Here is a 288,358-nt window from a genome sequence, read left to right on the forward strand (position 1 = left end):
CGATTGAGAATGAAATGCTGGTTCAAAATTTGAAAATTAAGCAATATAATCCACCATATTAACAGTCTAAAGAAGAAAAATCATGTGACATAATCAATTTATGCAGAAAAAAATTTGACAAAATCCAGCTTTCATTCCTGATAAAAACTCTCAGCAAACTAGAAAGAGAAGGTACCTTCCTCAGTCTAATAACGGAGGTAATCTACAAAAACATCTACAGTTAACACCATATTAATGGCAAAAGGCTGAATGTTTCTCCCCTTAGACTGTGATCAAGGTAAGGGTATTATCCACTCTCATCATTCCTGTTTGACAGCATAATCAAAATCTAAGCCAGTGCAATAAGGCATGGAAAAAAAAATACACATAAGCTAGGAAAGGAAAGGAAACTTGTTTGTAGATGACAAGCTTCTCTATATAGAAAATCCCAAGGATTCTACAAAAAAAAAATTCCTAGGATTATAAATAAGTTTAGAAAGGGTATTGTGATATCAGACCAACACAAAATTTTGTTGTATTTTTATATATTAGCAATGTACAACTGCAAACTGAAATTTTAAAAAACTATCATTTATAGCTCATAAAATATTTAGGAATAAATCTGGTAAAGGATGTATAGGAAATGCTGTATACAAAATTTTGATGAAAGAAATAAAAGAAAGTCTAAATAAGTAAATGTAGATATACCATGTCAATTAATTAGAAGAGATAATATAATAAACATTTCAATTCCCTCCAGTGACAAATACATTTAACACAAGAGCAATCCAAATCCCAGGATGATTCTTTGTTGAAACAAAACTAGTTCTCAATTTTATGTGGAATGGGAAAGAAACTAGAATAGCTAAGAGAATTCTGAAAAAGAACAAAAAAAATGGAGGAATCACATTACTATATTTTAAGTATATAGGAAGCTACTGCAATCAGTATAGTTTTGGTAAAGGGAAACATACAGAGATCAATGGAACAGAATAGACTCCAGAAACAAAATAACATAAATACATGGATTTATAACACCAGGTGATTTTTCAGCAAATTTATGAAAGAAATGTCATGAAGAAAAGATAATCTTTTCAACAAACAGTACTAAAATAATGAATATCTATATAAGAAAAATATATCTCAACCTAAGCCTCATAAGTTATATAAAAATGAATTTGAACTGAATTATATATATATATATAAAGATACAAAGTAAAACTATAAAACTTTTAGGAAAAAAACTTTCAATCTGGGGTTAGCCAATGACTTCCTAGAATTGGCATCAAATGCATAAACAATTGAAAAACTGATAAACTGTACTTTCTCAAAGTTAAAAACTTCCACTTTCCAGTTAAGAAAATGAAAAGACAAGCTACAGACTAGGAGAAAATATTTTCAAATCACATATCCAACATAAGACATTCAGAATTTATAAAAAAAAATAATACTCAGAATTCAACAGTAAGAAAACAACTCAATTTAAAAATGGGCAAAAAACTCAAAGAGACATCTTACCAAAACAACATGTACTATATGGCAAAAAAGTATGTCAAAAAGTTCCTCAGTATCATTAATCATTAGGGAAAAGCAATGAAAACCACAATGAGACACCACTGCACATCTATTCTAATAAGTAATAGGGACAAAATCAAATGCTGACAAGGATGAAAAACAACTAGAAATCTCATACATTGCTGGTGAAAATGCCACTCTGGAAGCTTCTGCTGCTCCTGCTGCTCCTTCTCCTCCTCCTCCTTCTCTCTCTTCCCATCACCCTCCTCTTCTTCCTCCTCCTTTTTTGGTGCTGGGAATTGGATCCAGGGGTGCTCTACTACTGTACCCCTAAGCTTTTTTATTTTGAGAGAAGTTCTCACTAAGTTGTTTTGGCTGGGCTTGAACTTGTGATTCTCCTGCCTCAACCTCCTGAGTAACTGGGACTACAGGTGTGCACCACTGTGCCCACCACAATGGCAGTTTCTTAAAAAAGTCAAACATACATTTACCATGAGACCCAGAAATTCCATCTCTGGGTATGTACTAGAGAAATGAAAACTGTTCACATAAAAACCTGTACATAAAGTTTAATGGAATCTCTTAATAATTGGTAAAACTGAAAGCAACATAGCATGTAAATGAATAAAAAAACTGTGTCAATCATATAAAAATACTGCTGAGAAATAAACATAACTACTGATTTGGATGATTCCTAAAGGTATTAGGCTGCATAAAAGAATTCAGTCTCAAAAACATACATATTATATGATCCCATTTACGTGACAGTCTCAAAACCAGAAAAACTATAATTTTAAAGAACAGCAGCTGGGAGTTGGGGTATGCATGTGTGGTGGAGGGTGGGAAGTAGGGAGGAATGACTATAACGCATAGCATGAGGGAGCTTTCTGGTGAGGGAACTGTTCTATATCCCCATTGTGGTGGTGGCTATATGTGTGTTAAATTAACTGAACTATGCCATCTCTCCTTTCCCCCCAAAGGATCAAATTTCCAATATAATTTTAAAAAAAAATCTGAAACAAAAACCCCACAGGGAAAAAGAAGTACTAGCTTTAAAATAGAAGCTCAAGATGTGGAACAGTTTCTTCATATCGTGGAAAGGATTAAAGATTTCATAAAGGATGAGGCATTTAAAAAATGCATGTTAGTGGTACAGCCTGTAATACTTATTCACGATCTATCTTCTCTGATGGACTGTGTATAAAACGAGGGCAGGAATTGCGTCTGGCTTGCTCACGTCTGTATAGAAACTATCTAGAGCACATATTAGGCACCCAGTAGGTATGATTAATTGAGGTACTGCCTGTGATATTAATAGGCAGATATAATAATATATTAATATAATAATAGGGAATTCTAGGAACAACTTAAAATGTGAGAAAACATTTATGTTTATGTGAGTTTAACATTTTAAACATTTGAATTTTCCATTCCCCTCCCCTAAGTCCCTCATATTCCTTCAAGGTCAGTTAATATTCCGGCTTGTACCCTGATTCTTCCATCCCACACTCACTTTTACTTGCTTAATCAAATTAATCTAACATTTCAGTGTAGTACTTCTCAGTATTTTATTCATTTACTTGTTAATAGTGCATTGCAGTTGTACATAATGATGGAATTTGTTGTCACATATTCATACATGTACACCTTATTAACAATATAAGATGGCCGATATTCCTCCCCAGCACTTTCCCCATCCCTCCCCACCTCCTTCCCTTTGGTCCCTTTCCTCTACTGTTCTCCTTGGATTTTTATGAGATGCCCATCTTTCTTTTCCTTTTTCCTATCATCTGCATATGAGAGAAAACATAAAACCCTTGACCTTTTGAGTTTGACTTATTTCACTTAACATGAGGGTCTCTAATTCCATTCGTTTTCCTATAAATGATATTTCATTATTCTTTATGGCTGAATAAAACTTCATTGTGTATATATACATTTTCTTTATTCATTCATCTGTTGATGGATACCTGGGCTGGTTCTATAGTTTGGCTATTGTGAATTGTGCTGCTATAAACATGGGTATGCATGTATCACTGTAGTAAGATGTCTTTAATTCTTCAGGATAAATCCCAAGGAGTGGTAAAGCTGGGTCATATGGTGTCTCCATGCCTAGTCTTTTGAGGAACCTCTGCAGTGATTTCCATGGTAATTGTACTAATTTGTAGTCCCACCAACAGGTAAAAGTGTTCCTTTTTCTCTATATCCTCTCCAGCACTTATTATTTATATTGATGACTGCCATTCTGACTGGTATAAGATGAAATCTCCCTGCAGCTTTGATTTGCATCCCCTAATTGCTAATAATATTGAACATTTTTTTCAAGTATTTGTTGGCATTTGTGTTTCTTCTTTTGAGAAGTGTCCATTTAATTCATTTGCCCATTTATTAATTGGATTAATTGATTTTGTGGTATATTATGAGCTCTTTACATATTCTGGCTATTAATCCAAAGTCAGAAGTGTAGTTAGCAAAGATCTTCTCCTGTTCTGTAGCTTCTCTCTTCACATTCTTAAAGTTTCCTTTGCTGTGCAGAAGCTTTTTAATTGGATGCTATCCCATTTATTAATTCTTGGCATTATTTCCTGAGCTTTAGGGTCCTATTGAGAAAGTCATTGCCTATGCAATAATCATTGAAACATGCCCCTTTTATATTATTTTAAATTTAAAATACATAATATTGCATAACTAAAATTAAATCAAAGCAATAATTAGTTTCAAACTACACTTCCTGTGAAGAGCAATGACAGAGTATGGGAGAGCAGTGACTGAGATTGGGGGTCTCTGATGACTTCATGGCTGTGGCACGCCTGCTGCCTGGGAATGTTTCTGTGCAAGGGCACAGGATACCTGGCTGCTATGGTAACGCCCTGTCAGAGGAGGCTCTGTGCAAGTCTTGCCATCTTCACCTTTGTTGGAAGCCATGACTGAACTGGGGGCATGTCTGAGCCAACTCTAAAGGTAGACAGGCCTTTCGGAGAACTCTCGGTACAATTTCACCTGAGATTGCTTCGTTGCTTTGGCAGATATCCTGCTCAGAAAGAATTTTGTGATACTGCGGAATTTATTGGCTCAGACAGCCCTAGGGTCAAACACAACTTCCCAGAGGTGGAGAGAGATACCAATGTCCCAATTGACCTTGTGGCACCAGGTGCCTGGAGGAGGCAGTTACTGCATAAGTGATACGTTCCCATCAAGACAACTTCCCCACAGCCTCCTGCTTCTTGTTTACCTTTGAAGAACCCTTCCTCACAATAAATTTCTTTGGTGTGTTTCACTATAAATAAAGTATTCGCAGACTTTTTTTCTTTGTTAGGATCAGACCTATCAGGTTTCCTCCACCTGTCAATGCCCCCACTTTGAAAATATATTTCTCTTTTGTGTTTATTCATTAATACTACTTTTTTAGCTTTTAATTCCAGCCTGCACACACCTCCGCTGGTTACCCACTCCCTCCCCATGCAGACTGTGGCTGAGAGACCTTGATCTCAGGCACATAACTCCCAGGGATAGGGGAATTCTCATGCTAGACAACCACAATGTTTCACCAGCTCTGCTATTCCTGAGCCTGCCTGCTTAACACTAACTTTAAACAATGGTCCTCCTTGAGTGCTACACAAAGCTCCTAACATTGCACATTGCAACTGTGGAAAAGCTTCATGGATGTTTCTACTTCTGTAACTTTTCTGAGTATAAAGAATAATGCTTGCATAGACTTAAACCTGATAATGAGACATATATAAATAAAGATTGCTGGAGTAACTTTAGATCTGCTTCCCTATCAGAGATAAGCGCTCCACCTGATCCCAGATATTTAATATTTATCTTCATATCTGTGTGTGTGTGTACTCCAAGTTTGGCTGTGCAGGTCCTGGCAACTTCCTTCATTTCTTCAGTCCTCTAAGATTCTCAACTACCCCTATGCTCCCTAAAGTTTAAGGCAAGCCTTCCCCTCCTCTTCTGTTTGTTCCCACATCCTCATCACTAATTTAACACATAATGATTAGGGTTTACTAACTTAAGATTTAACAGTAGTCCCTAAAAAGCTAAAATGTAACTTGATTCCTCATTTCTTACTTTTCCTGAGGACAGAGATTATACCTACCCCCTTATTATAACTAGTGGAATATGTAATTCATACTTGCTAAGTGGATGTCTCTATGTATCATTCCCTAGCCTACTCTACTTCTAATATTTTTACTTGCCTGCTGAGAATTTTTCAAAGACTAAATGCAAAGCTAACCTTTGTAATAGAAATGTTTAGAAAAGACACAACAAAATGTACTCTTTAGTAATACTGCATACTCAGATCTGAACCTGCCAAAAGTTTACAGTGCTTGCATTCTGTAACTGTCACCATTATTGTTATGGTGTGGATATGAGGTGTCCCCTAAAAGTTCATGTGTGAGACAATGCAAGAAGGTTTGGAGGAGAAATGATTGGGTTGTGGCCTTAACCTAATCAGAGAATTAATTCCCTGATAGGATTAACCATTCAGTTAATCCTGAATGGTTACCTGAATGGTAACTGAAGTTGGCAGGGTGTGGCTAGAAGAGGTAGGAATTGGGCATGGCTTTGTGTATACATTTCTATCTGGTGAGTGAACTCTCTCCTCTGCTTCCTGACATGATGTGAGCTGCTTCCTTCTGCCACACTCCCCTGCCATGATGTTAAGCCTCACCTTGAGCACTGAGAAATGGAGCAGGCCTTTTATAGACTAAGACCTCTGAAACCGTGAGCCCTCAGATAAACTTTTTTTCCTCTGCAGTTGTACTGGCCGGGTCCTGTAGTCGTATCAGCGAAAAAGCTGACAGAAACAATTACATTTACATTATATGCTGAAGTTAGCCTCAATTAGGTGAATGAACTGAAGCTGGACTTCAACTTAATCTGACTGTTCTGTGTTCAATTGTAAAAGAAAAAAAAATAAAGTTATGAAAATATATAAAAAGCTGGGTATTTATTCATTATATTTAAAAGAAACTGAAAAATGTTTTCTTTAATTTTTGAGAAATGGAAACATATTCTAACCCCTTTATCCTATGTAGGTCTTCTTTTTAACATTCATATGTATTTTCAGAAATATGTAAAAAAAGAAGCAGAACACCTAAAGTAAAAACTGGTCAAATATCACAAATGCAGGCAGTTTGCCAGTTATTCATAAGAATTGAGGATACCTACTATTCACTTCTTTAGACAGTAGGGCCACAGTTAACAAGTACAGACATTTCAAAGCAACCAAATCTTGTACCCCTTAGACTTTCAACAACTACTGCTAATTCCTGGTCCCCAAATTATCTCTCCACAAGAATCTCATCTACTACCTTTAAATTAGTTCTATTTGTTCTGTTTTTCCTCAAATTGTTATATAGTCTCTTTTACCCTAAGGTGAGTAGCAAATCATTATGTCGTCTTTCCCCCCCTAGGTTAAGTAGTAAAGATAGACTTTTTATACTATATAAAGTTATCAGGGTCATGTCAATATACCCTTATACTTGTATATTCACACAAAATTATGGAAGTACTGTTTAAGAGCAGAAGATTTAATATCCATTTTACAAGTCAGAAATATTTTGCATACATTCTCTAGTAAGAAGGGATACATAAGCCTGGGTCTATTTATAGCCAAAATGTCCAATACAGTTCAACAAATGTGTGGACATAGAAGTCATAAAGCACTTTAACATGTGATGAGAAATACTACCAACCTCTATGTCTGTCTGTCTGTCTGTCTGTCTGTCTGTCTCTCTCTCTCTCTCTCTCTCACAAAGAAAATAATATTCTCACCCTCTGGTAGTCAAAATCAGAAATACATTTTCATTTTCCTGGGTTATATCCAAAGTATGATTAGTATAGTATTAAAGTTTCTGGTGTATATTTAATGTGTACATCAAAAACAGATGTAGGCTGGGTTTGTGGTTCAGTGGAAGAGCGCTTGCCTAGCATGTGTGAGGCACTGGGTTCGATCCTCAGCACTACACATGAATAAATAAAATAAAGGTCCATTGACAACTAAAAAAATTTTTTTAAATAGGTCTAAAAGAAGGTCCCTGATTTCAAAAATACAGGTCTATGAGCTGGAGTTGTGGCCCAGTGGCAGAATGCTTGCCTAGCACATGTGGTATCTTTTTTTTTTTTGTGGTGTTGGGGATTGAACCCAGGGCCTTGTGCATGCAAGGCAAGCATTCTACCTAATGAGCTATATCCCCAGCCCTGCCTAGCACATGTGAGGCATGGGGTTCAATTCCCAGCACCGCATATAAGTAAAAATAAAAAATAAAGGTCCATTGTCAACTAAAAAAACATATATATTAAAAAATAAATAAATGAATAAATAAATAATAGGTCTATTCCAATATCTAATAGAAAATCAACAAAATTATTAAATATAGTAGTAACTTAAGAATTGCTTATGACAGTATTTGATATTTAATACTTAAACTGGTATTTACTTAATATTTTCAAATATGACAATAGAATTCTAGAGTTAGAAGGTCTTATGGAAATCTTATGGTATAGTCTCCAATCTAAAACTATGTGTTTAGATAATCAGTAAAAAAATACACAATTTGTTTCCATTGTTTTTAATCTACTAATAATGAAATTAAAAACAAAGTCTGGATTAATGGAATTGAATAGTAATGAGTCTTTCTATTCTTATGCTTCCAATTTATAAACAAAGAATTAGAATAATATTCATACAACATATAATCATCTTTTAATTTTTTACCCATTTCATTCAACTGTCCTACCAATATTTATTGTATATCTATAACAGTTTATAAGGAATATTCTGAGATTACTATTGTCCCATTTTTCAACTCAGCATATGGATAATGAACAGCAATGCCAATATGGCGTAATGCGTCCTAAAACAGAGTGAGCACAAAGTGCTAGGGCCATCAAAGTAGTCTTGATTTGGGGAGTAAAGAAAGGATTCTTGGACAGAGTGACATATTCACTGAGAACTGAAGGAAGAGGGAAGGGAGATTTATTCTATATGCAAGAAAGAATCATTATAGACAAAGGGCCTGAGGTAGGACAGAATATTGAAATTAGAAGAAATTAAATAACTGTGGGCAGAAAGAAGCCTTCTTCTCAGCTTTGAGAAGAAACTATGAAAATATGGTGTCCAGAAAGATCAATACTGTCCAACACTGGAGACAAGACTTCAAAAATACCACTGAATTTAATAATGAGGAACTTTTTGATGTTTTGGGAGGAAACAACCACTATTTGAGTTAATAGGAGAAAAGAAGGTAGGTACAGCAAATGTGGACAATTCTCTGAAGTCCTTTCATAGAGGAGGGTACAGAAATAAGATGATAGGGATGGAAAATGAGAGGCTTCTTTTTATTAGGGTGCTAGGGATCAAACCCAGGGCCTTGCACATGCTAGGCAAGTACTCTACCACATCCCCAGCCTAGAAGAGGCTTCTTAGAGAGTCTAAAAACTTGTGAATAACAATGGGGAAGAGCCAATATTGAAGGAATATTTACAGATAGAACTCATGGGGACATTGAGGAGACAGGCAGGAATGGAATCCAGAACACAATAGAGACCTGGTGCATTAGACACTTTTTTAGTAAGCTGGATCCTTATGCTTTTTATTTTTAAATTTAATTTATTTTTGTGATGCTGGAGATTGTTTTTAAATTTTATTTTTTTGTAGTGTTAGCGATTAAACTCAGGGCCTCCCACAAGTTAGCCTGGTCCTCTCTAAACAAGATATATCCCCAGCCCATCTTCTACTTTTTAATTTAAACCACATGCAGTTACCTTTGCAAATCACATGCAAAAACCCTGCAAAACTACCCTAAAAAAGGGAAGCACCTAACAAATTTAAAGAAATATTCTTACACATTAATCAGTTATAATTTAGTTGGTTAAGGAATTACTAAAACCTGAGTCAAGCATTTGAAGACTTGAATTAAGTTTTTCTAGATATTTCAGTATAACAATACTTGAGTAAGCCTTAAAAGTAATTTTTACCTAAAGGTCCAAAAATTTAACCTAGTTTACATTCATTATGTATCTGATTCCCTGGTGTTTTCATTTTCTTGTAATAAGGTTCAGCTTGAAATGAAATGTCTTTTCTACTGACTAACTGAAATGGGACTATGTTAGGACAGGTTTTTGTTTGTTTTGTTTTTTTCCTCTTACAATAAGTGAGTAGTAGGAAGAAAAGAACAGGCTAGGTATACCTAAGAAGTGATAGTGGTAACAGGCAAGATTTAAGCGTTTATTATTTTTTTCCCATGTTTCAATGATAACATTTTATGTCACCTATCATCCTAGTATACAAATTCCTTTACAACTTAGTGCAAAGATTATGTTTATTGCTAAAAACTTTACATTTTTAGCATAATAGACAATTTCCTGTAACTTAATCCTGGTGAAATAGAATAGATGGCCCATTATCGGATTTGTAAAACATTTGATAATTAATAACATGTTTTCACATTTCACTACTTTTTTTGGTGTATGTGTGGTGCTGGGAATCAAACCCACAGCTTTGTGCTTGCAAAGCAAGCACTTTACCAACTGAGCCCAGCCCACATTTTACTACTTTTTAAGACATATTATCCGTAGAGTTCAAATGGCTAGTAATGACAACCCATTTTACAGATATCTAAATCAAAGGCCAAAAAGCCAAATAACATTTAAACTATGTACTGGGTACAAAAATAATATCTGCCATATGGTACTCATGTTTCAGAAGCTGACATTTCCTGACCAAGCATTTTGTTATTGATATTGCTGTACAGTTCTTACTTAATATCATTTTTCATGCCATGTACTATTTCATTATGACTAATAATACTTATAATTTCTATTATTTCAAAGAATATTTACTTAAAAGCAACAAGCAAACTGCGTTAAAACCTGTTAGAACAAAATATTCCTACTACTGTTACTAGGTTTTGAATTCTTAACATAGAAACAAATTTCTCCAAATTTTGCCTTAATTTTTTATGACTGGAAAATTAAATGGCTATTTTTATATTTATAGTTAGCTTTATTATGAGTAAGATAATCCAAAAGTACAGAATTCATTAAACTTACTTTTTAAAAGTTTATGTGGGCTGAGTGGTAGAGTGCTTACCTCCCATGTGTGAGGCACTGGGTTCGATTCTCAGCACTGCATATAAATAAATGAATAAAATAAAGGTCCATCAACAACCAAAAAAATTTTTTAAAAAGTTTATGTGTAAATTTATTTTTATTTACTTTTTTTACAAAATATGTTTTTAGTTGTTGATGGACGTTTTATTCATTTATTTATGTGTGGTGCTGAGAATCAAATCCAGTGCCTCACACATGTGAGACAAGAGCTCCATCACTGAGTCACAACCACAGCCCTTATTTACTCTTCATAAACAAAATGTGCTTAGATTTCCCAGTGAATTAATAAAAAGGCCACACATTAAAAACATTATATTTTAATAATGAAATACATAATGACATAATATGCAAATGCATGTAAATTAAATAGATTATTAATTAGGTTCATCAGTTAAACCTAGTGGCACTTAATTAATAAATAAATAAAAGACTAAATTTAAAATAATTCTTAGTTTGACAGTGCCAAGTGGAATTCTTTACTACATAAGGGAATATACACAATAATATATCCATTCTTGATGTTCATTCAGGGGCATTACATGTTGACAAACCTGCATATAAAAAAATAGAGCATTTATTTTTTTTGTACTAATTTTCAATAGGACAATATTTCTATGCCTTGTATAAAAATATCTCTATGCCTTTAGTCCCAGGTACTCAGAAGGCTGGGCAGGATGATCAGCTCACAAGTTTGAGTTTAGCCCCGGGCAATATAGTGAGACAACACAAAAACAAAACCTGTGCAGATAAAATTTTATAATATTTACCCTTAAGCAGAGACTGGCAATCCATGATCTAAGGTCTAACAGAATAATCCAGTCTAAAGTCTACCTAACAAAGTACTTGTTGGTCTGTGTGTATAAATATAGATGAACAGGGGTGTTAGAATGTGGAGTAAATAATCCTTTCCTAAATTCTTTTTTTTTGGGGGGTGGGGTACCAGAGTCTGAACTCAGGGACACTCGACCACTGAGTCACTGAGCCTCCTGAGCCACTGGGATTACAGGTGTGCACCACCACACCTTGCTCCTAAAATCTTAAATGGAGAAATATAAAAGATAATCTCTCTTCATGCTTTACCATGAATTATTCTATTCTAGGTTTTAGAAGTCCATGGACAGTATGGAGAAAGAAAAGTTAAGAATAAACAATTATTTCCTTTGTTCCTTCACTACAGCTTGGAAGTCTACTGATCCATCCTTGCCTTTGAATTCATGGCTAAATCAGAAACCCAGAGTTCTGCTAATACCAGAACTAGAGCTCATTCTTAGTCTCAATGTAGTGGCTTATCTAAAACACAGAGGTATTTTCTCTCTCAGGTAATCTTAGGACATCTTAAAGTCGATAAAAATATCTGGGGTTATTAAAATTCCTATTACTAACAATACTACCATCAACATTACTTTGCATTTTCCTATATGATGCTCAAAAGTGCTTGCATCTATATAATTTTATTTTTATCTTCACATTAACCTTGTGAAATACATAAAATTAGTGACACTATCTTAATTTTACCTTTAAGGAGACTGAAACAAAATAAGTGAACTTCCCATAGTCACTCGACTAAATAGTGAGAATTAGGTTAGAGCGGAAGTTTTTTGTCTTTGGGTACAGGATGACACTGATGTGACTATCACACTTACAAAATAATTTTTCACTTCATCTCATATCTACATGTTTATTTATAGCATCAATAGCAAAAATCATTTTCAAGGAGATGAGACAAAAGCTTTAAGTAGAAAGTAATGCATTACCATTGTAGATTTTGGTGCCACTTCAACTGCAAACACCTTGAGTCCTCTGTTGTTTACGCAGTTTTTACTCAGCTCATTGTTGATGTGAATAATCACTTTATTATCTGACTATAAAAAATTCAAAGTTGTTAGTTTTTTCTTTAATAAATACACACTTACATAAACTTCAGAATAAGTCCTGAAATTTTGTTTTAAATTAACACAGTCCATTACAAATTCATTCAAACTTCTCTCAACTTTGTATCTATTGTTTTTTCTTACCATTTCTAATCTGTCCCCAACTACCTACCCTTTTTCTTTTAAATGTGACTTGGATATATCACTTATCTTCATTCCTAGGCCACTGTATATACTAAGGTCACATTATTTCATCTTTGGTTTACTACAGTAATAGTCTGTATTTCTTTTACTTCTAGTTTTTCTGCATTTCATTCACTCTGATGGTACCTTCCTACTAGTATGCCTGAAACAGCCATTAAATTGTATTACTTCCTCATTCACTCATTCAATAAACATATTTATTTAATACTAAATGTGTGTTAAGCACAGTTGTAGGTTCTAGGTACACTGATAGAAGATCCAATTCCTGACCCCACTGAGCTAGTTCACAGTCTAGGGGAGACAGAAAAATAAAATGACAATTACAAAACATTTTGTTAAGACTTATAACAGAGGTATTCATGAGGAACTACAGAAATACAGAAAAATCAACATTAGATATGGACTGGGTTTCTAGGAAGACTTTATGGAAGAAGTAACAATTGAGATTTAAAAAAATAATGGCCTCTAGGCTGGATAGGAAGCAAGAGAAGACAGAATGAAACTGATAAACAGAAGAGATGCAGAGCTCAAAATATTCCTCTGCTGAAGAGCCTATAATCATTCCCTAATGATTACTACAAAGTATAATGTTAGACTATCTGGATTTATTTCTCAACTCTTCTATTACTTAGTTATATAACCTCTTGCAGGTTACTTAATCTTCCTGTGCTTCAGTTTCCCATGTAAAACAGGGATGGCACTTACCCCATAGGGTGTTGTGAAGTAAATGCCTTAATATATGTAAATGCCTGGCACAGGGTAAGCTCTAAAATGTATTATTATTTTTTTTTAAAGGGCTGGAGATTGAACCCAGGGCCTTGTGTTTGCAAGGCAAACACTCTACCAACTGAGCTATATCCCCAGCCCCTTCTAAAATGTATTATTATCCATATTCTGGGAAAGGAAGTTTATTTAATTTTTCTTGAGATAAAAGAGGTAGAGAGGTATGCAATAATGGATAATAGCAGAGCAGAGGGACTGGAATAAGATACTGATTCCCTTCCACACTTTTAATCCTAATGAAACACAGAAGGCAGAAAAAGAAATATGCTGGATCTTAGGAACCATCTTCTAAGACTTTATGATCCATTTGGACTGAAATTTACTAGTTGGAGACCCTATCTTATTTCAAGTCCAAACTCCTCTATCTTGTTTTCAGGATAATATATATAATCTGGACCTACTCCATCAATATTATTTTCCTTCCTAGTACTTCTAACAAAGCTGTCTGCTTCTGCATAGCGGCTATTCCCTTTTTCCTCTGTAATTCATATTAACTCTCCCCCTTGTTTTTCCTTACACTTTGCCTTGCTTCTACAGGTTGTCTCTTAGTGTATCTAAATTCTAGTAATCAACCAATGCTTAAATCCCACATGACAGTCCTCCTCATCAGAATATTTCTTAACTAATATGGTCCAAACTAAAAACAACTGTGAGAGATACACATAGAATAAAATTATTGTACATATAAACGGTACTATATAATTTACCATTTAATTATTCTCTGATCTTTTTCAAAACTATTAATTTTGTTTTTCCAATTAGTTCATAAACTCCTTGTAAGTAGAGACCATGTTTTACATTTTCTGGTAGCCCCTATTATGTTAACAAACTAAACACTCTGTATCTAGATTATGCTTTATCTTCATTGATTTTCAAATATTTTATTTTCCTATTTTAAAAGAAAAAGAGTGATCTTAAGATTTTAAAAATCATAAGAATTATCATGCCCAGTTCAATTTAGAAACCTAAAGAGAAAGAGTATTTATCCATTATAAGCATTATTAATACAGTGGGATAGTTAATTACCATGTAAAATAGAGTAAGAAAGAAGATAACATATTAGTAAAGTTTGTAGCAAAACATGGAGAACCACCTCATATTTGATACCTTATTTTCAATAACTGATGTTATCCAGATGTCACAATTGTAAGTATGTATGATTATATTTTCATAGCCATTCATTACTTTGGTATCACCCTTGTTAAGGACAGATTTGCAAATGGCCTTCTCAAGTTGCCCGCTGCATCCCTCCATATGGACAGCTTTAATTCTTGGCTTGCATTTTTCTGCATAGATATCAATGACAAATGGACATGCCTAATAAGAAAGAAAAAGAAAATATTGCTTTATCCTTCCACTAGAATTTAAAATAAATTGCTTAATTTATTAATATATGTATCATATGATTTAAAAAGATGCATTAAACTTCATAGCTTTTCCTTCTGATATAACTTTAGAAAAAAATTTTAGTATTATGAATTGACTAATAAAAAAGCATGAGATTTTAACTCTTTGGTGGGCTATTAACTGATAATGTTCACAGAAAAAGAAAGAAAGAGTTGGGCATGGTGGCATACACCTGTAATCCTAGTGATTTGAGAGGTTGGAGTAAGAGGATTCCAAGTTCAAAGCCAGCCTGGGCAATTTGGCAATTCCCTGACTCAAAAAATAAAAGGGCTGGTGATGCAGGTCAGTGGTTTCCCAGGGTTCCCCAGGGTTCAATTTCCAGTACTGCAAAAACCAAACAAACAAACAAAATTGCCCCTAGTAAATCAATAATACCTCCTTTAAACCACAATACTATATACTTCACCATTTGGTTCAGTCCTAATAACATTTTATTTAATTGCCTTTTCTAATGTTAAGGTTACAGAAATAATTCATCACGGGTCCTGAAGAAATCATGTTTACAACTGAAACTTAATGCATGGATATAGCATACCAAAAATATCAAAGGTAGAAAAATAAATTTACAATTCAAACATAGCCCAGAACACCTATAAAATATGAAACTAAAAATATTTTCTGTAATTCAAATTGAATTTTTCTAATGTCTACCTTTATTTAGTCTTTACAATGTGCTGCCTACATGAGCCTACAATATGCTGCACATTATTAGCCTTTGTATCCAACTCAGTCTCCAGCTCTGCTATGTTCCAGCTACACTGATCTTTAAGATCTTAGAACAAATTTGTATGTTAGGGACTTTGTACAAAGTGTTCTCTCCATTTGGCAGATTCTTCTCATATCTTTTCATATGGGTACCTCATTCTCCTTCTGGTTAAAGCTTATATAGCACCTCTGCAGAAAGTTCTGCTCTGTTTTTCCAATCTCTGTCACTTTCTCATTGTTTTGTTGTTCAGCTTCTGGCTTGGTTCTTTCAAAAACACTTTGGAGCTGGGTATGGTGGTGCAAGCCTATAATCCCAGTGGTTTGGGAGGCAGAGGCAGGAGGATCACATGTTCAAAGCCAGCCTCAGCAACTTAGGGAGACCCCGTCTCTAAATAAAATATAAAAAAGAGCTGGGGACATGGCTCAGTGGTTAAGTGCCCCTGGGTTCAATCCCTGGTGTAAAACAAAAAACAAAAACAAAAACAAAACAAAAAACACTTTTGAAATGATTTTATTTTTCTTTTAATTATTCTCTTTCATGGAACATAAATTCCATGTGGGCAGAGATTTTAAATATTTTACTCATCATTATCTCTTTCTTACAAATGAATCACATAATAAATATTCAATAGTATTCATTGAAAAAAATGAATAAATTCACACACATCAATTATCTTTTGGGGGAAATAAAAGATAAAATTTGAAGTTAATTTGGTGGAATAGGAACACAAGTTTTTGCTTTAATTAAATTATTTGTAGCTCTGGGGATTAAACCTACACAAGCATTAAACCACTGAACTATATCTCTAACCCCTAAAATATTTTAATGAAATATTTGGATAACTTTGGATAATAAAGTTTCCCTTTTAAGATATCATAGGAGATAGGGATATATAGCTCAGTGTAAAGTGTATGCTTAGCATAAAGAAGGTTCTGAGTCTAATCCCCAGCAAAACTTTTTTTAAAATACCTGGGTTTATTAATCAGACTTTTCCATTTACTCACTATGTGAGCTGGGAGAAGTCATTTCACTCCTATGAGGAGTTTCTTCACTGAAAACATGAAAATAAATAGTATGTATTCTGCCAAGGTTGTTGGAAATATCTAATAAAGTGATGTGTACAAAAGTATTTTATGATGCAGAATTCTAAAACAAAAGATTATTTATAATAATCATACTGATTATTGTAGCATTTTTAGAGGGTTGATTTACTTTTTTCAGTAATGAATAGACTCTGATAATATTTTGCCATTTAAAAGGTTTTGGTTAAGAGAAATGCAAATCAAAACTACACTAAGATTCCATCTCACCCCAATTAGAATGGCGATTATCAAGAATACAAGCAACAATAGGTGTTGGAGAGGATGTGGGAAAAAAGGTTCACTCATACATTGCTGGTGGGGCTGCAAATTAGTGCAGCCACTCTGGAAAGCAGTGTGGAGATTCCTTAGAAAACTTGGAATGGACCACCATTTGACCCAGCTATCCTACTCCTCAGCCTATACCCAAAGGACTTAAAATCAGCATACTACAGAGATACAGCCACATCAATGTTCATAGCTGCTCAATTCACAATAACCAGACAGTGGAACCAACCTAGATGCCCTTCAATTGATGAATGGATAAAGAAACTGTGGTGTATATATAAAATGGAATATTACTCAGCTATAAAGAATAATAAAATTATGGCATTTGCAGGCAAATGGATGAAATTGGAGAATATCATGTTAAGTGAGATAAGCCAATCTCAAAAATCCAAAAGGCGAATGATCTCACTGATAAGCGGATGATGACACATAATGGAGGGTGGGAGGGGGGCAAGAATGGAGGAAGGAGGGACTGTATAGAGGGAAAAGAGAGGTGGGAGGGGTGGGGGGGAAGGAAAAAAATAACGGAATGAATCAAACATCATTACTCTACGTAAATGTATGAATATGCAAATGGTGTGCTGTTACTCCATGTACAAACAGAAACAACATGTATCCCATTTGTTTACATAAAAATAAATTAAAAAAAAAAAGGTCTTGGTTATCAGTTTTATCCAACAAAGTATCAATATTTAAAGATTCCAGAAAGTAAAGCATTTGTTAAAAACACTTTTTCTGTAATTTTTTTTTTTTTTTTTTGTACCAGGGATTGAACTCATGGGCACTTGACCACTGAGCCACATCCCCAGTCCTATTTTATATTTTATTTACAGCCAGGACCTCACTGAATTGCTTAGTGCCTCACCATTGCTAAGGCTGTCTTTGAGTTCCCAATCATCCTGCTTCAGCCTCCCAAGTCAAGTCACTGGGCTTTCTCTGTAATTTTAAAAATTAAATATTATCAAAACTAAAAGAGCTGCTCTATACTTTTATTATTTTTTGTTTTTAACCTTGATCTTTTATTTACTTATTCTCTTAATTTTACTAAATTAATATTGGAAGTATGCAAAAAGTAAGACTATTATTAAGTTTTAATTATAAAACTTTTAACAATATACAAGTAATAAATAAGGTAGAGAATACTGTAATAATAAAATCTAGATTATAGGATGCTACTTAAATTTAGCACACTATTAAGCTCTCAGTTACCTGTTAGTCAAAATAAAAGTGAAATAAAAATACGATATATAGCTCTTACAATCTAAAACATGAAGTAATTTTTCCCAATTTTGAATTCCAAAAGAAATTTATACTATAAAATTATTTTTATAAAAAAAGAATAGGGGCGATCCAAGATGGCGGCCTAGAGGGAGACTGCACCCCCAGTCGCTCCAGAACCCAGGAGTTAAGAAGGGGAGGCATTGAGAGACTCGGACTGAAATAGAGCCACAGGTGAGTCTGCCCACTGGGTAAAGCTCGGCCTGGGTGGCAGGCCCAGATAGAGGTGGCTTATTGGAGCTGGGCAGGGCAGCTAGAGTCATCCACAGGCAGCCCTGCACACTCCGGCGGTGGGCCCCGCCCACACAGCCAGCTTCTCCAGGTTCGGAACTGGCCCGCTAGTGAGAGCCTTTCTGACCAGAACAAGCTCCGAGTCCCGAAGCCAGTGCAGCGCAGCGTACTCCGGCACGCAAGCAGCTTCAGGGACCAGGATAGGGCAGCCAGAGACTTCCCCAAGTAGCCTGGACCCCTGCGGTGGGAGGTGCCTTTCAAGGCTAGCTTCTCAGAGCAGACTGCCCAGTGAGAGGCTTTCTACATAGAACCAGCCACAAGCCCCCGAACCAACGGAGAGCTTCGATCCGCAAGCAGCCTCTGGGATCAGGGCAGGGCAGCCAGAGACCTCTTCAGGTGGCTCTGCCCACTCCGGCTGCAGGCTCTCTTCATGGGGCGATCCAAGATGGCGGCCTAGAGGGTGACTGCACCCCCAGTCGCTCCAGAACCCAGGAGTTAAGAAGGGGAGGCATTAAGAGACTCGGACTGAAATAGAGCCATGGGTGAGTCTGCCCACTGGGTAAAGCTCGGCCCGGGTGGCAGGCCCAGATAGAGGTGGCTTATCGGAGCCGGGCAGGGCAGCTAGAGTCTTCCCAAGGTAGCCTTCCACACTCTGGCAGTGGGCTCCTCCCACACGGCCAGCTGCACGGTGCAGGCCCACAGTGAGAGCCTTTCCGCACAGAGCCAGTTCCAAACTGTGGAACCAGTAGGGGGCTAGGGGCAGTTTTCTTTGGATGCACTGCTTTATCAGATTCCTCCAAGACATCAGGCTACTGAAGGCTGGGAGGTGATACACTGGAAATCTACCGGGACACTATAAGCCAATAGCGGAAAACTGCAATATCTCAGGGTCCCACTGACAGCTGACCAATATGAGAAAACAAGGGAAGAAAATGTCCCAAACAAACCTAGATACTACATCAATAAAACCCAATGACAGCACAGCAGAAGAAATGTCAGAAAGGGAGTTCAGAATGTATGTAATTAAAACGATCAGAGAAGCTAATGAGGAGATGAAAGAGCAAATGCAGGCATTGAATGATGAGATGAAAGAGCAAATGCAGGCATTAAATGATCGCACCAATCAACAGTTAAAAGACCAAATACGGGAAGCAAGAGATCATTTCAATAAAGAGTTAGAGATACTGAAAAAAAAACAAACTGAAATCCTTGAAATGAAGGAAACAATAAACCAAGTTAAAAACTCCATAGAAAGCATAACCAATAGGATAGAACACCTGGAAGACAGAACCTCAGACATTGAAGACAAATGATTTAATCTTGAAAGCAAAGTTGGCCAAACAGAAAAGATGGTAAGAAATCATGAACAGAATCTACAAGAATTATGGGATATCATGAAAAGGCCAAATTTAAGAATTATTGGGATTGAGGAAGGCTTAGAGAAACAAACCAAAGGAATGAACAATCTATTCAATGAAATAATATCAGAAAATTTCCCAAATCTGAAGAATGAAATGGAAAACCAAGTACAAGAGGCTTATAGAACTCCAAACATACAAAATTACAACAGACCCACACCAAGGCACATTATTATGAAAATACCTAACATACAAAATAAAGACAGAATTTTAAAGGCTGTGAGAGAAAAGAATCAAATTACATTCAGAGGGAAACCAATAAGAATATCAGCAGATTTTTCAATCCAGACCCTAAAAGCTAGAAGGGCCTGGAACAACATATACCAAGCCCTGAAAGAAAATGGATGCCAACCAAGAATCTTATACCCAGCAAAACTTACCTTCAAATTTGACGATGAAATAAGATCCTTCCATGATAAACAAAAGCTAAAAGAATTTACAAAAAGAAAGCCAGCATTACAGAACATTCTCAGCAAAATATTCCATGAGGAAGAGATGAAAAACAACGATGCAAATCAGCAACAGGAGGCGCTAGCCTAAAGGAATAGCCAAATAAAGGAGAAACCAAATCATGTCAAAAACAAATGTGAGTCAATTGACTGGGAATACAAATCATATCACAATAATAACCCTGAATATTAATGGCCTGAATTCATCAATCAAAAGACACAGACTGGCAGATTGGATTAAAAAGAAAAATCCAACAATATGCTGCCTGCAAGAGACTCATCTCATAGAAAGAGACACCCATAGACTAAAGGTGAAAGGATGGGGAAAAACATACCATGCACACGGACACAGCAAAAAAGCTGGAGTATCCATCCTCATTTCAGATAATGTGGACTTCAAACCAAAACTAGTCAGAAGGGATAAAGAAGGACATTACATGCTGCTTAAGGGAAGCATAAATCAGCAAGACATAACAATCATAAATATCTATGCCCCGAACATTGGCTCATCCACGTACGGCAAACAAATCCTTCTCAATTCCAGAAATCAAATAGACCACAACACAATAATACTAGGCGATTTTAACACACCTCTCTCACCACTGGATAGATCGTCCAAACAAAAATTGAATAAAGAAACTATAGATCTCAACAACACAATCAACAATTTAGACTTAACGGACATATATAGAATATACCATCCAACAAAGAACGAATACACTTTCTTCTCAGCAGCACATGGATCCTTCTCTAAAATAGACCATATTTTATGCCACAAAGCTACTGTTAGCAAATACAAGAAGATAGAGATACTACCTTGTACTCTATCAGATCATAATGGATTGAAATTAGAAATAAATGACAGAATAAAAAATAGAAACTTCTCCAATACCTGGAGATTAAATAATACACTATTATATGATGAATGGATAACAGAAGACATCAGGAGGGAAATAAAAAAATTCTTAGAAGTAAACGAGAACAAAGACACATCATATCAAAATCTCTGGGACACTATGAAAGCAGTACTTAGAGGAAGATTTATTTCATGGGGCGCATTCAAAAAAAGAAGTAGAAATCAACAAATAAATGACTTAACACTACAGCTCAAAGCGCTAGAAAAAGAAGAGCAGACCAATACCAAAAGTAGTAGAAGACAGGAAATAGTTAAAATCAGAACCGAAATCAACGAAATCAAAACAAAAAGAAACAATTGGAAAAATTAACAAAATAAATAGTTGGTTCTTTGAAAAAATAAATAAAATTGATAAACCCTTAGCCATACTAACAAAGAGAAAGAGGGAGAAAACTCAAATTACTAAAATTCGGAATGAACAAGGAAATATCACAACAGACACGAGTGAAATACAAAACATAATTAGAAGCTATTTCGAAAATCTATACTCCAACAAAACAGAAAACCTCGAAGACATCAACAAATTTCTAGAGACATAAGAATTGCCTAAACTGAACGAGGAGGACATACACAACTTAAATAAATCAATTACAAGCAATGAAATAGAAGAGGTCATCAAAAGCCTACCAACAAAGAAAAGTCCAGGACCAGATGGGTTCTCAGCCGAGTTCTACAAAACCTTTAAAGAAGAGCTCATTCCAATACTCCTCAAACTATTCCATGAAATAGAAGAGGAGGGAACCCTCCCAAACTCGTTCTATGAAGCCAATATCACCCTGATACTTAAACCAGACAGAGACACATCGAGGAAAGAAAATTTCAGACCAATATCCTTAATGAACATCGACGCAAAAATTCTCAACAAAATTTTAGCAAATCGCATACAAATATATATTAAAAAGATAGTGCACCACGATCAAGTGGGTTTTATCCCAGGGATGCAAGATTGGTTCAACATTCAGAAATCAATAAATGTCATTCACCATATCAACAGACTTAAAGTTAAGAATCACATGATCATTTCAATAGATGCAGAAAAAGCATTCGATAAAATACAGCATCCCTTCATGCTCAAAACACTAGAAAAAATTGGGGTAGTGGGAACATTCCTTAACATTATAAAGGCAATCTACGCTAAGCCCATGGCTAATATCATTCTAAATGGTGAAAAACTGAAAGCGTTCCCCCTAAAAACTGGAACAAGGCAGGGATGCCCTCTTTCACTGCTTCTATTCAACATCATCCTTGAGACTCTAGCCAGAGCAATCAGACAAACCAAAGAAATTAAAGGGATACGAATAGGAAAAGAAGAACTCAAACTATCCCTGTTCGCTGATGACATGATTATATATTTAAGGAACCTGGAAATTCCACCAGAAAACTTTTAGAACTCATAAGTGAATTCAGTAAAGTAGCAGGTTACAAGATCAATGCTCATAAATCCAATGCATTTTTATACATAAGTGATGAATCTTCAGAAAGAGAAATTAGGAAAACTACCCCATTCACAATAGCATCGAAAAACATAAAATACTTGGGAATCAATCTCACAAAAGAGGTGAAAGACCTCTACAATGAGAACTACAGAACACTAAAGAAAGAAATTAAAGAAAACCTTAGAAGATGGAAAGATCTCCCATGTTCCTGGATAGGCAGAATTAATATTGTCAAAATGGCTATACTACCTAAAGTGCTATACAGATTCAATGCAATTCCAATTAAAATCCCAATGATGTACCTTGCAGAAATGGAGCAAGCAATTATGAAATTCATCTGGAAGAATAAAAAACCTAGAATAGCTAAAGCAATCCTCAGTAGCAAGAGCGAAGCAGGGGGTATTGCAATACCAGATCTTCAACTCTACTACAAAGCAATAGTAACAAAAACGGCATGGTATTGGTACCAAAATAGACAGGTAGATCAATGGTACAGAATAGAGGACATGGACACAAACCCAAATAAATACAATTTTCTCATACTAGACAAAGGTTCCAAAAATATGCAATGGAGAAAAGATAGCCTCTTCAACAGATGGTGCTGGGAAAACTGGAAAACCATATGCAATAGAATGAAATTAAACCCCTGTCTCTCACCCTACACAAAACTCAACTCAAAATGGATCAAGGACCTCGGAATCAGACCAGAGACCCTGCATCTTATAGAAGAAAAAGTAGGTCCAAATCTTCAACTTGTTGGCTTAGGATCAGACTTCCTTAACAGAACTCCCATAGCACAAGAAATAAAAGAAAGAATCAACAACTGGGATAGATTCAAACTAAAAAGCTTTCTCTCAGCAAAGGAAACTATCAGAAATGTGAAGAGAGAGCCTACAGAGTGGGAGAATATCTTTGCCAACCATACCTCAGATAGAGCGCTAATTTCCAGAATATATAAAGAACTCAAAAAACTCTACACGAAGAATACAAATAATCCAATCAACAAATGGGCTAAGGAAATGAACAGACACTTCACAGAAGAAGATGTACAAGTAATCAACAGATATATGAAAAAATGTTCAACATCCCTAGTAATAAGGGAAATGCAAATCAAAACTACCCTAAGATTTCATCTCACCCCAATTAGAATGGCGATTATCAAGAATACAAGCAACAATAGGTGTTGGCGAGGATGTGGTGAAAAGGAACACTCATACATTGCTGGTGGGGTTGCAAATTAGTGCAGCCACTCTGGAAAGCAGTGTGGAGATTCCTCAGAAAGCTTGGAATGGAAACACCATTTGACCCAGCTATCCCACTCCTTGGCCTATACCCAAAGGACTTAAAATCAGCATACTACAGAGATACAGCCACATCAATGTTCACTGCTGCTCAATTCACCATAGCCAGATTGTGGAACCAACCTAGATGCCCTTCAGTTGATGAATGGATAAAGAAACTGTGGCATATATATACAATGGAATATTACTCCGCAATGAAGAATGATAAAATTATGGCATTTGTAGGCAAATGGACGAAATTGGAGAATATCATGCTAAGTGAGATAAGCCAATCTCAAAAAACTAAAGGACGAATGATCTTGCTGATAAGCGGATGAGGACATACAATGGGGGGTGGGAGGGGTTAGCATTAGGTTTAGGGTTAGGTTTAGGGTTAGGGATAAGGAGAGCGGTAAGAATGAAGGAAAGAAGGACTGTATAGAGGGAAAAGAGGGATGGGAGGGGTGGGAGGGAAGGGAAAAAAAATAAACATCATTGCCCTATGTAAAAAAAAAAAAAAAAAAGAAAGAAATACCACAAAATAAGAGAACTGTATTTTAGTGATCAATTATGACTGATAAAAGTTTGGACACTTAAAGACATTTGATTTAAAAAAAAAAGAATAGGGAAAACTAAATATGTTAACTTTTGCTTATGAACATTCAATGAAAGAACAGCTTACAAGTTATGGCTGGGAAAAAAAAAAAGTCATGGTGCTATAGGGGCAAGGTCCTTGTAGCAAGAGCAATAAAAAAGTTATGGTACTCTTTGAAACAGGGATTTTCCCTTTATGGGTTGATATGGGAAATATATAATCTACAATTCTAAAATCTGAATTGAAAATTTAATATGAATAAAATAAAGTAAAAAAATGATTGGTTGTGGCTGATTGTGGAGGGAAAAATAAAAGACAAATTCAAAGTATAAAGTAAGTTGAAAAATTAAAACAAAATTAATTTTACTTGTCTTGGTTTACTAAGACCACTTAATAATAAGATTTCTAACAACCCTAAATCCTTTCCCCAAACCTATGATTGTCAATTTGTTTATTCTTTCTTTGTAACACAATGCCTCTCAATTTGACAGAATCTACTTCCAGACAATATTAGAGTTCTTACACATGTTCAAATTATAGCTCACAAAGACATTAGATTACTTATGTTATAGATGATTTGAGGAATTACCAATGAAATCACTATGGTTCCCAAATCACTATGGGCAAAAAATTTCACATACATATTCAATCCAACTAGAATAGACTGTAAGATTACTGATTGTTTCTTCCTAGATTATCATAAACATTTCCTGTTTGCAAACAGGAAAATGTAGGTTGAATACATGGAGGAACCACTGCCTATCATAACCTATACATTGAGTCAAACAGCTTTCTTGTCTCAGAGTAATTACAAGCCTTAAATCAGTCAAAACATCTTGTATGAATCAAAAGATCTCATACATAACCTTTAAATCCAATGTGTCCACATATATAAATCTCTCTTTAATGGAAGCCAGTCCCATTTCTTTTCCTTTCTTTCTGATGTTTTGTGCTGGGGATTGAATACAGGGTCTTGTGCATGCTAAACACATGTTCTACCATTAAGCTATAACCCCATGCCCCCATTATACAAAATTTTGAATAATTTAGTACATGAACCAAAGTTTCATGGTGAGGAATTTTCCACTTGTAGTATCATGTCAGTGCTTAAAAATGTTTCACAGTCAAGTATGGTGGTGCACTCCTGTAATCCCCAAAACTGAGGAGGCTGAGGCAAAAAAATTCCAAGTTTGAGGTCAGACTGGGTAGCTTGGCCAGACCCTATCTCCAAATAAAAAGGATCTGGGGATACAGCTCAGTGGTATAGAGTCCCTGAGTGCAATTCCCAATACCAAAAACAAAAAGCAGAACAGATTAGGATTGTTCAACCTGTATATTGTAATAAGTTATGTGAATGTGTTCTGTCTCTCTCAAAAAATCTTATTGTACTGTATTCACCCTTCTTGTGATGAGGTAGGATGATACAATACCTACCTGATGAGATCAAGTGAGGTGAATGATGTAGTCATTGTAACATAGCCTTAGGCTACTGCATGAGGGTTACCTGAACACAAGCACTATGATATAGTGACAATTCTTCTTTAACTAAGATGGCTACTAAATTATCCCCATGTATAAGCTAGGTAAAGGGAAAATTCGTGTCCCAGGCAGAAAAGGACAGGACCTGGTAAGGTTTCATCACACTGTTCAGAATAGCATGCAGTTTAAAGCCTAGGAATTGTTTATTTCTGGAATTTTCTGTTTAATACTTTTAGACAGCAGATGACCATAGTGAATAGGTAATAGACAACTACTACAAACTCCTTTGGAAAAAAAAATTCCTGAAGATAGTGATCCCTTCCTTTGGAGTCACACCACTCTTGGTGGTATTCAAGTTGCCTGCTTTTGGTTAACATAGTAATTATGACAGAGAGCTTAAAACCAGTTTACTTTCCATAACCCAGGGACCAACCAATGCTAATACTGTAGGCTGGATTAACACTACAAGTAAAAAGATCTACTACTAGTAATTAAAAAGAGACAACTACTAGTAATGGAATCATCTTGTGATCCAGTTATCCCTGTCCTTGGCCTATACCCAAAGGACTTAAAATCAGCATACTACAGTGACACAGTCATTTTAAGGTTCAAAGCAGCACAATTCACAATAGCTAAGCTATGGAACCAATCTAGATGCCCATCAACAGATGAATGGATAAAGAAATTATGGCATATATTCACAATGGAATATTCCTCAGCCACAAAGAAGAATGACTTTATGACATTTTCCAGTAAATTGATGGATCTGGAGACTATCATGCTAAGTGAAATAAGCCAATTCCCCCAAACCAAAGATCTAATGTTCTGATATGTGGATGCTAACCCACAACAAGGTGGGGAGGGGAAGAATAGAAGTTCAGTGGAATAGACAAAGGGGAATGAAGGGTAGGGAGGGAGAATAGGAATAGTAAAGACAATGGAATGAATCTGACATAACTTTCCTATGTACATATATGAATACACCACAGTGAATATCAACATTGTGTACACACTGGGATCCCAATTAGAATAAGATATATTCCATGCATGTATAAATATATAAAATAGATTCTATTGTCATGTATAACTTAAAAGAATAAAAAATTTTTAAAAAGAGGTAACTACAAAAGGCTATACAAGGTAAACTCAATGAGTCCTTAGTACTTATTTTCTTGGCCACATCTGGAAAATCTGGGGTCATAATTCAGGAGTGCCCTCCAGTCATTTCTTATAATACTTATATTTGTTTGTTTCAAGAGTTTTTTCCCTATTTTTTAATTAGTTCTAATTAATTATACATGACAGTAGAATGCATTTCAATTCATTGTACATAAATGGAGCACAACTTTTCACTTCTCTGGTTATACACGATGTAGTCACAGCATTCGTGTAATCTTACATCATGTATATAGGGTAATAATGTCCATCTCATTCCACCACCTTTCCTATCCCTATACCCCCTCCCCTCCCCTCACTCCCCTCTGCCCAATCTAAAGTTCCTCCATTCTTCCCTTGCCCCACCCACCCCATTATGAATCAGCATCCACATTTCAGAGAAAATATTTGGTCTTTGATTTTTTGGGATTGGCTTACTTTGCTTAGCATGATATTCTTCAACTCCATTCATTTACCTGCAAATGTCAGATTTTATTCTCCTTTAAGGCTGGGCAATATTCTATTGTGTATATATATATCACAGTTTCTTTATTCATTCATCTATTGAAAGGCATCTCGGGTATATATATACAATGGAATATTACTCAGCCATAAAGAACGATAAAATTATGGCATTTGCAGGCAAATGGATGAAACTGGAGAATATCATGCTAAGTGAGATAAGCCAATCTCAAAAAACCAAAGGAAGAATGATATCGCTAATAAATGGATGATGACACATAATGGGGGGTGGGAAGGGTTAGTGTTGGGGTTGGAGTTGGGTTTAGGGAGGGGGGCAGGAATGGAGGAAGGAAGGACTGTATAGATGGAGGGGAAGGGTGGGAGGGGAGGGGGGGGAAGGGAAAAAATGGCAGAATGAATCAAACAACATTACCCTATGTAGATTTATGATTACACAAATGGTATGCCTTTACGCCATGTACAGACAGAGAAACAACATGTATCCCATTTGTTTACAATTTTATAATAAAAAAAAAAAAAAAAAGAAAGGCATCTCGGTTGGTCCCATAGTTTAGCTATTCTGAATTGAGCCACTATAAACATCGATGTGGCTGCATCAATGTAGTAAGCTGATTTTAAGTCCTATGGGTATAAACCGAGGAGTGGGATAGCTGGGTCAAATGGTGGGTCCATTCCAAGTTTTCTGAGGAATCTCCTCCATATTGCTTTCTATAATAGTTAACACCAATTTGCAGTCTCACCAGCAATGTATGAGTGAATCTTTTTCCCCACATCCTCACCAACACTTATTGTTGCTTGTCTCAGAGTTTTCTAAAGCCATTGACCAGAGTCTTGAGATGATTCTACACAGTCACTGTGCCAACAGAAGATTCATAAATAATATTGTATGAAATCACAATCAATGTACAAACTAAGTCATATCTCCACAGATAAAAACTCGCTAGAGAATAAACAATAGCAGTTGGGTAAATCTTTGGTAGTTCCTTCTATAGCTTAAGCAGGATATATATCAAAAGAGGAAACAAAATAAAAAGGTTCACACAACTTCAGAAAAAACTAATTATTCTGTTGTCACAGTTAATATATTATCCATGAGAACTGCTATTAACCTGTTCAATTAATCAGAAACAACCGTCACCTCAGTGAACACTTTTGTAGAACAACCATTGTTAGCTCCTCACTTCTTCAAGTCAGGTAGTCAGGGACAAATTCACACCAATAAGTGCATCATAGCACTAACCAATCAACAGTTTCATCCAAGAAACCATATTTCCCAGATGCTGTCAATCTAAAAGCTAGACAATCCCTGAATTTCATGTCTCCCCCAAATCCTAAATTAAAAAAAATGTGCATTCTGTTTTGGAACAACTGTGTACCTGCATAGAAATCCTTTATAGTAAGCAATAAACATAGCTTTGTCTCTTTATTTCAGTTAAATGGTGATCTCATCTTTTTTTATATTTTCCACTGTAATTTTCTTGCCTTTTAAGTTTTAAACAATGTAAACATATTAACCTATTACTATATAAAATTTAAATTAAATTTTTATCTCATAAATCTTTCATGTCTATGATTAAATCACATTAGTAAATGCTTTAATAAATTTTCAATTGCTTTTAACTTCTCTATTAAGTAAAAGCATGTGGAGCAGATAAATATTTTCATAGATTAGATACTGATTTTACACCATGTTTAAATGCTAGACTAAATGAATGTTAGATTAAGGTAGTGTATAAGGGCTGAGGATGTAGCTCAGTGACCAAGTTCTTGCCTAGTATATGAGAGGCCCTGGGTTGATCCACAGCACTGAAAAAAAAAAATTAAAGTAGGATATAGAAAGTTACTATTACTATTTGCCTTCTATTACTAAAAATGGCAACCCTCACAAATAAAAAATAAAAACAAAACCCCCAGGAAACAGGCTTATAAGCCTGAATGACGTCAAAACTAGGAATTAAACCAAAGTTTTGATGCATCTAAAATTTTAAATTTATCAATGCTAGTATTGCCCTCTAGATTCATATATGGAAAAGAAAAGTACTATTTTTTATTTTAAGAGTATAAACAAATGTATTGTTGCCTAATGTGGCCTGAAACTGAAACTCTTAAATTCTATATTTTAAATATATATTTATATTATAGAACTCAAGAAGGAATGCTTAGTTTTTGTTACTCCTCTGGTTTATTATCTTATTAAACTTTTATGCTTATGTTATTAATAATGATGATGACAGTTAATAACATAACATATATAGTTCTTTGTATGAGCCAGCAACAGTTCAAAGTGTTTTACAAATATTAACCCACGTACCACTTATAAAAAGATCAGAATTCCAAGTTCTTCTATAGACACATTCTCCTTATTCTAAGTCTTTATTCCTTTTGGACAGAGTTTTGCTATATAAAAGGGACTTTAGCAACTCAAATAGTCATCTCCAATTAAAAAGTATATTTTTAATTACTAATTTTTTCCCGCATATAATATGCTCAAAACTCTCATGTCTCTGAATTATTTAGCTGTTTACAGTAACTAAAATTCAGGCAAGAATAGAACTTGAATAAACTAGCAGAAACATACTGCTGCACCTAGGATTCATTCATATGCTGCTGAAATTCAAGGATTTCAGTGAACAATTCAAAAGTCATGTGTCAGGGAAAAAGTTCAAAGGGTGAAATATTATAAACACTTAAACCTACTGGCAAAACTTTAAATATGCTTTACCTCTGTCAACTCCAGAGCTTTATTGTAGCCCATTGAATGTAGAGTTATCCAAAGATCACGAGGATCTCCTTCTTGATCAACGGCCTCCATTAGATTCAAATCCATAAATCCTTGTTTTGTTAGTTCATTCTTCTTTGTATCAAAATTCTCTGTTAAAACCAAAAATATTTTTCTTATACAATTTGAAAATTCATATATTTAATATGGCTACATTATTCTTCATTAATGCTTATCTTAAAGGTGATCTTAGGAATCTGTAAGCTATCTAAGTGGAAAAAGAGTGTTTGAAAACATGCTTGAGAGCTACCCTCTAACTTCCTATGACTCAGCATAGATACTATCATGGAATATAATTTTTTTCAAAAAATCCTGAAATTATAAATAGTACAAATGCATTCTAATTTAGAAGAAATTTGAACTTTTCTGGATAAATTCCAAATTGCCTATTCATTTACAGTTCCTATTGATATTCAAAAATCAAAATGTTTCATGTAGATTTTCCCCTTAAGCCCAGGATAACTTGAATAAATTTGATATAATATCCCTCAAACTACTGAGGTTTCAAAAAGGGATACGTGAATAGTGCCAGATTTAAGGAAATTACTATATTCCTAATTCACTTAATTTTAACTGAATTGTCCTTTGGCCATTGAAAGACTATTGGGTAATGGGGAACTAATTTTCCCAGGCAAGTCTTAGTATGCCATTTTAACATTATTTCTTAGAAAATTAAATTTACCTAGAAGTACCTAGATATGAATAATTCCTGAATTTGTCTATAATATGTCTATGTTGTATTTATCCTGAAATGTGTCTTTGGATAATAAATAGTCATTTATTGATTTTATTTTGGTGACTGTCCTATGATAAGGAAGATTTAATTTTCAACTCCCATCTGTGATATACTCAAGGGAAATAGGTTTTCTTATTTGATATAATACCTCTTTGTATGCATTATTGTAAGTGGAGACACACCTGTCTAAAACTGGTTGACTGTTTAATAGTTAAAAATGTTTAGAGGTAAAAGTGACTCATGTTTCCAAGGAAAAAAATATGTCATTAAATCATGGCAAGAAATGGTAGCTACTAAAATGAGTGTTGGAGCTAGTATGTAGTAACATAAAATAAAAAAAAACTATATGTAATACAAAGAAATTATTACTTTAAAGAAAAGTGTGTCTTGATACTGTAGAGACTTGCAATAACTAATCAACTTTTGAAATTGCAAATTGTCCATCCTTAATAATGTTTAAAAGGTTTATAAACATCTGACTCCAAAATTTACTATAAAGCTACAGTAATTAAGACAGTGGGGTACTGGTGGAAGAAAGAACTGACAAATACCTCAATGGAACAGAACAAAGAAACTAAAATACACCCATACAACTAATATTTTACAAAGGAGCAAAGACAATTTAATGGAGAAAAGAAAGTCTTTTCAACAGCGGTACTGCAACAATTGGACATCCACATACAAAAATAAATAAATCTAGACATAGACCTTATATGTTTCACAAAAAATTAACTCTAAATGGCTCACAGACTTAAATGTAAAACACAAAACCCAATCTTGGGTTTGCTGATGAGATTTTAGGTACATCAAAAGCATAATCCATGAAAGAAAAAAAATTCTTAAGTGGGACTTCATTAAAATGAAGTCTGCTATTAATATAGTCAAAATGGCTATTCTACCAAAAGCAATATACACACATTCAACTCAGTCCCCATTAAATTACCAATGACACTCTTCATAGAACTAGAAAAAAACAGTCTTAAAATTCATTTGGAGGAATAAGATACCCAAAAAGCGAAAGCAATTTTGAACAAGAAAACTGATGCAGAAGACATCATAATACCTGATCTCAAATTATACTACAGAGCTATAGTAGTAAAAACAGCATGGTATTTATATCAAAATAAATATGAAGGCCAATGGAATAGAAGACCCAAGGACAAATGGAAATTTTTACAGTAATTTGATACTTGACAAAGGTACCAAAAATATAAAGACAACCTTTTTAATAAATGGTACTGGGGAAACTAGATATCCATATGTAGAAGAATTAATTTAAATCCCTTTCACCCTGCACAAGTCAAACCAAAATGGATCAAAGACTTAAAAATTAGATCAGAAACCTTGCAACTGCTGTAAGATCAACATTCTTATCATATAGGTGCAGGCACAGATTTCCTCAATAAGACTCCTAAAGCTCAAGAAGTAAAACCAAGAATCAATAGGTTGGATGCCATTAAATTAGAAAGCTTCTGCACAGCAAAGGAAACAATCAAGAGTGTGATGTGAGAGCCTATGCAATGGGAGAATTTTGCCAGCTATTCCTCTGACAGGGGATAATATAAATAGAATATAAATCACTCAAAATAATGCCAAAGAAGCAAACAGCCCAATCAATAAATGAGCAAATAACTAAACAGAAACTCCTCAAAGGAGAAACACAAATGGCCAAGAAATATAAAAAAATGTTCAGCATCTCTAGCAATTAGGGAAATGCAAATCAAAACTACACTAAGATTTCATCTCACTCCAGTCAGAATGGTAATTATCAAGAACATGAATAATAATAAATATTAGTGAGGATGTGGTAAAGGTACATTCTTACACTATTGGTGGTCTGCAAATTAGTACAACCACTCTGGAAAGCAGTGTGGAGATTCCTCAAAAAACTAGGAATGGAACCATCATATGACCCAGCTATCCCACTCCTCAGTACTTATCCAAAAGATCTCAAATCAGCATATTAAAGCCATGCAGCACAATTCACAATGGTCAAATTATGGAATCAACCCAGATGCCCTTAAGTAGACGAATGGATTAAGAAAATGTGCCATATGTACAAAATGGAGAGTTTAACTCAGTCACAAAGAATGAAATAATGGCATTTTTTGGTAAATAGACAGGAATGGAGAAAATCATGCTAAGTGAAATAAGCCAGACTCAGAAAATCAAGGGTCAAATGTTTTCTCTCATATGTGGAAGTTAGAGCAAAACAAAGAAGGTGGTTGGGGAGGGAATTTGATACCATAAAGATACAGGGAAGATCAGTGCAGTGTAAGAAGGAGAATGAGAGAGGGAGAGAGGAAGGGAAAGGGGAAGATAAATGGAATGAATTTAACAAAATCATGTTATATTCATTTATAAAGGTACCAAAGGAAATTTCACCTTTATTTATATGTAGAATAAAGGAAGTTTAATAAAAGAGAGAGAATAGGGGGAGGAAAGAGGGAAGGGAAAAGGTGGGGAAAGAGATAGAAATCAAATTCCTTACATATATGATTTTGTCAAAATGAAACCAATTACTATGTATAATTATGAGGCTCTAATAAAAAAAATAAAGTTTGCTGTGTGAAAGACACTGTTAAAAGAATGAAAATACAAAGCACTGACGAGGAGAAAACATTTGCCAAACACACATCCACATAAAGTACCTGTATTCAAAATATACAAAGAACTCTTAAAATTCAACAATAAGAAGGGGCTGGGGTTGTAGCTCAGTGGCAGAGTGCTTGCCTAGCACATGTGAGACATGTGGGTTTGATACTCAGTACCACATAAAAATAAACAAAATAAAGGCATGCTGTCTATTTACAACTACAATTTTTTTTTAAATTCAACAATAAGAAAACAAACATCCCAATTAAACAATGGACAAAAGATCTGGACAGATACCTCACCAAAGAAGATACATAGATGGCAAATAAATAAACAAAAAGAATGCTCAACATCATATCTTATTAGGGAACTATAATCTAAAATAACAATAAGTTATAACTTATCTTTGAATAAACAAAATAAAAAAACTAACAATAATGAATACTGATAATAAGGTGATATGACAGGAATTTTAATTTATTTTTGCTGGAAATGTAAAACTAATATCAGACACTTTGTAAGACAGTTTGGCAGTTCTTTCAAAGTCAAACCTAGTCTCATCACATAATTTAGCAATCATTGAATTAAAATGAGTTGAAAACCTCTCTGCACAAAAGCCTTCACACACATTTTGTAGCAGTTGTATTCATAATTGCCAAAAACTGGAAGCCACCAAGATATCCTTCTATAGACAAGAGGATAAATACAAATAGTGGTACAATTATACAATAGAATATTATTTAGAAAAAAGAGAAATGAGCTATGAAGCTATAAAAGACATGAAGGAACTTTAAATGCACATTGCTAAGTGAAAGAAGTCGCTCTGAAAAGTCTACATATTGTGTCGATCCAACTATGCGATACTCTGGAAGAGGCAAATTATATGGTTACCAGAGGTATGGCGGGCAAATAAATAGATGGAGCTCAGGGAAATTTTAGGGCAGTAAAACTATCCTGAAGGATACTGTAATGACAGATACATGACATATTTGTAAATATCCACACAAAAGTGAACCCTATTATAAACTATGGACTTTTAGTTAATAATAATATATCCATATTGGCTCATTAATTGTAACAATTGTACCATACTAATTGGAGATGTTATAATAAGGGAAACTTGGTGGGGATGGATAGGGGATAGATATATGGGAGAGCTCTTTATTTCCTACTCAGTTTTTTTCTGTAGATCAAAAATTGCTCTAACAAAATAGACATTAATATTAATAAACAAAATAAAAATGAAGTCACCTTTAAGTCTAAAAAAAGTTAATGAAGATGATCTTAGTTTGGCATGTTGGTGCATGCCTGTATCTCAGTTATTCAGGAGGGTAAAGCAGTCTGATCCCAAGTTTTAGGTCAGTCTGAACAACAAAGTGAGATCCCATCTCAAAAAAAAAAAGATTATCTTACAGCTAAGTGATACAATTTTATTATCAAGGGAAAGAATGAATAAAATTAATATTACATGATGATGAAGGTAAACATTTCAGAAACTAAAAAGCTCACATTACTTTGCAGTATTATTTATGTCAGTGAAGGAGCTATTCCCCCCAAATCTTTTCCCCCCTTTGTACTGGGGATTGAACCCATGCATGAGCCTCATGCATGCTAGGCAAATGCTCTGTCACTAAGCTATATCCCCAGATCTCCCAAAATCATTTTAAGTCAATCAGTTTTGGAACTTTTTGATAGCATGAAGTTTAAGGTACTAGAGTCTGACTCCTTGGGTATGAAACCCAGCTGTGAAACCTTCTTGCTACATGACTTTGGCCAAGCTGTTCAGCCTCTGTGATTCTATTTCCTTATTTGTAATATGAGAATATGAGAATAATAATAGCCCTACCTCACAGAATTGATACATAGAATTGTTTCAATCAGAATCTGGTACATGAAAAGTTCTCAAAAAATATAAATTATCAACTCTGTCAATTTAATTATTTGACCAGAATGTTACTTATCAATAATTTCACCATAATAAAAACCTAATTATAATTCACTCTTATGGAATGTGCTCTAGTGCCAATGAATTGAGATTATATCATTAAAGTTATAAGATAATTATATCTTATAGATAACACTCTATTGCATATATTATCAATCTTAGTCAAAATTTACTATTATAAATCAACATACACATTTGTTATTATTGGTTGTAATTAACTTTTTTTTAGTTAAATACTTTTTAGTTGTTGATGGACCTTTATTTTATTTATTTGTTTATATGTGGTACTGAGAATCAAACCCAGTGCCTCACACATGCTAGGCAAGTGCTCCACCACTAAACCACAACTTCAGCCTGCTACCTTGGTTATTTTTAACTAAAAATTTGTACTAAAAATTTTAGATTAATGAGATAATATTTCTACCCTACTTGCTGTTTAGATAAACAGATTTATCAGACTCCCACTTGACTTACTGGCTCACCAAGCTTTGACCATTTTGAGAAGAATATATTACTATCCCAGAGACAGCATATGTGAGTTAATCTCTCTACTGACTGCATTCTGGCCTCCTCATACTTCTTGTTCTGTAATCTATAGTTGGATATGGCTTTGTTTTTCCCCTTTGACCTTGAGTTACTCAGGTCCTACCCTCATCCCAGACTACTCCTTAGGGGCAACTGTCTCATTTTCAGTTATGTTGTCTGTCCATTTTAGCACTTGGGGCTTCAATATTTCCATAGATGGACCTTCTTAATTCAACTCAAACACAAAAAATATTAAGGAATTCTTAAAATGTATAAACAACTTCAAGGACCTCTTAATTTTTTAAACTCCAGTTTATTAACTCTCTGCTGCCCTCTCCTGGGCACAGTGTGTGGTTCAGTGGTATCAAGAAATTAGGACAGTTTTTTCTTTCAAGCTTCAGCATAGGCCGTAAACTGAAAATACAATTAAGTAATACACATGTTCTTTTTTTTTTTTAATATTAAATACCTTTATTTAAAGTTTCTGGAATATGAGTTATTTGTAAACTGGCAAACAGGCTATTTAAAAAAAAATCCATTGTTGGACAAGTAAATTGATTACTAGGAATGAGTTTGTTCTAGTAATAGAGTGGGCTCCACGCATCTTTGCAGATCATCACATGCCCTTCCCCATTGCCATCTAACATTTATATATTTTAGTCATCTAGTACCATCGTGTCCTTTAAAACCCCCTTTTATATACTTCATCATGGTACATACATCAGAAACACCTAACATGCTGACATATGCTCCCTTTGTGGGAAACTAGGTTTAATGTAATTAAATACTGTTAAAGAGTGTATATTTTTAACAGCTCTTTTGTGGCCCTTTTCCCCCACAAACTGGCACGATCTCTTTAAATGTTTTTACTGTTATACAGGAACACCACATCTCAAGGGATCTCACTAGTTACACAGTCACAAGTTACAAATGTGAAGTTCTTTGTTCAGAGTTACTCAGGTGACAAGTCCCCACCTAACCCATTTTTTCATCTGTAAAATGGGAGAATAGTACCTACCTCAGTTGAGAAAAGTAAGTGAAAGGGGTACATGAAGCACATGCCACATTGTCCTGTCACAGTACTACTGCTCTTAACTCCTGTGGCAGGGCACAGATACAGTTATTACATGTAAAAATATTTTTCTTCCTTAGAGGCATTTTCCTAACTGTAGAGTAATCAGTGTTGCCAGTTAATTCGTTGAAATACCAGCATTAGAGCATCCCAGCTTCAATGGCTTGACTTGTTTTTGACCTGCGCTTATAACCGAGGTCGCTGCATCTTTGAGACGTCAGGGACAACGTCCCGGGGCCCAAGGTCAGCCCGGGTCGGGGTTCTTTCTGCAGCGGTAAAGGCCCTGCCCCGTGACCCCGCTATAAAGTAGCTGCGGATCAGCCGATCAACTCCTTGGGACAGAAAGCCACATGTTCTTTTAACTTGAGTATTACACCACCAGTTTAAGAAAAATAAACCTTTAAGTTTTATAATTTACATAAAATGCTACTATTTTTAAACCATCCTAAATGCTATCATAATATTCCATGGATAAATTTGGCTTCTTACTTCTTAGGAATAAAAGAAAGTTATCTATTTTTCTATACATTATTAAGAAAAAGAGAAGTGCCTACCTCTGCAGATAGCCCAAGCATCTTCATCACATTTCTCACCACTTGTTCTCAATTCAAAAAAATTGTATTCTTCAAGACTAAGAAGGCCATTTCCATCTAAATCAATTACTTCAAATATGTCTGATAAAGTTGAACTAAAATTATAAAAACAGAAAATTATTTCTTGTCTTTAAGACAACTAGACTAAAGAAGGTTTCTGTAAGGAAAATTTTCAAAGGAAGTAACTTTTGTGAACTATACTGTATCCGAGTGCATTTTGGGCTCAGTCTAGTAATAAATGATATAAACAAACTTCTAAAGCAATCATATTATCTCAGTGCAGAGTAGAAACTCAATGAATAGTTGTAAGGCCCTTCTTTTTTCTCCCTTTCCTTTCTCTGCCAGTGGGCAAATCTTATCATGTACACCTCGGGTGTAGGAGAACTACTTAAGTTTTGGATTCCATATTTGACAGTTATCAAAATCAAGAATTCAATTATCAGTATCTATTTCTAAAGGCAGTGTCTAGTAGGAGTGATATTAGTAGATGTGTGACTAAGGCTGACTTGCAAAGAGTTTGGAACCCAGAAATTAATGATAATCCCAGACTTTTGAATTAATGGTCACTTTCAGATGCCTAGTTAAATGAGTTCTTTTAAAAATATAAATCTATGGATCAAAACACACTCACACACACACACACACACACACACACTGTAGAATGATTAAATCAAACTAAATAATATATCCATTATTTCACATACTTATTCTTTGTGGTGAGAATATTTAAAACTTACTGTTTTAACAATTTTCATGTTTATAGTACATTGCTGTAAACTACAGTTACCAGTTATGCAACAGATATCCTGAACTTATTCCTCCTGCTTAAATGAATTTTGTATTCTTCAACCAACATCTCCCCAATCCTACTACACCCAGACCCTGGTAACTATCTTTGCTTATTTGAGTTTGACTTTTTTTTAGATTCTATATATAAGTGAGATCATGAGGTATCTGTGAACCTGCTTTATTTCTCTTAGCATAATAACTTCCAGGTTCATCCACACTGTCACAAGAATTGAGTTACTGAATTAAAATATGAGGATGGGGTGGGAACTGAACAAAGTAAAGGGGAAAGACAGGCTACTGATATGTATCTGGTCTAGATGCTAGAGTTCAAATCTTTTTTTTTTTTTAAACTATACTGGGAATTGAACCCAGGGGTGCTCCACCATTGAGTTACATACCCAGCCCTTTTTATTTTATTTTTGAGACAGTGTCTTGCTAAATTGCCCAGGCTGGCCTTGAACTTCAATCTGCTTCAATCCTCCTGCCTCGACCTCCTGAGTCACTGGGATTATAGGCATGTGCCACTGAGGACAGCTGCTATAGTTTAAACTTTAAAAAACAAAACTTACCTAAATTCCTTTGTAAGAAATAATTCTCCTGTTTCATCTTTATACACAAGTCGGGCTTCTTCTGTTATTGTTTTTATTTCTTTCTTTAGCCTACAGCCAGTTGTGGAAGGAATTAACCAGTAAATTCCAGGTCCTAATTCACCAGTCCATCCAAATACCTTTTCTCAAAAGAATTAAATAAAACAACATGAGTATAAATGACTTTTCATTTTCTTCTGAAAGGGAAGCATTAGAAATTATTTTTAAAATCGATATTCACCAACTCTATTATAGTTCTACCGACTTTTCACAGGCTTCAAGTTATTTTTCTTAATAGTAACCCCAGTACAAGACCATTAGATTTAGTTCTTTATATATTTTAAAAACTGCCTAAAACTATATAATAGGTAAGAAGTTATATGTCTTCTAAATCTTTCCCAGTATTCTTCAAATATGTTTATGATGAAAATTCTTTGAAGGTCAAAGAGACTAATTTTTTTAAGCAAATACTAAGCTCCTTTGAGAAGAGTAAAAATTTCCAGGTATGGTTTCCTGCCAGGATTGAAATATAAATATATGATTTGTAAATCAGATTCCAATGACACAAACTAAACATTTTAAAAATTTTAAATAGTTCATTATTTGTATGAATTAAAAATTTTTATAAAAGACCAATTACGTAGACTGGCATTTTACTACTCATGTAACATGAACTATAAAAGTAGATGCAGAATCCTAAATAATCCTGCCTTATATGAAATTATATTTCCTATCAAATACTGGATATTTATAATGTAGTGTCAGGACATTTGTATAAGAAAACATTTTAGTTTCCTATAAAAGAAAGCAAATAGTATTTCTCTTCATGCCGCCTAGGAGCTTTCTGAAGCCTAAACATTTCATATAAAATTAGGTTCATCTGTCAAATATATTAAACCTATATATTTTCTAATTGCATATAATAGCTAAACACAATTATTTGCCCTTTAATATGAACTAGCCCAAAGGAATTATGTCAGGGATTGTGTCCAAAAATTCATTTCAAAACCCAGGTATAGTATAGTTCATCCTGGAGAGTCACATTCAAAATACAGTTTTATTTCTGCCCTGACTTGTGAGAGGAACCATAATCCTAAGGTCACCATGTCCTACTTTGATACTACATGCAATCCAATATAGCTGAAGGTCATTTTGAAGACTAAACATTTACCAATCCATCTTTGGAAACCATAATCTTTTAGATTGTCCAGATGTGGACTTATATCCAGGAGTTTAAAAAACAGATTTTGCTGCTTACTAATATATGTTATTCCATGATTCTTCAAATACAATTTTCAAATGTCACTATGGATGGCAAATAGAAAGTTTTTCATGGGTACAAAACTCTTCTTAAGTAATTGAACTAAAAAAGATTAAAAAGTCCTTTGTAAATGACATACTACCAATAAACAGAAGTCTATATAGTAAAGAGGTAAATAGAAACTCATTCAAACTTTATTATGGCCTTGCTAGCTACTAGCTTTTTTTTTTTACACATACAATCTCATAAGAAAGTAATTTTATCCAAAATGAAATGGGAAAAGCTATTGTTTTAGGCAATGCTTTATCTTGAACTTAACTTTGTAGTCAGTTCTGAAGAAGAGTCAAAACATTAACTTCTGCCATTTTATTTGTTTCTTGCCTATAACTATTCTTGTCTGTTAGGAAGCCTACAATAAAGACTTTTATACAACATTCCATCAGGGGAATGTTTGTCTGTCGTTGGGCCTATATAAAGAATAAATATGATATTGCAGTAAGCCCTTGAATAGTATTATTTCTATTGTTGTGTAGCAGATGTATTTTGTAGACCTCATAAAATAAATAGTCACATTTATGTATCTACTTCACATATTTGGCCTTTGAGTAAATATATAATTAGAAAAGATCAGAACAACCCCAAGGGTATTATATGAAAACATTTAAAAGCATTTCTTCACATCATTCTATTTTTGAGTCTATAATATAAACTCTATGATTCAAGCCTAAGGATAGTAATCCTTAAGTTTTTCTGTTTTGCAGTAGTAGTATAAGTAAGACAAACATTTAGAGTAACTTTTCCAAATTTTGGAATTGCTTGTATTTAGGGGAAAAAAATCTACTGGCGTCAATCTTTTTTATTAAGCATAACAAAAAAAAAAACAAAAAAAAGTGGGGCATCAGAGCATTTAGAAAAAAGAAAAATGTGATTTCAAACAACTTAAAAGTTATGGAGTCAAGGCTGCTAATCAATCCTCAATTTTTAATAAATCTGTGCAAACAAGAAAATGTCCTTTACAATTAATAAGATATATATAATATCTATAGTGTTTAAGTACTACATATAACTTAATTGGGAGAATATAACATTTTAAAAAATAAATACAGAAAAATGATTATTTTCCCCAAACGAGTTCATACTATATTTGAAAATTAAACATTAGAAAATAAATATGTATACTTCTCTATTTCGTAGTTCAGTAAAACACACGAGCTGTAGATTTGCTTGACTTTCATTTTCCTTAAGAATATATAAGGCAGTATCAACTGATGACCAAGGGGATAGTTTTCCTACAAACAAAAATACCCAAACACATTAAAATAAGCAAATCTTTGCTTTTTTTGTATTTAAAAAAAAACTGGTAGTTTATTTCCCCCTTGGATTTTTTTAAAAGAAACACACATTCCATTTTATATGTAAACATCTTAATATTTGCAGTAAGTCATATACTACATATAGTGTCCTATGAAAATATTCTCTATATATTCACTTTCTAAAAATCCTAACTTTTCTTGAACTCCCCAAAGCCCAGGTTGCAGAGTAATCGAGGTACCTGAAATCAAGGAAAAGCAGATCTTTTCTGGAAGAAATGGGATTAGCACTAGCTTACCTGTGCTAGGTCCCAGGAGGAAGCATCTATGTGCTCACAACCCCAAAATTAAAATCTCCATCTAGAATCTTTCCTTTAAATGTTAGTTCCATATAACCAAATGCCTATTTGACATTTCCACCAAATTTCTGTTTCCAAAAATGGACTCCTGACCTTTTTCAATCCCTTAAAAAAACTACCAATCTATCCTTGTCTCTATATCAGAAGGAATGATAACTCATTCTTCCAATTACTCAATCCAAAAATCTTGGAATCATCTTTAAAGTCTTTTCTCACATATCAAAACTAGTCCTCAGGACATACTCTAGTTCTACTTTCAAAATATGTCTAGAATCTCTACTATCCCCTCTCCTGCCTACACCTTGGTTCAAAGCATTGCCAGTCTTTTTCTTGAATTCTGCAAAAACATCCCAGCTAGACTCTTTGGTATCTCTTGATTACTCTTCAGCACTAAATATTTTTAAAAGATCAACCTGATGGCTCTTGTTAAAATGTAGGTGAGAATATGTCCTGCAGTCTACTTATGATCCTCTAGTGAAGCAGAAAACTAAAGAGTGTTGCTCGAACAAAAAGAAAAACTGGGTGAACTACAAAATTGTAACTTTTCTTGAACTCATCAGAGTTGAGGTTGGGCAACTAAACAGCCTGAAAGATGAACTTTTCCAAAGAGAGACTCTGATAGAAGAACTGGCTTATTTGTGGTGCAGAATCAAACAGAGAGATGTCAGGCATCACATTAGTGGAAGAACAAAGAGGGCAGAAGAAATAAAGGAAGATTTTCAAACAAAATGAAAGATAAGAAGTCACAAATCCAAAAATCTCTGGGAACCCCCACCAGAGGAAATGCCAAAACAATAATATCAACAACAAAACAAAACAAAAACACTTAGATATATATTCAAACTACTTGAAAAATCAATGATAAAGAGAAAACTTGACTCTAGCCACGGGGACACCACCCCTGTCAGGGGCGGGCTCTGAGGGCCCCAGAGCCGCACCCTGGCCTGATCTCTAAGATGGCGCCTGGCAGCTTGCCAGAATAAGCCGTACTTATAAGTAACTCTGATTGGCTGCTGTAAACTGATCCTTGATAGGCTAATATCTCAGAACTCTGATTGGCTGCTGTATATGAGGTGATTCTTGTAACTGCCTAGAGACTGATCCTTGATAGGCTAATATCTCAGAACTCTGATTGGCTGCTGTATATGAGGTGATTCTTGTCTCAGAACTCTGATTGGCTGCTGTATAGAGGTGATTCTTGTCTCAGAACTCTGATTGGCTTATGCTTGCTATATAACCCAGACACTTTCTCAAATAAAGGTGATTGTTCGTTGTTCGTTGTTCATTGTTCGTTGGTCTTTGTCTTTTGGGCTTTTTTGTTCGTGTGAAAAAGAAGCGTCCACGTTATCATTGCCTCCGCGGGCGGTGGGCGATGATAACCCCTACACTCATAAAGCTTAATTGTTTGCCTTCTGTGGAAGACAGTAAAAATGGCTGTCCCTCTCAGTAGTCACAGGCTTTTGCAATGTGATTTTTCAACTCCTCCATCAAGAGATCAATTCTATTTCCCAACCCTATTAATCTGAACTTGCCTGTGATGTTAGTGAGTAACAGAAAAAAGAAGTTCTGAGCCTAGACCTCAGAAGATTCTATTGTGCTTTCTGTTTTTGTTTCGTTTTTTTCTTAGATTTCCTATTACACCATAAGAACAAGGACAGGCTAGCTAACTGGAGGATGAGAAATAATCTGAGGCAGGGTTAAGCTGTCCTAAATGAGACTCTATACACAGGAAAGAACCCAGCCAAGATCAGCAAAAGCCAGCCACCAACTAACCTGTAGTTGACCACAGAGGTGTATGTCCTATAGAGAAAAGCCAAGCCTGGTTCATACTATAAGAACTGTCTACCACACCTACAGAGTAAACAAACATTTAATTGTTTTAAGTCACTGAATTTTGGGACACTTTGCTATGCAACAGTTGACAACTGAAATACCTGTTTCAAAGTCTTTGTTCATATGTCACCTTTTTAATTAATTTATTGGTACTGTTATTTATGTATTGTATTGTATTGTATTTATTTATTTATTTATTGGTACTGGAGATTGAACCCTAGGGTGCTTTACCACTAAGCTATATATCTCCAGTCCTTTTTATTTTTTATTTTGAGATAGGGCCTTACGCCAAGTTGCTTAGGGCCTCAGTGGTTTGTTGAGCCTGGCCTTGAAATTGCGATCTTCCTGTCTCAGCCTCCTGAGTCACTGAGATCATATGTTATCTTAACGAAGCACAGACTGACTCCATTTTAATAGCAATCCACTTACCATAAACATTCATTCCTTTTTCCCTCTGTGTTTTTTCCCATAGTATTTACAACTTCTAACATACCACATCATTTCCTATGTATCATGTTTGTTTATAGTTTCCCTCACTAAAATGTAAGTTAATGAGGAGTGTTATTTTTGTCTTTTTTTTGTACTCTGATATATCCTAAATACCTAAACTGATGCTTGGTGTATGTCTCTCAATAAATAATAAATAAATGAAAAAAATAATCATTCATGAGAACACAGGGACAATGCTGAATTTACAGGGCTATCTTGATTCCCCTCTGAAAAATTACTATTGTAATTATTATTTTAAAGTATCAACTACCAAACATTTTAAGTATTTGATAAGATATTCAGGGAAAACTTTCAAATTCTGTTTTAGGAGGTGGGGGAGACTTCCTCTAACAATAAAATATTTATATAAAAACATCATAAAAGAGAAGATTGACCTGGAACAATCAATATTAAAAGGATACTTGGACAAAGCACCCCTGTAGACATCTTTCACTGATTAAAAGTTACATAATAACCATTTTAGACAGTAGGAAATGATTAACTTTTTTTTTTTTTTTTTTTTTTTTTGCGGTGCTGGGGATCGAACTCAGGGCCTTGTGCTTGAGAGGCAAGCACTCTACCGACTGAGCTATCTCCCCATCCCGGAAATGATTAACTTTTAACTAGAAAAGAATATTACCATGATGTAAAGATTAATAAAGATTGCCTCAGTAACAGACATGGACTTCAAAGGTATTAAAAATTACTTATAGTTCCATATCTCAAATTATGCTCCTATAGAACTTCTCTTAGATATCTTAATTTAAAAATGATAAACAGAAAAGACTAAGATTAATTAGCATATAAAAGTTAATTCTATATCATGAAGAAATTAGGTAACATTTTATTTTAAATAAACATGCTTTAAACACAAACATACACAAAGCAACTGGTAACACAGTCAATATATAAACTAACACTATCTTTCTTGCAACATAACTATTTGTTTCTTACTTAGGCAGATTACTTTCTTCACTAACAAAGACTACTAAATACTTACATAAGTGTTTTCAGAGAGGGTACAAGTTGATATTTTAAAAAATACACATAATTTAAACTTGCCTTCAACTTGACTCAGGTTTAATGGCTTAATTGTTACATAAATCATGGACTTTTGAGCTATCTGCATCCTGTACTGATGACTAATGATTTCACCATCCTCTTCTAAGAAGAAGCAGCCTTTTGATTGTACATATTGCCAGTCCTGAAATGAAGGAAATAATTTTTCAAACAATATTCATTAGGTGTTTCCAGCATAGTTAATGAAAAGAAATCCAAGGAAGATATTTTTAAAATGTCAACTGAAGTCCTTGCCCTCCAAGAATGCGCAACATAGGAAAACAAGAGGCATGACAGAAATTAGTCATAACTGGCATGTTGTAGGTGCTCAACAAATCTATATAGTCTGACTAATGGAGGGGGACACTGTTATAAACTGAGTGGGAAACTGGTGAATTATGCCATGAAGAATCAACATCGTTTAAATAAAAAAGAAAAATACATAATGGAGAATAAATAAGAAAAACAAAGTTAATGAAAGTGGCAAAAGTACTGAAGCAAAGCAATAAATATATAGCTGTATAATAATTGTTAATAGTAGTACTGGGATCACAGTAAGAATGAAGAAGTAAGGACTACTGAAGCAAATGTATTGAAAGAAAGAGTGATATTGTATTTAAAGATAAAGTTTACAACAACCCAAGTAAATGCTTCAAGTCTAGGTAACTAGAAGAACACTGAATAAAAGTTTCATAACTACAGAATTATGCTAATAAACATAAAATATCATTTTGAATAAAGACCTTTCTATATAGGCTCCACTACTTCATAGCCTAGCCAAATCCCTTCTCCTAGTCTGAAGTAATATGTCTATAAAGAATCTCATAACTAGAATTAAGTAAAATTTGAAAGTGGCACATTGAAAGAAAGTAAAGGATTCTTTATTGAAACTATGAGAAACTGCCATGTATGCAAAATGCTTTTCACTTTATCATTACTAGGTTTGCCTAACTAATGTAAGACATGTTTCTGTTCTATTCATAATGACTTCCAAAAATAGAGTACTAATGAGGCTTTGAAGATATTTTATAAAGATTTTAAATGATTATCTGTAAGGACATATAGATATTAAGCTCAAGGCTTTAATAATATTGATAACTATACAAAGGGTATGCATTAGCTCTATAACAATAACATCAGATATTTCTAATCCATTATAGAAAGACCTACTATGGTACTGAAAAAGTAAGACCAAAAATAATTTACATTGAAATTAATTTCTTGCTCATTTTTTAAAAACTAAATTATATTAACATACTTATGCATCATTTTCTATTATATGTCAATTATTTTAATACTTTAATACATTTAAAATGAGAAATATAAAATAGAAAGAAATCCCTATTATTTTACATTATGTAATCCTTTCTAATAGTGACCTTATACAGATTTCATAAGATTTATAAGATTCCTTCTTAAACTTAAGATTTTAAGATTTTATCATTACTGTTGAACTATTAGTCATTAGTCACATGCATTGTTGCAACTTTGGGGCATAAAATGTGTGTATTTTTAACTCTGAGAAATTAAGAAGTGACAAATTATTAGAATTAATCTTTTTAAGTATAGTGCCCATAACAGAAACAAGTCATTATATATGATATTTCAACAATATTCATATAAGGTAATGTAGAGTAGATATGAATTAGTCTTTTTTTTTTTCAGTACTAGGCATTGAATCCAGGGTCTCACATATGCAAGTCAAGCACTGTACCACTGAGCTAATTAACAAACACAGAATTGAGGTAAACAGAGGTTATATGAGCTCAAAGTTTAACAAGGAGTTTACTAAAATAGTAGGTCTAGAGTTCTAGACTTTGGATCAATGCTTTTACCATCATGTTTCTAAAAGAAAATATTATTAGGGTACCAAATACAAAACTTTTATTATCTTTAACACAATGAGGTTCACACTTGTGCTTGAGTCAAAAGTTCAAGTTCAATTACTAATAAGAGTATGCACAGATTATCATTTAGCTTCCCTGTCAATCTCTTTTTTAATTTGTTCTTTTTAGTTATACCTGACAGTAAAGTCTATGTTGACATATTTTTACAAACACAGAGTATATCTTATTCTAATCAGGGTTCCAGTCTTGTGGATTACACGATGTTGAGATTCACTGTGGTGTATACATATATATACACAAGAAAGTTATGTCCTATTCATTCAACTGTCTTTCTATTAACATAATCAATATGACTTTGGACAATGATGACTGCTTAAAAGCAGGAAAGGAATGATATACTCATATGGCCATTTTAGACAAATTACTCTTTGAGCCAATTCTTGAATTAAATATTTTCTTCTCAATTAATTTTGTTTATACCATTATCAGATGGAATTTCATTCAATGCATTTAATGAACATATTTTTTATATTTACCTATCTGGTATGATAAATATAAAAGGGATAATCATTTATATAAATATAGGTTGATAAGTATCCCTTATCTAAAACTTTTGACAGTAGAAGTGTTTTAGATTTTGAATTTTTTCAGATTCTGGAATATCTGTATATGCATAATGAATGGGATCCAAGTCTAAACATGAAATTCATTTTGTTTCATATTTTATTTATTTATTCATTCATATATGTATTCAGTACTGGGGTGCTTTGCCACTGAGCTACATCCCCAGCCCTTTTTATTATTTTTAAGACAGTCTTGCTAGGTTGCCAAAGGCTGGCCTTGAACTTCAATCTTCCTGGTTCAGTCTCCCAAAATTGCTAGGATGTACTCCACCACATCTAGCACATATATACTTTATATACATAACCTGAATGCAATTTTATGTAATATTTTTAGTGTGCCTATATTTTAACTGCACCCCTCACACGAGATCAGGTGTGAAATCTTCTACTTGTGGTTATCGTGTTAGCACCCAAAAAGTTTCAGATTTTGGAGCATTCTGGATTTTTAGAATAGGGATGCTCAACCTGTATTAAAGGTAGAGTCTCAAAAACAAGATAGTTGCATACTTCCTTTTTGACTGATGAAAAAAGTCTGAAAAATAAAATGGTAGGTAAATATCACAGTTTTCACTGATAATAGAACCAGAGCTGAAATCTAGTTCTTATTTTCTCTCCAGTCTACCAGTTATATTCTAAGTTTTACTTCACATTTAAATATCTTCCATGATTTTCTAAAGGCAATTTTTAAAAGAAACTTGTTTTATAATATCATTATAAGAAAGTGTAATGAAGCTGATTATTTGAATTACCCATGCATTTAAATATTAAGAAAAACTTACTTAGTTTTCTTACTAAAATCTGTAGATTTAGTAGCTGCAAGATTTACTATATTTGCATTGTAATTATGATATAGTAGATCCTCCTTGTTCTAATAAAATTATAAAGAATTAATACATGTATTGGTATATTAGTCTATAGTGGTAGTTAATATAATTTGGGCTACTGAGGAAACTCAAAGATAGAAGAATTTTTCCATAGTTGATGGGACTTTGGGAGCAGTACATGGACTGACAGGAGATGGCTTTATAAAAATCGAGTTGGGAAGAATTTAAATATTGGAGATCTTCCTAAGTTCCAGTTTTATAAAATAATATAATAGAAGGAATTTGTAAGTTTCTATAAAAAGGCTGCCAAACTATGTATTGCCATATTATCTATAGGTTAGTAAGGCTAGAAAATGGTAGAGCTATTATAGGAGTAAGGCAAATGCCACATGATTGATACCAACTCAACTTCAGTGTAATAATTAGACTGTTCTGGGTAGTAAATAACATTACTAGGAGAATTTGTACCTTCACTGTTTAAAAGGAAACATTTGATTTCTTAAGATCTTCCAGAGTTAAAAAACACACAATGCTCTTTCAACTTAAAATTTCCTTGAAAATAAATAGACTTTCAGTCACTCAATATGTATTCTCTTGGATCTAGACAAAAATTTCACAAATTAAAACAAAAAGTACTAATAAACTGGTGGTTCATTCAAATAAATGAATTAAAAAGGATTATAGATTAAGTTGACAAATTTGAGTATTATGAGAAAACAGAAAGGATACTGAGTTTTAAAAAAATTTTAGAATGAAATTCCACGTATAATTTTTTAACAATATAAAGCAGAAATAAAATAGTATCATGTAATTCTTATATAGGGCATGAGGTGGTGCTATATTCTACCAATTCAAGTAAATTATATAAATGTAAACAACTTATTTTATTTATTTTCATTCATAACATATAAGGGAATGCTGAAAAGCACAAATTACACATAGTAAAGTAGAAAACAGCTATCAAAATATATCAGTAAAGTTACATTTTTTTGGATTACTATAGTGAACCTCATTATTCTGACATACAAATAATGTATTATTATTAAAATATTAGGTGAGAAGAATTAGTAAACAGATCTGCCACTGATTTTGTTAGAGGAGGAACTTATCATTACTGTTATTTTAATAAAGATATCCTCTGTTATATAATTATTAAAAAGCTATTGCTTTTAGTATGTTAAAACAAGCAGATAAAAAGTTATTGAACTTTTTGTTAGTAAAGAATACTTTAAATAAAAGGTTAAATAAATTAATGAAGGGAAAAACTGATGTGAATTATCTCCTAATTTACAGGGAAACTGATAAAACATTTTGAAAAATAAACCATTGTAACAAAACTATTTGGTGTAATTTCATAAATTTTATACAAAAATTAATAGACTGATCTGTTCTTAGCTTGAAATGATTATATTTGTATTTTCATGTAGAAAGACTTTTGTATAACATATATGTGGTATATAACACATGAATATGGTATGCACGCATAACATGTAGGTAAAGCATATATGCTGTATAATATATACAACATTTGTAACATATAGGTTGTACAATATATGTGCTGTGTGTGCATATAAACATACAATACACAAATGTGTAAAACATGTATTTAGGCATATTCTAGCTAAAAGTCTGAATATAGGAAGTACTGCATCTCAGGAATTTACAACTCAGTTTAGGGCCTCCTCTAATTTTAGTCATGACTACCTTCACAAGAAAGTTGAAGCTACTCCTCTCTCAAAAGGAAAATTCCTAACATTCCTTGAACATTACAGAACCTAAGCAAATATATAGAATTTAGGATAAAAAAAGAATTAAGTAATTCAGTACCTAAGAATAGCCAGTAGAAAGTAATATATGTATATCATGGTACAGTTCTTATTTTCCTCCTATAATTCAAGTCCTTCACCAATTGTATGAATGTTTTAAAATGTGGCTGCTGAGTATGGTACACACCTGTGGTCCCAGCTATTTGGGACGCTAAGGCAGGAGAATTTTTTGAGTCCAGGAGTTCAAGACCAGCCTGGGCAAAATAGCAAGACTCTGACTCAAAAGAAAAGAAAAGAAAAGAAAAATCTGGCTTATGCTTACCCCATTACAATTAAAATTTTCAATTTCTGAAGTTACTCCCATTTTCTATCCCAATTCCATACTTTTCTGTTCCACATGAAATTGAGGTACCCAAACTTGTTTAAAGTAGATTTAAAGTATTTGAAGAAAATTAATTTAATCATCCATTTAGAAATGTATTCTATTCTTTCATAACCAAGTACTTGTCAGTGTTATAAAATCTGAGGAATGTATAAAGTTTATGAAATTAAACAAAATTACTTCAAAGTAAAATGAAAACAAAGAACTGAACACTGCTGAATAACAAAAAGGCCAAAGATTTTTAGAGTTCCTATAAGAAATTCCAGATAGTGTTGGGCATTGTGGTACACACCTATAATCCCAGTGACTCAGGAGGCTGAGGTAGGAGGATTGAAAGTTCAAAGCCAGCCTCAGCAACTTAGTGAGGCCCTAAGAAACTTAGCAAGACCCTGTCTCGAAATAAAAAATAAAAATGGTTGAGGGTGTGGCTCAGTGGTTAAGCATCCCTGGGTTCAATCCCTGATGCCAAAAGAGAAAAAAAAAAAAAAAAAAAAAAGAAATAAAGAAATGCCAGATAGTAAATAACAGAGGGAAATATTGAGATCAGAAACAGGATATAAAAAGATAAAAAATACCTCCAAATGACATTAAATTTATAAGAAAGTCACAGAATTAAAAAGTTGCGGGGGTTGGGAAGATAGCTCAGTTGGTACAGCGCTTGCCTTGCAAGCACAAGGCCCTGGGTTCGATCCCCAGCACCGCAAAAAAAAAAAAAAAAAAAAAGTTGACAATGTGCCAACTTCTTTTAATTATTAAATCCTCTTAGTACCTTTCACCTAATTCCCAATTATCGTCAGCATTATTCCTTATTTTTGTTGCCTTAGATGTAAAACTTAAGTGGACTCTTGTTATACAAAAGAAATGGCTCCAGGCTAATTTTGGCATTACCTATTAGATCTGCCCCTTCCTTGCTAGGCCACACTATCATCACTTTATGTTTAGATACCTCTAGAGAGTATCTCTAATTTACAGTTTCCATGTATAATAATAGAAAAAACATTTCTTAAACTATATTTTTATTATATCATTCCTACATAAAGACTTACAGCCATTTCTTAGTTCTGTAATAGTAACAAAGCTATTTTTTTTATTAAAGTGAATATTGCCTGCACCTGATACTCAGCTAAATGCTTTACATTTGTTAGATGATTTAAATCTTTCCAAAATCCTAAATATTATCATTCCCAATTTATAGATAAGGAAACTGAGACTCAGAAGGGCTGAGGATAAATTTAGCCAAGTTTACCAATTTATTAAGGAAAAAAAGCTAGAATTCAAGTTCAGGTCTGTATCAAAAATTCTTCATCAATACCTAAAACAATGCATGGCACAGAGTAGTCAATCAAAAATATTTGTTAATATAATGAATGAATAAGTGAAACACTATGCTATATTACCTTGGTATATACTATTAATAATCAAATTAAAATTTTCTATTCTTTAAATTCAAGGTTCATATTTTACACTAAGCAAAATAGTTGGCAAACATTACCTGTTTAGTGATTATTTGTTCAGATGCACTAAATTAAATAAATTGTATGATTATGAGCTCAACTAATGGAACTGAGGAAAAGTCTATTATGATTTAATATAACAAACATTAATATTTATGTGTATCTTTGTGCTGGATAAAATTACACTTATTTACAAAATCTTTTGAATCAGATAAACTATAATTACTTAACTAAATTAATTATATTAGCATTTAACTTTGCAAAACACAAAAAAGTGCCATTGGTGGAAAATAATATTGTTGGGACACTAAATATTGTGTGAACATATTGGACATGCACACCAAATTGCTTAGGGTGTATAGATTCCTAAACAGTCTGAACAAATTCCTTGGAGATAATGTTTTAAAATTTTAATATAGAACAAATGTCACTGTCTAGCAATTTAAAGATATAAGGGACTTCAGAGTTCAATAACAAATACAGAGTTGTTATTTGAAACAAAAATGTAGCTCTTGAGAACAATCAGTTCAGTTTTCGAACAGCAGTTATAGTATGTGGTCATAACCATTTTTCCCCCTTTTACAGAGGTCTCTGGGTGCACATTTTTAATGTATCCTAGCAGTTTCCAGTTAATGTTTTATATTTCTGTAGCTATTATTTTCTGTTGAAAGAAAACTAGTAAAGGTTGAGTCTAAAAAGTAAAAACAAAGGAAGAAGATCAATATTAACACTCAACAAATATTGACTTAGCAAAGTGACTTTCTTGTCTTTCTCTCATAGGAATTGATATTGAATGAATGATTTATTTATAAGAAACACTATGGACAGTTATTTGTTAAACCACAACAAAAAAATTTGCTTGCTAAAGTATATAATTACATAATCTACTCATCAAAGTTAAAAAATTTAAGAGTCATCATTTTCAAACTAAAACCCTTTAAGTAATGTTCTTATTCATTATCTTTACTTTAAAGACATTTTAAGTGGTTTACAGGTAGAAATGCTGCATTCTACAGGAAAAACTTCAAAGAATTATTTCAAACTACTGGGTCTCTATACACACTGAATAGTTACTAATATATTTAATGTCAAGTGTTTTCAGAAAAAGTTTATATATTAATTTCAAATACTATACCTTTAAATTTGGCTCTGTTAACTTTGAGTTTTGGTTACTATTAGCATCCATGGTAATTGTGAAGGAAACAGATGTTTTGAACTTTCTAGTTGTTGACAGTAAAGGACTCCTTGTGTCACCTGTAAAAAGTAACAGTTATTCGGTCTAACATTATGAAAAGTTGTAGATAGGAGTTTTCTAAACACAGTATTGTATAAAATGTCTATTATATAATTTCGCTCTCTTTGTTCTTCCTATTGAAATAAAGTCAAAAGTTTTATATTTATCAGACTTTAATGGCCCCTAATTTATGGGCTACTAATAAGATTCCTCAATTCAATATGTCACCTTTGAGTCTGAAATTTTAGTTTTAATAAAATATAATGAGCATAGCAAAGTCAAGTTCCACAATAAAATTTTACTTCAATAGATTTTTACAGTCTAGAAATGGTAGCTAACAAAAGTTGGATTCTCATTTGTTTTATCACTGATAAGCTGAGATGGAAGGAAATTTTTATTTGAATTATGACCCTTCATTGCTGATCAAGAAATCCTTTGGGTTGAAAGTACATACCTTTATTTGAGAATGTTTCCTGGTCATTTTTTCTTATAATTCTAGGTGACTGTTTTGGTACTGGTGATGGGTCCCTTTCAAAGGGCCCTTCAACATGGCTTCCAAACTGTTGACACCTCAGTTTACTATCAACCTCCAGTTTTTCTAGTGTAGTCTTGAGACATTGCTCATTGGTTGTCATATATAATTTACAAAACTATAGGAAACAAAAAGTAGTCCAGTGGGTAAAAACATTCAATCATACATTTGGGAGGAGAAGGAGGCAAATGCACATTAGTAGGCAAGGAATAGACTGATAGATGGAATATATTTCTTATTGAACTGGTAACTCATTTTATTTTCTTGAATCAGATTGACCAGCCTCAAGTGACCTAGTGAAATGCAGCCATGATTCAATGAGGAGGTCATACTCTGAGTGGAAATAAAATGTTACACAAGGAGAAATGATTTATTTTTTACAAGACCTATAGACTGGCATTTGTTCTAAATAATTTTTATGATTCTTCATTCCAGAAAAGGTACATTTCTGAGGAGAATCTCTATGTTTGTTTATATGTCTCTGTGTGCATACATACATATTTTAACTTGGTTATATAGGTTGAGCAGCCCTTATCTGAAATGTTGGAACCAAAAGTGTTTTGGATGCTTTCAGATTTTGGAGTATTTGCACATATATAATAAGAAATCTTGGAGATGAAACTCAAATCTTAATATGAAATTCACTTGTTTCATATACACCTTATACATACACCCTGATAGTAATTATAAATGATATTTTTACTGTGCCTAAATTTTGACTGCTACCCTTCACATGAGGTTAGGTATGGAATTTTCTACTTGTGGCATCATTTTGACACTCAAAAAATGTTTCAGATTTTAGAGCATTTGGATTTTTGGATTAGGAATGCACAATCTGTATTTTTAATGTAATCATATCACAACTGTAGAACTGAAGAATATGACTTTCAAGTACAATGAACACAATATACAACTGAGTCATTGCCAATATTAAAAAGATGCATTCCTTTAAAAAATACTTTTGTAGGGGCTGAAGGTGGTCGCTTAGTAGTAGACTATTAAAAAAAATAAGAAAAACAAAAATAAAAAAACCCTTGGTTGGTGTGGTGGCTCAATAGTAGAGTGCTTGACTAGCATGTGTGAAGCACTGGATTTGATTCTCAGCACCACATATAAATAAATGAGTAAAATAAAGGTCTATCAACATCTGAAAAAATAATCTTTTGACGTTAATTACCTTGATTTAATCATTTCCCAATGTATACACATATCAAAACATTACATGTATTCTGTAAAAATATATATAATTTTGTCAACTATACCTTAACAAAACCAGGTAAAAAATAAAATAATTTCCCTAAACAGAATGCAAATTTACATCAATATGAGTTTATATACCTTAATGTAGTCAAATTTTCCATCAGCATTTACATCAGCCAAATTTATTATGGCATTTACTTCCTCTCGAGTCATCTTCTCACCTCTCTGAAATAAGACAAGATTTATTTTAAAACAACATGGTTACCACTTTATTATTCATGGGGATTGTGGAAATACATTTTAATCTCTTCTATAAGTAAGTTTGAATATGCAGTTTCATTATAAATCAGAATAAATATTATGTCAAGCAATGATGAGACTATTATAAGAAATAACACTTCGCAATTTATTAAATTTTATGAAAATATGCTAAATTTTAGTTTACTAAATTTAAACAATTATATGTCATTATATCAGTCATAAATGCTATTAAATACGAAGAGATAGTATCTTCTGACAACATACTGGAAAAAGAATGGATTTCTTATCCCATTTATACTTTGTTTTCCTTTTACTTATCCCACATGGACCTATCATTGATTTTTGAAGAATGCAGGGCAGGAGCACAAGGAGACTGCAACATAGGTTCAACTTTATACTTTGTTTACATTTATTTATTTATATTTACTTATATAAATAACACGTGATTCATGTCACCTGACAATGAAATAATTATTTTTAATTGGAACTTTAATAGTCAAACCTAGATTCCAGTTGTTTTGCAAATATGAACATTACAAAAGTTTCACAGATCTTACCTTTGTTAGGAATTTATAAAGGTCAGTGTGTAAAATAGAACCATTATCATTTATATCTAACTGCTTAAATGATTTTAGCAGTTCTGCTTTTGAAGTAGGTTTTTCCTTCTTTAAAATTATACAAAAATCATCAAAATTCAGTTTGGTAGTTTGAGGAGTCCAATACTTATTAATGGTCTTTTGGGATGGATTTCTTCCTGCATACTGAAGAGCTGTCCAATAAAACAAGTATTATTTGTTACTGTAACATTTTGAATTGGTATTTAAGTGTAATTTTTCTTCCAATCATTATATATTATATTAAATAAATTCCATATATACCAATACATTATTTTTAGTGTTGACAATCTAGTTGTTATTGTATGCCTGGATTCTGAAAACAAACATATATTCCACCAGCTAAAGATTCTTGATTTATTAATGTCAGATTTAATGAATTTTCCCTATTCTGACAATTGGTTCTAAACATATGTTTTAAATAACTGTTAACAAATGAGTAACTTAAGAGCTCCTAGATGGAAAAAATGACTAAAAACATCATCTACTTAATTGTTTTGAGGACATAAAGATAATGATAAAAAGTGTGTATTATTACTTTTTCTGCTTAAAAATATTGTAATGAAGAAAAGCCATCATCATTTACATCTGTGTAAATAAATTTTGTAGTTTCTTCTTTAAAATTATACAATACAAAAATTCACTTTCAATCATTCATTTGAAAATAGTTACAGTCCTATAGTTATAGTCCTGCTAAAAATCAAGAATGTTAACAATGGGTAAACTATATTTCATTTTTAATCATGTTTTTATGTCTATGAAAGAAAATAATGTTGGAAAAGATGTGTTGTTTGCATATATCATATCACACTAAAATATAATGGTTTTAAATAATTATAGTTATCTCTTTACAGTTGGATAGAAGTAACTTGGTAATTTGTAAATAAACTTCTGCATATTAAGACATAACTGTCTAAAATGAATGAATGATGTTTCCTAAACACCACTGAGGAAATTAACAGAATTTTTAAAAGGTACAACTGTCCTGAATTGTACTACCAACTTCTATTATAAAACCTTATATTGGATATTTCCACCTATGGTGGGAATTCACAGATCTGTGCCAAATAAATCACACTAAAAAAAGGATAATCCAAATATTATGTAACTTATAAGGGACTAGTAAATATGAAACAATTTAAAGAATATCCTTAAGTAAATAGAAATTAAATCAGGGTAATAAATAAGACATTTGCGAGTCAGTTATATTGACTATTTATTATAGACAAGCATACAAAGAGTGATATTTTTTCAGATACAAACTTTGTAGCTCCATAGAAGTTTTATAATGTAAATCAAGGTCTACACAAAAAGTAAAAAATCATTATTTATAGTCTTAACTTATGGTCAACACATTTTTAGAAGACAAGAGAAATTTTCCCATTCTCCAGATTATCCCAGTTCATTGTACCTAAATAATTTAAATTTTGACAAAAAAAAGAAAGAAAAAAACAAGAATATAATCTAACGGTGACCTTCAGAGCTAACAGAAGTTGTAGTGGTAATAACTGCCTTTCTCATTCACCTATAACACCTTTGTGGAATTTGTAGCATTGAAGACTTACATATTTTTTATTTCCACGGGTTTGTTTTGGATGTAGACAAAATCCCTGATTACCATGCTGCCCTAGAACCAAAAGTTAAATATTTTGCCTACTGCATAAACAGACAATTTCAAAACTCATCTATTAAAAGAATTGGAGAAAGGGCTTATGTGTTTTAGAAATCCATTCCCAGCCAACTCCTACTCTTTAAAAGTTGGAAATATAAGTAGGATCTAAATGAAGTTGTGATTTACAGCTCAAAAATCAACATGATAAAAAAAATAATTTCTGTCCAGCTTTGGGAAAATTAACATGTAACTCTTTCCCACAAGGGGCAGCTCAGTACACCTGTTGCTATCATCAGTAACAACAAACACACACACACACACACACACACACACACACATTGTTTTTAGAAAGGTGCAATTACAAAGGAACAATTTTCTCCAAAATGATATTAATTTTGCCAAAATATGTACTAAGTAGACATCCCCACAATTTAAGAAACTGATACATTCTAATTGTTACTTACTTTAATCTCCTGGTTTAGGATTAGTTGGAATTAACTGTTAATTCTGATGACAGTGAAAACATTATGTAACCGTACATGTTTCAAGGCTGACAAGATACTGATCTTTTGCCAGGGCTTAATAAGCATGAGTCTATAATACCTGTATTATTTATAAATTGACAAAAAGGTTTCTAAAGCTCTGGTAATGGTACTGCTCTGACTTTGAAATGGAAATGTCAGAGTACATATTATGTGCTAAGTGGCAGAAGGATATAGCTAAAAGTAGTAAGAAAGAGACATCAGTGGTTCACATTAGTCCTTTTTAATAACTAGGTTATCTGAAATCAATTATTACAATGTTACAAAGAATATTACACCATAAAATCAAAAGTGTATAAAACAGAGACAAAAACTGCATTATCTTCCCAGATAATTTCATAAGTCTGAAAGCACCTTAGTACATAGTTATTACATAGAACTTAGCAGATTCATTATCTCAGCCTCTTTTTGAAAGAAGAAAAAAACTCAATTATTTAAGAAATAGTGGCATATTGGGCTTAAATTAATTGGATTTCTTCTTATAGCATTAACATATTAGTTAAACACTAATATTTAAAATTCAAAATAAAAATCAAATAGAAAATTCAAAATGGAACATTTTTCTAATTTAAAAATTATGTAAATCAAAGTAAAATTAACTCACAACTTTAAAATTCATGTCAATCACGGCATTTGCATTTAAACTATTTTACAAATAATGTCTTTGATTTAAACATCCAACAAATTTTAATCTCTTCAATTCCCATTTTCCCCAAAATGGATTTCCTTAAATAGAGATCTTACTGTATACAAACCCAAGAAATATGCAGAAATATGTCAGAATTCTGGCTCAAGGTAAATATTTCTAAAGATGCAAAAATTACTCAAGTTTCTCTACTCATAAAGTTATCAGTGCTGATAAAACTAACAAGAATAGTCAGTATTATCTTGCCACCCTGTTGAGACCAGGGACCTTCAAGTCATTTGACACCCAGGCCGGAACCAAATTTGGTAATTTGGGGGATATCTGTAACCAAAGGTATTTTAAAATATAATAATGAGAAGCAATAAGAGACAAAAACAAAAAATAATAAACCCTGAATTATTCTATACTCTTTTCAAATTTCCTTTCTCTCCCAACAGTTCTCTTTTAAATGAGTTCTCTCATTTGGCCCCACTTTTATATATGCATTATATTTTTCTCAGTATAGGTCAAAATTTACACTAATGATTCAGAATCCAAAAGTGTCTTAATTCTATGATAAATTCTAAAGAGGAAAAATGAGAATAAAAAATATTTGAAATCAAGTAGTAGTTGGTGGAAACTTTCAAGATAACAATCTAGGTTGCATAATTTTATTTTAAAGTTCTTAGTATATGTAACTTAAACAAAATGCTATAATAGCTTACTGTAGTCCCAATGCTCAAGCTTCACTATGAAATTGGTGTAAAGTGATGTAATTCTAATTTCAATCTTTCTGACCTATTAGCATTTAAAATAAGACAAAACATTTAAGTTAAAAAAATTTACCTAGGCAAAGTTGATCTTTAGAAATAATGTTGTCTAAGCTGCTTTTGAAGAGAGTTAAATAGGCAGCTCTACAATTCATATAAAATATCTCCTCTTCAGTTAGTGGAAATTTCTTTGTTCGAGGACTCTCTGAAAGTGTGGATTTCTGACTGGTAAAAGTCGCATCACTTCCTGGACTGATCGCCATTCTATTAGAAAATAATTTCAAAATTCGTTTTAGTCACCTAAAATGCAAACGCCTCTACGCCTTTCAAGAGTATGGGGATCACAATATTAAAGTTTTTATATGTAGAAGAAAAAGATGAATGTTAAAACATGAATATAGACTATCATGTTAATCTAAAATAAACTCTTAGCAGTTGATTTCTAATTAAACACACAACCACACATAAACACACATCCACACAAACTGTTCTTCCAATATATAATAACAGCCCAAAGAACAAATATATAAAATAACAACAAAGATGAATCAGGACAAAGTAAAAGCACATATCTATTCTCTCAAAATAATCAGTCAGATGAGATCTTTCAATAGCTTCATTGAGAGAATTAAATTAGTTAATACACGTAAAGCATATAGAACACTATCTGATACTTAGTAAGTGCTAAATAAACTGCAGATAATGTGAAATTCCAGTCAGGCATGATGATGCACACCTGTAATCCCAGGGACTGGGGAGGCTAAGGCAGGAGGATCACAAGTTCCAGGCCAGCCTCAGCAACACAGCGAGGCCCTAAGCAACTTGGTGAGACCCTGTATCAAAATAAAAAATAAAAAAGGGGCTGGGGCTGTAGCTCAGTGGTAAAGTTCTTCTGGGTTCAATCTCCAGTACCAAACAACAACAACAACAAAAATGTGAAACTCCATAATAATGAAATTTTTTTACAGAAAGCAGTTGGCACCCATTCTCCACAGCAGGATCAACCAAATCATTTAATTAACATCTCAATAATGCTGCGCCATATTTCAACTAACTGAAGTTTTAAAAAAAACTGAATTTTTAAAGTCCCATTTACAGCATTACCACAAAGCTTTATTAAGTTCCTTTATTAATAATAATATTTTGAGTTTAGATAGCATCTCTGCTTATAAGGGCTTAATGAACTGTCATCCATGGTACTTTATTCCCTACTTTTGTCCATTTTACAGATGAAGAAATTGAGGGGCAGAGATGTCACCTCACCAGTAAGTGGTGAAAGGCAGTAAATTTCAAAACCAGTTTCTTCTTTGTTAATGTGAATGAAGGTTTATTGAACAATGGCTACTATGAGGTACTAAATTGTGCTGGTGGTCTAACAGCTTTCAACATTACTTTACCCAGCTTTGACTTCTAAAAATACATTTCAATCTAATAAATTGAAATTTCAAGTTCAACAATAAGATGACACAGGTAGGGTCCCCTTCAGGACTCATTGGATTCTTACTCAGGGGGCCTAAATCACTGGCACCTTCTTGAATTATATAGGTCTTTTACACTTGGGAAAGAAAGATAATAATCGCTTATCATGGATGAAGTACCCTATTTATAATACACAGACCGCCTGCCTGACACTTTCATATTACACCAGATTTAGAAGGACCCCATAGGGATGTGGCGTCACAGTCTGGTTAATGCAAATTGGTACCACTATAATTAAGCATCAGGAGTTTTAAACACAAATGCAAGCACGCACCTTCTCACCAACGTAAAAGAAAACTGTTCCAACAAGGAAGAATGAATGCTCTCTCTGCAGCAAGAAATTTTTAAATTAAAAAAAAAAAAATGCTTTAGGATCTTCTTCAAATACTCTTTCCAAATCTGATGACTCTCTCACATGGAAATCCCACGGCGGAAATGTTCCAGAATTCTATTCTTCCCTTTTCTGTGAAAAGACTAAACGGAAGCTTAAATAAATATATAATTGCACCCCTCAGGCTTGGAAACCTCCTTTATTTAAAACTCCAGCCCGAGACCGAGGCAGGGGCCTGGAGAGAACACGGCAGCAAACGGCTCCATAAATAACCAGGCACACAATAGCAGGAAAAATAAACTGTTAACAAGCGCCTCGGGCTTCTCAAGGGCCAAGCGGAAACAGAGCCATGCAGCCACCGTCCCTCCGCAGTGAAACACGTCGTCGGCTAGAGTCGGGCAATCTTTCTCTAATTTCGTATTTGGGCATAAAACTGCATTTATATGTACATTTTAGGGACATGCGTAGACCAACTGCTAATAGGACAGAAAAGCACTAGAAGCAGTAGAAAAGAAAGCGGCACGGAGAGGGTCAGAAGAGCCCGAGACAGCGAGCTGTTTGCTACCTAATTCAGCTCACAAACGAGGAAGCGTAGCCAGTTCTCTCCAGCGATCCGCGATCCTCTCACCGCTGTCTGACCGACGTCGCCTTTCTCTAATTACCATGGCAACTGCGCCTCTCCGCCGCCGGAAATAAGACGCGGAGCATCTCCCAAAACGGTCCGGATATAAACTTAGGATGGATTGATCCAGAAAGAATAGCCATGTTCTATTGCTACTCTGTTCGGATGTTCCTTTGGCCAGAGTAGTGAGAGGATTCCGTGTTGCAGGCGGCGGGACTGGATGTGGTTGTGGCCCTAGGCTCCCTACGCACCCCTTCCTTCGTACCCACTCGGTTTCTTCAACGCGCGGAGGGTGTTTCCGGCGGGCCACGTTAGGTGTGACACCAGCAGTGCCCGCTTGCCCGCGCTTTTCAGTCTGCGGCGTTTCCTTCTGCGGATTTGTCTGTTCTCGGAAGAGGCTGCTTAGTTCATTTTGTCTAGCGGCGGTGGTGCCTCCCTGAGACTCGAAATGCCGTAGGTATCTCCTCCCCCCAGGTATTGCTGATTTGTTTTGTTTTGTTTTAGGTCCCTCTGTGGGGAAGAGGAGTAGATATGTGCCCAGTAGCCTTTTTTTTATTTTATGACCGTAAACTCGTCTGTGTTGACAGTACCCTCTCAACCTACCTCTTCTCTTCCAGCAGTTCTCATCCGATAGTCTTTGTTCACTTTAATTCTGTTTCTCCAAGCCTTTTGACGGATTGTATAGGTTGTGGACTGTATGTAGGTCATGCCTAACTTGAAATCATTTAAATAGGTTAACCGATAGAGGATGGGACGATGTAGTTTAAAACACGTCCGTTAAGCCTTGTGATGCCTAGATTGGGGTAGTGAATTAATATAAACTCTTGAAAGTTTTCATGAACTGGGAGTTGAAACCTAGTTTCCTCTTAAGACTCTCATTGTTTCCCAAGTCACTTAACAGACTCACTTTTCTTACTTACAAAAATAAATTTGTACTGGGGAATCTCCAAATTCTCATCCAGCTCCAGTAATCTGATATTTTAGAAAGACCGTAGGCATTTTGCTAGATAATATTCATTTGTTCTTACCCTTCATCCATCTTATATTGAGATGAATAAAACGCAGTTGGCTGCCCTACAAAAAAATCACTAAGGAACTTTTTTTGGGAAAAGCAAAAACCAAACTTGGGGAGTGGGAGGAGTACGTAACAGTGATGTTCTTCTCTGGGTGCTTCTTGTTCCCAAGCTGACTTAGGTACCCCTGGAGTAGCATATTCCTTTATTATTTTCAGGGTTGAGTCAAATGCAAAGTAAGACAGCAGGGAAACTATTTCTGTCAAATAGGAATTGAGGGGAAGGTGAAAAGATATGAGAAATAACAGTCTTTATTTATTGAATCTTTTTAATTATGATCTTGGTACTGTATTTAGTAATTTATTTACAGTTTCTCATTGAATCCCAAAAAGAACCTTAGGAGCTAGGGGCAGCTATTATCCTTACTCTATGGATAAGGAAACTCAGCATCTAATAGAATGTTCTACAGGTATCAATAAATGTGTTTTACTTATGCCTTTATAACTTTAAAGGTTATGGATCATGGAGTAGGTTTTTCATTCCCCCAAATTAACTAAAAAGACGTCTCTCCCTGTTGTAGCATTAGAAAGATCCCTCAGTTATCATATGTACAAAGCTACAAAGGTAATGTAACAAAAAATCCCTGAGTAGGAATACAATGAAAACAAACTGGTGATATTTCCTGAATTGAGTTCCTGTTCTTTTGTAGAAATGGAGAATCAAAAAACTATCAAAAGTTGAACTTTTGTGATATCTTCTTAACATGGTACATGTTATTTTAGGAGATTTTGAGAGTAACTGTATATGTGAGATGTCAGCTTCAAGGTTGTGTATTTAGTGGATCATGGAGTAAGTTTTTCATTCCACAAAATTAACTAAAAAGGCTTTTCTCCCTGTTGTAGCATTAGAAAGATCATTGTGTCATATATACAATTATGCATTTGTGACTGTACACGCAATCTTGAGGTTGACATCTCACATGTATAGCAACTTTGTTGAGTTAATATGTTTTAGCAAAGTGATTTAAAGCCAAATTAACAATTTAATAATGCATGAAGCATAATGGCATTTTAGTAGGGGATCTCTATCATTGTTAGTAAACTTTTGTTTTTAAATGCAGTCAATTCTGAGGTTTTACATGGGAGTGGTACAAATAGTCATTTGGCAAGTTACATGTGAAAGTGGAATCATTTTTAAATGATGTTGAGATGATGAGCTTTGATATGCACTTGCAAGACGCATAATGTAACATGGGAAGGTGTGATCCATATCCTTTCTAATTTCATTGAAAATTGATAGGAAAAAACTAAGTGATGAGTATTTGTGAAAATATATACGGCCTAAATGAATCTAAAATAAATAGGAAGAGCAGATTTCCAATGACAATATAATGGATGGATAAATGTTAAAACATAACAAATGAGAAAACCAATTGTGAGAGACTACATATTGTCTTCATAAAGCTTAAGGACAAGCTTTGGGGTTATATTTGTATGTGGTAAAAGATAATCATGGGAAAAATCAGCATATGACAAATACAAAATTCAGTTTAATGGTTACATTTTGGGGGAAACAGATGAGATAGAGAAGAGGCATGTGTGTGTCCCCAACCAAATTGGTAGTAATGACCTAATTCTTAAATTATGTGGTGAGTTTGGGGCATTCATTTTCTTAATGTTTCATAATTTTCACATCTTACATTTATTCTTTAGTATGTACCACATACTACTTAAAATGTTTTTTAAAGGATTTAGAGATTACCTAAGTTTTCAATGAGTATAGTTTTCTCTACCTTCCATTTGGTCCTGTGAATACTATCTGAGAACAGAGGAAACAGATGAATAAATAATTGTTGCTTGTAATTTCCTTAGGCTAATCTTTCCTTCAAAATTTCCTCCTCTTCTGTGTACGTTGTAAAACTAGAGGCATCTCTATCTAGAATGAAACCTTCACTTTTTTTTTTTTTAAAGATTCGAAGTAGAAAATCATGGACTTCGGAGTAAGAAAAGCCAAAATTGGACTCTTGGTTCTGTAATTAGCTGTGTGCTCCTTAGATTGTTACTAATGTCCTCATCGGTAAAATAGTTGCTCAATAAATATGTATTAGTTGAATGATAAAGTTGCCATTTTGAAAAGATTTCGTCCTGTATAGACGTAATTCATATCATGTTTATATTTGTATAATATTGAAGTCAAATGTAATGGCTTTTGGTATAACTATCCCATTCTAGTGCTTTTTTTCTTCTTCATCTTTTCCTTTTTAAAGCTTCCTAATAGCATTTGCTAAGTCTTTCTAATTAGTGTACATCACCTTGCTAATTCAGCCGAGGATGTTTGATCAGTTTCTATGAGAGTTAACTTTATTCTCTTTCAATCTATGAAATAACATTAGTTTTAGAAAACTGTAACTTTCTCAGAGTGGGATCCATTCTGCTGATATGTTTATACAAGTCTGAAATTTTTCCAAAATAACTTTAGAATGTACTATTTTTTCCATGATAAAAGAAAATGAATATAGGCACATTCTGGACCTGCTGAACTTTTTTTATTGCACCTCTTTGGGTTTGTAGTCATGTTGGTGCTAATGCCAAGTCCAATTATTTTTATTTTGTGGGTTGATTATAAAAAAGAGATAAATTAAATGATGTGCCAGGCCAAGTAAAAGTTAACTATTAAATAAACTTCTTTTGAATCATAGAGGATATGCAGAGTTATGTAATTTCTTTTTCTTGAGAATTGAAAATATTCTGTTTTTTTAAGAAGGTAGGTAAAATTGTTAGTACTTGCTAAAAGTATTAAAACTATGAAATTTAGCAATAATTTTTTCCTGTTTGTGAAAGGAAAGTATAATAGAGGAAAGTATAGCACAACTTTTTTGTAATGGTATTAGAAACTTCTCTAATATATAGACTAGAATTTTTTAAAGTCCTTGTTCTAAAACAACTAGATTCTGCACAAATTACATTTTTATTGCATTGGTGGACTTGTAAGGAATTAAATCCCAAGCAATAAACTAAAAATAGCTGAAACTAAAATAAGATGTAAGTGTAGATGAAAGATGGAATTTTCCTAGGGGGAATATATATATACTTGTGTGTGTGTATACATGTATGTGCATGTATGTGTGTATATGTATTTTTTTCACGTTGCACTTGATACAGCTAGAGGCAAGGTAAGGAATGTGAACTTGAGATTTAGCAGTTAAGGTATGACAGGAACTAAATGATACCTGGTTGGTATGGATCCTTTGGCTGGTGATGAAATCAAATATACATCTTTGGAGGACAGCATCCTCATTTTATGCCCCCAGTTTTTTCACAGGTTAAGATCAACTAAAATTTATCACAAAATCACAAATAATCAAACATAAAAGCTGCCTACCATAAGTGAAAGTTAGAACATAAAATAACCAACAGATTTAGATCCCAAGGACTTTACAAAATGAAATTATTACAGGTACAATATGAGATAATTATAATAATGTTTAAGGAAACCAAAAGTGGAATCACAAAAATTGTCAGTTAATAAGAGGATATGCGAGAAAAAAAGGTGGGTTTTAAACTGGGATGAGTAAGTAGTTTAAAAGGTACACACACACACACACACACACACACACAAATTGTTGAAATAAAAACTCAGTGCATAGAGTTCTATTGTCAGAGTAGTTTGTATTGAACTAAAACTTCCATAGATAACATATATATATACATACATATTTTTTTAACTTATAAATGGACACAGTACCTTTATTTTTATTTATTTTTATGTGGTGCTGAGGGTCAAACCCGGTGCCTCACACATATTAGGCAAGTGCTCTACCATTGAGCCACAACCCCAGCCCCCATAGATAACAATTTTAAACCCTGGACAAAATATTAAAAATAAGCTGGACAAAATATTAAAAATAACTGGCACACACCTGTAATCTCAGTTACTCAGGAGGCTGAGGCTGGAGGATTGAGAATTCAAAGCCGGCCTCATCAAAAGGGAGCTGCTAAGCAACTCAGTGAGACTCTGTCTCTAAATAAATTATTAAATCAGGCTGAGGATGTGGCTCAGTGATTGAGTGCCCCTGAGTTTGATCCCCAGTACGACCCCCACCCAAAAAAAAAAAAAAAAAACCTGGAGCAACTATCAACAGGGATAAATTTGGAGACGGTCTGACCTTCAAAAGAAGGAAACTACGATGGACTGGGCTTGTGTTGATAGTGGATAGTCTAAAGTCAGTTCACATCGTGGAATACTAGTAGAACTCAGCAGAAAGCTCTTATTTCTCTTATTTTTCTTGGCTTGAAGAGTTGATCGGATAAGTTTGAGATTACTAGACTTGTCAGAAAATAAAGGGAAAATCCTGTAAAGAGAATAGCTCCAAATGTGGGTATAAACTACCTAAATCCTAGGTGGATCTCTTAGCCATGCATGGATTAGGGAAGCTTCATGAGCCCTGGCAGGAAGCAACAGGAGGAATCCTGAAAGAACTAAGCAGAGATTTCAGCTGCTCTCCATTATAGGAAAAACAGAGTTTAGTGTTTGAATTTAGTCAAGTTAAATGCCCAAGCTCAGTACTTTCAAGGGTAAGATAACAGAGTTGAGAGTTTCTGCATCATAGCATCTACAGTATATTGCATACAATAACATACTAACAGCCATGCAAACAACAACAGCCACTGTTGAGAGAAAAAATTTAAAAATTGACCCTAAGATGACACACAGATTTTAAAATTAGCAGATGAAGACTTTAAAAGGACTTAGTATAAATATATTCAAGGATTTAAAGAAAAACTGGTCACATGAAAGCACACCTGGGGAATCTCAAAGATAAATAGAAGCAAATTTTTTTAAAAAAGAAATTAAAAAGAAGCAAATGGAAATTTTATATCTGAGAAGTACAGTGTCTCTGGAATGAAAATATTTTATGAACTTTTTAGTAGAAGAAAAGTTCAGTGAACTTGAAGCTAGAAGAAAAAGGAATAATCTAATTGAAGGAATGAAGGGGAAAAACAGATTCTGCATGATTTATGTGGTAATATCAAGTGATCTAAAATGTAATTAGAGTCCTAGGTCAGAAGAATGGGAATGGAGCATAAAAGACACTTTTAAAAATTACAGATCCTAATTTTCTCAGTTTTGCTGAAAACATAAAATTACAAGTCCAAAGAAGCTCAGTAAATTCTAATTAAGGTTCAAAGTAAGTGTGCATATACCTATATGTATGAGCATACTCTTAATTTTTTTTACATGTGCATACAGGTACACCTACACATACTAGAATCAAACTGATAGAAATTAAAAATGAAGAGAAAATCCTGAAAGTGGCCATAAGAAATTCATTCTTTACTATAAGGGAAACTATTCAAATGAAAGCTAATTTCTCATCAAAAACAAAGAAGGCAATAGAATAAGATATTTGTAGTATTGAAAGAAGAAATGAAGGAAAAAAGGAAGGGCCTGTTAGCATAGAATTCTAAATATAGAGAACTATTCTTCAAACATGAAGGTAAAATAAACTATGACAATAAGGTGAGAGAAAACAAAAACAATATGTCACAAGCAGACCTGCCAAGAAAAATTGCTAAACGAAGTTTTTTGGGCTAAAAATAACTGACGTAAATTAGTCTATAAGAAAGAAATTAAGAGTGAGGTTAAATATAAGAGATTGCATTTTATTTTTATCTTCTCACTGTATATAAACTGTACATTAAAAAATACTAGGCAAATATTGACATTTGTTTTCCATAGTAGTATATCCTAATTTTCTGAAACTAGTTTCTTTATATTATAGACTTTAGCAAATAAGTGTATTGTAGATGATGGGAGCCAGGTGTCTCACTTCTGGATAGAAGAATTTCAAATACTATATGTTGACTTGGCATTGGAGGAGTCAACATGAAATGGATTTTTTAAATATACATTATTAGAGATAGAAATTTATGTATAAGTATTACATGTGTTCTAAGTCTCTGTCCACTGAAAGGCCTGTCAACAGTGACATGAGTAGCAGTTAGCACATTTAATGTCAGATTTTGACAATACCATTGTCCATTAAATAGAACCATGTTTCATTGGAGAAAAAGCTGATTCCAAGGCTGATTCCAAGAGAAGTTTTTTTATGTGTCCTAGAAAGTAAAAAGGTTTTCAAGGATATAAGGGTACATAAGGTAAACAGAAGTTACCATGAAGCACAGGTGATTCTCTTGCAAATGTGGGACAGTTAAACATAAAAATAAGTAATGATAGGAATGACTTAAAATTCTTTGGCAAAAATAAAAATACATGACACTATAAAGTGATATAAATGAATAAAGGGAGAAGACGAAGCTCTTCCTTGGAGTAGAATGTTAACTAATAAATAGAAAAGGAATGATAACCTCAAGTTATTACACTCAGAAGGATAGAGTTACTTCCATAGCGTATTTATGCCAAGAAATGCATATTTTGATCATGGGGAAGTATCACATAAACCCAATATGAGAATACTGTACTATAATTAAAATGACTTGTACTCTTGGGAAAAAAAATGTCAGGGTCAAGGAAATCAAAGAAAGTTTGAGGAATTGTCTTGGATCAATGGAGACTAAAGAGATGTGATGACTAAATATTGAGTGATCCAGGATTGGATCTTAGACTTGGAGAGAAATTGATTATAAATTTATGTAAAAGAATGTTTTCATGTTTAGAAAAAAACATGATTATGGGTAAGGGTGTATTATGTCTCTAACTTGTTCTGAATGATTCAGAAAACATTCTGCCCATATAACATATGTATATATGTTGAATAATGTTACACGGAACAAAATGTAAACAATAGTGAATCTGGATAAAGGATAAGAAGAATTCTTATTGCAACTCTTTGAAAGTATGTGATTATACAAAAATTAAAAATTTACCCAAAACTTGTTGAAGCCTCAAAAAAATTAATGGATGAATTAAATAGTAGGTTAGATACAACTGAAGAAGGAATTATAGAACTGGAAGATAAATCTGAAGAAATTGCCCAGAATGCATAAAGAACAATAATATGAAAAAGGAGTTTAAAGATATGAAAGAGATAAAGTCTGAAAATAATTTTCTTTTCAGTAATTTTATACTTAGTAGAGTGGAAGAGGGGCAACATTTGAGGAAATTATGGATTTGATTTTTTTTTCCGGAACTGATAAGCTATACAGCAACAAAAGGAACTATCTTAGAGTTAAGTCTGTTAATGTAACATCCTTGGAAGACTTAAATATTTAAGCTACCTTAAATGTGGTTGATGGAAATACCCTTTTAAGAAAAACCAAGACTTAGCTAAGAATCTCAAACCAAAATTAATTGTGAAGCATATAAAAGTTGCAAGAGCTAAATATTTGTTTCCTTGAGACTAATTTTTTAGCTAAAATAATTACAATTAATTAAATTATTAATTTGTATAATACCTTTGTACTGTTGAGCTTTGAGTTTCCAAATATAAACAAATACTGTACTATCTAGTATTAATAGTGTTAATTTTAATGGAAGAGATAGTTCAATAAGCATTTTTAAATCTCATTACCCATCAGGTAACTGGCAGGGTGTTAATGATATAAATATCTTAAGTCTAGGGAGGAAAAACAGATTATGTTAGCATAGGTTTAGTAAGAGGGTCATGTACAGCTGCTATTAACTAGAGTGGAAGGATCGGTAGTGTAAACTGGACAGGGCCAGGTGAAACTTTTTAAGAGATGATTATGTTGAAGTCTCAGAAGTAGAGTAGACATTAGCAGTAGTTTTTTATGATTATTTTTATGTTGAGGAATATAATTCATACAGAAAAGTACATAAAATATTGCCCATCTACCATGTTTTATTTCTTTTAGACCTATTTGAGCCCTTCCAACGGATACTCTTTTTAAAGGGCATACTTAAATCCTTCCTTCATGTGTAAGTATGTTTAATCTACATGCATAAATTATCTGTTATATTTAAACTTCTGGCAGAAGGAATATTAATGAATATTTTATTGTATATTCAGGAGTACCCATTTAGGAGTGAAATGATCTTATTGTATTTCTCACTTTATTCAGCCAAAAAATATATATATATATCTTTTATCCACTGGTGTTGATATTTCCAAATATATCCACTTGACTTCTGTAAAAAATTCTTTGGCTGATCATTAACCTTTTGGCATCATAAACATGTTGCCCAGTAATTGGTCAGTGTAGGGCCACTTTTGTCATGAAGAATAACAGGATTAATCATTTATTTAAATACTTTCACATGGTGACCATGCTTCTGCATGTAATATGCCATAGTAGAGATTTTTTGTGTGACCAACCATTAGAAATACTGCACACAAGAATAACTTGAATGAAACAGACAATACAGAAAGATTTATTATAGAAGATTCTTCTCCATTCTTTGCCCGTACTTGGAATGGAAAATAAATCATTTCATATATCTCAATTTACACTTAAGGAGTCACATGGGATGTGAATTTAGCCATTGCCTTTCATCAAAGGATTTCTAAGCATCTCATGAGCATACTCAATAATCCTCTAAACACTCTTGTAAAGTTAGTAGCTGGCAACATTATCATGTCTATTATAGTGAAGAGTAAATGGAAGCACTGAAATACTAAGTGATATTTTTATCTTCCACTCAGAAATTTCTTACTACTTTACAGGCCAGTATTATTATCAACTTTATGAAGCTTAGTGAGATTATGTGATTTGCCCAACCTTAGGGAAGAATTTGGCATAGCATCAAAGCTCCCTGAGTCTTATCTGCTTTACTAAGTTTATTCTTCACCCCCTACTCCGACCCTCAGCTCTGCCACTCAAAATCATGTTTAATATAATGTTTTAAAACTCCTATAAAAAAAAAGAACCTCAAATCATATAATTTTGTGAGCTTCTAAGGTGTCATTTCTGATTCTTGGTTAGGAATCAAACGATAGCTTTTTTTCCACTAGAATAATTTTTTAATATTGAAACTGGTGTTAGTAACATAAAACTTATCTGCTCAGTTTGTTCTGATGAATCAGAGAATCTTATTCAGGGTACTACCCTGTAGTAAGCTAAATAAAAAGGGGGAGGATCTTCTTAGAAAATAATTTATGGTAGCTAATTCTACAAAGAGTTACTTTCTCTCTTATCAATATAAAATTGCATATAAATTTTTTTAATCTTTTTAGAATTCCAAAATTTGGGTGGGTTGGAGTGAAAAGTTACCTACGGATGATGTAAGATTATTCCTAAGAGGGAGGCATAATCACTTTTGTGCAATTATCACCACCAGCTATCTCCAAAACTTTTTACATCATGCAAATTGAAACTGTACCCATTAACAGTAATTTCCCATTTCTCCCTCCCTTTGGCTTCTAGCAACCACTGTTCTGTTTTCTGGATCTATGAATTTGACTACTCTTATATGAATAAAATCATACAGTATGTCCTTTTATGACTGACTTATTTTACTTAGTGTTGTGTCTTCAAAGTTCATCTGTGTTGTAGCATGTCCAAATTTCCTTTCTTTTTTAAGGCTTAATAATATTCTATTGTGTGTATATGACACATTTTGTTTATTCATCTGTCACTGGACACTTGGATTGCTTCTGCCTTTTGGCTATTGTGAACAGTGCTTCTATGAATATTGTTATATGACTCTCTACTCATGTTTTGACTTTTAATTATTTTGGAATATGAAATTACTGGATCATATGGTGATTCTAATTTTAATCATTTGAGGAACTGCCGTACTGTTTTCTATAGCTGCTGCACCATTTTACATTCCAGTCAGCCATGCACAAAGGTTCTGATTTCTCCACATTCTTACCAACTCTTGGTATTTTCTTTTTTTTTCTTTTTTATACTAAGCATATTAATAGATATGAAGCGATATCTCATTGTGAACATGGGTTGTATATCTCTAAGGATCAAGGATATTGAACATTTTTTTATGTTGATTTTTTGGCCACGCGTGTGTGTGAGCACGCCGTGTGTCTTCTTTGGAGAAAGGTATGTTCAAGTCCTATCCCCATTTTTTTTGGTGTGTGTCCATTTTTTAAAACCAAGAAAGCAGCCACAGGAACCAGATATAACTTTACAGAACTACCCAAAATATATCACTTATAATTGTTAAGTAATAATGGTAGCAGAGAAATAAATATTTTAGAACAATATGTATCTCATATTTAATAAATTTTTTCTTATTCTTCCATTACAGTTTTTCTGCCTCATGTATTTTTATTAACATTTTCCTAACCCATGTAGCATCATTCTCATTCTTGTATTACAATTGTTCATGGATAAAGGAGTGCCTTGTGTATTATAGGTGCTTAATTTAATGATTAATATCTCAGTAGGGTTCATTTCTAATAGAATGGGCCCTAAATTCCTCTGGTGGATTTGTCCTTTACCTGTTTTTCAGTTCCCCCACAGGACTGAGATTGAGTTTCCCTCCCTCCAAATGTGTGACCATAGGCAAGTTTCACAAACTCTTCCCTATAGACAAACTAATTTCTTAAATTTCTTCTAGTCATGCCTATTAAATCTTTTTAGGATAGTTATAAATATTACCAACTTTGTGTTATTAAATGCTGAAGTTATCTGAATTGTACATTACCCTCAACGAATCATGTTTTTAGATTCTCACTAAACATAAAGAGGGAGATGACAGCCTATTTTAACTCAGCTCACTTTCTTGTTTACTTTTATAAATTTCCATGGGCTTTCTAGATCCACTAAGACCTAATCTGGAAATCTTTAAGTTGAAGCATAGTGTAACTTTCCTTGAAAATTAACCACTGATTGTAAAGCAGTAGTATTTTGGACAGTTAGTATCAGGGTGGGCTTTGTGGTCTTCTAAAAGAACATCTTTTAGATGCTGCATCTTAGCATCATTTAAAAACAAAGGATAAGAAAATTCTGAGTTATGTAACTTTAGTTTTTGATTTCTACTTTTGAAATGTTATGAAATCCGGAACACTTCATGTACTAAATAGGGCTATATATATTCCAAAGATAAACATAAATATTTTTTAAAATGATTTACTGTTTTTATTTGCTCATACCTCTGTTCTCATTTCATTGAGAATTCATGTTAAATTGATTTTTTTTAATTCAGTGCTAAAAATTGAACCTGGGGTCTTACACATCCTAGTCAAGTTTCTTACCACTGAACTACATCCCCAGCCCCTAAACCAAATTTAAATTGGCTTCCAAAAAAATACAAACAATTATTTAAACCAGTTTAATCTCAAGAAATAATGTGATTGGATAATGTAGATAAATAGCAAAATTAAGTAAACCCTCTTTAGATACTAATTTTCATAGATTAACCCGTCTCTTTCATTTTTTTCTTATTTCTATATGTTCTGTATGAGTCAGTAGTTATTTTTGAATAGTCATCTTCTATACAAATTTGGGAGAGTTCTGTAATGCAATCTTTATAATACAATCTTTGGCATAATATCCAAATCCTCTAATACTTCAAATAATTGAATTTCTGTTTCTCAGGGATCAAGAAAGTACTTTTAATGCTGCATTTGTCACTGGGAAAGCTAGTTTTAATTTATATTGACCTTTTTTCTCCTTTGAGCATTTAGTCTGCATTCAATAAAATGTTGATGACTGCTCTTTAGGAGACAGCTGTACGAAATAAAGTATTATAAATATTCAGCTTTCCTTTCTAAGTATTGTCACCAACAGCTGGGCATCCAGTTTAGCAGAACAGATTTTGCACACAGAGAGCCTGGCATGTTCCTGAATCAGTTTAGTGAAGGAAACAAAAAATAGTTTCTTATGGATTGGGGACTTATAAAGACATAGAGCATCTGTTCCTCAGTTAAGTCATAGTCTGGTTGCACTGAATCATGTTTAATGCTAGAATAATGTGCAAAACTTTTTTCACCTTGCTCATACCTTTAACACATAGTGCACTATTTCTATTTCATAGTATAAATAATATACTTTGAACATCTCTATTGAAGGTATGTAAATTATTTTGCTCTTATGTACAAGTTTTTATTAGTGGTATTTCAAAGCAGATAAATATACTAATTTTTCTAAGACTTTGTATACTATGACTTTAAATTGGTTAATGTATGTATATAAAATTATACATATAAAAAAGTGATTCATTTAAATTTTTAATTATGATCCCATATTGAAATATGCTATTAAAAACAAACCAATCATAAATAATTGCTATCTTTAAATGATATTGGTGCTTTAACAAGCAATATAAAAATTAGTTAGTAAAAGTAACTGTAATCTTTGCTTATATAGCTTACCTTTAAATATTTGCCTACTTAATGCTTGCCAAATCTAAGATTTCTTTAAATATTTCCTTTGCAGTGTTAAGAGATCACTGAAATTGGATGATCAGTTAGAAGAAAATGTAAGTATTTGATTAAGAATTTGTGATTGCATAAGTCTATGTTTTTAACTACTGATTTACCTTCCTAAATATAAAAATTACCAAGAAACCATGAGACAGTTGTGATTGGTATACCATTTTCTGCATATAAATATTTTTTATAAATCTAATGTTTTTTTTATAAATTTTTATGATTTTTTTTATAAACCTAAGCTTCTGGCAAGCTTGAGGTGGTCACTTAAGCAAATTTTTTGGAAACCTTAATAAAGTAAATTACTAGAAATTAGTTTGTAGAAAAAAATGATCTGCCAATTAAGTATATAAGAAACAATGTGGAATGATGACAGTACTTTAATCTGTGTACTGTAATCTAAAGTGAAATCAAAACATTAGCAACATTTTCACATCAAAAATGTAATTATCTCCCTCAGCTATGATGATATGGCTTAAACACAACAAAGTACTAACATTGTAACAAATTTCACCAGTTATCACAATAAAAATAAAATTGTACTATTGCTATTACTTTTTGTGAATCTACTCAGAGCACATTCCCCATGCCAGCATGTTTTGACATATGTTAGTTTATTATCTTTTCATATCAACTATGGATCTAGACACACACACTAATACTAAGATACTTATGACCTCATAATCATCAAGGGAAGTAAACTGGTGAGAAAGACAAATAGCTAGTCAATAAATGGGCCTATACAAAATCTCATATAAGAACGCCATTTCAAGAAATGGGTTTTATGTGGAATTTCTCTTTGAAAGACTCACTGTTCTTTAACAAAACAGAAATTCACCATTTTAAAAACTTCCTAGATGCTTTTTGAAAAATTTTGTACAAAGGTGGCAGAATTCTGCAGTGACACTAAAAAAATCATTAACAGTATAATTAGCAATTTAGAGTACCATTATCCAACTTGTTCTGTGCAGAATGCAGCTGTGACTGTAATTCTGCATCTGTTTCTTTGGTCAGAATGGTATTTTGGTAGATGAGTAGTCCAGCTTGAAATGAAATACATTTCTTTCCTGCCCCAAAACTGTTCTTTGGGAGATGGTAACAATTATTTAAATAGAAAAGAATGACCATTACAGAATCCATTCTCTTCATGAAGCACCACTGTTGTCATGGCAGGCTTTCTACCCATTTTTTCTTCATATGAAAATGTGTCAAGGTAACCAGTGCCACAACTAATATCGTGTATTCGAAAAATATATTGTTATATTTGATCTAGTTCTGTACTCTTAATAAATTAACTGTATTAACTCAGTTTCTTCACTTGCTATTGACCTATTCACATTTTCTAGTTCTTCGATGATTCAATCTGAGCATGTTGTATGTTTCTGGAAATTTGTCCATTTCATTTAGATTCTTTAATTTTTTAACAGAATCATTCAGAGTATCTCTTTATGATACCTTTTATTTCTGCAAGGTCAATACAGGTTGAACATCACAATCTGAAAATTCAAAACCTGAAATGTTTTAAATGCTCAAGCAGACTTGGAGCTGCTGCCAAATTATCCCTGGGATTGCTTGTGTACCTGAGAACACAGTACAGAATTGAGTACCTTGGATTACAACGGGCAAAAATATGAGACAGATATTTATATTAAGAAAAAAAATTAAAGTGCACAAGGTGCATCATTTATATACATCTAGTACATATGGCCTCCTGAAGAAAGCAGGAACCAAGACACCATTATCCAAAGGAGCAAAAAGAATCATAGCAGCCTGGAATGGAGTTGGAGTAAACTTAGGAGTTGCAGGTCTGCAGCTGTTCCAACCACACCTTTTTGCCTAACATTACACCAATTGCTTGGGTCAGTTCCCAGCTCCCTGTCCCAAGAATGGGTTTTAAGAAGACACATAGAGAAGGCTTTCTCTCATCTACCTGAGAGATCCTCTCCCACAGAATGTAGTGACTTGAAGATTGGAGCCATTAGTTTGATGTCATACTTGCTTTTCTCATTCTGGCCTGGAAAATATTATTAATGCCTTCTTTAAAAAGAAAACACTCCCTACCCAGGACACTCTCTAAAGCTAAAGGTTTTGGAAGTGGAGCCTCAGACAAATTATGCAAGTTTAGGGAGATTTTCCACAGAACCCCTCTTTCATGTTTGAAATAGCATGGTTGAAATTCTCATGCCTTCTTTACCTAAACACAGAGAGGGCGATATTACGGGTCCTAGCCCAAGATACATGACTGCCAGCTGCCCATACCTATCCCATCCTACTTTCTCTACTCTTTGCTAGTTAAGTGAGGGAATATATTAAGTGAGGAAATTAAAGATCTGTTGAGTGACTTGTCCATGATAGCTTAGCTAATAGGCAGCAAGACATTATATGAGCCCCAGCTTTCTGACTTCATGTCTAGTGTTCTTTCCATATACCATAACTATTTTCCCTTTAGTATAAATATTTGAGTGCTGCATGAATCATCTTTCACTTTAGAAATTCTTTTTAAATATTTTTTTAGTTATTGATGGACCTTTATTTTATTCATTTATTTATATGTGGTGCTGAGAATTGAATCCAGTGCCTCACACATGCTAGGTAAGCACTCTACCACTGAGTCACAACTCCAGCATTAGAAATTCTTATTTCTAGTACTGTTTTTGGTTTATATTATTTTTAACAGTCCTTCCTTAATAAGTGGTATCTATTTGGAAAAAAAATTAACCTCACTTATTTACAAAATTCATATACAAATATTCTCGTTTTACACAAAATTCATTTTACTTAATGTCTCTTTTCATACCCAAAAATTTATCCAAAAACAATCAGACAAAACCAAAAGCATAAAACTTGTAAAAGTAAACATAAGAAACTATATTTGTGGCCTTAGAGTATGCAAAAATTTCTTAAGACCCCAAAAATTCTAACTATAAAAATTGATAAATTGAACTTCATCAAAATTAGAACTTTATGGTAGTCAAAAGACAACATTAAGAAAATGACAAGCCATGAATGGAGAAGAAACTATCTGGAGTGTGTGTGTGTGTGTGTGAGAGAGAGAGAGAGAGAGAGAGAGAGAGACAAGACTTGTGTCCAGAATGTATCAGTTAAAATGAATAAATAAAATCCAATCAGAGTGCAAAAAATGTTCAGTGACATTAATCATCAGAAATATGAATTAAAGCCTGGTGTAATGGACATGCCTGTAATCCCATTGACTCAGGTGACTAGGGCAGGGTCGCAAGTTCAAAGCCAGCCTCAGTAACTTAGAAAGACCCTGAGCAACTTAGCAAGACCCTGTCTCAAAATAAAAAGCAAAAAGGGTTGGGGATATGGCTAAGTTGGTATGCACACCTGGGTTCAATCCTTAGTACCAAAAAAAAAAGAAGAAAGAAAGAAATATGAATTAAAGTCACAAAGTGATACTACTGTTCCCACCAATTAGCTAATGAATTATATCGAAACAGATTTTTAAAAATTTTTTTAGTTAACACATTAGCATAGGTAAAGGAAACAAAAGCCCCTAAAGGTTGATGAGAATGTAGCATAATTGAAACTCTCATATATTGATGGGGATTTTAAATGAAACCAACATTTTGAACTGTTCTTTAACTTTTTGTTTTTTTTAGATTTTGCCTTCACTTTTGTGTGAAGGCAAGTTTTTTTTTTTTAATCTTTATTTATTTTTATGTGGTGCTGAGGATTGAACCCAGTGCCTCACATATTCGAGGCAAGTGCTCTACCACTGAGCTACAGCCCCAGCCCTTAACTCTTTTTATATACATAAAATTAGACCCATATCCATACTATAACCTCATAATTTCACTCATTAGTATCCCCAAAGAATTATATATACACCAAGAATGTGCATGTACAAGAATGTTCTTAGCAGTTTAATTCATAATAATTCCAAACTGAACATGTCTATAAACAAGAAAATGGAAAAGCAAATCTAATATATTTAAAAAATAGGAATGCTCCTTAATAATAAAAACAGAGCACAATAACAACACATACAACAAAATAGATGATCTCAACATGTTAAGCAATAGAAGCCAGACACAGAAGTCATGTAATTCATTTATTTGAAGTTCAAAAATAAGCAAAACTATGTGTGGTTATGGAATTAAAAAGTGATTACTTCTAGGCTGGCAAGTGAGAATTGGAAGAGGATACAAAAGAACCTTCTGGATTAATCAAATATTGTGTGGCTTAGGTGATGGTTGTATCAGTGTATCCGGTTGTCAGAACTCATTAAATTAAATAAGATCTGTGCATTTTATTGTATATAAATCATACTTCAGTAAACAAAAAATATATCTGGGTGGAATTTACTTCATATTCTGAAAAATAAAAGAATGTGTGAAAACACAACGGGAAACAACCATGAGAAAATTTTATAAACTTGAGGCCAGGCACAGTGGTACATGCCTATTATCCTGGCAGTTCCGAAGACTGAGGCAGGAGGATTGCAAATTCAAGGACAGCATGGGCAATTTAGCAAGACCTTGACTCAAAATTTTAAAAATTTAAAAAGGGGAGGGAGTGGAGCTTAATGGTTAAGCACCCTTGGGTTCTAATCCTAGTCCTGGACAGGGTGGAGGGAGCTTGAGAATTAAAGTGCAGGAGTACAATAATAATATCTTTAGTATTAAAATTAATTCTTAATATCTTAATATTGTAGAAGAATAATAAGCAGAAATAGAAAATCTAGTGTATAAACTTTTTTGCCAAAATTTTATTTTTCCTCTTTTTTTCTCCTGTTAAAATTTTAAGGTGAAATTTACATATCATTAAGTTCACAGATTATGCATAATTCAGTGAGTTTTACAAATGTGTAAACTTGTGTATCAAACACCGAGTCAAGAAATAGAGCATTTCCATTACCATAGATTTAATATATTGGTCATATTTTTTTCCTACTATCATAGTAAGATCTCTGAGATAAGTGCAAAATGCTTCTGTTCTCTGTAGCCATCACAAAAACAGCAACAAAACCTCAATGTCTTGTAGAACCATTAAGAATGGTAAATTGGCAGTTGATAAGTTAATTGATACCTATTATTATTCTACCAGGAACCCAAGGCCCAAAATATGAAAAGTGCCTAACAAATATTTCATAATTAATAGTATTAGTACATAATAATTATATCTTAGTTGGGACATCCTAATAACCTAATTAAACAGCATAAGGGTTTTTTGTTTTGTTTTGTTTTGTTTTGTGGTGCTGAGGATTGAACCCAGGGCCTTATATATGCAAGGCAAGCACTCTACCAATGAACTACATCCCCAGCCCCAAGGTTATTTTTTAAAATTTTTATTTGTTCTTTTTAGTTATATATGACAGTAGAATCTATTTTGATATATTTATATCAACATGGAATATATCTTATTTTAATTAAGATCCCAGTCTTGTGGATGTACACAATGTTGAGATTCAATGGTGGTGCATTCATACAGAAGTTCAGCATAAGGTTATTAAGAATTATCTTCCTTTAGCTGCCCTTTTGTTTCTGGTTATCCACATACTTATAGTACTTGTGTTTTAAATATTTCAGTGACAGCATAGACTGGTAATTCATAATAATAGCAGATCATTTATATCCCATTTTTCATCTGTGAAAGAACCCTTAGTTAGTACTTTCTAGACTGTTTATAATAGGTAAAAAATCAATAAAATGCAAGCACCTTTTTGGTAGAATATGCTTTAAACAAGGTGATGAAGCAAGCTATAATTCATAAAAGATATTGAAGGAGAATGCCATATCTATTTGAAATTATAAAGACAGCATTGATTTTTTTTTTTAAAGGCAGGAAAATCAATGCCCAAATTTTAGTTTTGCTAATGTGTAAGTTTGACCTCTTTACAAAATGTGTCATGCTATTTGGGCTGATTATAGACTGAATCATGGAACATGGCATTTTGTTGTTGTTTAGTAGTTTGTGTGTGTATTCGCCTCATTTTAAAAATACCGAGTCAGTAAATATTAGAAGCACTTGTAAATTATTATAGAATTTATTGTGACATCTGTTGCCATGAATTTGTTTGCATCCTGAATCCTTTCCCTTTTTTAGCTAAAAACCACTCCTCTCTCCATTTCTTTCTGTTTTTCCAAAGGGTCTGGTAGCACTTATCCTCGCTTAGTGGAAAGAGTGCTGACTTCTCAATTAGCAGCCCAGTCTTCCTCAACCCGAGGCTTCTTAATTCTCCCTATTGTGGGAGACTAAGAAGTAAGCCAAGTCCTTTGAGGTTCAGAGAATGGCAAAATGAAATTTTTAGATGAATTCTAGGATCACTTTTAAAGATGTTCAGAGATATAAAGTAGATGATTTTGGTAAAACCTTGAGGGAAAGAAAACTTGGGGCTCTGACGTGCCTTTGTGTACATCAGTAGGGACCAAACAAAAATACATTATTTGCTGAAGAATATTTAGTAGGAGAGTATGGGAAGGTAGATTTTCCGTTTTTCCTCTATGTTAAGTAATTGTAGACAGAAAATTTTCCTTTTAACCAACACAAGTGACCAAAAACTAAAGAATAAAAGTGAAGGCTTAGTATTTTTAAAGTGAGGCAAACACATATTCATACACGTGTACACGCAGTTGTTTTCTGAAAGCTAGAAAACCTTTTTCAGGAAGAAATGTGTTATCTACAGTTGTAATGTTTAGACATTTGGCAATTGAATAAAATAATTTTTGGTGGAAATAGGAAAACAGATTGATATAAATGTACATTAGGGGAGTGACTTTCATTTCTTGTACATACACAGTGAAATAGTCTGGGCAATAAATTCTTGGAAAAGTAGAGTAGGGTTTGGATAAATGTCATAGTTTATGACTGAATACATATAAACAGGTGAAAACTCAAGATGGAAAGGTAATAGTAACTACTTGATAAAGAGACTAAAAGATTGCCTTAGAGTTTTAACTTGATATTATAGTTTGATATTTTAAAAAGGATACTGGTTACATTTGTGGTACGATGGATACATAAACTAAAGAAAGAAATGCCTTTTTATTCCCCCAGACACAGAAATATTTATCATTTAAAATCTCAACTATAAAAATTTTTTGATACTATGGATTCTGGAACTAATATGAAGATTATTAGAAAAGGTGACACAGCTACCATTTTTACCATGTGTCTTAAAAATAGAGACTATTTGGCCATAAAGAATTACATATCTGTTTCAAGTCAGCTACTAAGCTAACATTTAGTTCTACAGTGTTGGCAACCTCTGAGCCTTTGAACCTTTCCTTTACCCCCAGTTTCATTTTATGCTGTTTCACCTCTAGATTTCAGGTTTTTCATGTCTTTTATGTTCAGTTATCTAAGCCTTAGCCTTCCTTCTCAAAAGAAGCTTTCTGTAACAGTACCTATAGCCCACTTTGATTTTCCCTCCTTGAGTTTCTCTAAGCATACATACTAAGACCTTATCTCTGATTGTTTAGCCTTTGGTAGATATTTCTTTAGGCCAGAACAATTGTTATGTTTCTTTATATTCATTAGTTAGCAATATAGAAAGCAAGTTTTTAGGGACATTCAGGAGAGCAACAATTAATAGTATGATAATGAAGTTTGGAGAAAGTGGATCTTGAGTGGAGATCTAAACTAAAGAAAGAGTAGGTCTTGGGGAAGATAAGAAAGAGAACATTCAAAGCTGGGATCATAGAATGATCTGAGACCTAAAGGTGTATAACCTATTTAAACTGAAAGCATAGGTACTAGTGAATATTGGATGAATGAATCAATGAACAAATGAGTATATTTTAAGTAAAGTGATGTGGCTAAGTTTACTGGGTGATTCTTTTAAAGTCATTCATTCTTATACATTTTTGAGTTCTCTAGGGTACAATGATGAAGAAATGTTTATTTTTAGGAGTAAATTCTGATGGAGTAGACAGAAATTTAAAAGTTATCAAAATGCTTTACCTGCATTTAGACACCTGGGGGACCCAAAGGAGGAAGATTTGGAGAGGAATTTTATAGTTTAGGCCAAATTCTCAAAAGCCTTGAAGGTTGGACACAATTGTTTAGACACTATCTTCTTTATCATTAAGGCAAGACACTGTGTCAGAGAATTGTGTAAAGGTGTAGGACTACACTGATCTTTCCTAGGATTTCCTTGTAGGTCTGGTAATGAACATCTCCGAGAGTTTTCTTGGCCTGACCCCATGGTTATATTTCAACTGAAATTAAAACTGAGGATGTGGTTATATGAGTTGGTCATTTCTAAACCTTAGGAAATATCATTTCAGAAAGTAGTAACCCTTTTATATTAAAATTCCCTAAATATCAAATTTAGGTGCCCCAAGTATTATGGAAACCTGAAACATCTACCTAATTTGAAACAACAGTGTTCACTTTGAAAATGATAATTGAGTTTATTTGAATTCTGAAAAGAGAGGAAGGAAACCAGTATTTACTTGAATTTGGCTGAGTTTTTAAAGGTATTTCAAAGACCTATAACTAAATGTCAGTATTTCTGTTCCAAAATTATTATTTATTTCCAGTTATTTGATCCTTCAAAAATCACGAAGAAGAAAAGTATTACAGCTTATTCTCCAACGACTGGAACTTGTCAAATGAGTCCATTTTCTTCTCCCACAAGCTCTAAAGAACAAGAACCCAGAAACGGGCCATCAAATGGTTAGTTGAACATTCTTTTCCATTTATGAAAAGATTTTTCTAGTTATTGGTTAAATCAGGATTTTGATTTAATAATATATAGGTCTTGTTGAAACTGATTTTTCTCATTTCTCAAAGAATTTTAGCATAGAAAAGGCTAGAATGTAGGTATTACTTTGGGCATAAATGTAAACTTTCTAGGCACTTTTTAAAAAATGTTACGGCAGACTTTGTTCCTTTACTATTCCATCCATTAAATAGAAATTATGGCCTGACTGCCTTCAGCTACTATCAATTATAATGATCACAGATACACCCCTTAACAAGCTATCCATCATGTACATAAATTAAAGGGCACATAACTCAGGTACTGCTGTACTACAGTTTAAGAGTGATACTTCTAAATGTTATTTTATCATAGTAGGAGATTTTAAACTATGTCTTTCAGAAACTGATGAAGCAAAAAAGTTAAAGATATAAACAAAACATAAGTAATGAGTTTGATTCTAATGAGAAGTACCCATTTATAATACCCAATATATTAAAAAGCACACCTGGAACTTTCACAAAAATGTAACCAATTTGGAGTCACAAGAGGAAATCTCACTGTTCTAAAAATTGCTGTCATACAGATTACATTCTCAAGCCCAAATTGCCTGTAATTAGGAATCAGTAATAAAAAGACATGCCTTTAAAAGTTTCAGTTAAGTATTTGGATACCCAAAATTTCTAAATAGTTAATCAGAAAAATCAAAATGATAAGTGTAAAATATTCAGAATTGAATGATAATGAAAACATATCAGCACTTATAGGAAAAACTTATTCCTAAATTGTACTAATATACATTTCTTAGGAGAAAATTTAGGTTAACCTATAAATGTATATATTTAAAAAGGAAGAAAAACTGAAAACTAATGAACTGAGCTTCAACTGGAAAGGTTGAAAAAACAACAGGATGAATCCAAAATAGAATAAATAGTGAAGATGTGAATAGAAGTAACTGAATCAAAAACAAAGTAATAATAAAGAAAAACAACAGAATCAAAAGCTTATTCTTTGAAAAGACTAATAAAATGGTAGGTATCTGGCAAGACTCATTTTTTCCCTAGTGAGAAAAGAAACAGACAGCGTATTCCAAAAGAGGTGGAAAACAGTTCTCTTTTTAATCTGTAGTGAGTAATTTGATATACATGAGCCAAATGCTTCTAAATGTGACCTACAATCTAAATTGAGTGAAAGATTTAAAAACCTATAATTTTGTTGTTGCTACCAAATATTGACATTTTAGTAGATTAAAAGCAGTTCTACTTTTCTCATTGATAGCTTTTCATTCAATTATATAGGTAATATTTTCAGATTATTACATGTCTTCCCATGAAACTTAATAGTGTTTTAATTTTTTTTTTTTTTTTTTTTTTTGTACCAGGGATTGAACTAACTGAGCCACATCCCTAGCCCTATTTTATATTTTATTTAGAGACAGGGTCTCACTGAATTGCTTATCACCTCACTTTTGCTGAGGCTGGCTTTAATTTGCGATCCTCCTGTGCTGCTGGATTACAGGTATGCACCACTGTGTCCGGCAATAGTGTTTTAATTCTGAATAAAAATGGAACATTAACGTTCTTATTTTTCATGAGTTTTTCTCCAGAGAATTTCTTCACCCTTCATTCTTGCTTAATGATATTAATTTGGTTAATTAAAAAAACAGAAGATAGATGCAATGATGTACACTGGTAATCCCAGCAACTCGGAAGGCTGAGGCAGGAGGATCTCATGTTTAAGGCCAACCTGAGCAACTTAGTGAGACCTTGTCTCAAAATAAAATGAAAAGGTCTGGGGAAGTGCTCAGTGGTAGAATACCCATGTGTACAGTTCCCAGTACTACAAGGGCATGCGCCCACAAAAAAGGAGAGAAAGAGAGAGAGAGAGCAAGAGAAAGACTAGCAAAAAAGGAAAACAGAATCATTTCAAGATCCCCATTCACCTTTTAGCCTGCACTTCTCCAATTTGGTCTACAAGTAACTCAAAAATGTTACAAACTAGTATGTGAACACCTTAGACAAATTACTTGAACTTCTGTAGGTGAAGGTTTTCCTCAACTCTTAACTTTTTTTCGTTTTTGAAGCTTGAATGCCAGACTCACTAACTTTATGTTCTTGGATAAGTTATATAACCATTCTCTGCCTGTTTTCTCACCTGTCTAACGTGAACTACCTCACCTGTAAAAGGGACTACCTCAGAGTTATAGTGCGGATTAGTTATTATATATATTTAAAACATTGTTGGACCCTAAATAGTATGTGTTTGTCATTATTTTCATCATTAGCTGTGCTTTCAAACCTTATGCTCTACTGAAAGCTGTTGCATCAGTTAGAGAATGTACTCCCCAGAACCTTGCCAGAAATTTCCAATACAATTCTGAATGTAGTCCAGATTGAGTGATGGTAGATCAATCACCAATGTTTTGTGAAGCTACACTTAAAAGAAACTTAAGTACACAACTTTGTTAACTTATGTATGTATTTAGTAAAGACAAATGACATATAAATTCCATATACCTTTTGGATATGTTAATTGTCTTCTTAAAAAATAGAATCAGGCTAGGGATATAGCTCAGTTGGTAGAGTGCTTGCCTGTCAAGCACAAGGCCCTGGGTTCAATGCCCAGCACTGAAAAAAAAAAAAGAATGAAATGAAATAATTATTAACTAGAAAACCCTTTTACTGATATACTACTTTTTTAATTTCACTACTAGAAGATTTAAAATTACATCTTTCTGTTGGAGAGAGTGAGGAATTTTTCAAGGTACATTGTATTAAGTGATTCTTAGTAAAATTATAGAAACATTGAACTAATAATAGCTCCAGTGCCAGTTGTTGAACAAATGGAACTACGTAAAAATATGGAGGATGAGGAGGAGGTCTCCATTTATACATTTTGAAAAATAGTTTCTGTTGACTCTTTCATTAGTAGTAAAAAGTTTGTTATTCATTTCATTGCATACTTATTTGTTCAATACACACTTATCAAAAGCAAATATATCTAATATATAAATATATCTATCTTTAACTGTACTAATATGTGCCTTTAATACTTGCTTATTATTCATCAAACATGTTTATAAAGAGTATAGTGTTTGTGGTACTATAAAGTAAATAAGTGCAAACATGTTAGAGCTCTAAAGTCAAACCTCCATTTCAATCCAGAGGGAATTTAGGGAATTTTGAGTTAGTTCCATCCCATATCTTCACTTTTACCTCTGACAGCTTATGACAGTAAAAGTTTAGATAAACTATGGCCTTAGATAACTGTATAATATTTTTAATGAGATGTAACCATTTACTTCTTTTATTGTTATCTAAAACAAATACTTTTAACAAATGGTATGCATTAGTAGGTACTTCAGGTTGGATATCCCTTATGTGAAATGCTTGGGACTAGAAATGTTTTACAGTTCTTCAGGTTTTGGAATATTTGCATAGATACTCAGTTGAACATAACTAATGTAAAAAGTCTGTACTCAAAACATTTTAGGTTCTCGGAGCATTTTAGATTTCACATTTTCAGATTAGAGATATTCAATCTATATAAAGATCTTTCCAAGGATTTATAAATGAATATGCATTTAAAGATTCAGATCCTCAAAAAATTTAGGATAGAACTACCATATGATCTTGCAATCTTATATATACTACTAGGTATATATTCAAAAGATATGAAATCAGTATGCCGAAGAGGTATCTGTATTCCTGTATTCATTATAACATTAGTCAAAACCAAGATATGGAATTAACTTAAATGTACATCAGTTGGTGAATGGATAAAGAAAATGTCATATACATGCACACACACAATGCAAAGAAAAAAAAAAAAGAAGGAAATCCTACCATTTGCCACAATGTGAATTAACCTGAGGGACATTTTAAGTGAAATAATTCAGGCACAGAAAAATAAACAGTGCATGGTCTTAATACATAGAATCTGAAAAGTCAAATTCATAGAGCAGAGAGTAGAATGGAAGTTACCAAGGACTGATTCTGGGGAGGGGAGAAATGGAGACATGTTGGTCAAAGGATAAAAATTTCAGTTAAATAGAAGGAATAAGTTTAGGAGATCAGTTGTATATAATGTGGTGATTGTAGTTAATAACAGTGAATCATATATTTGAAAATTACTGAGGAGATTTTAAATGTTCTGGCCACAAAACCATAAGTATGTGAGGAAATAGATATGTTAATTAGCTTGAGTTAGCCATTCCACAATGTATACGTTAACAAAACATCACATTGTATATTAGGCACATGTTAAATAAATAGGTTCTTTTATCCCTCTAGTAGTATTTATTTTACTCTTATATCATTAGGGACTTAACTATTTTCTAGGTATCACCAGTCCCTTGTTAACTTTGAGAAAACAAGAGGAGTGAAATAATCCACCCTCTGGATTAATGTGTCTTTAAAGACCTTAATGTGTCTTTGGCCAGACACAGTGGTGCACACCTGTAATCCCAGAGGCATAGGAGGCTGAGGCAGGAGGATCTTGAGTTCAAAGCCAGCCTCAGCATTTTAGTGAGGCCCTAAGCAATTCAGTGAGATGCTGTCTAAATAAGATACAAAAAAGGACTGGGAATGTGACTCAGTGGTTAAGCCCCTCTAGGTTCAATCCCCAGTATCCCAAAAAAAAAAAAAAAAATCTTTGATTAAAATATTTAATGAAATTATCCATTATCTTGTAAGTTTACTATTTTAACCTAATTATATTATCAAATTGGATTTTCATAGTTTTCTCATTAATATACCAAACCTCAATGGAAATCCTATTCAAAAGATTATTTTTCCAATAAAATATTATCATGTACAAAAAAATACAAGAATAGGAAATGGAAAAACCAAAATAGGACACTTTTTCCTCTCCTATCTCCCTTTCATTTGTCCAGTTTTATTTTCTATTTAAAATTTGACAATCTAAATTCTATTTAAAAATTGAGTTTCTCTCTTAACTGTTCTTTTCTTTATTTCATATATGTAGGAAAGAGAAAAAAATCAAATCACCTCAGTTTAAGTGAAAGAAAGGAATCTACAATAAAAGACAATGATAGGTAAGTTTGTTGTTTTTGAGGTTTCATAGGAAAAGGGTCATTTGTTAAAGTGACAATTTAAAAGAAATCATTTACTTACAGAAATTAATAGTTTATACCTGAGCCGAAGCATTCTTTCTTTTTTTATGGTGATAAATGTCTTGAAAAATTTTATTGGTACATTATAATTATATATAATAGTGGGATTCATTATGCCATATTCATATACATACAGAACTTAATTTTTTGGGGGGAGTACTGGGGATTGAACTTAGGGGCACTCAACCATTGAGCCACATTGCCAGCCCTATTTTATATTTATTTACAGACAGGGTCTCACTGAGTTGTTTAGCGCCTCACTTTTGCTGAGGCTGGCATTGAACTAGTGATCCTCCTGCCTCAGGCTCCCAAGCTGCTGGGATTAGAGACCTGTACTGCCTTGTCCAGCTCAGAATTTAATTTAATCACTTTCATTCCCCAGTACTTTATCTTTTCCTCCTCTCCTCCCTGCCCCTAATTCACTTGCTATGCACTACTAATCTTTCTTCTATTATTAATATATTGATTTGTTCATTATAAAGTGTATGTGTTTATATATATATATATGTATAAAATTCATTGTGGTATATTTGTACATGGACATAGCATAATTTGGTAAATTTTGTTTCTCCAAATGGGAGAGGAATAAAAATAAGGGGAATCTCATTAAATAGAAAGTAAAACAATTAAGTAAAGGAATGAGATCAAAAGGAAGAAGGAGAGAACATGAGGAATGAAATCTACCAAATTATGCTATGTCCATGAAGTATGCTTTCTTAAAGAAATAAAATATTTGTGATATATTTTGATTATGTTCATATAATGGTGATATATGATGCCTTAATTTTAATACTTTCTGAGCCCCATTCTGCCAGCTGATGTATAATAGACCAGTTTAGGGTAAAACACCCATTTCAAATTTACATTTATAGAGAATTAATAAATTGGGAACAGAATGCTAAATACATAGCTAGTTCAAGATGGAGCTAGAAATACAATGAAGCCAGTAGAGTAAGGATCTAGAGGAGCCTGGGGCATTTACATGCCAGCAACCAACTACTTTTACATTGGCCTGCCAGTGATGTCTTTGAATGAAGGCATTATCTGCAGGATACTTACTGCCTATATATCCTGGAAATAATGTTTATATTTTTCTTGAAAAGATTGAAATGAGCAGAACAAGAGGTTAAATGTCAAAGTTGTTCAGATGTTTAGCTTATTTACCATTTCAGTGCCATACCTTATGATGGAGACTGAAGGGTAAAAATGGGGAAAATAAAGTTTCTTCTCACTAGGTGCTCCTGGTCTTATATTGTAAGTTGATAAACCTTCTTCAACTTACAGATTCAGTATGTTTAAAAATGTTTTCTAAGTTATTTGTGTGGGACTCAGATGCATTTTCCATGCAAGGTGTTAAAATTTGTAGTTATAACCCCAGGTAAGATCACAAGTCTATTTATTTTATAATGTAACTGAACTATAGTATTAATCAGTAGTAGTCTGAATTAAAAGATATGAAAAATGAATGCCAATTAAACTACTGTAGGGATGAAGGAAAGAGTCTCTTCAAAGAACCCTCATTGTTTGGAATCTACTGCATCTATCATGATACCTCTTTCTTTGCTCTTAGAAATTGTTTTTCCTAGCCATGCTCCCGCTGGCTCCAAATATTTTCATCTTCCCATCTTCCTTACCCCACAAATATTTTTGTTGTAAATTACCACTCTTCTTCCCCTACTCAAAGTTCTTATTTCCTCCATGAAACTGATCTCCACTAGATAATAAGAGGAAAACTTTTTTATTTAAATTTTTTTGAAAAATAGGCAACATATGTACATAACAAAAAATTGAAATAGTACAAAAGGATATACAGAGAAAGCAAGTAAGAGTTATGAACAAGGGATAATTGTGTATTTGAAAACAGATGCCTGGCAAACCAAATGGATTTCTGATAAAATTACATAAAAGTAAAAGAAGTAAAAGAAGGCAGTGAAAGAGGAAGTGTGTCTGGACAAAAATGATATACCATATAATCAAGCCTGCTGAGTTCCTCCCTGAATCACTCTACTTAAACTATTCCAACTTTTTATAGTTTGCTTCCATTTCTTTCTTATTTTGAACCCATCAATTTGCATAGAACTTGAATTTTTTTAATAGTTTCAATGGTAGTTTGCTTTCAGGTTCCAAGGGAAGAGCACAAACCGTGATTATGGATCAATTAGGAATTTCTGTTTTTTTTTTTTGCAATGCTGGGGATTGAACCCAGGGCCTTGTGCTTGTGAGGCAGGCACTCTACCAACTGAGCTATGTCCCCAGCTCTGTTTATTTAATTTATTAATTTCTTTCAGTATTTGTTTCTGAAGATCCCCATAATTCCATGATTTGGTATTAGAATTAGTGAATTTAAATATAAGCAGAGATTTTTTTAAATATAAAAATGATACATTTTACTTTTTTCTAATTTTTTAATATTATTGAGTCCTTGTGAAGGAGTCATTTTTAGTTTTAGTAATGGATTCTTTTCCTACTGCTTAGAATTTTTTAATATTTTAGAAAACCTCTCTAAAGTTTTGCAATTTTTTTTAGAAAAATCTGAAATTAAACTAGATTTTACATTTGTGGGTTTGTTTTAAATGATCATAACATTTTGTGTTTTGTTTTAGCAATAGTCCCATTCATATTTTTTCCTCTGCAAAATATCATGTAAGCAAGAGAGGTGGTAAAAAATAGAAGCAAGGTACCTGTTTCTAGATGTTTATAAGGCTTCAGTACCTTTGAGTCATTGTTGATATGGTATTTGGTCCATTCTATATACATTTAGAAACTGAGGCATAAAAGATTAACCAGTGCTAATCAATCTCAAATAATAGGAATGCCATTTTATTATGAGAACTTCTTTGATACAATATCTGATATCATTATCCTCCTCTCAAAGTCACTCTGTTCAAATAAAAAGGTTCTTTAAGGGTGTTCAGCAATATTAGAATGAAAATTAAAGGAGTAATATGTTTTAAAGAATACTTTCATTTAGATGGGTTACTATATATATATATATATATATATATATATATATATATATATGTTCCTTTCTCCCCAATTGTGTTTTTTTGCCTAAATATCTGATATCTCCCAAGAAAGATACCACTGTCAATTGAATAATATGGGGGAAATTAGATCTGGAGCCTCACCTCACACTATACATAAAAATCAATTCTAGATGGATTGTAGGCATGAATATGAAAGGTACAAAGAGTAAAAATTTTAGAGGAAAATGTAAGACAGATTTTCATGAGAAAATTGATAAATTGCACTATTTAAAAACTTCTTTTCATAAAAAGAAACTCACTAGTAATTTTTAAATCACTCCTCACCCCATTCTAGTAATGTGACTCTTTATTGCAGGACTACAAAATTTCAACATGACTTCACTCCCTGAACAGTTGATTTTGTCCAGTGGTAGGCACCTAGCCCAAGCCCACTCACAAAACCTAGTCAATTAGTTATACAGGATTTAGAAAGTTACAAGAAGGAAGAGTAGGACTATTTCTCAGATAATGATCTTAAAGCAAAAACAGTTAGTGGGAGCCATGTTCTTCACCACATAGAGGAAACAAGTTTGCAGTGGTGGTCAGAAAGCCATGCCCAGAGAGAAATGAGAGAGTCCTATTTATCTTCTCATTTCTTCTGGTTGTCCTGAAACCTGGCTGAATCTTATTATTCCTTCAATTACGGGAGATACACTAGTATTCCTGCCATAAATCCCTTTTTGCCTTAAAGTTAAATAGGTCTACATTGAGTCATTTATTGACAAAAGAAGTTGAATACATTAAATTACTTCAGGGTTTCTCAATCTAAGCACTATTGACACTTGGGTTAGGTAAATTTTTGTGGTAGAGGCTGTCCTATGCATTATGAGATGAGCAGCAGCAGCATCCCTCTCATCAATACTTGTCATAATTAAAATGCCTCTAGACATTGCCAGATGTTCCCTGGAGAGCCACATAACCCTCTGTTGAAGATCACTGGGTTACTTAAATTCTTGAGTCCTAAAGAAAATAAACCTATTCAATTTGTGGTTTAACTCAGTATTTTCCCAAACATATTTGACTGTGCAAATCCCATCCTCCCACCCCCTTTCACAGAATTTTGAGTAGTCTGTAGAACTCAAAGTGTGGGGAAAAGTGGATTATATAACCTGATACTTGATATCATCAACGAACATATAAATGTCTCTAGGGTTGGTTACTTCCAATGCTTGGTTTCTTCCCAGGTCTTTGATTCATACAATATGGGAAAGTTAGGTCTCAGTTTATGAACCCCAGATTAGTACTGATCAAATTTTGAGAAAACAAATTAAATGATGATTTGTACTTTTATTCAACAAATATATATTATATATTGATTCAAATATTGTGCCAAATGCTAGGACTACACAGATTAATAAAATCTGTTCTGTTCCTTGAGGAGCTTATTGTCTAGAATGGGAAATACACACATAAATAAATTATTAGAACAACCACATGTGTTATGATGGCCAGCATGACCTTCAGATATATCTAGCTAGTTCTTCAACAAAACCAGACTTTCAAAATATAATTTAGAAAGTAGGGTGCTTTTAAACTACGTCCTTTTTTTAAATATTTTTTTTAGTTGTCAATGGATCTTTTATTTTTTATTTATTTATATGTGATGCTGAGTATTGAACCCAGGGCCTTATACATGCCAGGCTCTACCAAGGAGCCACAACTCCAGCCCCTAAAATACATTCTTAGTCAATCAGAATAGATCCATTTTCTGATAGAACTCAGTAAATGTTTATGATGAAAGTAAAGAAAAATGATGACAAACAAGTTTCTAAATAAATTTATTTTTGAAGATTAATAATCATTCACAGTACTTCTGTGTAAGAGTATTGTCTGGCAGTAAGATTAAAATTATTTTAAGAATTCCAGCAAGGGGACCAACCACAGTGACACAGGTCTATAATCCCAGCGGTTCAGGAGGCTGAGGCAAGAGGATCTCAAGTTCAAAGCCAACCTCTGCAATTTAGTGAGACCCTAAGCAACTTAGGGAGACCCTGACTCAAAATAAAAAAATAAAAAGGACTGGGAATGTAGCTCAGTGGCAAAGTACCCCTGGGTTCAATCCCTGGTACCAAAAAAAAAAAAAAAAATAACACCAAGGGATATGTTCTAGTCAGCTCTTTCACTGACTAAAAAAAGTCTGACCAGAACAATTTTAAGGGAGGAAAGTTTATTTGAGGGCTCATCGTTTTAGAAGTCTCAGTCCACAGACATCTGGCTCCATTCCTTGGGACTCAGGTAAGGCAGGACATCATGGCAGAAGAGTGTAGCAGAGGGAAGCAGCTTACATGATCAGGAAGCAGAGACTCCACTTGCCATATACAAATATATACCCCCAAAGCCATGCCCCAATGTCCCACCTCCTCCAGCCATACCCCACCTGCCTTCAATTATCACTCAATCAACCCATTAAGTGATTAATTCACTGATTGAGTTAAGGCTCTCATAACCCAATCATTTCTTCTCTGAACCTTCTTGCATTACCTCACATGTGAGCTTTTGGAGGACACCTCACATACAAACCCTAATAGAATATAAGAAAATACTAAACTAATTTCTAATAAATTATTAATCTAAGTTCTTCTTATAAAATTGTTAACATATGTTACAGAAAAGGAGGAAATCAAACCCCAACTTCCAGCCAGTAGCATGGTCAAAGAGGGAAATTACCCTGCCCTGGAATACATTTTGTTTGCAGTACATCATTTATTGTCCAAATGAGAGAATTTTTTATTTAAAAAATGGAAAGAATTTCAGCAAAATGTTGTTCTGTGAAAATATTTGACTGTGCAAACTCCCTACCATACCGTTTTCACAGAATTATGAGTTCCATAGAACTCAACTATGGATAAAATTGTATTGTCAGTGGCTAATAGATGTATCATTTTAATTATATCTTTTACTTTCTTAATTTTATTTTTAATTTCTACTGTAAGATTCATTAAAAAGTTGAATATCCTAGTATTTAAAAATTTCTATTTTGATTATATGAAAAGGTTAAATGCAATATAAATTAAATAAAAACATTCCTCAAATTATTTTTATAAATACATTCTTATTTAATCCAACTGTAACTCAAATATATACACATTTATGAAGTAGAGTCCATAAAGAAAAGATGCTTTACTGTAAACTGAATTTCCCCCCACTAAACTGTCTACAGATGTCTTCTCTTATCAGCTTAGAGAATTTTTTTTGAACTTTAGATTTTGAAAATAATTCCAAATTCACAGAAAATTTGCAAAAATATTACAATGAAGTCCTGAACCCTTCCTCCAGATTCACTAATTGTTATTTTGTCAAGTATACTTTCATTCTGTGTCAGGCATGTATATATAACAAGTACTTAGGGTTTTTTTTCTGAATATTTGAGAAGTTGCAGAAATTCTCTTTCAACACTAAATCCTTCAGTATATATTTCCTAAAAATAAAAAGAATACTCTTCATTTAACTGTAACACAGATATGAAAATCAGGAAATAACACCAATACAGTTAGTGTTATTTAATATAGTCCTTATTCACATTTTATCTGTAATATTCTTTACTTCAGTTTTCCCCCTGATTCAGGATTCAATCCAATATCACACACTGCATAATAGAAGTTTTCTCTAATCTGGAACAGTTTTTTAGCCTTTCATTGCCTTCTCTGACAATATTCTTAAAGAGAGTTCAGAATGTTTTCTGTATATTGCTCTTCAATTTAGTTTGTTTAATGTTTCTTCATTATTATAGTCAGATTGTGCACTTTCTGATAACAATATTACGGAAGTATGCTGGATCCTCAGTGCATACACAGGTAATGTTTATTAGGCTTACCTACTATAAAATTAAGCATTTTCCCTTTATAAGTAATAAGTACTTTACAGGGAGGTACTCTGAGATATTTCACCCAGGAGCTTTAGCACACATTGATACTTCTTGCCTAAGTCAGTTATTACTATAATGGTTGCATAGTGGTGATTTTCAAACTCCGTCATTCCTACATTTATTAGTTGACCTTTTGCTAATTGGCCTTAGATGCACGGGTTCATAGTGATACAGGGGTTTTTGTTGCTTTCCTCCTTTTCATATTTCCATCTCTTCTTAAACAAATCTGTCTTCTAAGAACAGCGATATATTTGCACATTTGCTTACCCCTACAACACACAAAATAGTTCCAGAACTTCTACATTTATGGCACTGCCAAAACCCAAATTCCTAAGCATTCAACATTTGTTTGTGGGCTTTTTTGACTTTAGATTGAAGGTATATCATCATATCACTTTGTTCAAAAATTGCTTGCAAGGCTGGGGGTGTGGCTCAGTGTTAACTTGGAGAATTCTAAATGTAAGAATTCTCCCATAAGGAAAACACACTTACATGTTCTAGATTTTTTTTCTCTTTTTAGAAACAAGCAGTTAGTGACATGTCAATACAGCCCATTTGTAAACAAACACCTACACATTAATATTTTATGTGAACTTCTATACCCTTTATGTTCTGCAAGGAAAATATATAATTCACTGCCATTGGCTTTTCTTCTTGCCAATTTGCTGCTGTTGCTGGCACTGCTATGAAAACATAATGATGACTATTCTTCTGTAAGGTTTATTTTCATTAAACTTTTATTTTCAGATAAGTATAGATTCACAAGGCATTGTGAGAAGTAAAACAGAGACCATGTGTATCCTTTTCCCAATTTCCTGACATGATAACATCTTACAAAATCGTAGTGTAATATCACAACCAAGAAATTGGCATTGATGTGATACACCAATCTTACTCAGATTTCCTCAGTTTTACATAAACTCATTTGTGTGTTTATTTAATTCTGTACAGTGTTCTAACTTGTAAATTTTTGTATCCACCATCCACCACCACAATCAAGATACAGAACAGTTTTAATACCACCAGAATCCCTCCTACTTTTCAGGACTTATTTTTAATCACTGGTTTATTCACTTGTAAACAGAAGAGTAACTTTTTTAGATTTTTTTTTTTTTATCTGTACTAGTCCATATAAAATCTTTAAAATAGTAAGGAGGGGCTGGGGATATGGCTCAGTTGGTAGAGCGCTTGCCTCGGAAGCACAAGGCCCTGGGTTCAATCCCCAGCACCACAAAAAAAATTAAAAAATAAAAAAATAAAATAAAATAGTAAGGAGTTATGCCAGTACTGATTTTTGGTTATTGTTACTATTTTTTATGTATCCAACTTAATTGTGACAAGTAAGCACTGGTCAGTATTCTGAGTTTCTCTTTACTGAATTTTAAGCATTTAATCATGCATCAAGAATATTCTTATAGACCACTTTCTGCATAAATGAGGGTATTAAGAAATAAGTTAGTTGAGAATATTATCAAAACTTAGGATGAAAACATAGTTATGCCTGTATTCTATAGGTGAGCAAAGGCTAAGAGAAAACCCAATGTTTAAAAGAGACTTGTTTTCAACTATTTAAAAATTTTGACATGGAGGACTTAAAAGCCTTCTAAAGATCAGGAACAAGACAGGGGCACCCACTTGGACATTGGTATTCAACATCATACTTGAAATTCTACCCAGAGCAATTAGATAGAAAGGTAGGTAGATGAGGAAGAAAGGAAGGGAAAAAGTAAAGAAGGAAGGAAGAGCATATAAATTGAGAAGGAGTAATTAAAGTGATTTCTCTGTGCAAATGACATGATGTGGTATGTAGGAAATCATAAGAATGCACAGGAAGCTACTAGCTAATAAGCTATATCAGCAAACCTCAGGGTATAAGAATTACACACAAAAGTCAGTTTTAGGGACTAGGGTTATAGCTCAGTGGTAGAGCACTTGCCTAGCACGTGTGAGGCACTCGGTTTGATTCTCAGCACTGCATATAAATAAATAAAATAAAGGTCCATTGACAACTAAAAAAATTTTTTTAAATCAGTTCTATTTCTACACACTAATGAACAATTTGCAAAGGAAATTAGGAAGCAATTCCATTTAGTAGCATCTGAAAAGATAAAATACCTAGGTGAAAAACTTGTATACTGAAAACTACAAAGCATTGCCCAGAAAAAAGAAAAAAAATTAAAGATGTAAATAAAGGAAAGACATCCTGTGTTCATAGGTAGAAACAGTTAATATTGGTAAGATATTAATTCTACTCCCAAAGCAATCTCCAGATTCTGTGCAAACCCTATCATTTTTTGCAGAATGATTAAATAGCATTTTTTATAGAAATGGAAAATTCTGTCCTCAAATTTATATAAAACTGCAAGAGACTCCCAAACAGACTTTAAGAAGAACAAAGTCAGAGGACTCACACTTGTGGTTTCAAAACTTAATGCAGATCAAAACAGTATGGTATTGGCATAATACACACATAGAGCGATGGAATAGAATTGAGAATCCAAAAATAAACCCATACATCTATGACCAGTTGATTTTTTTTTTCTTTTGACAAGGATGCTGCATCCATTTAACAGGGGGGGAAAATAATCCCTACCTCATATCCTGTCTAAACATTAACTCAAAATGGATCAGTAATCTGAATATAAGGGCTAAAACCATTTATAAAACTCTTAAAAGAGTGGCAAATCATGACCTCAAATTGGCAACAGATTCTTAGAAAATTATGCCTAAAACACAGTTGACAAAAGAGGAAATAAGTAAGTTGAACTTTATCAAAATTTAAAACGCTTCAAAGTATACCACCAAGAAAGTGAAACAGCAAACCACAGAATGGGAAAATATGTTTGGAAATTGTGTATCTGGTGAGGGTTAATATTCAGAATAGGTAAAGAATCCTACAACTCAGTAATAAAGACAACCCAATTTTAAAAATAGCAAACATTTGAATAGGTATTTCTTCAAAAAAGATATAAAATGGCCAATAAGCACATGAAAAGATGTTATACATCATTAACCATTAACAGACTGCAAGTCGATACCTTACCCCTACATGATGGCTGTTTACACAAACAATGGAAAATAATAAGTGTGGCAAGGACATGGAGAAATTGGAAAATAGTCTCACAGTTTTCAAAAAAGTTAATCAGGCTGGGTGTGGTGGCACATGACTGTAATCCCAGTGGCTCAGGAGGCTGAGGCGGGAGGATCACAAGTTCAATGCCAGCCCTAGCAACTTAGGCTGTAAGCAACTTAGTGAGACCCTGTCTCAAAATTTAAAAAGTAAAAATAAAAAGACTGGGGAAAGCACCCCTGGGTTCAATCCACAGTGCCAAATGAAAAAAAAATAGTTAAATATAGAATTGTTAACCATCAGTTTCACTCCTTGGTATATGCCCCCCCCAAAAAATATAGAAAATTATGATTCAGATAGATATTTGTTCATTCAGGCATTTTTCACAGTACCCAGTAGATAGAAACAACCCAAAGATTTATCACTAGATGAATGGATAGATAAAATGTGATAGATACATGCAATGGGAGATTACTCATCATTAAAAGGATTGAACTCCAGATACGTGCTACAAAATGGGTGAATTTTGCAAATGTATAGACCCATAAGGACATGTTTTGTAAGGTTCCAATTATATGTAACATTTAGACTAGACAAATTCAGAGACAGGAAGTATACTTACTATAAGTTAAGAGAGGCTAGTTGGAGTGGGCAAAGGGAGTTACTGCTTAATGGTTAAAGTTTTTTAAAATGAGTGCCTTGAACTTTGAAAGCACTAAAAAAAAGCTCAGAATACATCTGAGGAGTTTTTAAAAGGAGAATAACTGTTTTGGTTTGGACCTGGAATGTCCCCAAAAGCTCATGTGTTACCAATATAGTCTCCAATGCAACAAGGTTCAGAGGAGGGATTTTAGGTAATGATTGGATCATGAGGACTTTCACACTGATTAATCCATTGATAGCTCAATGGACTATTGGGAGGTGGGACCTAGTTGAAGGAAGTATATCACTGGGGACATGCCCTGAAAGGGTTTGTCTCCCACCCCTTCCTCTCTGCTTTCCCTGGCTGCCCTGAGCTGAGTAGCTTTCTTCTACCACATCTTTCCACCATGATATTCTGCCTCTCCTCAGGCCCAGACTAGTTGAGCTGACTGACCAGAAACTGAATCCTTTGAAACTGTGAGCTTCTTCTTTTACAAAGCTAAGACATTGATGAAACAATTTAAAGTTAAGAATGGAAAATAATTGAAAAGGGTCAAGATAGAAAAACATACAACTGAAATAGAATGATAGTGTTAAAAGTCAAGTTATAGCCTGTCATTGTGGCTCATGTGTAATCCTATCTTCTTGGGAGGTTGAGGAAGGAAAATCGCAAATTCAAGGCCAGCTCTGAGCAACTTAGTGAGATTCTGTCTCCCATTAAATTTTAAAAGGGCTAGGGACATAGGGCTCAGAGGTAGAGTGCTTGCCTAGCATGAATGAGGGCCTGAGTTCCATCCACAGTACCACCTAAAAAGAAAAAAAAAAAAAAAAAAGTCAAATTGCACATGACTTGAGACTTTCTTCAGAAATTAATAAAGAATTAAAAGCATGAGTAATGGCTACATCCAGGGTCTTTTATTTGGCTGAAGAATCTAAATTCAGTGTTCTTCATAATAAGAACTTTCTCTGAGGAAAAAGAGAATTCTGGATTTTAATGACACCTTTTTAGCAAATTGAGGAAATTCAACAAAAATCCTATATTTTTGACATGTATGACTTTCTCAAGAGAAAAGAACATATTCGTAGTTGACATACCATAAGAATCTGCCCTGAGCTAATGCAGTCTGACTAATATGTCAAGTCTTAGACAACTTTTTAGTATACTAGACCAATTAGATTATAGTTTCTTTCACTTTTTTTTTTTTTTAAACCAGGGATTGAACCCAGAAATGCTTTTAACACTGAGCCACATCCCCGGCCCTTTTTATATTTTATTTAGAGACAGGGTCTCACTGAATTAGGACCTTGCTAAATTTCTGAGGCTGGCTTTGAACTTGCTCTTCTCCTGCCTCAGCCTCCCAAGCCAGGAGGATTACAGACATGTGCCACCACACCTGGCCCTAGTTTCTTTTTAAGGTATCACAAAGGTCCAGTCCAGACTACTTTGAATTACTAGATGCTAAAAATGAATACTATTGGATGTTTATTGGTTAACAAAAGGATTAATTCAAGGAGGACCAATAGTTCTTTTTTCTCTAGTTATGTGCTATAATAGTTTTTTGCTCATACACAGGGTTTGTTAAAATATAAGGATGTCATAAAACTGGTAGCAGTCACTGAATATCTGAACAATGCACTCCTGTCAACATTTGGACAGTTCAAAGTATCATTATAAGATGAAGGGTTTGATCCAGTTAAGCCAGAGGCAAATGTATTTAAGAACGAAAGTGTTCTGTAAGATATGAATGGCACACCCTGATGATACTATTATTCACGAACTTGAAAGGGAGAGCAACAGTAACTTTGATTTTTTTTTTTTTTTTTCTGGGTGCTGGGGATCGAACCCAGGGCCTTGTGCTTGCAAGGCAAGCACTCTACCGACTGAGCTATCTTCCCAGCCCCAACAGTAACTTTGAAATGTTGTCTATAATAAATATGTTCTGCAGGCAGTTGAAAAAAGTAAAAAATAGTTAGTTTTCAAAAATAAATGTTTGAAGATTATTGAGATGATACTAAAGAACGTCTCCCAAGCAAACAGTAATGATGTTGTAGTACAGTGAAGTAGAATTGAACCATACTTTGAAAATTATTAAAAAAAAAAAAAAACTATCAGTGAGCAATGAATATCTAGTTTCCAACTCAAGTGGTATTAAATATGCTTATAAGAATCACTGTTTTGTCTAGGGTAAAGAGGTAGTTACTTTCCCCAAAATTTGCTCAGCAAGCAACTTGTCTCCAAAGTTTATGAAGGCTTCTGTACTTAGAAGACGTGGAAAAGAACATACATACTTGCATTTCTCAGATTTAACAGTTGAATGATGGTTATAAAACCATGCCAGGAATTTGGTTACCACTGAAGTAGAAGGAGTTGATTTCCTCCAGGAAAAAAGCAAAAGGAGTAGGAGGAGAGGAAAGGAAATTAAAATAAAAGATCTGTGGAGTATCTGCTAGTCCGCTTGATCCTGCAGTGGAGAAACTTGTCCCTGAAAAAGCAGTTTAGACACGTCAGGCATGTCTTGAAAAGAATTTCCCTAGATCATTGATACTCTTGCAGTTCAACATTATCAAAACAGTTTGCTTAGCCTGACTCCTGAAGGATTGTCTTCATTTGGGATATTTGTTAAGAGGTCCTTTTGGAGATGCTACGTTGCACAACTCTGGCAGCACCCAACCCTTCCCACACAGTTCCCTCAAGGTCAACAAGGAATACCACCTGTTCTTCAAGATGTAGTAGGACAGTGTGCAAAAGCTTTGCCGCTCCAGTTTTCCCAGGAAAGGGATATGAGATACAAGGATTCCTTCTCATAGCAAAGTAGCTTACTTACCTCTGCTTTGTACACCTGGGCATATGTTTTGACATCCTGTAGGAGAACCTGGAGGTATCCAGTCTGAGTGGGAGTCACATAATTCCTCTTGTTCCTTTGGGCTTTTGGAAAGGGCAGGAATCCTACTGTGATACCATCTCTACCCAAGCTTCCAGTATTCCAGTATATTTGGGTCCTCAGATAAATTATTTTTAATTTTTAGTTGAAATCCATAGATATTTTTAAAGAAAAAAATCATCCATAACTCTACTCTTTTCTCATAATTTTCTGCTTTTACAATGTCATATCTCCATTCCTTATTTGAATATTTAGATATATGAACATACTCAATGTATATGAATATTTTACCCTATAGTGTTTGTCCTTAATAAAACAAAATTTGTAATGGAAAACACTGATGTAATCTCAAAAAGTATTTAATTAAAGAGTTTGATTTATCATAAAAGCAGTAGTATAGACTTATGCTCTGTGAAACAGTAGTCACTAGCCAGATGGCTGATGAGTTCCTTAAATGTGGCAAGTCTCAAATGAGATGTGCACACCAGACAAAAAATATAAAATGTCTCAGTAATTTTTATATTGAACACATGTTGAAGTGATAATAGGATGTATTGAGTTAAAGAAAATATTAAGTGGACCTATTTCTTTTTATTCCTTTTAATGTAGCTATTAAAATTCTAAATTACATGTATTAGGCTTGCATTGTATTTCTGTTATATTGAGTTGATATAGATTATCATATACAGCTCTGGGGTTTTAAAATTGAAAAAAGGTTCTAAAATTGCAACAATAAGGGAATGGTTAATTTATCTTTAGTATGTTTACTAGATAGAATATTATACAGTCTTTAAAATTACAGATAGTTGGAATATATGGAAAGCTTTCTATTAAGAAAGCACAATTTAAACTTACAAAAAAAATTTTTTAATCTAGGAGAATTTTCCAAAATACTAACTAGAAATGTGTTCAGAAGGGAGGATTACAAGAGAGTTTTTTCTTTTTTGCTTTATTTTCAAATTTTAAAATTACCTTCATATATTTTTCACCCTGGAATATATAAGCCATAAAACCTAATTTTTTATTTAAAATAAGTCACTGGATAACACTGCTTCACAAACTCAGATCAAGGTAAATAAGTGAACCCAATGTGTTAATGTACATAGGTATTATTGGAAAAGGAACGAGCCTATGTCTTCTCTTCCATGTCTCAATGAGAAGAGAGTAAAGCTCCAAATAGATAGTTGATAACATATATTGTGTTTGTAAAAGAATGAAGGTGGAACATTTACTTCTTTTACCACTCTGAAAGCTATAAAGAAAGGATTCGAAAACTGAATCTAAGTTTCTGTAAATAGAATTACAGCGCGGAAGATAACTATGTTTACATACTTTTGCTAAATAATTTTTTTCACTCGTAGATTCATGGTGTTGCTATCTAAAGTTGAGACATCATCAGAAGAAATCATGGAAATAATGAAAAATTTAAGTAATATAAAGGTTTGCGCTTTTTTTTTTTTTTTTTTGCATAGAATTTTTCATACTTCTACCCCATTTGAAAGGGATAATAGGAAAGAATCCCCAGACTAGAGAATCCCATTCAGTAAAGAATTTGCAAAGGATATGTTTAATTTGCTTTTCAGGGAAACTTCTTTGCTTATTTAGCATGACTTAACTGTAATATTTTAGTAATTATTCTTTCTCACATTTAAAAGTAAATTTATAGATTGTTTAATCAATTAGTTTTTGTTCAGACATTATAAGGCTTGCAATAGTTGACCTACAAGAAAATGTTAAATTTCCTCACATAAAGTTTAAGTTTTTTGAATGAAGAAAACTGTACTATATTTTCCATGTCACTTATCATGGAGAGTTCACTTGTAGAGAATTTTCTTAACTCATTTAGAATAACTTGCTTTTAGGCTTTAGAGGGCAATAGAGAGCTTGAAAATCTCATTAGCATCTCCCGTACATCATGTTTCTTAAAAAGAGAAGTGGAAAAAACCAAAGAACTAGGTAAGAAAAATTTATTGTTTTAGTAGTAATAATTTTAAAGATAAATCTTTTAATTTTTCCCAAATTTAAATTTGATACACTTCTTTATATATACACCACTGTTGGCCATGTGAAAGAAATACTATTGCTTTTTTTATATAAGGCTTCATTCTTTTATCAGGATGTTATTTTGGGGACTACTGTTTAATGTGAAGGAAAAGATTGTTACCTTAGAAATGCAAGTAGACTTCTTTTATGTATAACTCATTTTAAAAATAAGATATTTAATAAGGCATTGCATTTTGTACTTGATACCTATAGATGAGTATTGCTTTGAATTCTTTTTTCTCATGAAGTTGTTTCTTCCAAGTAAGGAGAAATTATTCATGTTCCATTTTAATTCTTAACATGAGTTTTTTTTCTTTTAGTGACAAAAATAACAAAACAAAAGCTGTTTGAAAAGAAGAGTTCAATACTTCCTCACAAAGGTAAAGGACTGTTTTATTTTATTGCATGAAGAGGTGCAGGGATTTCAGCCACATCCAGCATGGATGAGGGAAGTGTTAACTGCCAGAGGACGGCAATAAATGAGTTAATTACTAATAAACTTATCTAATCAGTAAACACAAGAGCTAATACTCTTTTTAGTTGAATGGGGCCATACCAGATCTGGCCTCCAACGACAGGATGGAGAACCCCACCTTCACCTTTATTTATAGTGGCTCAGGTAAAGGGGCCCAGACGGCGAGGGCTTCTGTGAGAAACAGGATGGGGCAGACTTAGGGAAGCCATTACTTAGGGAGTTAGCATATCCTCAGATGGTGAGCCACTTTATACAGGGCCACTTAGTCCCCGGCAGTCTGAATCAGTCTCCCATGACTGTCAGTTCCTGGGTGTCAGACCTCTATATGCCACAGCTCAGCCATGTCTGATTCTGCTACACATGGATGGCTCCCCACAGACACTTTCTTCTCTTTTCATCAAATAAAACAAAATCATCATGAGTCCTTTTTAGTATATTCTTAAGACCATGAAGCTCATTTGAAAAACCTTATATTTCATTTAGCAGAAGACTGAGTCTCATGAGATCATCTTCCCTGATGATTGAATTTTTAAATGTCTTTTGAAGTACAATTTTAAATTTTGTCCTTTATTAAAATTTCTTTTTCAGAGCACAGACAGTAAGGGCAACAGTACATTAATTAGCCCATTTTGTCTCACCATCCCAGATGTGAAGCACCTATAAAAACTTTAAATGAGCAATATCACTTATGGTAACTTTAAAATAATATTTAAATATTTATTTGCAGAATTGATCATTGTTTTTAGTGGTGGATTAGAAAGATATATAAAGCATTAAAAGTTAATTTGTAACCAGTGTCCTGGAAACATAAATCATTAATGACACTGTGACATTGGCCTCTTAGCATTTCACAATATGGGAAACTCAATTAGAAGGTTTTTTTTTTTTTTTTTTTTTGGGGGTGCTGGTGGTCAAACCCAGGGCCTTGTACTTACAAGGCAAGCACTCTACCGACTGAGCTATCTCCCCAGCCCCTCAATTAGAAGGTTTTTTAAAGTTTTTTCTTTTTTCTTTTTGGTTATACATGACAGTAGAGTGTATTTTGATATATCATACATACATGGAGTATAACTTCCCATTTTTGTGGTTGTACATGATAAGGAGTCACACTGGTCACTTATTCATTTAAGAATATAGGAAATTTATGTCTGATTCATTCTACTATCTTTTTCCTATTCCCATCCCCTCTCCCTTCCCTTCATTCCCCTTGTCTAATCCCACAATGGGGTGAACCACCACCACCACCCCACCCAACCCACCCCCACTTATTGTGAGTTAGCATCCACATATCAGAGAGAACATTTGGCCTTTGGTTTTTGGGGACTGGCTTATTTTACTTAGCATGATAGTCTCTAGTTCCATCCATTTACTGGCAGATACCATAATTTCATTCTTCTTTATGGCTGAGTAATATTTCATTGTGTATATATATCACATCAATCCATTCATCTGTTGAAGGGCATCTACATTGGTTCTGTAGTTTAGCTATTGTGAATTGAGCTGTCGTAAACATTGATGTGGCCTTCCATTTCAAGTTTTCTGAGCAATCTCCATTCTGCCTTCCAGAGTGTTTACACCAGCAATATATGGGTGGACCTTTTTCCCACATCCTCACCACCATTTATTGTTACTTGTATTCTTGATAATTGCCATTCCGACTGGAGCAAGATAAAATCTCAGTATAGTTTTGTTTTGGTATGGGGGATTGAACTCAGGGGCACTCGATCACTGAGCCACATTCCTAACCCCATATTGTATTTTATTTAGAGACAGAGTCTCACTGAGTTGCCTAACACACTTTGCTTTTGCTGAGGCTGGCTTTGAACTCACGATCCTCCTGTCTCAGCCTCTGAACTGCTGGTATTACAAGTGTTCACCATCATGCCCAGCTCAGTATAGTTTTAATTTGCATTTCACTATCAATTAGAAATTTTTAAGTTCCCATAAGAAATACATATCTATACTTCAGGAAGGAAAATAATCATGGACAATAAAATATTAAAACCTGTAGACCAACTCTTTAATTTTAGTGTTACTGACATGGATGCTATTCAGTAATCTCTGCAAGTGGAGTTAGGCCTTTGCTCACCATATTGTAATCTACCAATTTTAGTTATCAGTGACTACCATTGAGTGCCAGTAACTACTGTGTTCCCAATACTAGGGTCAGCATTTCTTTATAGCAACACTGCAAGATAGCTATTTTTGTTTTATCATTATGGACACCAAAAATATTAAGTAACTTGCCCAAAGACACTGCTGCTTATGTTACAGAGCAGGAATTCTAACTAAAGATCAGTATGACCTCAGAAACTATGGTCTTTTCATTATTTCATGTTTCTCCCTAAAATAAATGAAATCACCTAGTCATCCCAGCTTCCATATTGAAACTTTACACATAACTAAAACTGATTCAACCAAAGCAATATGCAGTAGAAAGTGCATGATTCCAGTCAGATCCAAAGGCCACACAAGACCCTCCAAAGCTCTTGTGGGAAGCGAGTGAAGCAGGCTTCGTGAGCCCTTCACTAGGACATCTAATTTATACTGCAATCCTAAGATTATGAAGGGTAGCTTTCTTGGAAGAAGCTTAGGATCTTTCTCCTGGATTAGAATATATAACCGTGCTTCAACTTCTAGAGAATCATAATGTAAAATTTATGTTGTTATTTCCCAACTAAAAGAGATCTTTTTTTTTTAAGTTTTTGACATCCTTTTTATTTTTTATTTATTTATTTTTTAAATTTATTTTTATTGTAAACAAATGCGATACATGTTGTTTCTGTTTGTACATAGAGTAACAGCATACCATTTGCATAATCAGACATTTACATAGGGTAATGATGTTTGATTCATTGTTACTTTTTCCTACCTCTCCCACCCTTCTTTTCCCTCTATGCAGTCCCTCCTTCCTCCATTCTTTCCCCCCTCCCACCCCCCATTATGTGTCATCATCCACTTATCAGTGAGATCATTCGTCCTTTGGTTTTTTGAGATTGGCTTATCTCACTTAGCATGATATTCTCCAATTTCATCCATTTGCCTGCAAATGCCATAATTTTATTATTTAAAAGAGATCTTTCCTCTGTAAATACTATCCCAATAGTATGGTTTTTAAATTCTGTAATTCCCTAGAACTCACTAGAACTAGACACCATATAGTTTGCATTTACCTACAGTTTTGAGAAACGAGGAAGAGAAAAATTCTAGAACAAATAAGCGAATGTCAAGAAATTTTTTCAAAAGTATCAATCTGTCATTAAAACATTTTTCCCTCCAGGGGTTACTTTTTTAATTTTCTTTATCCATTATACCTCAGTTCTTGGTCTATTTATGCAGATTAGCCTTAACTCTGTTTTCTGTTACTTAGACATTAAGACTAACTTGTCCAGTATAGGTTTTCCCCAAAGGGATGAGTTTTGTTCATTCATAAAGGAAATTGTAATACTAATTTATGTTTTTACACTTCTAATAAGTGTTGATAACTTGCAGCTTAAATAAAAACTGTATTTTTTAAATTGCATAATACATAGTTATAGGTATTATATACATATTTATCATCTTCCATTTGTGTTTCATAGAAAGAACTACATTAGTTCTGTTATTTCTTCAGGTATTCAGAACTTCACTAGCTTCTCAACTAATTTTGAAAAATGATTGCTGCCTGAAAAATAGATTAAGCTTATTTTCTTTTCTAATTTGAATTTGAGTCATGTAGTTCTACTGAGTACTTTTCCCACCTTTCTCTGTTTCTAACATGTATATTTTTAGTTTGGTGGGTTTTGTTGTTGCTGTTGTTGTTAAAGATGATGTATACATATAAACAGAAGTGAAGACACACATAATTTATAAAGCTAACAGCTTTTACCCCTTCCTATTCATACATTCATTTTAAGAGAAATTTACTGATCATTTTTTTTGACATTTTTAAAAAATATTTTTTAGATGTTGATAGACCTTTATTTTATTCATTTATTCATATGTGGTGCTTAGGATTGAACCCAGTGCCTCACACGTGCTAGGCAAGTGCTCTACCCTGAGCCACAACCCCAGCCCCTATTTTTTGACATCTTAAACTTGCTTTATATGTTCCTTATTTTGAGATTTATCTTTCAGCTTTTTATAGAAATTTCTACTTTACTCTTTTCTTTTACTATACAATTACCAAGAATTGTTTAAATTTTAAAATGATCTGAGAATCTTCACAACATTAATTATATAAAGTAAAAATCAGCCCTATAGTTAAGTACTGAATTTGTTTCATCTAGATAATCATGAAAATGAGAACAAGCCAGTTACATTTTTCACTATCAAAAGTAGGTCACTCAGATTCTTCTTTTAAATCTTTTTTTTTTTTTTTTGGGGGGGGGGTGTCCTTCAGATTCTTATAAAATTCTCCTGAAATAATTTAAACAGACAATACCAGGAGAATTACAACAATTATGCTATTATGCTGTATCATTCCCTCTTCAGATTGGTCTTTTAGTTCTCCTCCTTTGTTCATTTCAGTGCTAGATCCCTTAATATCACTTGCAGTCATTATTATAGGAAGAAGAGTATAATTACAATACTTCATTGTTTTAAATAGACATATTCCTAAGGCTTTATATAAATAAATTCAAATGAAATTTAAAACACACACCATAACATGAAAATGTACCCTGAAATTTCATAGTTTTCAGAAGAACTGAATCCTGTAAATCAGGGAATGCCTTCCTAAATTATATGCATAAAAGAGGATCTCTCCTGAAAATAAGTTTCTTAAACAAAGAAAGCCTTCTTTTTTTTGTTACTTAAAAGTAAGCCTAACTTAACTTTCCCTAATAATATTGGCTTTATGACTATTAGGAAAATAATGAAATGAAAGAACCTTTTTCTTTTAGATCTGGGTGTGAATTTTCATAATTATTTTAAATTTGTTATGCTGAAGATTTAAAACATATGACCATTTAGTGGGTTGATACAGATAGAATGTCACATTATCATCACATGGTAAGGCATGAAATTTATTTGCTTTATATAATCAACCTCTACCTAAAACAACTTGATAGAGATATTTCTTAGTCAATAGATGGCATTCTGTAGTACTTAGCATTCTAGTTTTTTCTGGAGATAGTAGAAAATGCCATCATTGTTTGTCTGTGTCTAGTACTTTCAGTAAACAAAATGTTTTTGAAAAGAATGTAAGCAAATTGTAGAGCAGTTGCCAAGATATGAAATCCAAACACTTAACTTCAGTCCAAAACACATTTCATCTGTTTTGAGAATAATTGTGTAGGTTGCAGTATGCATATTTTAAATGAAACAATCATCTGAACTTCGCATTGTTCAAAAAAGTTGTTTCAGCTGTTTGTAATAGAAACTATTTCAGAATTTTTAACTCTGTTGTTTTTAAAAACAGCATAAACTCTTAAGTTCCTGTTTTCATTAGTTAATTTACTATGTTCTTGCATTGTAAAATTCAATCTTGGTTATAGGATTTAAATTTATCAGATTCTTAATCTACAGGACAAATGTTAAATTCCAGTTCCAAGACTATAAAATAGTTTGATATTGCCTTTTCATTCTTACCACCCACCAAAGTATTTTTTAAACATAAAAATATGTTGTCCTTTTCCCCACTCAGTCTTGAAAAAGTATTCATCATATCAGCCAAATCATTTTACTCACAGAAGACTTCTACCCTTTTGTTTTTATTTTGTTATATCTTGACATTAAACAATGTCTTTTTTCAAACAGATACTTCCATTTTTTAAAGCCCTGAGGTTTGAAGTTTAGACATGAAGAGTTTTAGGAAAACAACAAAAATTTCCCCTTATGCTTTAACATTCTGGATTTATCTGGAGATAAAAACAATGGCGCTATTAATTTCGGTAGCACAAATATACATTAATGTACACCATAGTCCTTAGCTCTTTATAAGGATTCAGCTGTTATGTATGCTGTACGTGGGTCATACCTTTCCTATCGATAATGTTAATGCTCTTGTTTTACACTATTCATCACTATTTGGGAGGTACATTTCAACTGCTGAAAATTCTTACTAGAAATTTGTCTAGGATTTAAGGAAAAGCAAACCGGTTTATTACTTCACAAAGCCTTTTTAATAATTTCTCCCATGATTTAATTTTTTATACTTTTACTAGAAGTATGATCATTTTTCTTTTGAATATAATCAGTAAAAAAATGTTAAAACTATAGATTTGGATTCACTTAATAGCAATTATGTGTTTAAGAGGTGTAAATAACTTGCTAGCAGACACTACAAATATCCAGGTGCTCTGTATGTGCTGATGACAACAAAATTGAAAAGAAAGACTGTAATAATTCTGACTGGTTTTCTCTGCAGAAGATATTGATTATTTGTGTGTGGTGAGAGATTTGGAAAATTCAATTAAAGGAGTTGTGCAAAGGTTTCATAAATTTTCCTTCTACAGCGTGTACACAGACATTGTTGCGTATTAAATCAATGCAGCACTTCACAATATATTTTCTTTGAAACATAAAAATAAATAACATTTAAACAGTTCTGCTTACTACAGAAACAAATTTTATTTTCTGTGAAGCATTTAGTCATGTGCTATCACTGACTCATACACATTTGCCAGCTGTAACAAATTTTATAGACATTTTCCCTGGAGACAGATCTCACATACTATGAATTTTTAAATGAGCAAATGGTGAAGAAGGGATGTCAGCAATATAAAAATTGATCAGTTAAAAGATAAAAGCATAAGTAAAGAGATTTGTATGGTAGTCTTAATAGGTTTTATTAAATAAAAATACTATAAAAAGACAGTAATGAATAGACTGAAGACTAACTGTTCTTGAGGTGGAGAAAAATTATTCTGGTACATTTATAGAAATTGGTTTTCTGTCACCTGACAGGTGAACATTTTTTCCAATCTAACTGTAGTTTAAAAAGCAACCCCCCCAAAAGTTAGATAAATTATCTAAGTGGTTTACATATTTTAAACACATACATAATAAAGCAGATATTTATACTTTTATATAACTAATTATATAGCTTAAAGCAGGACTTATGTAATAAGTAATATTAGGTAATTTTTTCCTGTAGCTCAGACCTCAGGAAAGAGGAGAATGGTCATTTTATTCATACTTCATACCATATGCTTCAGCCCACTGCAGTCTCTCTTTCAGTATTCCAGACCTCTCTGCTGCTTCTCCCTCACTTAGATTGCTTTTTCTTCTTGTCTAGCAAACTCATGCTTATCCTTTAAGGTCAGCCTCAGATGTGCCATTCTCTGTGAAACTCTCCCCAGCTCTCCCAGTTAAAGCCAAATTGCTTCATCTTCTAGGCTCCCACAACATTTGTGTGAATATTTCTAATGTATCTTGTTGGAATGCATTGTAATTCTCTGGTTACAGGACTCTTCCTGGACTCCTCTTTCGCAAACAGTCTTAATCTCTATGGTAGCCCCAGACCCTGGTATGGAATCTGGAGAGATCAGATCGCAGTGCATTGAATATAATGAATGGCCATTCTTAGAATTTTTTAAAGAATCATCTAATTACTTTTCAGTGCTTGAAAATGACTCTCTTTACATGCCTCATTAATGTTGATTGATACCTGTTATGAACTAGTCATTGTTTTAGCCTTAGGGATATACTGACAAGACAGACACTGTCCTGCCCTCAGGAGTATAGAATCCTGCACATACAACAAGTACTCATAATAAAACAAAGAGTATACTAACAATGGTGGTGTTTGTGTATTATAATAATTTCTGGCTTTTCATATAATAAATTTTTAAATGTACATTCCAAATAGAGTCAAGATATTGACATGAAAATTTGTAGCCCCACAGCTATTTATCATGTAAAATAAAACTCTAGGTTATTTTTAATTTCATTTTGATTGAATATTTATTCTACATAATATAGTGTGACAAGTTACTCTGAACTGTTTTCTGAAAAAATCTTTCTTCTTTCATATAGAATTATGTCACCTTGACAGCTACGAATTCCTTAAAACCATTTTAAACTAAGGTAACTATTTTACTTTTCTCATTCAGCTTAGCCTTGTTGAATTTTACTGTGTTGTTCAGGTAGAAACACTTTATTTGCATTACCAGATTTGGTACTGTCTTTCTATATGGAAAGGTACTGAGCTTTGGAGCTTTAGTTGAAATTATATTTATTCTTGTAAACAACAGAAGAGCAGTCTGATAAGATCTGTGAGTTAAAGACTGATTGAAAAGCACAATGTAAAAGTCAGAGGGCACATTTTTAACTATAAGGAGGGTTCCTTAATTGAGCACCTGTGGTATAAACAGTTAAATAGATACTGAAAAATAGATTATAGTTTCCACACGACATATCTAACTGAAGATGTAACAAGTCTGTTAAATTTGGAAATGTGCTAACAATTTCCACTTAAGTAAGTAATTTTATATTAATTGTATTTTCCCTTCAAAACAATTCCTATTGATTCAGCAATTGAAGATGATAGTTTATCATATCTTAAGTTATAAACTAGAAGCAAAGTTAGTCATGATGTGACATTAGCATTTAATGTACCTGTTATTCAAAGTTCACATTAGGAATTGGTATTATTCCACTGGCATCAACATTATAAGATTTTTAGACACTTAACCAGATATTGCCTGCTATTTCTTAGGAAAAAAATAAATTAAAAAAATGAAAGAATTATATTCTATCTATAAAAATCATATCTTTGGAAATATCTCGTGATTAATTTTAGCCTAACAAACAAGTTGTTTTTGAAATAGTTGCAAATATATAGAAAATTATGTCACTTTCATTCATTAAAATGTTGTTAGATACAATAATTTTTATAATAATGGCTAACATTTATTGAATATTTTTTATGTGTCAAACTATTATGAGCACTATATGCCTATCTTTTTAATCGTCACAATAACTTGTGAGGTAGATACTGTTATTATCTTTACTTTAGGTGGGGAAACTGAGGCACAAAGAAGTTAAGTATCTTGTCCCAGAATCACTGAAGTCAGAAAGCCAGGCCAGTAAGTTGAGTTGTCTGGTTCCACTTGACCACTACTTAGTAGTAATCTACAAATGTCAGGTTTCACTACTAGTCAAGGATTTTGTATACTATTAAGTAAGGATAATACACACATATAATTCATTCATCAAGAGGTTAAACATTTTATAAAATTTCTGACCCAGGAAAATTCCAAGAGAGAACTGTTTTGTTAGATGGTATTCATTAACACATATTCACAGCCATATATTAGCAAATGAACATACTCATTTAGTATATGATAGTCTCATTAATCAACTGTGGAGAACCTGAGTACTGAGAATAGCTTTGTGTTCATGGATTCTACTAGAGGTCATCATATTTTATTACACTTTTTTAATCTTTGAGTAGTACTTTAAAGAAATTAGAATTAAGGTTGAACTACAAGGCAACTTCCCTTTAGTGAGCAGTAACAAAGAAATGACAGTTAAATGCAAAGACTTCATCTTCAGGGCATTTTCCTCGTTTCTGCTTTTGACTGCTTCTCACTTTGGGCACTTGGTTCATGCTCTCAAGTCATTTCCTTGACTTTAGTTTTCATCTTAGTGAAAAAACGGTTTCCAAATCTGTTTGTGACCTCCCTTCCTGAGCTATAAACCTATAATCTTAGCTGCTGTACTGATTTCATCACTTAACCTTCAAAAGTGCTCTTTCTTTTACCTTTCTAGCAATTATACATTGTTCGACTGATCAGGCTTAAGAGCTTAAACTTTGTTCAGAGGTGATATGACCTGGTCACAGCTGGGATGTTGTGGGCCGGTGGGGGGAAGAGTTTTAAGTTCAGACTCTTCTTTCTAGGGTTCTGGCCAATAGCAGATACAGACAAGAATTGTGAGTCCCATGAGGATCAAAGTATCAACTCAATTAGTGGAGGAATTTATAAACCAGCATGGAAAGACCTCTGGCAGAAGCTTGGGGTAGCTGAAATGGATTGTGCATTAAAGCAAAAGTGGAATCTCTTCTCTCACATATTGAATCTAAAATCCTTGAATTCTGGATGTGTGCTCTATGAACCTGAGAGGAAAGCTCAATCTTGAAGTAGGCCATAAGTCCACATGCCTCCAAGGCTGTGTAGACCATCGACCTGCCTTAAATGTGTGATTGTTGGTCAGTATGACAGAATGAAGTGGTGTCCTTACTGCAGGAAATTAGGAAGTACAAAAGCCATTGGACTTGAGAGAAGGCAATGATAGGAAATAACAACATGAACAAAAAGGACAGAGAAGCAAGATGATGGAAAGATAGATTCAGGCCATATCATTGACAGTTACGGTCACCAGACTAAGATGTTTGGACTTGATTTATTAGACAGAGGTGGGCCAGTACAGATTATTATGGAAGTAATAATCAGAAATGTTTTAGAAAGAATATAGTTGCTCTGAAGGATGAATGCTGCCACTCCCTAGATGTGCTATGACATATATCATGTTGATCAAAGTATTTCATTTTGCTGGATCCTAGATTTGACCTTAAAATCGTAATAGTCCTCCCAGCAGCCATGATCAATTGATGAAACTTCTTTGCAGGATCTTCTTTTTTAAAGAAAAACAAAAACAAGATTTGGTTAGATGTCCAGCACCAGTTCTACTACTTACTTAGCTGTGTGACCTGAACAATGCAGTTGGTTCCCCTAAGTGTTGATTATAAAATGGGACTAGTTATTTGCTTTGTGAAAGTGTATAAAATAATTACTTAATTAATCTCTCCTCCATGGTAACTAATAAATGATGGCCTCCCTTTGCCGTTTAGTATTATCACTAGCTGTAACAACTGTATCACCATCCTATAAGGATATTAAGTAAACCCTAGAGTGCTTAAAATCTTTAGAATGCAGACCAGACTATGAAACAAAGTTTTGGCAAAAATAGGTCGTCAAGTTGGCATCCCATCTTCTAAGACAGGAAGTAGAATATATGTTGACTTTTATGAATAGGTAAATATTAGGGCCCACTGTATACTACTTCTTCACAGATGTTGATGTAAGCAAAGAAGAGAAAGATCCACATGCCCAATGGGAATTTATAGCATCATTTGCCAATGGCTGCTTTCTTCTAAGTCTTCTCCCAAGGCCCAACAAGACAAGAACCTCTTCCACCACTAGGAGTCCCCAGAGGGACACACTTTGAATAGGAATGTGTTACAGTAAACACTTTCCCCTGCTTTGGCAGCTGTTGGGGGAAACACCTGCTGAAAGTCCCTTAAGGCTTATAGTCAAAGGCATGTAAATTTGGTGTTTTCAGTAGGTCATGTGGAGTTTTGAAATTCTCATGAAAGTAACTCACGTAAATATCTTCACATAAACTGAAAAGACCTGTCAGGGTAGTTATACAATTATTTATGAAGGTGAATCTTGCTTAGATGACTTAATTAAGCATGAGAAGTTACCGGTATCTAAACTAAGTACTGACTTACGTGACATATGAGTGTTTAAATCATTTCTTAAGTGATGCATGAGATTATGTGCATTTGGAAACTCATGATGATATAATAATCATCTTTTATATCCTGCAGATACTTAGAAGAAATGCTGTCACTATGAGCACAACTACTGCATCTGCCTGATCATATTTAAAGGAACAGAAGAAATATTTGTAATTAATCTGCCCAGTAAATACCAGCTCATAGCACTAGGCAGGTGCAAGTCTAGATAAAATTTCTTGCAGCTAATTTAAACTTTCTACACACATCAGTAGATAATCTTAATGTAAATATTACATTTCTTCTTGACCCTTTAATGTAAGCCAGCATGTACAGGTGGATCTTGACTTATATTCTGTATATGTTTCTGTATACTTTTAGCATTTGTGGACATACTTACTGAAGCATGTAGGAAAATAATTCTGCTTCTAGTAGAGCCAAATATTTTCTTGGAACTCAGATTAAATCTAATAGTGAGTTGAACTAGGTACCACTTTTTCCACTTCATGCCACAGCTGCTTATTAATTTATAGGTTTTCTAAAAAAATGTTTAAAAATGTATTTAGAAGCTTATTGCATAGCCACTATCTCAGGGATGAGTTTTATTATTATTATTATATGCTAGTTTTTTTCTATGCTTGTAGAGAAAAATACTTTCAAAGTTTTAAATTCCACACCTTTTATAAAATATTGTAGTGCATTTTTTCAGTACATACATTTGAATATGAAGTTGTTTTTTAACTGAATTACATAACCTCCAATAAATTTTAAAAAAGACCTTTATTATGGGGCAGTATGTAATCCCTTCCAAATTATTTAAATTCTACTATTCTGTGTTGCTTTTATCACTATTTGTATTGTTCACAAAATAAGTAAGTACTAAAGTACATGGCAAAAGTGTGTTTAAATCATTTAAGTGATGCATGAGAAATATATTCATTTGGAATTTAATTCTTGATGATGTAATAATCATCTTTTGTATCCTGCAGACACTTAGAAAAATCACAAAACACGTATTGTGTGTGTGTGTGTGTGTGTGTGTGTGTGTGTGTGTGTGTGCATGCACGCATGCACACGGGGTGGGGGGTAATAGGGATGGCTCCCTGGGTCTTACTTATGCTGGGCAAGCACTCTACCACTGACTATACCCCTCAGCTCTGAATATGTCATACCTTGATAACATAGATTTTTAAAAATCTATAGTTTTCTTTAAAAATCTATAGGGGCAAAATACTATTCCCAAAATTTGTGTGTCATTTGATGATGTCATGAAAATAAAAGTACTATGTGAAAATATGAAACCATTTAACAACTTAAGGTGGAAAATAACCCATTTTCCACTTAAATTTCAGATTTATATCTTAAAGTGTTTTTTTAAACTATTCATATAAATTACATAGGTACTAAACAGTAATCCAATTAACTGTTAAACTTAACTGCCTTTATTAGTGATTTTCTTGGTACTATTTAAATGTTTTAAGATGATCTGTTTGCTAAATATTAAGAATACTTCAAAATATACTAAAAAGGATTGTTCAAGCATTGAAAACTAACTTCAGGATATAAGCCAAAACATTTTATAAAGTAACCTATATTAGGAAACAAAGGGTTAAGAAGTAGATTGGTTTCATATGTAATCCAAGTTATGTAGCTATGTGCTTAATGCTCTTAAACCAGTTACTGTATGTTTGACCTCTTGATATACTAAGCTTTTGCCTTTCAGAACAGCTGGGTTGCTAAGAATCATTTCCCAGTTCTCTTCATTGTAGATCAGATGACTCTCGCTTTATCACCCTTGGAGGCTGCATGAAGGACAAAGCAGAAAGATCCACACACAAAACTAATGTTTATATGGGGGGAGGAGCATGGGGGATATTCTTGGCCCTGATCTTCCAATGAACATAACAGAAGAGGGACCAATTGAGACTTGAAACCATTGTGTTACTACAACCATTATTTAGTTATAACCTATCCATCTCTTACTCTCTATCTATTGAACAGAGAGGCTCTTTTGGCTGCCCTGACTTTTGTAAATGTTTCACTCACTTATTTGTGGTTTATCATTTGGACAGAATGCTACATCGGGGATTTTCTCCCCTCCCTAAAGCCTCAAGGGAAAAATGACTTCTGTTTGCTTCATATATGATACATGAACATTCTCCCTATTCTCTTCCTTGCTTTAAGAAGCAAACCTACATTTATTGGCAATGGGGAAAACCACTTCTCAGAAATGCCTTTTCCCTCTAAAATATACTTAGAAATAATATAGAAGTGCTCATTTTTTGATAGATACATTAGTGGGAAAAAGTGAGAAGTCTTTCTACAATTTTGAATAATCTAAATATATTCAAACATCCCTATAATCCTTAGTCTAGCTGAAATGCTTTGGAATAGTCCACTTTTGCAATCTTATTAATTCAGCACTGGATATACTTGGCATTTTGGAACCTAATTTTTCTAAGTTCAAAATAAATTTATTAGTTTCTAATATGAGAGATACTGGACTTATAATTGCTGTAAGTCTCCTTAGAAGCTATAATATAATTCTTGATGATTTAGATTATTTAGATTAATTCATCTAAAAAATGTATTTTTATAGAATACCACTGTAAGACATCCTGAATACAGGTGTTAAGGTGTTATTACTTATATAATACTTTTATTTTCAAATAGATTTCTCTACTTCAGTTATTTGTAACTCAAAATTTTCTTATCACTAATGTAAATCAATATCCTATGTTAAACACAAATACACTATAATAAAAATTTAAAAAACAACAACAACAAAAAAAAAACAAAGGCAATGCCAGCCAGCCAAGATGCTGACATTTGGGCACAGTGATTACAGATGGTGACCATGGACAGCGATGTTCCTGCTGAATCGGCAGTGACTCAAGGCTGCTTTTCTGTGCTGACCTGCCCTCTGTGTCTTTATGCACATTTGCTTTGAGAAAGAAATACGTCTCGATTTTTGCTTTGTCTAAACCCCTTTCCTAATTTTTCAGACTTAGAAACACATACCTTCTTGTATCAGCCTATGGCTAGCTCATATCCAGAACCAAATTGTCTTTGTATATGGTATGACCTAACAATGTTTTAAAATACCTCTGAATATCCTTTAGTGGCTGTCTTGTGAAAGAAATATACTCATTTAAAAAAAAGTTAATGGTAAACTTGTTTTATTTTTATCACAGAGACTAAAGAAAACATCTTTATGTGAGAAACTACAACATGGATATAATATTTTTATCAGTTGAATACTATAGTAAATAAATATGGGATCCTGCTAATATGGAAGTAATACCATATCAATAGGACAAAGTTAACATGAAGTGTGATTTGAATCAATATTTATGCCAGTGGTAACCTTGAATCAGGTCAGTTCATAACAAAAAAGAATGAAATCCTATATAAAACAGTTTAACTTTAAACAGAATGATGCTAAAAGATTAGAACTAGTATTCACGAGTTAAAAAAAAACTTCAGAATAATCAGATATAAATCTGGGAGAAATCATTTTTCAAATGGATTCAAGTAAATCTGCATTCTTAGAAAATAATAACTTTATTAAATCTATCTTGTTAAAAACTTCAAATTTTTATATGTAATAAGATGTTCAGACATCAAACAGCTTAACTGCCCTTCTTAGCAATTTTTTTAAAAAATGATCTTAAATTTAATTCCCTGAGATAACTTCTAAACAATGAAATACATATTACTTTCATGCTAAAATGAAAAGATGTGGTTTCCTTTAAAGAAGGGGTTTGATTCTCCCATTAAGCTCACTATATTTGCAGATTTTTTTTTTTTTAAGACATAACTTAGAATACATTTTCTAAGTAATCTTGGGACTAAGGACATTTTTTAAACCACTTGAATAGCTGTGAATATTAATAAAACTATAATATGCTTTGGCCCCAAAATATTTAGAAAATAAAAGCCTCAGTTGGTCTTTGGTCCCAATATACATTTATTTTGTATAAAAACAATGACTTTTCACCATTTCTTTTCCTATTCCATGATTCTTAAAGTGACAATTTCATTTATACATAACAAAAAGTTCACATTTGTTTGGGAATACAGCTAGTTGATTTTCTTCCGATTTCTTCCACTTTTGGAATCCCACATGATTATAATGTTAAAGTATGCCAAGAAGAACAGGAAGTTCAAGCAGGATACAAAACACACCAATACAGAAAACAAGTCCGGTAATTTCTGAGGAGGGTCCAGTGTGACTGTCATCAGCGTCAGAAGGACCATGAAGATTACTGAGGTCAGAAACTATAAGGGAAAGAAAATAATACTGAGCAGTATAGAAGATAAAATTGAATTGTAACACTGATTTGAAGGCATTAAATGAGCAGAACTGAAGGGGTAGGTTGGAGGTCTGATCTCTTCTGCTAATGGATCTCAATAACTTTGGCTTCATGTAAGAATCATCTGATTTAAAAAATCTTGATGCACAAACCATACCCAGACCAATTAAATCAGAATTTAAGGGTAGACCTTAGTACTTTGTTAAAGTTCTCAAAGTTGTTGCCATGTGGAGCCAAGCCACAAAACCCCTGTCTTACATTTCATACCACACAGGCACTGAAGAAAGGTATCTGGAACACACATGATTGCGAGTTAGGGTTAAATTCATGGCATCGCCTACAGTCCTGGGTCCCAATGGAATATAAAGTTCTAAGCCAGTCAGGAGAATCCATCTATGAAATTTTTTCCATGGTAAGTGAAAAATTACATTTTATATTCACTGAATATTCTTAGTGAGTTAATGCTATAGTAAAGCATAGTGGGACATAGGAAAGAAAATGTAGTCCTCTAGCCTTAAAGAGTCTGCCTTTTAATTAGGGAAATGTGAAATATTTGCTTAAACCCAAAAGGAGTAAAATAATTATCACATTTACTTTAATTGTGTAATGGTTAGTTTTCTTCTCTAGACCAGTGTGCTGTACAATAGAACTTTCTGCAACAATGAAAATGTCCTATAATTATACTCCAGTACAGGATGCTAAAGCACATGTGGCTATTGAACATTTGAAATATGCCTACTATGGTTGAGGAGTGAATTTTTAAATTTATTTCATTGTAATCAGTTTAAATACAGTGGCTACTGTAATGCACCGTTTAGCTCTAGGCTGTGAGCTCCTTTAAGACATGGACAAGCCATTTGTTATTTATCCCTAGATACAGATCCCTAAAAGCTGCCTAAGTTAATGTAGAAAGCAAACAGAGAAACAGTAGGGCCTTTCCTAAAGGAGTTGGGCCACAGAAGCCTAAAAGATGCCACTATTCAAGTATTGATAAGATCTGAATTGAGCCTAGTGCAGTAGCCATTCTAGATGGAAGAGCAGGGAGGCTGGAAAAAAAGGCTTACAAACAGGTATAACAGGTACAGGTATCCTCCAAAAAGAGAGTCCCTGAGGTGACCTTAGTAGCAAGTGAAAACTTATGAAGTGATATTATCAAAATAAGTTTCAAATTTAAAAATCATGGGACTGCTTGAAATGCCATAATACCATGACCTTGAATTAGCGTTGAGCAGGCATGCTGAAATTTATTTCATTTTAAACGAAAACCCTCTCTTCCTCCAGCTGTTACCAACTTGCCTGCAACTGTTGAGAGCAAAGCTTCCCAAAAGAGTTGCCTATGACATGCTGTGTCCAGTTCTCCTATTCACTAGTGAGCCTACAACAGTTAAGCTCTCACTTCAGACATTCCGTGGAACAACTCTAGTTAGGTATCCACAACATCCACTGTACTAGACCCAAGAGTCAATTCTTAACTGCCTTACTTGATTCTCTCAATAGCACTTGATGGTTTTATTTTTGTGGACTGTGAATTGAACCCAGGGGTGCTCAACCACTGAGCCACATGTACACTAGCTCTTTTTATTTCATTTTGAGACTCAATCTCTTGAGTAGCTGGGATTATAGTATAGGCATGTGCCACCTGAGCCAGTTATCAACATCTGAAATAGCACATTACTGTCATTACCTGGAAATGCCATCTTCACTTTATAAAGTATGGCTACTATGATAACACACTCTTGATGCCCACCCACCCCACCTAAGTTAATCCTCAAACAGTTCTGCTGGTTCCTCCTCATGTCCCCTACCTCTATGTGTTATAGAGTTCAGTACTTAGTCCTCTTAAGCCTATACTCACACCCCCTATGGTGAGTTCATCAAATGAGTGACTTCAATTACCAATCATTATTGCTGAAGACTCAAATTAGCTTGTAGCCTGAACCTCTCCCCTAATCTCTAGCCTCATATGTCTAAACCTCCCTAATGTCTTCACTTTGGATGTCTCATAGGCATCTAAAACTAAACAAAAATAAACGCCTCTAGCACACTTGAGGCCCTGGTTTCAAATCCCCAGTACTACCAAAAAAAAAAAAAAATCCTATAAAAACAAACTCCTGAGCCCTCCCAAGCTCCCCCCACCCCAACATACACGGAGTGCCTTCAATAGTGTTCCTCCAACTTAGTGAAGGGTGACTCCTTCCATTCAGTTGTTTATGCCAAAAACCTTGGATTCGTATATCCCCAGCAATTCCTGTTGGCTCTACCTTTAAAATACACCCAAAAGTTGACTGCTTATAAAGCCACTTCCACTGCCACCCTGGTTCAAAGCCCCATAAGTTCATGGATTTCAGCATCTGTTCTCCACGGAGCCACCACAGTGATCTTTTAAGGATGAAATCCCTGTGTGATAATTAGCTCTTATCATTTCTTTCCCTCACCCTGAGTCAATCACCATGGTCTCCATGATATCCACTGCATTTACAGTTCTCCTAGGACATTCTATCCTCAGTTATCTGCACAGCTCACTCCGTTGCCTCCTTTGGTTTTTTTACTTTAAAAAACAAAAACAAAAACAAAAAGCCTTGCTACTTTAAAACTGCAATCACTCCCTCCCCTATATATCATAGCCCTGCCTCCCTTGCTTTATTTTTCTCCAAAGTATTACCCTCTGACATGCTACATATTTTATGTATGCTAACATCTGATGTCCTCACTAGGATGTAACCTCCATGACAGCAGTGATTTTTGTTAATTTTGTTCACTGCTGTATCCTCAACCTCCAGAAAAGTGCTTGGCACACAGTAAGCATTCATGAGTAAATTCAGTAGTACATAGTGGTTCTTACTTTCAGACTACTGAACCAGATTGTGGGTATCACAGTAGAACTAGAGTTTGACATACATCCAAAGATTTGGGCCTCTGCTAACAAAAAGTGAACTTTGAGATCTTGCTTTCCATTTGAACCCCCAAGTAAGGATAGTTAATCCTATCATTATCTTTCTGGTTTGCCTCTTAACCTCCTACCTCCCATTCCTATCCTCCATGGTCATGCCCTAAAGTGCAAAACCTTCAGGACATCCATTCAACTCTGCTATGAGAATGCCTGCCTACTCTTCCTTCAAGATCTACATTAAAAAAAAAGGGAAAAAATTACCTCCTTTAGTACCTTCTACAGTTTGGCAATTTCTGAAAATGTTAAATACAGAACCACCACAAGGCCCAGCAATTATGCTCAAGGAAAATGAAAATGTATGTAGACTTAAAACCTTATACACAAATGTACATAACAGTATTATTCATAATACCCAAAAAGTAGAAACAACCTAATGCCCATTAGCTGATGGATAAACCAAACAAGGTCTATCAATATAATGGAATATAATTTGGTGATAAAAAGGAAATGAAGTACTAATAGATGGTACAGCACAAATGAACCTTAAAAATATTATGCTAAGTAAAAGAAATCAGTCACAAAAGTCCACATTTTGTATGATTCCATGTTATGGACTGAATTATGTCCCACCCCAAAATCCATATTTTGAAGTCCTAACCACCAACGTAACTATATTTGGAGACAGGGCTTTAGAGCGGTAATTAAGGTTAAATGAGACTAACCGTAGGAGTGAGACCCTAATGCAGTAGCAATAGTCCTTAAAAAAAAATAAAAAGGAACAGGTACCAAAGATCTCCCTATGTGCGTACAAAGTAGAGGCTTTGTGACAACACAGCAAGAAGGTGGCTCTATACAAACCAGGAAGGGTGGCCCTACCAGAAACCTACCCTGATGTCATCTTGGACTTCCAGCCTCCAGAACTGAGGAAATAAATTTCTGTTGTTTAACCTACACAGTCTGTGGTATTTTGTTACGGTAACCTAAGCTAACTATGACATTCCATTTGTATGAAATGTCCAGAACAGGGAAATCTATACAGACAAAAAGTATATTAGTGGCTATTCAAGGTTAAGGGTTAGAAGTGAGGGTATAACGGAGAATGACTGCTAATGAGTAACAGGGTTTCTTTGGGGGTAATGAAAAAAATCTAAAATTAGATTATTGTGATAATTGTACAGATCTGTGTACATATTTAAAACCACTAGAGCGTACACATTAAATGGGTAGATTATGTGACTAATATCTCATACAGTTAGAAAAAATATTTCAATAATTTGAAAGAATATGGCATGCTAGAAAATGTACCATTTCTTAAAAGTAACTTACCAAATACTTTATAATTCTGGGAAGAAATGTAAAAGATGGAAGATATTTCCTTACAGAAATGGAAAAGGATTTCAACTGCAGTTCTTCTTCTGAAGTCTTTTCAAATATTGGAAAGAAAGTTGCACAAGCTATAAAAAATGCCATCATTGTCACAAATGAGGGCATCAGGAGCTCATCTTTTAATAGAAGAGGTAGCATACTGTAAAGAAAAACAAAAATACCAAAGCACAATCGTCAATTCAAATCATCATTTTGTAAGTGTTTTAAGTGAGTTTATAGGAATCATACTGAAAATATTATGTAGAAATTCGTTTGACTCACCTAAATGTTGACACAAGTAAAAACCAAGTAGACATAAAAGGAATTTCATTTAAAACTAAGCAGACTGGTCTAAAATGGCAAAGAAAAAATAAATTTTAATATTAAAGAATGTAATTTAAACTACTACTTGTGAAAAACATAAGCACATTTTATATGTCTGATTTTCAGGGGTAGCTTAAAAGAAAAAGCCAGGAAGGACTCCACATGGACTACTGATTCATTATTTATAACAGTCTAAACTAAGTCTAGACCCAGAGAAGATGTCAACTCCTCGTAACTGGGAAACTGCTGCTTCTAGTATGCCATTAATGGAACTTTTTTCTCTATCATACAAACAGTACCCTAAGGAAAGAGTCAGATAAGGCAGATCTGAACATTCAGAGAAAGCAAGCTTTTTCATATATTTCATCCTACTAGGTAAATATGAAATGAATTCCCAAAATAGTTGCCTTCAAACTTACATTTTATGACCCTCCATATTATGTATCACTCAGCTAAGTTAAAAACTACAGCTATAAGCCAGGCACAGTGGTGCACACCTATAATCCCAGTGACTTGACAGTCTGAAGCAGGAGGATCCCAAGTTTGAGGCCCAGCCTCAGCATCTTAGTAAGACTTTTGTCTCAAAAAAAATAAAGGACTGAAGGTATAGCTCAGAGGTTAAGTGCCCCAGGGTTCACCCCCCAGTACCCTCACCCAAAACACCTAAATAAAACATCCATTTACTTATCTGCATTCCCCTCTGCTGATGGTGGCAAGGGTCCAAGCTACACCCATCTTTCTCCTGGACTAGTGCAATATAATCTATTAATACTCTTACTCCTTACTGATGAAACATTTACTATTACATATGTAGGCACTGATCTGAGAATACAAAGATGAATAGATCCTAACCTTGAGATTCTATAAAATTCATAATTATGTAGCAAAATTCCCTATATGATCATCCTCTTCTCTCATCCTTCCCCTTCACCTTCTTTCAAACAGTGCCTGGCTCTCTACTCTCTTCAGTATAAAAACCAAAGTTTATAACATCACCTACAAGGGTTCTACATGATTTAGGCCCCTGACACCTTATTAAACCAGTAAGATCTAACTCAGGTTTGGGCTTCAGGGCATGACACTAAGCAGTCCTCCCAGTCTGCCATGATATGAGACTATTTTGTTTAGAGCAAAGACACTTTCCACATGGGCCAGCCCAGCAGATTTTAGTCCAAAGCCCCACCTAATAATAATTCTATCAATCTCTTTTTATTTAAAATATATTTTATAAAGAAAATCATAAGATGTCATCATCCTGAAAAAATGACTAGTAATTATATGTAAAAATATTTGTGTAGTTTTATTTTGCACTTGAATTAATACTTGTGTAAATTATAAACATAAATTACACAATAGGAAATATATACTTCAAACATTTCTACTTACAATGATACCAAGAGAATGGACTTTTCATGTACTTGGAAAGAAAATAAAAAGAATGATAGTGCACAGCTAACCTTTAAGAAAAAAAAGGGGGGGTAAGATATATCAACTTGTAAAATATATCAATTTAATTATGAATGTAACCATTTCAAGTGAAATATGAATATCACAGCTTCTATCTAGAAGTAAAATATAAATGCAGAACTAATACATAATATTTTAATCAAATTTTTTAAATGAAAATGTTTTTCAAAAAACAATGGCTATAAACTGTACATAACCATCTAAAACAAGTTCATTGAGACTCAGTTATTAACAAAACCAGTAAATATCTCATACAACAATCACACCTTTATTCTCCCTTGAAATCTGACAGTTTTAAAAGTATGAAGGACAAAAAGGTCAATATCTAAAAACAAATCTATTGCAGTGTTTATAAAATGTGTGCTTCAATAAAATATACTAAATGTTTTATAAATTCATCTGCTCTTTGGGATTTTAAATAAGTTACTTAGATTTTGGGAAATTCATATTCTGCATATTAGCTACGTCGATATATATCCAGTTTTTGCTCAAGAAAAAGTGAATTACTATCTCGTATACCCCATTCATCTAATCCATCAGCAAATAAGACCTGCTAAATACAACACCCATTTACTTATCTGCATTCCTATCTGCTGATGGTGGCAAGGGTCCAAGTTACACCCATCTTTCTCCTGGACTAGTGCAATATAACCTATTAACACTTTTGCTCTTTACAGTCTATTCTCCAAGCAGCCAGCATATCAGATCATATAATTTCCCTTTCTAAAATCTTCCACTAGCTTCCCATTACACTTAAAATAAAATCCTAATCCCTACGGCATCTGGTTCCTATTTTCCTCTTCCATCTCATCAGTTGTTGTCTCCCTCACTCATGTCAGCCACTTCCTACCTATACCTTTATGCCTTGGGCATGCCAGATGTGTTCTGCCTTAAAGAAAGACCTGATTTTTTTTCAAGTCAAGGCCTAGATCTTGTGACTGGTTCCTACTGGAGGTATTCATTTCTTGGTATTCATTTCTGGAGGTATTCATTTCTCAGATGTTACTTCTCTGCAAAGGCTTCCCTAACTCAAAGTAGTGTCCTCATGGGGTGCAGTTGTTCAGGCCTGTTATCCTAACCACTTGGGTGGCTGAAGCAGGAAGATCCCTTGAGCCTAAGTTTCAAGTCAACCTGGGCAATGTAGTGAGGTCCTGTCTCGAAATAAATGAATTAATACATAAAAATAAAGCAGTGTCCTCTAACCCATCCATCAGCTCTCTTTTCAGAACACTGTTTTCTTTGTAGCACTCATTACTACCAGGTATTTTCTTCTTAACTGATTTATTTTCTATATTCTGCCACTAGCATGAAAGGCCCCTAATAGGAGAAAAGGGATATTTTCTGTCATTCACTTACATGTCAGTACCTAGAAGAGGACCTGGCACATTACGGGACACTCAATAATACTGCTTTAATAAAGTAAATATAAATCATTTTGTTGCTATAGATATATTAGTATTCATGTTATCGATTATGTCAGTTATAGATTTATATTAAGATATAATTCAAACAATTGAAAGGAAATACATTTAAAATAATTATAATGGTAAATGTTTTTAAAGCTCTCAAAAGCATACAATCAGAATTCAAAACAGTATCAACAAAAACAAAATAACGAAAATCATTGTTTTAACACAGTGGCTTGTATTAAAATATACTGAACAGAATAAAATTAGGAAATGGAGAAAAAGAAACATTTTTTTCTGGCTACAGTGCTTAAAAGTAATCATCTCTAACACTGCTACAGTTAGTCTAAAGTTCTATTCCATTATCTTTGAAATACACAATTATTTAGCATGCTATTTCCTAGAAAAATAACATAATCTCTCATAAATTTGAAAATATTTCCAGTTAGGCCTATTGAAGACACCAGAGCATTACTAACCACATCCATTCTGTTCTAACCATCCTACAGAATATTAAGAACAGATGACTTAGTATGTTCAGAGTTCATTTACAGAATGAAACAAAATAAGTCATTAACTGAAGGGTAATAAAAAAGAAAACAGGAACATGAAAATATTCTTTCTGTATTGTGGTATTGAGATGCACTTTTGAAATATTTCACTCTTATGGTTCGTTCTGACTTGTTTTTAGTATGCAATATATGTAAGTAGCAGTCCCCGGAATTGAAACACTAATTTCTAAAGTTGTCCTCTTATAAATCCACTGGGATTTACTATTTTCATAAACTAAATGTTCTTGGTACTTTAAAGGGAATTTTCAATGTCACTTTATAGACCAAGGCACACAGTAACAAAAATTTAAATGCCACAGAAATACAACCAAGAGAAATTTATAGGCCTGCTCAGAAAAATCCTAAACCATAGAAAATACACCCAATCCATTCTCAAACTGACACGTCATCTTCCTAAAACAGAGATCTGTTCTTACCCTTCCCAAAAACTTTTTAGCCTCCTCTTGTACACAAATCAAACTCCAAAACTTTTAATCAGACATTTAGTCTTTGAAATTTGATCCACTGTTTTAGACCCTTACCTCTCACAGTATCCTCGCCTCTATCCTACACACACACACACACACACACACACAAATCCTTTAATAGCTGTTCCCAGAATGTTCCATGTCCTTTTCTACCTCTGTACCTTCAAGCTCTTTTCCTGTCTTGAATTTCTTATCTGTTATGTGACCTCCTGTCCCAAATCTTTCCCAGCTTTCAAAATATGGCTCAAAGCCCACTTGCTCTAGGCAGCTGTCTAAAATTTTCCTCCAAGATATCTCCCCTTCCCATACCATCACAGGACTTGGATTTGTACCTGATGGAACCAAATACCATCATCTGCCTGACAGTATAATTATTTAAGCACATGTTTATCACCACTATTTTATTCTGTGTATTCTTTCATTAACCCAATACAAAACAGGAATTAAATAGTTGTTGAAGTAAACAGAAACTTTCTGATTGCTCAGCCTAGTGCCCAACACAGACAGCATCTAAAAAGAGGAAACACTCAATAAATGCTGACCAAATAAATGAATTTCTTAATCCCAAGCCCAACAAATCCTGGTCTAAGCAAGAAAATAATTATCATTATCTTTAAAAGATCATTTGTGGCAAAAATTAAGTATCTTAAGAAACTGTAAACTTACCAAAGTAAGTCTGAGTCGTCTGGGAGAGGGATGAAGCATTAATTTTATACATGCAGGAAGCAAGCTCAAAAATGTAAAACAAAAGCTAAAACAAAAGAATAATAAAAATATTTGTTTTCTTCGTAGAGGTATAAATCTAGCTAAAACAAATACTTTTAAAAAATTTAGGAATCACATTATTTATCAACTTGAGTTCCAGTTAAAGCTTATTAAATTTAAATAGGATAACAAATAACATTTAAATAGAAGCTATACAATGAAATGTGAACATAATTTTATACAAAATTATATAATACAGAACAAAACATTATAGTACTAAATACTGTTTATGCTAATACTTCATATCAGGTATAGAAAAGATACAAAGATAAATAGTTGGAGGTCAATAATCAAATACTCAAGGAAACAGTCAGGTAAAGAGATAATACTATATTTTTATTACAAACATTCATATACTTGACTAATAAGAGACACGAGTCAGCTTCCTAAAACAGAGATCTGTCCCTACTCTTCCTTCCTCTTGTATACAAATCAAACTCCAAATCTTTTTTTTTTTTTTTTTTTCTTTTTTGGTGCTAGGGATTGAACCCACAGCCTCAGGCATGTGAGGCAAGCACTCTACCAACTGAGCTATATCCCCAGCCCCAACTATAACCCTTTTAATCAGACATTTAAAGTCTTCTGAAATTTGATCCACTGTTTTGGACCCTCATTTCTCATAGCATCCTCGCCTACCCTTAACACACACACAGCATGAATTTTATTGCTTAATAAGAGAGTCTCTCTGGCCCTCATTTCATAAAAGTTGACTATCTGATCTTCAGAAAGAACAAGCTAAAAGGGAGCAAGAAGCTACTAAAGCTTCTCTTGGTGATGGTTGACGAGTGGGGAGAGAAAAAATGAGAGAACGCAGACACTGGAGTGAGAGTACAATGGCGGACAGTCCTCTAAACCCTGAAAACAGGTATATAACCTAATACAGAAACCGATTTTTCCACTTGTGGTTCTGTGACTTATAGACTTGGCTAGGCTGAACTAAAGTTCCCAGAATTCCCTTCTGTGTGCTTCCTGTTATGGTGGGCTGCAAGCTGAGAGGGCAAGAGGGAAGCAACACCTATCTCCCAGTTATTCAAATGCTAGGTGCTACCGTGAAGAGATTTCACAGATGTAAAGTCCCAATTTGGTTTACTTAAAGTTAATTAAAAGGGCTAGGCATGGTGGCACATGACTGTGATCCCAGCAACTCCAGGGGCTAAGGCAGGAGGATCACAAGTTCAAGGCTAGTCTTGGCAACTTAAAAGAGACCCTGTTTCAAAACAAAAAATAAAAATAAAAAAGGCAGGGGATGTAGCTCAATGGTAGAGTGCACCTGGGTTCCATGCCCAGTTTCATACATACACACACACACACACACACACACACACACACACACACAAGTTTTAAGGAAGATTGTCTTAGGGACTAATTTAATCACTTGCACGTGCCAACACACACATACACACATACACACATACACACACACACACACACACACACACACACACACACAATCTCAAACTTGTTTTATTTCCCTGGTTGACCCTAGCTGATATCGTACTGAATTTCAGGCTCTTTCAAGACATGTTAAACAATATTTAGTGAGCTCTGTTTAAGGAGAAAATTAGGCAAAAATGCAGAAAGACTTTCACATAAAATAAATCAAACAAGAGTTTCATTGTGTACAGGGATAGATTTAAGTGGAAAACTCACTAGTGAAGAATACCTCATTCCCTAATGATTTCAGATAAATGAGATGTTACTATATAATACTTTTTAAATCCTTTTTATTGATGCATTATAATTATACATAATAGTGGGATTCACTGTTACATATTTGTTTGTGCCCACAATATAACTATAAGTTGGTCAATTTCATTCCCCAATCTTTTTCCTCTCCTTCCACTCCTCCCTCCTACTTATTATAATACTTTTAGAGGGTAGTTTATAAAACACTATATAACAACTCTGTATATATTACCTGATTATTATCTGGATATGTCGTGGCAAAATGTCCTTAATCTTCAGAAAAACACTGAAGCTGCACCAAATATTGGCTACTTTATCCTTAAAAGAGATTTGTTTTACATTTTGATAAATTGAAAAACATATTAAACCCCATAAAGTGTACAGCCCATGATCATCAAACCCATGATCATCAAAGTAAATAAACTATTAAGACATATGATACTTTTATTCATATTTATAACAAAGGAGATTAAACTCTTCAAGTAATAAACACATACACCTACACTCTCAAGCATTTTGTTTTTTTGCTTTTGTGATGGGAGTTAGTGTAGATCATCAGCCAACAGTCCCAAGAAATACTCACTTTTAGTTAAGTAAGTTACTCTTTTGAAATTTTTGTTTTTAATTTTTCCCCCAATCTGTAAAACACATATTACATCTGATACACTTTATTACACACCTGAATTTATTTACAGTAAATTACTGTGTACTAGCAATGACAAGAACTAATTGCTCATAAATCAAGAAGTTTAAAAACATTAGCACTTGTGCTAGGATAACTTCTGAAATTAAATTTGAACTACAGTTCTGCTCATAAAACACACCCTTACACTGCTGCTTGATTCACAGCTGCATAGGCATGACATCAACCAAGACACTATCACACCATCTCACTGTGTCTCATCAAAGAAAATGCCCTTCAGGCTTTTGAGGGCAACAAGTAAATAAAAGTGCCTTTTTTATAATTATCACAAGAAATACCATTTCTGAAAAAGAAGGTAAAGCCAAAAACAAAAACCAGGCAGCTTGCATGCAGAATTAAACTTTTCTTTATATAAAGTTAGAGGTTATAAAGAAAAGGTCAAGAGTATAGCGTCAGGGTTCAAATGACAGCTCCACCACATATTAATTACATGAACCTCTGATCTCAGTTTTCTTATCTGTAAAGTGGGGATAACTGCTATCTTAGAGCTACTATAAGGATCAAATAAAGGCCTGGCACCTAGTGATTGGTGGTGATAACAACAGTTACTGTTTTTTTTTTTTTATCAATAGCAGCACTACCATTATTCCCACTGACAGTCCACACACACATTCCTGTTCCTTCATATCAGCAAACTCCTTTCTCAGTCTCTTTCAAAATGCTCATTCCATCCTCCTATAAATCCATTCAAAGATCGTCTATAGAAATTTATGTATTTAAAAATTAGAAAGATAATATATGCTTTTTTAAAAGAAATGTTATTCAAAAGCAAATTATCTATAAATATGTTGTCTCTAACTTTATTAAAAGGCCTTTTTGTTTCAGAAAAATGGTTTGTTTAATTTAATTACTAAATCTAAATGATCAAATTATTCATGTAATAAAACTTTAACAAGAGTGATTAAACTAGCATTAAATGAAATGAAATGAAAGATTCTCATTAAAAATTACTATGGATGAAGGTTATATATCTCATAAGAAATTAGGAGATCTTTCTGAAGCAAACATGATTATTAGTTTAACAAATAATTTCCTAAGACTAAAAAGAATACAAACAAAAAAAATTACAGAATTGTTATCTTTGTAGTTGCAACTTCTTGTGCTACCTTTCATTATGGACCCTATTTCACTAGAAAAATATGTAACTGAATTATGGATTTGATGATGGCAAAAATATAACCTATTCATGTTATGTACTAGAAAATGCCAGCTGAGCTAGGCCTTCCACACTGGATCAATGACTGTAAACAATGACTGCAGGCGGAAAGCTGTGGAGTCTCTGGTGCTGTGTATCTCTACACGAGCTTCCCCCAAGGAAGAGACAGTAACAGAAAGGAATGACAGGAAAGGGTTTTAACATACCTCAAATAATCCACGATCAACTGGGAAGAGTCTTCTTAGGACCTGCAGGGTTTGTTCCCTTTCTGTAAAAAATGGCAGCCAGCAGAGAATGAAGGAAGCCACAACGGTAAAAGCTAGCTTAAGTAACAACCCGAACCTAGAACAAAAACAAAGATGAGCAGTAAGATAGGGAAAAGTTAATATTTCTGCAAAATCAATGTTAAATTTCATGGACTACAATAAATGCAAATGCACAGTAATGCTAAATCTAGCTACTAATATGGATAAGATGGGAGTTGCCAAAATCGAGTTGAAAATTTCATAGCTGTTAAGATATGTACTTCGACAAAAAGAGTGCTGTCACCATCCTAATTAACATTTAACTTTGATGCCATTTCTGTGGGAAGAAAGGGATGCAGTCACAAAGAAAACTGTCAAATGGGGAAGTACTGCTAATAAATATATCATGTAATAAGCTCTAAAGAGATGAAATCCTACAATGCTCTAACAAGCCAACCCACATCACCGCCATTAAATGTAGTGATCAAACTATTTCTCTAATTAAAATTTAAAACAATACAGAACATGACTTAATCACTTTCTTCCTATTCACCTGTGTTCAACACATTTATAAGAAATCACCAAAAGGTCAAGTGAAGGACCACCTTCCTCCAAGTAAGTATGCCAAATAAACTCTCTGAAGTAAACTTTTGAATTCTGGTGTTTAAAAGTCACTTACCCTTTTCCTCTGAGGTCTTTTTTTAAACACTTGCCAAGTAAAAAGCAAAAAAATGGCAAGGAATGGTAAAGTTCCATCTGCTTATAATTTATAGCTAAACAAAATGCCAGTGACCCCAGCAGGTCCCAGTCATAAGATACTCCAAGAACACCCCACAAAGCAAAGCCCAGACTCACAGAATTATATATGTCCCTGTGTCAAGGAAATTATCTCAATAACTGAAAGTATAGATACTGCATTTTATATAGTATATTTCTTATGTGATTTCAAAATCATAGTCACGTATCATAAAAACTACTTCTAAGAAGAAACTGAAAGTATTAAGGTGGTTAAACAAATATGAAATCATATATAATAACCTCAAATATACTAAGTCTACTGCTAAAGAGCAACTAATATGTTGAGGTTTAAAAGAACTCTAAGTGGTAAAATATAGCTTTGATGCTTTTTTTAAATACCTTTATTTTATTTATTTTTATTTATATGTGGTGCTGGGGATCAAACCCAGTGCCTCACATGTGTGAGGCAAGCGCTCCACCACTAGCCACAACCCCGGTCCCAGTTTTGTTTCTTTTAGACTACTTCGCGGTATTACACTAACAACATACCAAAATCTACCATCAAACAGTGCTCCAACAGTAAGTTAAAAAAAATAAAACTTACTGAGATCACTATACTTCCTCTATAATGTGCATCAAATAGTACAAAGAATCAAAAGAAAAAGGAGGGAAATTCTAATTAGAAATTCAAAACATGCATAATGAAGCAAGTGAAATTTAACAGAAGTGTTGAAAGTCAAGATAATCTCCTAAATTATAAAAGAAAAGATAAAGAGGGGCTCAAGATATAGATAAAAGATCTAACATCTGACTATTAAGCTCGAAAATTATCAAGGAAATAATATAAAAGAATTTCAGAGAAGAACAGGAGTTCAAAGTAAACAGACCCATACAGTGTCCAAAACAACTATGGAGAAATTATGCCTAAACAAATCACTGCAAATTTCAGAGCCCCAAAATAAACAATAAAAAAAAATTTATAGCAGTAAATACCTACAAAATACTTAGCATTTCCCAAGAACTGTTTTAAGTGCTTTACAAATATTCATTTATTTAATCCTCAAAACTAGCTTACAAAGTAAGGGTTGTTATCAGTCCCATTTACAGATGAGGAAAGAAAAAGCACATAATGGTTAAAGAAATGTGTCCCTACAACATGACATATCCAAAAGCCTTGACTGAGTATGTAATTCAAAGCACGGGTGAGAAAAAACTAAAAATTTACCAGAATGGGTAAAATGAACATGACTGAGAATCAGTGAAGATGGAGAACATGAGGACTCTTCCACCACTGTTAATGAGTGTTAACTGGTGCACCACACTTAAAATGAATCTGAAAATAACAATAGAAGGGAGATCATGGCACAGAGAAGCAGTTCAGGGGAGGAAAGAACAGAGGGATAGAGAGGTACTGGGGAATGAGACTGATTGTATTATGTTCTGTGCATGTATGAACATGCATAATGTGTATAATTATAATATACCAATAAAACAATAATTTGATATTATCTAAAATTGGACATGGCACATCTATAACTCAGCAATTCTACCAACAAAAAATATAGGTACACAAAGAGATATTTACAAGAATGTTGGATTGGGATTGTAGCTCAGTGGGGTTGAGGTTGCAGCTCAGTGGTAGAACGCTTGCCTACAATGTGTGAGGCCCTGGGTTCAATCCTCAGCACCACATAAAAATAAATAAATAAAATAAAGGTATTGTGTCCATTTACAACTACAAAAAATATTTTAAAAAAAAGAATGCTCAGAGCAGTAGTCAACACAGCTAAAACCTCACTATAGTCCAAATGCCTATCCGTAACAGAATTACGTCTATTCACATAATAGAATATTGTAAAGCAATGAAAGTGAACAAACAGTAGCTATATATAACTACATGAATAGTCTCAAACGAAATGCTGAGCCCAACACGCCAACACAAAGGAATGCCCACTGTGTTTTCCCTTTTACATAAATTCCAGTGAAAGAGGAAAACTAAGTCAGGTAGGGTAGCGCACACCTATAATCCCAGCAACTCAGGAGGCTGAGCAGGGAAGATTGTATGTTCGAGGATAGCCTCAGTAACTTAGCAAGACCCAGTCTCAAAATAAAAAAAATAAAAAAGAACTGGGGATAGCTCAGGGGTAGAGTGCCCCTAGGTTAAATCTCTAGTACCACAGAGATTAATAAAGGAAAGAAAGAAGGAAGGGAGAAAGGAGGGAGGGGGAAGGAAACAAACAGCATTAGCAGTTGGTATGTGGCCACCTTTAGAGGAAGGAGGAGTACCTGGGAGGTAAAGTAAGAAGAGTTTGTGGATAATGGTAATGTTCTATTTCTTGATGAGTGATAGTTTTTAATACACTGAGCTGTACTTACAACTATTATGTGTATTATTCTGTATAAATGTCATATTTCAAAGTAAATACAATTTTAAAAATCTGGTTACTAACACTGGTCTTGATTTCATCAGAATATTGGCTATCCATGATCCTATGAACAATGTCAAAAAAAAAAAAAAAAAAAAGAAAACTAAATTAAGAAAGTGAGAGCTGGGGTTATAGTTCAGTGATAGAGCACCTGCCTAGCATACTGGGTTCAATCCTCAGCACCACATAAAAATAAATGAATAAAATAAAGGTACTGTGTCCATCTACAACTAAAAAAATATATTAAGAAAAAAAAAAAAAAAAAAAAAAGGTGAACTGGTGCCGGATGTGGTGGTGCACACACACTGAGGTGCTGTGGTTCCAGCAACTCAGTAGGCTGAGGCAGGAAGACTGCAGGTTCCAGGCCAGCCTCAGCAACTTAGTGAAGCCCTAAGCAACTTAGTAAGACCCTGTCTCAAAATAGAAAATAAAGGGGTTAAGGATGTAGCTCAGTGAACAGGAAAAAAGGTATGTGATAAGAACAATTACAGATTTGAGCATCTTACAAATTCTTTTTTTTTTGCGGTGCTAGAAATTGAACCCAGGGCCTTGAGTTGTGAGGCAAGCACTCTACCAACTGAGCTATATCCCCAGCCTCACAAATTCTTTTTAAAGATACACATGGTAGTTTTATTATAACCAAAACGGATTGGCAATGAGTGTTAACTGGTGCACCACACTTAAAGAAAAAGCTGTTAAGTAAACAATCATGTTGCTGTGCGTTTTCTTTCCTTTAAGAGAGATGGAGGCAGATTATAATATCTAGTACATATGAAGATAAACTGGAAAGCCAGGCACAATTGCACACACCTGTGATCCCAGCTACTTGGGAAGGTGAGGCAATAAGAGCCCAATCTCGGGGTCACCCGGGAAATATGGTGAAACTGTCTCAAAAACAAAAACAAAAACAAAAAACCTCCCACCAAAAAAAAAAAAAAAAAAGACAAATTGTAGAGACATGCAGATTTTCTTCAATTTATCTTCTAGGATTTATTTACTTGTCTAATGTTCCACAAGTTCAGGGTCAGCCTCAGCAACTCAGCAGGGCCTTAAACAAGTTAGCGAGACCCTATCTCAAAATAAAAAATAAGAAGGGCTAGAGATGGTGCTCAATAGTAAAGCCCCCCCTGGTTTCAATTCCCAGTACCAACCAACACCAAAAAAGAAAGAAAACCTTTTCCTTTTTTTCAGTGTCAGATAACACTTCTGAACAACAGGCTCTTATACGTTTTTAGAATCAGAAAAGCATAACCATATCTGGCATTCTTTTTCCAACTCCCCAGAAAGACCTAATCAGTTACAAATATTTTGTTCCCAAGTAATTAAAAGTAATCCTACTTTTAATAAATCTATGCTTCATCTTTTAAGTAAAAGTTTAGTGACAGAATTTTATTATTATTGTGCAAATAGTTCATGTAAGCAAGCATCCTGGTCAGTAAGATATTATTGGATGAGAACATTATATGAATTGAGCCTAGACTTCATAACATGTAACTGATTTCATTTCTAAATTAGTAAAGGATACTGAAAATGTCCATAGTCGATGAGAATAAGACCTGGATACAGTAATATGCATAACGCATTAGCAATCTGTAAAGAAAAACATTGTGAAATAAGAAAGCAATCTGATGCCCAAACAGTAGTAAAAGTGGGGTTTTTATTTAACAGAGTAGCCAATGTTCCCATTTTCCTCAAGTGCTACACTATTTTATCAAAATATTTCATTTTTATAAAACAACTCTTTAGACACTAAAATTTTCATGGGGGTGACAGAGGACACTATGATAAGAAAGGGGAGAAAAAAATCACTAAAAGGTATTTGTCACTTTTAGATATACAAATTGGATAAGTTAATCTAATGAATAACCAATATATAAAATGGTCAATAAGAATATTTGGTTAACTATGGCTATGAGAGGATATAGCAATTGTTCCAATGCCTTCCAGTCTAGTCATTCTCACAAATCAGCTCAAAATTCAGATTTACTAAATAATAAATTCAGTGAATTGTGTAGTTCAGCTGTACATAACTTCTTACTACTATAGTAAGGCATGAAAAAATTACTGTAAAATAAGGTGATAATTTCTAAATGGTAATTAATTGAGAGAAGATATAATGCTCCTTATTATTCTATCTATTCCCCAAAGCATAGCTTCCTTAAGGTCTGTCCTTAATAGGGGAATTAAGAAAGCATTTCAGAGATGAAACATCAGGTTGCTTTAAAACTTACCTTTTTCTTAGTTGAGATATCTTTTAAACAACAACAGTACAAAACCACTGCAGGTATATAAATCAGCAAATCAGCAATTAAAACTAAAAAACAAGCAAATAATTTCAAGCATGAGTCCAGGAGGATCTACAACAAATTATTAACCACCTTCCTTCCTTCCTCCAACCTTGACTGAGAATTCTGTTTGGGAAACTTCCTTCCACAACAGCCCTCTTCATTCCCTTCATCTGTGCCTAATTTCAAATGCTAGATTATAAGACTCTCTTCTCAGTTTGCTCTAACAAATTCATACATTTAATAATTAGATATACACAGTGTTCTCTCTTTGCTCTGACTTGGACTTAAACATAAAGAATATTCAAAGCAAGAGAAGGCAACTTCTTTTTCCTCAATATTTGTATATTTCGCATTTTTTAGTGCAAAGAATAATCAAATATGGAAATGCACAGAATATTTTTTAAATGTTCACATTTATAAAATACATAAATTTTTGCTAATTAATTCATACAAAGAGCTTGAGAGGCCCAAGTAAGAAAAAAACCGGGGGGAGAGGGTAATTTTTTTAAAAAGGGCAGGGAGTATAGCTTATTTTAGATGCTTGCCTAGCATGCACAAGGTCCTAGGTTTGATCTTCAGCACTGCAAAAAAAAAGCAACTCCCCGACACACCAAAAAGCACATAATTCTGAATGTGCAGTCATTTTAGAGCAAATAAAAATAATACAGGACTGGGGTTGTAGCTCAGTGGTAGAGCACTTGCCGAGCACGTGTGAGGCACTGGGTTCAATTCTCAGCACTGCATATAAATAAATTAAATAAAGGTCCACTGACAACTAAAATATACATTTAAAATAATAATAATAATAATAATACATTAAATTCTCCAACAGTATAATACCAAAGAGCCTATTTTTTTCTTGTACCTCACTAGTGTTCAGAAAAAGTGATGGCAAAACTATCAGTGTTAAATGTATGCAAACTATGTTCAACTACAGACACCATATTTAAGATGACAGTGGGGCTAGGGGTATATAGCTCAAGGCCCTGGGTTTGATGCCCAGCATCACATTAAAGAAAAAAAAAAAAAAAAAACACTGACAAACTGGAACTTACCTGAGTAGCACAACACAGACCTCAACAAATTGGTTATCTAAGTAATAGGGCTGTTTAACATGAAGAAGTAGTGACTTCAAATGTGGAATATTAGGTATATGAGGGATCAGACTTGTTCTCCTTAACCTAAGAAAACAGCAACTGGAATACCGGTGGAAGAACAATATAAGAAGGAAATTTTTAATGATTGGGGTTCTCTAAAAATAGAAGTCTGTCTCTAAAGGTTTTGAGTTCCCTGAAAATAATAGGTATTGTTCCAGATGTTGAATAATCATGTGGCGAACACATAGTTCAGAAAGGATTAAAGCACTGGAGGGAGAAGGGGAGAGGTATGCTAGAGGGAAAAACAGGTAAGATAGATTATCTTGGCCTGAGTCCATGACTGCATAAAAAGTAAAGATAACAGATGTTGAGCTCAGACTTATTAGGGAAAAGGCCAGGACTAGCATTAAAGTCTTCATCACATAAAGCTTTCAAGCTTCTAGAACGACATACACAGAACAATAAAACTTGTTGAGTAGATTAATACAGCAATAGTGCTCAACAATACAATAAATGACATACAACTGTAAAGTTTACTTTAAGAAAAAGGTAAAAGGGTCTTGGAATTAGGATATTAAAGCAGCAGTTTAAACAACTAAAGCTTCAATTTATAGCTATTTATCTGCCTGACTGAACTATGCCTCAGTTTCCTCAGCTTAAAATAAAGATAAGAATAGTATTTATCTCATTTGGGAGTTCAAAGAATTAAGTGCAATAATAAATGTAAAGTACCCAGAATTATTCCTTTCTACTCTTTTTTTAGCTCACATATAAATTTGGTTTTACATTGTGTGTGCGTATATACGCACACACATATATATGCACACATATATAATAAGCATAATTATACAATTTTAAAGTCATTAAGAATAATAGTACTTTTTATCAGTCTGTCCCATTTTTTTAAAAATTAAAGTTTATACTCAATGTCTATTGTTCTTTTACCTGTTGTACGCATGAAGAGCTTATGTGCCTGACTCTCATATCCACGTGATGTATGAAGAGCAATCCAGTCTGGATTTATAAGCTTTGCCCTGCAAATCAAAGCATATACACATGTACCTTCTTCCTCACGTGCAGCAATACGGACATATGAACTTATTTTGAAGATATATGAACTTACTTTGAAAACGGTCCATTGTTCTTATAAAGCAACAACATCAATGTTAAAGCTTTAATCTTTATTTAATCACATGAAATTGACTTAAGCTGTAAAACAGCATCTGCCTTGCTCATCTTGCAACAAAACCATGTAATGTGTAATTAGAAGCTCTCCCTCTACGGTTCCAGTGTAAAATCAAGCTGATGTGTCACATTTCACATACTAAGCACATACCTGATAAAGAACAATATGCTTGTTTTATAATCTTTTCAGTTATAACAAATGCTATAATAGCTATTGTCAATCAATGATAAAACTAAACACAATTGCTAAAGACAAATGAAATTTTCAATCATATTATATTACCCTAACACTGTAAAGTATAATAGTTACCATATTTGTGAGCTTATTTCCAATCCATAAAGTTTATTTTTACAAAGTATTAAATAATTAAAATAATAAAACAAGGAAAATAAGTTCAGGAGACATTGTGAAGAAGTTCCTCAAAGTTTTGCTGACATCAAGTCTGAGATGAAATACTGCTACAGAACAGAACTGGGCTCCACCAAAATACAAGTCCTCATCTTCTATATACAATTCCGTTTCTTTAAAAGGAATTCCAATTCCTTGGGCTGGGAAGATAGCTCAGTTGGTAGAGTGCTTGCCTTGCAAACACAAAGCCCTGGGTTTGATCCCCAGCACCGCAAAAAAAAAAAAAAAAAATCAAATTCCAATTCCTTGTCATAAAGGAAATACTCCAGTAATTCTAGTTTCTAACTTGACAGATTAATCAGAATAGCCCTATATTTTTCATTTACTTTGGGCCATCCAAGAAAAGCTTTCCTGGGGTTAGGGATATCACTCAGTGGCAGAGCTCTTGTCTAGCTCAATCTCTAGCACGCACACACACATACACACACACACACAAAAAAAAAACCTTTTCAGTGCACAACTAAACCACATTAGAAATATTTCTCAGTAGTCTATGTATAATTTAGTAACATCTTAATTTCCAAACAAAGCTAAGATTTTGCATGTCTTCCTAGTATGTCCTTCAAAGAAATTATAGAAATTACCAAACCCTGATATTTACCTTTCTTTAAACCCATTTGTAAATACATAATACAGTAGTAGCTACTAACAATTTCTCCTCTCTTCAGTAAAGCCAGATCACAGTGTTTCTTATTGTATTTGCTAAAGGCATAAATATTCAGAGTTAAAGAAGAAAAACTTACACATATGCGCATAAGAGACTATGATAAGCTGTAAGAGGTGGGTAATCCAATCCCCAATACAGTAAATTGTTATCACTGCTGTTAAAATACCTAGGGAAAAAAGAAAAAAAAGCACCATTCCATTCATCAATGTTCAAGAAACAGACTTAGATTTTAATATATCATAATTTCATTAAAATTAAGCTTCATAATTTAAGAAGTGATTGTTAAGTTATAAATAACTTAGCCATGACAAAAGATACAATCCAGGACCATCTCAGGCAAACTGAAACTCGTTACCTTATTACTAGTAGACTTAATTCAATGACTAATATTCATATTAAAAAATGCAAGAAAAAAGAATTTGCATCTGATAGTCTAACAAATCAGGGAAACAATATTTTTAAGAATCACAATTTTAAAATGTAAAAAGTCAGTTTCAAAGAACACATGAAGATTTGGTTTATGCAAAGGGAACAGGTAGGTTTTAAATAAGACTTTGTTTCAACCAACATGTAAAGGGAAACCATTAAACACAAGAATCTGTGAATTAATGAAGAAAACTAAGTCTAATGTACACAAATTCTTGGCTCCTCCAGTTGGTCAGTATGTAAAGAAACTGTATATAACTACTAAGACTCAAGAAATAAAAAGTAAGTTTATATAAATAGATTTCTTCTTAATTATATCCTTTATAACTAAGTAGCTGCTTCTATCCAATTTATTTTCTTAGTTATAGGAATAATTTACAGCAATGCAAATCAAACTCTAAAAACCACAAATAATCATTGTTCATAAACCTGTTTCAAATGAGTAACATTCCTTGATGTCATAGTCTCTTACTTCAGGATTTAAAAAATGTTTTAAGTTAGCATTCAACATGATCATATTAACTAATTTATTATTCACATTCAGAAATCTGTTCTTCTCCTTGTCAGTTCCATAAAATGTGGGCTTGCATGGAAGGGGTGTAGAATAATAAAATGATCAAGGCATGCTGGAAGGCCAGGGATCTGGGCATAGGATACTATGTTATGGTACCAGCTGGTGGCAGTTGTCCCGCCAGCAGAAACTTCCATATGAACAATCCCAGGTCCTATGTCTGGCTGGAACATGAAGCCAAGAAGGGGTGTCCAAGAATCTCCAGGTGAGTTAGAATTCTTTTTGACAGCTTGAATCTAGGAAACTAGGCCTGGCAAACAAGGACTCACTTATCTAGATAGGGCTGCCTAAAGACTGGCACCAATTGTGTTATTCCAAATTCATGTTACCATAGGGCACATTAGCATAAAGTTTTATTGTTTTATTGTGTCTGCCTCATACGGCTGTAGAAGCATTGAGTTAAATAAGGAAGCTGTTATGTCACTGTCTGACACAAAGTAAGTGCTCAATCGTAGTTAAAACTGGCTATTAGCCACAAAACTACCGGGATGGATAGAGCAATGGGAAATCATCAAGTAATTCAAGAATCACATTTCAACCAGCAAAACTTAATTTGGTTTTCAGCCTCTTATAAGGCAAAAGCTATTTTTCATTTACTTTAACCTTGAGATTCACTGGAGATAAGGAAATGAAGTACCAGGACAGTAAGCTGTAAGCAAGCAGACATACATACTATAAATAAAATCAGACTGGATTGGGATAAAAGAATGACAGGGCTAAAAACTGTGCTCCTCATTCTTATGGAAATTTCTATATAAGAGAGAAGCACGGAAGAATTCTTGATAGCTTTAAAGCATTTCAAGTAAAACTTCAAAATCTACCAGTAGAAACAAAACAACTAATTGATATTCCTGCTTTACATACTTTAAATAAACCTGAAAAGTTGTATAATGCTATTTATAACACTGAAATGAATTTCCCCACTAAATTCACACGTAATCTCAGCAGATGTTTCAGCAGTAAACATACACACACATGCATGTGCACACACATGAAATTGTAAGATTCTGTTCAAGAGTGTTATGATTCATTGGAAGCTGGGGGCAGTGGTACGTGTCTTTAACCCCCACTACTTAGGAGGTTGAAGCAGGAGGATCACAAGTTTGAGTCCAGCCTCCACAACTTGGTGAGACACTGTCTCAAAAGGAAAAAAAAAAAAAAGGAAGAAGAAAGAAAAAAGAAAAGGGCTGGAGATATAGCTCAGTGGTAGCATGCCCTTGTGTTCAATCCACAATTCAGGCCACCCCACCCTAAAAAAAAAAAAAAAGTTATCATTAACTTCAAGATGTAATTTCTTCTAACAACCCAGTCATTATGAGTATTTCTGCTTCAAAAAATCTTAACTTGAAACAGTTTCAGTCACAGAAAACTTTTAAGAATTTCTCAAAGAACTTCTGTACATCAAAAATTTTTTTAATGTTACACAACAAAAGAAACCACAAGAAAAATTAAAAGAGCAGAAAGGAAGATTTTTATTCTATACAACTCATACACACACATTTTAAAAAATTATTACATTGAAGAACACTACAGTAGCAGATTTAAGGCATCCCCACGAACCCCATTTTCTAATGTTGAGACCTTCCAATGTGTTGATCCCCTCTCCTTGAGTTGGCAAGAACTGTGACTTGCTTCTAACCCATAGAATATGGCAAATGGGACAGTATATCACTTTTGTTTGCTTTATGTCTATGTAAGAGTCCACCTTGCTAGCAGATATGCTGGACAGACCGTCTCACTGACTTTGAAGAAGCAAGCTGCCATGATTTAGTAAGCAGCATATTGGAGAAGGCACATAGCAAGAAATTGCAAGTGGACTGTAGGAGCTGAGGATGGCTTCCAACCAGAAACTGAAGCCCTCAGATTGCTGGCAGAAACATGGGAGCTTATCTTTCCCCAGTGAAGCCTCTAATACATCTCTAGCCCAGCCGACACCTGCATTGAAACCTTCTGAGACCCTGAGCAGAATTATCACAATAAATTATGCCCAAACTTCTGATGTAAATTTTTTGTGATAATAAATATATAAGTAATTCCTATTTGTGGTCATTAGCTATACAGTATTAAAAATTAAAATAACTATTTATTTTAAAAATCATATAAATCATTACCAAAAAAGGATAATCCACTAGAGACATAAGGAAAAGATATGAACAAGCAATTTTGAGAGGAAACGTGATCAATAAATCTATTTCAGGATGCTCAGTGTCATAAGTACTCAAGGAAATACAAATTTTAAGTGTGGTATTATTAAGTGTTAGTATAAGTATGTGGAGACACTCTAGTGTCAGTATCCATTGAAACTGTCTACTCTAGAGGATCTACTTTCAGGAGTCTACCTGGAAAATGCATGTGCACATGTGCACAAGGGAAATACACTTTATTTAATCATTCCTCTACTAGGAGACATTGAGAATCTTCCAGTTTCCTCATTATTACAAACAACCACTCCCACCAGTCCTCCTGATTTATAAAACCACTGTTTTGTTTAGAAAGCAACATGCTCAGAGAAGGTGGCCTCTCCGCCAGTCCCAAGCAGTTCTTATTAATGGTTGTTTTTCAAAGGTGGGAAAGAGGTGATTATACAAACGGTGGGATTCTACTTCATGTACAACCAGAGAAATAACAGTTGTACCCCATTTGTGTACAATGAATCAAAATAAATAAATATTATTTTTAAAAAGGTGGGAAAGATTTTGTCCCTTGACAAAAAGAGGTAGAAAGAAAGTTTATTAGTATTCTTCCTGCTTTTAACATGATTTTATAAAGTTACAGTGCTTGAGCCCAGGAAGTCATCTAATGACTAAAGGATAAAAGGCCTCAGAATAAAAAGCCTGTGTGCCAAGAAGAATGACAAACAGGAAGAAAGAAAAAGCTTGAGTCTTTGATTACCATCATTAAGCCACTTTTATCAGCCTGCAAAGTCCTTCAGATAATTCTATTATTGCTTAAGCTCACATTTTCTTCTTTTTGAGACAGGGTGTCCCTATGTTGCCCAGGCTGGCCTGGAACTCCTGGGCTCAAGCCATCTTCCTGCCTTAGCCTCCCAAGTAGTTGGAGCTAAAGGCTCCAGCCATCATACCCAATATACTCTTATTTTCTATTACTTATTGCAAAAATGCTCATTTCACCATGAAACTTAGCTCCAAGATTATCTTATGTTTTTCATAATGTTTTGTTTTTGACATGCTGGGGATCAAAGCCAGAGCCTCGTGCATGCTAGTGCTCTACCACTGAACTACATCCCCAGCCCTCATAATTTTCAAAGACTCCCAGACCATAATCAAAACCTAATCATATAAGCATGCTCTGAATTAAATATTTATTTTTTAATAAAGAAAAGGAATAGAAAGGTATGCAATAGCCCCCCTCCCTTATCTTCAGTTTTGCTTTCTTTTTTTTTTTTTTTTTTTTTTGTGATACTGGGGATCGAACTCAGGGCCTTGTGCTTGTGAGGCAAGCTCTCTACCAGCTGAGCTATCTCCCCAGCCCTTCAGTTTTGCTTTCTATGGTTTCAGTTATGCTCAGTCAATTGTGACCCAAAAAATATTAAATGGAAAATTTCAGAAATAAATAATTCCTAAGTTTTAAATTGCATGCTATTCTGAAAAGTGTAATAAAAATGTCACAACTTCCTACACTAGTCTCTCCAGAAGATGAATCAATCCTTTGTTCAGCATATATTCACACAGTATAAGTTACCTATCTAACAACTACTTAGTAGCCATCTTGGTTATCAGATCAACTGTCATAGTATTGTAATGCTTGTATTCAGGTAATTCTTATTTTACTTAATAATGGCCCCAAAGCATAAGAGAAGTGTTAGCAATTTTATTACAGCTTATTATACTTGTTGCATTTCCTTAGTAGTTACTGATACTTTCTTACTGTTCTTAATTTATAAATTAAACTTTTATCATAATACATATGTGACATGGTTTAGATATGGTTTGTCCTCAAGTTTCATGTGCTGGAAACTTGTCCTCACTGTGGCATTATTAAAGAGGTGGTGATCTCTAAGTCTAGTGGGAAGTAATCAGGTTACTGAGGACATTGTCCTCAGAAGGGATTGATACTAGTAAGTCAGACTGTGTTGGTTATTCTCATGAAAGCAAGTTATTATAAAAAAAAAGAGTAAGCCTGACCCTGAGTCTCTCTCTGGCGTACTGTCTGATCTGGCTTACTGTGATCACTTACTTATTGTGATCACTTCTGTACATGTTCCCACCACTGTGATACCTATCATCTACCATGAAACCCTTACCTGAGCTAAGCAGATGTCAGCCTCATGTCCTTGGGCCTTCAGAACTATGAGCTAAATAAGCTTCTTTTCTTTATAAAGTACTGAGCCTCCAACATTTCATTATAGCAACAGAAAATGGATAAATATATATAGGGAAAAAACACAGTATACACAGAGTTCAGTGCTATTTGTAGTTTCAGATATACAATGGGGGTCTTTTAAGGTATCTCCCATGAATAATGGGGACTACTGTACATATATTCAATTCTTGATTATGTTGTCCAAAGTAGGATACCATTGTTTGAAAAACTGAGGTAGATCAGCATTAGAATAATTCATCTACATGGTTAAGGTTATATTTTCATTCCCGATATCAACGTTTCCCCTAGCATTATGCTAAAAGCTGCAGTTTTTCAGTTTTCTCTCATCTTTCAACACTAAATATTACACTGAATTTTGTATCAAAATCTTTGAGAACTACTTATCAAAGAATATCCAAGAATAAAATTATCCATGTGAAATTTACAAAACAATTTAGAAAACAATTACGAAGCTCAAAAGCAGTGGTGGTTTGTCTTAGTAAATATTATCTCATTGTACCAGTCAAGCAAGAGAAAAGCATTAAGAATATACTAGTAATCCAGTGACACGTGTTAATTAAATGTCAAGATCTGAAAGATGCTCAAAATGGAACAATATAGAATAATGTCAAATACTTAGCTGGCCTCTATTTGCAATAATCCAAACTCTGACTAGGGTATAGCCAACCTATCAATAGAAAGTTCAATATGAAGTTCTTGCATACAACTTTCTGGTAAAGGAATTAGATAAAAGCAGTGACCAAAGGAATCAACAGAAAGAATGTTATGAACAGTTTAATATACCAGCTATTCAGTAAATCAATAAGTGATAACATAAATTGTTACTGAAACATGTTCAATAAAAATGACACAGGTACAAATTTTTATGAAGTCATAAATGCAATCAACATGTTGAAAGTATATTACATGTCAGGGATTGATCTCAGTTCTTCACATGTATTACTTTATTCAATCCTCACAAAAATCCATTGAACTATGCAGTCTATTATTTCCATTTTACAAGTGATAAAATTGGTAGAGAAGGTTAAATAATTTGCCAAAGGTCACAAGCTAGTAAATAGTAAAGCCAGGGTCTGAACTCAGGCAGTCTGACTCTAGTATCTATACTATTCACTGCTCTTTTATACCTCCAACATTGTAAGCAAAGAAACTGAAACTTCCAGGTAGACTTGTATTATAAAGTTAAGGTTAATCAACACAGTTCAAGTGATTGAGAATAACAAAAACTAATAAAAATGTCTGCCATATTCTCTGAGTGCTGAAAAACTGAAGGTTCCATATTGTACCATGAAACCCAAGACAATACAGCTGACCTCCTCCTTCATAACACACAGAGAAAGCTACGGAAATGGAACCATGTGAAAAAAACATACCAACACTTATTTCTTCAACAAATATTTATTGAACAGCTAGAAAGTGCCATAGCCTATACTAGACACAGGGTATTCAAAGATAAACCAAAGGGACATATGTAAATTTTTCAGAGTTGAAAACAAGTCCTATTACAATAGGCTTCTTCCCTTTGTTCCCTTTTTGGCTTCACAAATTTAGCCATCTATTACCAAATCTATTCTGTTTTTACCTGAAGATTAAATCAAAGTGATCTTTAGTGAGAAGAGCAACAGATGAGGGAACAAGGCATGAGAATTTCTGTAATTTATGTCCAGAAGAGTTTCTGAGACATATAGTGTTCTACCATCAAAGTTCTAGTTCAGTAGCATATCCCACTAACTACATATACATATGGCTAACCTTTAGGACTATGTAGTTTCAGAGACTGGACTACAATATGCAAGGCAATATATGAGGCATGAGTATGCAGGAGACAAGGATGCTCAAGACAAAGAAAATAGTGTTTCCTTTTAAATATCTTCAAATAATCTATATCATCTGATTAAAATAATAAAATCAAGTCAAAATTAAATTTACCATTGTTTGATGGGTAAATTAAAAGTAATTTCTTGCCAGTGTCTCTGAGCTTCATAATCACCAAACATAGGGGGTTTTCCAGCACCTAAGATGAAAGGTAAAAAGAGTAAATAACAATCTACTTTAGCATATCAGTAATTTTTATTTCTTAGAAAAGTTTTCTAAATCACAGAGGCCATGTAAGTTAGGGAAAGAACTCAGGAATTCCAAAAAAAGTCAGAGATGAGGTCTGAATCCTAGCACACTAGAATACCCAGTGACAGCCTCCCCAAGCTTGAGCGCATTCAAAACAGGATCAATACAGCCTGTCTAGAGGACGACTAGAACAAGTAAGATAACGGATATAAACTACCCAATAGTGCCTGGCACACGGGAAATAGTCAATTGGTAGAAGCTATTATTAATATTACTTAATTAATAATAAGCTATCCAAGTTTATTTTTACTATGAGAAAGACTGCCAACTCTACTGTCCAACAAATATCATAAAAATTATAATAACAAACATCTGTTTTACAAAGTGCTTTTACAAACTAAGTATAAATAATTAAAGGTCAAGTACAGAACTAAAAACAGACTATATATGAAAAAAATTAATGACTTTTGTAGGTTTTGTTACCAAATGAGTTATTTTATAACGTTTTCTCAAAATTGTAAATAAGGGATAATGGACCTTTAATAACTAACATTTGATAATGCTAGATACAGCCACCCCATGAAATAGGTTGTGGACACTTTTTTGTTTTGTTTTGCAGTGCTGGGGATCACATGTTAGGCAAGAAATGTACCTCTGAGCTATATCTCCAGCCTAATAAGTATTATTATCCCCATTTTAAAGCTAGAAAAACAGAGGCAATGGTCACTCATATAGTAAGAAGCAGAGTCTGGATTTAAACCCAACCCAAATGGCTTCATAACCCATGTTCTTACCTCCTACTCTGTAATGCCTCACAACTTGGTTAAGTGGGTTATTATCCTTAAATGATACAAAGGTATTTTCTTTTAGTAAATTATGAGCACCCACTCAGGCTTTAAGTAGCAGCTGACTACAAAACTATAAGAAAGCCCACAGAAGGGCAATACACTCATAGGTGTTTTAAGACAGCAAGTAAGGTGGAAGTCACATATAGTCAAATGTACTCATTAATCAGTGAATAAGGATATACCACTGCCCACTGAAACCCAACTTAGATTTTCTCCATCTGTTTTCATTTAATGATTGTTATTACACCAATATTCTTTAAATATTAGAATCTCCATCCAAGGAGACAGTCTCACTATGAGATAATTATGGGAAAAACAAACACAACTCTTCAGCACATATGCATTGAGTAAATCACTCAATTGACACAAGAACCCATGGTATCACACACCCATGTACACACACACACACACACACACACACACACACACACATCCCACTCTCTCAGGATGAACCATATGTTACTCATTTCTGTAGCCTCAGGATGTAATAACTCCTACTAGACTCTCAATGGCACCTAACTCATTCTCAGTGAATACTAATATAGCAAGGATGTTGGTATAATTAGTTTAACAGCCAGAATTTTTGAGTTCAGGAGACTTGAATTTGATTGTACACTTGCTAGATGTGCAATGTTAATTTGTGATGGCAGATCAATTAATTATGCCAAGGGTGCTTGAACGCAATGCCCAAATATTGGTTCTTGCCCAAAAACATCTTTAAATTACTGTCTGGCACTTTGAAATCCTAAGCCTCTCTCTGTTCATGCTGCTTACTCCTTTTTGCATTCACCTCAACTCATATCCAACCTTTAAGAACCACCTCAAGGTTCCTCTGAGTGTAGCTCAGAGGCAGAGGGCTTGCCTTGCAGGTGTGAGAACCCAGGTCAATCCCTAACACTGGGAGAGGAAAGGAAGGGAAGAAAGAAAAGAATCACCTCTAATCCTAAATCCTCCATGAAGCTTCTCTCATAAATTAAAACCATATTTATCATTAATTACTGACTTCTTCATAGTCCTTATACTTTCCTCATGTTTCATCACATGACTAATACCATTTCCTAGTCACTAACCAAATAAGAATTTCAGTTCCCATAGACACGGAAATTTACTTTATAGAGTTCATAAGAAGCATATTGCTAGGCATTCATTACAAACTTGCTTAATTAAACTGAACAGGAAGAGAATAGCATACACATTAAAAAGAAAGAAAGAGAAAGAAAGAAAGGAAGGAAGGAAGGAAGGAAGGAAGAGAAAAGAAAAGAAAAGAAAAGAAAAGAAAAGAAAAGAAAAAAGGAAAGGAAAGGAAAGGAGAAAGTAAGTTAGTTGAGCATGGTGGCACATGCCTGTAATCCAGGCTACTTAGGAGGTTGAGGAAAAGTATCACAGGTTCCAGGCCAGCCTGGGCAATGTAGTGAGATCCTGTCTCAAAATAAAATTCAAAAAAAGCTGGGTACGTACTTCAGTGGTAGAGCTCTTGCCTTGTATGTGTGAGACCCTGCCTTCAATCCCCAGCACAGGGGGAAAATAAAAAAGGAAAAGAATTCCCCCAATGAATTAATGGCATTTTTACATGTACATTTTATAGGAGAGTATATATTTGTGTTTGTATTTCAATGAATTACTGGTGGATACAGCTTACTTTGGGGGAGGAAAAGAGTTGATTTTTATTTTTTGTTTTGTTTTTGTTTGGGTTTGGACCACTGGGATAATAAAAGTCAGAGAGGATTTTGAGTAATTTCCTATACCTCAAAAAATCCAACTATCTAGATTTTCTGAAATTGCTCTAGACTTGTGGTCAATGTGGAAGAATTTATTACCAATCTCTCACAAATAGAAGAATGGATAATGACTCTCTTTAGGGTTGGGAAACAAGTTTTTATCCAGAGTCTGACCTACTTCAATAAATTCAGCTGACACCGGCTATGAAATTAGTACTTAAGTTTTTAAAACTGCTAAAGTGCCCTTAAAGCAACCTAGAAGGACAACCCAACTGTACCTATGGGAGCTGCACTTGGGAAGGGCAAAAAGGATTCCTTCCAGTGATTAATTCTACAAATTCATTTAATAAGATTCAGAATTACATAAAGAAAACACTGATGTACATGTACAAAGCTTCAATTTTGTCTCATTCACAGGAAAAATCATCTTAAAGTACCACTTAAATGTTCATTCTATTAATTGCAGAACTATTCAGAATTATGTTTGAATCTACAGTGCAGGTAGTTTCTTTGTTAACAACACATACTTTACACTGAAATTTTTAACATTCTGAGAGAAGATTTGGTTCAAATTTTCCACAATAAAATCCCTGTTTATGGGCTGGGGTTGTGGTTCAGTGGTAGAGCACTTGCCTAGCATGTGTGAGGCACTGGGTTTAATTCTCAGCACCACATATAAATAAATGAATAAAATAAAGGTCCATCAACAATATATATATTAAAAATCTCCTGCATATATGTTCTTGATAACAATTTATGAATTTTATGAGTCCTTCTAAATAGCAGTGGTTAAGTGTTAACTTCAAAGAAACTAACCAATTAAATAGAACATAGTCACACTTCAACTATGATTGACATGTTACCAAAATTGATTCTCTATGACTTTCTTCTCCTAAACAGGCAATACAAGTTTGGGATAAAGAAATTATTAAAAGAAAATAACCCTCCTCAGTTCAAGTATTATTTTCTCTAAAAACATTAGTAACACTTTACATCAAGAATGGAGTAATTACAAATTTTTACAAAACCTGATACTCAGTATTAAAATTGGAATTTGTCTACTCCCTATAGATTGTTTAAAAGCAACAAGCAATATTTACTCAAGATTTTTAGGTGTGTGAAAATTACATAAGCAACTCTAATAATGGAAGGAGTATACATTTTAGAAAAATTTAAATTAAAATAATATATAGGCCTAATTATATGCATGTTTCCAAAGGGGGAATGGCTGAGCATGATGGCCTGTAATCCCAGCACTTGGGAGGCTGAGGCAGGAGGATCATGAGTTCAAACCCAGCCTCAGCAACTTAGCAAGGCCCTAAGCAAAAAAAGGGCTGGGATTGTGGTCAGTGGCTGAGTGCCCCTGCGTTCAATCTGTGGTATAAAAAACAAAAACAAAAACAAAAATTAAAGGAGAAATGATGCCTTAATAGTAAGCAAGCTAACCTTTCACACTTGAGTATGACAGGGTTTTGGACATGCTGCCCCAAATACGGTACCTTGGCATACTGCATATTTTAAGTTAAAAGAATTTGAGAAATAGTAGGTATAAGAAGACTCTCTGACCCTTCCCTGAAGTAAGCCATAAGACCCTCCTATGAAAAATGTCCTCTTATAACCAGAGAAAAGGAGCATTCTTATCTCCAAAGATAGAAGAAAAACCAGGAACCAAATGATCAGCTTTGCCAAGTTTCTCCCAGTTTACCACTCTGACCTCGTTGTATCATATTTTTTCCACAACTGTCTACTCTTCATCCAAACTAGTATAAAAATGCTCAGATTTAATTGTTTCTTCAGGTCTTCATTTCCTTGTGAAGGCTCCCATGTCCATAAAATGTCTACTGAATTAATGTGTATGCCTTCCTCTTGCTAATCTGTCTTTTGTTTGGGGGGCCCAACAGAAAACCTAGAATGGTAAAAGTAAACATTTTTCTCTCATACTAGTGCTTCCTAATTAGAACCTTAAAAGAAGATAAACCAAAAGGAAACTAAAAACAAATTATAAAAGTATTTTAACTGATAATTAGGGTGGGGGCCCTCAGCAGCACCACAGCTATTAGGAGCTAATTCTCCCAGCTTCTGCAGCACAGCAGTTTTCACATGCAAGTACTGAACATGCCATATTCTTTGTGATGGGGTTTGAGAACTGGGTCAGAACCACCATTTATCTTAATGTTCAGCATTTTTTATCTTCCTTATCTGAAAAATGATAAAACTATAGAATAGCTGTCTACAGATACTCTACTAATATGTAGTAACAACACACTTGTCTTAAACAGTAACCTAAATGCAATCTCACTCTGTTGACTTTCTGAGGGACAATTTAAGAACAAGGTTTAAAATAAGCAGCAGGGGTCCTGTTTTCCAGAAGAGAAATGTAACTGAATAAAACTCAGACTTCATGAGAGAAATGTTAAATTAATTATTCTATGTAAGCTTCAGGAATAGAAACATATTTTATCAATTGTCCCCTACTGAACACTCATTAAGCATTTGATTATACATATCAGCAACAAGGAAATATTGCAATTTTAAAGATTACATTATTTTATCCTATACTCTAATTTTAATTATTTTTAACTCCACATTAACATGAACACTTCAGACAAATTAGTTAAAAATTTCATTAAACAAGGAAATATGAACAATAAAAAAATTAAAAATACATGTCAAAATTAGAAGATAAAAGGAAAATCAGAAGAGCAACATATAGGACTGAAAATGAATCATCATGTTCAAGAATAACTGAGTGCTGAGTCAGAAAACAGGAAGACTTTCCAACAGACCAATTATGGAGTGAAGACAAAAGTGATATGATTGCATATCTTATATAACAATTATGAATTGGACTTTTTCTCAGTCCTTTTTCTCCCAGTTCAACAGCCAAATGACCTCCTTAATTCTATTCACTAACAAACTTCCCTGAAAGTTGCTATGTCCCTTTTTTAACTACCATCAGTCCTCAATGCATTACAGTCTGGCAACTAGGAGGCTCACATGGCTTGTCTAGTTTTAATGGCCATCCTACTTAGCATGTCCAGAGCTTGACACTGTTTGTCAGTTCTTATTTCTTAAAATTCTTAGGTCTCTCAGCTTTTAGAAATAACAACCTCTCCAAGCTCTAATTTCTTCTCAGCCTCCTTTAATCATTACCCATTCTTTTTGGAGGTGATCACTAGTTAAATATGTTTTCTTCTTGCACTATGGGTACTCGATGAGGACCTTTCAAGACAGAGAAGAAGGCTAATGACATAGCTCAGTGGTGGAGCACTTGCCTAGCATTTATGAGGCCTGGGTTCAAACCCCCATATGGCAAAATAAAAATAAAAACAATATGGATGGGACTTCTGTTTCCAGCAGTATGACAAACTTAAAGTGTCCAGAAAACACCTGAGTAAAAATCCTAAATAACAATAAATAAATAATGTAATATAATAAATGTATAAAAGTCCATATATAATTCATATATTCATATAAATATTCATATATAATTTTAATGTATGGCTGAACATAAGAGAAGTCCTCAGATTCTAGAAACAACAACAAAAATGTCATCAACAGCCAGGCATGGTGGCACATGCCTGCAATTCCAGCAGCTCACGAGGCTGAGACAAGAAGAGAGTAAGTCCAAAGCCAGCCTCAGTAAAAGGCGCAAAGCAACTCAGTGAGACCCTGTATCTAAATAAAATACAAAATAGGGCTGGATGTGGCTCAGTGGGAGTGCCCCTGAGTTTAATCGCTGGTACCCCAAAAAAATCAAACAACAGAATCCAAAGGAAAATGAAAAGAGATTTTCAATACACTAAAGAAAGTAACTGTTGACAAAATTCCCTACCCAGCAAAAGTTTTTAAGACAGAAAGCAAAATAGAGGCATTTTCAGACAGAAGTTGTTTGTCACCAAAACATGCTCACTTAAAAAAACTCCCAAAGATGTACTCAGGAACACATAAAGGGTAAGAAAGAGGGGAAGAGAAAATGATAAACAGGAGGGTAAAACTGAATAACTGAATATTAATTGTATAAAGCAAGTCACTAATGTCTAATTTATAGGATTAAGAATCATGAAAGAGGGCTAGGGATATGGTTCAGTGGCAGAATGTTTGCCTAGCATGTGAAAGGCCCTGAGTTCGATCATTAGCACCACACACACACAAAATAATAATAATAATAATAATAATAATAATAATAAAATAAAATAAAAATAAAAATAAATAAACTGGATATGGTGGTGCATGCTTGTAATCCCAGCAGCTCAGGAGGCTGAGGCAGGAGGATTGCAAATTCAAAGCCAGCAATTTAGTGAGGCCCTACACAATTCAGTAAGACCCTGTCTCTAAATGAACCATAAAAAGGGCTAGGGATGTGGGTCACTGGTTAAGCACCCCTGGGTTCAATCCCTGGTACCAAAAACTAATTAATCAATTAAATAAAAATCATGAAAGAACTGAAATCCTAGAACATAACATTTTAATTCAGGGAATGAGGATTTGCTGGAATTAAGGTATTCTAAGGTTCCTACATGGCTCAGGCAGATATAATATTAACTTTAGACTTATCAAGTTAAATATGTAACTGAAGGGGAGATTTAATCCCCAAGAGAACAAAATTAAGTATAGCTTCCAAACTAGTAAATGAGAGAGTGCAATTGGGGAAAATCAATTAGATCTACACACAGAGTAGAGAATAAAAGGACCAAAAAGGCACAATAAGTAAAAATCAAACCCAAGGAAACTAGTAAAGCTATATTAATTTTAGAGGAAACAGACTATATGACAAAAGCCTTACTGCAGATAAACAGGAACATACCAAAAATCTCATGAAATTCAAGCCACAAAGAAAAACCTAAATCACCTAGAAATACAGATACAAATACACAAACAAAAATTGGCAAAACTATAGAGAAACCACAGCTCTCTCAGTAACTGATAGGCCAACTGGGCAAAAATCAGTAATATAAAAATCTATACCAACCAAAACAATAATATTGAATTAATGAATATCTGCAGAATATTAAATACAAACTACAATTCTTTACAAACACATACAAAATGCATTTAGCTCTTATGTATAAGAGCTAAATGTAATTTAATTCTAATTACATTAGAATTAAATGTTTAAATCTATTTTCTTGACCACACCAATAAAATGTGAAATTCTTCTGTCTCAGTCAGAAAATTCCCTCAGTAAATTGTTACCAAAAAAAAAAAAAAAAAAAAAAAAAAACTACTCAGAGGAATATTCACCTATCTTTTAAACAGTAAAAATATATTACCTGAGTAAGAATTAAGAGAAACTGTCCACCGTACTGTTAGTCCTATTAAGACTACTATTGTCATCCAGGGCCACTGTTCCATAGCTCTCTGAATTCTGGGAGGAAAGCAGAACTAGTTCCAGATTATTTTTAACACAGAGTCAGTCACTTATTTTCTTGATCAGAAAAATGTTAGCACTTCTTTGGAATCAGGAGTTTGAGGGATTTTAAATGGTGCTTCACTTCCAGTCAGAAATTGATAACCTCTGAAGTAGCCTGGGGAGGAGAAAAAAAAAAAAAGAGATTTAGCTAAGTACAGTACCTTAACAATGAAACCATTAAATCAAGTAGAAAGATGGAGAATCAAGGGGAAGGGGCTAGAATAGGCACTGAGGGAAGGTAGTTGGCCTATCCTTCTTCCTTAGTCCTGTAATTGGGAAATACACCTCAAAAGGTAGCTCTCTCCCTGTAAAACGTGACTCAATGTGTCTGAAGATGTAGCAAGGGTTTGTTCTTATAAAGGAACATTTCTAAGAAGAAAAATGACAAAGACATAGAAAGTGGCAGAGTCAATTCCATCTAAAGCATGTTTACCTACAGGTAAATATAAGACCACAAAGATAGACAGAGTGATTTATCTTTGGTACAGAGAAAAGGAGGAATTTTGTCTTTGTATTTACTTTGGAAAAATCTTCCACTAAAATAATTTCTGTAGTTTTTAATTCTTTTATTCAAAAAAAATATATATATGCTAATCATACCATATTTTCATTTTAAAGAAATGAACTTTTATAAAAAATCAGTAAGAACAGCCCAAATCTTAGGAGAAAATATAAAAGCAATAAGTCCATTAACCACTTATATGTTTCTCCATTTCCCCCTTCCCTTCAGGCTGAGTATTTAAAAGTAAGATCGGGGCTGGGGATAAAGTTCAGGAGTAAAGCACCTGCCTAGCACACACACAGGCCCTGAGTGATCCCCAGCAGTGAAAATAAAAAGTAAGAAACAAAATGACATTTTTTTGCTTTGAAAAATTATGGTCCATTTTAACCATAAAATATACTTTAACTTAAATACATTCAGAAAAATACAAATAAATCAACTGAAAAGTTATATATATGATGTACACAATACACAACATAACGATATAATTTGGTCAGCATCACGCCCCAGTACTTTCCCCTTCCCTCCCCTCCTCTCACTCTTCAGTCCCTTTCTTCTGCGAACTTCCCTTTGATATTCATGAGATAATCCACATCTTTCCTTTACTTTTCTTCTCTAGCTTCCACACATGAGAGAAAACATAACCCTTAACCTTCTGAGTTTGACTTATTTCACTGAACATGGTGGTCTCCAGTTCCATCCATTTTCCTGCAAATAATTTCATTTTTCTTTATAGCTGAGTAACGCAGTGTGTGTGTGTGTGTGTATGTGTGCAGGTTGGTTCCATAGTTTTGCTATTATGCTTTTTATAAACTGGGTATACATTTATCACTGTAGTATGATTAATTTAATTCTTCAGGATAAATAATAAAAAGAGGTATAGCTGGGTCTACAGTGGTTCCATGCCTAGTCTTTTGAGGAGCTTCTATTGATTTCCACAGAGGTTGTACTAATACGATCCTACCAACAATGTAAAAGTGTTCCTTTTTCTCCACATCCTCTTCAAATTTACTATTTGTATTCTTGATGACTGCCATTCTGACTAGAGACACTCTATTTCCTGCTAAGACATAGTGTTTAAAATTTATACTTCAAATGCTAATCCCTGGATTTAAAAAAAATAGTGTAACTAGAAAATTAAATCACTAATATGACAAGACAATTGTTCGCAGTTTCAGATTATCATATGTAAATGTTTTTACAGGAATCTTAAAATAAAATTGCCAAGAACAATAATCATAATGAACTTATAAACTTAGCTGATCAAGCATGCTAAGAGCAGATTGGTGGAAGCGTCAGCTCACTGACAGATGAAAGAATCAAATCCAGAAAGATCTGGACTGTACATATGGAGGGTTTATATCTAAGGAGAAATATTAAGAGATAAATTCAAATGAATTAAAAGCTCTGCACTTAAATGCGGGGGGAAAAAAGCAACTGTGTGATTACTGAATAGGAGATAAAAGATAACTATGCAGAAGACCCTGGGTTCAAACCCCAACACCAAAATTAAGTAAGAAAATATTAGGGAAACTTCTCTAACAATTAGAGCTGTTCAGAAACAAAAATGAACTTCTCAAAAAGTAAGTGCCGGGCTGGGGAGATAGCTCAGTTGGTAGAGCGCTTGCCTTGCAAGCACAAGGCCCTGGGTTCAATCCCCAGCACACACACACACCACCACCACCACCCCACCCCACCCCACCCCACCCCACAAAAAAGTGCCTCTTTAATGGGTTCAAACAGAAACAGTGACCACTTGACAGGAGTATTTTTAGAGTTAGAATAAAGGAATAATTCCTAAAATGTCTTCTAAATCTGATTATGGAATCAAATTATGTGTGTGAATTAATATGAATCATAACAACACAAAAAAAGATTTGGTCTCCCAACATGTCATTTCCCCTAATTCTTTATGACTATCCAGTATTGCCACTTTTGCAGAGTCTTTGATGAGTAAAATGCATAGGGCTTCATATCCTCCATAAGTGGCTTGTACTGGAAGTTGAAGGATATCAAAAACATCTCTCTCAGGAGGCACCAGCATTTGGGAGGTTGAGACTAGAGGAAGGTAAGTTTGAGGCCAGCCTCACTAACTTAGGAGGCCCCCAGAAACCTGGTGAGACCCTATTTCTAAATAAAAAAAAATTTTTTTTTTTTTCATTTTTAAAGGGCTGGGGATGTGGCTGTGGTTAAGAATCTGAGTTCAATCCCTGGTACCAAAAACAAAACAAAACCAAAAACAATAAAACACAACTCTTTCTTACATATCCTACACTTAAAATCCAAATACCTAGCCATAAGACCCTCTAAAATCTGACCCCTGTCTGCATCTCCAATTTCATCTCGCATTTTGCCACAAGGTTTTTCCTCCCTTCCTAGAACCTGTCAAGTTCATGCAAGCCTCCCTTTGGTCCCTGAGCTTGGAATTCTCTTAATTCAACTCACTGGCTCATCTTTTGTCATTCATGTTATACCTCAAGTCATCCTCTAGGAAAGATCATTCTCTCCCCACCCTACTAAAATTTTCTCCTTTTAATGATTGTACCATTACTTTCTTTAATTTTCTTCACCATTTTTTTCACCATCAGAAACTATATTTTCACACAAAACTTTGAGTAAAAAAAAGCTGGGCACTAAAGAATACATATCATATAGTTCCACTTGCTAAAGACTCCTAGAACTAATCTATGGTGTTAGAAATCAGGAAAAAGGACACCAATGGGAAGGAAAGAAGGGATGGTAAATGGCAGGGGTTTCCTGGTAGATCTTGTAGGGCTTTGAGAATGTTCTGTTTCTTGATTTGAGTGATGGTTAAAAGATGTTTTTACTTTGTAATAAGTCAGCAAATAACATCTTATAATTTGTGTACAGTGTTGTTCTGTATGTATATTATATTCCAATAAAAATAGTATTAAAAGAAATGGCACTTACTTATCAACTAGAATATAAGCAACATGTAAGTAGGGATCCTCTTTGTCTTAATGGTTGCCATTGCCCCGCATTTAAAACAATGTTGAAAAAAGCAAGAACCCATGAAGTATTTGCTGAATGGAGGAGACTGGAGAGGGTGGGGAGAACCAAAAACCCGGAGGAAGAGGGGTGAGGGGGAGGTAAGTACGTAATTTTACTAAGTCCTCGTGTAAAGATACTCAGACTTAACTGCTTTCTTCCCCTTAAATAGTAAAAAGGTTTCTTTACAACTTTTTCCACCTGTAAAGCAAAGTACAGTGACTTTCTAAGCCATCACACACCACCAAGTTGCCACGCAGGTGGCAGAGGAGGTTCCCGTCCTACTTTGCCCCTAGAGTGCATCCCGACAAGGACGCCTTCCACCTGCAGAGCTGAGTTCTTTGCGGTGTGGAAGACCCTCCCCGCCCCGCTCCCCCGCCGTGGCCACAGCTTCCAGGGAGGGCAGCTACCCCAGGCGAGCACATCTGGCAGCAGGGACCCCTCACGACATTTCTCCTCCCTTTCTGCAGCAGACCAGACCCTCAGGACTGCAGGAACAAGATCGCCAGGATAGCTTCGGCCAGGCTGTGCCACCACCATCACCACATCCCCTCACCCTAACCCCCAAGCGACCAAGCACGCTGGGTTGGGGAGGCCTCGCGTCGCATCCCTGGAAGTGGATGGCAGACGACAGCCGAGTCACCAGCTCCGCGCCAGCTGTTAGCGCCGCCCGAATGCCCGACAGCCACCCAAGCTGGCTCGGGGTCCTGCACCCCGGAAACGCGCTCTTACCCGCCGCAGCCGGACTCTGGGATTCGCGCCCGCAGCGGGCCTCCGAAGGCGCCTGCGCGCTCGCCCCCGCGGCGGAGCGCCCTTCAGTCTCTGTCGCCGCGCGCCCACGCCCGCGCGCCCGGAGCGGGAGCGAGCCCGTCGAGCGTAGGGGCGGGGCGGGGCGGGAGCGCGCGGCAGCCTGGGTGCCGGGCGACGCGGACAGCTTGGGAAGCTGGGCACCAGGCGATGGAACCCGAGAGGCCTGGCCACCGGGTTAGGCCAGGGGCAGGTGGAAAGCCCCTTGCTCTTCTTTCCTTGGATCATGTCCAAGGCCCGAGCGGCTGCTTAGCCCACAAATTCCTGTCAGGGGCGGGTCCTGGCTCGCGTCGCACAGTGGAGAGCCCTTAGCTGGTGCTCCTACCAGCCGCAGGTCTTCTCTCGGCCTGAGCTCTGAGGAGCCGCACAGCCAACCTCCCTCACTCTCTGGAACCCATAGTAAAGCTGGGAAGTCAATTCATGTAAGAGATATTATCGAACGTCCATTTTCCAGAGCGCGTGGGGCGACCATAAGAACAGCTCAGCCCTGTGCACACGTAGTAGCCACTGTGTGTCTGTTTGCCCACGTTTGCCAAAAATAACCACGTTCTCCTCCATCCTTCAAAGAATACACTCATTCCCCACCCCGCTTCTGAATCCTGTATAAGCCAAGCCTCCTGTAAGTATCAGCAAATATTCGGATATTGCTCTGACTTTCTACTAAATGGGTCTGAACACTCTCTCGGCCTCAGTTTCTTCATCTGTGAAATGAATCAGTAGGGCTAGGTGAACTCCCAGATCTAAAACTGATTCTATTATGGATAAATGGTCATCAGTCTGTAAAGATGAAGAAATTGACCCCTCTGCTCTCCAGGAATTTGTCTTTGGAAAGACATTTTCATGCCTAAGAGGAAGAAGCACATATTGAATGTCACATTATTGTACATACACTAAGCATTGTAGGAGTTAAGAGAAGACTTGGGCTTGTTGTAAACTATAAGCGATCAGGAAATGCTTTTCCTGGAAGAGTGAGCTGGGCATTGAAGAAGATGGGGTTAGATCAGCCAAGTGAATAGAATGAAAGTCAGAACCTAGAGAAAGGAAATGGTCAAGCCAAAATTGTGACAGTTGAAAAGTGCAGTACAATACATTTTTTCCAGTACAGATGGTGGGTACTGAAGAGAGGAATGACTGGAGAACCTTGAACACCAAGTTGTGGTGTTTGGAATTTATTCAGTTATGAGTAAGGGTCCATTAAATGACTTTTAGCAGACTCAAATGTATAGTACCGTATTAGGGGAAATACGAAGTGGTGATAATGGGTCAGATGAATCAGAGGGAGAGGCAGAAGTTATTATAGTAGTGCATGCATGGTTAGACAAGAGTCTGGGCTGAGATGATAATAGTGGAACTGGAGAGGAAAGGATCAAGGGGAAATCAAGAGGGAAAATGTACAGGTCTTAATAACATACTAAATATGTAGAAGTGAAACAAAGGAGAGGGAAGACTTAAGGATGACCCCCAAGTCTTCAAGTATGAATTACTAGAACTGATAGATCTTGGGAAGCCTGGAGATGATTTAGCTGGCTTGGAGGGAAAGATGGTGCATTGTATTGAGTTCAAGGTGACATCAGAACAACAAAGTAGTAATACTCAGGTGCCAGTTGTGAATCAGAACCCTAGAAAGAAGCTGACACTAAAGAGGGAGAGATGAAAGTTCTGCATTTGGTGAAGAATGAGGAAGATAGCAGAGAGGGAGAATAGACTACCATATTGAGTAAAAAAAAACATATTTAAAGCCAGGAGGAGGAAGATGAGCTGATGAAATATAAGGTTACAAACAGGGAGAAACCCTATATATTGCAGGATCATGTATATCAAGGATCTTATAAATAAGAATCTTATTTGGCAGACCAAAAATGTTTTGTTGACTCTAAGGTCCTGTCAATTGTATGGAGCAGCACTACTATTTTATGTACCACTAAGAACAACAACAACAAAAATACTACCATTTAAACTAGTAATGATTATAAACTGTATAATTCAGAAACATTAATCTGTGAAAAAATATACATCTTAAAATGATGAATATTGATACAAGTCTCTCCTTTCTGCCTCCCAACCCAAATAGCTTTGGATCCAATATTTAGCACAAAACTGATACTCACAGTATTCATTGAATGAATAGTATAAGGGACAACAAAGCCTCTAATTCACAGATGAACTACCCCACTACTGCCTTCTACAATACTACTCTTGCTCATTCCCGCCAGTAGATACTGTTTTTCACCTCTTTAAATAACAGATGCTCAGTAAATGCATTTTGTGTTTGTTTTGTAAATACAATATATTTTGGGGTTTTTTTCCATATTTTATTGGTGCATTATAATTATACATAATGGTGGGATTTGTTGTTACACATTCATACATGCATACACAATATAAAATATAATTTGGTCAGTAGTAATTGGATTTTGAATGATAACATTACCATCAGTAAAAAGGATAAGCCACAGCAAAACTATAGAGCAGATCAACTTTAGGGGCAGTATACAATGGTGGTCAAGAGCTAGTATCTGACTATGGAGACAGATGGGTTTAGATTTAAATTTTAGTTCTTCTATTTTCTGACTGTGTGACCTTGGTAAAGTCTCCTAATGTCTCTATGATATAATTACTTCCCCCATAAATAAAAGAAAAATAGTACAATATCATCTTCTTTGAGTTGTAATGAAAGTAAAATGAAATCATACATGTAGAGCTTTGAACATATTGACTGGCATACAGTATGTACTCAGTAAATAACCACTATTCTAATTTGTCTTTAATATGCTCTCACTATTTGATAACCTTTTCCCATCTTTGATGTTTTCTTTCTCTAATCATTTTTCCCCCCTGTGGTGCAGGGAATTGAACCCAGGGCCTTCTGCATGCAAAGTAAGCACTCTATCAACTGAGCGATCTCCCCAACCCCTCTCTAATCATTTAATACTTGTTTATACTTGTTACCAGTCAGGAAATTGGAGTTCAGATTCTCTTAATTTCTTGTCTTTCTGCTCTGTCTTTCATAAAAACAACCACCTGTGGTTACTATTTCATGTACAAATTTTATGATAAAAATAGTATATACCTAGTTTCAGGTTGAATTTATATCTTCCAACATTACTATGTTTGAAGTCCTCATGCCCACTCCCTTAGAATTTGACTATATTTAGAAACAGAGATTTTTTTAAAAATATTTTTTTAGTTGTTGATGGACCTTTATTTTATTTATTTATATGCAGTGCTGAGAATCAAACTCAGTGCCTCTCACGTGCTAGGCAAGCACTATACCACTGAGCCACAACCCTAGCCCCAGAAATAGAGAGTTTAAAGAGGTAAAGTTCAATGAGGTTGGTAGGATGACCCCTAATCCAATGGCTGGTGTATTAGTCAGCTTTCTGTTACTGTGATAAAGTACCTGAGATAATAAGTTTAAACGAAACTTCATTTTGCATCATAATTTCAGAAGTTCTATTCCATGGATTATTGGATCCATTGCTTTTGAGTCTTTGATAAGTTGATATATTATAGTGGGAGCACAAGGCAGAGGAGGCTGCTCACCTGGTAGCCAGGAAATAAAAGAAAAGAGAGAAGGAGCCAAGGTTCCAATATCTCTTCAAAGTCCTGCTCCCACTAACCTAATTTCCTCTTAAAGATTCCACCATCTCCCAGGAGCACAATAGACTGATGACCAAACCTTTAACACGTGGGCTTTTGGGAAATACTTCAAAGCCAAATTATAGCAGCTGGTACACTTATAAGAATAGGAAACTTGGACATAGATATGCATGCACACTCAAGAAAGACCAATTGAAGACAGAGGAAAAAGAAGTCTAAGTCCGAAGTAGGTCTCAGAAGAAACCAGCCCTGCAGATATCTTCACCTGGGACTTCCAGACTCCAGAACTGTGAGGAAATACATATTTGCTGTTTACACCACTCAGCTTGTGGTATTTTGCTACAGAAACCTAACAAACTAATATATACTCTATTGGAGGTAATACACAGTGAGATAGGCAAACATTATCACACAAATAATACTTTAATAATAGTTTCTAGTCCTTTGCATAGATCACATGCACTCACTAAGAAAACAAGCCCTTTTCTATATGGATCCCAGGGCTTCCCAATTCCAGATAAAAATCATTCATCCTTTCATAGCTATTCTTTGAAATAGTATCGCTTTTTCTTTCAGTATATCTTCCTTAATTGATACTGGTATGTCATTTTCCATTCGTTTAAAATCTCTGGCTCTTCTGAAATCGCCAAGTTTCATCATACCATTGACCACCCCCACCCCCAGACATAAGTTCACCTAAGTAGCATAGAGTTAGAGTTAACCTTCTCATTCCCAAGTTTCAATATAGGCACTAGCAAAATCTTTCATATCTAGCTCACTTGATCTTCACGATAGCTCTGAGAGAATAGTAAGACAGATATTCTTAACCCCTTATTACAAATGAGAAAACTTGAGAGCAACATTTCTCAAAGTATATTCCACAGAACTCTCGGTCAGTGGGATAGATAACTATTGTTTTTTAAAAATATAGTGTGAGGACAGTCTTTTGATGCAGACAAATGTGAAACAATAGGCTCTATATAAATCTGGGAAAGATTCCCTACTCTGGTTCTTCCAGGGCCTTTCATACGTTATGTACATCATGATTCTCCACAGGAGCATAAACTTTCCTGATATTGGACCATAAAATTCCATCCACACCTACCCAATCCTACAATTCCCAGCCTACAGAATCCTCTGTAAAACACACTGTTAGAAATTCTGTTTTGAGACTTTGTACTATTCCCTAAGAGATACAGCAAACACATGTCTGAACTATGATTAAAACAGATCTCAATGGGCTGGGGGTATGGTTCAGCTGTAGAGCACTTACCTAGCATGCTCAAGGCCCTGGGTTTGATCTCGACCTCTGAAAGCAAACAAACAAGGATCTCAGTTACTTTCATTCTAGTTTATAAAAAGGAAGATGAATGTGAAATTTGCAAATTAAATTATAAAACAAGATTAAATGGAAAAAATAAATTCCTAAAGTTCAAAACTAAAATGAAACTAAAAAATCTAAATGTGTAGTTATATAGCCTTCTTAGCTACACAGAGAACTATTTCAAGTAACTTTTAAACATAATAATTTGATGGTAAATCTCTACTGTGAGATATCATGAATTTCTATTAATATAAATATCTAGTTGAGGCAGCAGACCAGAAACTGAGGCAGGAGAATCCCAAGTTCAATGGCAATCTTGCCAACTTAGACCTGGTCTCAAAGTAGAAAATGAAAAGGGCTGGGGATGTAGCTCAGTGGTAAAGTACCCCTGAACTCAATCCCCAGCACAGCATAATTAATTAATTAATTAGATAAATTAATTGTTAAAATTGTTATTTTGAGCTATTGTATGTGTAAAGCAGGATAAAGAAAGTGAAGATTTATGTAATATTCAATTTTTTTTCTTTTTCTAATGATACTGAAATTGAACCCTGTGGGGCTTTACCACTAAGCTATATCCCCAACCTTTTTTCTATTTTTATTTTTTATTTTGAGACAGGGTCTCATTAAATTGCTAGTTGGTCTGAACTTTTGGTCCTCCTGCCTTAACCTCCCAAGTATCTAAAATTGCAGGCATATGGGATTGGGAATTTAGCTCAATGGCAGAGCGCTTTCCTAGCATGCACAAGGCCCTAAGTTGGGTCCTCGGCCCTGAAAAAAAAAAAAAGGAAGAAAATAAAATTACAGGTATGTGCCACCATACTGGTTGTGATGTTCAAATTCTATTATCCCTGGTAGTTTGAGAGCAGGATTCTTAGCATGAAAAAATGAGTTAAGGATGTAAGAAAAAGAAGTTAAATATTAGTATGAATTCAGAAATTTACTTTATTGAATTATTGGAAGGAAGGAAAGAAGGAAGAAGACATGATGGTGCAAGCCTGTGAACCAAGCTACCTGGGAGGCTGAGACAATTAATTCAAGGCCAGCCTGAGCCACAGGGTGAGAGCCTGTCTCAAAAAAATAAATAAATAAATAAATAAAAATGGAAAGAAGGAAGTAGTAAATAAAAGGAAAACATATTTCCTAGCTGCTGTGATTTGGATATGGTATAAGTGGGTCCCCCAAGGCATCATACATTGAAATTTTTTTTTCTCCAGGCTGGGGATCGAACCCAGGAACTTGTGCTTGCAATGCAAGCACTTTACGGACTGAGCTATCTCCCCAGCCCTCATACATTGAAATTTAATCACATCGTGAGGAAGTAATAGGGTAGAAATTTAATCCAACTATGGGGTTTAAGAAGTGAGGTCTTTGGGAGGTGATTAGGATTAGATAAAGCAACAGAGTAGAGTCCCCATGATGGAACCCTGGTGATTTTTTTAAAAAATTTTTATTTATTTTTATTTTACAGACTGCATTTTGATTCATTGTACATAAATGGGATACAACTTTTCATTTCTTTTTTTTTTTTTTTGCTTTTTTTTTTATTGTAAACAAATGGGATACATGTTGTTTCTCTGTTTGTACATGGCGTAAAGGCATACCATTTGTGTAATCATAAATTTACATAGGGTAATGTTGTTTGATTCATTCTGCCATTTTTTCCCTTCCCCCCCTCCCCTCCCACACCTCCCCTCCATCTATACAGTCCTTCCTTCCTCCATTCCTGCCCCCCTCCCTAAACCCAACTCCAACCCCAACACTAACCCTTCCCACCCCCCATTATGTGTCATCATCCACTTATTAGCGATATCATTCTTCCTTTGGTTTTTTGAGATTGGCTTATCTCACTTAGCATGATATTCTCCAGTTTCATCCATTTGCCTGCAAATGCCATAATTTTATCATTCTTTATGGCTGAGTAATATTCCATTGTATATATATACCACATTTTCTTTATCCATTCATCAATTGAAGGACATCTAGGTTGGTTCCACAATCTGGCTATTGTGAACTGAGCAGCTATGAACATTGATGTGGCTGTATCTCTGTAATATGCTGATTTTAAGTCCTTTGGGTATAGGCCAAGGAGTGGGATAGCTGGGTCAAATGGTGGTTCCATTCCAAGTTTTCTAAGGAGTCTCCACACTGCTTTCCAGAGTGGCTGCACTAATTTGCAGCCCCACCAGCAATGTAAGAGTGTACCTTTCTCCCCACATCCTCGCCAACACCTGTTGTTGCTTGTATTCTTGATAATCGCCATTCTAATTGGGGTGAGATGGAATCTTAGGGTGGTTTTGATTTGCAGTTCTCTTATTACTAGAGATGTTGAACATTTTTCCATATGTTTGTTGATTGCTTGTATATCTTCTTCTGTGAAGTGTCTATTCATTTCCTTAGCCCATTTGTCAATTGGATTATTTACATTCTTGGTGTAGAGTTTTTTGAGTTCTTTATAGATTCTGGAGATTAATGCTCTATCTGAAGTATGATTGGCAAAGATTTTCTCCCACTCTGTAGGCTCTTTCTTCGCATTGCTGATAGTTTCCTTTGCTGAGAGAAAGCTTTTTAGTTTGAATCTATCCCAGTTATTAATTCTTGCTTTTATTTCTTGTGCTATGGGAGTCCTGTTGAGGAAGTCTGGTCCTAAGCCGACATGTTGAAGCTCTGGACCTACTTTTTCTTCTATAAGATGCAAGGTCTCTGGTCTGATTCCGAGATCCTTAATCCATTTTGAGTTTAGTTTCGTGCATGGTGAGAGATATGGGTTTGGTTTCATTCTGTTGCATATGGATTTCCAATTCTCCCAGCACCATTTGTTGAAGAGGCTATCTTTTCTCCATTGCATATTTTTGGAACCTTTGTCTAGTATGAGAAAATTGTATTTATTTGGGTTTGTGTCCGTGTCCTCTATTACAACTTTTCATTTCTATGTACACCATGTAGATTCACAACATTCGTGTAATCATACATGCACATAGGGTAATGATGTTTGTCTCATTCCACCATCTTTTTTTCCCCTGCTCCCTCCCCTCCCCTCATTTCCCTCTACACAATCCAAACTTCCTCTTTTCTCCTTTTACTCCCCTGTGCCCCACATTATGTATCAGCATCCAATTACTGGAGAAAACATTCAAGCTTTGGTTTTTTGGGATTGGCTTATCTCACTTAGCATAATATTCTCCAACTCCATCCATTGACCTGCAAATGCCATAATTTTATTCTTCTTTATGGCTGAATAATATTCCATTGTGTATATATACCACAGTTTCTTAATTCATTCATCTATTGAAGGGCATCTAGGTTGGTTCCACAATCTAGTTATTGTAAATTGAGCTACTATAAACACTGATGTGGCTACGTTATTATGGTAAGCTGATTTTAAGTTCTTTGGGTATAGACCAAGGAGTGGGATAACTGGGACAAATGGTGGGTCCATTTCAAGTTTTCTGAGGAATCTCCATACCGCTTTTCAGAGTGGCTGCACTAATTTGCAACACCACCAGCAAAGTATGAGTGTGCCTTTTCCCCCACATCCATGCCAACACCTATTATTGCTTGTATTCTTGATAATAGTCATTCTAATTGGGGTGAGATGAAATCTTAGGGTGGTTTTGATTTGCATTTCTCTAATCACTAGAGATGTTGAACACTTTTTCATATATGTGTTGATCACTTGTATATCTTTATAAGAAGTGGGAGGGAGGCCAGAAGAGACACAGAGACACTTGCATGCACCCTGTCTCTGGTCATGTGATCCCCTGCACTGTCTCAGGACTGCCAGCAAGAAGACCATTGCCAGATACATCCTTGCACCTCCAGAACCATGAATTAAAATAAACCTCTTTTCTTTATATCAGTCTGTGGTATTGAATTATTAGAAACAGAAAATGAACTTACACACTACCTCTTTCCACATAAAGTAATAGAAACAAAGGCCAACCCAACAGCAAATGAGCATACCTAGCATGCAATTTGCAATTTGGAAACACTATTTCCTACTTAAAAAAAAAAAAAAAAAAAAAAAAAAAAAAAAAAACCCACAGATTCTTGGAGAAATAACTAAGTATAGGTTTGGAAAAGAAATTTACAAAATTAAACCTAAAATACCTTGTGATGCTAGATAGCAAGGAAATTATGACCCAAGCAACATAGTGAGGTCATGTCGAAAGGATTTAGAAACTGACCTGAAAATACTCCACTGGCCATGCACACACTCAACATCAATAAGCACAGAAACTACAATGGATGGAGACACATAATATATATTGTCTGTCAAATTCTCCATGAGTTCATAGTGATGCTTTCCTTTGAAAAAAAATCCACCAATGGAGGAAGCTAGAAAACTAATTCATTATTTTGAAATCTAGTAAATAAAGAAAAAGAATAAAGCAGTTATTCTTTTTTTTAAATATTTTTTTAGTTCTAGACAGACACAATACCTTTATTCATTTTATGTGGTGCTGAGGATCGAACCCAGTGACTTACACATATGAGGCAAGCGCTCTACCACTGAGCCACAGTCCCAGCCAGTCATTCTGTCTTATATAAACAATTCCACTGGATTGCCAAATGAGTAGTGTCAACCTAAATTTTTAAAACTAGCCCAAGGGCTGGAGAGGTAGGTCAGTGGTAGAGTGATTGGTAGCATGCATGAGGCTCTGGGTTCAATCCCCAGTGGGACACAATAAATAAATAAGTCGGAGAGAGAGTCTCCAAAGAATAATAATATTTGGGAAAAGCAGAGTATTGCAATTGTGCCATAGCAAACGATGGACATATTCAAAGAGGCTGAGGCAAGAAGTTTTTTTGTTTTGTTTTTGCTGTACTGGGGTTTGAACCCCAGGAGCGCTTTACCCTGAGCTGTGTCCCCAGTTCTTTTTATGTTTTATTCTGAAACAAGATCTCATTCAATTGCCCAGACTGGCCTAGAACTTACAATCCTCCTTTCTCAACTTCCCAAGTAACTGGGACTACAGGTGTGTGCCACCATGGCTGGCAAGGGGAAGTTTTTAAAGATAAAAATGAGGAGGATAATATCCGTTATTTTGAAACAACAATACTTGACCAAAATGATTAATAACAAGAGTGGCATTAGCCTGAGGTTGAATGGACAACTGTAGGGCAGATGTCCTAGCAGAAGCATTTTTTGTGTAAGATTGTTATGGTCTCTCTGCAAGCTTGTGGGTCCAGCCGACTCTTTTATGGCAGCAATGCACAAAAGTCCTTCCTTCATATCCTCCCTGCTTTACCTTTTTTTTGTTGTAAGAGTGACACAAGGGACTCCGTTTTGATTCTGACAGCTTTCACAATTGATATTAGAAAGTTTCTCTTTATAAAATATTTGAGCGAAAAATTTAAATTAGAAAAGAACAAAAAAAAGCAAATAATAATAATAATAATAGACCCCAAATTTCTGAGAGCCCAAGAAAACTGATATGCTCACTAGACCACCCCTCAAAATAACCTATATAAATCCAATCCCTTTCTTTGTTCAGTGGCTCATATTCCAGAAGGGAAGTGGGTCCACCGGTGCCATTTCATCCTTGCCTCCCCCGTTCCTGTGTGAAACTTTATTCCTGAATAAAGGAGCTGAGCTGATTCATGAAAAAAAAAAATTCTTTCCTCTCCTCTTCCCTCCCCTCTGCCTCTCCCATTTTCTCTCCCACTCCCTTGCACACCTACTTTGTTTCAAATCGCAGAGCAGCATTAAAAGTGAAAGGAAACTCTTGGTATTTTGGAAACTAACCTCATATTTATTGCTTACATGAAACTAATAAAATTAACTTATAATTACTTGTGTATATACTCATTTATTCAACAAATATTTATTGAATAAAAAGCCTGCCCTTAAAGAACTTACCAACCCATATTATATACATCCCAGAAGTATATAAGCATTATTATTTTTGCTGTCAGTGCCAGATGCCAGTTGGAATTATTTTCATACATAAATTTTTCTACTGTGTATTTGTATGTGATAATAGAAATAAGAATAATTTTGTTGATATGAACCTTAAAAGAAATAATGCTTCTGCTATATAGTTCAGTGTTATTGGAACATAATTTAGGAGCAATTTTAATAACACAATTCATGTTTTCTATACTTAATGTCTAAAAAAGTATAAATAAGACAGAAGAAATATAAATCTATAAAGGTCTACAGATACAATTTGGTGTAGAAGTCTAAGTTCTATAAAGTCATAAGATTTTAACAGTCTGTTTTTTGAAGTTATTTAAAAAAATTTAGGATAGTGCTTATATCTTTACAGATAAAAAGAGCCTTTAATGTGGCAATATAATGTATTCATTGGTTCATGGACCCCGAACCTCCAAGGAGTGTCACAAATTTACATCTCTCTCAGCCCAGGATTTTGAATTTAAATTTAAATGTACAATATATGATATAACTTAGCCCAATATAATTTTTGAAGAACTATAAACATCTGTAATTCCCAATAATGAGTAACACTGTTGGGTCAGTGCTTAAGTGGATTTGTAAAGCCAATGTGATAACACAAATGCTGCTTTATTACTTTATCTCCAGTGTCTTTCACAACTGAGCGAATTGTCACACTCTATTATGTGGCACACAGATCCATTGGCTTAGAGCTATCATGGTACATATCTAAAACGGTCCTTGAAAATGAAAATTTGGGCTAAATATAAAGGAGGCAACCTGCCAGTAAGAACTATTCAAACCAAAGAGTCTTCCTGGGGGAAATGGTAAGAACTCCATTTTAAAATCGTATAAATCAAAATGGTAAGAGGTTCCAACTTATAAAATTTACAGTAAATACATGAAGATTTAAAGTCAGATTTTTAAATAAATTTTTATTTATAGTAAGGAATCAAAGTCCGTACCAGAAAAACAGGGTAAAGCACAAAATAAAAGCTTTGCTTCCTATTTGATTTTTTGCTTTTGTTCACCAAAGTTTTTAAAAGATTGCTAAACTAAAAAGAAGTGTCGAGAAAGGGGCAAGAAACAAAATAGGTAGGGTGTGATTTTTATATCACCATTTAGTTTGGTAGTGAGTTTGGGGTCTGGCTTTAATGAGAAAGGAGGTGGCAGGGTTGTCAATAGCAGTGCTCTGCCTTTGGGAACATGGATTTAAAAATCTAAGTGAGATACCACATGTGCCCAATAATAGCAGCTACTACATATCACCTGAATGATTCTCATAAAATGAAGGAAAGAACCTAGGTGCTTTGATGGTGTAAAGGAAAATAATCCTTCCTGGATATGCAGTGAAGACAGGTTTGGAAAAAATTCTATCTATAAAAAGTTATTTTCTATAATTGATGGAGTTAGTTTTCTGGAATAAGAGCTGAACTGAACAGAACTAAACTGTTATTGAATCCACAGTAGTCAGTTAAGCAGGAGAAGTAACCTCTAGATGCCCTTTCTCTTTCAGGATTTCTTCTGGGATCCAGAGAAGAGGTTTAGGAAGGGGGAAACATCTCCTACCTTCAGTTATAGCACCCAAACCTGCGACCCAAGAAAAGTGTATGATAAGATTAGGCAAAGCAAAACAAAACAAAAGAATCTTTAAAAAAAAAAAAAAACCTTACCAAAGCTATTGTGTAATATTGTTATGTTATTATTTACTTCTCCAATTCTGGAGTACTCTCGTTTATAATTGTTCTTGGAAAAGATGGAACTACTGCAATACCCTAGGTATACATTTGAGCTGATTGGAAGGGTGGGGCCAAAGAGTACTAAATCCTATTCAAATAAATGAGAAGGACTGGAAAAGAAAAGTGGGAACAGTCATTCTCCAAAATAGACCCCAGTGAAATGCAATTACAATTCATCAGTTACCCTGCATTTCCTCTCCAAAGAATTCTACAGAGCATTGTGGTTTAAATGAAATGCACCAAAGCTGGTATCTACTTACATTAAACCTTAATTTGACTCCTTGGTTTCTTCTTTGCTAGAAGCTTTCTGGCTGTGAATATTTCTCTTCCCAAATGGATTTTCCCTGAAGGCATCAGGGAAATGGAAAATCTTTCTCTGGAGGTTCCTCTTCTAACTTTTGCCCCTTATTTTTGTGAAATTCTCACTTCCTTTAAGTCATTTCACATGTGAGATTTAATTACATTCTGGTTTGTTTTTCTCTGATCTTTCCTTGACATTGCTGATTTGATCAAAAACCCCACGTAGAGGTTATTAAGACCTAAGGTCTAAGAACATCCAGATCAAATTTTGGAAAAACTTGTGTTCTTAATAAAGTTCTCTACTTTCTCAGCACGCTTATCTTACATTGAATTAATAAAGTTTTGGTAGTTGTTTAAATAGATTAAATGTCACCCTTTAAATAGAAAGAGAAGGCTCTACCTAACTGACCTATTTTTCATCTGTGATTTAGAAAAAGGCAAGATTAGCATGGATATTGCATTTTCAAGGACCTCACCACTATTAAATAGACTGTTAAGTGCATTTTATGGCTGAAGAGTCTGTTCCCAGTTCAGTCTACAAGACGTGTTAAGTTCATCTCTACCTGCTACATTGAACATTCACTGACTAAAATACTTTCTGTGGATGTAATACCTATGCTCTGTATCTTTTAAGTACATAACTCTAAATATTTTAGGATGAATAAAATGTAACTCAATAAAAGTTCCAAGAATATGTGTTGTCCCTCAAGAAAAATAAAGTGTTCATATTTATCTGCTGATATACATCCTTTGCTCCATTAGCAACTGCACATCATAAGGTGACCGGATGTTGAAAAATAATACAGGTACCCATCAACAGGGATCACGAGACTTATTTACACCCAGAGAGAAACAACAGCTGGTTAAAACTCCACTATGTCAACTCAACTTGTTCTCAGGGTGCCAAGGCTATAAGCATAGTAGTTTATGGGTTAATGTTCTGAACTGAACAGAACCAATATTTTACAGTTCATTCTCACTAAAATTTGAGCTAACTTTAGCTTTGTTTGTTTGAGAACATCTGCTTAGCCATTTTATCTTTTATTTAGGTGGTTTTGAACACAAAATGTCAGTGAATGAATACAAGATGAAAATTAGAGATACTTACATATATTAAGCAATTGTTTTCCGGTATCTCTCTCCTTTCCATCAGGGTACATAATCATTGTTTTGGAGTTAGCAAACCCAGAGAGAAGTGAGTCTTGTTAAAGGAGAGTTCTGTTAGAAGGATCACTGGCCTGCTTTTGCTCACTTGATATGTCTGAACTTTGATTTTAATTATCTGGTAGTCTCCATCTAATCCAGATACCCATACATAGTAGGAATTATAGGGATTCTTCAACTCAGAAATTTACGAACCAAAAGATCTTGAGGATAGAAAGAAGATTACCAGTTCTGGGCTGGGGATATAGCAGAGTTGGTAGAGTGCTTGCCTCACAAGTATAAGTACCAAAAAAAAAAAAAAAAAAAAAAAAAAAAAAGACTATCAGTTCTGAGGGCATCCTGAGGATTTAGGTTCTTTAAGTTTCCTCACTCTAATTTTCTCTGAGGAAATTCTAATGACCTACCTAAATACAGAAAATGTCTTTTTCGGTTCTTCCTCCTTTCTGCCATAAATACCAGAATAGAGAGTCAGGCATGGTGGTGAACAAATGTAGTTATCAGCTACTTGGGAAGCTGAGGCAGGAGAATTACTTGAGCCCAGCAGTTTGAGAACAGCCTGGGTAATGTAACCAGACCTTGTCTCAAAAAGATAATAAAAACCAAAAAACATTGCCCAGTTGGCATTACTATAATCTATCTTCTATACTCTCATTTTATTTTACTAATACCTTCCTTATAGCATTTCATTTATTCCTCTTCTTTTTGTAGTTAGATATACACGTTTACCTGCAATTAGAAATTAAGGTTTGTTTTATTTTCTTGGGTGCTGGGAATTGAAGTTTGCTTCCCACATGCTAATAAACACATGTTCCATCACTGACCTATGTCCAAAGTCCAATTAGATTTCAAGTTTTTTAAAGGGGAAGCTGTATTTCTTATTCTTTTTTGTATTCTTTGTAGTTTTCAACACAGTGTTTTGAACCAGTGGGTTCACAATAAATAGATGTTGAATTCATTTAAAAATTCATTAATCCACCAATTTAATTTAAGACTATATTAATTAAATACTAGGCAGAGCCATTAGAGACTTTCTAAATCCTCAGTAGAATCAACAGGATAACTTAGATATACTTGGCAATACATTTTGGTTTTTAAAAGTTTGATCTAGGTATTTATGACTTGGTATATTGTTTATTCACAAATACAACAAGATTAGGTTTCTTTAAAAAAAAGTAGCAGCAGCGCTAAGAAGAGAGATGGTAGATAGTTCATTCCTGTTTTGCTTTTCTCATAATTGTATGGGCTATGTATTTAGTCTTTTCCTTTTGCTTGATTGAGCTATACCTCTAAAGTTCTAGAAGAGCAGTAGGGCTAAAAGTTATTTTCTTAATCAAAGATCACTCATAAGTCTTATTTGAAAAATGAAACCCTGCTGTGAAATTAAAAGCACAAGACTGGAAGTCAGAAGTTTCCAATCCTGATGCTGCTACTTATTGACTGTGCTACCTTATCCAAAACACTTTAAAGTTAAGGCCTGTTTCCTGACTTATAAAAACAGTTTTATATTAGATAATTTCCAAGGTCCTCTCAAATTCTCAAAATCCTATGAATGTACTACAATGAGCATTGTTATTTTTTAATTAAGTGGGACCTTTTATTGAGAAAAGAGTAATATGTGTGTAAGTAGTACATTAAAATGGCCAGAGGAGCTGGGGTTGTGGCTCAGTGGTAGAGCACTTGCCTCGTGTGTGTGGGGCACTGGTTTTGATCCTCAGTACTACATAAGTAAGTAAAATAAAGGTCTCGTGTCCATCTATAGCTATAAAAAAAACAACAAAATGTGGCCACAAATTAGGCATGGTGGCCCATGCCAGTAATCCCAGATCCTCAGGAGGCAGAGGCAGGATGATCACATGGTTTAGGTCAGTGTGGGCAACTTAGTAAGACCTTGTCTCAAAATAAAATAAAAAGGACTGGGGATGTAGCTTGGTGGTAGAGCACTTGTCAAGCATGTGTGAGGCCCTGGGTTTAAAAAAAAAAAAGTCACGAATTCTTTGCAGCTCCTTCCACTAAGAAGTGGAGTACATTTCCTCACTCTTTGAACATGGGCTGGTCTTGTGACTTGCTTTAGCTGATAGTAAAGCAGCATCTTATACATTTTTTTTTTTCAGAATGAACAAAAGTATGTCTTCCTTTCTCCCTTGGGGTAGTCCCCATATCCACCAGAGAGCAGCCCCATCATGGATACGTGTTTCACACACTGCTCTGCATCTGGCTACAGTCACTTAATAGTAATATGAAACTTACTCCAAAACTTTCATATAAAAAGCTTCAGTGTATCCATTCCAGAGTTTTAGTATAGCATAATTCATTTAACAAGGATCCTTTCTATGGACGTTTAGGTTGTTTCTCTTTCTTGTTATTTACAAACATCAATGCCCTGGTCATTTCTGCACTTACACATCTATGCCTACATGTAAGTCTGTATATAGGAGAGGGGATGGGGATCACAGAGCTGTGTGGAAACTACAAACTTCTACTCAGCAACCAGAACCAGCAGGGCAGTCCTCAGTATCAAAGAGGGTAATCCCTACCCAAGAAAGCTGACATTTTTGTTCAGCTTTTGTTTCCCTACCCAACTTACTCTTCACTGTCCTAAGTGCTGTGTGCTCCTCCTGTGCATTAGAGGAAGCTTCTGATCTTTTGCTAAAAGATACAATTGCCAGATCCTTTGCCCAGATTTCTATCCTGTGCCAAGGGACCAACTTTCTGACTATGATCTCCAGTCTCATAACCTCCTCTCACTGAGGGGAGCTTGCATTCTGACCAGAGCCACTGAACAGGTCAATGCTGATAAAGCCAATGCCTGGCTCCCTGTGCAATATATCACTAAGAGCATCCTTGATTTTATTTTGTCTTCCCTGTCACTCAGTTCTCACACCCTTTTTTGCTCTCTAGAGCCCTTCTTCTAGCTTTAATATTCCAGCTTTCATTCCTTATCATTTGTGGCCAGCCCTGACCCTCTCTGCAAATGCTTGAGGGGAGGAATCAATTCATGCAGATCACAGGCCCCCAGGTCTGGCTCAAGGTGCACACCAGCGCTCCCCAAGCAAAGTTCCTTAAATGCTGTCCTTAGAGAAGCACATCCATCCTCACTTCCCCCAAGTACCTACATTTCCAATGATGAGAAACCCAGTTTCTAAGGTACCCAATCACTCTGCTTCAGGCTGCTGAGGGCAAACGACTCTTAGCACACAGGGCCAAGACTTTCCCATGGCCCTTTCTCCCAGATAAAAGGCATCTTCAGTCACTTCCTCGCAGGTTCTACACCTTGACTCAACCTTCTTCTGTTTTCCTTAAGGGACTGAACCCACTTGTAAAACAAATCAGACTGGAAAAGAAGATACCATCCCTTGCAGCTAGAGGTGTCATTACATCCAAGTTCTGGTCAATGATTTCTAGGGGAAACCATTCTCTAAGTTACCCAGGAAGCATTTTGCTTTCCTGACAAAAGGGATTTGATGCAGTGTGTTCAGCCTTTTTAACTCCTACCCCTTTTCCCTGCATTAAATACGAAAGTAATATTTGGAGGTCTGATGGCTATCTTACAACCATGTGAGATGTGTTAGTTTTCTATTGCCAAGCTACCACAAACCAACTAGCTTAAAGCATACATTTATTATTATACTATAATTCTGGAAGTCAGAATTTTTCCAACCTCTAAAAGCAGCCTGCACTTCTTAGCTTGTGGCCTCTCTATTTTCAAAGCAAGTAGCATAGCATCTTCAAATCTCCTCCTCTTCCTCTGACATCAGCTTCCAACATATCTCCTTCTCTGACTCTTGCCTCCCTCTTATAAGGACACTTTCGGTTATACTGGACCTATCTGGATAATCCAAAATAATCCCCCATCTCAATATCCTTAACTAAATCATATCTGCAAAGTTCTTTTGCCATGTAAACTAATATATTCATATTCATAGGTTCTGGGTATTAAGATGCAGATATCTTTGGGGAAAATTATTCTGTCCTTCATAAGTAACATCCATAATGAAAAGAGTTGGAGATGGTGAGTCAGAAGGATGGGAAGAGCTTAGAGTCTTAACAACATTACTGAATCATAATCTCAGCTCTGAATGACCTACCTTTAAATAATTAAATGTCTTCATTGCTTAAGTATCTATTTTTTTTTTTATTTTTGGGTACCAGGAATTGAACCCAGGGGTGCTTAACAACTGAGCCACATCCCCAGCCCTTTTTTATTTTATTTAGAGATAGGATTTTACTAAATTGCTGAGACTGGCTTTGAACTTGTGATCCTCCTGCCTCAGCTTCCCAAGCCACTGATTACAGGCATGTGCCACTGTGCCTGGCTGCTTAAGTCACTGTTAATCAGATTGTCATTTACTTGCACCTGAATACATTCTGAGGAAATACTATGTATGTTTTGGTCATATTGAATTCCCTGAAAATACTCTACTGCTTTGCCTGAGCACTGTTTTTCCTTTTTACACTCTCACGTACACCAACCCCATGCACCTCCGTTCACTTGACTCATATTTCTCATTTCCATATCTTTTCAGATGTTTCTCTCTGCCTACCCAGGTTTACCTCTGCTCACTAAATTCTGGTTGTATGTCATTTCTTGGTGTCTCCCTGCCAGCCTAATCCTCCCTGAGTATATTGTCTTTTACGTATCTATAAGTTCCTTAAAGGCATAGATATCTTACTTTTAGCAGGATTCAGATGTTAAAGGCTATCATCAGGAGTCAGTTTCCTTCCATTCCCTCAGATCTGCTTCTGTTTCTCTTGGATTTGTCCTGGGCAGATTTGTTCCACATTGAATAAGATGGCTGCAGCAGCTTGGGGCTTACCTTTTACCAACTTGGCATCCTTGATGGAAAGAGAGTGTCCCTCTTACATTATTAGGTCCAGAAAAAGACCTGGCCTGACTCTCATTGACCTAAATTAGGCCAGACATGCTGGATGGGCAAAACTCAATGATGACCACAAGGGAAGGAGATACAGACAGCCTTCTTTTCTTGAGCACTTACTGTGTTCCAGACACCAAGCTAAGACATTTTTATTAATTCTAAAACAGTTACTGGGGCTAGGAATGTAGCTCAGGAGTAGAGAACTCATGTAGCAGCCCCAAGCCTTTGGGTTTGATCCCTTGCACCAAAACAAGCAAACAAAAACAGTAACTAACTAGAGGAAGGGTTTGAGAAAGGCTGATCAATGTATAGTAAGTTATGGTTAGATAGGAATAAGTTTTGTTATGCTATTGCACAATGGGGTGACTACAGATGATGATAAGGTACTATATATTTTAATAAACTCAATGAAAGGATTTTGAGTGTTTTCACCATGAAGAAATCCCTAGGAGTTGGCAGGGGTGGCACACATCTGTAATCCCAGTTACTAGGGAAGCTGAGGTAAGGATCACAAGATTATGGCCAGCCTTAGCCTTAGACTCTCTCTCAAAATAAAATCAAAAGGGGTGGGGGTGTAGCCTGGGTTCAATCCCCAGTATCAGAAGTGGGGAATAAATGAGGAAGTAGATGTGTTTAACCTACTGTAAACATTATACAATGCATACATGTATGGAAACATTACAGAGTATTCCTATTTTCATATATGATTTTTATGTATTGGCTTTTTAAAAAAATTATGAGAGACTGAGAGAGAAGGATCTCAAGATCAAGGCCAGCCTAGGCAACTCAGTGAGACCCTATCTCAAAACAAAGCAAAAAAAAAAAAAAGCCAACAAAACAACAACAACAAAAAACCAGACTGGAGTGTATCTCAGTGGTAGAGCACTTGCCTAGCATGTGTGAGGCCCTGCATTCCATCCCCAGCACTGCAAAAAATTAATTTATGAATTAATTAAGAAAAGAAAAAAACAGTTCCTGAATATATACTGTATGCTAAGCATGAGAACAAGAAAGATAATCTTTGTTCTCAGTGGACTCACAACTGGGAGGGAGTTTCTAACAAATATCTCATTTAATCCTTTCAATAACTATACAAAGGCTGGGGTTTGTGGTTCAGTGGTAGAGTACTTGCCTATCATTCACAAAGCCCTGGGTTCGATTCTTAGTACTGCAAAATTTAAAAGTAAAATAAATAAAATAAAACAGTATGTAGCATAGAAGGCTTAAGTAACTTGTTCAAAGGTATATGGTAGTGAGGGCAGAGCTGGAATTTGACATTTCTCTAAGAGATCTGGCCCTTGCCCTAACCTAATATATATCCCACAGGTGTGGGTGAGAGATGAGGAAAGAGGGGATGATGCATTGTCGATAGTGGCTTATAGGGCAACAGCTTCACAGGAGTGCTGAAGACCCAGGGGAGGCACCCCAAATCAAGTTCAAATGAATTTCAAGCACAGGTACAGAAATATGTATTCGAAGGAAGGAAGACAGTCCCCTGCATTCTTCGGAAGTAAAGGGGATTTTGGAGACCAATTATATATTTCATTGTTAGCATACATGGGACTTTGGCCTCCTTATTTGTTCCCTTCTTCACCCCTGTAGTCATTAAGTTATAGAACCCAGGAACTAGGAGAAGATTAGGTTGCATCTAGCCCAGAACCTCTTCCTAATCCAGATGGCAAGCAGACCACCGACTGAGATTGACACAAACCCCCGTTCCACCTCTCAACACCTCTGAAAAGACCAAGGGACTTATTCTCATTCCAGCTGCCCCTCATTCTAGAAAGTTTCTTGGTCTTTATTCTGTACTGTTGCTTCTCCCTCATCTCAGCCTCATCATCGATTCAAACATGTAACAACTCTATTATACAAAGACAACTTTATTAATCTCCTACACCTCATTTTGTGCGGAGGAGAAGATCAAGTTGGCTCAAAGACCTGTCTGAGATGACTCAGTGGATGAGGGGCAGGACTGGGCCAAGAAGTCAGGTTTTCTTTGCCTTCATCAATCTGCCCACTCATCAGGTACCCTGTGTAGGGCAGGTTGGGGTTAAGTGGTGGTGCCCATTCTCTCGCAAATAAATTGCAACTTTAGGAGTTTTCAAGTCTTCACGACTTATTAATTAGCAGTCTCTTTAAGGCTGCTAAGTCTGCCATAACAGAACACTATAGACTGGATTGCTTAAGCAACAGAAATTGATTTTCTCTCAGTGCTGCAGGCTGGAGTCCCAGATTAGTGTCCATCAGGATCAGTTCCTGGTGAGAGCCCTCTTCCTGACTTGTAGAGGGCAACATTCTTACTGTGTCTCACCAGGCCTTTCCTTGTGGCATGTGGGTGTCGGGTGGAGGGATCTAGAGAGATCTTCCTCTTATAAGACCTCTGGTTCTATCATTGCCCCATTTCTTGCCCCCATTCAGTTTTATTTCCTACAGATCATATCTCCAGATACAGTCACATTGGGAGTTAGGGCTTCAACATAGGAATGGGGGAGGGGTACAATTAAGTGCATAATAGACCTATTAAATGCTAGAGGGAAAATGTGTCATCTCAGAAAATATTCTCACTTGCATTCCCAACTCTTTGTGAACTCTTCATTACGAAAATAATGAACTATGGAGATACCATTAAGTATCATTAGTAAGGCAGAAGAACTTGTGAATCACCTAACAATTCTGTCTTTCTCTCTCTCTCTCTCTTTTGTGTGTGTACTTTTTCACCAATATGCCACATTTCATAGGTACACAGTGCTTTTCTTGGCATCAATTATGAGTTGGTTTTGAAATTCACTATTATTACATCAGCTGGCGTGATTACTAATCTCTCCATTCCTTTGGGGCAATGCTGCCAACAGGGGGACAGGTTCTATTAGATTTCAGTTTGTGTTGCTGTATTTCTTCATACAGTCATACGGAAAGTGTCCCCACTAGCTACTACAGCTTGACCATATTTGTCATGGAAATCAGGTGGACAGTTCTGGTGGCTTTGCCTTGCCACTGTTTGCTGAATGCTTTAAACTTGGAGATGATTTAATGTGTTTTGGGTCAAGGGAAGAGAAAACTGAAGCAACTGCAGCTGCTGGTGTGATACAAATTCACTCCAGGTACCTTTGCAAAGAGCCCTGGAAAAAACCATCACCTAACAATTCTCAAGGGCCTACTCTGCACTGAGCATGGTCATAAGCACATATGTATTAACTGATTTCATTCTCACAACCACCTCGTTAGGCAGATCCTATTTTAATTCTCATTTGCAGATGTAGAAATGGAACTATCCCATATCACACAATCCATTATTTTTTATTTAGTTTACCCATCTTAAATGCTTAGAATGATAATTTTAAATTAAAAAGCAGAAACTAAAGCAATTGAAAATGACAATAAACTCAAATCAGCAACTACAGTGATTCCTCCTAAATATTTTTGGACTGGGGATGTAGTTCAGTGGTAGAAAACTTGTCCAGTATGACAAAAGCACTGGGTTCAATCCCTAGTACCTCAAAGAAAACAAGCAAAAAATTTCTTCTAAAGGTTTGAGAATTCCAGCTATTCATATCATGTTAAAGTTGCATACCTTGGGGTTTATAAAATAAAGGAAGTCAGAACTTACTCTGGTTTTGTTCGCCCTGTTCTTTCACCACCCTTTTTCGTAACTGAGCTTGAACCAGTTGCCCACCAGCCTAGCATTGCTTTCGCCATGGCTCTCAGAGATGCTGACGTGCAGAAGCAGATAAAGCACATGATGGCTTTCATTGAACAAGAAGCCAATGAGAAAGCAGAAGAAATAGATGCAAAGGAAGAAGGAGAGTTCAACATTGAGAAAGGCCGTCTTGTGCAAACCCAAAGGCTGAAGATTATGGAATGCTATGAGAAGAAAGAAAAACAGATTGAACAGCAGAAGAAAATTCAGATGTTCAATTTGATGAATCAAGCAAGGCTCAAAGTCCTCAGAGCAAGAGATGACCTTATCACTGACTTACTGAATGAAGAAAACAGAGACTCAGCAAGGTGGTAAAAGATACAACCAGGTACCAAGTGCTGCTGGATGAACTGGTCCTCCAGGGTTTGTACCAGTTGTTGGAGCCCCGAATGATTGTTTGTTGCAGAAAACAAGATTTTCCTCTAGTAAAGGCTGCAGTGCAGAAAGTTATTCCCATGTGCAAAGTTGCCACCAAGAAGAATGTAGATGTCCAAATTGATCAGGAGGCTTACCTGCCTGAGGAAATAGCTGGTGGAGTTGAGATCTGTAATAGAGATCATAAAATAAAGGTTTCCAACACCCTGGAAAGCCAGCTGAATCTCATGGCCCAGCAGATGAAGCCTGAAGGGCAAGAAACCTTGTTTGGTGCAAATGCCAATAGGAAGTTTTGGGAGGTGAAATTAATCCACTGCTCTACTTCTAAGAAGCAAGATTGTCTATGAAGCTTGCTATGTGGCTTCTTCTTTGTTGTTCTGATATTATATTTATCAATGGATATCCTTCTGTAGCTAACGCCCTTGGCCTAATGTTAACAATGGGTGGTTTCCTCAGTGTGATCAGGACCCACTTGTAGTTTGTCTGAGATGCCACAGCTTTTATTTGGTTCTGCAGCATGAAGAGGAGGGGTCAGACGGTACTTCAAGGACTACACCAAGTCTCCTGTTCTTTTCACTGTTGTAATTACCTAGTCTCTACAGTGATATGCATGGTGTTTTTTGCTCTTTAGGTGTGGGGTAGGCATTCCTTCCAGCAGTAGTACCTTGTTACCTATTTGGGCCTAGAATTTTTCTTCATCTGTAAATGTGATTTAAGCCGAGAACAATATTTATTAAAACAAAAGATTTATGTGGAAAATTAAAAGCTGCCATACCTTGCAATTGTTAGTAGAATGCTGAATTGGAGTCTTCAAAATAACACTACTTATTTTTTAAATATCAAGTATAATTGGGAGGCCACTCCTGCTGCCCACCCACACACCAATCAGGCAGACCAACTATTCAGAAGCAAAAAAAAAAAAAAAAGAAAAAATTAGTATTTTTTCTTGTGGCCTCCCTTTTCTGAGATTGTAGATGATAAATTCTAGTTTTAACTGCAGAAAGGAATAGAATTAAAAAAAATTATCACAGGGTAAGAGCCCACCCCACCCAGCCCAGATAACTATAGGGAAGCACAGTTTTCCTCAGCTGTTGAATCTCACATTGATGCACAAATACCCTCACCCCAACTTGGAGAATCAGCCTAATTTGAAATGAGACCTTGACACCCTGGACAGTTTCTCCCAAGTCAGCCCTCTCTCCCACATGACTGGGCATCTTTAACTTGGTCAGGTGAGACTCTTTTCATTTTTTAAATTTTGTAGTTGTAGATGGACAGTATGCCTTTATTTTATGTTTATTTTTATGTGGCGCTAAGGATCGAACCCAATGCCTCACACATGCTAGGCAAGCGCTCTGCCACTGAGTTACAGTCCCAGCCCAGGCAAGACTCTTAAATCTGGTGTTCCAAATCATTTGATAATGACATATTGTCCCAGAGTACTTAGACTTTTGACAGGCAGAGTTCAGTTAATTAAAAAAAAAAAAAAAACACAAAAACCTTCCTTCCTACCCAAACTATTCTTGTTGCTCTGCATTTCAAAATACCTGTTTTAAAACTCAAAAACTAAGCAGATACTTTTTTCTCTATGAATTTCTTTTGCAACAAACAATAATACATAATATTCATTATATTATATATTAAAAACACTACCTCATGAGGTTTAGGTAACAATTCAATTAAATTTCACTACCCAGTGAAACCTAGTTCCCCAAGAGTGTTTGCAGGTCAATCACTGTTGCAAACACTTTATAAACACTACCTTATTTAGTCACACAGCAACTTCATGAAATAGGTACTGTTGTTATCCTCTTGTGACAAATGAGGATATTCACAGTAAGGTTACACAGATCACATGGCTAGGAGATGGCAGGGCTGGATTTCAAGCCAGGCAGTTAGACTCCAGGTCCTGTCCACTCTTGCCATTCTGCTTCTGCCTCTCAGAGAAAGAGAGGTCACAAGAAAAGAATCAAAGGTTAGCTGCAGGTGTAGTTCCATGATAGAGTCTGTGCTTAGCATGTGCAAGACTCTGGGCTTGATCCCCATACCACAAAAAAGAAAAAGAAAGAAAGGGAGCAAACAAGCAGAAGGGGAAGGAGAAAAGACTTGAAGTTAGTGTTTCAAAATAGTACCATGACACTCTACTTTGTAACACATCAGAAAAGATGGATTGGATAGATGGATCAACAGATGGATGGATGGCTAGATCAATTATGTGATAAAACAAGTATATTCAAATGTTAACAGCAGAATGGTAAATGTACAGGTATTTGTTACAAAATTCATTTTTTCTGTGTCTAAAATTTTCCACAATATTTGTCCCCAAATATTACTGCAGCCTATATGCAACTTGAGATCCACTCAGGTGATCCTGCCTTTCTTCTTTTAAAATCCCACCCCCTCCTGCATCTTCCTCCATATGATAGCCCACATTTAACTACCAAATTGTACAGGTGAGACAAAAAGCCACGGGACTCCAAAACTAGAGTGATCACAGTGGACTAGCCTGATGTGTCCCTAACAAATGTCACTGAGTCTTATTTCTATAGATTGTGGCAAGTAGAGAAAAGAGAAGGAGAAAGACTAAATGATATTCAGCACAGAGAAGGCCTTTGTGCTAATAAGCTGCACTGACATTTTTAAAGGTGACTTAGTCTGTTTGAGCTGCTATAACCAGAGACCATAGGCCTCATAGATTATCAACCACAGAAATTCATTCCTCATGGTTCTAGAGACTGGGAAGTCTAACACCAAAGCACCTGCAGACACCATGTCTGATGATGACCCAATTCCTTGCACACAACTGCCTTTTGACTGTGATCTCACAAGGCGACAGAAGCAAGAAATTTCTCTGTGGTCTCCTCTTTTTTTTTTTTTTTTTAATAACTCTTTATTTCTTTGACTCATATTATGAGACCTTTATTTTATTACATTGTACATACTTAAGGTGCATGACATGTTGTTTTGATATACTTACACATTGTGAAAAGATTACTGTCAAGCAGATTAAGGGCGTTAATCCCATTCATCTGCTCCTGTGACCTTAGCACCTCCCAAAGACTCTACCTTCAAATACCATCACCCTGGGGTTAGAATTTCAACATATAAACTTTTTAGGGAACATAAACATTCAGTCCATTGCAGGAGGGAAGTTAGAAGGTGAATGCAAATTCTTTTTTTTTTTTTTTTTTTTTTTTGCAAATATTTAGATTATACTTCAGGCCCTTACTATTGTAATAATAAGAATAGCTAACATTTGAGCTGAGCTGCAGTGGCACATGCCTGTAATCACCAGTTGCTTGGGATGCTGAGGCAGGAGGACCACAACTTGGAAGCCAGTTTGTGCAACTTAGTGTCTCAAAAAATAAAAAAGGCTCAGGATATAACTCAGTGCTAGAGCAACACTGGGTTCACTCTTTAGTACCAACAATGGGTGAGGAGATAGCTAACATCTGTTGGGTGTTTGGCACATGCCCAGGACTGTTTCAAACACTGAACATGTATTAATTCACTTAATCCTCTTACCAACTCCAGAAGGGTAAATATTATTATTGTTCTTGTTTTACAGCCAAGGCGACTACAGTACAGAAAGGCTAAGCAACCCACACAGGTAACACAGCTAATAAGTGACTGAACTGGAATCTGAAATCAGGCAGTTTCATTTCTATGCCAGTGCTCTTCTTTTATTTGTTCTTTTAAAATATACATGATGGTGAATGTATTTTGACATATTTTACATATAAGGAGTATAACTTATTCTAATTAGGATCCCATTCTTCTGATTGAACATGGTGTCATGAATTCATATATGAATATAGGACAGTTATGTCCAATTCATTCTACTTCTTTCCTTTTCCCATCCTCTCTACCTTCCCTTCATTCTCCATTATCTAATCCAATGAACTTTTATTCTTCCCTTCCACACCTCCTTATTATGTGTTAGCATCTGCATATCAGAGAGAACATTTGGCCTTTGGTTTTTTAGCCTTGGCTTATTTCATTTAGCATGATAGTCTCCAGTTCCATCCATTTACCAGCAAAGACCATACTTTCATTCTTCTTTAAGGCTGAGTAGTATTCCATTGTGTATATATACCACATTTTCTTTATTCATTCATTGGTTAAAGGGCACCTAAGTTGGTTCCATAGCTTAGCTACTGTGAATTGAGCTGCTATAAACATTGATGTGCATGCCAGTGCTCTTGAGCACACCCTTCTACTGCCTTTTGTTAGACTTCTCCATAGTTCATTTATAACTCTCTCTCCCATCCAAATTTTGAAACAACTGACAAGCAGACACAGAGTCACCAGCTTTATTTCTGGTGAAAGTTAAATTGAAAAATATACAATCAAGTAATAGTTATCTTATCTACCATAGGCAGTTGTCCTCACTCACAGCAGAAGCAAGTTCTGGTGAGGTATGTGCATGGCAGAGACTGAAACCCAGCATCTCCACAAACATGCAGGTCCACAGTGCACAGAGAGCCTAATCCACAAATCCCAGGTCCAAACCCACCAACCAGGGAAATCACTCTGGAGTATGAACCAATCAGAAAGAAGAGGAAAAGCTCACAGGTTCCTCTAATGAAAATTCCTCCCCATAGAAACACATTCTGATCCATGAAACAAGTATTTCTTCACCTACCACTTCTTAGTTCAACTCTAAAAGAATAAAAAGAAGGAAAATAAAAAGACACACACATGAGTAATTTGTAGACCTTCCAGAAAATGTATATAATATTTGAAACTGAAGTACCTCTAGGAAGATGTTGAGGATAGCAAATCTAAGAGGAAGAACTCCTCCCAAAGCAGTATTTTACTGAGAATGATTCACTCCAAGCACTGAGCACACTTTCTGGCATGTGGTGTTTTAATGAATCTTAGCTTCTGTTGACATCACAATCACCATCATGGTCACCATCGTCCTCATCCTTAGCTACAATCACTTTCAGTGTGAAAATACAAAACAAATAAGAGTAAAGCCATCTAAGTGAATTTCTGGTCAATTCTTGTCCAGAGAACAGAAACACTTTATATTTCATAGCATCATGAATTCTGCCTGGCACTTAAACATATATTATCTCATTTGATTCCAAGAACAGCCCTGGTAGAGCAGATATTACAATGGAAATTGAATCTTGTGCAGGAATTAGATTCTAAAGTAGCATGTATAGGAACAATCTAATATAATAAAAATTAACCACAAAATCCCTTAAACTTGCCTTTGCTGTATGCAAGCATACCATTTCTCCCTTCATCTAATAGACAGCTCTTTCTTTGCTTAACTACAGATGTAATAAGCTGACTTGCATTTAGAGGCTCAGGAGGGAGGCATGGTAGCACATACCTATAACCTGGAGACTTGGGAGGCTGAAGCAGGAGGATCACAAGCTTGAGATCAGTTGAAGCAACTTAGCAAGGCCCTAAGCAACTTAGTAAGATTCCGTCTCAAAATAAAAAGTGAAACAGGCTGGGGAACGTAGCTCAGTGGTAAAGTGACCCTGGGTTCAATAAGGAGCAGGATATTTCAGCATGAAGATACCATTTTTGGAAACAAGAAGCTCATGCTGTAAAAGGCATAAGGGAACTGAGACTTATGGAAACAGCAACCCGATGCCACCCTTGCTTCATTTACCTGCATCTCATAGCCATTGAGTGGAATTCAGAACAGTTTTACCTTTAAAAGGGTTTTCATCCCACTTTTACTCTTTAAATGATGTTTGATTTCATTCAATAAACTAAACGTTATATAATGTGTCTTACCCAGATTATCATAATCCATGGTTTAGAGTTTCAAGTTACTTAACCCAAGTCACAGCCAGCAAACCCAAATCACCTGACTTCTGTCTCATCCTCTTAACTACACAAAGTCAAATTCTCCCATTAACCAGATAGTATAACTGAGGTGGTCTCAAAATTAGACAGTGGCCTAATAAGATCCAGTCTAGGCAGATAGTAACTTTTCCTGTGAAATTTTTGTGTAGATCTAGAAAAAATGTTAAAATTGTCCACCCAGACCAGAGCTCAGCAAAGAGACATAAGGCACATGTCCTTGTTCTTGTGAAAGTGCTATCATATCTTTAATGACTATTGTCAAGACCTCTCATCCACAAGACTGAAAAATATCCTGAAAGTGAAGAAATGATTTACCAAGCAGCAGCACAGAGTAAATTGTTTCACATTTGTTAAGTTGTGAGAACACAAAAATGATACCTAACTCAAACAGATGGAAGGGACAGTGGTCTCAGCAACTTCATTTTTAAATGCAATGTGACAACTATTTGGTATATGATATCAGAGAAGAAATAAAGGCAGTCTCATGAAACTATGACCACTGTAAAATCAGCAAAACTGAATAGAAGTAATAGTCCACCATTGTTGGGCACACCAAATACATTTCCATATTTTAATCCTCATTTTAGAGATAAGAAAACTGAGATTCAGAGAGGCTAATTAACTTTAATCAAGGGGACATAATAAGCAAATGAAACAACCAAGATTTGACCCTGGGACTATTAGAGCCAAAGTCCATGCTTTTTCCAGAATATCATTCTGTGTCTCAAGTCTTAAACACTCCCTAGCAAAGGAAACAATTTGGAAAATACAGTGGAGCTAATCTGGTTGAGACATGTTATATAACTGTTTAGCTTATCAAATTAAATAAGTGTTTAACTCTTATAATTCAATGTTAAACAACTTAACAATAACCCACTACCCTCAGACCAATGAATTTAAAATTCAGAAAATGCTTTCTCAAAACATCATCTCATTTAATGTAAGAATATATCAAATTGACAGAAAAGTATAAACCATTAAGTATGTATATTGGATAACTAGAATAATGCTTCCCAAACTGGATTTGCTCACATTCTCTTGCAGGGTTTCTTCAAGTTATTCATGGGGCTTCATGAGTAGTGGTAGAGAGGGATGATTCAGTCCCCTGCAATACAGCATCACTATCAGAGTAAAGGTCTTCAAACTGCAGGAGGTTTGAATGACAGACATCTTAAATCAAGACAAAAGTGAAATCAAGATTAAAAAAAAAAACCCTCTAAATTTTTTAACACTCAAAAAGTTAAAAATTTGAAACGATAGTTATGATACTATAATTCCTCTCTGCTAAATTTTCAATAATAGTCTTTATGTGGGCAAATATAGAGTCTATCAGATACTTCCAAGTTCAATGTCAGGACTAGGGCTAGGAATTAGTCTTATCTTTTAATCTAATCTATTAACTCTTGCATTCAATTCCCTGTAGCTACAAGAGCAACTTTATCATAAAGTCATAATTCCTGATGTATGTGGAAAGGTGGTGCTGTTGAAGTACTATCAATAAAGCGGATGTTTCACAGTGGTTGTGATTAATCTGTGCTGATCTTGATACTACCTTGCTCTTGTAATCAACATTTACATTTGCAAGATGGTAAAATTTGAAAGATGGTTTCGTGGTATAATATGTAACAATGTGAAAAAAGAAGCCAGCAAAGTCATATAAAGACTAAATCAATGGAACCCACAGGTTAGGATATATATTGGGGGGAAAAAGCACTAAATATATAGCCCAAAAGAACACATTATCCTGATGCCATTTGGAAGGCATGACCAAAGAGCCTTTTTCTTCCTTTCTATATTGCATAGAAAAATCCTCACAAATACCATCCTAAGAAGATGTCTTAAGTTCCTAGTTTTATATTTTAATTAGTTTAGATGATCCACAGGCAAGGTCCACACAAACAATAGTTGTAATGTAGATGGAAAACCACAGTGATTTCTTTGTTTTTAGATAAAGAACCTCAACACATGAAAACATGAGCATCTTTAATATAAGAATCTGAGCAAATGACTCAAGACTATGATCCCTTTCTAAGGAAATTAGAGTTCTATAAAACGAAGACACTTCAACAAATAAAGATGCCCCTAAGTGCAGTGGATTGTTTTGGGAAGCAGTGGTTCCTTTTTCACTGAAAAAACAGAAGCAAAGTTTGACTGAAAACAGATGTGCCATGGAGGGTTGGTTCTCACTAGATGGAAGTTGGAACTAGCTGCTCTTTCTGGCTAGGAGAAGTTTTCAACTAATTTCACAATCACATAGAAAACGTGCCAGAAAACCCAAGGATATCATGAATGGTTGACATGTTCTATACTTTTTAGATCTCTAGTAAGTGATTTTTAAATTAATTCATTTAAAAAAGTAACGGGGTGTTTATAAAAGCATTTGTTAGAAAGAGGAAAAGGAATGGGAAGAAAATTACACCAAACTCTAAAGAAAGATGATTTGATCAGGTCTTCACGATATCCCAACCCATTCCATTGTCCAAAGTTGTCACTTATTAGACAAATAATTTGTGTTGTCCCCTGTGTGCTCAGCAATATTAAGCAGTAAGGAACTCATTAGGAAATGACATAGCATTGATAATGTCAATAGCACATTAATTCGCACCTTGGTTCCAAGAAGCAGCGACTAACCTGCATAGGGAGGCTCAAGTCAGCTCCCGGGAGGAGGCGCTGCCTCCCAGGTGGAGCTTGAGAGCAAAAAGAAAATTTGGGGCTTGAGGTTGCTCTACAATTGATAGCAGAGCTCCCAGCAGAACCGGACACGTGCTCCTTGCAGAAAAGGGTAACAGGATCAAAATGTGTTGTTCTTTTGGAGAAAGTCGAATCTTGCTTACCATCTGTTGAGAGAAGAATAGGAGATGTCGAGGGAGGAAAAGAACCAAAGTCCCCCTTTTCAGTAAGACGTGCACCACAGCTCCTGTCGCCTGACCCCGAATGCCGAATCCTCACAGGATGGCGGAGAGGATACTTCTCGCTGCGGGTTGGCGTCGGGGCGAGCAGGCCGGTGCTCTCCCCCGACCTGCCCGGGTCGCAGGGAGTCCTCACGCCAGGACTGTGTGTGCCCTCGTTAGAGAAGTAAACTTGCCCCTCGTTCCCCTGAGATCCAGGCTGGGGCATCTCGGCGGCCCGGGTAGATCGGCAGGGACCGGATTGCCTTTGCGATCCTCCCTTGCGCGGGCATCTGGAGAGTCGCGGGATAGGGCCAGGCGACGAGTCCCCATCGAGGGTCCCTCTACACGCTCACCTCAGCGGCGATAGCGTTTTACGACTGTGTTTCCTCCCTAATTAATTCGAATTCTCTTCTCCCTTTCCTACCTCCGGGAAAGGGGAGCCGGAGTCCTGCCGGCCCAACCCTGGTGACCGCGGCGGGGACGATCCCGGCGAGGGCAGGAGGATGGGGGCGCCGGTGGGGGACAGACTACAGACTCTGCACAGAGTAACTGGGCTGAGGACCCACTGGGCGAAGGACGCTTCTGGCCTCAAGTTCCTACCTTCCATCTTCCTTCTCCAGGCAAGAAGGAAATGGAGCCCTGGGTTCCGAACCGGCTGGCGCCACATGGCGCGGGCATGTTGGGAAGGCCCCAGGGTCTAGGTTGCCGCCCTCCCGGAGCTGAGTTCCGCTCTGCCCAACACTTGTTAGCCCTTTTTCTTCTCCTTTCCGCCCTCCCACATTCTTTGCCCCAATGTTGGCTGTTGTCCTTTCCTCCCAAGAGTACTTCCGTAGCTTACATTTGGGGGGCTCAGTGACCTTGGGTAAGTCACAAAACCTCCTGGGCCTATGTGAAAAGAGGGAGAGAGTGGTCCCCAAAACCACTTCTAAGGCTAATATTCTAGGATTGTTTTTCTGAAGACGCGTCCGAAATTCCCCATTGGAGGACCTAGACAAGGGAATGATGACAAGGTTTCCTTCCTCTCCAACTCGACACAGAGGGCCAGAGCCATGTGCGTTAGCACAAAGTCCTCTGGAATAGGAGGATTTGGGGTATTCGGGTTTTTTTTTTTTTTTTTTTTTTCCCTTCTGTTTTTGTTTGTTGTTTGTTTAAATGGTGGAGGGACTAACTAATTCTTCAGAAAATTTAAGAATTATTTTAATTCTTTAGAATAATTTAGAAATACTCTGATGTAAGACACCACCTCCGGAAATAAATACGAGATGTCAATCCTCCTAATGATACCCTGGCAGATTTTGCAACATTTCAAGTTTTGTTCAAGTGCACCGCCCTCTTTTGCTGGTTTTGCCCCAGGGAGCAAAGAATGGCTTGTACATTCCTCCGAGGGCACGGGGAGGGGGTGGTGATGAAGAGAGAAGTTGGCTCTGGGTGTAACTCTGCCAACTGTCGGTGGAGGCGAAGGGAGGGTGGTCTTTTACGCGGGTTTGGGATCTGGTTACCTTTAATTCGCCTCAGAGGCCGCCTCTCTCTCTAATGGGCGTCTGTCAGCGGAGGGCTCAGGTTTCCCCACTTGCCTCGGTTAGTGGAAGCAAAGGGGCAAACAGCAAAGTGGATCGCTCAGCTAGAAAGAAATACACCTGCCCCTGGAGCGAGGGAACCCGATGGGTGCGGGTGGGCACCGCGGGCTGCTCCCGGGGCCCAGGGCGTGGTACAAGGAGAGTTCAAGACCCGAAGGAGACTCCACTTTTGAAAAGCCCCTTGTGGTCAGCCTCGCTTTTGCACCATCCTTCCAGACACCCGCGAGCTGAGTAGGTTCTGCGACCCCTCGTACAAAAACGCATTTTTTCACACGTAAAACAGTCGTTCAAAACCAGGTCAAAAACTACCGGTGCTTAGAACAGAGTTGTTTCTCTGTCCAGAGGTCATTAATAAGGGAAGAAAAGAAAAAAAAAGGGGGGGGGGCAGAGGAAATAAACAAACCAAACTCCTTCGCACTTTACAGTTTATAAAACATTTTTCACTGACACTAACTCAACTAATTCTACAAACCCAGGCGGCAAGTACACTTATTCCTAAGGAAATGGAAAGGTAAAACAAACAAAAAAACCAACTCGCTGGTCCAATGCCATAGGAAATGCCTAATCCCTGATTGGTACGCCTGCAAGGCCTCTCTCATCCCACTGCTTCCTGTCACCCCCTCCCACGAAATACGAACCTACACTCACTACACACACACACACACACACGCACGCACACACACACTGTACTTTATACCGCAGTTTGCACCACCACAGACAGTGGACTGTGATGGGTGGATGGACACATGGCTCTGGGACTGACTTTCTTTCAGAACACATTCTCTTCAGGACAGTTTCTCGACAGACCCACCTTAAAACATCCAGACACACACCCGCACCACCCTTTCATGTTCTTACTACTAAGAACCCTTCGTCTAAACCGTGTAAAATAAATAACCTCAAATATAAACCTTAATTACTTCCAAGTCAATGTTTCCTCATCACTAAACTTTATGGCTTCTCAATCTTTAGGACAAACTCAACTCGAGACTGCCTCTTCTAGGAGACAGGTGGAGGAAAGCAGTTTCTTCGAGATCCGACCTGGGAGTCCCGTGACTTGCAGATGAGCTATGTGTCAGAGCACTCACAACCCGAGAGATGAGACCTCTGGGGGCTGTGGCTGAGCCCTCCCAAACAAACCCGGAAGTTTTTCATCTGCTCGCCGCCCCCTACAGGCCACGTCCGCTACTGCAGCAAGATCCTTGCTCAGCTCATGAAGTACATTTTGCTCTATCCTTAGTTCCCATTTCCCCTGGACCTCCAGATCTACTCTCCATTTCCCAGGGGACTGGCTAAGGGGGTCCACTCAAGAATTCCATCTTGAAGACATTACAGATGCCACAGGCTTCAGGAGTGGATTGATTTTCTAGAAATAGATGCCGGAGGAAATGGAAACATGTTTAAACGCATGTGTTAGCCGAAAAGCTAAAACTCTCCCCATAAAAATCAATCCACTTACTTCTTTTATTGCAAATAAATCTCCCCCCTTTCCTTTAGTTTCTTTTCTTAAATGGAACGAAAGTGGAAACCAGTCGTGTTGCCTTTAAATCTCAACGTGAGAGCAGATTTCGGTGCCTTTTGTCGTAGGTGCCTGCGTTGGATAACATCAAACGTGGGTTTCTTTTCCTGACCTCCCCCTCCCCCCCACCGACCCAGTCCCATCAAGTGCTTCTCTTCATTATGTATGGTCTTTGCATTTCCCATTCTACCCTAAACCGTTTTAGTTTAAAAACCTTCAGCCCAAAGGAGTTTTTCAGCGGTCTACGGCTAGGCCCACCCTCCTGACATCTGCCAAGGCTTTAAATAACCGCTGGCCAGTTTAGGGGTCTGGGTATTAGGGTCTCCTACCCTTCAAGATATAAAGGAAGGGGACCATTTCTAGATGCAGCTCAAGAGTGAGAGTGGCTGGAAGGAAAGTTGCCGGTGGATCTTTCCTCCTCTACACCCCGCCGCCTAATGCATTACTGGAAAAAGCCCTGCGGATCTCAAGCGGCTGCTTGTGGCTGTGTCACGCTGCGGGCTCAGGCTCGGCCGGTATTGCTGCTATGCGCGGAAATATGAGCGAGTAATTTTATAAGTAACAAAGGATCAGAGATGGAATGAGGCCCCTGTTATCCAATGTCATTTAGAAGCCTTGGATCAGCAGCTTCTTGAGGCTAAAAGTGAATTCAAGAAGCCCTGCCTTTCCCTTTTCCCAGGGGTGTCAGCTAAATTTAGAAATAACCTCTATGTGTTTGCACAAATCATGTACCATTTGCTGTTTGTGTAAAAAACCGATTAGCCAGACACAACTGTGAAACAACTTGTTACTTTTATAGCTGCAACACACAAACAAATTTAGATCCGTTTAGTTTTCCTTGTAAAAGGAGATTAGAAGGGACCCGCCCGAACCGTGCGGTCCATAATCTCTTCTCCGTGAAGGTTACTTTTGCTCCTCTGGCGGTGGTTGATTGTAGGGTTCTTGTTTATTAAATTAAACTCTCTCACCCCAGCAGCCTGTTTTATTTTAGGACCCTGATCCCGAAGGAATGTTTACTCAGGACACAATAACGTTTACCGTTTACCAGGAAAACAGATTCGGTATTTGCGAGGAAGTGTCTTTTAAAGCGATCCCCTAGCCCACGCCCGCAACGGAAAAACAAGGCTCGGAACCGCGGTGGGGAGGAATCTCCACCACCAGGGAGACAAGTGGACAACAGCGCCAGGGACTGGCCGGGTTTTACTAACCGGACGCTCCCAGGGCCGCGCTGACAGTGCTGCTACCCGCTCCAGTTTAAAAAGAGATTGCGCATAAGTAATTGTAACAGCTAATTTAATTACAAAATAATTAGAATTGATGCCGTTTGAGGGTATGAAGGTGGCGGGAACCGGCCTCCCGCGTCAAGATGTTTCTACCTTAATACTTTTTCAAAGAAAAACAGCTGAAATGCACATTAAAAATAATCTACGAAGACATTCCTCATTACCGTCCTGAGATCTCGCATTTTACACTAACCTAGACTAAGGTAAAAGAAAAAAAGGAGGGGGGAGGAGGGGTGACGTGCACCTGTTTTTTAAAAGGATATTAAGGTGTTTCGTTGCCTTCAGAAAGGATTTGGGTTGGACGGAAAGAAAGCATCTATAAGAATCCTTCAGAAATCCAATTACGATGTGGATGCATTATTGCCACAGAAAAGAGGTATCTTATTTGAAAATATTATGAAAGAATAAAACAATTATGTATTATCTATCAGGTTAATCTAGATAATACCATCCCACTGCAAAATTTAAAATGCCATCACATAAATTAAAAAAAAAAATCAACTGGGTTTATTTGGCGCTTCCACTTAAGGAACGAAAAGGAGTTTCAAAACCTAAGATTTAAAAGCTAAAATGAGGGAAGTTTGGAATTTACTTTCTTTTGAAAGGATAATTAAAATGACTAAAAACTCATGGGAAGTTTTCATTGTCTTAGATACTGGTCTGGTCTTTCTTTAAAAATTTAAAAGACTGCTGTTGTTTAGGATTAGAGGTGTGGGTTTTCATAAATGACAGCTTACTTTACATAAGTGTCTGGTTATTTAGATTTAATGGGTTGCTATGAAGGAGATGATCTCCTACATCCTGATTTTATGTGAAAACTAAAGGAAAAACATTAATGATTTAAATTAGGCATACGCTTTCTGCAACTGAAATGTTCTTACACTCAAATTGTGAATTGGCAAAGTTTGAAAAGGTCATTACTTGTAACTCCTTAATTTTCTGGGGAAGATAAAATGCAAATTCCATTTAAAAAATCTTATTTACTTCAGACACCTAAATAAAACACTATGTTGAGCATTTTAAAAATTTATTTACAAAGTTGTGTACAACACGATGGAATAACATTTAGAATACCATATATATTCATTCATATATAAACAGACTTTTATAATAGAATGACACTTCGCCTTTTTGAAAATTTTGTATTTAAAATCTCCCAACGTCTCTATACATTTTCTCAGATAAAACTGCGGAGAGTGAACCTTCAAAAAAAATGAAAGTTCAGAGCTCTAAATCTACTGAATTTGTTTTGTCTTAAAAAAATAAAAACCCCAAAAGGAAAGTCAATAATTTTTATACAAATATGTACAAAGAATTTCCCTCCACCCCTACGATACTGAGAACAGGCGCCGTCGGGTGCATTTTTGGAAAATTCGGTTATCGGTTTTACCTGTATGGAAAGCTATTCCCGGCGGGCGCGCGGTGAGTTTGCTCGGTCAGCTTAGGTGTGCGCGAGGGGATGGAGGCCGCGGAAGGTCGGTGTTGGGGGATCGGGGCGGGGGTTGGATATGGCCGAGTCCAGGATTGGGTAGGGGGACCGGGACCGGGGCGGAGGAGCGCGCAGCCTGGAAGTGCAGATGCTGCCTGGGGCTGCCGACCGGCCTGCGCCCCGGCCACCGGCGCGTCCCTATTGCGCTGGCCATTTAGCTTGAGCGGCGGCAGCAGCGGCGGCGGCGGCGGAGGCTGCAGGCTGAAGGAACTGTCCGGAGAGCGGCACGCTCAGAATGGGCGCGATGGTAGCAGTCGTCCGGCTCAGCGACAGTGGCTGGTGCGTGGCCATCAGCGCCGCCGACTGCACAGTCCCGGGCGGCCGCAAGAAAGATTGTGCGGTGCCACCGCCCCCGCTGCCCCCGGCCCCCCCAGTGCCGCTGGCACCGCCAGCGCTCCCGGCTGAGCCGCCGGGCGCCGCGGGGCCCCCTCCGATGATATTCTCGATGCTGAACGACGGCCGCGCGCTGGGCTCTGACTTGATGAGCGACGTGGTGCCCGCGGCGCCCGCCGTGCCCGCGGCAGCCGCCGCCGCGCCTAGGCTGTTAAGTTGGAGCTGCAGGCCCGGGCCGAGCTGTGAACCGAAGGCGGCCGCTTTTCGGCCCAGCTCGCCCGAGGGCAGCAGGGGCACGGCGGGCGGCAGCACGGGAGCCACTGGCGGCAGGGCGTATGGGTATTGGAGCGCCGCGGCCGCAGCTGCAGCTGCTGCAGCTGCTGGATGCGAGTAGGCGCCGGCTGCGGCCGCTGGGTGCAGGCCGTAGGGGCGGCCGTACGGTCCCGCGGCGCCTGCCGCCGCAGCCAGGCTGTAAGCGCCGAAGCTCTGCATCATGAGCGCCGTCTGCTCGCGCAGGTGTTCCTGCTGGTGGCGCTTGAAGCGTTTCCGGCGCCGCAGGAAGCTGCCGTTGTCGAACATATCCTCAGACTGCGGGTCCAGGGTCCAGTAGTTGCCCTTGCCTGGGTTGCCCGGCTCGCGGGGGATCTTGACGAAGCAGTCGTTGAGTGAGAGGTTGTGGCGGATACTGTTCTGCCAGGCGGGGAACTTCTCCCGATAGTAGGGGAAGCGATTGCTGATGAACTCACAGATGCCACTCAGGGTCAGCTTCTTCTGCGGGCTCTGCAGGATGGCCATAGTGATGAGCGCAATGTACGAGTAGGGTGGCTTCACCAGGCTGTTCTTGGGCTTGCTTGGAGTCAGGCCACCAGCTGCACCGCTACCCGCGCCGGGCCCGCTGCCGCTCGTGCCGCCCTCTTCGCCACCCTTGCAGCCGTCTGCCTCCGGCGCGCCCGCCTCGCTCCCAGGCCCGGCCCCGGCTCCAGCCGCCTCCTTGGGCAATACCAGGGGCTGCTGGTGGGGCGGCTGAGACTGCCCGTGATGGGGTGCCGCCGGCTGCACCTCGTCCGCCTCGTCCAGGCGCAGATCCGGCGGCCCCGCGGGGCTATCGCAACCCGTGTCGCTGTCCTTCTCCTCCAGCCCGTCGTCGCCCTCGCCCACCACATCGATGTCCACGTCCTCGGCCGTCAGCACCGTCTGGCCGGACATATCGCTGGCGCTGCCGCCGCCGGAGAGGGTCATCCCTCCTTGGGGTTGGTGGCGGGGAGGGAGCAGAGGGTGATGGGGGTCGTTAGGGGCTGCCGCGGAACTCAGGGGAAGGGGATTTGGGAGCCCCCCGAAAGACGGGGGGCAGGGAGAGGGGAGGGGGCGCAGGTGGCTCGGGGCCCTCCTGGCTCGGCTCACACTCGGAGGCCCGGCATCTTGCAGCGCGGGCGCTGATGTCCGCCCCCCGCAGCCGCGCTCCGCGAACTCCTGCGGTCCCTGGCGCTCGCTACTACGCGTTAGCTACCGGCTCACCGCCGGGGAGGCTGCTCCACGCCGCGCCCCCTCACTTCGCCCGCCTTCTCCGGCTTCTGGCCCGGGTGTGGGGTACAAGAGCTGTTCAGGCGGGCGCGGGACGCCGGGCGCCAAGCAGCTCTGGAGGGCGCGGGCAGGGGCAATCGAAGGGGGGCGGGGGTGTCAGGGACGCCGAAGCCCCGGTAGTCGAAAGTCGCGTTTTAAGGACTGGCCTGATAGATTACTTTCTACTTAAAGATCCAGCGGGAGGCGGGGCCACGTGACCACGCGTGACGTCAGGGCCGCCGCGGAGCCGGCCAAACTCAAGTTGGTTCAGGGAATTGTCAACAAAGGGACGAGAGACTCGCAACTCCGCACCGCACCGTGCGCCCAGCATCCAACCGGCCCCGAGGGCGCTCCGGCCTGCCTGGAGACCCCTGCCCAGGCTGGATCCCGGCGCGGGGGTCCAGTGAGGGTGTGAGTGTTGGTGGGTGGGAGTGAGGGCGTGGGCCTAAGAGTGTCCGCGGGACCGTGCTGCTCCCGCTGCCCTGCCTTCCCCGCCCCCTATCCTTCCCTCCTCCCCTCCCCCCGTTTGCTAACACTCCTTGGACCGAGACTGACAACGTAGAACGAGGCTGCCATCTCATTTTTAAAGAAGAAAAACTTATCGGTCTCTGTTTTGTTTATTGTTTTAGCTCTAAAGACTAAAGGCGGCGCACCCAGCTCCCTCTTGTTAATTAGACTTAAGATTCTCCTCCAGCTTCCGAACTCATTCCGCGGGGGAAGACACCTGCTGAGGTGTCTTTCTCACCCCCTCCCTTCTCCCCAAACCTAACCACTTGGGTCCTCTCCTGGCTTTCCTGACTCGATGCGGACATGTTTTTCTATGAATGTATAAATATACATATATTTTTTTTTCTCGTGGTCACAACAGCATTAGCTGGGATTTACTCAGGTTAGAAGACAGCTATCGATTAATCCATTAGAATAGTTGCGGAGAGAAATAAAAACGACGTAAAATAACAGGAAACTTACTAATAAGAAGCTGCTTGGAGTTGTTAAACGACTTAGCATATGAAAAAGTCAAAAATAAGGAGCTGGGGAAGGAGCAGGTATTGGCCGCGGCCTGGGTAAGTCCAATGGAACTGGGGAAAAGCCTTGGGCCTCTAGGTTAGACGCCGCGCCCAGGCCCTGACGGCCAAGGAACCGGGCGGGGGGCACGGCCTCCTGAGAACACGAATGGCCTCTGGCATGTCGGTGGGCTGGGCTCTCTTTTGCTGCTGGCCAATGTGGATTTTCTCTTAAAGCATAGGCAAATGCTCCAAGATTTAACTTTCGCGGAAACCAGCTACAAAACGGGTGAAGGAGGCGGCGAGAATGTGGCCAGTGTAACTGGAGTTTCCTTGGCAAAGAAAGTCAGTCATGGTAAGAAAGACAGCGGGGATTCCGACTGGGGCTGGGGGTAGGGACCCCAAATTGACCCCGGTGCGTGTCGTTGCTGGGGCGCGTGGACCTCACACCTCCAAAGGGAATCAGTGCTCCTGACTCGGTGAATCCACGATGAGCTCTTTCCTCCGGCATTTAGGCCGCGAGTAGCAAGAGGCTTTCCGGGGTGTAGAGCTCAGGGAACCCAAGACCTGTCTACAGAAGGCCTGGGAGGGGAGGGCCGGCTTCACCAGAGGAAAGGGCAGGAGGGGAGGAGGCCTGAGAGAAAAGAATTAGTGAAATATTTACAGAAGACACTAGGAAACTGAGTTAATTCCGGGTAGACAGTGGTGCTTCTGATTCTATCTTCCCACCTACGACCCTCTCTTTCCCTGGCATATCAAATAAGTAAATAAAATGAAAACTAAAAAAATCTGTAAATTTGCTTCATTACAGGCATCGTGTCACACAGATTAAGTTTCATCTCTGTTAAGACAGTTCCCTTGGATTTAACACTAGCCCTTTGGATCCCTGATTCGCAGGATGTTCCCGGTTGGGGATGGGATCCGGGTTGGGGAAGTGACTGTCCTGAGATGCCCGCCAACCTCCAAGGCCTTTCTGCTTCTATGTGATCTCGATAATCCTAAAACGCATTTGAGTTCATTTCCGCAGCTGCACCGCTTTGTGGCCGGCAGGCTCGGAACCGTTTTACAATGCCGTCTAGACAGCCTCACACGAAACCGACTCGAGCTTTGAGCTGGCTGCCCATCACCCGAGGCTGCACAGGTCGAGATTGCAACTGCCGGAGCAACTCAGAGGAAGGTCCTAAGGGGGTGTGGGGGGGTGGGAGGAGGCAAAAAAACCCTGAAATTTAAAAATGTAGAAACTCCTTTTGCCCACCTTGGGTCACTCAGCTCCAGAGGCAAGCTCTAGGCACCACGCGAGGCCCACTGCAACCTGGGTGACTGGATCTGCAAGGTGCGTGGGTGCGTATGCACGGGAGAGGATGGCGGCTCCAGGGCTGCCCTCGCCGGTCATTCTGAAGTGATCTCCTAATGAACCTAATTTCGATTCCACCGCCCGCCCCAACTGGCTCTCGGGATTTCCTATACGCGGTTGATCGCTGCCTCTCACCCTCCCTCTGCCAAGGCCGGGTCTGAGTCGTCCATTCCCTTGTGTCTCCTTGGAACCTCCCTGGGGAAAGGGGGTGGTGAACAACTCCCAGCTGCCGGTTCCATTTGTTGCGCTTTTTTTCTTCGACACAATAAAAGTCAAATTAATTGATTCATACCATTAATTACGGTGCGTAGCGTGAAAAGCGACGCTTCCCCTCGGTTAGAGATCTATTGTGCTAATCTCTTGTTCAATCAGTGTTACCATCTGATGCTGGGTCCAGCCCTTACAGAAACTTTTCGCGTCGATTAGCCAAATGAGGAGATGAGACGTGCAGGACCTACTGGCTGCTGCCCCGACGTCCCGCGCCGGTGCCGGCCTAACGGCTTAATATCGATTTCCTGCGGAGGCAGCGGATTTTTCCACGACCAATCTTAGCTTGGGAACTGGCTGCTGGTTTCCTCCTTCCGGGAGGACAGAAGTATCCGCACAACCTCCTGGCGCGGGAAGGAGGGGAAGCGGCAGCCAGCGCAGGTGGGAGACAGGAAGGTTCCTGTTGCCCTAGCCACGGGGGGCCGCGCGGCAGAGAGGGCCTGAGCCCGACCCTGTGCAGGGTCCTGTCGGAAGGGGCTAGATTCTGAGCTAAATAAATAGTTTGCCGCGTAATTGCAGTTTGCAACTAAAACCCCACAAATCTTCAGTTCCCTCCAGACTTTAGGACAGAGACGGAAGAAGCGAGATAAAGAAAAGAAAGTGAGACAGAGTGAGGGAAAGAAAAATGTGATACAAGGAACGGAAACGGGGAGGGGGGCGTGAATAAACTGAGTTTCCAAGGGTTATTGGGGGGAGGGGGTCAGATGAAGAACGAGTACTCTCAGGCACACGATTATGAGTAAGAGTGACTACTTGGGTCACAACAAGCAAACTTCCCAGGAGAGATTTAAAGAGGAACATGGCAGCCAGCGGTCTCACCTACTCAAGTATTTGAAACGATTCGGCCAAAGGAGTGTGGTATGCAACTCCTTTGGTTTTTCTTGGGCCAGACGGAGTACGTAGTACCTGGCTGGGGAAACCGCTGGGACAGGCACCGCGCGGCGAGGGTAGGTTCTAGTAAATGGAGGCTGAAAGGGTAGAGTCAGGATCAATAGGAAGGAAATTGAGACGTCTCCAGGGGAGGGGAGATTTAGTGTGTGTGTCCTGGAAGAGAGTGTGTGGGGGGTGTATGGTACAATTTATGACAGAGTAAGAGAAAATTAATTACAGCTCAATTTGGGTTCTTAAGTGGTCAACACTGGAGGAGGGGCAAGGCCACAGGGTGCGGGAGGCGGGAATGACCAACCTACCCATCTTCGGGCCCAAGCGAACCCAGGTGCCCTCTCTCTCTCTTCCTTTAAGTCAGGGACTGCTGATGCCTTGACTAAATCGTTGACGCTGTGTGTAATAGTTATCATTCCTGTGCGCTGATGATGCACTTTTCTTACAATCCGGGAAGATGGGACCAGGTTCTAAGGAGTAAGGGACTCATCTCCCATCAAGGGCAGCTACCCCCTCTTGCAGAGGAAACAAAATGTGGGCGCAACCATTTGGAAAACACCCCATCTCTGCCTCCCCAGCCACTCCAAACTTAAGTCTGTCCCTTCTCAACAATCTAAACTATTATCTTCCTCTTTGGATGGCTGCCACCAAGGAAGATAGGAAGGATAGAGGGGATACACGGGCTCCCAACCCACTCAGATTATTTCCATTTCTCAGTGGATGGGATTTTTCAACTCACTTCTCTGCACCACCTCCCTTGTATACTTCTCCAGATTATCTTGGGGGGGGGGGGTTAGTGTGCTTGTTTGGATTTGCATCTCAAAACTTCATTTATTTTCAGTGTCTGCCACTCTGAGTCCACGCCAAGGTGTGCCTGTAAATGGCGAGAGACCAAAAGAAAAGGAGAAAAGAAACGGAGAGAGAGGATGGTTTTGAATTTATTTATATTGGAAATGTATAAACATCCATTCTGTAAAAGGCAACACGTTTAATTAACGATGAGAGAGCAGTTAGGGGCAGAAAGCTAGTAAAATTGTGTGATAAATTTATGGCATTGTTAGCGTGCTTTTAATTATGGCTATTATGTTAATTATTTCACATTAGCATGGAGTTATCAGCAGCATGTCAGATTTAATCAAAACGAGCCTTTCTCTCGAAAATTGTTCTTTTCATCCGCGAGGAGAAAGGTCCTGGGCAGGATCGGGGCTTAAAAATGACTTGGCATTGAAAGCTCGAGGCTTTCTGACACGGTTTGGTCCGAGGCGCCGGGGCCTGGCAGTCCGTTGGGTCCCTCCAGGCTACCGGCAGCTCACGGAGGATCTGAGGGCTGGGTTTTTAGGAATTCACCATTTTCACCCCCTTCGGAGCCGACACTTCATCATGCAGGATCATTCTGTCAAACAATATGATGCTGCTCATTTTTATCTGTCCCGCTTTACAAAATCCCCATTCAGCCGGCCGAGGAGCAACAAAAGCCTCGGAGCAGCTCGGCGGCCGCTGGCGGTCACAGGCTCCAACAAACGCGAGAAAGAAAAGGCAAGAGGGGCCAAGGAAAGCAGGAGGCGGGCGCGCGCTCCTCGCCCCCCGAGGGAACGCGGCCTGCCAGGACCTAAGCGCCCAGGTGGCGGGTTCACGGGTGTGGCCCCGGCGGGACACGCCTCTCTCAGGCCCGCGCCAGCCCTCGGCCTCCCCGCGGGCTCAGGGCGAAAGCGCCTTTCCTTCCCAGAGAGCGACTCGCCCACCCAGGCCACATCGATTTCTTAATCACCGCCGATCGATTTATTGGGAGCAAATAAATAGCCCGTTTTGGAAACGTTTCAATTGTGGGCTTGATGGTTGGGGCGCTGACGCAGGAGGGCGCGCAGGGCTGCAGGGCGCGCGCGGGAAGGGGCTTGTGGGAAGGCAGGGAGCGCAAAGGCGACGCGGGCCGCCGGGGCGCCCGGAGTGAGCGCTCGAGGCCGCCCGCCTCAGGTCCCCCGGCACTTGGATCTTCGGTGAGGCCCCGGCCTCTGTTAGGGGTCCTAGTCTCCTCCTGTCGCTCTCAGCCGCTTCCGGCGGTGGGGCGGACAGGAGCTCGGCACCCAGTCCTTTCACCTTACGTCCAGGGAAGTGCGCTCGGCTTTCTGACTCCTCTGGAAAGTCCCCGCTCAGGCCGCCGAGCGACCCTGAGCCAGGCCCCAGAGCCCGCGCAGGGAGAGTCCTCCCAGGCCGTGGGCAGTCGGACGCACCTCACTTCGGGCCCAGGCTGCGGACGCCGCGGCCTCCTCGCCCCTGGGCCGGGAGCGGCCTTGCTGCACAAGACCATCAGGCCCCCGCCCTGGCCGGGACAGGGCTGTGGACCCGCCAGCTGTTGCCTTATTTTTAGCGCCATTCCATTCGCGCAGTTATATTTAACTCGATTCACTCCTCCGAGGAGGTCGCTCGGACATCGAATTCTCCACATCGCAACTTGGTCCCGCCCAACTTGCCTCAGGGTCAGTTCCTCAAGGGGCAGATGGAAAAGCCCTGCTTAAGAATCTTTGACATCTCCGGAGCTTGGCGAGAACCCGAGAGGGAGGGAGGCCGGGTTCTACAAGCAGTCGCTACAGCGCCTGCAAATGCACCGCGTGGGGATTCCGCTGTGCATGGGGGAGGGGAGGAGGGAGGAGGATTCAGTTCTAGGCAAAGATTCTCTGCGGGTAGTATTGAATCCATTTCCTACTTATGCGTAACCCAGGGTGCAATAAGTGACCTGGAAGACCTCTTAACAACTCTGCCCCTCTAAAAGTTTGTGCTTTTGTATTCATGCAGGAATTTCCTCTCTCCCCTACTCCCAACACACCCAATAAGTAACTTAATTTCCAATAGTTATGTTGGCTTCTCCTTTTTGGCCCAGTTTCCCCTCAGCAAAATCTCTAAAAGACCTTGCCACTGGCTCACATCCTCGGGAGAGGCCCCACTTGAATCACATACAGAATTGTAACACACCATTGTAACACATACTTCGTTCACCTAGAATATCAAACTGAATTTACAAACAATGCCAAAGCCATGTACTAAAGGTACATGTACAGATGTGATAGGATCAGAAATATAGAACCACTTTAAAAAAAATTTTTTTTTTAAAGCTCAGGCTTTATGAAGCCCTATTTTAAAATTTTTATTTTGAGATAGGATCTCACTAAGTTACCCAGCTGGCCTAGAACTTTGGATTCTCCTGCCTGTGCCTCCTGAGTAGCAGTGGTTACAGGTGTGTACCCCCCCCCCACCCCCGGTAGAAATACGCTTTTAAAATCTAAAATCTTGTCCTCACATTTTAAAAGAAATGGCTTCCCCTGCCTTGGGTCCAAAGTGGGTATTCCCAACTACCTCTTTTTGTAGATCTCCCTGCAATGTAGAAATGTGTTGGACAGAAGTCATACCTACAGCTAAATTCAAGAGAGGATATATATATATATATATATATATATATATATATATATATATATATATATGTATTTTTTTCTTTATTAATACTTCTTGAATTTTTGTGGACTCTGGAAAGTGCTAGGGTTGAAAAGAAGAATTAAAGTCAAGTTCCCTCAAGGAAGAGCCGGGCAAGAGACAGGGTGCACCCGGTGCAGGAACTGTGGCAGAGGGGAAGGGAACTGAGGAGAGTCTTTCTCACTGGGTGGGAAAGGAGAAGGAATGAAGCCTTCCAGTTCAGAGGATAACCCTAACCAGCTAGCTCTGACTTTAGGGATATTCAGGGAAGATTAGGGAGAAGTAAATTAGAATCTGGGGACACTGAGAAAAGAATGTACTAGGTTGGGTGCCTCTCAGTACTGCTGGATAGACAGAAGCTACTTAGTCTCAGGGGAAATAAGTAATAAAAGTGTGAAAGAGAGATGGAAGAAGGGAAAAAGGAGAGTGTGAAAGTGGAACTTTGCTTAGAAAGTTTGCTAGGTCCAGTATGACTCCTTGTAGACTAATGAAAAAACCTTGACTAACATGGGAGAAATTTAAATGAGAACATGGGTAAAGGGGAAGATCAGAGGGAAGAGAATGACAGGGAGAAACTATTGAAAAGACTGGTTGTAGACACACTGACTTTTTATCAAAAGTCAAGCAGTAGATCTCTGAGAGAGCACATAAGAAGGCAAGTGCCTTCTTTGGACTGTTAACTCTACAAGGAATTTTATTCTGTTCTCTTCACTGTTGAACCTCCAGCGTCCAGCTTAGCACCTGCAGGTGTGGAGCTCCAATAACTGAAGGACTAGATCACCAGTACACTGCTGTACTCCGATGGGCACTTATTCAGGAAAGCCTGTAGTTAAATTATAGTGTGGAGAGTTATAAATACACATCATAGAATGTTACAGGAGTGAAGAGTAGATATAACTATGCCTAGAAAGGAGAAAAGGTGTGAAGGAAGGTTTCCCAAAGAAAATAATTCTTGAGCTGTCTCAGATGATGAGTAGCATTTAGGTACATGAAGAGAGAAACAGAGTTCTAGGCAAACAACAGAGCATGAACACAGTTCCAGACAGACAGGAGCAGCCTGCATTTTGATATGACTGAAACAAGATGAGGGAGGTCTGGAGTTGATACAACAGGGGTTAGATAGAGAAAAATCATGGAGCTTCCTGGAGATTGAGCTAAGGAGCCCAAAGTTAATAAAGAGTCACTGAAGGTTTTTCACTGTTGTTTTGATTTTTCTTGTGTGATTTTGCCTTCCTGGGGATTGAATCCAGGGGTGCTCTACAACCAAACTACAACCTTAGCTCTTTTTAGTTTTTATTTTGAGACAGAGTTTGGCTAAGTTGCTAAGGCTGGCCTCAAACTTGTGATCCTCTGGAGTAGTCTTTCGAGTAGCTGGGATTACAAGCATAAGCCACCATGCCTGGTTCATGAGAGATCTTGAGTGAGATGTTCAAACTATGTCCTTTCTGAATTCCCAACAGAGAAACAAGTATTTGTTATTTTCAGCTGCTAAATTTTGGAATAATGTAATACTAAATAACAATTAGAGGGAGTAACTAAAAATTCTGACAGATTTTAAATTATGATTGCCATGATCAGTATAAAATTTTGGAATTATCCTTGGGGAGCACATAAAGGATAAGCTATAAAGGATAAACTGGAGGGAGCAAAAGACTAGAGACAGTAAAGAAGCTACTTCTGTTATCTTAGTAAGAGGTTGTTCAGATGTGATTTAATTACCAGTAGTGGATGCTGGGTGTTGTGGCACATGCCTGTAATCCCAGTGATTCTGGAGGCTGAGGCAATAGAATATCAAGTTCAAGGCCAACCTTGGCAATGTAGTGAGACATTGTCTCAAAGTAAAATTTAAAAATGGGGTAGGGCTATATAGCTCAGTGGTAAAGTGCTTGCCTAGCATGTATGAGGCCCTGGGTTCAATCCTCACCACCACAAACAAAATTAGGAAAAGAAAACACCACCACCACAAACTTTGATGCTACTTCACTATAGAAGAAAACTCAAATTCTTAAGAAATATATTTCACATGTCCAGCAGCTCAGGAGGCTGAGGCAGGAGAATCGCAAGCTCAAAACCAGTCTCAGCAAGTTAAAGAGGATCTAAGCAATTTAGTGAAACCACCTCAAATAAAAAAATAAAACAGGACTGGGAATATGACTCAGTGCTTAGGTGACCCTGGGTTCAATCCCGGGTACAAAAAGAAAAAAATATATATATATATCAGGTGTGGGGCTGGGGATATAACTCAGTTCAGTAGTGGTAGCACCTGCCTAGCATACATGAGGCCCTGGATTCTTTGATCCCCAGCACTGCTAAAGGGGGAAAAATGTGTATAATACACACACAGACACAAACATACACACACACACACATATATTATTTTTTTAAACCTATGTATATATACATTTTTTTCAGGTGTGCCATGATCTGGCTTCAACTTGGCTTTTACTTATTTAGTTGCTTTTAGCATTGCTGGGATGGAACTCAGAACCTCACTGTATGATAGGCAAGCAATATACCACTAAACTACACCCCAGCTCCATAGTTTACCTTTGAGTTTCACTTGCAAGCCATGCTCCAGTACCACACAGAAAACAAATCAGGGCTTGACACATAATTAAAGGTGACTGAATCTTTTTTTTTTTTTTTTTGGCCGTACTAGGGATCGAACCTAGGAGTGTACTATCTCTGAACTATCTCCCTAGTCCTTTTTTATTTTATTTTCAGACAGGGTCTTGCTAAGATGCTTGAGATGTCCTGGTATACCCTAGTCTCCAGAGTAGCTGGGATTATAGGCATGTGCCACTGTACCTAGCTCAAAAAAATATATATATATTTTTTGATGTGATGTGTCTTTACAATGTATTTTCCTATTTTCCAATTGAAAAGCTTTCTAGGAGTTTTCAGTTTAGTTGTGAAGATTGAGAAAGGAAGACATTATAAGCCCTTGAAGGTAGATCTTGAGAGGTTTAGAGTATTATTATTATCTTTATCCTGAAAGTAACTATTATAGAGTTTTAAACAGGGAATGATGTGTTTTAGCCACTACCATCGGTGTGGAGAATGGACGGAAAGGGGAAGTTGAATTAAGTTTTGTACATACTGAATCTAAGGTGCTGGTGGAATTCCTTTTTTTAAAATTAATTAATTAATTAATTAATTTTATTTTTACAGACTACGTTTTGATTCATTGTACACAAATGGGGTACAACTTTTCATTTCTATGGTTGTACACAATGTGGATTCACACCATTCATGTAATCATACATATACATAGGGTAATACTGTTTCATTCTACTACTTTCTGTTCCCCACCCCTTTCACCCCTTTTTCCTCTACACCATCCAAAGTTCCTTCATTCTTCTCTTCCCCCCGCCACCCCCCCATTATATATTGTCATGCACCTATCAGAGAAAATATTTGGCCTTTGATTTTTTGGGCTTGGCCTATTTCACTTAGCATGATGTTTTCCAACTTCATCCATTTACCAGCAATAATTTTATTCTTCTTTATGACTGAGTAATATTCCATTGTGTATATATACCACAGTTTCTTTATCCATTTGTCAATTGAAGGGCATCTAGGTTGGTTCCACAATCTAGCTATTGTGAATTGAGCTGTTATGAACATTGATGTGGTCGCATCACTGTAGTATGCTGATTTTAAGTCCTTTGGGTATAAACCAAGGAGTGGGATAGCTGGGTCAAATGGTGGGTCCATTCTAAGCTTTCTGAGGAATCTCCATATTGCTTTCCAGAGTGACTGCACCAATTTGCAACCCCACCAGCAATGCATGAGTGTGCCTTTTTCCCCACATCCACGCCAGCACTTACTATTGCTTGTGTTCTTGATAATCGCCATTCTAATTGGAGTTAGATGAAATCTTAGGGTGGTTTTAATTTGCATTTCTCTAATTACTAGGGATGATGAGCACTTTTTCATATATTTGTTGATCACCTGTATATCTTCTTCTGTGAAGTGTCTGCTCAGTTCCTTAGCCCATTTATTGATTGGGTTCTTTGTATTTTGGGTGTAAAGTTTTTTAAGTTCTTTATAAACTTTGGAGATGAGTGCTCTGTTTGAAGTGTGTGTGGAAAAGATCTTCTCCCACTCTGTAGGCTCTCTTTTCACATTGTTGATAGTTTCCTATGCTGAGAAAAAACTTTCTTGTTTGACTCTATCCCATTTATTGATTCTTGCTGTTATTTCTTATGCTATGGGGATCTTGTTAAGGAAGTCTGGTCCTAAGCCAATGTGATGGAGATTCAGGCCTACTTTTTCTTCTATTTGGTGAAGGGTCTCAGGTCTAATTCCTAGATCCTTGATCCATTTTGAGTTGAGTTTTGTACAGAGTGAGAGATGGGGTTTAATTTCATTTTACTGCATATGGATTTCCAGTTTTGGTTGCTGGTGGATTTCCAGTTTTGGTTGCTGGAGTGTATTGACTAATGGAAATATAATATAATGGAAATATAATAGGAGTCCTTGTTTAACTCAGTACACCTGTAAATACTGCAATTTCAGTGTATAGTTGATATAACATTTACTGAGATGTTTTCCATTAAGTTTTTTCTTACTAAGGCTTTGAAATATGGTGTGAATCTTAACCTTATAGCTGTCTCAATTTGCACTAGCCACATTTCAAATGTTCCATAGCTGCATGTGGCTGATGGCTATCATATTGGACAGATCAAAGATAGAGATTAGGAGAGAAGTCAGAATTGCAAATAAAGTCATCTTGGAAGTCATCTGTGTTCAAGTGTGCTATCAAAAATAAATATAAATTCTTCATTGCCTGCATAATCATAAAATGTTATTATTTGGCTTTATTAAAATTTATTTATATATATTTCCTCTTTCTATGAAATTGTCCCACAGTTGAGGTGACCAATTACTTATCTCTACTGGCCTGGAACAGATACCAGATTAAGCCTGCTTTTCAAGTAAAATCTTTTTTTTTTTCCTTTCGGCATTGGGGTTTGAACCCAGGATCTTGCACATGCTGAGCAAGTGCGCTGACATTGACATTTCCACTCAAATATATTCTTTATCTAGGTCTATTTTATCTTCAGAAGTAATCTTAATTTGGATAATAAATTATATGGTTGCTCCATACATAGTAGATATCACATTCAATACACAGAGCCTACTCTGGTGTGACCTGTCAAGACTTCTACTGAGGGGTAGGAAAATGCTCAAAGCAAGTAAATATAGGTACTATATTACTATAGTTTTAATTGCCTCCCAGTTAGGTCAGGGCTTCTATTTGCACTCCTTTGAGGTTTCTGAAGGGAAATTGAATCAGCAAAACCTAAATACATCAGTACATTTCCAGGATGCTTGCCCCCCAGGCTGTGGTGATTAACCATGTACTTGCCAGGTGCCAGGTTCCAGGTACCCTCCTATGCAATTCACCTGTATTTATTTTTATTATTACTACTACTATTATTGTTTGGTACTGGAGATTGAACCTGGGGATGTTCTACCACTGAGTCACACCTCCAGTCCTTTTTATATTTTATTCTGAGACAGGGTCTCTCTAAGTTATCCAGCCTGTCCTGGAACCCATGATCCTCCTGCCTCAGTCTCCTGAGTTGCTGGGATCACAGGCCTGCACCACCATGCCTAGCTACATATATTTATTTAATCCTTATCACAGTCTTCTGAGGTAGGAGCTGTAACTATTTCCATTTCACAGATGAGGAGGGTCTCTGCCAGGATATGGCCTGGAGGGGTTTGGCTTCCGGGCCCATGCTCTGGTCCCCCACACTGAGATGTTCTGCAGCATCAGCCTGCTTTTCATCCGCCTCGGCCTTCCCTTCTTTCTCAGTGGTCCTCACAATTGAATTAAACCTCTCAATGCAGCATATTGGTTAAATGTTTCTAGAATTTTGTTATTAATAATTTGAATTATGCAAGATGATACACAAAGAATAAACAGACTTTTATTGTCTATTAATGCAGACTCTGATATTTTGCTCCTTCATGGGATGAAGAAATGTATCAACCATTCGGTGCCATTTTTTTAAAAGAGACCATAGTACTTTTCTGCTAACTGCTTTTGAGAGCCTCTCAGAACAGTCCTGAGGGAAAAACGAATACATAATTTTTAGTTACTGCCTCTAATTATTATCTAAACATCACTCGAAAATTTAGTAGTTTAAAATAACAAATGCTTATTTTCTCATAGTTTCTGGAATGGGAATTCAGATAGAGCAGTCTTACTCAAGATGTCTCATTAGCTCAGCATGGTGGCCCATGACTGTACTCCCAGCAACTCAGGAGACTGAGCAAGAAGATCACAAGTTCAAGGCCAGGCTCAGTAACTTAGTGAAACACTATCTCAAAAAATAAAAAGGGGGGCTGGGGATATAGCTCAGTTGGTAGAGTGCTCGCCTTGCAAGCACAAGGCCCTGGGTTCAATCCCCAGCACTGCAAAACAAATAAACAAACAAACAAATAAAAATAAAAAGGGTTCAAATTCCCAATTTAAACAAACAAACAAACAAAAAACTCTCCTGAGGGGCTGAGGAGGATGTGCCTCAGTGGTAAAACCCTTACCTGACCCTGAGGTTCTGGGTTCAATCCCCAGCACTGGGGGAAAAAAATCATCTTATGAGCTTGCAGACAAGACTCTTGACTGGGGCTTCGGTCACCTGAAGATTTGCAAGGCTGTTTGCAGGATGCCTTGGTTCATTGTTAAGTAGGCTTCTCCAAAGGTCTCTGTAAATATCCTTATGATGTGACAGCTGGTTCTCCAGAGCAAGTGATAGCAGAGAAAAAGCAAGGAAGAACCAGGATGTTGTTTATGACCTAACCTCATCACATGCTATCACTTATTCTAAGTCTATTGGTCTCACAGACAGCCTAATGCAGTATAGGAGTGTACTATATAAGAATTATCCCAGAGGCTACCTAGCACTGCCTACCCTCTGGCCCCAATAAGCATGTTGCTTCTTCATGCAAAATGTACTTACCTTCTCTCAAGATTCCCTCATGTGCTGAATGTGGTGGTGCATACCTGTAATCTCAGCTACTCAGGAAACTGAGGCAAGGAGGATCCCAAACTCAATGCCAGGCTGGGAAACTTAGTGAGATTGTGTCAAAATAAAACAAAAAGGGCTGAGTGTGTAGCTCAGTGGTAGCGATTTTGCCTAGCATTGCATCCCTGGGTTCAATCTCCAGTACTCATGCCTCAAAAACAAAGCAAAACAAAATGATTCCCTAAAGTCCCATTCCATGACAGTATCACCTCAGATTTCAAAATTTTATTATCTAAGTTAAGCTGAGGTGTAGATGAGACTTCTCAGGTATAGTTCCATAAGTTTAGCCCTGAAGTGAAGTTCCTCTTGACCTGAAGACTTAGGGACTAAGGAGACAAGTTATCTTCTGCACACTTAGTGGTAGGACAAGCATTAGATAGCTGGTATTCAACACCTACGTTCCAAAAGGGAGATAGGGGAGTTAACACTAGCACAACTGATCCATAGCAATTCTGAAATCCATTTAGGCCTACGTTAGCATTTCCCTGATAAGGGTTTCATGCGTGAGAATAATGCTCCAGGGCTCTTGGCTCTAGCTTTTTGGCTCTGATTCCACCCTTGTAGCCATCCTTCCTTTCTCAGGAAGGACAGCATGTGTTTTCAGCTGAATACCATAGTTGTTTAGCTTGCACCCTGCTTATGGAAGTTTTGGGGGAGTTCAAAGATCTCTCTTCATTTGGCACTGTCTGTGTCTTTTTCAGTCCAAGCTTGTAGGTTCCTGCCAGTATAATTCTCTTCTGTTAATATAATTCTCTAAGAATCTCCTGTCCTCCTTATGGTCATGTGTTGATGGAAATGAATCCCATTCTAGTTCTAGAGGGTGAAACTTGCTTGATTTAATCCAGATATGATTTCACTCGCCTTGCCAAAGATTGATTAAGACATGTTCAAGAGATGCATCGTGGCCAGTGTGACAGAAGAGAAGACTGTTCAGGGGTTTCTGTGAAAGGTTTTCTTTGGTGACAAAAAGATCTCTAGGGAAGAAAGAGTACCTCTTCTACTAGACATTTGTGTCTGCATATTGTACTTGTCCTTGTCCTCTTGTGACCCTGAGGCTGACAGAGGGAAAAAAAAAAAGAGAGAAAAAATAGAAAGCACTTAGGTTCTTTGTTATGTAATTGAGGAACTGAATTAATCAAGACTGGAAAAGACAATTTTCTTTTTATTTTAAAACCAGTTACACCAGGGGGCCAGCTGTATGGTGGTGCACCCCTGTAATCCCAGGTACTTGGGAATCTGAGGCAGGAGGATTGCCAAATTCAAGGTCATCCTGGGCAATTTAGTGACACACAGTTCCAAAATAAATAAAAAATAAATAAATAAAATAAAATAAAAAGGCCCAAGGGTGTAGCTCAGCGGTAAAGCATCCCTGGGTTCAATCTCCAGTATCAAAAATAAATGAAGGAAGGGAGGAATAAATAAGTCAAATAAAACCAGTGACTGGTTGTGGTCCTGAATCTCAAGTGAAACTCAGCGTGTCTATGTGGTTTTGCTTTGTTTGTTTTGTGGGGGTCAATTGCTGATGAAGCCTGAAGAAAATGGATAATAAGGTACAGAAAGGTTAAATGATTTTGTGCTTGCCAAGTATAGTAGGTACACTTTACAAAGAAGTGATTATAATGAATGGATCTCCTTTTTCCTTTTCCTCTCCCATCACAATTGTCCTCTGCCCCTGCCTCTTTCTAGAGACCCACCCCTCTGCTATCCCTTTCCCCTTAAGGTTTTTACTTTTTAAAAAACTGAGGATTGATCACAGGGGCACTTAACTACCAAGCCACATCTCCAGCCCCATTTTTTTCTGAGACAGGTTTTTTTGCTAAATTGTTTAGGGCCTCCCTAAGTTGCTGAGCTGGCTGTGAATTTGTGATCCTCCTGCCTCAGCCTCCAGAGCTGCTGGGATTATAGGCATGCGCTGGACTCCCCTTCACTTTTCTGTATCCTGTTTCCCCTTTCCCTTCCTCTTCTCTTCCTAGCTACCATTTATTTGCCTGCAGTTTTATTTAATCCTCTTAACAGCCCTGACTAGAAGGCGCTGATAATCTTCCCGTTTTCTTAGATCAGTGATTAGGGTAAGCAACTTGCTCATGGTCATACAGTTAAAAGTTGGCTCAAACTTGTGTGATTCCTACCTGTGTTTTAATCATGAACAGGAATGAAAGGAATTCATAAAGGCAATTTGCTAACTCTCTGTGTTAAACTTGCTAAGTTCATAAACTTAACTGGCAGATATAGATAAACAAGAGACTGAGGTCAAGGTCTGTAATTCTTGTGGAAGACATTATTGTAACTTTAAAAGGGTCAAACTGTAAGTGTTTAAACTATAGGTGACTTCTAATCCCAGTGACTCAGGAGGCTGAGGCAGGAGGATCAGAAGTTCAAGGCCAGCCCTGGCAATTGAGCGAGATCCTGAGCAATTTAGTGAGACCCTGTCTCAAAATAAAGAATAAAAAGGGCTGGGGATGTGACTTGGTGGTAAAACATCCCTGGGTTCAATCCCTGGCACCCAAACAAAACAAACAAACAAAAATCAGGCACGCGCGCGCACACATACACACACACACACACACACACACACACACTCTCTGAAAGTTTAAAACAAAATCAAGATTCTAATTTTTCTTTTCTTTTCTTTTTTTGGGTGCTGGGGATCGAACCCAGGGCCTTGTGCTTACAAGGCAAGCACTTTACCAACTGAGCTATATTCCCAGCCCCTCTAATTTTTCTAATGAGCTTTTTTTTTCTTTAAATATTTTTAGTTGTAGATGGACACAATACCTTTATTTTATTCATCTATTTTTTTTATTGTAAACAAATGGGATACATGTTGTTTCTCTGTTTGTACATGGCATAAAGGCATACCATTTGTGTAATCATAAATTTACATAGGGTAATGTTATTTGATTCATTCTGTTATTTTTTCCCTTCCCTCCCACCCCTCCCACCCCTCTTTTCCCTCTATACAGTCCTTCCTTCCTCCATTCTAGCCCCCCTCCCTAACCCTAACTCTAAAAACTAACACTAACCCCTCCCACCCCCCATTATGTGTCATCATCCACTTATTAGCGATATCATTCTTCCTTTGGTTTTTTGAGATTGGCTTATCTCACTTAGCATGATATTCTCCAATTTCATCCATTTGCCTGCAAATGCCATAATTTTATCATTCTTTATGACTGAGTAATATTCCATTGTATATATATATACCACATTTTCTTTATCCATTCATCAATTGAAGGACATCTAGGTTGGTTCCACAATCTGGCTATTGTGAACTGAGCAGCTATGAACATTGATGTGGCTGTATCTCTGTAATATGCTGTTTTTAAGTCCTTTGGGTATAGGCCAAGGAGTGAGATAGCTGGGTCAAATGGTGGTTCCATTCCAAGTTTTCTAAGGAGTCTCCACACTGCTTTCCAGAGTGGCTGCACTAATTTGCAGCCCCACCAGCAATGTAAGAGTGTACCTTTCTCCCCACATCCTCGCCAACACCTGTTGTTGCTTGTATTCTTGATAATCGCCATTCTAATTGGGGTGAGATGGAATCTTAGGGTGGTTTTGATTTGCAGTTCTCTTATTACTAGAGATGTTGAACATTTTTCCATATGTTTGTTGATTGCTTGTAGATCTTCTGTGAAGTGTCTATTCATTTCCTTAGCCCATTTGTCGATTGGATTATTTGCATTCTTGGTATAGAGTTTTTTAAGTTCTTTATAGATTCTGGAGATTAATGCTCTATCTGAAGTATGATTGGCAAAGATTTTCTTCCACTCTGTAGGCTCCTTCTTCGCATTGCTGATAGTTTCCTTTGCTGAGAGAAAGCTTTTTAGTTTGAATCTATCCCAGTTGTTGATTCTTGCTTTTATTTCTTGTGCTATGGGAAACCTGTTGAGGAAGTCTGAGCCTAAGCCGACATGTTGAAGATCTGGACCTACTTTTTCTTCTATAATATGCAGGGTCTCTGGTCCGATTCTGAGGTCCTTGATCCATTTTGAGTTGATTTTTGTGCAGGGTGAGAGATATGGGTTTAGTTTCATTCTGTTGCATATGGATTTCCAATTCTCCCAGCACCATTTGTTGAAGAGGCTATCTTTTCTCCATTGCATATTTTTGACCCCTTTGTCTAGTATGAGAAAATTGTATTTATTTGGGTTTGTGTCCGTGTCCTCTATTCTGTACCATTGATCCACCTTTCTATTTTGGTACCAATACCATGCCGTTTTTGTTACTATTGTTTTGTAGTAGAGTTGAAGATCTGGTATTGCGATACCCCCTGCTTCACTCTTTCTGCCAAGGATTGCTTTAGCTATTCTGGGTTTTTTATTCTTCCAGATGAATTTCATAATTTCTTGCTCTATTTCTGTAAGGTACATCATTGGGATTTTAATTGGAATTGCATTGAATCTGTATAGCACTTTTGGTAGTATGGCCATTTTGACAATATTGATTCTTCCTATCCAAGAACATGGGAGATCTTTCCATCTTCTGAGGTTTTCTTTAATTTCTTTCTTTAGTGTTCTGTAGTTCTCATTGTAGAGGTCTTTCACCTCTTTTGTGAGATTGATTCCCAAGTATTTTATTTTTTTCGATGCTATTGTGAATGGGGTAGTTTTCCTAATTTCTCTTTCTGAAGATTCATCACTTATGTATAAAAATGCCTTAGATTTATGTGCATTGATCTTATATCCCGCTACTTTACTGAATTCACTTATGAGATCTAAAAGTTCTCTGGTGGAATTTCCTGGTTCCTCTAAGTATATAATCATATCATCAGCAAATAGGGATAGTTTGAGTTCTTCTTTTCCTATTCGTATCCCTTTAATTTCTTTGGTCTGTCTAATTGCTCTGGCTAGAGTTTCAAGGACGATATTGAAAAGAAGTGGTGAAAGAGGGCATCCCTGCCTTGTTCCAGTTTTTAGGGGGAATGCTTTCAGTTTTTCACCATTTAGAATGATATTAGCCATGGGCTTAGCATAGATGGCCTTTACAATGTTCATCTATTTTTTTATGTAGTGCTGAGGTTCGAACTCAGTGCCTCTTATGTGTGAGACAAGCGCTTTACCACTGAGCCACACCCCTCTAACAAGTTGATTAATTAGCTGATTTCCTAGAGAGCTGATGATTTTGCTGTAGTTTAGGTAGCTAGACAAGAGTAAAATTTTAGTCCCTGACCCCCTCACCCAGCCTACAGGGACAAGCTGCTAAAAGGGTGGCAACTACTTCTGATATTTATCCTTTTTTTCTAAAATATTTTATACTAAGCCATGGTCAAGAGACCTAAGGGAATGGATCTTCATTTATTAGCTTACATGACTATTCTTAGTGTCCTGATTACACCGTCATATTTAGTTTTGACATTTATCTTTCCTTCTTCAGGAAAAGGAAATTGATCTCCAAAACACCCAGGGAATCTTCTGTCTCTGGTAGTCTTATCAGTCTGTAACCCATTGGGATTCCTTAGGAATTCAATTTTTTAAAAATACATTGCATAGAAGAACTAAATGTTTTCTTTGTGACCTGGTTTTGGTGTTGTTTAGAGAAAGTGATATTTGGTTTGGGGGTAAGCAGTTCTCTTGTCCTCCGGGTAGACCAAGGAGTTAAATCACAAAGTTAATTCACAAAGAGCCCTGACGTCCCAGAGCATTTACAAGTTTTGAATATTCACCTCAAGGTATTTAAAAGACATTGGGAGAAACAGCTATACCTACTTTTCTATTATGTTCATTCATTTACATACCACTGTGATTGTTTACATAGGGCATTTTGACTGTTGGATTGTTTGCCTAAGGAAGAAAACAGGGTAACAATCTTATCCTACAATATTTACAGTCTGCAAGCAGTGTATATTTAGGAAATCTTGCTAAAATATTGCATGACAGGAAACTTCAATAGCATGTTTAAATGAATTCTAAAAAACAGACAGAAAGGAAATACGCCTCTCTGGTTCTGAAACATTTATCTCCAGGGTAGGGATAAACCTTTGAATGATAGATAGTCTGAGAGAAAAATGCACATTAATCTGTGGTTTAATGTGTTCCCTAAATATCTTAATTGCTTTTAAAGCCATGTAAATAAATAACACAAAAAGGATGTGAATTAATATCCTAAGAAAATGAGTTTCCTGATCTGAAGGCTCCTATTTCAAATAATATTTATAAGGCACTGCAAATAATTTTCAGTCCAGAACTAAGAAACCTGAGGTTGAGAAATCAGAATTTACCAGCTGCCAATGTTAGAACATTTTTGCTTTGTTTTAGTTTGTTTTTCCACAAGGCTAATCATTGCCCTGCATATTCATATGTAACACTTACAAAGGAAGGAAGGATCAACTCTCCCAGGAAAGGGACAGGATTTAAGAGAATCCCAGGAGATCTTGAATTGCTAAACCTTAATGGCTACCATAGTACTTTAAGGATTGAACCTGAAAATAAATTTGTCATATCCTTAGTTTTATTTCTGGTAAAACATTTTATGTCTTATAAGAGACAGGTTTAAAAAAATGTTTGTTTTAAGGGAGCATCAATTTTCTGAATTAAAAGCGAATGAATCTGTTTATAATGTTTCTCACTCTCCCTTCAAATAGTTAAAACACAAATCTAGAAGTTGATTATCATTTTGGGGAAGTTCTAATATTAAAGTTTTTATTTGATTCTTAAAACTCAGCTAATTTTCTTACTTGGGTACCTATGAATGACTCCTGAAGGTTTGGTGGTATTTATAACTTTGACCATGACTCCTGATGAAAAATACATTTTAAGCCAGGTGTGAAGACTCACAGTTGTAATTCCAGTTACTCAGGAGGCTGAGGTAGGATTGCAAATTCAAGGTCAGCCCTGGAAATTTAGAGAGAACCTGTCTCAAAATAAAAAATAAAAAGCAGTCCTAGGCTCAATCCCTAATACAACGTGTGTATAAATACACACACACACACACACACACACACACACTAAGACATTTTATATTGTGACCCATCATATAAAATACAAGTATACACACACATATGTACACAATACACAAGTTTCTAGAACAAGATTCACTTTTTGTGCAATACTATGATTTTTCTTTACTGCTTTTATTCCCCCAACGCTGGGGATCAAACCCAAAACTTTGAGCCTGGTTGGCAACTGCTTTACCACTGACCTATATCTCTGGCCTCTATGAATTTTTTTTTTTTTTGTCCTATACATGGAGGAAAAAAAAATCTAGTTATGGCCCACAAAATTGGTTTCATAGATCACTAATGAGTTGGGACCAACAGTTTGTTAAAATGCTATCTGAACTCTCAGAAATAACAGAATTGAATGAGCACAAATTTGTTGACTTTCTGGAATTCTGAAACTAAGTAAAACCTCCCTTCTTCCTTTACAATGTTTTCCACATTATTACCTAAGCGTTTATTTCCTATGTTGTAGTCAGACTTGGGATACTACATGTTGAAAGTTAGGCAATTTTTTAAGAAGTCCCCCCTTTATTAAAAAAAAAAAATAGTAGTTCTACAGAGATTTCCCAATAATCCCTGGCTCCACACATGCACAACCTCCCTCAGGAAGTTGCAGCCAGGAAGTTTTTTATAAAATAAATAATCTGTGCTGGATGTGATGGGGCACACCTGTAATTTCAGGGACTTGGGAGGCTGAGGCAGGAGGATCTGAAGTTCAAGGCCAGCCTTGGCATTTTAGTCAACCCTATCTCAAAATAAAAAATAAAAAGGACTGGAGATGTAGCTCAGTGGTAAAGTACCCCTGAACTCAATACCCAACACTACAAGACAAAACAAAACAGCAAAACAATAATAACAACAAAGAACAAATAATCTGTTAAGGAATGAAATAGCTGTAACTTGAGAATGCTATCACATTCCTGCCTCGTGCATTGAAATCTATTGTAGAAGTGGTCTTTTGTTGTAGATGAACTTGCTTTATGGAATAGATCAGTCTTTAGAATTATCTATCTATCTATGAGGATACCTTCATTGAACGTTAGGATACATTTAATGCAAATATTTGTAAATGGTCTTTCTCTTTAAACACAGTGTGTGGATATTTAAAAGAAATCCCTTTATAAAAATTCACAGAATTTTCTGAAATTTAGAAATCTTTTTATATTATAAATAGTACTAGGATGTCCACTCTGAGAAGTCAGGGATTTTTGAATGCCTTTTCATAGCACTAGAACGCTGCCTGGAACCTAGCTGGTGCTTGTTAGATATTTAGTCAGTGGATCTAGACTTAGTTTCCTAAAGATTTCTTAAACTGGGGCACACTTGTATTAATATAGTATTGAAGGTTATACATGGTGCTAATGATCAACATTCTTTATCACAATCTAGAAGACCCTTGAGAAGCTATTGCATTTAAAGAATAACCCCATTCACTTAAAATTGTCGCTTCAAGTGAAACAATGATTACCAGGAAAGGAAGAACAATAACCAGTAGGTGACAAAAGAAATTTAATATGAATAATAATATCAATTACTTAATGAGTGCTTAATCTCTTCATAGGGAGAAATATTGTCATTTGGTTTTTATAACTGGGAGAAGTAGATACCATTTTAAGTCCCCTTTTGAAGAAATTGGGATTTAGATGGTTTCAAGTAAATTGCTCAAGGTTAAATAGCTAGAAAGCAATTAAACTGGAATTTGAACCTAGGTCCAATGCCCAGCCCACCCTCTACTGGGGATTGAACCCCTGGGTGTTTTACCACTGAAGGTGACATATTTTATGATATAATTGACTTGGGTCTTGGGTGGGGAGTCAGCCTAAGAGCACAGGTATTTGGTTGGTAGGATGAGAAAGGTCAGAGGTGGGGCACTGGGTTCCAGGTGATGGAACCAAGGCTGAGACAAAAAAGAACTTGGCTAGTCAGACATGAGCTTTTATTCAGGATTTGAACACCTTTTCAAGAGTGTATGTATTTTCTTTGGTAGTTTTCCATTTGGAAATATCCAGCACACCACTCACATACATAAATAAATTAAACAATTTTTTTTTAAAAAAAGGAAAAGAAAAAAAAGGTTTAATTATGTGAGATGGATATATTAATTAGCTTAGCTGCAGTAATGATTTCTTTATATATATATGCCATATAATGCATCATATTGTATACCTTTTAGTATACAATTTTCATTAAGAATATGCCCATGGGCTGGGGTTGTGGCTCATTGGTACAGCACTTGCCCTACCTATGGGTTCAATTCTCAGCACCGCATATAAATAAATGAATAAAATAAAGGTCCATCAACAACTCTCTCTCTCTCTCTCCATATATATATATACATATATATGTACATATATATATATATATTAAAAAAAGAATATGCCCAAGTTGTTGAAAATTATTACTGACTTGACTTTGAAACAATAATTTATTCTTTGTGAGTTAGATTAACGGAAGAATATCCTGAGATTGAAAGAAATGTTTTTAAAAGACATCTTTTTTTTTAAAAAGCTCCATTTTTGATCATTTATCTTTCTAAAATATATTTCTCATTACTGTTCAACCAATGATGTAATAGTCATGCATTACAATTTAATTTAGTGTGATTTTGTATTTATATGTATATGCTTTATTTTTTATTTTTATTCCCATACTCCCTGTCCCTGTAATATATTGGTTGGCATTTAGAACATGTTCATCGGAGTCTTACAAAGTAACTCAACTATGGAGTCTAACCTAATGAACTTGTAGACTAGTTGCAGAGTTAAGATACATAAAGCATTATATTATAAAGTAGAATGTGTTAAGAAATGTCAGTCAAGTGCTCTTGGGAGATCTGAAGAAAATGAAATTCTTTTCAGCTCTGTGGGATTGAAGAAGGGAGAGAGGATTAAGAGAGACTTCCAGGAGGAGATACCATTTGGCTTTGAAAGGATAAGTAGGATTTGGGCATTAAGAAGTTGAGAAAAGGGCAAAAATCCTGCTAGAGTTCCAAGTATAAATGCATGTTAGCTTATTTAGCTGTGGTCCTTACTGGGCTGCGGATCCTCAATTTGATATGATTGTCACCAGACCCTTGGGAGACATCCAAGACTAAAATAGTTTGTGTTATGCAGTAGGACTGAAGTCCATAGACTTCTGAAGGAAATTATCTGTAGTTGCATTCAGGACTGTTTGTCTTGACATTTTTGGCTGCTTAAATTTATTAACAATTTATATGGAAACCTGAATTAGAGAGAGAGTTTAAAAAGAGCACTTAGGTCAGGAGAAGAAGAGTCTGATCTTGTTCTACTGCTACCTTGATGTGTGACCTTGTCTCTAAAACGATTCGTTTCATGTCTCGAAAACTATTTGTTTCATGTCTGTAAACGGGAAAGTGATTCTGCCCTCTCCATTCCCTTTCTATCGGCACAGATGACTGTGAACAGTCATGAACAGAGGTCTAACGAAAGATGCCACATAAATAACATAAATGAGGGTAAAAACAATAATTTAAAAAGTATGCAAACAAAATGATGTTTAAACTCTTCCTCATAGACAGAAGACTTTGCATAGAAACATCAGGTAGTTTGGTATTCCCTTTCTTTTTTCTTCTTTTAAACAAGATATCTCCACTTGAAGATTAAAAGAAGACTGAATGTATTTAAATTTGTAGCTTTGTGTGGTCAATTTAGACGTCAGCGTGTGTGCAGGCAGAATGCCAGCTATGTGTCCTGTGACTGGCTGGGGAGGGCAGAGTTGGTGATAGCCGTGTCCTTTGTTAAAATCTGCAAGTGAAAACCAAAGACTAACATCAATTTGAAAAACAACATTCCCCCCCAAATTCAGGATGCACTGAATGTCTATTACAATCAAAACCTAATAAATAAATAAATAAATAAATAAATAAAAATAGAAAAGATATTTGAGGTTGAAGATGCTGTAAATGAGGTTTCTTAGAGAAGAGTTTCTTAGGTGTGATATTGCTATATTTTATTCCACCATCACTTTATGATATATAGTGAAAAAATTGAAGAATGGCAAACTACATTTCCTATACCCAATAACCCTCCAATTCTATCCTGATATATTTAAATAATTATGATTACTTTATGAAGGAGATTAATCTTTCTGATCTAAATTTGAAGTAATTCTGATTTAAAATGTAAAAACAAAAGAAAATCAGGACATTTAATTAGTAAAGCTATGAGTAAAACAAATAAACAAAAAGCAATAGTTGATGATATTGTTCTGATTTGAAAGGAAGTAACTTTAAAAAAAAAAAAGAATCCAGACCAGGCTCGTCAATTTAGGGAGATTCTGTCTCCAAGCAAAAAATGAAGATTGGGGATGTAGCTCAGTGTTAGAACACCCCAGGGTTCAATCTCCAAAAGGACAGAAAACAAGCAAGCAAATGAATAAATGAAATAAAATAAAAATATTTTTTCAAAGAAAATATTTTGAATGAAACCTTAATTTTTATGCATTGATTTATAAGTAAGCTCTAATCTATACCAGAGTTTCTAGGAGTTATGTGTTTCTATGATCAGAAGTAAAGAAAAAAATTTGAGACCGTGGGTGGAGACCAGGGCTCCTGCTAAACTGCACAGACTAGTCTTGAATGTGAGATCCTCTAGCCTCAGTCTGCCAAGAAGCTAGGATTACAGGTATGTGCCACCAAGGGCCAGCTGTGTAATAATTTTATTTTATATATATTTAAATTTTAATTTATTTTTGTACTAGGGATTGAACCTAGGGGCACTTAAGATTAAGCCACATCCCTAGCCCTTTTTATATTTTATTTAGAAACAGGGTTTAGCTAAGTTGCTTAGGGCCTTGCTAAATTGCTGAGGTTGTCTTTGAATTTCCAATCCTCCTGCCTCAGTTTTCCTGACAGCTTCTGGGATTACAGGTGTGTGACACAGTGTTGGGCTATGTAAATATTTTTAGAAGATTTAGGGCAGGGAGTATGGCTCAGTGGTAGAGTACTTGCCTAGTATTTTGTCTTTTGTATGTATGTGGTACTGGGGATTTAATTGTGTGTTCATGAGGGAGTTCCTCAAGGATGCTAGGCAAGCTCTCTACCACTGTGCCACATGCCCAGGCCACATATTTTATCTTAAAATTTTAACATTTACCAATATCAAACAGATTGAGTACAGACTGGTCTTATAAGAATGGGAAAATAAGCTTTCCTAGAGATGTCATACTGAAAGAGTTAGTTTTGTGCATAGCAAAATTATAGATATGAGTAAGGCCAGCCATAAGATAGAACATTAATGATACCAATTACATAACTGTTTCCACAACTTTAGATGTATTTCTCTAAGGTATAACAAAACTTTCATCATCTTATCTATTATGTACATACATATTGTATAACTTGACTATTATTTTGGACCAAACAAATAGAACCTTAAAACTGGTACAATAACTGACAGTAAAGAGTATTGCTAATGTTTTCTGATCATTGTGAATAATAAATATTAATAAATATTGTACTTTTTGGGGGGAGGAGTACTAAAGGTTAATCCCAGGGGTGCTCTACCTCTGCATTAGACCCCCAGGCCTTTTTATTTATTTATTTTTATTTTGAGACAGAGTCTCACTAAGTTACCTAGGCTGACCTCAAACTTGCAGTCCTTTTGCCTCAGCCTCTCAGGTAGTGAGACACAGACATGTGTCACTGCTCTGGTGTCTTGGAGCTTTTTATCCTGTTATTCTGAGTTAAGTGTGCTTTGCACCAAGTGTCTACTACTGTGGCCTCTCCTGCCACATATATGTATATCTGACAAAAGCTATACATCAATAATACTTTGTTACAATGTAGAAAACGAAGAACATCAGACCTGGTGTTAAAAGGCATTTTTAAGGCCTGGCATGTGGCCCACGCTTATAATCCCACAGGCTTGGGAGGTTGAGGCAGGAGGATTACAAGTTCAAGGCCAGCCTCAGCAATTTAGCAAGGTTCTAAGCAATTTGTTGACACCTTGTCTCAAAATAAAAAATAAAAAAGACCAGGGAAATGGCTCAGTGGTAAGTGCCTCCAGGTTCAATCCCTGGTACCAAGGGGGAAAAAAAAAAAAAAAAAAAAAAAGCATTTTTGACCTGTTTTGTTTTTGCTGTGCTAAACTCAGGGCCTCCAGTATGTTAGGCAAAAGCAAGCACTCTACTACTTTTAAGCTACATACCCAACTCTAAGATGCATTTTTAAAGCAGTTTGGGGTGTCTCCAAAAGAAGGGTGGAAGAGAAAGTACAGGAACAGCCAGGAGGTCTTTAAGGACTAGTGAAATCCTTTTGACATTATGAGGACTTTGATAAATATCACTGGAGAATTGGAGGACTGACCAATAGTTGTAGGAAAAGTAGCAGAAGATGACTATTGTCTCAGAGATCAGTGACTCCAAGGAATTTGAAGAGAACAATTGCTGACTTACAAAGCCTCTCCACAGGGGCTATGCCAAAACAACTACATGTAGACTGAATACTTTGCACACTATTTCAGGAATGCAACCCACCTGCCTACCAGGAATAAGCAGGATAGATAGCCTTTACTCTGGCAGAAAAACCCTAAGAACGGTCTGTGATAAGGAGAGAGGAAGGTGCCACAGATTTGCCATTTTCTTCAACATTAAAGACAAAAGTATCTAATTTGTGCTTTCTTTTGCTTTGGTTAGCTAAACAGTAGCCTTCTAAGTGGAGGTAAGTGTGACTGAAGTGGATGAAACTTTCTGAGAGAAGAGCAGGAATTCAGTGTGGCAGAGCTTGCAGGGAGCGTCATTGTTTCCTGACTTCCCGCTTCTGTGAGCTTATTGCTGTGAGTACTTGTTGGGTTAAGTGATTATAATATGCAATAAATTAAAATAGCACTTAGAAACTGTGCACATTAAGCTAAAGATTCCTGCAAAGAAACTTTGGTTTGAAGATGGAACTAATGGTAAAATCCAAGTCTTCTCCCTTCCTGCATGAGTTCTTCCTTAGCTACTTTATAAAATAAAAATAGTGATGATAAAATAACAAGAGCTCTTCTGTACATTACAAAATGAAAAGCAGGCAAGGGTGAGCTAATCACACAAAACCTCAAAATTATCAATAGAGTATTTTTTTTTTTTTTTTGTACTCGGGATTGAACCCAGGGTTGCTTAATCCCTGAGCCACATTCCCAGCTCTTTTTATATTTTATTTAGAGAACGGGTCTCACTAAGTTGCTTAGGGTCTTGCTAAATTTGCTAAATTACTGAGGCTGGTTTTGAACTCGTGATTCTCCTGCTTCAGCCTCCCCAGTCACTGGGATTACAGGCATGGGCCCAGCTGCTGCTGCTGCTGCTGCTACTCCTCTTCCTTCTCCTCCTTTTTTTGGGGGTGGGGTGGGGTGGGCTGGGATTACTTAAACCCAGGGGTGCTTCACCACTGAGTTATAACCCAGCCCCCTTTATTTTTTATTTTTTTATTTTGGGACAGGACCTTACTGAATTGCCAGGCTGACCTTGAATTTGTGAGGAATCCTCCTGCCTTAGCCTCCTGAGTTGCTAAGGTTACAGGTGTGTGCCACAAGGCCTGACTTCAATGTATTCTTTAAATTGAAGTTTATAGTTATAGAAGATAATATTATGGAAGTGCTGGACCCATAGAATGAATAGCTATAGAGAGGAAAGGAAGACTAGCACTTATTAAATGACCATTATGGCCAAGCAGGGTGGTATATGCCTGTAATCCCATCTACTGGGGAGGCTAAGGCAGGAGGTTTGTAAGTTTGAAGTCAGCCTTGGCAGTTTAGCGAGTCCTTGTGACAAAACTAAATAAAATTTAAAAAGCACTGGAGATGCAACTCAGTGGCAGTGCACTTGCCTTGCACGTGTGAGGCCCTGGGTTCAATCCCCAAGACGTCTCACCCACTAAACACAAAAAGGCTACTATGGGTCAGGTTTGTGTGTGTGTGTGTGTGTGTGTGTGTGTGTGTGTGTGTGTGTTACTGGGGATTATACTTAGCTCCTCTTGCATGCTAGACAAACACTCTACCTCTGAGTCACATCCCCAGTCCTTTTTATTTTTTATTTTGAGCCAGGGTCTTGCCAAGTTTTCCAGACTGGACTTGAAGTGGTGATCCTCCTGCCTCAGCCTCCTGAGTAGCTGGGATTAAAGGCATGTACCACTGAACCCAGATGATTAGGTTCTTTTTAAACATTATTTACATAATTCTATAAGGTAAATGTTGTCAGTCCCTTTTATAACCAAGGATTAGTTTTGTGGTCTAACATGACTTGTCCTGGAGAAGGTTCTACGTGTGCTTGAGAAGACTTTACCCTCTACTGCTGTTGCAGTGTTTCACATGTCTTCCAGGTCCACTTGGTCTTTTGCACAGTTAAAGTCCAATGTGTTTTTATGAATTTTCTGTCTGGATGATGCATCCATTGTTAAAAGTAGGGGCCCCCTACTATTAGTACCTTGCTATTTGTTTCTCCCTTCACATATATTAATGTTTGTGTGTTTATGTGGTCTGATGTTGGGTGCATCTATAGATATAGCTGTTATATCCTCTTGATGAATTGATTTTTTTTTATCATTATATAATGACCTTCTTTGTCTCTCCTTACAGTTTTTTCCTCCAGATTTTTATTGGTTCATTATAATTACACAAAATAGTAGGATTCACTGTTCCATATTTGTACATGCACATAATACAACAATATGATTTGGCCAATTTGTTTTCCCAGGACCTCCTCTTTTCCTCCCTTCCTCTCCCTGGTCTTTTTCCTCTATTCTGCTGATCACCCTTTTATTTCATGAGATCTACACCCAACCTTCCCCCCTCCCCTTTTCTCCCTAGCTTCAACAGGTGAGAGAAAACATACAACCCTTGATCTTCTGATATTGGCTTATTTTGCTTAATATATGCTCTCAAGTGCACCTATTTTCCTGTAAATGACTTAATTTCATTCTTGTTTATGACTGAGTAAAACTCCATTGTGTATATATACCACATTTTCTTTATCCATTCATTTGTAGATGGACGCCTTGGCTGGTCCATAGTTTGGCTACTGTGAAGTGTGCTGCTGCAAACATGGGTATGCATGTTTTGCTATAGTATGCTGAGTTTAATTCCTTAGGATAAATGTTGAGGAGTGGTATGGTTGGGTCCTTTTGAGGATTTCCATAGTGGTTATACCAATTTACAATCCCACCCACAGTGTAATCTTGTTATAGTTTTTGACTTGTTTGTTTTTTTCTGACCTAAATATAGCTGCACCTGCTCCCTTTCTTCCCCATTTGTGTGGAATATATTTTTCCATTCCTTTACTTTCATTCTATGTGTGCTCATAAAGGTGAAGTAAGTCTCTTGTTTTTGCAGTATTGGGGATCAATTCCAGGACTTTGTACATGCCAGGCAAGTGCCTTACCATTAAGTAGTACCCAGCATCCCCCTTTTAAAAAATTTGAGACAGGATCTCATTAAGTTGCCTATGCTAGCCTCAAACTTGGCCATCTTCTGGAGTAGCTGGGATTGCAGGTTGTTTTGTTTTTTAATCCATTCAGCTACTCTATGCCTTTTGATTGGTTAATTTAATCAAGTTACAGTCAAGGTACTTAATTGATAGAGTCGTATTGCTGCAATTTTTATCTGGGCTGATATGTAGAATTCATTCAGTGTATACTCTTCGATTTTTCTGTTCAGTCTGGCTTGAAGTTTATCAATTTTTTTGATCCTCTCAAGAATCATCTTTTTGTTTAATTGATTTTCTTTACTTAATTCATCTCTGCTCAGATTGTTATTACTTCTTTTTTTTTTTTTTTTTTTTTCCTGCATTTTGGGTTTAATTTGCTTTTCTTGTTTTTTAGCATGGAAGACTGAGGTAATTAATTTGAAATCTTTTTTTTTTTTTTTTTTTTTTTTTTTTTTTTTGTGGTGCTGGGAATTGAACCCAGGGCCTTGTGCATGTGAGGCAAACACTCATACCAACTGAGCTACATCCCCAGCCCTGAAATCTTTTTTCTTTTATAACATGGATATTTTAGTTCTATACATTTTCCTGTAAGTATGGCTTTAGCAGCAACCCACAAATTTTGATATGTTATATGTATTCATGTTATACACTTCAAAATACTAATTCCTCTTTTGATCTTTTTTCTTTGACCCATGGGTTATTTAGCAGTTTAGTTTCCAAATACTTGGAAATTATCTACTTTTTTTTTTTTTTTGTTACTGATTTCTGATTTTTTTTTTTCCCATGGTAGGAATCGAACCCAGGGCTTAGTACATGCTACGCACACATCCTGCCACTGAGCTATACCCCAGCCTGTTACTGATTTGTAATTTAATTTCATTGTGATCATTTTGTGTGACTTGTAAGTCAAATAATTTTAAATGTATTGAGATTTATTTGATTGCTCAGAACATGATCTACTCTAGGAGATACTCTGTTTACATTAAAAAAAAATTACATTTTGCTGTTGTTGGGTGGAGTGTTCTATTAATGTTAATTAGTTCAGATGGGTCAGTAGCATTTTTTAAGACATGTATATTTCCTGGGTTTGTACCTAGTTATTCTATCAATTTTAATACAGGAATATTGAAATTGCTGACTATAATTGTGGATTTATCTACTTATAGTTCAATTAGGGATTCCTTCATCAGTTTTGAGACTTAGCTATTAGGTTCATAAATGTTTAGAATTTTTATGCCATCTTGATGAATAGACTGCTTTATCTTTATGAAATGCCCGTTTCTATCTCTGGTAATAGTCTTTACTATGAAATCTACTACTTTTTTTTTTTTTTTGTTACTGGGAATTGAACTCAGTGGTACTTTACCACTGGCTACACTCCCAGCCCTTTTTAGTTTTTACTTTGAGACAGGGTCTTGGTAAATTGCCAGGTTGACCTCAAATTTGTAATCCTCCTCTACCTCAGACTTGTGAGTTGCTGAGATTATAGGTGTGTGTCACCACATCTGACTTGTTACCTTCATTAAAAAAACAAAACAACAAAAAAGCTTTATTGAGATATAATACAAATACAATTTACCACATTAAATTGTATAATTTATTGGCTCTTAGTATATTTATCAACATGTGCAATCATTTCTACAGTCAGTTTTAGAACATTTTTATCACTTCAAGAAGAATCCCCATATCAGTTAGTGATCTCTCCTTATCCCTGCGTCTCCCCTGGGCTACCCCTTACTCTAAGCAACCACTAAGTTACTTTCTTTCCCTATAGATTTCCCTAGTCTAACTTCTGTATCAATGTAATCATATAGTATGTAGTCTTTTGAAACTGGTGACTTTCAGTTGGCATAATGTTTTCAAGATTCATCCAGCCAGTACAGCGGGGGCATGCCTGTAATCCCAGTGACTCTGGTGGCTGAGGCAGGAAGATCTTAAGTTTGAAGTCAGTCTTAGCAACCTAGTGAGATTCTCAGAAACTTCAAAAGACCCTGTCTCAAAATAAAAATTAAAAAGGACTAGGGATTTGGATCAGTGGTAAAGTACCACAGGGTTCAATTATCATTACCAAAAAGAAATCATTTATATGGTAGCGTATACTCCAGCATCATTCCTTTTTATCTGCAAATAATATTCCATTGTAAACATATGCCAAATTTTGTTTATCTGTTCACCCACTGGCGGAGATTTAGGTTGTTTCTATCTTTCATCTACTATGAATATTCATATTCAATTTTGATAGATATTTTCACTGGCATAGAATTACAGTTTAACAGTTTTTCCTCCAGTATTTTCTACATTTGTTCTGTCTTCTCACTTACATTTGCCCTAATGGCGGTCTCCTGTCATTCTTATCTCTGTCCTCTGAAGGTAATATGTCTTTTTTTTTTTTTTTTTTTTTTCCTCTAGCTGCTTGTAAGATTTTCTCTTTTTCACTGGCTTTGGGCAGTTTCACCATAATGTGCCTTGATATCGTTTGCTTTTATGTTCATGAAATTTGTTTTGAAATTTGTAATTTTTTGTGACATTTGGAATTATTATTTCTTTAAAAAAACTTTTTCTCTTTTCCCCTCCCTTTTTTGGGAATTCCAGTTACAGGCACTCTAAGCCACTTGAAGTTGTTTCATGGTCTGCTAATATTCTAGTCACTTGTTCCTCTTTCTTATTTCTTAGTATTTTTTTCTCTTCATGATATTTTTAGACAGTTTCTATTGCTATGTCTTCAAATTTACTGTTTTCTTTTTCCTTTAGCAATGCCTAACCTGCCATTAATCCACCCCAGCAAATGTTTCTTTCTTTCTTCCATGCTGGGATTGAACCCGGGGCCTTGTGCTTGCAAGGCAAGTACTCTACTGACTGAGCTATCTCCCCAGCCCCCAGAACATGTTTCATTTCAGATATGGCAATTTTTAATCTCTAGAGTTTGATTTGTTTTTAACAGTTCTTAATATTTCTACTTAACACGTTTAATGTTTCCTCTAACCTTTCAAATATATGGGATGCAGCTATAATACTTTTTTGATTGTTCTTATCTAAGAATTCTAATATCTATATCCATTCTGAAATGGATTTGGTTAATAGTTCCTCATTTTGATATATTCTTTTATTTATTTATTTATTTATTTTTTTGGGTGCTGGGGATCGAACCCAGGGCCTTGTGCTTACAAGGCAAGCACTCTACCGACTGAGCTATCTCCCCAGTCCCGATATACTTTTAAATACTAAATATGCACACTTAATATAGTAATCTTGATCAATATTACTTTATTTATTTATTTTGGTACTAGGGATTGAACCCAGGGATACTTAACTACTGAGCAACATACCCAGCACCTCCTCCCACCTTTTTTTTTTTAGGGATTGAACTCAGAGGCACTTGACCACTGAGCCACATCCCCAGCCCTATTTTGTATTTTATTTAGAAACAAAGTCCCATTGAGTTGCTTAGGGCTTCGTTAAATTGCTGAGGCCGGCTTTGAACTCACAATCCTCCTGTCTCAGCCTTCCAAGCTGATGGGATTACAGGCATGCACCACCGCACCTGGCTTATTGATCAATAATATCTCTAACTCCCTTTCTTTGATGTGTGTTGCTGGTGACCCAACCCAGGTCCTTGTGCATGCAGTGCTCTATCAGCTGAGCTGACCCCAACCTGTTCTAACTCTCTTTCTTTTTCTTTTCTTTTTTTGAGCTTATGTTTTACTTTTTTCCACATTTTTTAAATTGATGCATTAGAGTTGTATAATGATGGTATTTGAAGTTACGTATTAGAATATGCACACAATATAGTAATATAATTAGGCCAATATCACTCCCCAGCACTTTCCCCACCCTCTACCCTTAGTCCCTTTTCTCTACTGGTTTCCCTTTGATTTTTAGAGATCCACCCACATCTTTCTTTTCCTTTTCCTCTCTAGGTTCCACATAAGAGATAAAACATACAAACCTTGACCTTCTGAGTTAGACTTATTTTACTTAACATAATGGTCTCAAGTTCTATCCATTTTCCTGAAAATGATATAATTTCATTTTCTTTATGGCTGAATAAAACTCCATTGTGTATATATACCACATTTTCTATATCCATTCATCTGTTGATGGACATTTGGGCTGGTTCTGTAGTTTGGCTATTGTGAATTGTACTGGTGTAAACATGGGTATGCATGTGTCACTGTAGTAAGATATCTTTAATTCTTCAGGGTAAATACCAAGGAGTGTTACAGCTGAGTCATATGGAGTTTCCGAGCCCAGTCTTTTGAGGAAACTTTGCACTTATTTCCATAATGGTTGTACTAATTTGCAGTCTCACCAATAGTGTAGAAGTGTTCCTTTTTCTCCACATCCTCTCCAGCATTTATTATTATTTTGATTCTTGTTGACTGCCATTCTGACTGGTGTGAGATGAAATCTCAGGGTAGTTTTGATTTTCATTTCCCTAATTGCTAATGATGTTGAACATTTTTTCGTGTATTTGTTGACTGTTTGTATTTCTTCTTTTGAAATGGGAAACTGAGGAAGAAGAGTCACAGATTTGAAGTCAGCCTTGGCAACTTCATGGGGCTCAGTCTCCAAATGAAAATGAAGCGGGATGTAGCTCAGTGGTAGAGTGCTTGCCTGGCATATGTTGAGGCTTTGGGTTCAATCCCCAGCACTGAAAGAAATAAGAAGTTAGTATACTTTTTGGTAAAACGTGAACCCACGAAACTTATAGCATAAGTATATGCTATCTTGTATTCTAATTAATTAATCAGTTATTGCAGTTCTAGGCATCAAATTCAGAGTCTTGCACGTGCAAAGCAAAATGCTCAACCACCAAAATATACTGCCAGCCCCAACTTGCATTTTATATCCTTGACTCTTTCATGTTATTTTCACCTTCCTTCTCTTAGTGTGTGGTGGGCATAGAAGAGTATTTATAAATAGTTGACGCCTGACTCAATGGAAATGTTTATTTTTTTTTTTCATTGTACAGATAAGTCTCAATTCAATTCCTCATAATTGTAACTTATTATAAACATGTTCTAAGTTTTGGTATTAAAATGATCAAATTTAAAGTGATATAAGGTAGACAAATTGAAATTCATTTTATTAATACAGAATTAATCTCTCAGTCTAAAATATTTATTTACCTCAATAAGGAACTTTGAAAAACATTCCATGGATTATTAACAGGCAATCTGGTTTATTTCCACTGAAAAATACAATTAATTTCAACATAGATATAGCTGATTAAAATGCTGGGTAGATGTTATATTTTTCATGTTCTTAAGGAGAGGAATACTGGAGGAAAAAAGCACAAGTGGCAATTTTAACCTGAGTCCTCATGAGATACTAAGAAGGGGCCGTTCTCTCCATTTCCTCTCAATGGCAGATTCCCACCTGTGATTCTGTGTGTGTGTCCCGCTTGTGTCCGTGTGTCTTCATTTCTAGGTGAAATGAAAGCTCACCTAGAACCGTGGTCATTCTTGTGTCAAAGTTGCAACAACTGTGGTCACTGAACAATTACTGTGGCAATCTGAACGGGTCCTAAAGGGATAGTTGTGTTAGACCAAGATCTGAAATAACCTGGGAAAGGGAATGAACTGAGGTTTCAAGCTGTGAGGCAGTTTGATCTTGTTAAATGGTGGTATTTGGCCTAAAGACCTAAATTTGCAACTAAATAATACTACTACAGAAGGATAAAAGTCCTAGAAAACATTTAACTTTTTATTTTTAAAAAGAAAACTCAGTTGCTTTTTCTTGTTTTTTTTTTTGTTAAATATTTTTTCTCTTTTAATTTATTCTTTTTAGATATACATGATAGTAGTGACAGTAGTCAGTTGCTTTTTCTCAATTATTTTATGTTAGTAAAATTAAAACAGTTCTATGAAATAACATGGAGGGCTGAGGTTTTTATGGACAATTTTTTTTAACTGACTCAAATTCATTTGAACTGGTAAGAAATGAAGTTCGTTCGTTCGTCCTTCCTTCCTTCCTTCCTTCCTTCCTTCCTTCCTTCCTTCCTTCCTTCCTTCTTTCCTTCCTTCCTTTCTTTCCTGCAGATTGAATCCAGAGTTGCTTTACCACTGAGCTACAGTCCTAGTCCTTTGAATTTAATTTAATATTTTATTTTTACTTATTTATTTTATTTTTTGGTACTGGGATTAAATCCAGGGGCACTGAATCATATCTCCAGCCCTTTTTATTTTATTTTTTAAATAGGTTTTCACTCAATTTGTTAGGGTCTCTCTAAATTGCTGAGGCTAGCTTTGAATTTATAATCCTCCTGCTTCAGCCTCCTGAGCCACTGGGATTATAGGCGTGCACCATGAAGCGAGGCTCAGAACTGTTTTTTGTCCTTTTCTTTCTCTTCATTCTTTCCTTCATGCAACATGTACCAAACAACACCTCTGTACCAGGCACTGAGGCGAGGTGGGGGCCCCTGATTGAACAAGACACTCAGGTCTTCCTTGATATTTCTAGTTTTGGATGGTTCCCCCCTTTTCCTTCATCCCTGTATGGTCCTGCCCCTTGCTTTCTCTAACCTTCCTCTTCTTTCACTCCCTTTCTCACTTCTCTTTCTTGTTCTCTGTCAGGAGATTGCTGAAGGACTTGCCTTTCTTTGAGCTTGTCTAGATCCAGGAGATGAGACTCTTTTCTTTGTATTGTGCTCTTTTCTTGTGGGAACTCAGGGACGTTCCAACTTCTGGCCTGGGTTCTCTGTCAGTACCTCCTCTGAGGAAAATTGATCTCCAGCTGATGTGGGTCTTATTTCCTCTCCTGCCGGGGAACCACACTTCCCTGCTTTTCATGGTGCTGCCAGAGTTTGTGAAGAGTGAATCCTCTGAGGAAAGACATTTTCCTTTCCATGGCTACAAGCAGTCATTTTTTGTTAAAAACCACTTTTTAAAAATTAGTTTCTGTATGCGTGTATCTAAATTTATCTCCAATTTGGTTCCATTGATCACCTCACTAATATTTGCATTTTTTGTTAAGCTTCCCACAGTGAATAGTACAGAGCATTTTCCAGCACTATTTGGTGGTGGTGGGGGAGAGAGAGGGTAGAAACCCTAAAATAAATTTAGATATGGTCATTGTCCTATTGCTTTCTGATGTGGTGTTGTAAAAAATCAGTGCAATTAGAGTCACAAGTGAAAGTAGATAAGGAGAGGTGAGCTGGATTCACCTGAAATCACAGAGTGTTTTCTCCAGTGCTAGGGATCAAATCCTGGGTCTTGTGAGTTCTAGGCAAGTACTTTACCAGTGAGCTACATCCCATCCCAAAAGTACAGATTAAACAATTACAGAATAATTTCAGCCCTGGAAAAATTTTCCTGATCCAACCCTGGCTCTTCAAACTTGAAGATCAGAGATGTTAAGTGACTTGCTAAAGATCACATAGCAAGCTAATTATATAGTTGGTGCAAGAACCCAGGTCTTAATTTTATTTCCATTTTCATTAGGCAGGATATAGGAAATAGGGTACAGGAATAATTATCATTTGATGGATAGGAATTTTCCAGGGGCACAGTGATTCAGACTGGTTTTTCTTTTTCTTTTCTTTTTTTTTTTCTTTTTTTTCTTTTTCTTTTTTTTTTTTTTTTTAGGTACTAGAGACTGAATCCAGGGGCACTTAATCACTGAGTTACATTCCTATCCCTTTTTATTTTTCATTTTTGTCCAGGGCCTTGCTGAGTGGCTTAGGTGGACCTCTCTTAGTTGCTGAGGCTGGCCTTGAACTTGTGATTCTTCTGCCTCAGCCTCCCATGCCACTGGGTTATAGGTGTGGGCCACCACAATGGTTGATAGCTTGGTTATCGATGTCAGGAAAAATGGGATTTTACCCTAACTCCAAATGCTGCAGATACAGGTAAAGTTCTGGACGGTGAATTTGTTTTGGGTAAATTTGGGGATAAATAACATTGAAGAGTTCTGGACATAAAACCCATAGGGCAGAGAAGCTCAAACATGCATAAGAATCCAGAAACTCAATTTCATCCACTTATTTATTTAATTAATTTTAATTTTAGATGGCTTAATACAGAGTTTAATCTCAGTTGCAGGGAAATCACTTGATTTCTGACTTTTGACCTGTGGAAAAACCAAGAAATTGTTAGTTCTCTGCTCCACCTGATATTAACTTTTGTTGGTATGGGAACCAGGCCTCACCATGGTCCTGTATGATCCTTTGCCTTCTTGGTAATCCTGGCCTTGTTTGGTTCCTTTCCACACTGTATCAGAGTTGGTCTGTGTTAAACAAAGGCGTATGGCAGAAATAACTGTTTGTCACTTCTTTTCTGCTTGTTTGTTTTGGTTTTTGGTACCAAGGATTGAACCCAGGGGTGCTTAACCACTGAGTCATACCCCGAGTCCTTTTTATCTTTTATTCTGAGACAGGGTCTTGCTAAGTTGCTGAGGCTGGCTTTGAACTTGTGACCCTCCAGCCCCTGCCTCTTGGGTCACTGGGATTACAGGTGTGCACCAGGGCATCCAGCACAGTTTGTCACTTCTGAGGCTCTGAACTAGAACACATTGTGGATTCTGCCTTGTGCTCTCTTGGATCCAGCTGCCAGGTCATGAGGACACTAGCAGCTTTATGAGAGGTCTATGTGGCAAAGAGCTGAACTCTTCTGCCAACATCCATTGAGGAATAGGGGACTTCTGCCGTGGCCACGCAAACAATCTTGGAAGAGAGTCCTCCAGCTTCACCTTTGACCAGTCCCCTGGTTGAGTCTTCAGATTGCAGCACCAGCTGACAGCCTGACAGCAGCCTCCTGAGAGTCCCTGAGCCCAAACCATTTAGCTTAGCCACTCATTCCCAGTCCCAGAAACTGTGTGGGATAATAAATGCTTCTTGTTATAAGCTGCTAAATTTTAGGGATAATTTGTTATACAGCAATAGATAACTAATATAATTAACAAAAGTTGAACATTCTGAACATAATAATAATAATAATAATAATAATAATAATAATAATAAATGTAAATGTTTTTGCCATGAAATTTGACCCTTAGAAACGAACACTGAAGCTCTATTGGGCCTATATTCAATGCCCTCATTTTATTAAGTAGGAAACTGAAAATCAGAAAAGTTAAGTGACTTATTTGTTAGAGAGAGTGGAAGTAGCTAAGAATTGAAGTATGCTTTTTTCTTTTTCTATTTCTTTTTAACATATGACTCTAGTAAAATACAAGTAAATGTTAAGTCCAAAACAACACCAACTTCAAAAGAGAGAGTTATGGTTTGAGTAAACTTATAAAACTAGAGGTTTTGTAAGAACTACTGTTTTAGCATGAAATCATTCCAAGTTATCTGAATGACTTTGTCTGTGCACAGAGCTACCTATGCCCCATTCCCACCCCCTTTTGAGACATGTCTCTCATTACAATGCCCAGGCTAGTCTTTAACTGCTGGGCTCAGGAGATCCTCCTGCCTCAGTGGCTGGAATGCCACTCTCCCTTCCTTCCTTTTCCTCCTTTTCTTCTCTCTCCCCTCCTCCTCTTTTCCCTCTCCTCTCTTTCTTTCATACTGGGAATCAACCCAGGGAGTCACTGCTAAGAATGCACTCCACCACTGAGCTACACCCCAGCCCCTGCCACTTTCAATTAATGAATGTGGAGCAGGTTTCCAGGGATTATTTAGCTCAGGTCTAGATATAAATGTGAATATTTTTAATTAACTCAGCGTACATTTGTCAAGAGTACCCCTCCTGGCCAGGGGATTCAAATATAAATAATATAATTATACCCTTGCACATGAATAGCTTACATGGTTAGAGATGGGAAGAGTTCTGATACAGGCATCCACAGGCATCCACAGGGTACAGGAGGTTCACCTAACTCAGCATGTTCAGAGAAGGCTAATAACTCTCACAATGGCACACAACTACTTTATGGCATTTTTTTCCCTTTTTTTTTTTTTTTTTTTTTTTTTTTTTTTTTAGTACTAGAGATTGAACCACAGTACTTGCTTACTTACTGAGGCTGACCTTGAACTTGTGACACTCCTGCCTCAGTCTCCTGAGTTGCTTCAAGATGCCCAGCTACTTTGTGGCATTTTGAATTCATCCTGGCTGTTTTTTAGAAATCTGGTAATGGAACTAACAGGATTGTGTGTTCATTTCTTTTCATATATTGGTAAGATGCTCTCTATGTTCTTCTGCAGAGATTCCCTTCTATGATCATTATTTTTCTTGTTTTTATTTCCCCAACCCAAGGTGCTGGGGATTTGAACCCCAGCCTTTCCGCTTGCAAAGCCAGTGCCCTACGGGATAGGCTGTATCGTCAGCACCTATGATCATTATTCACTGAGATATTATTCAATTTTCTTTTTCCTAATGACTTCCTTGGGCCCAGTGATGCACATCTGTAACCTTAGCTACTTGGGAAGCTGATGCAGGAGTATCACCAGTTTGAAGTCAGACTAGGAAACTTAGCAAGAATTGTCTCAAAATAAAAAATAAACTGGTGTGGTGGTGCAAACTTGTAATCCCACTGGCTTGGGAGGCTGAGGCAGGAAGATCACAAGTTCAAAGTCACCCTCAGCAATTTAGCAATGCCCTACGCAACTCAAGGAGTCCCTGTTTCTAAATAAAAATAAAAAGGGCTGGGGATGTGACTCAGAGGTTAAGTATTCCTGGGTTCAATCCCTGGGACCAAAAGTAAAAAATAAGAAGGTCTGGGCACGTGACTCAGTAGTAGAGCTCTCCTGGCTTCAATCCTCAGTACCAATAAAGGTCCAACAAACATCCTTTTCCTTTTAACTAGGATAAATGAAATTGGAAAGAGAAACTAAGAAACATTAAAATACAAAACAAACCCAGGAAGTATGGAAGTGTTGGAAATATGAATCAGGAGACTGAAATATGTAAAAGGTGAAACTGTAAGAATAAAACATTTTGGGTGTGGGATCCTTAAACAATTCTTCTAGTTAGTGATTTGTCACACATATTTCAAGCTACTACTCTGTCAGAAATGTGTAGCACTGTGCTGATTTGGTTTTAAGGAAAGATTGTACTTGTGGATCGATTTCGTAGAATCTGGAACTTAATTCTGTCAGCCTGAATGAGCAAGTTGCAGACATTACAGAGCCAAGGGAACTTGCAACAATCTTTCATGAATGAGGCAGTATGAATGAACAGGCCTTTTATAACTTCGTTTTGACCTCTGCCCACCAATTCAAGGTCAGCAGATCCTGCCATCTAAAGAGGTTGCGGAAAGCCTGGAGGTGCTGCTAGTCCCAGCAGTTGCTCCCGTGGGATAGATGGGGAGGAAAAGAAGAAAGAAAGAGGGGACAAAAGTCCAAAGGAAGGGACTAGAAGAAGAAGAGAGGGAGAGAAAGAAAGAAGGGCAGGAAAGAAAGACTGTCATTTGTCCTACACTGCCAGCCACCCCGTTTGCTTTGCAAACTTGACCTCAGTCCTCACAGCGTGCTGAGCTGCAGTACTGGCTGCACCTTTGTGTTGCTAATCAAGATCCTGAAGCCAAAGGAAAGCAATTTGCCACGAGTCATACAGCTAGTCAATAGCTAAGCTGTGATTTGGACCCAGGTCTATCTGACTCTAAAATCCGGCACTCCTAACTATAAAGCCACAGGGGAAATGTGTTCCCTTGCTGGAGTGGGAGAGAGGACACCACAGAGGACCTGTCTGGTCTGTTCTGAGCTGGTCCTTGGATTTTTTTTTTTTTTTTTTTTTAAGTTTGTAGACAAGTCTTTACCCGGATGAAGATCCCTTAATTGGATTTGCCTGTTATCCAATATTGCACAGCACATCACAGCCCTGCTTCAGTTCTCGACACGAATCAGTTAAAACCTTCCCATTTAGTCTAATGATCCCTAATTTCAGACAAAGGTAACTGTCACCTTTTGTTTCATCCTGTGCTTTTATTTTTCAAATACCAGAGCCGACCTCTGAACTCAATCTGCACTTGCCTATTGATGCATAAATATCTATAATATCACAGTAAATTAAATTCTATTTTAAAGGGTTTCTATTTAACAATCTGTCAGAACTTTCACAGCATTTGATTTCTGGTCTCCTCTGTCCAGTGACAGGTTTATCTCAATATGGCTTGATTAATGAAACCTTTTATTTGGTGTAAGCACACCTATTATTACCATAATCTCTTAATGCTTGCTTAGGCAACACTGAGGTCTGGCAGCAGGGACTCTCAAAACTTCTAGCTTCTTTAGCTCCACCAGAACATTGGGTGAGATTAACGGGCTGGAAGACTGATGCCCTCCTAATGGGGAGCATGGTAATGTTAGTGTCAGCTAAATGATATAGCACTCCATCTCAAAGGCTTGGCCAAATTCCCTTTTAACCTCTAGGGTTTAAAAAATGTTTCCGACTTAGTGCCAACAAATCCGCTTTCCTCTGTATTGCTACCTTGTCCTTGCATGTCAGTCATTGGTGGGGCGTGGCTGCTGTCTCCCTCCAGAGCTACGAAATTGCAAAGTGCAGGGTGTAACTGAGAAGTGGGATGGAGTCTAAAATAAAAGAATATGTTGATACGGAGAGTCTTAATGAAGCCAAAGGGCCAGACACTAATAGCTCTTAAGAAATAGAAATGACTTCATGATGGATATTCCACAAGCAACCTTTTCAGAAAAGAAGAGTGCAATTGAATTATGTTTTGTTCCTGACAAGTATTTACCTCAGAGAAGCTGCCATTGCTGCTGGATTATCTCCTTGGAGTCCTACATGCTTCCAAAACACTGGAAGAATATATTGGATTTCACACAGACTCAAAGCATTGTCACTTAGTTTCACTTTGCTATTAAATATTTAATATTATATTAAAATGAGACATTGAAAAGAAAACCTGAAACTTGTTTGTGCTACAGTAATTACCTTCTTTGCAGTTTTTCTATCTAGAATTTTTCTGTACTGGTAAAATAATAAACTCCTGACATACATTATACTGTTCCCTTATTTGTCCCCTGTCCCCTGGTAATGTTTAAAACATTTTATGTTTCTTTTTCTTTAACTTTTTTTTCTTTTTTTAGTTTGTAATAATTGTGGTGTTAAGGATAATAAAATCCATCTGAAGAGTTTGGCTATTATTTTTAAACTTCCTGAGGTAAGAACCAAAACAGGGTAATGCTAATAAATATGATTCAATTTCCTAATAAATAATAGAATAAAATAATACAAATAAAGCAAATGAATCTGTTATTTAAAAAATCATTATGATAGTTAACATTCTCTGTTAAGACTTGAATATTCAAAAGGAAAATAACTCAAAAACATTTTTTATTTTGTTTACCTAGTGACTGAGCTAGTTTGATTATTAATTTGATTACTGAGTTTGAAAATATTTAATTAAACATATATTCTTAAATAGACTTTAAAACACAAGTTTTCTTTCTGGAGTTTTAGAAGTGATAAGGAAAATATTACAGGAATTAATGAAAAATAAAATATTATAGTAGCTATTTCTTTTAAAGAGGTAACGTCAGACTTTCATTATCAGTTTAGCATTAATTGAATTCATTGTAATCATTCTGAAAAAATAATGTATGGCTTAACTGTTCTTTCAAAATTAGATATATAGTTGAAGATATCAATAGAGTAAGGAAGCAGACAATATATAGTTTAATTTAAAAGCATGCTGAAAGTCAAACAATTTTCAACAACATCATTAACTAATAATACGAATTTTGTATTCTGTTGGGAAAAATACCTACCATTTTTCTTAATTAAAAATGTTCTTTTCCAAGAAAATACAGAAACCTTGCAATGAGATCGTGAGTGGAGGAGTATTATAATTCTCCAACATGTTTCTCAGTTTTTAGTTTATTTCACATCATGCTTTTTAACCTTCGACAACAAATATTGTTGTACCATGAAGACAGCAAATCCAAACAATTACATATGTAGTCCAAAGGCATACACAAGAAAATCAATATTTGACATCTTTGCAACTCCCTCTTTGCATTGGCGTTCAATAGCTCTTATTCATTATACACTTATATCTCTTTCAGATTCGCCTTTGTCACTAGAAACCCATTTTTTTTTCTCCTTTGACTTCCACATAACTTCTTTGCCCTGTACTTTTACAGATGCCTTCTGGCTATAAATACTAATGAAATCTCTTTGCTTAATTCAATTTTGCTGGTACACTTACAGTTATGACCTAACTTTCCCACGAGAGAGACTGATTGAACATTCCACTACCTTATGGATGGGAGCAAACATTCTTACAGAACTGGACTGACAATTTCCATAATTATAGAATTCACAGCCTAATGACCTTAAAAAACAATAAAAAGATCTCTTGTTAATTCCATTTCTGTTACTGACATTCAAGATATTTCATTTTTCACGGGACAACAAATTTACTTTTTTATTTTCCAAAGAGCAGTCTCTCCTTTCCCCCCAGATTAAATTTTCTGAATATTGAAGTATTCCATTGAATATTTAGCATTTCTTTGTCTTTTAAAAGTTAGAATATTTATGATCCTTAGAATGAGTTTGACTGATTTATAGCAATCAATTATAAGAGTACGTTTTCAAATAGCCCTTTTAAAAATGAAGAATAGAATAATTAAAAAGATCACAAGTCCTCCCTTGCATATAATTATTTCATTATTTCATTACAGTGCAGAAATTATTTTTGCTGACTGTGAGCAATTTTAATTGAGCAAGATCTGTGTTAATATACGATAGCAAGCAGTTCTTCCTAAGAAATAAGATCACTAATTGCCTAAATTTTTATTCAGTACAGTGAATCTTATGAGTCACATTGCAATATAAACCTAATCACTAGGTAGAGTGGGTACAATACCTTTTCTGTAGTGTAGATATCCTAAAAGCATAACCTGCCTGCTAATTTATTCCTTCAACAGGTTTATTGCCTTATTAAGCATTTGTTTTGTAGGAAATTCTTAATCTATCCAGGCTATCACAGAAAAACTATGATAATGAAACATTAAAATTCAAACTTGAAGCCCACTATAGCCAGCATGAATAAGCAAAGCTATAACACTGAAGCACCCTAGAATACATATTCTGGAAGCTTGGTGGCTTACAAATAAAGACTGTTCTTGAGGAAATCTTAAGTATAGCAAGATATTCTGTTATTAAGTGAAGTGAAATTAAATGTTAATAGTAGCCATTTTCTTGCAAAAATCTAACATTCATCATAAATGTATAGTATCCTTGGCATATCTAAATATTTTATACATATCTAAGGTATTTTCTCTCCAATAAATATTTTACATTTATTTATTCCTATGGCAAGAATGTGAAAATTTTAATAAAAGTCACCAGGACCACTATCTTACGGGACATGGTGGTGCACACCTGTAATCTCAGTGACATTGTAGGCTGAGGTAGGAGGATTGTGAGTTCAAAGCCAGCCTCAGTAATGAAGTGAGGCCCTAAGGAACTTAGGGAAATCCTCTCTCAAAATAAAAACTAAAAAGGGGTGGGGATGTGGCTTAGTGGTGAAGCATCCCTGGGTTCAATTCCTGGTATCAAACAAAAACAAAAACAAAACAAAAGAGAACCACTATCTTAAAGACAGACTATTCTGATGAATTCAGGTGAACATTTTAGAAAACATATATTTTTACGTATGGTCTAGAATTTAATATGCTGTCACTGTTCTAAAGTAAAAGGTACAATATTCAAACATATTCTTAAATGTAACTTTATTTTTTATTTTTTTAAAAATATTTTTTAGTTAGGGCTGGGGATATAGCTCAGTTGACAGAGTGCTTGCCTCTCAAGCACAAGGCTCTGGGTTTAATCCCTAGCACTGCAAAAAAAAAAAAAAAAAAAAAAAATCAGTTGTAGATGGTCTTTTCTTTTATTGATTTATTATTGAACGGAGTCCCTCACATGCAAACAAGTGCTCTACCTTTGAGCTCCCGCCCCAGTCCCAAAAATAACTTTAAATGTTACTTTTAAAAGTGAAAAATACATTAAAACTTCCTAATATACAAGTGGCAAATTCATTTATTTGTTTAGCAAATGTTTATTGAGCACCTCCTATGTGTTAGCTATAACTCCAACGTGCTGCTACTACTTTCTCACACCCTTCCACAGAAGTGCTGGATTTAGGTATACTCATTTGTTGCCGAAAAGAGGTGATGATTGGGTTGGTATTAATTATCAACGTTGAAGTTATGGAGTTGTTTACTATTCTCATTTCTGGGTTTCAATACCTAACGTGTCAGCAATCACCGAAATCTTCTGCAATTCTGTAAGAAATGAGTTATCATGGTGAATAGAACAGTGTTTTACTTGGAACTTTTTCCCCTGGGGGTCAAAGTTATGCATACGATGGAGGGTATAATAAACCATTGACTGTAGGAGTCTTTCTTATGGTGAAGATTCTAGGGCATGCCCCGGGAGGGTGATGTGATATGGACAGAGTAAGATGTAGACCATTCAGATCCTGGTCCTGCTGCAGCCCTTAGCTAGTCTTAAGACTCTGGACAAATCTTAAAACCTCTTGGAATCTTAGTTTCCCGATCTGGAAAATGTGGATTATAATCCATGCTCTGTCTCCTTATGGGAATACTATCGTGATAAATAGTACCTACCTCATTTGTAGAGTAAGAATTTTCAAATTAGTGCCCCACATTTGAAGCCCCATGAAACAATGCAAGCTTGTTTCTGGGTATGAGGTCCGTAGCTTTTGTCAGATTCTCAAGTGGCCAAGGGATCCCAAGAAGGATGAGAAACACTGGTTTCGAGAATCTTTAACATCCTTTACTCTTAAATTCAAAATCCATTCTCCTTCTCTGAATAATAGATATGGAAGCACTTCGAAAGAGTGCTAAACAAATGCAAAGAATCGTTCTCCATCTCTCTTTATGGATCTAGTCTATGTAACTGTCACTGCCATGCTTGAAATAGTGATATTGTATTACATTGCATGGGTTATTGAATAAACATATTGCCCGCGGCAATCCCTCGATGTAAAGTTCAGTGTTAGACCCCTAGGAGAACTGGAGCATGCCTCAGAGAGTGGGAAAGAAATCTCGTTGAGAGTGCAAAAATATTTCAACTTAGGTTCACTGTAGCTTACTGGGAAAGTTCAAACTAGTAATTCAGTAAGTGTGAGGCTACTGATCTACTCTGGATTATGACCATTGTAGCTGTGCTCCATTTCCTCCTCTACTTTGTATCTAATTATAGCTCAACTCTGTACTTCTACACTGGTGATTAAATACCAACCTGATCAACTTCTTAGCAGAAAATGAGCCACCTGAATCTGAGCAAAGAAGACAAAAATGTTAGCACTTCCCTTGGAAGGGTGTGGGGAGGATTAGGTGAATTAGTTGGATTAGATTAGTTCATATAGTTGAAAGTGTCTTTAGTTACCTGTACAGTGTTAGATGAAAGCAAGGACTCTCCATTTTTTGAAAAATGCTTTTCTTACTGCAGTATAGTTACACATAATTGTTGGGTTCATTTGACATTATCATACATGCATGGGATTTAATTTACTCCATTTCAGTCCCCAGCAACTCCCTCTTTCCCTTCCCTTTTCCCTCCCCCTATTCTCCTTCTACTCTACTGGTCTACTTTCCACTTATTTATTTATTTTAATTGGTGCTTCACAGATATACATATACACTGTGGTATATCTATACATGCACATAGGACAATTCTGTTAAATTCTTTTCACATTTCCTCTCCTTTCCTGTCCCTCCTCCCAGGATTTTCCATTTAAAGGAGGAAAACCCCACTATTAAGGATTTCCTGAACGAGGGTCAGGAGCTTGTTGGGGACATACAACTGGAGTACTCAACCACGGTGAAGATTTTCCATCGGAAAAATATTTTCATAAAAGTAGTCACATGGGCAAAGCTTACCCCTTCCTTTCTAGATCTGCATCAGAATGGCATGAAAAGAACACTTGGAGCCATAAAGAAGAATAAAATTATGGCATTTGCAGGTAAATGGATAGAGTTGGAGAATATCATGCTAAGTGAAATAAGCCAATCTCCCAAAACCAAAGGCTGAATATTTTCTCTGATAAGTGGATGCTGATACATAATGGGGGGCAGGTGGCAAGGGAAGAATGGGGGAAGGATGGATTATGCAGAAGGAAATGAGGGGTGGGGAAGAGGTGGCAGGGAAGGAAAGATAGTGGAATGAGACAGACATCATTGTCCTGTATACATGTATGATTATATGAATGGTGTGACTACATCATCAAAACCAGAGAAATGGAAAGTTGTACTCCATTTGTGTACAATGAGTCAAAATGCATTCTGCTATCATGTATAACTAAATAAAACAATAAAAAAATAGATAAAAAGAACACTTGGTTCTAGAACCTGTTCTCTTTCTTACTATGCAAGAAAATACAAGGTAGAGATTGAATCTTACCCATTTTTATGGTCAGCCCTATGCATGTACTCAATAAAGTTTATACATTGAAGGCCCTTGGGCTCATTACCTAATGCTCTGAGTAATTTTTCTTTTATTTGTAGGAATAATAATTTTAAAAACCTGGCTACCATTTATTGAGAGAGTACTCTGCAAAAAGTACTTTATATATTATTTTTTTCCTAAGCTCACAAGAACCCTGTGAAGTATTCTCATTTTAAAGGTGAGGATTCTGCAGTTCACAAAAGATAAGTGACTTAAGGCTATGACCAATGTATAATTTATTGGAAAGATAAAATTACATAAAGTACTTGATCATGCTTTGAAAACTTTTTAGTGCACATAGGTAATGTTGCTGCCATTGATCTTTTGCTTTTTCCCCTTTTGTCAACTGCTCTAGCTTCAAAGATTTTAGTTTATGAATAGACTCCCCTTTGAAACAAGAGAATGGTTTGATAAAGGTTTAAGGTACACTGTGTCCCAGAAATGCAGATATGGTGATGATAAGAAGTGACTGTTTCCAGGTCATTTTTTGATTCTGCTAAATGTATCTATTGCGTCACCTGCTAGCTATTGCTGGGAGCTGAGAGAGGAGTGAAGAGGAATTATGAATATTTGATGAATAAGATCCTTTGTAAATATTCTACTTGGAGTTCCTCCCATCCCCATTAAGACAGATTAGTGCCTGTATTGAGATCACAAGAACCAAGAACTGTAGATCTAAAGCTAAGACTCAAGGTTGGAGTGTCAATCTTAAACTCATGAGGACAAAACCAGCAATCTCTGTGGGACCCAGACCAGGAGTTTGTTCTGAGGCCCTTGGTTTCTGTGGAGCTGAGATTCATATTCACTACAAATACAAAGTTGAACTACTTTAAAACTTCATAACAGCAAAGACAGGTTTATAATTATAGAATAGGACCATCTCTCAGCTTGTCATTGGAAGAGTAGGAAAGTCAAGTTAGAGCAGAGCTGCTGATTACCGTGGGGAGTTACCTTTTATTTCTGAAAAAGATATCTCTCTTTGGTTTAAAAAATAGCCTTTTACAGGGCAATTTGATCTTGCGCATTTTTTTTCCTGCTTAAAAGTTTAATAGGAGAACTGATAGAGAAGTTTGATCATTTATTGTACATCTATACATTCACTGAAAATGAATTTGTTGGTTGTCTGGTTTATCTGAGAGAGATGAGCCACAGCAGAAGAGAGGGTGGGGAATCTGGGCTCGGTGCCCAGGATTTTTCTTTGCTATTTGGATCACTGTTTGCTGGAATATTTAATTAATCCCACTCTTAGAGTAATGCTTATTGCTGATGGCCATTGCTGAACTGAAATATTAAACCATATGTAATATATCTTCAATAAAATTTAGATTTAAAAGTCCCTAAATGATGTATGTGTTTGACAGTCCTTAATGGAAACTGATTAAAGGAATTTCAGAGAATGGATAGGCTTAATAGTAACAATTCTTTTCATTCATGTGAAAGGAATTTCTATGTTACAAAATGAAATATAAGGAATTAGTACAACATTTGAAGTAGGACTGTGCCAATTCTTAGACATATAATTTTTTGGGTTTTGTTGTTAAATATTCTACCGTCTGTCCAGTGAAGGACTTTTCAGAAGTTCTTTAAAGACAGTTCCTTTTGGAGTGTAGTTTAGCTATAGTAGATCACCGGAGACTCTGATAATTCTTTTTTGAGTAATTCAATACATGGCATGATCTTCTCTTACTATTGAACCGATGCCTCAGCAAAGGGTTAGAAGAATTCTGCTGTTCATAGTGAAAATCTTGTGCCAGAAGCATTAACCTTGAAGGTCCATATACTTTGCAGGTCAGGCAATTACCACAGTTATCCTATTTACTTATTTAAGAATGTGGCAAGGAGAACCTCCAAAAAATGAACTGATAAATGAGAGTAGAAAAAATCAACTTTTTGTTTTGTTTTGTTTTGAAAGGACAGATCCAGAATTGTAATGATGGAAATAATTCTGAGATTCAGTTAAAAATGTCTCTTGAACAGGTCAGAATTCAAAAAATGGTCTGATGTCATGGAATGTGCCTGTGTAGTCTAGAAGGGCAGAATATTTAAGATGAGACTATAGGTGATCAAATGTAGGAATGTTCAAACCTTGTGAAGTTTTAAGGTCCTTTATGCAACAAAATCTCATTTACCTCATATGTAGAACACATTTTTTTTCTTCTCCTTGGTACTGGGGATTGAACCCCAAGGGAACCTGACCACTGAGTCACATCTCTAGCCCTTTTTACTTTTTATTTTGAGACAGGGTCTCTTTAAGTTGTTTAGGGCCTTGCTAAGTTGCTGAGGCTGGTCTGGAACTTGCGATCCTCTCTGGAGTTACTGGGATTACAGGTGTGTGCCATTGCACTGGACAGGGGGAGCTGTTCTTGAAACAGAAGAGGTTGCACAGTTCATGTGCTTCTCCTTTTTAGTGCAATTTGAAAATCATTCATTGAATTAAACTCTTTCATTTGATACACATGAACACTAATTTCCAAGAGGAGCAAACTGCCTTTTCCCAGGTTGTATTAGCTAAACAGTGTCAGGGCTGTCTCTCAAACCATTGCTTGACTCTGTTAACATACTTTCTACCTCTCTGCTCTTGCTTGAAACTCTGGGAGGAGAGTAACCCTCTCTGCTCTAGAATTCTAGAAAAAAGTAATGTGGTCAGGGCTGCCAAGACAAGTGGGGCATATGGGTCACAAACACTATTCTTTCAGTCCATTTAGAGGACAGGTATTTATTGATCATCTATTATGTGTAAGCATAGCTGGGTCTACCAAGACAGTGCACAATTTCAGAATGCAGGAAGAAATTGTGTCCTTACTATTCTTTGTCCTGTATTTTCTCCTTAAAAAGATGAACAAAGTGATAATCTAGTGAATACAAACCATTCACTCACTATAGAGATTTTGGGCATGTACTCTGGAGTCAGATTCTTTAGTTTTGAAGTCTGGTCCCGACAGTTAACCTTGGACAAATAACTTAATTTCTCAGAGCTTCAGATTTCTCACCTGAAAAGCAGGAATATTTCCTGTACCATAGAACTGCTGTGAGGATTAAATAAATGTATGTATTTATTATACAAGTGAATGTTTTATACTTTAGATATATATACTATCTATAAAACTTTGAACAGTTAAATCTTGGGTGAATCTATTATTGTTATATTTTATGTCACTCATAGTGACAATTCAGAGATCTCATCTAGATCAGTGTTTTGGTTCCTTATGCTTGTTATTCAGGAAATTATATGGAATTATATTTTACATGCTTAAATTACTAAAGCATTGTCAATTCAACTTGGTAATCTTTATTTCTTATTTTAGGAAATTGTTTATTTAAGCTGAGTATATTTAAGATGGGATTACAGGCTATAATCCCATCGACTCAGGAGGCTGAGGTAGGAGGATCATAGGTTTGAGGCCAGCTTGTGCAACAGCCAGACCCTGTCTAGTGCATAAAAAGTGCTAGAGATGTAGCTCAGTAGTAAAGTGCCCCTGGGTTCAATTCACTACCAAAAAGCAAAACAAAACAAACAAACAAAAAAAGCCCCCAAACTTAACTGGGTTTATCTCTCACACTTAGTATGACATACTTCATGGACTTATGACTCCTAAGATGCTAAGATGACTCTTAAGATTCCCATATTGAATGGGAATCATGATGATCAGAAACACGTGGCCCTCATAACTTTATGCCATTATTTACTTTTTCAGTATATAAGGTGTCTCCTCAAACAAAGGTAAGCCTGTGGACATGGACAGTGCCACATGTATCTCCGTGTTTCTTGAGTCTGGCTATGTCTGATGCACAGAAGGCGACCAACAGAAGTTTGCTATGTGTTTATGTCATGATTTCATTGTCAGCGGCATTTCTTCTTTTGGTTTTTCCTTCCTAATTTTAAACGGTCAGCCGCATTATAATATCTTCTGTACTCATTTTTCTTTTTCCACTGAATCTAAAGTTCATAAATTTGTTGAACCATGAATAAGAGCAAAAAGCTAGCACATGGAGTATGAGCCATATGCATTGCTTTAATGAATAGTCGTGGTGGCATATGGAGGAGGACTGCCCGATTAATTATTGGGTTTGATGGAGTTGTTGTCTGCCTGCATGAGTTAGTCCAGGGGCCCATTTGTAGAGGCAAATCCTGTGATGGGCTGGTCTGACCGATAAACAAAGTAAATAAATGAACCAAGTTGATTCGGTAGCCCAGATAATTTGTGAGATCAGCGTGAAAACATGATATTACTTCTAAACAAGAAGGCTTACATACTTTTGGACATAGGTGGAGCATCACAGTAAAATCACACTGGGTTTTCAGTAATTTAATAAGTTTCTTCAGCACATAGAAACAAAACCCTTTTGTTCCTTGAGAGTCCGTGATGTGAATTGTGGGTTAAGTTAATAGACAGTCAATTGAACATGTGTTTTTGTTTTGTTTGTTTGTTTTGCAGTGCTGGGGACGAAACCCAAACAGTAACTTTGAGCATGCTAGGCAAGTTCTCCACCACTGAGCTACATGCCCAGCACACGCAGGTGTTCACATGTGTTACTTTACAGTAGGGTGTCATTAGGTTAAAAATAAAAAATTAAACCCCTTGGTACATTGAGAAGTACATGTCCATTTTCTCCTTCACATGTGAACATATAATTATAACATAATCATTATTAAAAATGATTCTATAGCTGGGAGCTGTCACATACAACGTGTAATCCTAGCAATTCAGGAGGCTGAGGCAGGAGGATTACAAGTTTGAGGTCAGCCTCAGCATCTTAGTGAGACCCTGTCTCAAAATTAAAAATTAGCAAAAAAAAGGACTGGGAATGTAACTCAGTAGTAAAGCGCTCCTGGGTTCAACTGCCCCAACCCTGTACAAAAAATATTGTGCAATATTCTTCTCTATGAATGTTTCATACTTTAAAAACTTTCATATCAATGGAAAATACTTTGCAATTACAGTCAATGCTTCAATGATCTTCAGTGATAATCCTTTAATTTTTTTTTTACATATTGGTATGGTTTATCTGTTGAGAAAATTTCTTAAAATGCAATGGGTAAAACATTTATTCATTTTCTGGTGCTGGAGATCAAAACCAGGCCTTAAGCATGCTCAGGGATACATTCTTCCAGTATGAATCCAGGAGAAGAGAATGAGCAACTTTATGCCAGATTCTCAGCAAGTCTTGAGATTCACTGAGTCTTTTCTTAGATCATATGTCCCTGAATCAGTCATTGTTACCTAGGAGGAGTCTGTACTTTGGCCTTACCTGGGTCAGAGGTCATATTTAAGTGGGGGGTCAGGAGTCAATGCCATAGGATCTACATAGATGCACTGTGTTTGGAACCCTTAGTGTGCCAAGCCTATTCATTTGAATTTTAACCTTTCTTTACCTTGACCTTCCATCTGTATTGACATTTTGTTTTGTGTTGTGATGTAATCTAATCTTCTTACTTTGATTGATTTAAAGTTATAAAAGCATCACTGTTCCTTGTTCAGTTTGACAAGACTGAAACATGTTAAGTTTTCTTTCATACAACACACTCCCTATCCCCAATCGCAATCTCCACCCTATTAGCCATTTGGGTTAGAATATGCATTTGTGATCCATCAGCCTATCCCTTCCTTGGTTTTCCCTTTGGGTTCTTGTTTTCTCTTGACCGAGTCCTTTGGCCTCCTACCTGGTTTTATCTACTTGTGCTTGTAACTTTAAAGTCGCTGTCTGCTGTCTCGGCTTTGGTCCAGTGCTTTCTCTGAACCTCAGTATTCTAGGCTAGTCATTTTTCTGCAGTCACTTTTCTTAGCTTTAACTTGAGTGCCAGCTTCCAGAATTGACCTGGTCCTGGCAGCTCCTGTGTTGTTCATTACTTTCAGAGAAGTCCAGCGCAGAGAGCAAAAGTAGGTTCTGGCTTCCAGTCATAGTGCCATTCTTTACTGGTCATGTGACCATGGGCAAATTACTTCACTTCTCCATATTTCCATTTCCTCCTCTGTCAAAAGGAGATGCTATTAAAAACTGTCTTATAGCTCTTAAGTTAAAGGGTTTTACACATACCACTCTCCTAATCTCATCTCAACTTCCAGCTCGACATTAGTTCCTGGCACACTGTAGATTCTTAAAACTGTTAACTTTTTTTTTGCAAAGCCCTTTATAATAGCAAATTGAGTAATCCATATTGGCAGATAGAAAAACAATCATGAGTTCCAAAGTACTTGAAATGACTTCTTTAAAATCACACAGTAAATGATAGGATCATGATTCAAAGTCATATTCGTTAGCACCAAATGTGTGCCCACTCTTCTCACTTGGATTAACTCATTTATTATTTATCAGGGGCCTTTGATACTCTTCTGATACCTACGTAACAGTCCATCCTCTAACTTGGAATCTCTTTCTTTCTTTCTTTCTTTCTTTCTTTCTTTCTTTTTCTTGTTTTTGAGATGGAGTTTCTCTATGTTACCTAGACGAGCCTTGAACTTCTGAGCTCAAATCATCCTCCTGCCTCAGCCTACCATGTGTTATGGAACTACAGGCCTCACTGGTTCATTCTTTCTTAGGCACGTCTTAATGGAGTTTCCTTTTCAATCTTACCCACTTCTGTTATGTAACCAAGTAAAAAGTTCTCCCTATCTCCCAAGAAAAGGCAGGTCCTAGTATTAAATCTGGAGTTTACACTGATTTCAGATTCTTTGTTTTTTGAGGAAGAGTGGTTAGTGGAAAAAGTATTAACTTTGGAACTAAGTGAGTTTAGTTTTGAATGTTAATTCTTTCCCTTTGTAGCTATATGGCCTTGGCCAGTTCAATTAATATCTCTGAGCCTCAGTTTCTTTGTCAAGTGGGAATGATGATATTAATCTCTACAGCATAACTGTGTGACCTTGGAGATAAAAATACAGTAAGTGCTTACCTATAATAGACATTCAATAAATCATCATCATTAGTTGTAGTAATCTTCACTGTCTACAGTCCTATTGACTTTCTGGTTTTCTGAACTCCCACCAGAATTGGCCATTAAGCTCAGCTTACAACAATCTAAAGCATTTCCAGATTGCACTGCTAAACATCTCAAAATTCCTCCCACCAATTCCAAAAAGCTCAAAAAGAATCTGAACCACATGGTCAGGTTAGTTATAGCAATGACCCCATTTCTTGGTACCAATTTCAGTTTTAGTCAGCTTTTCTGCCACTGCAATTAAAGGACCTGACCACAACAGCAATAGAGGAGGAAAAGTTTATTTAAGGGTCACAGTTTTAGACGTATCAGTCCATAGAAGGCTGGCTCTATTCCTTGGGACTCAAGGTGAGGTAGAACATCTTGGCGGAAGAGAGTGGTAAAGGGAAGCAGCTCACATGACCATTAAGAAGTGGAGAGAGGAAAATTCCACTCTCCCGATACAAAATATATATTCCATAGCCACGCTGCCAATGAACCACTTCCTCCAGCCACACTCCACCTGCCTCCAGTTACCACTCAGTTAAATCTATCAGGGATTAATCAATTGATTATGTTAAGGTCATAATCCAATCATCTCTTTTCCAAAACTTCTTGCATTGTCTCACACATGATCTTTTGGGGGACACCTCACATCCATAACAGTAGTAGTAGTTACTTCAACTTATGAGAGACCAAGTTGGGTAGGGGCAGAGATTTACTATTACTTGGGGGAGCTGATCTTTGAGCATACTGTCTTTTATATGCTGGTGAGAGATGTGTATACTGTGGGTTTAGATAGGCCTAGATTTTGGATCTGAGCTATGGCACTTACCAGTTGTGTAGACAAGTTGTCTTAACCACTTTGAGCTTCAATTTCATTTGAAAAATGGGAATAACAACACCAGTCCCATAGAGCTTTTGAGGCTTAATTGAGACAGCTTGTCTAAAACTTGTGTAGTGATTTTAAAAACAGTTGTTCTCCATAAGACATTGTTTCAATGTCTCGGCATCAGCTGTGTGTGTGACTGTATTCATCTTGGTGCATCCAGCACTTAGCTTTTCCTTTTTTAGAAACTGATATTTATGTTCCTTCAACTTTATTTCTGTTTTGTGTTTAAGAGCCAGTGGAAGAACAGCTTAAGATCACTCAGCAATTGTTCCTACTCATTCAGTGGCCTGAGCTGTGGGAGCTGCAGATCTGCCCTCAGTAGAAGGCTGAGCACTTCAGTTCTACTGAACTGCACAGGGACTTGCCTACCTCTGACCAGTCTGTGACGTCAGGTTGGTAGTAGAGAACTAGGAGTTGGAGCAGTCCATTTGCTTTGAAGTTCCTCCTTGTTCACAGCCTTTTCAGCAATAATCTTTTCCTTGTCAGTCTCTTCTAGATCTTTGTAGAAGTAGAGATTAGGCATGACCTCTCCTGGGTGCTCACACGTGCAGAACTTCCTGGGCCAGATCCACGACATCAGACCCACTGCGTGAACTCCCTTGTTTGTGTGGAATAGCAATGTCAGAGGAAAATCTGTGCTCCACAGAGCAATGGCAGGCAGATTAACAAAAGATACCTTTGTGACAAGCTGGTAGTCAGTCCTGGGGTCAGTAACCATCAGGAGACATGGATGCCAGGGTCTGATTAGAAGAGGTATCAGAAGTGAGATATCTAGCAGCAATAAGGGTGGTTCTGGGACCGGGATATAGCTCAGTGGTAGGGCGCCTGCTTAGCATGTACAAGGAACTGAGTTTGATCTCATCACTACCACTGAAAAAATGAGAAAATGGCTCTAGTGGCAGCTGCCACCTTCTGGCCAGTCTTCCTGACCTTAGCTGTTTTTTTTTTTTTTTTTTCTTATTTTTTTCTTTTTTGTTTTGCTTTGTTTCTCTCTTTCTTTTAATGTTGGCCAACAGGCAACTGTGCAACTGTGTAGCCCCCAGCAGAAGTTTCTTCCTGGGCCTCTTCATGTTTTTGATGTAGATGTCTTTACTTTTCCTTTTGTAATGTGGCATTTAGAAGTGAAGGTTGGTGCCACCTCAGTGAGTTCCTGCTGCAAGGAATTTGAGACATCCTCCCCCTTCACCTGCAGGACTTTGGGGCTCCAAACATCATGAACATTTCCCTTTAAGTTACCCAGGGGACCAAGGGCAATGCCATATGACCCCTCTCTGGGTTGCACAGGAAGGCACTTCCAAAGTATGATTGCTGGTATGTCACTCTTCTGTGCCTGGGAATCTTGAAGAATAAAATGTGAAGGCAGTTTTTATGCTGAGCACAACGCACAAGCTTAGGAACTAGTGTGCCTAAGACCTCGAATTTCTTTCTGGCTCTCAATATGAGAGTCATGATTGTTTCCTTTGCGTCATCCTCTGCATGTGGCTTTTCATCTTACACTCTGGCTTTGCTCCAGGAGACGACACACTGCCTTATGCCAGGGACCTGGTGAAAGGTCACCCCCAGAATGACCAGGCTGGGAGGAGTGTGCTTGGCAGCGTGGGTCCTTAGCTGCCTTCCTAATGCTCAACCCTGGTGGGTAAAAGCAGGAGGGAAGAATTCCACAGGGGCCTGAAATTTAGATTTTTGGTTTGATAGTGTCACTAGAAGAGTTTTTGCTCTGAATCGCTGTAACCAGAAGTGAGCGAGTTTCTGTCATTCCCCCACCAAATAAAAAAGGAATTTACGAAGAGTGGTTGTTAAATAGAGTAATCTGGACTTATTCTTTCCAGCCTAGTGAGACCCATCCCAACCTTTTACAGACGGTTTCTTTAAATACAGCGTGAGAAAGCTCAGGATCCTCTGGAGGTTTTTAAAGTGGATGCCAGCCCAGCCTTTATCAGACTGGGTTTATATGCCACTTAATCGTCAGTCTTGACATACCTTTTCCAGACTCTGCTTGAATGCCAGCAAAATGAGGTAAGGGTGCTCTTCTGCTGTCAACGTGGATCCCAACAAAAACGTAGGTTTTTGTTGTTGTTGCTTCAATGTAATCTTTTTCCATTTTGTCCCCAAAGGCCTTGGAGTGTCTTTAGGACTGCAGTACCTCATTTAGTAGCCATCACTTTCAAGTGGCCACTAAAAAGCACCTCCCCTCATCTCTGCTGCTGAGGATGGAGCCTGGGGCCTCCCACGTGCTAGGCAAGTGCTCTGCCACTGAGCTACACCCCAACCCTTTTTGTTTTTATTTTGAGATAGGGTCGATTAACTTACCCTGCCTGGCCTTAAACTTCTGGTCCTCTTGCCTAAGCCTTCTGAGTAGCTGGGATTATAGGCATGCACTGCCATACCTGGTAAAAACTCCTATTTTCAATGAGAACCTAAAAGAATTTTTTTTTTTTTTTTTTTTTTTTTTTTGGTGCTGGGATGGAACCAAGCACTCTACCACTGAAATACATCCCCAGCTCCCACATAGGAATTTAATAAATCAGTTGTTCGTGGTTCTTCAAAACAGTGATAGTCACCCCAGAAATAGATATTTGCAAGAACGGTTACTTTCAATTAAAAAAAAATTTCCCCCTAACATTCCAACATTTTCCTTCACTCTCTCTTCTCTCTCAGGAAGGGGACAAAATGGGAGAAGGCAAACTTTTCCTGTGGCAGGGTTCCTTGAGACTTGCTTTGCACTACCAATGGCCCTCTGATAGAGACTCCGCTTGCCAGATACAAATATATATCCCAAAGTCACACCCCCAGTGACCACCTCCTTCAGCCATACCCTACTCACCTTTCCTTACCACTCAGTTAATTCTGTCAGGGGATTAACTTATTGATTGGGTCAGGGCTTTCATAACCCAGTTGTTTCTCCTCTAAACCTTCTGGCATTGTCTCACACCTGAACTTTGGGGAGACACCTCATACCCAAATCATAACAGAAGGTAAAAGCATAGTTTTGTCCACCCGAGTACAGTTCTGCTCAGCACATGCTGTAGGGTAAAACAATGAGATTGAGTTGAATCAATTGTACAAAATCCTGAAATCTGTCCTCTCTTACACTGTGTATGTTATTGTAGGTGTTGGTTTACTAAGACATTTGAAAAAACATATACTGATTTTGTGTGTTTAAGAAATGTATCCCAAAGCAAGTCTCTCTGACAAGATTTTTAAACCAACAAATATTTACTGAATATGTATAAAGCATTATGATTGGGGCTGTGAGGAATAAAAATAAATAATAAAGAACCAACCTTTACTCTCTCTAGAAACTTACAATCAACAAACACTGTGCTAGGTTGCTGGATTCTAAATATGGTTGACTAGGCTTCTATCCACAAGGGGCTTCTGGTATGATATGAAAGATAGGTAAGTGAATGATTCATGCACTCTGATTGAGTGAAGCTTTCTCAGGACAAAATGTATACATCTTGGTTAAAGATTTGAAGAAATTGTGCATTTGAGATTTTGTAAAATCTGTGCATATATCCTAGTTAAGTAGCCTGTAAGATGTTTTTGGGGAGTTGGATCTATTTCAGGACTGGCAGTGATATGATATGTAACCAGGAGAGAGAAAGAGAGAGAGAAAGAGAGAGAGGGAAAAAAAGAGGGTTGATCAACTTGAGATGACATTAAATTATCTTTTGACACCAGCTGTATCTTTTTTATAACAGAAAATGGAAACAACTCTGTCCTTGACCTTCAAAAAGAAATTGACTTACCTAGCTTAACTATTCAAACAAACAACTGTGTACTCTCTTCAATTCCTGTGATGATTTTGATTTACTGTAAATGACTGAATTTAATGAACTAAATTATGCTATTTAAATGCATTTTGTGAATGGTATTGTAGTTTGTTACAAAGCATTATGTCTATGCTAAATTGTGCTGTAAATGATATGGTATGGAACATATGTGCTGTATTCATAATTTAACTGTTGCTATGGAGTGCCTTCTTGGATAGGACATACTGAAAAAAGGAGCCTTTATTTACCTGGTGAAATGAAGGTGATATCTCAGCAAATCACTAGGTCTTACTGACCTTGGCAGAATTACAGTGCTAATATTTTCACATGAATGAACTGTTCTTCAACAATTTCTCTAATGTATATGGCAGAAATAGGCTTTCCATTAAAACTGGGTGTATATGGTATATCTTCTCTTTCCATTTTTTTTCCCCTTCAACAAACATTTACTGCAGTCATTGCAAGGATAATTCTGCCTCCATTAAGGTTCATGTTTTCTCTTGGCTTCTTAAATGCTAGAGATAATGAAATACAGAAGTTTGTCCTGCAGTTATACTGGTGGTTATCTAAAGACCTGCATTAAGTAACACCCTGCTTTTCTTCTTTGTGAATAATTCAAGAAATTAAAAAAAGGAGTAAGTGCTCAGGTCAAAATATGCCTTTATATGGATACTGGATGAATTTCCTCATGTAGGATTCAAATAGGCCTCCCAAACAGGATCCCAGTACTGGGTTCACTAAACCCCCAAGGTCCCAACTTCCATACATGGAAGACTCATAACATAAAAGAGCAAAAAATTTATGCTTCCTAGGAACAGGCTCATCTTGTTAAGCGGGGTGGAGTATATCCAGTTTGTTTTTGCAAAATTCAAACTGGTTTGGTTTGATAATAAAGGGTTAGAGAAATGCCTGAGCTTAATGGAAGGAAACATTAGGTATATGTAAAAAAAACTTTGCTCTATATCAAGTACAATTTTTTTTTAAAAAGGAATTGTTCGAAAGTTTATTACTAGAGAGAAATCCACAGGATTCATTATGCATTTAGGATGATGCTTCCGTTTTTCCTCTCTGAGGTATCTCATGATAGCAATACTTGCACTGTTTGGTGGAAGATAACGAGAGAGCAGCTTCCAGGGTAGCCACAATAACAGGTTCAGGAAAAAGTGTTTGAAACTTAACTGATCATTCCCAGTAGTTCTCTGCAGCCATTTTACTATGCTGATACAAATCAAAACAGGGAGTAAAGAGAAAAAAAAAGGAAGTCAAGAGACTTTGGTTGTAGGAGAAGTTTCATGATCAATAACTCTGTCTCAGATCAAGCTAAGACATTTTTGGTAAAAAAAATACCATAGACCAGATAGCTTAAACAACCACATTTGTTTGCTCACTGTTCTGGAGGCTAGAAGTCCAAAATCAGGGTGCTACATGGTCAGTTCCTGGAGTGGCCACTCTTCCTGGCTTGCAGGTGGCCACCATCTCACTGTATGTGCATGAGACCTCTTCCCTGTATGTACATGCAGGGACACAGAGGGCAAACTCCCTAGTGTCTTCTAAGAATGCTGATTCTATCATTTATGACCTCATTTAACCTTATTTACCTCCTATGCCCTGTCTCCACATATAGTTACACTGGGTGTTGAGGCTTCAATGTATGAATATGATGGGATGGGGCTAGGTAAATTAGCCCATGGTAAGCTCATTGGATGGCAAGGTAAGTGATTTGTCTCATTTTCCTTCCTGTACATGGGAGATCAAGCCTTATGTTACCTGATAAGGTTACCAGTACATCAAGTGAAATCATAGATGTTAACACAGTGAAATGTTTGAAGCACCATATTTTGGTTCCATGCCCCCCACATCCCCCAGTACTGGGGATTGAACCCAGGGACATTCTACCACGAAGTTATGCCCCCAGTCCTTTTCATTTTTCATTTTGAGACAGGCTGTCATTAAATTGTTGAGTTGGTCTCAAACTTGCAATCCTCCTGCCCCAGCCTCCTGAATCAAGTTGCTGGGATACAGACTTGTTGTTTTTACTAAATATGTGAAAGGATAAAAGAAGATATCTACAAAGGTTCATCTCTAATTGGACAAAAGAACAAAAGAACATCATAATGTAGACACCAGACAGAGAAAATTGAGCCGGGGGAGTTTTCTCATTTTAATGAGATTGCCTCTGACTTTAGCAACTTAGAGTTAGGTGCATGCAAATTACTAGATAGTCAATTTTGATGAGTTGTTGCAAGAAAAGAATTGGTTGTAGTCATTTTTCTGTGCTTGCATGTGGCATTTCATGAAGAGTGATTCATTTAACGTCTCTAGGTAATATTGTCTCTATATTTATTTAGGAAGCAGCAATAAATGATACAACTAATATTTTAAAATGTAGTAATGGCAAATAAATTTTAAAAATTTGAACTTGGAGCTCATCTATTTGCTCCTTTTTTAAGGATCATGGCATAAAGAGCTGCTTCAGAGGCAATATGATTCTTATCAGAAACACGAAACTGGTAATACGACATGCAATTGAATGTCTGAGCTGGTCTGTAAAGGTCATTGATGACTGTTCCAGGACTTTTCTTTGTGATTGGTCACCATGAATGGCTATGGGGAGGGCAAAGAAATAGAAGTCAGTTATGACCACAGGATTTCCCACATCAGCAGTGTGAAATTTTAATGCCAGAGATTTTACCTTTTTTTTATGAATGCCATAAACAGAGTTTTGGCTGCTTATTCTAGCAAGGTGTTAGGCTGGCATACAATGGAGTGTTGGGAGACTCAGAGGTAGTCTATAATGCGCAGCGTGAACTCTTGAGGCATGCCTTTAAAGTCTCCAGACCATACTTGCATATAACAAAACCAAAACCAACAAATATTGAGTGATTTGTTTAAAGTCAACCCACAAATTAGTGATGGAGCCAGAAATATCCTAGGTTTCCATTCACACCAATGTTTCTTTTGTACAAGAAAGGGGTAGCAGTTACTATTGTCCTATGGAAAAATTGAGACAAAGGAAGAGCCTTGTGTGATCACCATAGTATTTAGGATCATAGAATGTTAAGAAACACTTGAAGATTAGGTATTTTAATGTTGTCTAACCCAATCTCTTATACAGCACTTGAATTAAATCTACAAAATCCCTGCCAAGCAGAACTATATGTTTAATTTTTTTCTTGTTTTTTATTGGTGCATTATGGTTGTACATAATGTTGGGATTTGTTATTACGTATTCATACATACACACAATATAAAAATATAATTTGGCCAGTATCTTTCTTCAGTATTGTCCCTTTCCCTTCCCTCCTCCCTCTCCCCCTGGGCCTTTTCCTCTATTCTTCTGATCTCCCTTTGATTTTTAAGATCTCCCCACCTTTCTTTTCCTTTTTCCTGTCTAGCTTCCACATTTGAGAGAAAACATATGATCCCTGACCTTCTGAGTTTGACTTATTTTACTTAACATAATGGTCTCAAGTTCCATCCATTTTCCTGCAAATGACATAATTTCATTTTTCTTTATGGCTGAATAAAACTTCATTGTGTGTATATTCCACATTTTCTTTATCCTTTTATCCGTTGATGGATACTAGACTGGTTCCACAGTTTGGCTGTTATGGTTTAGATGTGGTGTCCCCTAAAAACTCATGTGTGAGACAATGCAAGAAGGTTTAGAGGAGAAATGATTCAGTTATAGCCTTAAGCTAATCAGTGAATTAATCCATGATGGAGCTGATTGGTAACTGGAGGCAGGTGGGGCATGGCTGGAGGAAGTGGTTCATTGGGGGCATTGCTTTGGGGCATATATTTGTATTTGGCAAGTGGAGACTCTCTCTCTCTGCTTCCTGATCTCTTGTGAGCTGCTTCCCTCTGCCACACTCTTCTGCCATGATGTGCTACTTCACCTCCAGTCCTGAGGAATGGAACCGACCTTCTGTGGACTGAGACTTCTGAAACTGTGAGCCCTCAAATAAATATCTCCTCCTCTACAGTTGTTCTGGTTGGGTCCTTTTAGTCACAGCAGTGAAAAAGCTGACTAAAACGTTGGCTGATGGGAATTGTGCTGCTATAAACACAGGTACACATGTATTGCTATAGTATAATGAATTTAACTCCTTAAAATAAAAATACCCAGGATGGTATAGCTGAGTCATAGAGTGGTTCTCTATGTTTACCTAGAGTGATGGAGAACTTGCCTTTTTATCCTTGTTTAGTTCAAACTGTTAGACTGTTTAATCTTACAATAGATATAATTTTGTCTTCCTATGATTTCAACTTACAGGTTTTAGTTCTATCTTCTGGTGATTAAAAAATAAGGCAGTTAGTAATAGAAATATACCATCCTTTACCCTTTTTCATGAGTATTACCCTTATTATTTCTTAATCTCGATGTATTATGATTTGGTAGGACATACTCAAATGCCTACTTGAATTTCAAGTTCATTGTATAAAATAAACCTGAAAAAACTAAAGAGGGATGATGAGGGGAAATTAGTCTATTATAATTAATTTAGGCCAGTTGTTGATTTCCTTGATGTCCTTTGCAAATGCTGATTTCACATGAGTCTCAGTATGACTCATATAATCTACTAGATCAGACTGATTGAACACTTTTTTTTTTTTTTAATTTTGGGTACTGGAGATTGAACCCAGGTTCTTACACATGCTAGCAAGTACTCTACCACTGAGCTACAACCCCAGCCTCTTTTATTTTCTTTTGAGACAAGGTCTTACTAAATTGCCCAGGTTGGTCTTGAACTTACTATCCTCTTGCCTCAGCCTCCCAAGTATCTGGGATTACAAACATGAGCCCCAGCCTGTCTCCCACTCATCCCATTTCCTAAGACTGCCCCAAATGCCATTTTTATGTGTTATTGTGATACTAAAATTTCCAGTGTCCATGGATAGTACTTCGCAAGTTATATCAGGTGCTCCCCATTCCATTCAACTCTGCAAATATTCTTTCTTTCTTTGTTTATTGTGGTGCTATGGATTGAATCCAGGGTCTCACCCAGGCTAGGTATGTGCTCTATCACTGAACTAAATCTCCAACTCCAAAATAAAGTTTATTAACGATTTGGTTTTGTGTACCTTGTTCTAAGAAAATTGGTTACATAAAAATCATATTTTTTGACCAAAAAATTCAGAAAATGTTTATTTACTCTAAAGTGTAATTAGATTGAAGAATGTTCTATTTCAACCTAAGATCTCTGTACTATTTCAATTACATAAAGCAAGATACAGACATTTGAAATCTCAACAGGGAGAACAGAATTACAGAAAGGGGTACATCAGATTTTACTAGGATGATGTCTAAACCATCTAGTCAGAACAAAACCACAACCGGAATTTAAAACTTGAGAAAATTCTGCTTTTCTGGTTTTTAATCCAATCAAAGGTTTTTAATCTTTACCAATCAAGGTAAAGAAACTTTTCTTTATCATCTTTCATGTAGCTTTCTTCACATTTCTTGGTAGCATTATTTTCATCAAAGTTGGAAAACTTATGGCCATTATTTCTTCGAATAGTGTTTTTCTTCCTTTCCTCTCTCTCTTCTCCTTCTGTGACTCTGATTACTCATATTTTAGGCATATCTGCTATGTCTTTCCTTGGCACGCTCATGCTTTATCTTTTTGAATACATGGGGCATATTTATCATAGATATTTTTTGTTTTTGTTTTCCTCAAGCATGCTAGGTAAGATCTCTACTGCTGAGTACATCCCCAGCCCTTATCACAGATATTTTAATGATCTTTTTTTCCTAATTTCTAATCTGGGTAATTTCTTTGTCTATTTCCATTGATTAATTTTTCTTATCATTATGGGTCAGATTTCCCACTTCTTGCATGACTTTGTAAATTGGGATGCCTAGACTTTGTGAAATTTACCTTGTTTGGCATTAGATTCTTTTGTATTCCTAAATAGTTTTAAATTTTGTTCTGGGCATTCAAATTAGTGGGAAACAGGTTCATCCCTTTAAGGTTTTTCTTTAAATTTTGTTGGGTAAGACCAGATCAACTCTTTGACTAGGACTAATTTGCGCCTGCTGTGGAGGCAATGTTCTGAGTTCTCTGTTTGTGTGTTATGATGTTATGAAGTGCTTATTTTTAACTCTGATTCCAGGCCTGTGTGGGCTCTGGAAATCATTCCACCTGCTCCTTTCCAGGGATTCTTTTTCAACTTTGGGACGTTTCCTCTTAAGTTTGAGGGGGGCCCTCCACAGGTCTCCAGAGTTCTCTTCCTTTAGTATTCTGGTTCTCTTTCCTCTCTGCTATCCTGTTCTGTGAATCCTAGCCCACTTGGCTTGCTCAAATTCTTTTTTTATTTTATATTTTTTTAGTTGTCGATGGACCTTTATTTTTATTTATTTACTTATGTGTAGTGGTAAGAATCGAACCCCTTGCCTCACATGTGCTAGGTAAGTGCTCTACTGCTGAGCTACAACCCCAGCCCTGGCTTGCTCAAATTCTTAACGCTCCATTCACGTATTCCACCTCATTATATATTCCCTTCCTCTCAGGGATCATTGTTCTCTTCCTCCTGTTGTCCACAGCCTGAATATTATTATTTTACATATTTGTCTAATTTTTTAGTTTCTCCATCATAGTCAGAAAAGACATTCTAAAAGTCAGTTTATTTTAGGACTCTTCAGTGAGAAGAATGGTTTCCAACTTTCGATTAGTATACCCTAAAAATGTTTAATACATGATATTTAAAGGCATTTATGTAAACAATTGAAATCTTTCTTTGGGGAAATTAAAACAACAAAACTTGATTGCATAGCATGATTTCATATTTTCAGATGTTAATATTTAATCATATGCAGAGCCATTTAGCATAAGTGCATTAATGTAACTCATTTAAAAGAGGCCAGTAATTGTCCTATTAACTCCCAGTCTGGATGTTATCTGCTCTGCCCTGCTGGTAAGGCCAGAGGGGGACTCTTCTATTGGCACCCACAGAGATTGCTCTGATCTGTTGAAAATCCTGTTAAAATCTAATTACTTAGGAGAATCAGCCAGGGAATATCTAATGAGCTTCAGGAAACCTACAAGAAGAAATTCTGTGTTACTAACGAATGAAATGTCTTCTGTCTTTCAATTATACTGGTACCACATGAACATAATTGCTGCCTTATAAAATGTGACTCTTGTTTGTTTTTTAATTGTGTGTCATGATTTTTTTTGATCATGTGAAAATAACTTAATTCCCATGAAAGAGAAATGATGATGCAAAGCTTAAATGAGTATAATTAATTTCTTCACAAATATCTGATTCTCATTGCTATCAAATGCTTAAAAAAAGTATGAATCTTATTTAGGGAAACCATTGCCCAGGTGTGAAAAACACAATGATTAAAAGACCTTCGATTTTTAATCTAGAATTTAAAAAGCACTAATCAAGAAAAAGGATCCTCTAAAAAGGATTATTCTCTATAATCTTCTTAAAATATTGCTAAAATAAATTTATTTATTGAAAAGGAAAATTCTTTTGTCTTACTTATTTTGTAAATGCATTTATGAGAATCTTTGTGTGGTTTACATTTTCTTCTCTCTTTAACAGTAAGTCATGGCTTTTTGTTTTTTCCCTTTCTTTCCATATCTGTCCTAATCTTGTTTCCAGTTGGTTGACTTCTCTATATTTAGGACTTTTATTTTCTTAAAATTGCAAGGGTGGAGTATCATCTTGGTTAAGACTGTGGGCTCTGGAGTCAGATAAACCTGATATATTCAAATCCTGGCTTTTCTAATTACAATATACTTCTTAACCTCTGGAGTCTCAGTTTCTATTTCTATACAATGGGGACACCTAATTAATATGTACCATACTGTGCAAAGTTGTGAGGATTCTGTGAAGAAAAGTATGTAAAATGCTTAGCACAGTATCTTGCATGTTGTAAGAGCTCAAGAAATGATAGTTATTTTTGAAGACTAATTAAATTTTAGAATATGAAAGAATTGTGAAATCTAAGATTCATTAAAAACTAATGTAGGGTGAATTTCTATTATCCTAATGTACTTCTATCATCATGTTCATATTAAATTTGTTGAAAAAATTAAAATGGGCCTATTTTTAGTAGCATGTCGGTGAACTTCATTCCAAAGTTTATCAAGTTTTTAGTCAATGTGTCACTTTATAACATGGATTGATTTTAGAGATGACACCAGAAACAAATGTGGTTTGGTGATACATTACTTAGAAAAATACCCGTCTTAGTGACAAATTATATTGGAATATTATATAAGATTTTAATGATTGAGGAGAAAAAAGACTATAACATATTATTTCAACAATTAACAATGTAACTGTTATTTAAAATTATTATCTGGCCTATAGAACTCTTGTAGTTGAAATCCTTATATTGACAGTGCTTTCTATTTTCTATCACTTGATTACGTGTTAAAGTTAGATTTTTCTCTTTGGCTTAATATATAGATTTAAACCTTTTTTCAATCAGATTGTTTTGAAGCTATATACAAATTGACTTCTACAATGGTTCTATACATTATAACTAGACAAGGAGGTAGAATTGTTATAATAATGTTTTCACTTAGAATATATACTTACATTTAAAATTCATTCTTTTTTTTTAAATACAGAGATTGAGCCCAGAGGCACTTAACCCCTGAGCTACATCCTCAGCCCTTTATATTTTTTTAATTTTTAGACAGGGTCTTGCTAAGTTGCTTAGGGGCTCACTTAGTTGCTGAGGCTGGCTTTGAACTCCTGTCTCAGCTTCCTGAGCTGCTGGGATTACAGGTGTGGACCATCGCCCATCAATTCATTAATTCTTATAACAACTTTATGAAGTATATGAGTAACCATATGGTACTGTATTACAGATGATTAAAGGAAACAGATTTTGTATACATACAACTTCATTGCATTCTCCTATAAAAGATATATATACAAATCATAGTTTAAGAGTTTAAACAGATATTTGATTTTCTTTAAAAATATGAGAGATAATGGTACTATTTGGTAAGAATTAATGAATTTATAGTGACTTTCATTGTCTGTTTTAAGTTTATATATGATTAAATAAATTTTGTGAACTTATTTTGTCTGGCAATAATTGTTATACTATAATTAAAAACTAAACACCAGTTAATTTGTTTATCAACAAATATTAATTGAGGGCTTATTATTTGACAGAATGGGGGATTGCTATTATTTGAATGTTGTGTTCCTCCAAAACCATATGTTGGAACTTAAAGCCCAAGGTAATGGCAGGAAGAGGTAGGTCCTTTCGGAAGTTACCAGGGCTTCATCCTCATGGATGGAATTTATACCCTCATAGAAGAGGGTACCCTTCCACCCCTTTTGCCATGTGAGGACACAGTGTTGGTTCCCTTGCCCTGTGCCTTCTGCAGTGAGGGTGCAGCAATAATGTGGCCTTTTTTTTTTTTTTTTTTTCAGTGCTGGGGATTGAACCCAGGGCCTTGTGCTTGCAAGGCAAGCACTCTACCAACTGAGCTATCTCCCCAGTCCAATAATAACGTAGTTTCTGTGAAGCAGGGAGCAGGCCTCCTTCACCAGACCCCAGGCCTGCCTTTCAGTGCCTCCTCGATGGTGGCCTTGCCAGCCTCAGCTCTAAGAAACAAATTTTAATTATTTATAGATTACCCAGTCTGAGGTGTTTTTGCTGCAGCAGCACAAATGGACTAACACAGAGTTGTGGCATTAAACAAGACAGGCAAGGAAGAAGAATTAGCAGACTCATTATTAAAGCTAATATTTTGCCACAATGTGAATTCATGAAACTATTCACTCGGCTGAAGTCTCTGACAAAAAGTGCTTTGATTGTTGATAGCATGTGTAACTACTGTCTAAGCCTGACTGTGCTTGGAGAATTGAGAGAGATACGTGTGTGTGTGTGTTTGTGATGATTTTTTTTTTTAATACTGGGCACTGAACCCAGGAAGCTCTCTACCACTGAGATCTATCCCTAGTCCTTTTTATTTCTATTTTGAGACAGGGTCTTGCTAAGTTTCCCACCTTTGTCTTGAACTTACAATCCTCCTGCCTCAGCCTCTTGAGTAGCTCAGATTACAGGAGTGAGCCACAGTGCCTGACTGTTAGCTCATCTTTATTAAACCATTTTCTACTGGTGGCAGGAAACAAAAAGTTCACTTTGACAGTAGAAGTAAGAAGAACAGCAACAAAAAGATAGGTTTATTTCTTCCCCTGTGTCTTTTCAGGGTTAAATTCTCTGCTGGGCAAACTTCAAATGTCCAAATCTTTGTGAAGCACGTGACATTCTTCCCTGCCCCACTACATTTCCACTACTTAGCCTGGCACAGGGTGGGCACAAGGAATTAATGTCACTAATATTCCTGCTATTCTCTTAGTTATATTTCTATTTATCTTGTTGATGATAATCTGGCATAAAGCCAAGTCCTAAGATCCATTGATTTCCCTGCATAAAAATGAGTACCATGTTTTTCAAAAACCCAAATAAAATATATTGAGAATTAGAAGATATTAGTTCAAATTAGTTAAAATATTCAAAATTTGATTGTTTCTTGACCTACAAAGTTTAAATGATCCATGGCCATAAATTTGACCAAAAATGTAATAAAAGTATCAAAATCATCAGAACTCCAAAGATATTAATTACATGACTACTTATATGTTTCTTTCTACCTTTCTATTTCACCTTGATTGCTGATTTTGGCCTTGTTTTCTTCATTGAATGATATTTCATTACCAAAAATTGATTGTGTAATGTACCTGTCACTCCAAATACTAAATTATATATTTTTTAAATGTGAATGAGCCTAGAGACCAATATTATTATTTGGTTTCTTTAAGAACTTTTAAGTATCAAGGTACAGTGGATAGTGTTTAATTTCCAAATTTATAGTTTTTAAAAAATCAGTTTCTATATTAGAAAGCACAAACAAGACTATTTTTCATTGTTGCTGACAAATTGGAAGATTTCACTGATTCATAATTTGAAAATTATTAATGTGTTTACTCTGCAAACTGAAATTTCAAGCCCTATTACACTCATTTCTGATTTATTCTGATAATACTATGGAATAATCTTGTAATTTTTGCAAAATAGAGTTATGACAGACTGATATTTTCTTCATAAATGTATTATTCTATCTTTGAAGAAAATGTAATATTCCAAAAGTTTTTTTTTTTTTTCTGGAAAGGCCAAAGATTATCATTCTTTTCTTTTTAAAATATAAAGCAACCCCACTGAATGAGCTAAAGCTCCCTTAAGGTAGAGTCAAGCCTTTCTGTTTCACATCTTTTAAGGAAAGGAAACATAATTTAATTTGCCTAACATTTGCCTGAAAAGATAGCTGAAGAAGAGAGATGTAACTTGGTTCTTTATGCAAATACCAGCAAGACTTTACAGCTATAAGTCAGTTAATATAGGATCCTGGAATAAGTAACTCAAATGACTATCCCCAAATTTGGGGCCCATGACAATGCTTTAACTGATTGACAGCAAAATGAGAAAAATAAGGACAACATGAATCTTCAGTAAGGTTAAATTTATTGAATTGAAAGGAATGTTTTTTTTTTTTCTTCTTATTTGTTGTTTTTTAATGTAGTTTATCTCTTATGAAATTACAGGAAGTGGTTTTTTTCTCCTAAATATTTGTTTGCCAAAATCAATAAGCAATCCTGTGTGACTTTCCCATATCTTTTCTGAAATGTTCTTGAAATTTAAGATTTCAAGGTGGAAGAACCTGGTATTTCATGTACTTTTTCTCTCCTATGAAGTGAAGGGTAATGATTCCTATTTCATTGAATTAGGGTGGAGATTAAGTGAGATACATGCGTAGGAGTGCCTATGATGGTACTTGACACTTTCTGGATACTCCCAACATGGAGTAGGCCCTAAGGTTCCCTCCAGTTTTCCTTTGAGGGGAGGGAAAATAATAAGTTCAGATTGGTATACTACTTGGCACATAGTACCTGCCAATTAAATCTCTTTTGAGTCTGTGGGGTACTAAAGTAAAAGAGTCTTGTAGGCAGATGGGATGTGGGTCAGGATGGGTTCTGGAAAGGGAATCAGTGCATAGATGATTGCTGAAGTCAGGAAGACAGGAAGACTGGAGGACCTGGGACAGCAGGTAATGATTTGAAAGCCTGCTACTGTCCCAACCAACAGAGAAAGGCAGCACAAGGGCTCATGACATCCTGCAATGCCCTCATAGCAGCTGTTTGTACCCTGTTTTCCTTAGTGCTTTGGATTTTCCATCTTAGATGAAAGTCTGAAATTCTTTGGGTTCCTCTTGTTGAATCTTTAATTACAGAAATAGAATCTTTTTTCCTGTGAGGCCTTGTGCACTCTGGGTGCTGTTGGTAATAGAGATGATTCTTTAGGGTGAACAAATATGTTAGAACTAAGAGATTGTTTTAAGGGGTTCTTTTTTTGGTACTGAGGATTAAACCCAGGGATGTTCTACCACTGAGCTACATCTTCAGCCCTCTTTATATTTATTTTGAGACAAGGTCTCACTAAGTCGCCCTGACTGGCCTTGATTCTGTACTCCTCCTGCCTCAATCACCTGAGTCACTGGGATTACAGGACTGGGCCACCACAACTGGCTTTAAAGGGATCTTAAATTAAGTGGAGTTATTTCCCGATAATAAGTATCCTCTTCTCTGAAGATGGCTCACCCTACTGCAGAAGCCTGCCTTCTTTGACAGTGTGTGTCTCAACAAGAGCTATACAGAAAGGTAAGCCAGGAGGGAGACCCAGCCTTGCCAGCCAGAACTAATGAAGCCAGTCTGGTGATCCATGGTGACAGATGTTGCAGCCAGATCACCCTCACATCCAACAGCGACGTGTGGTTTTCTTACTCCTGTATCAATAGGGTAGCCAGGAAGACCTTTGTACAGCCTGGTCTTTGTTCCCAGCTGCTGGTTATTGGTAAGACTTGTCTCTGTCTATGGTCCTCTCCCCATTTCATCCCAAGGCATGCATTTATTTCACAAACTTCTTCTCAGGTGCAGGATCAGTCTGTCTCCTTGTTGACTTGGACAGTTTTAAAGTGTTCTTGACCTGATCTTTTTTTTTTTTTTTTTTTTTTTTTTTTTTGCAGTGCTAGGGATTAAACTCAGGGCCTTACAAATGATAGGCCAGCACTCCACTGCTGAGCGACATCTCCAACACTGGCTTGATTTTAATTCCTGAACTTTGTCCTTACCAGGAGTGGGCCTCAGCTAAGCTGTGAAATTGGCAAAGTTTACTGTCCTCAACTGGGATTCTTGCTGTGTCCCTCTCTGCCTGTCTCCCTGATGCCCCCTCCCTTTCGAGAGAGTATACACCATATGTATATGGTGCCTGTGTTTATGCACATGCAGATGGTTTGATAAATCAATAAACCACAATATTTATGAAATCTTTTACTTCTAGTTTCAATGTAAAGGATACCCATCTTTGAATCTAAGGCTTATCCTTCTATCTGTGCTCTGGATCTCATTTTCTCCTGCCTTCTGTTCTTTGCTTTATCAATGACCCTCTTCCTTTTCTATACTTTGGTTCTCATCTCTTAGAATGTCTGAGTTCTGGGCTGGGGATGTAGCTCCATCGGTAGAATGTGTGCCCAGCATGCAGGAGGCTCCGGGTTTGGATCCAAGTGCTGCCAAAAAATAAATATAAATAAAAATTGCTATTTCCTTACTGTGTTGAGAAGACCTTGGGAGAACATATTTCTCCTTTCTGAGCCATAATTTGCACATCTATAAAATGAAAAAGAAGGATGACACAATCTCTAAACTTCTTTTCATCTCTGTTTCTCTGATCCGAAATGTAAACTCATGGGGCCGAGGTTTATCTTTTGTATTTTCATGTATCAACCTTCCAATCCTAATGATAAATTATGATAGGAATATTACATATTAATGACTGAGGAAAGACTATCACATCTTATTTCAGCAATTAACAGTATAACTATTATTTAAAATTATTATCTGAGTTAGAGGAAAAAGCTATTATCTGGCTTTCAGAGTTCAGGAAATACTCAAATTGACAGTACCTTAGGTGCTCCGTACTTTAATGTTGTTTTAATTCTCTTAGAAAGCAAAAATGATTTTGTAACTCAGTTTACACTAAAGTAATTATAGTTTTCTTTCCTTTTTTTTTTTTTTTTTTATACTAGAAGTTGAACCTAATACCACTGAGCTACATCCCCAGTTCTTTTTATTTTATTTTTTTGAGATAGGGTCTCACTAAGTTGCCCAAGCTGGCTTTGAACTTGTGGTCCTCTTGCATCAGTCTCCCAAGTAGCTGGAATTACACACATGTGTTGCCACATCCCTCTTGTTTTATTTGCTTTTTATGCATTTCCTCTTGTGTTAGTGAGAATATTTCTTACTGCAAGAAATTAAAACCCATTCAAACAAGCTTAAGCAAAAGGATTTCCCAGGGGAGTAGCCAACTTTAAGACTAAAATGGTTGCATGAACCAGAGCATTTGGACTCCGTATTTCTCTATTAATCAGGTTGGGCTAAATGCTGTCATAAGCCACTTCCAAATCTCAGTCCCTCCGTGACAGTGGTCCACTTTATGCTTTGACTGTAACCCCTGCTGCTCTGCCACTGCAACTTATTTTTAAAATGAACGTGTTTCTTTCTCTTCCTCCCTCCCTGCTCCTCCCTAACAGGATTACCTTTCCTCCCCGTCCTAAGCAGAGTTATCTGTCTCTGAACACACACCTGCCATAGGAATGAAGTAATCCAGACTTTGGGCATAGTACCAGAAGATCTCAGAAATGACTACCTCCCAAATGAACAAATGTATTACAACTTCAAACAGAGAACATGTGGAACGTGGAACGTGTTTCTCCTTTGCTAGCAAAGCAATAAACTTTCTTTTTCCTTTTTCTCAAAACCGCATCCTCATTATTGGGTTGGCATTGGGGACCAAGCTTTTGGCAACACCTCAACATGATAAATTCGCTTTCTTGTACACATGAGAGTTTAGTGAGGATGTCCAGTGTGGTCTTCCCTATGGTGAATTAGAGCTCACCTATTAAATGGAGGGTGTGATTCTTTTCTCATCATTGAGCTTGCCTCCCCTGGTGCCCAGAGTCCTTTTCTGGCCCCTCTACTCTTAGCCAGCAGAGAGGGGTGGGAGCCGGGGAGAGCAGGGAGGATCTTGGCACCCCCACAAGAGCTCAGTCACATAGCTAGGATTATCTGCAAGGGAGACACAGAAATGCAGTCTCACTGTGCACCCTGAGGGGAGAGAAACCGGCTTCAGTGAGCACCTAACAGTCTCTGTCACACTTTTTTTCCATCTCTTGGTTCTTTTGTTTCTCTGGTGTCATTCTTCACCAAATCCTCTCCTGGTAGGAGCAAAAGTGGCTGCAGGCAGCACAGACCAAAATTCTCCGAATTTACCAACCTCAGTGGAAGAGACCATCTTCCTTGTTAGCCCCAGTAGAAAAACCATGTCCCCGAACTAGGACTGAGGCTAGAGAAATGGGTCTCACTAGTTGGCCAGGCCTGACCCCTCTACATCATTCTTATCTGAGACATGAGTAGTGACCCTGGAAAAAGGGGGGTCCTATAACCAAAGAATAAAGGAAGAAAAGTTGCTGCATAAGCAAGAAAAACAAGATGTTCACTATGCCATTCTTAAGAATAAGGCTTATTCTATTTTATTATTTTTTGAAGGGTTTCATTGAGCATGTTTTGATGATTTTTATAAAATCTTCTTGGGATGGGTGCTGGGGACAAGGCTATAATCCCAGCAACTCATCTTTTATGGTAGAACTTTAGGTCCCTGATTGGGATAAGGTACTTTGGGCTAAATTTTTGCTCTGAAGCCTTCAAATCCAATCATTATGGTAACTGTAGGCACAAGAGCAGCAGATGAGGGCTCAGTGTCTTTGTACTGGCTGTACCATCGGACCCCTTCCTGGTACGAAAGAAGTTGACTTGGGGAAGCTTATTCGACAGGAGCAGAACGTGGGCTTTTTATTGCACAGAGGAGATAAGAGATTTGTCTAATAAGCTCATGCAAGGTACAGAACCTAGAATCAATATACCCTTGGATAAAGTCTAGAACTTAACAGTTCTTATACTCAAACTAGAAAAACTTTCCCTCTAGGGGCTGGGGTTGTAGCTCAGTGGAAAGCACTTGCCTAGTACGTGTGAGGCACTGAGTTCAAGTCTCAGCACCGCATATAAATAAGTGAATAAAATAAAGGTTCACCAACATCTTAAAAAATATATATATATAAAAATTCTCCCTCTGACCAGATATGTGGTAAAGGAGATTGCCATCTGTGTGGGGCACTGCCATCTGTCTTAGAAATTAATATTTCAGGCCCTCTCTCTCTCTCTCTCTCTCTCTCTCTCTCTCTCTCTCTCTCTCTCTATCTATATATATATCATGTCTACTCATGTCTCAGATAAGAATGATGTAGAGGGGTCAGGCCTGGCCAATTAGTGAGACCCATTTCTCTAGCCTCAGTCCTAGTCCGGGGACATGGTTTTTCTACTGGGGATATATATATATATATATATATATATATATATATAGTGTATATATATATATATATATATATATATATATATATATTGTGTATATATATATATACACAATGCCCAATTTTATTTGCATAATGAAAAATCCACCATTTAAGAAATAGTTCAGGACTACTGATACTATTAAGTGAAACCTTTTTGATACTATTAAGTGAAACAACTCTGAAAATACTTCCCCTATACTTGTATGACCTAGATTCCTGTGACTGCCATGGAGTTAAAAAACTCCTCTGAAAATGTCATAGAAAAGATATGAGAAATCATATAAAGAAAAACTCTTTCACAAAGGACAGACAGCAGATGCAACCAATAATATTAATATTCTAAGAACTATAAATAATAAAATAATTTGAAAGAGATTGTAAAATAAATGCCTATGATTATTTAAAAATTAAAGAATATAAGCCATATTGAAGTTAGAGTATTGTATAAAAAGCCATCAGGAGCCAGGCAAGGTGGTGCACACCTGTAATCTCAGTTACTTGGGAGGCCAAGGCAGGAGGATCACAAGTTCAAGATCAGTCTGGGCAACTTCCTAAGATTCTATCTCAAAATAAAAATAAAAAGGGCTGAGTGTGTAGTTCAGTGTGAGAGCACTTGAGTAGCATGTGCGAGACCCTGGGTTCAATTCTCAGTATGTAAAAATAGAATTTAAAAAGCAGGCATTGATATATGCATAAATTCCTTATGAGGAAAATGATAAAACTCAGTAGTAGAACAGATAAGCAAATATGGTAAAGTTGCAGGTTATATCTTTTTTTTTTTTTTTTTTTTGCGGTGCTGGGGATCGAACCCAGGGCCCTGTGCTTGCAAGCACTTTACCAATTGAGCTATCTCCCCAGCCCTAGTTGCAGGTTATAAAATAGACATATAAAAGTCAGTTAGTTGTAATATTCAATAACATGAACAATCCAAAAAGGATAGTAAGTTAAAAATTCCATTTATACTGGCAAAAGAAAGAATAAAATAATTTGGAATAAGTTTAATGTAAGTGGTAAAAGACTTGTACACTGAAAACTACCTAATATTGATGAATGGAAGGTAAAAAGACACAAATATGTGGAAAGACATTCTATGTTCATGGATTGGAAGTCTTAATTTTTGTGTGTGTGGTACTAAGGACTGAACCCAGGGCCTTGAACATGCCAGGGAAGCACTCTACCACTGGGCTACATCCCCAGCCCACTTTTTATTTCCTATGTTGAGAAAGAATATTACTAATTTTCCCAAGTTGGTTTTGAATTTGTATTCCTTCTGCCTCAGGCTCCTGAGTAGCTAGGTTTACAGGTATGTGGCTTGGAAGACTTACTGTTGTTAAGATGTCCATGTGACACAAATTGTTCTTGATTTATCACAGACCTGTAGCAAAATCCCAAAGGCCTTTTTTTGGTAGAAATATAAAACTTCATCCTAAAATTGGTACAAAATCTCAATAGCCAAAATTTTTGAAAAGGGGAGGAAAATCCTGGAAGACTCATACTTCCTGATTTCAAAATATATTACAGAGCCACAGTAATCCAACCAGTGTGATATTAGCATAAAGAGAGACAATAGAAGAAAGAATAGAATAGAATAGAATAGAATAGAATAGAATAGAATGGGGGAGTCCAAGGACAGGGGATATAGCTCAGTGGTAGAGCATTTACCTAAAGTGTACAAGGCCCTACCTTAGATCCCCATTACTGTCCAAGAAAAAAGTCCTTCAGAATTGTCAAAAATAAACCCTTGCATATATGGACAAATTCTCTGACAATAATTCCAAGATCATTCAATGGGGGAAAAGATAGTCTCTTCAACAAATGAAGTTGGGAAAAGTGACTATCCACATGCAAAATGATGAAATTGAACCCAGCTACAAAAATTAGCATAAAGTAGATTAAAGACCTAAGTATTAGATCAAAATTATAAAACTCCTAGAAGAGAACAGGAAATAACCTTCATAATATTGGTAATGACACTAAACACATAGGCAATAAAACAAAAATAGAGAAATGAGATTATGGGTTCCATTTACAGCATAAAAAAACCCCAAAAGATAGAGTCAAGGGCAACTTACAGAATGCAAGAAAATCTTGGCAAGACATTTATCTCATAAGGGGCTAACATCCAGAATATGCAGTACTTACTTGCTTTCCAGCTGCCTAGCAGCTTGGGTTGGTGGTGAGAATTCCTTTGACCAACAAGAAGTAGAAAAAGGCCTCATGTAAAACTTTTGGGATTGTTTCTTTCTTCTCAGATAAAACGAAAAAGTGTTTCAGGAGGGGAAGAAAGCTTTTTATGCCCTCTTTTTCTGCTTGCAAGGGTGGTGTGAGGATGGATGAGGACATCATGTTTGGGACTGTGGCTTCTTTATCTTGTGACCACACAATAAGGCAACTACCAGAGGACCAAGGAGAGTGAGGGGCAGAAGAGGAGACAGCTCTGTGTCCTTGATGGAGTCAGGGTCACACTCCAAGCTGTCAGTCCTGGAGCACCTGACCTCCAGACATCCAGTGATAAAAAATAAAGGCCTTTATTTTAAGTCATTTTTAAGTGGTATTCTAGTACATTTCACATTGTTTTCAATCATACATGTGATATTTTCAAAAACTGACCCATACTGGGCCAAAAGAGAGTTTAACATATTCCAAAGGACCAAACCCATACAGAACACACTAGTGTAAAAAGTAAATATCAAAAGAGAGTTTGAGTCCTTACATTTTGGAATGTAAAACAATGCACTTTTAAGTCCATAGATTCAAGGAGAAATTGCAATGTAATCCATGGAATAGTTAAGACTGAGTACTATATATTAAACACGGCAGCAGGAGCATACTTACAGGAAAATGCATATGATAGTAAATAAATATTTAAAATTGACAAACCAGCGGGGTGTGGTGGTACATGCCGGTAATCCCAGCAGCTCGAAAACCTGAAGCAAGAGGATCATGAGTTCAGAGCCAACTTCAGCAAAATCGAGGCACTAAGCAACCCAGTGAGACCCTGTCTCTACATAAAATATAATACAGGGCTGGTGATGTGGCTCAGTGGTCAAGAGCCCAGCCCCCACAAAAATTAACAAACCAGAGACAGAAAGTGTAATGGTGGTCACCGGGGGCTAGGGAAGGAGAAATTTTAAGAATATGAAAAAGTGTCTAGAGATGGATGGTGGTGATGGTTACACAATGTGAATCTGCTTAATGACACTAACCTTAAATGTGGTTAAAATGGTAAAATTTATGTTACGTATATTTGTCATAATAAATGTTTTGTAAAAAAATTGATGAACTAAGATTAATTCAAGAAGTTAGAAATCAGAATAAACTCCCAAAAAGGAGAAGGAAGAACTGACAAAGATAAGAGCAGAACTTAATAAAATAGAAAATTAAAATAGAGAAAAATCCACCAACACTTTGCCATTCTCTTGCCTTAGTCTCCTGAGTTGCTGGGCTTACAGGTCTACACCACCATGCCAGATCACAATCAAGTTTCTTAAAGGAAACTTTCTTATTCACGCTCAAAGTTTCTAATTCTTTCTGATCTACTCATTTCAAAAAACGATGTGATCTTGCAATATGTATAATCAGAAAAATGAGAGATTACACTTCATTTACGTATAATCTACCAAAACGTATAAATGCATTCTGTCATGTACAACTACTTAGAACAAATAAAATAAAATAATTAAAAAATTAAAATAAGGGACTGGGGAGATAGCTCAGCTGGTAGAGTGCTTGACTTGCAAGCACAAGGTCCTGAGTTCGATCCCCAGTACCGCAAAAAACAAAAAACAAAAAACAAAAAAAACGAGTGAATGAAGTCTCTGACCTCCCCATCCTTGCCCTTTGAGCATGGATAATTCCTTTTAGAAACTTGATTGTGATCTGGCATGGTGGTGCACACCTGTAAGCCCAGCATCTCAGGAGGCTGAGGCAAGGAACAGCAAGTTAGAGCCCAGCCTCAGCAATTTAGTGAGAACTTATCTCAAAATAAAATAAAAATGGTTGGAGATGTAACTCAATAGTAGTGTGCAACACACACACACACACACACACACACACACACACACACACAGAAGCTTGATTGTGAAGGATAGAAGAGAGCAAGACCGTGTGAGGGAATAAATGAGGAAGGTATTAACCAGAAGGGAAAATAATAGCATTAATATTCATGGTTGAGAGATTTTCCTCCAATAGTGTTCAGCCACCTGTGTGAAAGAAGGAAAGCAGTCAGTGTAGAATAATATTTGGGGGTGCCTGTCCTACTCCTAGTCTTAGGTATAAGACGTAGTGGCGTATTTTTATCATGTGCTGTGACTTACCCTGGCCACAGCGGATTAGTGGGGGTGAAGTCGTCACTCAGAGTCTCAGTCTCCAGAATTGGTCTAAGGAGGCAGAGGCCGCAGTCCATTGGTGTGCTGGACCCTTAGGCTATAGACCTAGGACTGGTCACCATGCAGGGATTTGTGCACCCAGAGGAAGTTTATGGAGAGAAGATGAGTAAGAGAGTAAGCAAGAGGAAGAGCAGAGAATGAAGAGGAAAAAAAGGGAGAAGAGAGAAGAGACAGGTAAATAGGAAGACTCAGCAGAGATGAGAAAAAGGCAGGGGCTCTAAGAGAAGAAAAGAGGAGCTTTTCTTTTTCTTCTTTCATCATACTAGGGATTGAAGCCAGGCGTGCTCTACCACTGAGCACATCCCAATCCCCTTTTATTTTATTTTGAGACAGACTCACACTGAATTGTTCAGACCGGCCTTGAACTTGTGAGTCTCTTGTTTCAACCTCCCCAGTAGCTGGGATTACAGGTATGTGACACTGACCTGGCTGAGAAGTTTCATTTTTAAAGCTTCATTTCTAGATCTTGTCTCCATGAAGTCTGGCCCTGACTTGGTCAATATCTAGGTCAGAAGAATTGCCATTTTCAATCAATGTAATAAAGCATTCATTAATTGAAGTAAATTTGGCAAATATTTAGTCCTTGCAACACAAGTTTGGCAAGTATGTTTGTATTATTTTAGGTAGCGAGAATAACATAAATAAAGCCAGAGGCATGGGAATTAAAATCCAGTTGAACCAAGGAGAAACCATAAGAAGAGTGGACACAAACACAATGGAAGTTAAATTGCAGAAGCAAGCCACCTCAAGTCCATGGCAGAAGGAAAGGGAGGTGTGACTCAACCAACCAACTAACCAATTGGTGTATTAACCCATCTCAGTGGTAACTGCTACCAAGATGGCGCTAGCTAAATTGTGCCATGTCCTCTGCTTTATCAAGTTGGTCTTTCTCTTTTGTTTAAAAAAATAGTTCAGTAAAAATTGAAGAAGATACTTTACACAAGACTGCAAGGGATATCAGTCACAGTTCACAGCAAGTTCAGAAGAGGGAAACAGCTGAAGTTTTTAGCAGCAGGAGATATTATATATCTCTTTCCTTGCTAGTGGAGTATTATATTATTCATAGATGGTTGCAACAATCTATATACTGTCCCACATGTTCTTCTTACTTTTGAGTGCTGACTTTTTTTTTTTTTTTCATTGAGAGGTGAGAGTTGAGACCTACGTTCCCTCTACTTGAATCTAGGCAGAATCTTGCAACTGCCTTCACCAATAAAATGTAGCACAAGTGTTATTGCATTACTTCTGAGTCTGGTCATAAAAGAACTTTCCCTGGGCTCCCTCTCTTGAGATCCCAACTACCAAACGATAGCCGGGATACACACACAACCCTCATATGATACATGTGTATCATAAAATTTGCAATTTCTTTTATCCATCTTTTCTTTTCTGACTGTATGGCTCTGGCTGCAGTTCCATGTTGAATTGCTGTGATGAATGCACACATCCTTGTCTTGTTCCTAATCCTGAGGGAAAGTCTTTCACCACTGGGTACAATGTTAGTTCTTGGGTTTTTCATAAGTACCTTTTGTCATGTTGAGTAAGTTCCTTTCTATTCCTACTCGTGTTAGTGTTTTTATTATGAAAGAGTGTTGGATTTTGTCAAATATTTTTTTTCTCCATCAATTGACATGATCTCCACCCCACAAGTCCCTTTATTCTGATTGATAGGATTTATTATCTTGCTAGATTTTTCTTTTTTCTTTTTGGTGCTAGGGATTAAATCTGGGGGTGCTTTACCACTGAGTCACATCTCCAGTCTTTTAATTTTTTTAATTTTGAGATGAGGATCTCACTGAGTTGTTTAGGGCTCTATTCAGTTGGGAAGGCTGGTCTTGAATTTGCAATCCTCCTGCCTCAGCCTCCTGAATTGCTAGGATTACAGGTGTCATTGCTCTGGCACCTTGCTTGATTTTTTTCTACATTGAGCCACCCATGCATTCTTGGAATAAATCTCACCCTGTCATGGTGAAAGGTGTGTATTTCTTTTAAATGCTGTTGATTTAGTTTACTAGTATTTGGCAGATTTTTGCATCTATAGTCATAAGGGACACTGTCTCATGATTTTTTTTTTCTTTTTGACATCTTTATCTGGCTTTGGTATCTGGGAAATGCTGACCTAATAGGATGATTTAGGAAGTGTTCCCTTCTCTTCCATTTTTTGGGGGTAGTATTTGAGAAAGGTTGGTGTTAATTCTTTAAATCGTTGGTGGGTTCATGTTCCTCCTTTTTGTGTGGAAGCTAAACAGTTGATCACAATGAAGGAGAAAATAGAGTAGTGGTTAGCAGAGCTTGAAGGGTGTGTGGGTGGAGAGGGGTGGAGAGTGGAGGGTTATGGGGACCAGGATATAGTCAGATGGGAGGAATAACTTCTAATGTTCTGTACAACAGTAGGATAACTGTGGGGGACAACACTTAATTATTCCCAAATGGCCAGGAGAAAGGATTTTGAATGTTCCCTACACAAAAAAAAATGATGTATGTCTGAGACAACAGATATGCCAATAACCTTGGTCTGATCATTGCACATTGTATACACACATTGAAATGTCACATTGTACTCCACAAATATATATAATTACTAAGTGTTAATTAAAAATGAAAATGTTTTAATTTTTTTTTTAATATTTGGTAAAATTCACCAAGGAAGCCCTCAGGTGCTAGATTGTTTTTCATTACTGACTCAATCTCTCTGTTATAAGTCTTTTGAGATTCTCTCTTTCTTCTTGTGTCAGTTTAGGAGATTTGTGTATTTCTAGAAATTTGTTCATTTCATGTAAGTTATCTAATTTATTGGACATGATTAATAGCTTAGACTATTCCTTTTTATTATTTATTTATTTATTGTGGGGTTGGGGATCAAACCCAGGGCCTCTTGCATGTTAGGTAAGTGCTCAACCACTGAGATAAACCCACCACGCCATAGAATAATAGTATTGTTTCTTCTTACATAGTATTCTTTTTCATCTTGTTTGTTTGTTTGTTTAGGTCAGGTTAGTAGTAAAGTCTCTACTCTCATTACTGATTTTAGGTTTTCATTTGTGTCTTCTTCCTTTTTTACTTAGGAGGACCCAAATTTTGAAGTATAAAATCAGTTATCTAATCAGCTACCATTCCTTGAACTTTTAGGTTCATGCTTGGAGGCTGAAGAGCATCTTAATTATTTCTTAGAACTATCCTAAGGGAGTATCATGAGCCCATAAAATAGATGAGGAAACCAAGACTCAGGAAGTCAAGGTCACATAGCTAGTAAGTGACAGCCAGAATTCTAATGCACCACTACACCTGTTAAAGGTTTCTTGAAGGGCAAATAGACACTGGAGGTTTTGTGTATTATAGTTTCCTGGTTGAATTCTGTATTGAGACCAGCAGGTGTAATGAATAGTCTTTTCTCTCTTATGGTGAGAATTTTCACAATACAAATAAGATATATGGAGATAGAGTAATTAGAGAACACCATTTGTATTTCATGCAGCTGTTGGTTATACATCAGTTATAGGAGAAAGGTTGTTATTTATGCAGCATTGGGAGCGCATGCACGTTTGTTTTGAGTAGCTGGCTGTTCATTTGGTAATATATTCTTTTGTTTCTTTTTTGCAGTTCTGTACTGTGCTATTTATTTATTTTTTGTGTTATTTATTTTGATTCATGCTTTTTAAAAATACTAACTTATTAATTTCTGTTTTATTTCTTATTTGATAACAAAGGGTCTAACATCTCATTTATTTTGATTGAATCTTATATGCTATTTAGGATTTGCATAATGATGATTTGAGCAACTAATAGGTGTTTGTGTGTGAGCACATATATATATATATATATATATATATTTTTTTTTTTCTTCAGTGCTGAAGATTGAGCCCAGGCCTTTGCACATGCTTGGTAGATGCTTGCTCTATCACTCAGTTATATCCACCCAACCCTTTATATTTTATTTTGAGACAGGGTCTTGCTAAGTTGCCCAAGTTGGCCTCAAACTTGTGATTAGCATCCCAAACTTGCTTTAGCATCCCAGTGAGCTGGTGTTACAGGCGTGTACCACTGTGCCCAGCCACCTCGATAATTTTATTCAGAAAAGAGAAAAAAGTGTTCACCAGGTTTGCAGTACTTACCTCTGACCTCACATGTTCAGCAGCACCTCCCAGCCATTTTGCCACAGAACTTTAGCCTGGGAATTGTCTCAGATGTCTCATTGCAGGCCCTGTCTGTACCTTTGGACTTTTGCCACATCTCTTGTTCAGGGTCAAAGTTCTCCTGTGTTCATCCTTGGCCACTTCTCTCTGTGCCTTGTAGCTCGCAGAAATCCTTTATTTCAAAGCACTAGAGAGCATGTAAATAGACATGACTAATGATCATAAATACAGAAGTACAAATACAAAGGACAGAAGAGGAAAAAGCATGAGTTTCAGGGGTTCTTATCTAGTGACAAGCACAGAGGAACTTACTATCCCATCACTTCTTAAGTACGATACCTAACTTTGTGCCTACTTGTTGGCATTCAAAATGCTGGCTGGAGCCTACTCATCTCGATGGCCCTTCATGGATTACATGATTTCCTTTGATTCTTACCCTAATCCTGTAGGGAAGCCAGAACAGATGGTATTATTTTCATTCTGGGGATGAGGAAATAGACTCTCAAAGAGATTATGCAGCTTCCCAAGAAGTTTCTCAGCAAGAAGCATTTAGGACTTCAAGGGAATTCTCCTAAGTAGGTATGAGAAACATACAGGAGATAAAGAGTACATAGTAAGTCTAGGTGCAACCAGTACTCATTGAGCTTATTCATAGTTTATCTCTTCATTCACCATTCATTCAGAAAATATTTATTGGGTGATTATTATGTGCCAAGCACTATTTTGTGTATGGTAAATACTTCCATGAATAAAAGACAAAAATCTCTGCTCTC

General features: G+C 36.3%; 4 protein-coding genes, 2 non-coding genes and 2 pseudogenes across 11 annotated transcripts; 3 read left to right on the top strand and 5 right to left on the bottom strand.

Moving 5' to 3' along the window:
• Positions 1–10,790: 10,790 nt before the first annotated feature.
• On the bottom strand, positions 10,791–62,546 carry Efcab7 (EF-hand calcium binding domain 7). Of its 3 annotated transcripts, none has more exons than XM_047566256.1 (15): positions 62,369–62,546; positions 61,650–61,703; positions 59,973–60,160; positions 56,291–56,502; positions 55,611–55,697; positions 54,195–54,390; positions 53,642–53,760; positions 45,614–45,755; positions 41,740–41,849; positions 39,282–39,439; positions 37,885–38,018; positions 30,401–30,549; positions 14,586–14,795; positions 12,375–12,482; positions 10,791–11,171 (listed from the first exon to the last, which is right to left on the bottom strand). In XM_047566256.1, exons 3-15 carry the CDS (start codon positions 60,157–60,159, stop codon positions 11,100–11,102), a joined length of 1,884 nt encoding a protein of 627 aa, XP_047422212.1. In that variant the 5' UTR covers position 60,160; positions 61,650–61,703; positions 62,369–62,546; the 3' UTR covers positions 10,791–11,099. The 3 variants fall into 3 exon arrangements, with proteins under 3 accessions (XP_047422212.1, XP_047422202.1, XP_047422193.1); XM_047566246.1 differs by having other exon boundaries at positions 62,272–62,546; XM_047566237.1 differs by having other exon boundaries at positions 61,650–61,849; positions 62,272–62,546.
• On the top strand, positions 62,498–120,024 carry Itgb3bp (integrin subunit beta 3 binding protein). Its single transcript, XM_047566272.1, has 9 exons — positions 62,498–62,781; positions 75,659–75,701; positions 84,159–84,294; positions 89,306–89,375; positions 104,300–104,378; positions 104,801–104,894; positions 105,302–105,361; positions 113,416–113,466; positions 116,996–120,024. Exons 1-8 carry the CDS (start codon positions 62,777–62,779, stop codon positions 113,463–113,465), a joined length of 537 nt encoding a protein of 178 aa, XP_047422228.1. The 5' UTR covers positions 62,498–62,776; the 3' UTR covers position 113,466; positions 116,996–120,024.
• Positions 97,505–97,578, top strand: Trnap-cgg (transfer RNA proline (anticodon CGG)). The gene has a single exon. It is a non-coding gene; the product is annotated as a tRNA-Pro (tRNA).
• A 610-nt stretch (positions 120,025–120,634) lies between the features above and the next one.
• Alg6 (ALG6 alpha-1,3-glucosyltransferase) lies at positions 120,635–162,815 on the bottom strand. Of its 4 annotated transcripts, none has more exons than XM_047567646.1 (15): positions 162,702–162,815; positions 158,319–158,573; positions 150,345–150,429; positions 143,151–143,240; positions 141,759–141,847; positions 139,660–139,742; positions 138,954–139,018; positions 134,944–135,129; positions 134,226–134,361; positions 132,393–132,478; positions 130,376–130,460; positions 127,184–127,254; positions 125,756–125,824; positions 125,435–125,633; positions 120,635–121,183 (listed from the first exon to the last, which is right to left on the bottom strand). In XM_047567646.1, the coding sequence occupies exons 2-15, from the start codon at positions 158,398–158,400 to the stop codon at positions 120,986–120,988; spliced, it is 1,524 nt and encodes a 507-aa protein (XP_047423602.1). In that variant the 5' UTR covers positions 158,401–158,573; positions 162,702–162,815; the 3' UTR covers positions 120,635–120,985. The 4 variants fall into 4 exon arrangements, with proteins under 4 accessions (XP_047423602.1, XP_047423604.1, XP_047423605.1 ...); XM_047567648.1 differs by lacking the exon at positions 162,702–162,815 and adding an exon at positions 162,526–162,649; XM_047567649.1 differs by lacking the exon at positions 143,151–143,240.
• A 21,675-nt stretch (positions 162,816–184,490) lies between these two features.
• On the bottom strand, positions 184,491–184,809 carry LOC124961887 (cytochrome c oxidase subunit 7B, mitochondrial-like; annotated as a pseudogene).
• A 537-nt stretch (positions 184,810–185,346) lies between these two features.
• On the top strand, positions 185,347–186,095 carry LOC124961967 (V-type proton ATPase subunit E 1-like; annotated as a pseudogene).
• A 13,807-nt stretch (positions 186,096–199,902) lies between these two features.
• Foxd3 (forkhead box D3) lies at positions 199,903–202,373 on the bottom strand. The gene has a single exon (XM_047515791.1). It carries the CDS (start codon positions 201,912–201,914, stop codon positions 200,481–200,483), a length of 1,434 nt encoding a protein of 477 aa, XP_047371747.1. The 5' UTR covers positions 201,915–202,373; the 3' UTR covers positions 199,903–200,480.
• A 30,684-nt stretch (positions 202,374–233,057) lies between these two features.
• Positions 233,058–233,132, bottom strand: Trnav-cac (transfer RNA valine (anticodon CAC)). The gene has a single exon. It is a non-coding gene; the product is annotated as a tRNA-Val (tRNA).
• Positions 233,133–288,358: the final 55,226 nt, after the last annotated feature.

Source organism: Sciurus carolinensis, chromosome 1 (genome assembly GCF_902686445.1).
Source record: "Sciurus carolinensis chromosome 1, mSciCar1.2, whole genome shotgun sequence".
Lineage (NCBI taxonomy): Eukaryota > Metazoa > Chordata > Mammalia > Rodentia > Sciuridae > Sciurus > Sciurus carolinensis.

Bases quoted from the DNA above. Each gene is read 5' to 3' on its own strand.
- Efcab7 (XM_047566256.1), bottom strand. From the start codon at position 60,159: ATGGCGATCAGTCCAGGAAGTGATGCGACTTTTACCAGTCAGAAATCC. The intron at 55,698-56,290 runs GTAAGATCTGTG...GTCTTATTTCAG, and splicing joins TTTATAAATTCCTAACAAAG to AGAGGTGAGAAGATGACTCG. The intron at 14,796-30,400 runs GTAAAGCATATT...CTTTCTTATTAG, and splicing joins AAGCTCTGGAGTTGACAGAG to GCATGTCCATTTGTCATTGA.
- Itgb3bp (XM_047566272.1), top strand. The intron at 75,702-84,158 runs GTAAGTATTTGA...ATTTATTTCCAG, and splicing joins ATGATCAGTTAGAAGAAAAT to TTATTTGATCCTTCAAAAAT. The intron at 105,362-113,415 runs GTAAAGGACTGT...TCTTTCATATAG, and splicing joins TTCAATACTTCCTCACAAAG to AATTATGTCACCTTGACAGC.
- Alg6 (XM_047567646.1), bottom strand. From the start codon at position 158,400: ATGGAACAGTGGCCCTGGATGACAATAGTAGTCTTAATAGGACTAACA. The intron at 150,430-158,318 runs GTAATATATTTT...CTTTCATCTTAG, and splicing joins TTCTCTTAATTCTTACTCAG to GTGCTGGAAAACCCCCTATG. The intron at 130,461-132,392 runs GTAATATATACA...CTTTTGTTTTAG, and splicing joins CATATCCAGATAATAATCAG to CTTTTGTTTTACATTTTTGA.
- Foxd3 (XM_047515791.1), bottom strand. From the start codon at position 201,914: ATGACCCTCTCCGGCGGCGGCAGCGCCAGCGATATGTCCGGCCAGACG.